The sequence below is a fragment of the Paramormyrops kingsleyae genome, chromosome 2, assembly GCF_048594095.1.
Source record: "Paramormyrops kingsleyae isolate MSU_618 chromosome 2, PKINGS_0.4, whole genome shotgun sequence".
Classification (NCBI taxonomy): domain Eukaryota; kingdom Metazoa; phylum Chordata; class Actinopteri; order Osteoglossiformes; family Mormyridae; genus Paramormyrops; species Paramormyrops kingsleyae.
This window is the reverse complement of record NC_132798.1, coordinates 10743792-11006907: the sequence shown is the minus strand read 5'-3', so window position 1 is coordinate 11006907 and position 263116 is coordinate 10743792. Positions and strand designations below refer to the sequence as shown.

Genomic DNA, 263116 nt, shown 5'->3' with positions numbered 1-263116 from the left:
TGTATTGCACGAAGTAGTTTCGTAATTGAAATTGGTCACTGTTTCTTTGTCAAACATCATTTGTCAATTACCCAGAAATTACTTGGGTATTATTGAAGTTGCTGGTCCTGGCAGTGCACTACGTATCCTGGATTTCGCTTTGCGCGAATCGCGGGATCGCAGGATTACCAACGCACGAATCGGGCGTGACACTCGCACTTTCAGAGTCTCACGCAAGAAATACTACGGCAAATCTATATTATTCCATTAGAAACCTAAATCAGCCACATGAAAAGCGTTGGGGTAGTTGCAAACCCTACAAACTATTTAAAAGGTATTAAAACTATTATATACATGTAAATATGTGTGCAGACTTGTCTCGAATTGAAAATCTCATTCCAACTTGATGAATTTTAACTGATGATGATTAAACATAATTATATTTTCATGAACAATTATGTATATTTCCTCCAATTATATATTTTCCCCTGTACCTGTCCCGCGTTCCTACGGAACAGAATACGGAATCCGGATCAGTTCATTGTTGTGAGCTGTTCCCAGGCAAACCTACGTAAAAATGGGTTAGCTGAAATAAAAAAAAAAAAACTAGTATGCAGGTTGTGGTCTCCTGTACCAGAAGAAAGAAACCCTACATTTCTATGTTCAAAGCCAAATTTAAAGCACTAGGAAAGTTTACATGCTGGAAAACAAGCAAAGTTGACTCTTTCATAGGGTGAGGTTTATATTATGAGGATGCAGCTACAAACATGCATGGAATAAATGACTGCATTCAGGAAGATGCCAAGCAGTTTGAACAAACAGGGCATGAGGTAATGTCTGAGCACAGAATAAATAATAAGCTACGTTTTTTTCTGTGGGTCCTGGCTCAAGCAAGACCGGGGCCCATATTAACCCCAGACACACCAGGTATGTGTGGCACGACTAAATAATGTTTAAAATCGACAGGTATCTGACAGACATCTATGTTTTACCCAAACTGAGAAAAAATGGTTAGGTAACGTGCTCAGTTACTTTGAACCTGCTCCCTCACAGTGAGATTTGTTTGGTAATTTAAGTGGTCACCCAATACATGACAGATATTTTTACAGTTCACTTGTTTATAATTTTGTTTGAACTGTTGAAGTGTTCTCTGAACACTAGTTCCACACAATGGGCCCATTTCTGACCCCAACACCTTGATGTTAAGATGCTTAAGATGACAGAAGTATCCGTCAGAGCAGAATATGCTTGTATATTTTTTGAGTCTAGTCATAAGGAATTAACATGAGATGCTTAGAAAAAGAACAGCTTCTCTCAAAAAGATGCAACAGGCTGCCTAACATTGCGTAATGTTTTGCAAAAAAAACAAAAAACAAATCAGAACCATAGAAGTACAAGTAACTTTTTTCTAGGGTGTAAAATTTTTTATCCTGCTGGGACTGGCAACCGTCTTCTCACAAGTCCAGTTCATAAACTTTTAACAAGAAGTGGGCATGTGGTCTTACAATACACCCCCTCTGCAGAGCTGATTATTGCTGCTTTATACACTGTAGGTCATAATGACCAAGCAAAATGTTACTTTATTTTATGAAGGTGATTTTGTGGCACAGTGACTCAGTATCTAGCATTCCCTAAAACTGTCACGTTGGGGTTAATTTAATATCTCACCTCTTCCCTGTGTATGTGGTGGGAAATATCCCAATACAGGGGCACCAACCCATTGCAGACAGTCACTATAACCCCTGGAAAATAATGAAATGCAGCAATGCCATAATGGATACAGATGAGTGTATACAAATGATCACAGATTACAAGTAAAACTGAAAGTTGCATGTGCAGTTCTCTGGATCATTATAATGACCAGACATTTGTTTTGGTTGAGTGGCCCATCTCCTGGAAGCATGACAAGGAAGGGGTTTGATAAAGATGACATGGAGCTTACGAACGACGTAGCATTAAGAAAACTTTGGGAAACTCACCCTAGATCAATAGATAGAATTGAGCTATGAAATTGCTTGAAACCAGATATCTGAGTACAGGTAGTCCCCCGGCTTATAATGTCCAACTTACGGACAACTCCTACTTATGAATGGACTGCCATAAAGCCTATTATATTAAAAATTTGAGTTAAATGCAAGAGTTTTGTAAAAATGAACACACACACACACACACACACACACACACTACTTCGTGACGCTTGTGAAAACATGGTGCAGCTTCAGCAGTGTGTCGGTTTAAGGTACAGTACTGTGTGTACTTACTTTTATTATTACTGTTTACTGTTAATTATTATTGTACCCTTTTATTATTTATCTGACTAGCCTACAAATATGACTTAAAGACAGACTAAGGAAATGCATTTCACTCGTAACCTGGGGACGGCCTTTACTACTGTTATGAAAATTAAAAGTATTTAATGGATAAATACATATATAGATGAGCATGTAAAATACAGAATAACCCTGGTAGGGCTATAGCTATAACTGCATATTTAAACGACAAGAGGCAGAGCGTGACGGACTGCCAGGGCAATATCGAATTATGGCATGGCACGGCTAGTTGGCATAATAAGAGTGATCACTTGGCTTCCACACAGCATAGGGTCGTTGTCACATCTGTCCCTGTTGGCAGCCAACTGCCTGCCAGTGCATGTCTCTAGGCACTGCTGATGTTGCAGTTTTTAGCAAACACAGCACTCAGCCTGACCAACTGAAACCCTCTGTAGCTTAAACTAAAACTCTGGAGTTTGCTGAATCCGCAAATCATATGGAGCAGCTTAAACAGGCCTTTAGTATGTTAAACCATGTGATGTTCTTCGGATGTAGCAGTTAGCACAGCCAACTTTAACCTAACGGTATGTCTAAGCTAAGGGATTCTGTTCTTTATAGGCCAGAAGATTCAAATTCAAACTGTTTTACTATTTTACCTTGTAGCTTTGATTTTAAGAACGTAACTGGGGTTGGGTTAAATGAATACATTGTGTATCCAAGGCAATTGATCATCAGCCCTGAACTAACAAGTGCTTCGATTGACCTTGATTTACATTTACACTTTATTTATATGAATCCATTTTTATATTTGAATTTTCTCTCACAAAGCCTTTTGTTTGACTCAACACTGCTGTTCAACAACTCTGTCACACCCTTGTGGCACGTATCCACCCCGCAACTTGTTGTATCACGTTAAACAAGGCATGTTGGCTATAATTGCTATAATTTGTTTCTGTTCTATTATTAAAAATAGTTGCAGGTGCAGTGGTCTTAAACCGCTGTCTTTATCTTGTTCTGTGGGGATCTTCATGTGCTGCAGTCATAAGTGTGGAGAACTGGCTGTTGGAGTCCCCAGTTTCTGTTGCCAGTTGTTGTTATGCAAACATGTCTGTACTGAAAGTTTTGTTTTCTTTGTCCACATGATCCTGGGTTCGGGAATGTACTATGGAAAAGGTAGGGAGATGCATTTTTCCATCCATCCATCCATGTATCCATCCATCCATTTTCTGAATCCACTTGTCCTATTCAGGGTCATGGGGGGTCTGGAACCTATCCTGGAGGCTACGGGCGCAAGGCAGCGAACAACCCAGGATGGGGCACCAACCCATCGCAGGCATTTTTACTTTTCAGGGAAAATTCAAACCAGACTCATTACATAATGTGCGTCTCTCCCTGAACTCTCTGACCCATCGTTTTCAGTCTCTGAGGAAGGTTTGTTTTGCTTCTCTAGTAGACAGAATCGCCTACACAAGTGCAGTTATATTTATTTATATGGCGGCTATATAACGAGATGCAGTAATATTATTGTAGATTAAAATCAAGTTTTTTCAAGTGTTATTTAGAACACCGATTTTACATTTACATTTTGTTTGATGGACAGGTTCTCTTACCCTGACGAATTTAGATACGATATAGCATTAATACTTTCTACCAATCTAGATTAATGTTGTTGTAATGCAGCAGTGACGTATGTTATCGAAAAAGTTCTCAAATCCAAGATAAGGCCTTTTATTGTCTCCAGGTTAATTTTCCTGTAGCATAAGTAGGTCAGTCTTTCCATGTCATACATGGAATGTGGGTGTGACTTTGTTTGGGATGCCATATGTTGGCCAGAAGTGGTGTAGAAACAGGGAAACTATTGGATGGTTATTATAGACTGTTTCAAACCTGTGTTTAGTAGCCTGGCGGCCATATTAACAAAGGTGGAGGTGAACAGGAGTTGTCGTTGGTCTTGTCAAAGATAAACAAAGAGGATTTGGAAGCAGTATGGTGTCACTGACAGTGTTCCTTCAAAAAAAAAAAAAAGCCACACAAAGCCTCTCTGGGACATCTGACATTACATGTGATTCTAATTCCTGTAGATGACAGCATCCCTTATCTGAGGTACTTTTCCAAAACATCAAAATAGCAGTTGGATAACAAAGCTGACGTAAATCCCAGCTCCAACCACTAACGAGAAAAAGCCACTGTAAGACATGCCTTCTTGCTGGACAGACTTGTCAACTGCCCTATCAGTGCAGTTACTGGACTGTGACCAAAATATTTCTGTCTGTAAAATGTAAAAAACTATAACATTTTATTTAAATGTTATGTATTATCTGTTAAATTGATCCACTGCTGTAAAATTTCTCCTTTGGTCTGATGGATTCCTGTCTTAATATTATGGTGAAATTTCTGGTTTGAGAAATAAACCTGTTGCCTGCCAAGTGCATCACCGCACCATTTGCCATCACCACAGTGGCAGTGATAGCTGCTCGGTTGCCATCGCCGTGACGATGGTGATATCTGCTCATTCGCCGTCACCGTGGTGGAGGTTATGCTGGCTGTATCATCATGACCATGATTCAGCGCACATGGACACTGGCCCAGATGAATCAAAGGGAAGCAGATTCATCCGGTGGATGTATGAGATTTTGCATCCATGGTTGTTTCACAAGCACGTTTTACAAAATAAGCTTATAACTGATATTTGTATCATTTATGCACAGGTGCGTATTACATTTCAGCAGAGTCAACTACAACCAAAGGATGAATCCTAAGACTTAGACACACCTGGAGTACTTTTTTCAGGATTGTGAAGAAAGCCTGAAAGCAAACTTGTCTGCTTCAGTATTGGGTACTGGATACGTGAACTAGAATATTATATTCTGGAAACAGAGTAAATGGAAACTGAATCACCAGGCATACAGATTGACACAGCGGAAGCAGATGTATGTAATAAGGCTGATTCATATTTCACATATTAAACTGTGAGTACCCTAAACTGTAGTGGCATAGGGCGAGAGTAAATCAGGTGTCTGTCCAGATGCATTACAGAACATTTCTGGTTTGAGGAATAAACCATTACAGACAAAGAATCTGTGTGCTTTGTGTTGGAGATTCATAGCAACGAATTATAAATGTAAATGGATACTGGGTTCATTGCATTATAGGTCTGACGGTTTTCTATATGTACTGTGGGCATCATATGTTCAGTTACTGTAACAGTCTCTGGGCAGCCTTCATGTGGGCAATACGGAGGAGCTCCCTCTCCCCCATTGCCCCAAATATACCGAATCTCATTGGCTCTGGTTTTGGCATTACAACCAATAGGATTACAGATGGCTTTGACCCCCTAGTAATGCGCGTGCTGGTCGCCCGGGCAACGTATTGTTAGACAGATGCATGAAGAGAAATAGTGAAATGCAGAAAAGGACTGCCCCATCCTAGCTGCATTGCTTTTTGTCTTGCTGCCGTTTTATGTTTGTGTCCATTTTGCAAAACAAAAACCTATACAATAATGTCTAAATTTCCTTATAAAAAATATGAACCAGATAATCTAACCTAGTTTATAGATTTATTAGCTTGGAATAGTGAACATCTTGGATGTGTAGGGCCATTACATTTGACACAGTGTGCAGTGGAAACTGTAGTAATATGCTATAGTTTCTCATTGTAATAACAGTTTATAGGCTGCTGGACATTATATTGTGAGGTATGGAATTGTTGGTGACCAATTGTTCTGATGGGTCATTTTTGATTATACTAAAAAATACAAGTCATGTCACATCACATTGTATAATGTATTTTATAATATGGACAGGTTATTATCGCACTATATCATATTTCTTTACGTAAGGTATGGTAATAATGCAGCATATCAAATTAAGTTATACTGCGTGGCTTGAACAATATCAAGCTATGCTATTCTGTATAGCCTTATTGAATGGAGTGGACCACATCAGGTCATACGATATGGAAAGAACTCTGTCAGGTCACATTGTAAAGTATGGAGCAGTGCACGCTGTACATTACTGTATACATGGTATCAGGTTATATTACATAGTGAGATATCGACCATGACAGGCTCTGTTACCCTTGAGGATGAAGATCGAAGTCTCGATCTGGGAGAATGTGGCCGGTCTGTATTCCCCAGAGACAGCAGTGTTTGCCAGTTCAGTATCTCAGTGATTTTGTTATTAGCTTTCGTACGCTTTCACAGATAGTATAGTAGGCATTACATATTTATCCATTTTTGTTAGATTATTCTGGTTTCGCTGTTCTGAAAAGTAATGTTCTGTATAAAGCATGGTTTTGTTTTTGGGAGTGACCCATCTTTGCAGGTATTCAGGAGAGTATGGACACTCACTGCATGTTGTGGAGGTGCTAAAAGTGGATGTACAGTAAGGATTTCGACACCATAGTATATGTTCACCTATTTGATGATTTATTCGTTCCTATTCTACAAAAACAGATTTGCAATACACCATACACTGAAATGCACCATAAATGATCCATCTGTCGATTTCTCAGCCAGCTATCCTGGACACAGTTATGGGTACAATACACTATCTATTAATGCTATGACCTAAGCTGACTGCTTTCTCCTTGGTGGAAATCAAGGAGGAATCACACCTGAGTTCATTTGTAGTTGAGGACCTCAGACAAATGAGACACCCACCTGCTTTTTTGTTTATATTGGGCTGCAAAAAAAGCTTTTGTACCTGATAAAACAAACCTTACTTACAGTGTAAACAGACTGTGATAGATGCATAGCTGCTCAATGAGAAACACAGTTGGTCAGAGGGGAAGACGGCTTCTCTGATATGGTTTCACTCTGGGGAAAACAAGATGTTTGGTCTGGGAAGGTTAACTTTTACAAGTACTGAACTGCTGTTTCCCCGTGGATTTCTTGTTGTAACTATTACCAGCGTCCTACATCAGTAGGCCTACTCATCTTCTGCAGGCTGCTATATTAGCATATTTCCCTAAGCTACGGGGGAGGGAAAAGCTCATTTAATCTCAGCCGTGTGCGAGAGCATGCATTAGCACAGGCCCAGTGAAATCTTTCTCAGCTGTGTTATTGTTATGGCTGCCGTTACCATGACAACATCGGGGCAGGGTAAGTCTCCATCTCAGTCCTGCTCTTGGCGCTACCCAAAGCTATTGATTTGATGACGGAATAAACATTACTTTCCACAATTAAGCCATCAAGCAGTTCTGTCGAGATGTAGGAGTGAAGTGTGTGCAGCTCATGTCCTCCCTTTCGCAACTGTGCATTAAATACATCCAGGTTTGCAGCTGGATCTTTGTCTCGGAGTCTGAATTTGGACTTGGAGCCAAAACGAGTACAGTTGTAGGAGCATCTTGACACACAGCATAAACATTACCTAAAAACAAAAAAAAATGGTAAACTGGTTTCCTCTAAGAGGGAGGACATTGTTTATTTTATGGGGCATTCTTGTCTTACTACTGGTTTTAATTTTCTGCATACTCATAGTTATATACTTATTATATACATAGTTATATACTTATTATATACATACTTATATACTTATTATATACATAGTTATATACTTATTAATGTGCAGCATCAGTCGCTCCTATTAGATGCACAAGCTTCAAAAAAACCTGCCTGTGTCTTGCATTTAGCAACCAGCATCCAGTATGCTGGGTTTAGTGTATGTGTTCCAGTAGTCAGTATTCAGAGCGCAGTGTCTAGTATCCAGTGCCCTGTATCAAGAATGCAGTGCCTTATATGCAGTGCTCAGTATCCTGGGCCTACTGATGAACTCCACAATTTTGTGAGGACACTGGTGCCCTACGGTGACATATTAACCTTTTACAAAGATTTAGCATGACATTTAGCATAGCGAGGTGTAGTATTAACCCAGATGCTCCGAGAAGCAGAGGGCAGTTTGAAATTTTAGGCACAAGCGTAGAGCAATTGCTATGGATACATGTATTTGTGATGCTTGAGACACACATACACACGGGTGTTTAGGCCGCCATGCATAATTCCTGGGTCCATATGATGCACAGCCCCTCCCACCAGGGCCCCCTCCTGGACCCGAGCCTTGGACAACTTCCCCGATTGTCCCCCCAAAACTGTGTGTTACCCAGGCCTAGTAAGTTAGAGAAAGACTAATGTTTGTATGTTTATTTATCAGACATTTTTATCCAAAATGAGGTACAGTTGAGAAGGTAGGGTTAGTTAGTCCCTGGGGTAATTGGGCTTAAGGACCTTGTTCAAAGGCCCAATTACAAAATCAGTCTGGCGACCAGGGGATGTGAACCAGCAATCTTCCGGTCACAAGCACAGAGTTGGGTAAGATAGAACTGCACAATACATGGAGGCCCAGACACTGTGTCTAGAGACACAGAGAATGACAGGCATGTGCTTGAGGGTTTTTTTATTTTGTGTGTGTGTGTGTGTGTGTGTGTGTGTGTGTGTAGAATTTAGGGGAGGGCTTGTTTAAGCTAAGAAAACCATTGTACACAGCAGGTTTAGTAAGAATGAGAGAAGTTTAGTCCATTCAGCAAACAAGCAAGCTGCTCATTATTTTTTTGCATTCCCCTTAAGTCTGTGGTTTGTCCTCCTCAACAGACTCTGCTTTGTAATCAGCAGAAGACTGAGACCTCACACTTTGTATGGCTTTTCCTGCCCATCAGAATTTTGGTCCACGTATACATTAGACTACTGATTTCTGATTGCAAGGTCAACATCAGGCAGAAATATTTACTCATTCCCTAGGAACGATGTTTTATCTGGGTAAAACAGCTTTATTTGTAGAATAAGCACCATATATAGTGATACTGATATTTTCTTTGATCAGCTTAAGTTTTAAATAGCTCACCGTAGTATGAATTAGCACCGTTCTTGTTTTAGTGTCACAGCTTATAAGGCTCTTGCATGCATTGCAAACCTCACTGCAGGTGTTGGCACAGTATTCTATATTTAGCCCAGAACGCTATTGCTATGACAAATAAATGTTGTCCCTAACTTGGATGAAAAGTAGGGAAGAAGTGCATGGGGAAGCACACAGGACACAGAGGGACGGAAAATATATGGAACAGAGTATCTACCGTTAAGTCTAAAAATTACAATACTTTTTGCCCCAATATTTTACCTTATTATATTTCAGAATTTGATATTGTCTGCTCCCTAATATGCATTGCAAGACAAGTTATTACTTGCAAAAGATACATCAAGGTTGCCTGCTCAAGTCACCTCTGCTGTTTTTTTTTTTGCTTTTGTTTTTACTGATTTGCTCCAGTAAAAATGTAATATAATGTCACTGGTTAAAAATGCTTAGCTACGCGAAGAAATGCAAATGAAAAGGAAATTAGTGAACTACTGAATGAAACAACTTGGTAGAAACCAGGTAGTATCTATGAAATGATATCTGGTGGAGGTCTGGTGGAGTTGAGAGGTGCTCCTAAAAGCAATGTTAGTCATGATGCACACCAAAATACTGTCAAAGTGAGAAATTACATCTATTTTTTTTCTGACACCCAATTATTCTTGAAGCAGGCACATACACCAGCTTCCTGTGCAAAAGACTGTCTTGGGGTTAGTGTCTCCCCTGCGGAGCGAATCCAGCACAGTGTCACTGCTCAGGATCAGGCTTTACATGGCACACGACGACAATAACAGTCCCCCAGATCATTACCATTATTATTTTTGCAAGCACTAAACCTGATCCAAAGCTTTTTATTTGGACTGACGGAGTGTCATCCCTGCAAACACAAAGAGTCCCTGTCACATGGTGTCAGTTGTCAATTCCTGGTGTTTGTGGAGGATGGTATGACCTCAGCAGGTGGGGGCACACCAAGCGTGTCTAGGCTTGACAAGTATGTCATGAAGTTGGTGTGGTGGAGAAAGTACTGAGTTTGGACCAGCAACGAAGACAGCTGTTAATGACTATGACCCCTGATGATGATATTCCACACTGTGCGTTGAAAGAATTGCTGAAAGACTGATTTGTATTTCATTTGTTCTCCAACTGTGTGTGTGTTTGATTAATGGTCCTATTCCTTGTGTTTTTCCTGTCAAAACTTGTTAGCTGTGAACTTCTTAGTTGCAAACTGTTTTGTAACTGAAAAGGGTAATTGCCATAGATCGCATTCCTGATTAAAGTACAACTTAAAAGGTTAATGATGTATCCTCCAAACTTCCATAATTTTTTTTATTTTTTACAATGTAGCTATACCGTATTACCATCAGACATGAGCAGCATTTATAATGGGTAAGCAATTAAGCAGCTAAACCTAAATGCATGCAGTGATATCCTAATGTGATTACAGTAATAGGATCTGTCATTTTACTCCAGATATTATGCTGTGGCGAGAGCATGTTACTGGATTAAGAACACTTGTACTATATTTAACTTTTCCTACAAGACACATTTATTTGGATTTCATTTGCTCAGTCCTGCAAAACCATTTTGTTTACTTGTTCCCATTTCAATTTGAATAATCCTCCTTCTAACGTAGATTTACGGAGGAAATGAAACTGCTTCTGGGTATCGCTGTGTGTCTGTATAGTGACCGATTTACTGGCAGTGTGTTAATACTGCAGCAGTGAATTAGTGTAGCTAGCAGATGTGTTGTATCTAAACAAAAAGAAACAGTTTTACGCTATACCCAGGTATCGTGCTTTTCTGCCACAAATGCACACATTTGTATTTGAAGAATTCTTTTTTAAATAGGGCCGTTATCGGGAACTAAAGCTATAACCTTCGGCTTGCCAGTCTTTTATTGAAGCAGCACCCAGCTGATGTAGACATACAGCCCAATGCTGTCTTTGTGGGACAGAATCTTACTAATTCCAACATGTGCCAGCTGCATTTAGTCATCTTCTCCAGCCAAGTTTTATTTTTGGCCTTGAGCATAAAATTTGAATAAGCCTCAAATTCAAAAGGGACTCACAAATTTCAGATACATTTCGGATTAACTCTGAGGTGATAAAACCGAAGCCAGTGTGACTGACAGTGGTTTAATGGAAGTAAATATGAAATAGTTTACTTGCCAGCATAGAATGAACCAAGACCACCCACTTAAATAGGCTGCATCTGTGTACTGCTTTTGCTTTTGTTCCTCACCTTGATCTATGTTTTTGGTAGCGTGGCATGCTGGAAACATTTGACAATGCTTGACAATGGCTAATATTTTAATCACTTGTTTTGATTTAATTTTACCATTTCACAATATGGTCTTTCACTATAAAGGCTCACGTGACCTTCGGTTCACCTCTTTGCATGAAGTTAATTAGTTCAGTTATGCTAATTACTCCCACCGTCTATTTAATTAGCGTCAGCCAATAGGAGGGACTACAGCACTGCCCCCCAGCAAATTAAATTTGCATAAAATGTTTGCCTGCCTGTTTTTATAGCATGGCTGGGAGTCACAGGTGATCACAATAACCTGGAAGTCTTCAGGAATTATGCAGCTGTTAAAAATGGGGAAACCTGCGGTTTGCAAATGCTTGTGTGCTGTGCATGTAGATAACGTATAATAATGTTAATGTAACATAAACCAGCACCTCCCACATAAGCAGGCAGCACCGCTGAGATGTTTTGGGTGGGGGCGGAGCAAAGATGTTCCTTTTTTTGCCCTTTATGGCCTAATTCTCCCCACCTATGCTGCATATCTTTCCATCACTTTACGTCAGTGTACATTTTGGTTCAAAACAGGCAAGGAAACTGGTGAAGGAGATAAACAACTGCTAACCACAAAAAAAAAGCTTACGTCAGTCCCAAAAGGGATAGTGCTGCGATACCCTTAAAAACTGCGTAAACTGCAAGATGGAAAATCTGCTTTTGGTCGAAATACCTGCTATACAACAATATTGATACATGCACACATATATTCAGGTCCTTGCAATGGTCTATCCTGTTATGATGTGGTGCTGCATGGTCTTTTTTTACTCTAAATCCAAAGGTTGGAAGGTACATTTGCTATATGTAAGATGAGACTTTAGAGATAGCAATATCTCTGCCACTTAGGCATATCACTACTTACGGGGTAAAAATATAGATTGCCATTCAGAACACATACTCAGTATGTGATGGAATCAGCTTTGGCACAAAATCGTAAGATGTCTTTCTCTCTACCCATGTTTGTATACCAACTTACTGTAATTTTTACTAATTTTCACTGGTAGTTTTGAGGTGTTAGAGATCAGCTATAGACTGTTGTCCTCCACAGATTCTAATAGGACTCAAACCTTTAGGCCACTGAGGGATGTTTGGTTGCTTATTCTTAAACCATACTAGTATGGCTTGTGTTTCTTTATGCATGTTTTGTAATGATTAAAAATGAAACCCTTTCTATGCCTTGAAGCTTCATTAAATGTAAATACCTTTTATGGAGAAACACGTACTTGCACACAAGCTGCTCATGCACATGAACACGGATATCACGTACACAGACAGGCACAGAAACTCACAAACACCTTACATACTACACTAGAGCAAGCACACAGAAATGCACACATGCGTCATTTAAATGATTTTAGTGATATTTTTTTGGTCTAATTGGACATTGAGTTGAGAAACTGGGTAATACTGATAATTCGAGGCTATAACGGGATGCTCTGTTCTTCATCTGTGAAAAAGACTCATTCCTATGGAAGTGGTGTCATCCAGTGAATGAACAAACTAGTTTGCTTATTTTATGGGTTCAGCCTCAAACAGTGATTGTTCTAGGCTTGCTGAAAGACCAGAACAGCAGTGAAAGAAAGTTGGTGAAAAAACCTCATCATTCAGAAAAGTGATCAGCTATATCAGTATATATACACTCACCTAAAGGATTATTAGGAACACCTGTTCAATTTCTCATTAATGCAATTATCTAATCAACCAATCACATGGCAGTTGCTTCAATGCATTTAGGGGTGTGGTCCTGGTCAAGACAATCTCCTGAACTCCAAACTAAATGTCAGAATGGGAAAGAGGTGATTTAAGCAATTTTGAGCGTGGCATGGTTGTTGGTGCCAGACGGGCCGGTCTGAGTATTTCACAATCTGCTCAGTTACTGGGATTTTCACGCACAACCATTTCTAGGGTTTACAAAGAATGGTGTGCAAAGGGAAAAACATCCAGTATGCGGCAGTCCTGTGGGCGAAAATGCCTTGTTGATGCTAGAGGTCAGAGGAGAATGGGCCGACTGATTCAAGCTGATAGAAGAGCAACTTTGACTGAAATAACCACTCGTTACAACCGAGGTATGCAGCAAAGCATTTGTGAAGCCACAACACGTACAACCTTGAGGCGGATGGGCTACAACAGCAGAAGACCCCACCGGGTACCACTCATCTCCACTACAAATAGGAAAAAGAGGCTACAATTTGCACGAGCTCAACAAAATTGGACAGTTGAAGACTGGAAAAATGTTGCCTGGTCTGATGAGTCTCGATTTCTGTTGAGACATTCAAATGGTAGAGTCAGAATTTGGCGTAAACAGAATGAGATCATGGATCCATCATGCCTTGTTACCACTGTGCAGGCTGGTGGTGGTGGTGTAATGGTGTGGGGGATGTTTTCTTGGCACACTTTAGGCCCCTTAGTGCCAATTGGGCATCGTTTAAATGCCACGGCCTACCTGAGCATTGTTTCTGACCATGTCCATCCCTTTATGACCACCATGTACCCATCCTCTGATGGCTACTTCCAGCAGGATAATGCACCATGTCACAAAGCTCGAATCATTTCAAATTGGTTTCTTGAACATGACAATGAGTTCACTGTACTAAAATGGCCCCACAGTCACCAGATCTCAACCCAATAGAGCATCTTTGGGATGTGGTGGAACGGGAGCTTCGTGCCCTGGATGTGCATCCCACAAATCTCCATCAACTGCAAGATGCTATCCTATCAATATGGGCCAACATTTCTAAAGAATGCTTTCAGCACCTTGTTGAATCAATGCCACGTAGAATTAAGGCAGTTCTGAAGGCGAAAGGGGGTCAAACACCGTATTAGTATGGTGTTCCTAATACTGTAATCCTTTAGGTGAGTGTATATATATATCCCGTTGCTGAATTGGGAAAGAGAAATGTTAATGTCCAAGGTTTGCCATTATTCTAATACAGTTTGAAGAGTTCTACCTAAGCTGAGAATCCTTGTTTCGAATTTTTACGTCTGATACTGTACTAAAGGAGAAGGAAGGGCTCAAATTAGAAGCAGTACAATCCTTCTGCTAAGAAAAAAAGAACAGAAACTAGAAGTAGCAAAACCATTTTGCTAAAAAAAACGAACTTCAGAACTATTTTTATGGCTTTCGGTGTTGCTTGGAAGCAAGGTTCCTGTTCTACTTCTTGCTGCCTTTCCCATGAGGAAATGACAACCAGGAAGTTTAAGTACGCAGCCACTTCCTGTCATGGGAGGACGCTGATAGACAGCTTTCACTTCTCCTGCTGTACAGAAATTTTCGCAGGAAGATGCGTGTTGAAACTGTTGAATCTGTAGATGAGCAGACAAGGTCACGTTTCTGTGTTGTTGTACGAATGGATCTGCATCCTTGAGCAGTCTGTTGTTAAACCCTTCAGCTAAGATGCTTCAGTGAAATCCAAATTCACACAAATGGCTAAAATGATGTAAAGTCTGTGGGGATGAAACACTCAAAATGTTAAGCAACTGAATTATGTGACTTTTTTCCTCTACACAGGAATGTCTTAGGAGCAAGTCAGTTCACATTCCAAAACCACACCTTGTAATTAAATCATGACCTTGACAGCAAATAGATGAGGCAATATGAATATTGTGTTTACACAGCCTAGCCTAGATGGACCTTGCTACCAGAAACTCAAGCCACCCAGTCAACCAAACTACACACAATCCTCATAGCTCTCATCCATTACATACCTTTTCATTCTCCCTCATATTGCATCTTGTCATAATTTTCGGTTTGCATTGCAGATACCTTAATTCAAAAGGAAATGCTGATATTTTTCAGTGTTACCCATTATTGCTGCAAACTTAATTAGTAGCTTATTAACTAGACCATGACGGTTTAGACATCACAAGTTAGCTACTTAATTAAACTTTATCGTGAAACATTTCGCTCACAGGGCCAGTTCTTAATCCAATTGTTTTTACGCTCTTTCCTAATTTTTTTATTCAGACAACCTTTTAAGGATTACATGAACAAGAGTTAAATAGGTTACAGTAATTTTATTTGGTTAACAAATATTGAACTTCATTAGCAAAAACTGACAATTAATTGTCCATGGGCTACAAACTATTTAATAATGTATGCAATTGTTTACAATGACATTTTAATGCCAAAGCAAGTCTTGCTGCTTTCCTGTAAGCACAGAAAAATCAAAAAGTCTCACAGACTAGATACTTTTATGTGTGTATTGCCTGGGACTCACGACCTGAAGGCCCAGGCTTGTCAGATACTGGGCAGAGTCTTCTGGCTTCCAGAGGCCCAGCCTTTGTACTCTTGTGATGTCTGTTTCAGTTTTGGTTTGTTGTGCTTGTATTTCTGTTTTGTAATTCATTCGTTAGATTTTTCTTCTAGTCCTGTCTTCTGGCGTTCCATCCCCCTACTCCACCAATCATATGAACTTATTCTCCCGGGACGTTATTGGGAAATAAACACTGAACTTTTTGAACTTTTGGCTTGCCAGTCTGTCATTAATGCAGCATGTCACCTGCTATAGAAACTCTTCTACTCTTGTTCTCTACTTCTCCAGCACACCTCGTTCCGGAACCTGCTGTCCTGTCAGCAGCCCCACACCTTTATTAGTTATTGGTCTCTTATGCTGTCCTGTCCATCAGACTCAGCGACTGTCCCTCAGTGTCTCTTGCAGCACAGTTGGGATGGTCTGGTGCAGGATGCTTTGCATTGTGTGTGTCCTCTTTGAATCCACTTTTTGACCATTTTTTTTTTTGATTTTATGAATTAAATGTATTCATGAAATAAACGTAGGTCAGATATTGTGTTTAATTCAGTATAACAAATAAAACTTTGTGGGAAGCTGGCTGGAGCAGGCAGGACTGGATGCAAAATAAGGGAACATGGACGGATTGAAATAAAAAATCTCAAGTTTTTTTAAAACACTGAATGGCAGCAGCTAACACATAATTAAGTACCAAGTTATAATGCATGAATTCATGTTATATCAGATAAATGATGTATCTACTGTATTTAAATGTAACTCTTCCACACAGTCTATTATGGTTTGCTGTAAAAGGTTGGTTGTCCTTCAATTCCCTGATGAATTTAATAGGATATAAGAAAGAAAAATGTATGATTGATCAACATTTTTTAATGATTTCACTGCATTAGTGTCTTCTGATTGAATCACTGTGTCTATACTGACCTCTGCTGCTACGTAGCAGCAATGGCTGAGTAAGTAGCTGACTGTTTATTAATATGAAATTATGAGTATATCATGTGCAGGCCAGCAGCGTTTAGTAAGACACAGTCAGGGTGAAGAATACAGTCAAGGCTATCAGACTGCAGTGAATTATGCAGGGATGGTAAAATTCCCAGAGTGTTAGACTGCAGGGTGAAATATACAATCACAGTGTCCAGCTTCAATAAAAATACACTGACCGAGCATCCAGTGGCAGTGAAATACGATGTCAGGGAGTCAGACTGCAATAAACACACACACACACGTAGGGTGTTTCAGGACTGCGGGTGCTATATGACACACGTGAAATCCAGGGGCGTCAGAAGCATTTTGAGTGTGGGGGGACACACTGGCATAAAAGTAATATTTTATGTTAAATGTGGGGTCCAAACAAATAATTAATAATTAAAAAATCAGACTCTTATACCCCCACAATCCACGGTGGGCAGAAGAAGACATTGTAGTCTGAGACGTCGTGAGAGCAGCGGAGGATAAGGAGAGCTGCTGAGACGTCGTGAGAGCAGCGGAGGATAAGGAGAGCTGCTGAGACGTCGTGAGAGCAGCGGAGGATAAGGAGAGCTGCTGAGACGTCGTGAGAGCAGCGGAGGATAAGGAGAGCTGCTGAGACGTCGTGAGAGCAGCGGAGGATAAGGAGAGCTGCTGAGACGTCGTGAGAGCAGCGGAGGATAAGGAGAGCTGCTTGCCGGGGTAGTACAGACTCTTAGACGTGGCCCCGAAAAAGGAGCGCGGCGAACAGCCAATTAGCACCAGACGCAGACTAAACCGGCGATATCGGGGAGGCTAGACGCTGGAAATCAAGGCACACACACGGTGGGTAATTTACAGAATAACTAGAGACACGCGAGGATCGAACAGGGTTCACACAAGACACGGGTAAACATACAAGCCACAAATGGGAAATACAAATATTTACTATAATACATCAAGGGCTATTTACAAGTTACACGTGGGCCATGCTGGGATATTTAGCCCCCCCCCCCCGCAGGCGCTACAATATTAAGAAATGAAGTTAAAGTTTCTTTTGCCCTCACAGCTCCAGGATGCATGGCCATGATGTGCTTGTTTGTTGTCAGGAACCTCAGATGTTTCGCAAGAAGCTCAGCGAAAGAAATTGTGAAAAGCTAATGAATAATTATTTCACTTTCAGCCAGATTGTCTTGTGAGCCTTTCATTACAGGCTTTTCATTTATCTGGTTTTAAGGTTGTATTGATCGACCAGTTAAAACAAAACTGTCTAGGCAAGGCCTTGCCTTATGTAACTGACTCAATCTGGACAAATGTAAAAGGCAGGATTGTGCCAAAACAAGTCTTAATTATGTTAGATTGATATGATAATGAGAAAATATTTGAGGTCGTTTTATCGCTGGTCTGTGTAATAGTGTACTATGCTAGGAGACACACTTCTGCTCAACAGCTGAATAACGTCTGGCTTGTTAACTACATAATCAGGTAGATAATCACATTTTTTTGCGTGAATAAATATATGTGTAGTTTTCCAGTATTATGAATGTTCATATTTTGTATTTGCATGACATCAGAGTTTTTATGAACCTCATCTTTAGGGAGTGGAATGCTTCTGGGTGATGTACTGTATAGATGTTTATAGAACTGATTCCTGAAGGGATGACCACAGAACCATGTGACGTAGGGATAGGACAAAGAAACAGGGGCTTCATTGTGGATGGGAATGAAGATGGGAATAGCAGAAGCTCCATGAAGGAACAGAAACAAAAGACAGCAGAAGGCGAGACACACGAGTGGAAAATAAGTAAATTGACATCAGGGCAGGCTACATCGCTGAGATGTTGAGTGGGGGATTCCGGCTCTGAGTGCATTTACGGCACAGCTCAGTCAATGTGCTTGTTACCTGACTTTGTCCTGGCTGAGGAAATGTGCCTGAATGCTGGAAGTAAATATTTCTGACCGGTTTGACTGACGCTAACATCGCTCACAAAAAACAACCACATATTAAGTCCAATTCAAAGAACCCAATTCACCGAAATTGCGTGTAACAACGGAGGAAGCCAAAATACTCAGGGCACCCTCAAACTCCTCATAAACATACTTCCAGGTCAAGAATTTGACCCACAGTCCTAGAAGTATGAGATAAACACGCTAACACATTAAAGATGCATTTTTATAAAAACATATTTCGGGTAATCCTTCCGCCTGATGGTGATGCTGTTTTTGACATTTTCATGGCCTTAAAGAGGCCTGTTGCAAGGAGACCGTTTCAGTTTTTTCATCATTTAATAAGCAGATAGATATTTCCCAAGTATGTAAATTGTGCATAAAATGACTACATAACAACTATATAAGGCTAAAAATTGCACTGTACTCTTATCAACTAATAAATCTCATATGGGACAGGAATCTGATATTTCATAATACTTTCCTCCGTGACTTTGATTCATCTCTGCAAAATGAGTTATGGTAAAGATGGAAAGGAGACAATGTCCAAAAATGTGGTTCAAGCTGTTGTGGAGTAGCAGTGAATATTTTGGCATTAGAAAAATGTCTGTTATGACTGGCCACAACTAAACAGAGGCAAATAGTAATCCGTATCCAGAAATGGAAGAACGGGAAAGGGGAAATTTTGGCGTATTTCGGAATTTCCGGCACAACTAAAATAAATCATAAGGCTTCCATTCTTTCATTACACAGCAGCTCAACCCCTGTTCAAGCTGTAGTGTATCTGACCACTGCACTTAACCTGAGCTACTTCAGTAAATATACTGCTGGAAAAAATAAAAATAAATCTGGCATTACATGTGCTGTTTTCTCTTTGTAACTGGATGTAGAGTAGCTTTCTATGTTGTGTAATGAATAAATTGATAAATATACCTAAGTGCTTTTGTATACTAATATAGTGCCTGATTGCCTCTCTCAAAACATTTACAATTTGATGGACGAAGTATATGTTTAATTCACAGCTGATTATTGTTTTTAATGTTGCTGGACAAAAAGCTTTTCAACCAAAGCACATTAATCACTCTTAAAATAATATCTGGATTTGATTATTCCAGAGACATTCTTCCATGTGGCCCTCATTTATTCCATAAATACATTTGATCCTTGAGGAAAACCAAGCATGCCGGCGAATGACACCACACATGTGGTCACACAGACATAAAAAACCCTCTGGTTTGCTCTCAAGCCCTTTTTTGCCAAGGGAATTACTTTGAACCCAAACTACAGATGAAACCTCAACTAACCTTATACAGGATAAGAGACTGAGAGAATAATACAGCAATAGCACTGTTACAGCCCTTCTGTTATGTCGCTAACAATTGTTTATAGAGGGTGTAATGTTTGACGTCCTTAGATGTACACTTTGGGATTAGGTGAGCATAGTGCAGATCTGTTTTAGACTATATTTGGAGTAACAATTGCTTTTAGAACAGTAATATAATTGAACTACAGAGAGAACATTAGCAATGGAACATTTGTGGTTATTTTCCGGCAGTACACTCTTCAGAGTCATAACACGAGCACTTGCACTGAACTCACTAAAGAAAATTTAACTACACAACACCACCCAGAATGCGGTTGTTCCCAAGCATGAGAAATTGCAAGTGTGGCATGACAGCAAGCAATGGAGCTGCATGTCTCTCAGCCCATGAGACACAACAACCCTGCATTAGCAAGAACATAATATTTTATGAACAGATTTCATGCATTTTACTGTAGCATTGAGTCTGCCACAAGAATCTGACTCTTTTTCTATAAGCACCCTTAACTAATATACATAAAATACACCCTTTTCAATTTTTTAGATACTCATGCAAACCAAAGAAAGGGATAGCAAAAAAAATAGTGTGTTGCACAAGTTTTAAATGCATGTGGTATAATATAACATCTGTTTCATTAAAAAAAATCTAATTTACAGCAAGGTAAATTTGACAGTAAAGCTGAACCACGTAGCATGCAATACTTTTAGACAGGCAGAAGGTTACTTGTCAGAAGACATTACATGGTGCTATGTGCAGTGGACCAGGGGTGCCAGCCTTGTGTCATGCTAATGTATCCAATCATGAAATGAATCTTTACTGAGAAGATGAAACAATTACAGTTCAACGTTTTATACTTCATAATGTCCACTCAGTGGCATCACTGGCTTGGGGTGGCACGGTAGTGCAGTGTTTAGCACTGTCCCTTCACACCCCTGGGACCTGGGTTCGAGTCTCTGTCATGGCTCCGTGTGTGGTCTCCCTGTGTTGTCATGGGGTTTCTTCTGGGTATTCCAGTTTCCCTCCCGCAGTCCAAAAATATGTTTAGCTGTGTTGGAGTTACTCAAGTGTTTCTGTGTGCATGTGCTCCCTGCAATGGTTTGGTGCCCCATCCTGGGTGCCTGTGCCTGTAGACTCTGGGATGGGCTCCAGACCCCTTGTAACCCTGAATAGGATAAGTGGTTACAAAAGATGGATGGAGTTAGCTTCTAGCCACATTATAATTGCTGATTGTTTACATCCATATCACACCAGGGACACTCTTAATACCAAGAAGACATCCTTCCATGTGATTTGACAGAATGCAGGTCCTTAACCTGCTGGACGTGGTTGAAGTTAACAGGAACCCCTGAGGGTCTTGCTTGTTTATTACCCCCGTAGCGGCACACAGGCCGTCAGTCCTGAGCCAAGCCGTAACCGCAGCCTCGGTGCCAAACAGCCATCGGAGGAGGAGAGCATCTGTGATTGCTACAAGTACCACAACGGGAGCTGCAGTTGTGCTTGAGCGACTTAAATGTTAGCACCTTTTAAATAGAATATCCGGCAGTAGAAATGGGTCACATTGAGAAGCGTAACTTGTTGAATTTTGATTAAAGTTATGTCAACCTTAATTAAAAATGTTAACCTCCTCAGTCGGTGACTCTTAATAGTTTAAACATGCTTAATAAATGTAACAAAGGAGATCACTCTTGGTCCTGTGACATTTCCAATGACCTCCACCCCAATCATATTTTACAATGGCTACAAGGAAGCAAATCTCATGGAAGTTTTCTTTATATTAGCCCCATATTAAATATTAAAATTCTGCAATTATGAGCTGAAGTTTACCGATAACCTACACAAGGTAAGCCTTCACAACTAGCGTTACCTCCAGTGCTGCAATCTAAATCTCCATTGACTTATGTTAGGCAAGTCATAAGGTCATTTTTTGTTCTCATTACGCTTAAATATGAGTGGGAAGGTGTTTCTTGTCCAAACAGACTGTACAGTGCAGCTGCAGACGCTGCTGTATCTGAATAATGACACGAGAGACACGGGGCTAAATCTGCTGAGGAATGCTGAACTGCACGCCCATACCGTCACATTCCTGCACATGGGAGCAGGCGGCTCCCTCTCTGTACCACTGGCTGTGTTCCAGTTCGTTCACCAGCATGTCTCATCACAATCAGGGCTGAGGCTCACATTTCACCATCCGAGGGACCAGCTGATAGTAGGACAGCATCTCTCATTGTGGCTCACAGTAACGCTGGTTACTATTAACCCAGAAACAGCCCTGAAAGTACCAGTGATATAGTCCTGACATAACCCTTACGGGCTTTGAGGAAACCCAGACAGAGACCTAAAATTGTAAATTATATAGCACAGATGCAGTGAGTGAGATAGTCCAGACATAATCCTTTTATAGTCTGTGAGATAACGCAAACACAGTCTGTGAGATAAGCTAAATGGTGCCAGTGACATAGCCGGTAGTGTAGCAAACATTTAAACCACGAGTTAAAGGATACGATTATCTGAATGGGAACACTATGCCTGTGCAAACTGATGAATGAATAGAGTCTTTATACTTGGTGTATCCAGTGTTGAAGAAAGGCAAACAGTGGCCTCGCTTTGTTTACTACTGCAAAAGAACAACACAGTTTAGCCGCCTATGTGTGGTAGCGGCCACACACAGCATCAATTTTTACAGCTTTCCCAGAAAACGCCAGCTCCTTCTGGGAGAGACAGACTTCAATGAAGATTCATCTGCATCTGCCACCAGCCACACTTAAGTTCCACTGTATGCAGTGGAGGGTTTGGCTGTATGAAGATTTTTCTCTCTGGCTGATGATCTGACCGTGTCTGGAAGCATTAATGGAAACATTCTTGAAGGTTTCATGACAGGAACAGGAATCCCCTTGGAATCTGCGGCAGATAGACTTTATTTCAAAGCTTATTTTTTTTTGCCAACAATATACCAAAATGTAACATTCACATATTATTGTTCATTAGACATAAATACCTGTCTTGTTCCACAAAACTGAAAATGTAAGATATAGGGCACATTGTCCTGGTAAAGTTACAAGACTTGTTGTAACTTCCATAATAAACAATACTTCTTGATTATCTAACACTATATAGTTAAATAAATTACATGAACATATTTTACGAAAATAAAAGGTGTTTGAACACAAGGGGGCAGTGGAAAGTTTTCCAGAATTTGGATCGTCTCCAATTCATTTGCAGCAGCTAATTAGCCTCTTCTCCCACAGATCTGTTTCTTTAATGTGACTTCAATGCTTCTGAGTGACTGTGGCCTGGAACCGACTGGATTTTAATACCATTTCATGTAAAATCTTCTAATTACATCTATAGCACATTCATAAGTATTGGTATATATGTGAATATAAAGCTCATACTGCTGTGGGCTGTTAACCACATTCCTCAGGGGGTTAAAGGTTAAAGATGATGTTTCCATGCATTTTAGGCTGATAAGTGTCACACCCCCATGACACCGTATCAGATGCATATAGATGTAATCCGATGCGTGATCTAGGGACAGAGAGCGCTAAGAGTGCAAAGTCAATGACGGGTGAGGTTATTGTGCACTGTATATCCAACAGGTCTTTCTACAAAACAAAGACCAACCATTGGGTAAAATCAGTCTGATTGACAGGACGATGATCCCACCCATCGTTTGGACCCCGGGTCACTGTGTGGACTAACACAGTGCCAGTATTATTATTTGAGTGCTTATTGTCAATGACAAAGAGAGAGCAGACAGGGAGAGGATGGGGGTGGAGTTCACTAGCATACGATCTTGACTGCCTCTTCTGTAACCATGGAGATGAGGCTGGACCGTGATGTAGCCATTTATAACATGGACCAGTGGAGGCGTAGGCGGGACTTCTGTAGATCTGGAACAAGAAGGGAATACTTTATTAGATAGGTATCACTTAGCAGCTTTGGCTATAACAATCCACACTAAAAACAACAAGCTCAGGTAGCACAGAAGATTAAAGGGCTGAAAGTATAGCTAAATAGAAGCATCCAGACTCAAGCACTGCCAAGGTGTCCATACCGTTTACCAATGATAAAAGATACTAAACCATAATTTTGTCAGCAAGATCAATGAATATAAAATATTTTATACAGAATTTTTTTGTCGATTCATACAATTCAAATGTGGTTTTTTTTCGGTGTCCTGTCTGGCACTCTTGCATATGTCCTTTTCCAAATTCATCTCTGCAGGAAACAGATTAAGGAAGATACTATCCAACAACAACAGTACTGCTGCAACAAAATACCAGTCATCCAGGGCTAAGACAGTGACCCAAACAAAACAGTGTGTTTTAGAGGTTGTCTTGTAATAAATACCCTCAAAAGGGACACCCACAAGGGCGATGGAGACAGAAAAGCTGTTGAGCAGGACACGTAATCAGCCAGGAAGGAGGCTGTACTATAATTTAGAGGAGGACGTGGTGCTCGCTGCACGCTAAGCAGACTGGCCCGGGGGGTGAGTGCGAAGGACAACCTGCCAAGCCTCACCTGCCCCCCAGACGGACCCACAGATCGCTGAATTGCCGCCCGCTTGCTTTCCTTGGCTTGCCGCGCAGCTTCTTTCGGGGTGGATGGTGGCCCTTCTCTACCTCCAGGGGGCGCTCCTGCTGCTCGTGGAGGACCAGCTCCGGGATAAGGGGAGCCTCCAGCTCCTCGTTCGTGGAGGGTGGCCCATGGAAGGGGAAAGAGGGCCAGCGGGGGGGCCTGTCTCTGAAAAATTGGGGGAAAATACGTGCTTGCAAAAATATTCGGAATGATGCCTGAATGTTTTCTAACATTTTCCCAACATTTGTATGGATTTAGGCACAAATATCATTATGGACACAGACTTGCAATCTGGTGATTTGGGGGTCATGTATCAGAAAGGGTGGTTTAGTTATACCCTTAAGAATTACACATCTGCTAAACAGCCAAACTCAATTAAAGGCATATTAAAGTGAACTTGTCTGCATGGTGCTGAAGATCAGGACGTGGAATAGAAAACATTCATGTCTCAAGACCGCGGATCTACTTGGAAAAAGATGAATATGACATATGCGTGCCATGTGCCGTCTTCACACTATCTGCTCTGTTATGTAAGATGGGCGCCATTACAGTGGGGAAGCCCCAAATGTTTGATACAGGGAAGTCCCAGTTCTTTCCATCTGGCCCAGTGGGACCACAGTCTTGGGTAATTCGCACACTGCCAGCTGTGCCACTGGTGCATTCATACTCTTCATACTCATTTCAGAACAACTGGAATCTGAAATGATACTGAGTTTAAACGTTTAGCAACCGGCATGTTTACAAAAGAACATTCCATACACTTAACATCTGTATTAATTTAGATTTCAAATAATATTGATGTAGATTCCATCAGAATATTAGCTTTTTTCTTACATAAGCTTCTTCTGTAGTCCAACCACGTAGGCAGAACATTTGCTAGTGTAATAATGATTACAAGCATTTTTTTCGATCTTTAAGCAATTTGAATTTTAAGGGGACTGGAATATAATGACACCTTTCACACTAGAGGGCGCTCTCGGACCAGGAAACTGTTCTGATTCGCACGGCTTGTAGCATGAAGGGAGGCAGGACATCACATAATTTTCCTTTTTGTAGAATCAGCAAGTGGCCCAAGGATTACAAAACTGTAGCTGTGAGCATTAGGCAACTGTGTCAGAGCCAAACAGGGGCTTGGTAGCTGTGTGTTTCATGGGCAAGTATAATGAAGCATAAAATATGTGAGTTGCTGTTGAGGAGAACTTTCTGGTAAGCAAAGTAAATAAGCAGTAATGTCTGATGCGCAGGCAGAGCAGGATGAGCGAGCTTCACGGTGGTCACAAAACCGGCCTCCTCCAGTCAACAACTCAACTTCTGCATTGCATTTTTTTTGGCAAGTTTATTTTTGTTTTTTATCATCTCCAGAATCTCCAGCAAATGGGCCCATTACTTAGAGAGAATTATGAGCCATTTGCTCCAATAAAGGTTCAGTTGCCTTTCTTGCATCCCTGAGCTGAGATCAGAGATAGACGTTGGCAGCGAGGTTCACATAATGAGCTGTAGACGTTTTCCATTTGGGGAAGGCAAGCTTCAGCAGAGCTGAATAAAGGGAGAATTTTCACAACAAACTGAGCAGGGCTCTGCATCTGGTTTTGGTCTGGAGAGTTTGGGGGGGGGGGGCATTTGTGCAAGGAAAGACTCCATGTGAAAGCCAGTCCGAGAAGCAAAAGACAGACATAAACAAACAGGCCTGCCTGTAACTGTATGCCGTCGCCGCGGTGAAAAACGGGACCAGGTACAAGGACTGAAGCTTAACATTAAACAAACACGGCTTTGGTGAGCTTGTTTCACATCACTTCAGCTGCCAGATTGATGTGAGTGCCAGACACAGCTTAAAATGATTCACTGCCGTCTTACTTCAAGGAAGCCCAACGTAATCTTTAAATGACCTTCCAGGTTTACAGGTCACCAGGGCTTGTGGAACGTTTTGGCCGAGGTTAACAGGTTAGGTCATGGCTAGGCACTTTGAACCAAAAGCAGGAAGCACCATAAAATACATGATCAACCTTCGTATTTTATGTGATTTATGTTGCTCTGCAGATGTACTTTTCCAGAATGTAAGTACTTTAGTGTTTTACATTTATTCAGGTATATGGATGGACTTCTACTGAAGCGATTAATTACATTTTTAGGATATGATGCAATTTCCCCTCCCGTGACTTAGACTTTAATTCTTTTCAGACAAAATACCCGTGTATTGACCACCGTGCTATGATTTTGCATACCTCATACAGGAGACGCCCTGCTCATGTAAAGGGCCAGTAGTGCAGGACTTCCTAGATGCTTGCATGGTTATTCAGCAGAGTGAGGTAGACATTACCAGTCAATATGTGGGTGACTCCAACTCAGTGCGGGTGTTAGTACCTGCTGGTAAGCAAGTGTGACTGATTACCTGTAAATCGGCTCCCCCGCAGGTGTGTGTTCCACTTCGTAGCCTTCACCGCGCAGCACATCGATCACTGTATTATTGCCCAGAAAGTGACCTGCAAATTAAATATGAGTCACTTGTTGCCAACACAGGCGTTTAGAAAATTGTTTTTTTTTTTTTTTGAATGCCTTTAAGGTGTTTTATTGAGGCTGAATGCTGAGTGCGCTCTGGTGCTTTGAAGGTCCAAGTGGGATCGTGCCAGTCTTCATAAAAATAGTCAAAAGGAAAGGTTCTGGGGGGAGAAGGTGTGCCGCATGAAGCCAGCACAGGATCTGCAAGGCGTGCATGTTGTTTATAGACGGGATGTGGTTTTTTGGGCAGCATTTAGAAACTTAGTTGTCTGATCTCTGCTGTGAGCTAATATGCTCACAGCATATCACATTAAACCTGTAAGATGTATGAACTTCATGTGACCGTTTTGAGATTTTGCAGAAGAGTAGCAAATTCGCTGTGAATGAACGAAGCTGGCGGATGATTTTCGGAGTGAGACGTTCAAGTTGAAGTTAACATCGGTCAACCTTCCGCAAAAATAAACAGGTCACGTTAATGTGCAAGATGCGTTCAGCTGTGCCGTACAAAGCGACCACACCCCTGGCTTTTATGTGGATCCAGATGTCAGACCTCTGAAGGCCAGAACATCAGCCGGTCTGCTGTCTGATGGCGGCCAGGCTGTGCACCAGAACAAGGACAGTTAGCTCTTAACAGGGCAACAACCAGGAGCAAAAATTCACTTAAAGCCTGAGAAAATGCTGGTGGATTTCAGAGAGAAGCCGGTGACTGCTGGGACAGGGGTGGAATAGCTGTAAACAGAGACCACTCATGACAGAAGATACATCACTGACTAGAATTCATCATAAGTCATATTTTATCTCATTTTTCATACTATCCGTTTGATATATGACTACAATCCTGGAATGAGTGCGGATCTGGATAGAAAACAGATAACGGGTGGAAACCTGTTCAGTCAGTATAAAAACATAAAAATGATCAGTTCATGTTTCGATAGAAGAGCCTTCCCCGAGTGGAAAAATACCCAGCTGTAAATACCCTACAGGTTAATTGGGAAGCCAAGACGTCACACTAGATAAAGGTCGCAGCTGCAGCACTGTTGTAAATGGAATGAAATCACAATGCCAGACAGCACAGGAATGCTGGTCTCTGCAATGCACCGTTGAAGAGTATCAGTGTCCCAATCAAAGCCCACACAGATTACCTTAAGCCTCACAATGCTTTTCTGAGTGTGCATCTGCTTTCCTAGGGCTCACTGATAACCGAGGAAAGCCTCCAACGTTTATGACGCTCCGAATGTAAAGATAAGGCCTTGTTCTGGCAATGAAGTCTTTGTTGAGCATTTCCTGGATTTTCACTGATTGTTTAAGAATGACAGCAGACAGAAGGCCAACTCAGGCTCTCTGAATCTGAGGGTAAATCAGTAAGTAACTTGGGTCAGCCCAAGAGCAGCCAGGTGCAAAGCTGCAAAGATTACGGCGGCTTGTTTCATTAACCGAGGATAATGATCAGTTGCGGCTTTGACTCTGGCACGTTCTCTCTGCTAAAGGCCCTTTCGTTGACATTTTCTCTCTCCTGGGTAATCATGGACCTCAAGTATCTCCAGTTCTATTTCATACATTGCTACATTTTCAGGTCCTGCATTGCTCGTAATCTATCACTGAAACACCAAGACCCGGCGTCACTGTCTTTCATTTCAGCAATATTAGATTCCTTTTAAAGCACATGATATTTATAACTTATTTATCATACTGTAGGATTATTTCCCTTGAGAAGATCAGCTGATTCCATACATAGTAATTGTAAAAGTACACCAGTATTCTATTTAGTATGAAACTGTTTATCACCTTATCAGCTGTGTTTACGCTTCCTGGTGATTACACCTATTATAGAATCCATTATGACTGCCAGTCATTCTAGAAGCAGTATAATTAATGACTTTAAAGACCAAGAATAAATTATAAACAGGAACAGTGGGTGGACCACCATGGATTTGTTTGCCTGCTAGCATTAAAAGGGAGTAACATCATCCAGTAGGGGGCGTAGGCATTAAGGGCAACGCATTTATGAAATGAATTTGCTATTGTACATTTATGCATATGGTTACCATGAACTCCTTCAGCAGAAAAATCCAGCTGCATAAATATTGATGTTGTATAAGCTGCTTTGGAGGAACGTATCTGCTTAACAAATGAATAAGGTAATAAGTTTGTTAATAACATTAGAGAGGGTTTGTCCTGAGCACAAAATCTACCTCTGGCACAGACTCTGTGCTTCATACTCTGCCAACCAAAGCAAGGAGAAACAGCGAAACTTGAAGAGCGACCAACATGTTGCTTGTGCAGGAGAGTTTTATGAGCGTGAGGCATGCAAGCTCACATCAGACCCTTAAAAAAGAGTGTTGCTGAAGGAAAACTGAGGCCTGTGATCTTTTGCACTGCAATAAATTTTATCGCTGTGGGAATTTATTTCGTACAGTGCTTCAAAAATATAAAGCAGAGCGTATGAGGACATTAATATCATGCATAAACAAAAACATATAAATAAAAAAACAAATAAATAAAAGAAGCTGTCTTCATAGGATGGGGGCTGGCTGTAGGATGCAAACAGGAACTGAAACGTGAGCCTGGAGACCAGTTTGCCTCATGCTGTGACTTGTGACTCAGACTCCAGGAATACCTGCTCTACCTGAAGTACCTCTGCGTCTCTAGAGCAGGTCCTGGATCACATAATTAAGCTGGGTTAGCCCCAAAGCCGCCGTCTTGAAGCTCGGGGTTCCACAAGGCACCGTGTCCCCCATCCAGCCCAATCCAGAAATTGCAACATACAATCTGCAATTTAAGACTTTGAGCAGAAAGCTGCACTTCTGTATTTATGTCAGATTTCATTTATGAGGGGATTCCAATGGAAGGACTACATCTGACAACACGGGAATCCACCTACACATTAGGGCGGCGTGGTGGTTAGCAATGCTAGCGAAGCAATTCTCCAAGGATGGGGGTTTTAATCCCTTCCTTACTCAGTATTGTTTGGGTTTCCTCCTGCAGTCCAGAGACCATAGGTGGCTCGAGACCCTATTAAGGGGGCTTCAGCCCCCCTGAAAAATAGTTTTCCTAAAACCATTTAGCAATCTGTCCCGGGTTGTCATATTAATTTAATTCCCCTGGCTTGGCGAACTTTATCGTTGGGATAAAGTTCGCATCACCCCCCCCCCCCCCCCACGGCAAATTTAATCATGGGGAGGGGGGGGTGATGCCCCATATTTCTTCAGGGGACTGAGCCCCCCTGAAGGTCAAATCCTAGAATCACCCCTGCCAGACACATGCAGTCTGACTAACCGGCACCATAATGTGTGCGAGTCCATGCCCTGTGCAGTCTGACTAACCGGCACCATAATGTGTGCGAGTCCATGCCCTGTGCAGTCTGACTAACCGGCACCATAATGTGTGCGAGTCCATGCCCTGTGTAGTCTGACTAACCGGCACCATAATGTGTGTGAGTCCATGCCCTGTGCAGTCTGACTAACCGGCACCATAATGTGTGCGAGTCCATGCCCTGTGCAGTCTGACTAACCGGCACCATAATGTGTGCGAGTCCATGCCCTGTGCAGTCTGACTAACCGGCACCATAATGTGTGCGAGTCCATGCCCTGTGCAGTCTGACTAACCGGCACCATAATGTGTGCGAGTCCATGCCCTGTGCAGTCTGACTAACCGGCACCATAATGTGTGTGAGTCCATGCCCTGTGCAGTCTGACTAACCGGCACCATAATGTGTGTGAGTCCATGCCCTGTGCAGTCTGACTAACCGGCACCATAATGTGTGTGAGTCCATGCCCTGTGCAGTCTGACTAACCGGCACCATAATGTGTGCGAGTCCATGCCCTGTGACGGGCAGGCATCCTTACCATGCTATACTCCAGCATCCCAGCCTTGCACTCTGTGCTACATGTGGCCGCACCTGTGACCTATGACCCTGACCGAGATACGCAGTTAGAAGACAGGCGGGTAGACTTACACATTAACCCTGTTATACTGTCTTTTTTTACTGTCTTTTTTATTATTGCTGCTGTTTCTAAAGAATTTCCCCATTGTGGGATTAATAAAGTCAATCTTATCTTATCTTATCTTATCTTAACCCCACAAACATTAACCCTACTGACTGCACTCTCTCTGACCTCCCTGACTTCAGTCACACTAAACCAACTCTGCAGCTGGACTCTCCTTCATCAATAGCAGCACGAATGAAGCACAGCCTCTTCCTGTGCTCTGCATGTCTCACTGGTAGATATACTCACACAATTAACGCTGTTTGATATTGGGGGCGGGGTCAACTCAGTAATTAAAATACAAAGGTCTGTTTATTGGGGAAGGCGAATGAATCCAAATTAAATACTGAGGAGTACACATCTCCTCTGCCCCCCCCACCCCACCCCCCAGTTGTTACGCCCCTGCACACAATTCCCTGTGCATTAAGTAAACATCAGGGCAGAGGACGAAAGCACTGCAATTGACTTGCATGCACACACACACACACACACACACACACACACACATATGTCGGTGGTCCTTCTTCTGGAGAAACATAACAGTTTCCCTTCACACATTGTTTCACTGGCAGCAGAAATCATTAGTGAGGTTTTTGGATTTATACCTGTCTGTTTTGCATTTTTTTCTCAGTCTGTCTAAAATTACTGTGGTCTGGATTAAAAGTGTACCATATATACTGTTCCAAAAATATGTTGTTTTTTTGTTCAGATTCCTCGATTTGAAAAAGAAGGCATAAGAGAAAAAGGCCAGTACCCCAGGTGAAGAACTGTGTCTCAAAACCAGAGTGTGAGGCCGGGGTACCGGGGTCCTGACAGTCAGCTGATGTCACAGTGTCACATGGGGCAGAGTGACCACAGGCCGCATGCGAGTGACCCAGGCTACAACCGTCAACCTAAAACATAAAACAACTCAAAGCACACTAATAAAACTCTTGTTTAATAAAGTGGTGTTGTTTTTAGCTCCCAAAATTTACGATTTCTGTACTTACTCAGGAAACCTAAATTCACAGGGAGGGTATGAAACCTTTTGAATTTTGGTTTCCATAGAAACTGTTCTGATGACGCTGACATCACCTGTGGCGTCAGTTTGCCGCAAGCTGAGTCCTGAAAAGTCATGCTAACCTCATAAAGAAAAAATAACTTACGTCTACTGATCAAATTTAGAGAGAAACAGATGGCAAAAAATGTTGAATGAATTAAATTAATAAAAGCCTGTGTGTACAAGAAGCTATTCTAGTTCAGATGGATTGAGTGATTAATACTGGAGCGGTAAATTGCGCAGCCAAGCCCAGTAAGGTCTCTCGAAACACGACAACACAGCATTCCGCTCAAATCCAAAACCACAGTCACAAATACATTAGAAGAGGCTCATAATTCAACCATCCTGTGCACCGGTGTGTGTCAATAAATGGTAAATTGGTCTACCATCTGACACGTTATACTTGCACAGCTACACCCACTCACAGAGCATCCCTGACCAGTTGCTCCGCCCTCTCTAAAAGACTGCATGACAAATGGCTCCACCCACTCCCACAGCAGGCATGATCAATGGCTCCACCCACTCCCACAGCAGGCATGATCAATGGCTCCACCCACTCCCACAGCAGGCATGACAAATGGCTCCACCCACTCCCACAGCAGGCATGACAAATGGCTCCACCCACTCCCACAGCAGGCATGACAAATGGCTCCACCCACTCCCACAGCAGGCATGATCAATGGCTCCTCCCACTCCCACAGCAGGCATGATCAATGGCTCCACCCACTCCCACAGCAGGTATGATCAATGGCTCCACCCACTCCCACAGCAGGCATGATCAATGGCTCCACCCACTCCCACAGCAGGCATGATCAATGGCTCCACCCACTCCCACAGCAGGCATGATCAATGGCTCCACCCACTCCCACAGCAGGCATGATCAATGGCTCCAAGAGACACAATCAAGGAAATGATAGCTTGTGGACCACATACTGCTCTGGCTTGGCTATTCCAGTCTGGCATGGGACTGATCTGTGAGGCTCCCCTCTAACAGTTGGGTAAACTGCTGGATTTTCTGCTCACTGCATTTCTGTATGACACATATAGTTTTGTCCAAATAACATTTATTTGCCATCAGTTTTTGACAGATTGAATGAGAACTTAAAAGAATTCAAATCTGCTGTTGCCTGCCGGGAGGCGTGGTGGCGCAGTGGTTAGCGCACTGGTCAGCGCAGTGGTCAGCGCTGGCACCTCACCCCTCTAGGACCAGGGTTCGACTCTCCACCAAGGCTCCATGTGTGTGAACTTTGCATGTTCTCCCTGTGTCGTTGTGGGGTGTCCATTGGGTACTCTGGTTTTCCCCCACGGTCCAGAAACTGAGGTTAAATGATGAGGTTAATTGGAGTTATCAAATTGCCTAAAGGTGTGAGTGAATGGTGTGTGAGTGAATGGTGTGTGAGTGTGCCCTGCAATGGGTTAGTACCCCATTCCGGGTTATTCCCTGCCTTGTGCCTGTAGCCTCTGGGATAGGCTCTGGACCTACCATGACCCTGAGTTGGATAAATGGGTACAGAATATGGATGGATGGATGTTGACTGCCCCATGACAGACTAGCATTGTGCTTAGGGTGTGTTCTGTCTCATGCCCTCTGCTTCCACAGAAGGATTCAGATCACTGTAATCCTCTCTTGTAGGATGGATGGAAATATGGATGGATGATATTTGAAAGGCTTGGGCAGTAAAACCTACCCCAGAGGATGCTGGGAAAAATGACATCACACAAATTGCAATATTACTGAATTCTAAATGTGGCTTGATTAGACAGGTCAAGACTCTTTTTCATCTCATTCAGCTATTGTTTTGGCCCAATGATGTGAACGCACACAAGCATGTAAAAGCCTTTAAAGAGCGCTCTGCAGTCTAATTGTGTAGTTTTCCCTCGGCCATTCCACATTTTCTGTCGTTTACAAATTTGCATTCAGCAACTCTTCTCCCATACATCCATAACCCCCCCATCACTAACCATTTGTGAAGGATGAAAAGGTCTTCAAATCTTTGATCTACAAAGAAAGACCTCTATAACAAAGCATGACAAAGCTGCCCAAGAATTAAAGATGTGATCAAACCCAGCTACGTATCAGCTGCCCTTCCCAACAACACTGGGCAGAAATGGGCACATTTTTCAGGCCTCTGCACTGAGCGTGCACTGTACCTGTCAGTTGAAATCCACACCTGAACCCTGGTGCATTATGGGAAATCCACAGGCTCACTAAAATGCCATGAGATCATCTCCTGGACAGATGGCAGGCCACAATTACTGTGGGCCACGTGTACAGACTGAAACAGAAGTTACTGAATACCCAGGCACATTCATGTAGACTCTGTTCGTTTCTATGTTTTGTTACTTTGCACAGCAGAAATTGTGCTGTTTCAGGTTCTAGAGTGTGCAAGACAGGACAGTGTTTAAGGTGGTATGGACATCAGTGTAAAACAAAGACTGTAGATCAAAGCCACATCAGTAAGACCCACTCACCTGCCCCAAAGGCAAAGAAGAAGCTTTTTCCTGGGTTGTTCTCCAGCAGGGCTTGTACCCTGAGGCCCATGCGCTCATTGCGCTTGTAGATGAGCTCCCTTCGGAAGTAGCTGTCGATCTGCTGGGCTGCCATGTGCTCGTTGGGGGGCAGGGAGGCATTGTTGAAGTTGGGAACCTTGAGGTAGGGTTGGGGGTGGACGGTGATAGTGGGAAGGAGCACGTTCATGTCATCATCTTCTCTAGTACGCATCGATAGGGAGGGGGAACTGGCAGCAGGACATTTAAAGTGGCCGGGTGAAGTATTTCAGGTACTGCTGTGTTTATGATGGTATAGCGTTAAGGAAATATGGAATCTAAGGAGGCGAAGTCTTTAAAGAAACTGTCAAGCCGCTTTTGCGGATGAGCTTTCTTTCCACTCTAAGCTGCCTTCAGTTAAAAGGCTTTAATAATAGCAGGTGCTTGATATCTTGAACAGCTTGGCTCTTTCCGAGATGCATGGATGTAAAACTCAATTCCTTGAGAACTCTGTGCATGCTGGTTTTCATTTTAACTTCTGACGTAATTGACCTAATTGAGCTACTTAAACTGCATGATTTAAGTCAGTATTCAGCTGAATGAAGGTGCAAACGTTTATGGTTTCTGTGTTGTTTGGGCAGCTTGGGCAGGACAAGTGGAGGTTCTCTCACCTGGGATGTGTCGTGGTTGAAGATGACAGCATTGAGATCTCCGCAGTTGTAGTGCTGAATGAGATCGTCGGTGGTATAAGGCACGTGCACGACTGCTCCCTCCCGCAGTTTCTCTTGCTGCAGCAGGGTCTGGTTCAGAGCAAAGATCACCTGTGGGGAGAGGAGATGTTCTACTCTGCCTCCTCCAGTGCATCTGTGACCAAAAATTGCAACGTGAACACCTTATTTTGGTGACTCAAGAACGGCTACAAGTAAAATGTCAAACAGGAAACCAAAACGACGTGCAACACACTGGATTTGTATGTTCAAAGCAACCAAAGTTTGGGAAGCGGGCAGGCTAGCTTATCAAAGAAACCAACAGGGGAAGCAAGTAGGGGAGTTTGTCAAACAAACCAATGTTTGGAAGTGAGTACAGGATTCAGAATGCGGTCAAAGAAACCCCCATCAGACAGATGTTTGCAAACTAAGTAGTCAGCACTCTCTTCTCCACATTGTATGTAACCAGCCCTGTTAGCAGTGTCATGCAATGATATGGTGTTGACTACATTAGGTCTCCTGCATGGGTAAGGTTCATGCTCTGCTGCCAGAGTTTGGTCCTCTGAGGTTATTCTACGAAATACTCCCAGTTGTTATCAATCACAACCAACTTTCATCGAAGAACGCTTTTCAGTCTGACTGAATACCAAGATTGGTTTTACAGTTTTTTAACAATTTAATTCCCTCTGAAAACCTAAGCGAAACACAATCATCAATCAACAGCGATCATCTAATAAAGGAGCAACACTTTTCGGTGGACGGCCCAGTAGCAAGCAGTCGTGGATTCGGCTAAATAGCAGCCGGACGCCCCTATCGAGTCATCACTCTGCGGCTGTATGCCTGTTGTTGATAAACACATTTGCAAAATAATGGAGCGCCGTACGGAAGTAATGCAACCTGCCGCTACCCCTCAGAAACTGGGACAAAGAGTTGCCCACAAAGGATGAAACGTCACCGGCTTTCACATCTTCCTGACAGGGCACACAGAGCCGCGGAGCAGACTGTATGCATGGGAGAGCGATCCTATGACCCTCCCCACTGCCTCATGCCAGGTTTTACTGCCCTACTGGAGAGAGACTCCTCTCCACTCCATTCTTTGGGGCTCATCTGCTCTCAAAACATCACCCCCATGGGGGATCAGCAGCCCCCCGCTTCACATCCAGCCCTACCCCCCTCCATGCTATGGGTCAGCGGGGGCGATCTCCACCCATCCATCAATGAACTTTATTTGGTGGAGCACATTTTCACAGCCAAAGCGGTGCGGGGTTCCCCTTTCATCTCCTCACAGAGCATGCCGCCAATCAAAGCGTGCCCCCCCAATGAAAGTCAGCCCCCTGCTCGCAAGAGCTGCTTTTGTTTGAGGGGCCATCGAGGGCGGGGGTGGTAGCTCGGGGGGAGCGGGCGGGGGGGCAGGTTCCCCCAGCAGCTCCTGGCCTCTCCAATTCACTGTGCTTTGGGTAACGATGCGGAAGATCACATTCAAGGACGACTTCCCAGTTCTAGTGTGTGGACAAAACTAAAACCGTTAGCTATGTAAATCACGGGGCGCCAATTACTATTAAGAGAACAAATAAAATGAAAAATTAAAGGAAATCCAATTTTCCAACTGCCTCAATCCAATCCAAAAACTGAAGACAATACTTGTATGCATTTATACTGTGGATATTTTATTGAGGTAGTTTAGGTTAAACACCTGGCTCAATTTTGCACTCTTGAAACTGGTAACTGTAATCCATAAATACTAAAATGAAACAGAAAACTTTTGTATATTCATGTATACAAGATTCTTAATCACTATACCCACTGCTGACAATACGTTAATTAGGCAGCTTATTAGCCCTATTAAATGCAATAAGCTTCTGTATGAGTGTCTGTCAATCTTTCCCAAAGGGGCTGTGCGATGTGGGGCATGCGGAGCGATGGGGAATATAGCGAAATGTGCTCACTGTTTCATCAGCTGCATTTTCTTAGCATCGGTAAGTCATTTTTCCCTCAATTAGCTCCAGGATGTCTGGAGAGTTCAGTCTGTCCGGCGCTTTGTGACAGAACACTTACAAAACGAAGACTCAGGGATAACATTAGACTGACTGACGCTGCACGAAGCCGCAAAAATGAGTCACCCTCCTAACCCCTCTCCACACACCTCACGCCAACCGGCTTTCTAATGAGCGAGTCACACTGCGCCGGCCAAGAGGTATGGATGTCCAGCACAGCTCCAAGAAGCTGGGTGCTCCACCACCACCAGAATCTCCCCTCTGCTCAAGTTATATGTTATATCTTTAAGAAATATATGCCACATTGCATTACACTGTGATGCTTACTATACAGCAAGTAATTGGAAGCCAAGGTTGCTCCCTCTGTGCATCTATATACAAAATGGGCATCGGCTGTATTTTCCGTGTCATACTTAAGTGCCACTGCAGAGATGCTACCTCAGCTCTCGCTATTCACTTTGTTCTCTGTCCACAGCACCGTCTCCTGTACAAGATTAGCCATTCAGCACTTAATCATTAAAGTGTTTCTTTTGCGGCGCTTGGCCATATTGTGTTTGGACACTGCTGTGAGGCCAGACGAGAGCAGCAATCAGGGCTTTGGCTCTGAGCCACGAAGTTTCACTCCCCCCCCACCCCAGCCGCCGCCTCCGCCGTCTGACTGACCACCGGCTTTGCTGCTTTAGCTCACGTTTCTGATTCCGCAAAGCCCCTCTTGCCTGGAGGTGAGCAACGTGCTGTCATCGCCGCTTACTGGAAGAGGCTCCGAGCCCGACGGCTTGGGCAGGCTGGGGAACTATGCCTTGAGTCTTCAGTAGAAGGAAAAAGCCTAGGCGGGGTGGTGGTGGTGGTGAGGGGGGGGTTGAATCTAACATTCCTAACGCTATCCAGCGGATCTGAATGAGGGGGACTCGCTTTAAACCGCTGAGCTCTTTTATGACTTTCATTGCCTGCATGGCTAAGAATGATGACAAACACTTCCTTTGAAAGCGCAATGCACACCCCTAGCGCTCGCAATTAGCGCCAGCTCAAAACAGGTGTGCTGGCCTCTCAAAAAGAGAAACAATCCAGAGCTGCTCTGTTTTAAAGGACATAAAGAACGACGCTGTCAGCGGCTCCTCTGGAGGGGGTGTGGCCAGTGATATCGATGAGCCCAATCTAACCCTAACAGTAGGCTGGCCTTCTGACCCACTGATTTACTGAGGGCTCAACTTTTACACAAGCAATGGGAGATCAAAGCGTTTCTTTTCCCCTCTTCTTCAAGCACTGGGCAGCACTGGCACCAGCTGCGGCCTTCAAGTGGGCGTGTTTAAAGAGCAGGGCGGGAAAGGCGAGCTCCGCTGGACCCTAACAGACAGGCCGGCTTTTGTGCGTGTGTATGGTCCCTCTGCATCTCTTTGAACTTTGAAAAGAAGAAAAAAAAAAAAATTCAAACACAACCTCCACATTTGAAGTCTGTCCTTTCAATGCGTGCCAAGGAGAGTCTATTGTCCTGGATAATTTGTGAGCCTTCTTTGATGTGCGGCGCCCACATTTGAAAGAAAATAATAACCTTGTTTATACATGCCCTAGCCTTTCCGGAACCAGCCTTAGTTAGAGTTACGCTCGCCCAATGGACTTACACAGGACTTAAGACCATATATTTGGTCTGACAGTTAATGTTTCAATTCTAAATGGGTCAGCCAGGGAAGAATAAGCGATTTGTTTTGCGGGAGCTTAAAGGTTCATGGCAGGTCTTTCATAGCGAAATGCATTTAAAAACACTCTAAAACATCATCAAAGAAGGGTCTTATGATAAATATTGTCATATTTACACCGCTCTACAAAATATTCAACATTAACTGCATCCTGTTTTAAAAACCCCACTAGGGGTGCACTAATGTACAACCACTCGGAATCAAATAACACTAATGAAACACTTACCTCATCTATTAAATCAAAATCAAATTACTAATCAAGAAAATAAATAAATAAATTATATATATATATATATATATATATCTCAATTTATTGGTCCATATATATATATAATATATAACATAATCATATATAATCATAGCACAGATGCTGGCTTACTAAAATGTACCTGATATATTTAATTTAATACATGGCAAAAACCAATGGAATAAGCAGCTGATCTCAAACTGCAGGAACGTAAATTAAATAGGGTGTGAATCTTTTGTTCAGCCCTCATGTATTAGCATCTCAGAATCATCTGGGTACAGGAGGGTATGCTTGTAGATGTACTTCATTAACATCCACACTTCCACCAGCAGGCACTCAAGCCATCGCTGTGTCCAGGCTGCCCCAGTGTCACTGCCAACCAGTGGGAGTTCAGTGTTAGTAGCATTATGAGGTCGGGATGGGGGTGGCAGGAAGGTCGGGGGACACTTCGCTATACGACTGGCGTGTCAGCTGCACCTCCCACAACGCAGGGCTTTCCCCTGGGCTTCAGTGAGTCCCCTACGGAGTGTGGGAAGCTGCCTCATACGCCACCGTGAAGAGTATGTTCATGCCCGTGTAGACGTTGCAGCTTACTGTGTACACTCAGCCAGCAAGACTAACAAAGACAGCACCTGCTCCCTCTAATCACACCCTCCACAAAAGACCTGACCCTCCCCATCCTCTGCCCGGCTCCCCCATGACCAAACGTCTGCATGTTCAGTGCACGCGTTCAGCTAATCTAGCTATTCCAAGCTGTGAGCCAACACAAGAGGATCCACCGCCTTGCTACGCTTTTGCTGTGGTCTGCGGTTCACTGCATTATCCTGAGTGTTTATTACCTGCTGTTTTCGCAGTGAAATGCATGTGACAAACAACCGGTCACCTGAAAATGCATTCAAAGGACAGTTAACCAAAGCAGGGATTCTGCACTGCAATCTGTCCCAGAAGGGCAATCATCTGCTGGCCAGGTGAGAGCCCTGTCGTGCAGAGAATGCCACGGCAGGCTTCCAGGTTACTCTACAGAGCTCACTAATTAGCCTCTTTCATTAAATCCATTACCATTTCAAGCCCATACACTGAATTATGCACATCCTCATTCTAAAAGCAAACTGACAGCATTACAGGAAGGCTGTATGTTCTACTGGCCTGAACACCGTCAGCTCCATGCCAGGAAGATAACTAAATAAAAGCCTGGCGTACCGCTTCTTACCAGCTGAAGGGATTTCTTACTGATCTTAGCTGTCATGACTCCCTCAGTGCTGTCAAAGGTGTTTACAGCAGTCGGCTCTAACGGTTCCATTAGTACAAGATATACTAGATGCCGTTGTGTAATTTCCTTGTATACGGCGCCCTTATACAAATCACATCTTGTCAGTAATATAATTATGACAAATAATCTTCAAATCAGACGTGTCCACTGGCACAGTGGTTCAGAGGGAGGCCGTAAATCTCTCCCCTGGCTGGTTGTGTGCATCTGAGGGCAACCCTTCCTTTTAGTCCCCTAATTACTAAGTAATTACCCAGTAAATATATGGTAAATGATAGTATATTACTGGTTAATTACCACAGGTAATAAGCAGGTCAATACAGAGAAACTACAGCTAAAAAACTAAGAAAAATATCCACTAATACCTGTAAACTCTGGTACCTTTACATTGACTTTTCAGCTTACTTAGTTACAATGTCATGCTATACTTAGTATCTTTATAGAATATACATGGTACAAGTATGTGGCGACTGCATGGAAAAGGGAACAATCTATTACAAAATATATGGTGAGGGCCTGGTAACAAACCAGGCCTCCTTCTACAGTACAGCTTAAGCTTGAGTACATTGAGTACATTGAGTACATTGTAGAAACATCTGCAAGAACATACCCAATATTTAAGAAGATGTACCAGTAGAGGAGAACAGTTCCTGGAGGGGTTGTTGCCAGGTATCTATAACGTAAAATTTAATAAGCCCTTTATAAATGGGTGTATCCGTGGACAATAAGTATGTAAGAAAAAGTAATGAATTGGAAAGTATTGGAATCTTAATTTCCAGATTGTACATAATTAAACTTGGGCTGTTACCAACATAAACCTTGGATTGAATAACTTGGATTGATGAGTAACGAAGGAGGTGTTTCTAAGAACTGGTTGTCTACTTTCCTAGGCGGAATGCAATTATGTCAGAGTTATTGCCAACCTAAACTGGTCACACTACACATTACTTAGTTGAATTAAAGGACATCATTTTTTTGCATTTCTGATATAGTTTCTCTGCATTTGTCTACTTACTACTGTGGTAATTAATCAATAATAAACTATAATTTACATATATTTACCGGGTAATTACTTAGCAATAAGGGGATTGCCAAAGGAGGGGTTACCCACGTGCGTGTGGAGAGAGCATGTGCTCCAGATGTTTGTTGGTTGCCCACCCATGGCCCAGAAACATGCAGTGCGGTGAACTGGTGCGAATGTGTTCCCAGTGATGGGATGACCTCCCATCCAGGAATCTGGTTTGTCCCCCCCCCCCCCCCCTTGTGCTCCTAACCTCCAGGATTGGCTGCAGACCTCCCCCTCCCCATAATCCTGAATAGGACAAGCAGTTACAGAAAATGGATGGATATCATTAATTTAGACTTCATGCTAAAATAATAGTAATGAATTTTACCATGTTGGGGAAGGGTGAGCTGGAGGGGCCCATTTCGGGCCCCATGGAGGGCCCCTAATGCCCCCAGAATGGCCTCTGGTCAGTACTGGCAGTGCCCTGGACTGCAAAGGTTGACGCTGGACTGTCATTATTTCCTTTATTTGCGCTGCTGATGTATATTTATCCTCTGGAGTTACCGCTAGAAATCAAGGCTGTCACTAGAAACGAGCACGAAATAAATGATATTTTAGGAGGCACATTATCCAGATTTCGCATTAAAATCTTTTTTTTCCAAAGTACATATCCACTTTTGATACATATATCGCCTTCAGGATGCATATAATTAACTTAAATATGCAATCAGATAATAAATGGGAGGGAAATTATCTTAATGCCTCGCCAACCACATTCACCCATAAATTTGCGGATGAGGGATGTGGCATTCAGACACATTTCTCTCCTGCTGTCTTCATTTACAAAGTACATAACTCAAATAACTCACAGCTCGCCATGGAAAATAAAGTCGCCATTACCGACAGGCCGGAGTATCACAACAGCAAAAATTATTACAGTTGCTTCTTCCAAGTGCCATTTGTCACTGGCATGATTTATTTTCATAAATAAATGGAATTAAAATTACTTGATTAAGCTATAGACTGTCTAAGGTATTTTACTAAAGGCCATTAAACATAAAACAGATCACACTTTCTGATGTTTCGAATATGGTAAAACAGGAGTAAATGAACCCGGCACAATGAGGTTTGGGCTCCCAGTGCCGTCTTTGCATGACGAAATATACTGTGAAGGTTTGAACCTTTCTCTCTGTCAGGCACCAGCAGGCCCAGAGGCTGCAGTTAATAGGGTCATGCCAGAATCATCTTCCTTGACTTGCTAAATCAGTGGCATCCTACATCCACAGTAGATAATATACAAGAATGCTCTGTATTACACCTTTAATAACATTTCCTCTTGGTTTTCACTAAGTTCCGGAACGGCAAAATGCAGTATCAAGTACGCAAGACTAATTCTTCCTCTGCATCTTGGCACATATTTCTCCAGTGAGACCTGGGATCACCAATCTGAAATGAAGTGGGTTGTGTTTGCGGGAGAAAGCATTTAATATTCCACACCTCGATAGCAAACAGTGCTATTAACACGCTAATTAAAATCCCCTGCGTTTCAGTGGGGGTTAGCCTGGGGAACAGGCTGTTTTGGGAACTTTAACAAATACATATAATTCCAGCTGGTGGTTGTGTATTTTTGTGTATTGAGACTGTTCATTGCCATCTGACTATATTTTGATGCTACACTGTGGGAAATTTTAATAAGTTAGCTTTCTATGTCATTACAATGCTGTCCATGCTCCGAGTTCCAGATTGCAATGGAAAAATAAATAAATCCCACACAGTTCATCCTTATGTGGCCCCTCGCTTGGCACAATAGCAGAAGAACAGCACAGAAAAGCTGGACGGAGACTAGTCATCCAGCCTACTGTTATGCAAAGTAACATACAGTAAAAGTGCTTCCTTCTGTTATTGAGGAATTAACCCTTATTTGATGTGTAACTGTGTCTAATTACCGGCCTTATCAGCTGCAGATGGGCTTTTTGGTTTGAACTGAGCGTTTTTATGCGAGAGGTGTGTGGCCTTTTCCAAATGAGCCCAGCTCTCCGGGACCTGGCGGGAGACGCAGTCATTACAGAGCAGGTGAACAGGACAAGGACATAGTTGAACGCTGATTCCTCATATGTAAGAACAGTCACTGTGCCCATGAACAGGAAGGAAAGAGCCACTCTGTTTTACACTGTCCCTTTGATTTCACACATTGGGAAGGTCTCTCTTCTCTTCAGATCAATTACGGTTGATGAGCTTTAAATGTCCTTCTCAGGTTACAGCCATGAATGAGGAGGTAGGCGTAAGAGGCGGAGGTGCAGCATATGCCTATTTGCCGCATTTGAAAATATTACATTTCAGTTTCATTACATTAAAATCCTGCGACTTGGCTGAATGTTAGTAAAAACGTATCATATGAGGTCACATTTTGTTCGCATTTTACAGGAGAAAAAAACTAGCAAAATTTGCAGTGGGGCTTTTCAGAATATCACTATGAAATACGTTGAAATCTTGATTATTTGAAGTTGTATTGTGCTCAATGCTAAGATAAATAATCATATGCTATTTATTTCAAAGGAAGGACTTATCTTTCTCAGAGAATTATTGCATTTGTCTTGCAGATCGTAGAGAGACAGCTGCCCAGGACAACGCTGATTGTGACACGTTTCAATTATATTTATAGCGAATCATTCTCGCTTTTATTTAACATGAGGCGAACCTGGAGAAAAGCCACCTACAAGGACATAAGCACATGCTTTTATCTCTATGACTACAGTTTCTGTGAGAAGTTACAGGCCCAAGCTGGTCTGCGGCAGGATCTCACTGGACTAGAGTGACTTCAGCTAAAACGAGGTATAAAGATGCTTTGGGTCTAAACGTCATTCTGCTTGACCCGCACTCAGGTCCCCGAGGTCATTTCCAGGGTTTTCATTACCAAGTAGCATCAATGTACCTTTTACTTTTATGTCTATGTTAAATTCAAAATAGCCAGCTGACTGAAACAAAACACACCAGATGACACATGAGCTAACAAATGCTACTCCCTATCCTTATCACATTTTTAACACTCCAGTGAAAATCATCAAAGTTATTGTGTTATTTTCTGTCTGTGAAAGCTTAAAATGCTGTTTAAACAAATAATAAACATAATTCCATACTAGCACAAGTTAAATGACCTGGTTTACAAAATTCTGGTGCCCATTAGTTGAATGACCAACAGCTTATCTTTTAACCATGAGACTGACATAGACCTCCAAAATTCTGGTGCCCATTAGTTGAATGACCAACAGCTTATCTTTTAACCATGAGACTGACATAGACCTCCAAAATTCTGGTGCCCATTAGTTGAATGACCAACAGCTTATCTTTTAACCATGAGACTGACATACAGTAGACCTCCAAAATTCTGGTGCCCATTAGTTGAATGACCAACAGCTTATCTTTTAACCATGAGACTGACATAGACCTCCAAAATTCTGGAGGATTAGAGCCTCTGGAGGATTGCTTACAGTTTGGCTAATATCTGAAATTTTGATATAAACTCAATCTTAATGCTAATGTTATTAGACAGTATTAGTGAGATTCCCCAAGTTTAATGTCGTCTCAGAGAAATGCAGACTCAGACAGCCTTCAGCTGAGTCATTTAAGCAAGTGACTGGCTGGCCCATGGTGTAGACCATCTGCTAGTGTTTTCAAATAAAGGTATTTCACAATATTTTTTGAAAGGCAGCACGTCAAACATGAAATGGCTAAAAAAAAATCTGTCTCATATGGTATGCGTCTCTATAAATAACAGCTTGTGATTAGACATGGCCTCAGATTTTCAAATATTTTTGTCTTAAACGTCTTGTCATCTTCACCTACAGGCAAAAGTGAGTTTGTAATTAACGGGCTGCAAGATGCCAACCAAAAGAGTGGCATGTTTAAGAAATAAACTCAAGAAGGCAATAGCCGCAGTTATTGGGACCGGGCTTATGACCAAAATAAATAAATATCAGGCTGTACAAGAGACTTTTTTTTAACTATACATAAATTCATGTGTCAAGCAAAGCGTTTCAGGATTCAACATAGATTTCACTGACAAATATCTTCTGACACTGTACTGTGACATTATAAGCCAAGGCATTTACCACATAATCAACCCATTCTTACATCAATCTAGGACTACGGTATACACTGACACACGAGAACACACACACACACACACACACACACACACACAACTACACACACACACTGACTTTCACTACTCAATAGATTATTAAACAAACAACTTAATCATCAGATGCAAACCCATTAATGTCCATACTTAAATCCACACTTGCTTCTTAATGCCTATATTCACCCTTAAATGTGCTTGCTTACCTGTACGACCTGCCAGAAAGCATGTCTGTATAGATATTTTACATTATTTTAGTGTGGCATCTACCTACGTGCAACATACCACAGAATGAGCTTCCCCATTGTGTATCTGGCATGTACAATAGAAGATTTCTCACCTTGAGGGCACGAAGCCTTACATACACTGGATCTCATGCGGGAAGATCCCAACAGTGATTATAGTCAGCCTATGATTGGATAGACTGTCAGTCATGAGAGGCAGCCTATGATTGGATAGACTGTCAGTCATGAAAGCCAGCCTATGATTGGATAGACTGTCAGTCATGAAAGGCAGCCTATGATTGGGTAGGCTGTCTGTCATGAGGGTCAGCCTATGATTGGGTAGGCTGTCAGTCATAGGAGTCAGCCTATGAGGGTTTAGTCTGTCAGTCATGAGGGTCAGCCTATCAGTGGGAAGGCTGTCAGTGCTGAGAGTCATCTTATCGGTGGGCAAACCTTCATTTAGGAGATTACGGCTTATCGTGGGACTGGCTGTCAGTCATGATGACTTGCGCTACACACTCACCTGGGATAAACTGAGTCCATTCAGTGGGTGGCACTGCTCCTCCACGGTCTCCACAGCCCCCGTCCTCTTCCTGGTGCGCTCGGCTTCCTGCGCTAAGTAAAGGTCGAGCACAGGGGCGCCCCGGGAGCGGACGTCGGCCTCCGTCAGTCCGTTCACCATCAGCATGACCCACACGGGCCGTTTGCGTTCCCAGTCGCCAGCCATGGCGTTGAACAGGTACTCTGCATACAAGCCCCGCCCACGCTGGGCCGGCGTCATCCAGGAGGGCAGCATGAGCCTGACGTACTCCAGGTGGCGCTTGAGCCGGCCGTAGAGGTCGGCGGGCAGCACGTCACGCAGGTGCCCCCCGCGGGGCAGCATCTGGCAGCGCGCCAGGTCGGCGATGGTGGAGGGGTCCGTCAGGTCCAGCTCGAAGTAAACCACGCTGCTCTCCTCGAAGGCTCGCTTGGAATTGTCCGGGATGAAGTCCCACACCCGGGTGTACGGGACATGGATGGTGCCGAAAAAGAAGGAGGGGGGGTCCCTTTTAATGGTCCACAGGAATGAGTTCAAATCACTTTGCTGTCCCACAGGAAAAAAGGAGATTCATTTATTAATGAATTAAAAATTAATTTATCAGTTTTCCATACAAACATTTACAGCTGTCGACAAACATTAGTTTATATTTGTGCTTCAATGAGGCCTCATGCTGCAACAATAACTGTCTATTTATGTTTTTGTTTATTTTTAATTATAAAGCCGTTTTGCAGTAATGAAATGCCCAAGGGCATAGATTTCAGTATGGATGGTAGGGACACATGCCTACCAATATTGTATGAGCACCGTTTGTGTTTGAGGGGTGGGGGAGGGGGCTCAGCGCTGTTGTCATCCCCAGTGATGTTGAAACCAAACCTCCTCCATTGAAAATGTCCATATTACATGGCAGTGTTTCCCCTAGGTTTACAGCTTTGGGGGGGGGGGACGCAGATTTTTTTGTCTGCTTTTCAGGTGGTTGACGCGACATATTTTCCGACGCGCGCTCACTGTCCGCTGGTAGGAGTGTGCTCACCTGTCTGTGCGCGCACGTCTCTGTGCGCGCGCATCGGGGCGGAACTCCGCCATGCACGATACAGAGAGCGGAGGAGCATCATAAACGCGCGACCGTGTAGAGACAAAAATAACAAGCTATTGTGTTAATAAGATAAATAACATAAGGCTATTTAGTTTGTTTAATAAAAGGACAATGTATAGACCTGTTCCATAGGAGAGGTAACCTTAAATGAGTTATGTTGTGATCTGGCGCTATATAGAAAAATAAAAAAAAAATAAAAAAACCTGACCTTCGCAAGGAGGGGAAACACTGCACGACCTGCAGCCCTGAGACGTACATGTAGCTCAGAGATTACATGCACTATAGTTTCTGAGTGGAACTGCTGAGATACTCTGAGGTAACATTTCACCCGGTCATTAATCTAGATACAAACGAGGCTCTTGACACACGGATAAAAACACATGGATTTTGACCGACTTCTACAGGTTAAGTTGCGTGTGTGGTGGGCTACCGAGTGTCCAGCATTTTAGTTATCCCACAGAATTCAGTTATCCTAACTGTTCAATTTTGCCATCCCCCGTTATCAGCAGCACTGTCATGATTTTATTTGTGTGAGTCTGGCCTTAACAGTCCCCATACAAAAATGAACAGACAGGCAGGCAGGCAGATAGATCTGTATCCTCCCACAACCGGGATTCAGAAGGTAGAGCAAACAAGACAAAACTCCTCTCAGTTGCTTCCTCCTTAGACGAACTTCAGCCCATCTAAAAACACAGTTTTGACTGATGTCTTAAGATGCATCTGCCTAAAAACGTCAACATGTCTAGAAAACTAAGAGGCAGCAGGTGACCTGCAGTCAATCACATGGGCAGCTGGCCAATGCAAAGGCTTCTTTTTAAACTCCAGATAGACCGGTTACGTAGTTTTACAACGAACAATTCTGTGATGTTAACGAGAAAAAGATTGCAGATATTTAATATCTTTACGCAAAAGCGCCTGTCGAGCAACTAAGTATTATAATGCAATTTAATAAAACACCTTTTAGGAACCGAGGAGGCATACAGTCATGCACCGAAGGAAGTGTCTTAGTCGTCTAAGCCGAGGTACACATTATAGTGCGATTAATTAATTCGGTCGCAACTTCCTGCGTTCTCTGATCAATCAACATCTTAGTTTTTAAACGTACGATGTTAATTCGATGGTGTTGTTTGAAAGGCAATTGACGGACGGCTCCAATAAGTGAATTACGGACGAGTTAAATTTACATTAACATGATCAACACAACACAAGATACATTTCCTGTGTAATCCGTACTACCTTCAACGCTTCAGCGCACCACCGAAGCCGGCCTGGAAGATAATAGGTCTCGCACTTTTAGTTGCGCGCAGTTACATTTCCACTAGACATAATACTTTTACAAATAAGGAAGTAGGCTACTTGGGTTTCAACTAGATATAACTGTCTTTGATACTCTAGAAAATATATGTATACGATACCGGCGCTAAGCCATACAAAATTATATTTGTTACTTTGTAAAACGATTTCAAATTTTGAAATGTATTACTCATGATGTAGGTAAGTCTACAGTGTCGCAGATCAGTTTAAGTAGCCCACGTTATTAAATGGTATACATCAATGAACCTCCTGAGCCGGGAAACTGTCAACTACTCTGTTGCCTGGTTTTCAGTCAGATGTTTGTCAATAGTTCGGAATGACTGAAATGCATATCTTATTCCTATTGCCTAGCCAAAGACTTTAGTGATACAGTACCACTACTACTGAGTTTAGAATTCTTGCGTAGGCCTACATGATTCCAACATATCATTTATTACACTAAAACAAGGGCGGATTATGTCTGTTATCTCTCCACTGTAATTAATTTAATGAAAGTGGAGCAGAAACATCATTGCCTTTGGTTACGATTAGTGTCGCTACTTAATTTGTGTAATTGTAACAATGTAAGTCTGAATTTGAGGCTTTGAATTAGTACATCCCAGTGTATTATAATGCACTTGATAGTAGCCTATATTCTGTTCAAGTTTTGATCACAGCATCCCTGCAGCTGCCGAAAGCTAAGTGACCACATGAACATTTTTAAGAAAACAGACGCGGCTGGAGAATTATTAAGACGGTTCTTGTAAAATACTCACTTTTCTGTTAAGTTGACAGTTGGTTCTTTCTCGGGGTGGTCTCTGCTTCGCATTTACCAGCAACATCAGAAAAGCTTGAATGCATGTGCCCCAAGCGACCCGCATCGTAGCTCCGCGACCGTCTTTCCCGAGTTTCCACACAATGATTTGCAGAAATGGGCACTTAACTCAGAGAACGTGTCACTTCGGAAAAGTCTTGAAGTAGATCCGCCATCCTGGTAGGATACCGCTCATTTTGTCGAACTTATGAAATAATCAGTAATTTTCCGATGCCTTAAAAATCCTGTTGATGGAGTACACTATGCCTTTAAAAGGGAACAATGTGTTTCCTTGCCGCAACATGTGATTGTAAATGCGAAAGCACAGCTCTGTGGATCATGGCTAAACATGCTTTTCGAAGCAAGCGTTCGGCAAGACTTGCAGGGCAGCTACATCTAAGTAACTTTAACAATCTCTACTCCCGTTTCCAACTTTGTATTGTCATTGGCCCGGCCTCAGAAAGGGGTCTCCTGAAATCACATTGTGATTCCCAAATCAGCAGAGCGAGAGAAAACACGGTGGGGGGGAGCGCCCGAAACGCATCTGTACGGCGATCCTTTGACAGACTGTTACAAATATAATTTTTAAAGCGAGTAACAATAATTGTCAAATATTGATAAAAGACGGTTTAGATTGTGTTGTCCTCCGGCAAATTACAAAGGCACCTTAATGTAACAAAAAAGTGACAATAAAGCAGCATAGTGCATGTCGCACTTCCAGCATAAAGTGTTTCTTAACTCCGAATTCTTTATTGCCTCTCGTGATGTGATATTAACCTGGTCGTTGATCTCCTCTTCCTGGTCAAAGTTCTTCAAGGAGAGCGAAAAATTCCCGCGTTTGTAACTCATGAAGACTGGCTCCGTTATTTGCCGTCCCTTCTTATGTCGTTTTCATGGCTGGCACACGGGACTTTGAGAAGTTGTGTGAGCATCACTGTCAGGGCTCAGCCGCATGTCACCTACGCCTGAACACGTTGCGGTTGCGCCCATAATCTCATTACAGCATCTCGCCCCCTTGGCCGATCGGGGGAGGAGCTCACACTAGCGATACCGAGGAATGTTCGCTTAACAAAAGAAACGCAGGGCAGTTTGTCAAGGTGATTATTTTGTTGATTTAAACTAATTGCTATTCATTCGCGAAATGATAAGAACCAATGGACTCAGGGGTAAAATACTTGAAATACATGTTCGGCATTTCGATACACTTGTCTCGAAAGCAGGTTGCGTACGGGGGACCGAATCTTTTTGGAGTCTTGGTAAAGAAATTGTGCATCAGCAAACCTACGCGACAAGATTTTTTAGTTGTCACCGCGATGATGCAATTCGTTATATAATTTACGTTTGGATATTTGTCTTAGCAAGAACTTACTGTTTTTACACTTTGTTGATACAAACTGTGTTTAAGTTTTGTTGCCAGTTCCAGGGTGGAAATGGCTAATGACAGTTCTTGTCATGATTAATCCTTGTTCTAAAATTCCAGTGTGTATTCTTTTTTATTCTAAGCAATTTCTGAATAGATTCTACTTGACTGAGCTGTTACAGAATACTTACATTGAAGTCATACTTATCACGTCCATTAACTGTTAAACTCATTTATGATAATAAAGCAATATCACCCTCTTTTCTCTTGGCCAACTTTGGCCTCATCAGTACTTCATTAAACCATCCACTATTATTCAATTGAGTTTGTTTTCCTGGTTATTCTTTTTAACCGTTGAAAGATTAAGAATGTATGCTATTAACAAATAATGTTGTATTAGCAATCCACTCAATTTATTTATTTTACCACAATTTTCTCAATAGTTCAAACACAATCTTGGACAAGAAATATCAACCAAATTTGAGAGAAATGGGATCACTTTCCGGAATGAGTTAATAGCATAGCGTGTTTGATTAATTCGAAGCTCAGAAGGTAGCCCAGAACTGGATCAAGCAACCTTGTCTAGAAAAACACGTCAGCCTGCGAGCTCCCGTCCTTCCCCACCATGATACCTGCTGTGGCAGTTTTCACGTTGGTTACTGTGTCATCTCCCTTTGAAAAGGTATATTGATTACCCTTCATTATCAGGCCTCAATATGCATTCACGTGTGAAAGGACTAAATGACAGTCAACAGTCAAAAGATACAAAGACAATGTGGAAAATCCACAACATCACCATTAAAGGCATATTTAGTTACAAGCTGATTCTGACCACATGTTTAAACCACATGTTTAGTTTATTGTATCTACCAAACAATATATGCATTGTTATGATGGTCTTATGTTGTCAATTTTATATTAAAATATTGTAAGTGGTAGTTCTCACACATGTCAAGTCAAGTCAAGTCAAGTTTATTTATATAGCACATTTACAGCAGTTGTAAAACTGCACCAAAGTGCTGTACAAGGATCATAACAAAACAGCAACAAAAACAGAAACAGCAATCAAACATGTAATCAAATATCAGCATTAGCTGAAACCACAATAAAAAAAATATCCAAAGAAATAAAAGCATTAACCTTACAGTAAAAATTAGGTTTTATTGCATATTACAACAGTAACCAGATCCATGTAATATAGTTGGTCTCATGTAAAGTCATCCTCATATAGAATTTTCAGGAAATGGTGTTTAAATAGATTAAGTGTAAAATGTGTGCCATATAAGACTTTTAGTGCAGCAGTAAAATTTTACTCAATTAACTGGGACCCTACGTAAAATTTGGTCACCACCTACTGGTTGCACTACAGAATGCAACTTTAGGTAAGCGTGACCTGAATCAGAGCACATGGCTTGACAGAGGTGGATAGCACACAAATTTGCGAGGAAGACAATTTCAAGATAACTTTCACCGAAGTATTAAGTATTAGATTTTAGTGATTGCCGTTAAAAACCATGAAATCTCAGCTAGCATGTGGTGGTGTTTAAGATCAAAATCTAGCGCACTCTTTGGGTAATTCGATGCACGACTGTCTTTCAGTTCAAGGAGATAGGAGGGACACCCTCATATAGTCAGTTTAAATGCAGTGATATTAAATGCAGTGATATTAAATGCAGTGATATGATCCCTAGTAGTCAGTTAATCACTCTCTACATACTTATCTGGCAGGGGAGATACCATGATCACAACAGTTGTTCACCCAGGGTGAGGCCTAGCCATTGCACTGCGGCTATGCTGACCCCTGCGAATTCCCCAAATGTGGGAATCTCCACTGCATAATTTCTGGTAGTGGGGGACTGCGTTTGTGCTCTCCCCTGATTTTTTTTGACTGCTGCATGGCTCAGTGAGCTGAGTGTGTAGTTACTATACCCCTATGGGCAGTGGTAGTTAATGGGTTGGGATGTGCACTTGTAATTGAAAGGTTGCAGGTTCGAATCCCTGACCAGCAAGGCACCACTGAGGTATCCTGAGCAAGGCACTGCTCCCTGGTTGCTGAATTAGCTGCCCCCTGCTATGTCACATATGGGTTAAATGCAGAGAACACATTTTGTTACTGTGTGCTGTGGTTTGTCAACAATGACAATTAATCTCTAAATTCTAAACCTTATGGAGACAGCAAAAGTGCATTAGTAAAAATCAAGGTATTGTGATGACTAGGCTCAGCGTATGGTCAAATAATGAAATTATGAGCGATATTGCTGAACCAATAGATTGAAAGGCGGATATGGTTGAACAACTACACCAATGCAGTTATTTGTCTATAATCTCATGATGGATTAACTCTGACATAAATGATCATTTTGTCCCTTACATTTCAATCCTATGTCTCTCACAATTACAAAAAAAAAACAGAACACATGCAAAATATAAATTTATGGAACATTGTACTTGATAGCTTTTTTATTCTATTTTCTACTAATGTACATTGATCAAAGTGTTTTGAAAATTTCAGTATATTTTAAGCACACGATTAAATAGCATTGCTACAGTGTATTTAAAAAAAAAAAAAACCATGGTTGTTTTTAAAATGTTAACATCAAGATTTTCTTGTTGATTTAATTTCCCGTTTGGAAAGTTCAGGCCATGGAACAAAAACAAAGCTGAATAACTGGGTCCTGACAGAGAATTCATCTGAATTGAGCGTGTAGGAAAACAAACCCAGGAGCAGATAACAGGCCACTTTCTGTTCAGGCCTCTCCGCTTGGCTCGCCGGGGAGACGCGGCTCCCATGAGTGTCCAGGTCCCTGATTATTTTGTCTGGTTGCATGTAACAGAGCCTCTGTGTCAGCTTGCCTATGCCTGGGTACATTGCTCTCCTCATTGGCCTGGATTTTATTTAGAAACATGAGTGGTCCTGAAAAAAATCGAGCTAGACTTTGCTGGGGGTGCAGATTTCCTGGTGAAAAAGCACATAGTTAGGCACCATTACCTAGCGTTTAGCCGTGCCAGCTTTCAGTCCCATTTCCTGTGCTAACTATTCATTTGCTTGATTACAATGCTTTACTCTTGAGAACTCACACGCAAAGCTGTTTGATAGCTACTTCTTAATTTGGATGTATGATTATTGTCCTTTCTGAAATTGTCAGTTCTATTTAAAGTAGGTTACACAGCTGATAGTATGATACCGTAATTTACTTATCTGTTGGGATGCCCTCCCCCTTGGTCAGAGAAGTCAGCTGTCGTATGTAATCTTTTTGAGGCCATCAGTCTCTTATGTTGTGTAGATCCAATATCCCTGTAGAGCTGCACACCTAAACAATGGTCACGCCATATTTGCTTTTCATTTCTTCTTCCCACTTTCTGGAAGCCTGCCGCCCAGCTGAACTTATCAAGATTGACTGGCGGTTTTGATTTATTGACGAGGAAACTGGCACATGACTGCTGGCTTTATGCCCCCACCCTTCCTCTCCACACATAGTGTCGGGTGCCTGTGCAGGTCATGCGCTTATTTTGGTTTTTGATTCAGTCTTGGATTTTGTTTAGGGAATTGAATAACATACGCATTGTTCAAAGTATGTATTTTCTTTGGCTTAAATGGATCCTGCTCTAACAAACCAGAAATATTCAACAGAAATAAATCAAAGTTAATGTTTACATTCTGCCAGTGTCCATGTCTCCACATCGAAGCCAGAGGAAATTAAGGGGAACTTACTGATTTCAGGTTCTTTTGGCTATAAGGAAACTGTAGGGGACACTTTAAATGACAGCACTGATATCTATCTGCTACTATTTCTAAACGTATTAGACTTGCAATGCAAAGTAAAAGCACTTTGTCTGTAATAATACATTATATCTACTATAATGTAATAATGAAATAATCTGTACCAGCAGCAGTGTGGCTGTCTTAAGGTTTGAAAATTGTCATGACTCAAGACATTAACTAGTAATGTATGATTCATAGTAATGCAGTGAGGTGTCACTTTACTGCAACAATTCATAGCACATCATTCTGTCATTATTCAAATCAAAAAGTAAAGAGAATCACCGTTAAAAAACAGCAGTGTTACTATCTAAAACCATTAGTTACCATTTAAAACCAATAGTTAGGTACAATATCTTTTTCAGTGAAATTTTGGGATTTGTTGTTTTGGGGAAGAAAGGCAGTATTGTTATTTATGGTAGATCAGCAATTGTCAGTGAAAGGTTCTTTGGTTCCAGGGGGAAAACATTTTTCAAAAACTCAAAGTGGTTTCCATTTTGGTTTTCACATGATTTGAATGTTATCCAGATCCTTTGTCTGATTGGCATATAATTTTGTACACAGCTGCAATGGAAAAAGCTCTTTAAAAGTTTTATAATGTTAGCCAAATCATATGACTGACACAAACCAATCAGATTTTGTGGATGTGGCACAGAACTGTATAGCCAGGCGAAATTGTCTACTTGACACAAATTTTATTGCATATGTTGAAAACAGCATAAAAAGCCATACAAAATTTTTAAAAACTGGACCACGACAATGTGGTTCACTCTAGGTATGTCTATGTCCAAAACAGTTCGATCAATTAAGTTAAATCGATTTCTTTGCAAAGCGTTATCACAATCTATTACTAATTACAAAGGATTTTCTTGCCATACAGTTGATACAAGCCGATATTTACTCCAAATCCACATGTGGCCTGGATTTTATAATAACTGTTGGCAAGTAGTTTTAAACATTGCTTTCATATCTAAACATTGCATTAATAAAACTCTGTTTAAAGGCAATGATATAAAAAACATGATTATTCCCATTGTTACATCCTAGCAAATGCTTTAAATCAATTAGCATCAGGTTCCTTGGTAACAGTCCAGTCACGTCTGGTTTGTTATATGTGTCCTGCGCCAGTGGGAATGATTACTCTCCCTCATGCTAATAAGACTGACTTACAGGATACTTGTGTTTGAAGCGACTTGAGAACTGCAAGGCCTCACATATTTGTACCAATCAAAGAGCCTCAAAGAAATGTCTTCATCGTAAATCTGTAGCCTAATTGACAGGTATGAAATCTATCAAATTTATCACGTGCTTATATAATATTGTCTTTTAAATTGGTGTAATAAGATAGGTAACTACAAAAATAAAGGAGTGATTTGAAGGTTTATGAAAAGCAAACCTTTTCAGACATATGCTGGTTCTGGTGTAAATTAACAAATTACTATCAGTTATAAGGTCAAATGTATAAAAGAGGTCTGAGTGCTTATTATTCTGGCTACCATGGTTAGAAGAATAGAAGCCAGCCACTATGAGAGAGGTGAGATTGCTGCTGTTGCACAAGGAACAGTTGTTTCGGCTGACATGGGTATGGATGTCTGAGGTGAGGAAGCAATCAGTCACGGACAATTGTTGAATGATGAAACTGCGAACTCCCCGACCGTGACGTCCATGCAATGATAGAAGATGTATAGTGAAACAGACAAAAAAAACCTGAATCAGATGACTGCAATTATCACTATATGGCCTGAGCAGGCAATTTCACCAAATACCATCTGCTGAGATCCTCCTAGGGAAAATCAGGTCGTAATGCATAAACCATTTACTATACCTAAAAATACATGTTTGTGAGGAAAGCGGTTTAAAATTGCACATGTTCTGCCCCATTATTGACTTTCAGTGAAAAAAGTCACATGATCAAATGAGTCATCTGTTACCTCGTTCTGAACAAGAGGAGAAATGCATGTGTGACAAAAGATGTGTATGGACTTAAGTGATGTTTCCTACTGTGAAGGTTTCTGGCAGCTCTGTCATGGCATTTGATGCATTAGGCCCAGTAAAGCCTTTAAAGGGCATAAAGTGACATATAAATGCAAACAAACAAATTGGCATCCCGAGAGCTCGCATTCCGTTTAACAAGGCATGTCCATCCCGATGCGAAGGAACGACCGAACTCCCCATCTGCACAACTCACGCGGTCAAGTCAGATGCTGTGGTCATCCAAGTCATCAGACCTCAACCTAGTCAAAGGCTTGCTGGAGATTCTGGAGAGGTGCCTAAAACAGTGTGTTTTCCGCCACGTTTGTAAAACAGCAAACCATGAAATTTTTTGTGGAAGACAGCATTCCTTTTGCCCAATAACACCCACAGAAGCTATATTTTAGAAGCTGTATTTTAGCTATCCAGATGAGTCATAGTGGTCCAAGGCCCTATTAAGACATTTCTTGGCAGTGCTGGTTTTATTGTTTATTCAATACCTGTATAATGATTACTTTTAACAGATATAACACCAGAGTTTAGTGCTCTAGAGAGGGAACAATGTTTACAGACGACACTGCTCTCCGTTTCATGTTCTAAAAATCCTTTTATTCCCTAGGAGCTATGATCAGTGCGATGACAGACGTGTCATTTCCTTCTGTGGGTTTGCGTTCCAAATGATGACAGGATGTTGGGGACCTTGGTGTGTTTTTATTTCTTAGTCCATGTGGTTTCGCTTGGTATGACAACAGGATGTGGTGTTTTACATGGCAGAACGCAAGTTCATGGCTGTATCGGGATGTTCCCCAGAACACCTCACAGACCACATGATCGGAACCATTTGTGCGAGTGGCCGGTTGAGCAATACTGCTGGCCTTCTTGCACATGGGAGGTTCGCCTTTGCTGTGGTTGGTTAGTGAGCTCACCATGCAGTGCCATACCAGTGGCTGCTTCATCTTTAGCTAAGTATTCTTTTTTCTTTCTAAGCTGTATCTAGCAAGTGGCTTAGCTCCACTGTGGTTAGTCAGTGCTTGAATGCCCATATCTGTTTTCAAAAAGAACCAAATGGCTCAAAGGATCCTAAAGAAAAAGTTGTAAAAAATGCTTTAATAATTGCAGTGACGAGGGTTTCCCCTGGCTTTAATAATTGCAGTGACGAGGGTTTCCCCTGGGTACTCTGGTATTCCTCCACAGTGCAAAGACATACATTTATATTGATTGGCCTGCTTTAGTTCCCTCCCGTATCTGGCTGTGTGGTGTCTCAGTGAGACACACATTCGCCTCCCATCGCCGGAGATGGGTGTTTGAAACTTGCCTTTGTTCTGTATGTTTACCTTGCATATTACCTCCATAACACACCCTGTCTTAGGTGGATTTCCTTCTGCAGTCCAGAGATATGCAATTAGGATATTTGGAATTTCTGAAGTGCCCATAGTGTGTGTTTGCTCTGCAGTGGGCTGGCTTTTCATCCAGGATGCATCCCGGTCTCGTGTCCTATGCTACCACCCTGAATATGATGTTCGGAAGCTAATCATTTTGTCTCCAACAGCTGTCTGCTTGGGTTATACTGTAAAAGAGTGCTGTTATTATTAAAGATGTATCATAAATGCAGGATCGTTATTGATGGTATATTTCTCAAAAGAATCTACCTGCATACAAACAGAATGGACCTGCATGATTTCTCATAATCAAGATCCCTTAGTGATGTAATAATGTTTTTATATTACATAACAGTTAGGCTAACATAACAGGTCATTATTCCAATATTCACATTAATAATATCTAACACTTAATTTGATTTTACTGCAGCACTTTTGGAAGGAATCTGCTACCTAGTCGATTCAGGGGAGCCTTGGATGAAACTTTAAATGACATTTACACATGTTAGAAATCTGTGTAACCCTGACTGGCACAAACATTAGGAAGCCGGTTGGATGGATGGACAAGTTTGAAATTAGAGGAAAAATCTTGCTGCTGCAGACATCCTATTTTTGGATTCTGACAGCCCAGTGTGATGCTTTAATTGTGCAATATCAAAGGAGGTTTATCTCACCTCACTGGATGTTTAGTAACTCTGACATAAGCTCCCATTTAAAAACTCACCAATATGATTTAGCAGCCTTGAACACAATGTGAGGTAAAAATGTATAGCATTTTATCCTTTCACAAACACTTTGATTGACATGCAGAATGTGTGCGTTCTGAAGGGAGGTGAACCATATAGAAGCTACTTTACCAGTCAGCTTTACATGTGACCTCTCGTGGCTTTTTGGATTTCTCGGCTCCAAACTGACAGTTTGTTTCCTTTAAAAATAAAAGTTTTTACTGCACACACCAGAACTTAAAAAAACTTTTATTTTCTGCAGTATAAATTCAACTTCTCCAAAAGCATGCTGTTAGCATTTAACACAGTATGCGCTTGTGTGATTATGTAAGTAACCTGCACTAGAACATTTTGGATGAATGGTTTTCTTAACAATAATCACCTAGGGCAGTCTAATTGCATGCTTTTCTGTTTACATAAATCAAGGGCTAAGTAAAATAATGAATCATTAGACATAAAAGATATAAGAAATTTGTGGTATTTTGGTTTAAGCCCTCTGCTGGCTACATTGTCATTTAATATGATTATCCATGTTATCCAAAAAGATTTTATACTGTTGCATATTTTACCAGTTTATACAGTTGAATATTCTACTAATATAGTTAAATACTTTTCTTATCACTGCAAAATGATCCTAACTGCAACTTAATCAACAAAGAATCTGTCTAATAAATAGGTTTCTCATAACATCACTGTTAAGACCCCGTAATACTTAGGCCTAACTGCAGGTGTCAAAAGTCGAAGAACGCGTGTTTCTTGTCAGAAGAAGGAAGGCTTAACATGAAAAAAATCACAAATTACTAGGAAAAGTATGATCTGTATTGAAGATATCATCAGTAGATGAACTGCATAGTAGAAGACAGATCAAACTGAACTGTCAATACGCAATACGACTACTCTCACACAGTGCTTGTATGGCAGCGCTCAGCTTACATTGTGCCAGTCAGCAAGCTCAGCCAGCAGACTGCACTTTGAAGCTTGACAGGAACACAAGATGAAATCAGTCCTTTCAGAGAACTTGAGAAAGATTTTGGCATCTAGATATTCAGGTATGTATAAAGGCAGGTGATTACTGGTCTTGCTATATTTACCAAAATGGTTGATTTCTTATATTTAATAGTGTTTAAAAACAGCATAGTCATTAATGTCATGACATGGGCACATCCTCAAAGAGTTCAACATTTTGATAGAACAATAGTCTCCACCTCTCACCTAACAATGAAGGGTTACTTTACAGCACAGTGTGCATATTGAATACACTGAAACTATTAGGTCATCTATGCACTTTGGTGGCCTAGGGCTTATTTTAGGTTGGCCAGCCAGTGGGTGGCGCTGTGGGCAAGCAATGATGCAGAGCCCCATTTAGTCTCTCGCTCAGTGCTGTAGTCAAATCCTTCTTGCAGAAGGGATTCTCGTCTGCATTTCCTTCATTTTCTAACCCATTTGTCTTTGGATTCAACCCTTTTACCATAAGTGTTTATTCCTCTAAGTTGTGCTTTATCCATCCTAAATAATTGGTTTGATATTTACGGTAATATTGTGTCTCCTTATTGAATCCCCTTATAGATTCCTAAAGTGTTAGGATGAACAATGGAGTTTTGGTATTTCTCAGAATATTTAATGCAACTTTGAACAGGGATCACATTTGGCTATGCATTCCCATTTATATATTGTATTGTTAGAGTTTATACCAAACGAAAGTATAGAGTTGTAATTATAACAGTACAATAATAATCTTGGACTTATTTACAGATTCAATTATAATTGCTTTTTGAAGTGCACTACCATGCAGTTTTATTATTTTGCTTAGCAAAAATATTTAGTCAAATGTATCACTTAGTTTTACATATTTTTACATTCACACAGATGGACATTTACTTTTACCAATTTGTTATGTGCACCAGCACTGACTTGGTCTGAATTATAAATGATGGGTGCGTAACAGCAGGGACAGGGCTAAACGTGTCGCTAGCAGCAATTGTCATGGCGATTTTCATCATTTCTGTCATGTTCATTTGCCAAGCCCCAGTAGATTCAGGCAGTATTGGCAGTATCGTTGTATCCAGTGACATCTCATACCCAGTACTCTGCTCTCAGTTGAGCACTAACCTGCCACAATGATGTTGGCTGTCTGATTCTAAGGCAGGCCGATACAGCCTTTTCCTATGATCATCCTCCCCTTACTGTGATGCGTACCGTTCATGGCAGCCAAGAAACAATTGATTTATTGCAGCTGCCAAAGTTGGAATTGCCCACGAGGCCAAAAGGACAGCTCAGGCTAATTGATTGTTCTTCAGGATGCACCACAAGAGACTAGGACCTATGATGAGGACTGAGTGTGGTGTTCGAGAGCTCAGTGCCTTCACTGCGGAGAGGGAATTCAGGAAATCTAACGTAAGGTAGGGTGGAGGTGCTCAGAAGCTTCATCCTACAAATGGCTACAAAACCTTTACATTGGGGATTAAAAACAACGTGTGACCGCTAAACAATATCTGTCGTTCATTTAAGACTGCTTTGCATTGAGCATCCCCATTTGCAAAGTGAAGCTTTGATAAGTATGAAGTGCAAACCAGAAGTGACATGACTCCTTTAGTCATGTAGAACGCCAAGCTTAGGCTACTGAAGGAACACTTAAAGATATAAAAGTAGCAACAACCTAAATTAAAATCATGTTCCCTTTTCTCTCCTGTCTTCCTCTCTAAGCATTGATGACACCTCTCCGATTTCAAAGCACATAAAGGCTTGTCTTGGATGGTTTGAGTGAACAAGAGGGCATTGAAATAAAAAAAGCGTCTGATAGGTACTGCTGTCCTGACAATAAGATATGCTCTCCAACAACATAACAGCGATGCTTAATCATTGTTGACAAAACAAGCTGAAGGTCTGTCGCTATAATGCCATGTTTAATAAGGAATGTCTGTACCTGTATTAGTAGTCATTCAGTACTACTTAAATATGACACTTAGCTCATGTATTCTACATCACAGAAATACTGATCTCTGTAGATATATAGCTATAAATGGCTAACATTTTTAAATGACCTATTTTGTGTTATGCAAGAAAAGAGTTTGCTAAGAAATACCGATAAGATGAGGAAGGTTAGGTACCCTTTGATTCATGCGATATTGGCTGAAGTTTCTGAGGTTCAGAAAAACAGTTTAAATGCTAAAGCAATTGCGTGTGATGTTAGTTTGTTGTGTGCCTGTGTTATATGTATTCTGGCTGTTTAGACTGTTGATGTGGTTTTGGTATCATTGTGGGAGAAGCCTGGAAGAATTCTGAAAGGGATTTATTAGTGGACTCCCAGTAGGGAGGGGACAGGATTAAGTTTTTTTCATAATTTTTTTTTTTTTGTAAAATGGGAACTGCACCTTGTCGTACTGTGAGTCTAGTTTGAAAGGGCTGGGCTCTGATTTGGTGTGACTGTCACAAGAAAGAACATATGGAACAAATCAATGAAAATAATGACAGTCAGCTAACTCATTATTCCAGGACAGATAACTGCCCCCAACCCCTCTCCACACACACACACACACACACACACACAGGTTTTCTATGGGGAAAACTCTAATCACAACATGATGACCTTACCCCCTACCCAGCCCTAACTTTAACCATAAGTAACCAAGCAAAACATTTTATTTAGTTTGATTTAGTTGTAGTCACAGATCTTTGTGGGGACCAGAAAAATGTCCCCACAATGTCAAAATAACAGGTTTTTATTATATCGTGGGGAACATTTGGTCTCCACAATGTATTATAAGCCTAATCCACACACACACACACACACACACACACAGAGACCTGGACATTTTGAAGTTACATTGTTATGAAAGATATTATAAGAACGAAATTAAACAGAGTCCTTGTCGAACACTGGGAATTCAATAACATCCTTGAAATGGAAGCCATTAAATCTGAAAGTAATTCTATACTTAGAATCATTTTGCCAAAATATGTCCATTTAGTTTCTGCTAACATAGTGTGTATTTCCTTTTACTACTTACATATCTTTTTCCCCCTGGGGAAGCTGAAATCTCCTTCTGTTGAGACAGTCGTGATTTCACTAGAGCTGTAGTGATCACAGGGGAGGCCAAGTGTGAGCCCCACGTGATGCCATCCCTTTTCCAGGTACACTCACATGAATGTCATAGCTCACAGATTTCCTCAAAATTAGATTTTTTTTTTGCCATGTGTAGATCCTTTTGAATGTTAAGCAAATGTCAGGTTATCCCAGTTTTCACTTTCATTTTCCACTGCAATTTATCACCACTGCAAGTTGAATGCCTTTTGAATTTGCGTGCAGTTCATTGGCGTTTCCTAATAACACTATCAGATTAAGTGTATTTTACCAACATTCAAAGGCCAACACCTACACTTGGTTTAATTGTACCATGGATTCAAACATTTGTTACATTGATTAGAAAGACTTCATACATTAACAAAAATGTGCTGATAAGATTGGTTTGTATTTTCTTCCTTCTTTATATAAGTTTTTACCATGAATCTTTGCTTATATTTGGAAGATAATTTAATGAAACTGGGTCATCTATTTTAGCAGTTTACAAATTGGTTTCCAAAGAAGAATTTCTGTTTGCTTGTCATGTACCTGCATTTCATGAGAAGATATTTTGAGATGTTCTACATATTAAATCCGTATCTTCTTCTGCACCTTTGGCCTGATATACTGCTGGTGGACTTAGCACCTGTTATCAGTTGACAGTTTGTTTCTTCTGTTAACTTGCAGATGAAATTCTCTGCATATGGAATGCTTTGCAGGCGACATATATCACTGGGATCACTGGGGCAGTCACTGGTGAGGGTGACACATGGTGGGACTCAAACCTTGGGTTCCCACATGAAAGGCAGCAAACCCAAAAAGAGCAGCAGCTGGCTTAGAGCTCTTGGAGATCTGCAAATGCAAAATTTTAATTAACAATTGTTATTGATATTAGTATTAAATTGAAATGTATTTGGGTGACACAGTGGGTGACACTGTTGCTTCATACTTTGAGAGTTGGGGGCTAAAATCCCACCTTTGGTCCGTGCTTTACACTTACCTGCTGTCTTATGGGCTTCCTCTGGGTGGCATTTAAATGCATTTTGGTGTCTCGATACTGCCTATAGTGTGTGTGTGTGTGTGTGTGTGTGTGGGTTTATCCCCATTTGCATAACCTCAGTTTTATAAAAGTCTGTGAATGCAATCAAAAAAGTAAAAATGCCAAAAGTCTTGTATTTGGGTTGGTTACTCATGGTTAAGGTTAGGGATGGGTAGAGGTTAAGGGTGTCATGATTGGGATTAGGGTTTTTCCCATAGGAATGAATGGACGGTCCCCATTTAGATAGGAAGACCCACTTGAGTGTGTGTGCGTGTGTGTGTGTGTGTGCACTGTTCTGGACTGGCATCCCATCCAAGGTGTACCACGGCATTATTCCTTATTCTTTCTGGAATAGGCTGTTTGATTCTGACCAGGATATACGGTTAGACGATGGATGGATGGATGGATGGATTAATTCATTATTATGTAAAATACTGTGCTTCAGTGTTAGGCAGTCACAGAAAACTGTTTAAATTATCTTCATGATTCAGTAAAACTATGATATTACGTCTGTCAAAGTCTATTAGACCTTATCCATTTCAAAACCTCTGCTAAAGTCACCCCAGTATTTGTAGCAACTATCCAATATACCCATGCATTTTTTGACTTGACTAGCATGCATGGCAATGCCTCAGTGACTTTTTAAAATAAGCTTTATTGATGAATTAAGTGAGCTGGTGGTGATATTTAACAAACACATGAAATGGCCGAGATGCACCTGAGAGGAGGTTTGGGATCCAAAGCGATGTTCCTCTAGCCATTCAACAAGATATCAGTAACTTCTTGTTCTGAGCAAATTCACACTTGCGACGCAGATAAATAGCTTTAAACATTTCCTATGACTGCCTAAGACTTTTGCACAGCACCGTTTGTGTATTTGAAATGCAAACAGCAAATGGTCAGTTGTGGTAAAGATGCGCATTTAAAAATGTATGCAAATATGTGTGTCTGTACAACATTTTTTCTGTATTTTATGTGGCCCCATCGATAATACCTCCAATGATATTTTCATGCAGCTTTTCACATTTATCATTTGTTAAGAGGGAGCCTCCCACGGAATGTAACCCTGCCAGTCGATGGCTATTCCAGTTAACGTCACTCTGCAGCACACTTCAGAGACGCATAACCTTGGGGGGCCTTGGTGGGAGGGGTCAGCAGAAGCGCCAGGTGCCGTCTCAGCTCAGTTGCGAAGATCCAGGTGTCCAGGACAGCCTGCAGCAGCTCGACCGCGGCTCAGCAGCCCTCAGCTGCTCTCGCCCTGCGCCTCCTGCCCAATCTGGGAGGAGATCACAGGAGCAGAATAGAGCACACTTTAATATTTCATAGGATGAAACAGACATAATGAGAGGGGGAACTCATATGCATTTATACTGGGTGGAGAAGTGGGGATGTGGAGCTGTTTCCTGACAGAACAGGCTAGGAAGCTGGGGGCTTTACAGCTCGCATTCGCCAAACAGGCACCACTTAATAACGAAACATATGCGTGCATTACCATGCAACACCCATGAAGCACTGCTCTCATGCAAAACAAACAGTTACAACACTAATTTGTGTGTGTGTGTGTCATTATGTGTGATGAATGGCATCTTTCATCCTGATCTCAGAAAGTCAATGATCCCTGGATTAAGGACAAAGTTCTCATTTCCACAGTGTTTGGAAATATGCAGTCATTCATTCAATATTCATTACACCATTAGTTACAATGTTCAGCGACAAACAATTGTTCATTTGCTACTCAATAAGTCATTTTTCATTGGGTTCGGCAGTAAAAATAAATTATAATTTTTTTGCTTATCACACCATTGTTGTGTTCCACATTGTGTTCAGTAATAATCATTCATTCATTCATTCAACCTTATAGCAGTGTTCATTCTGCCTGACAATAAACATTCATTCATTCACCCATTCATTCCACATTATACCAGTGTTTGCTGTATTCAGCAAGAAACATTCATTCATTCGTCACTCATTATATCACCAGTATTTGCTGTGTTCAGCAAGAAACATTCGTTCATTCCTTACTCAAGTAACATCCATTAATTAGCTACTCATTACATTATTAGTTACGTTTAGATTCACATGCCTTAAGCAGCAACGAACGGCTTAGGCAAAAGCAAATAAGCACCTCAGCAAATCACATTTATATTAAAAGAAACACGAGGCAATGTGACCACTGTCCCTCACGGGTGTGTGAGTCAAGTGACCGTCACACTTCACCTTAATTCCTTCCATTTTTTGTCTTTCCCAGTGAGCCTTTGTATTTGTGTGATTTGCTTTTGTTTACACAGCTACCCCTGACCAAAACCCCTTCACGTCCCCTTTTATGAGTTGCAGCATTCATGCTACGAGGTCTTTGAACATACGGTGTTTGTTTTCCTCCTTCCCTGCTTTTTTGTTCATTTGTTAATTCTTTTTGTTGAGCTCTTTTTTGCTTGCTGCCACCATCCTTTCCCAAAAATAAAACCCCCTAAATATAGACAGCTTCACGTGGGCTATCCCATAGTGCCGATTACATACCTAACTGTTGAATCGTAAGCGTTTTGGCAGTATATGTGACGTATAATGCAGTCTGTCACTATCCTGCGACCGAGTGGGAATTTCTACGGCAGCTGCTGCTGTGGATAAGGAGCAGAGATTATGACCACAAAATCTGCTGGTAAAGATTCAAGGCAGGGCAATGCTGTCCATGCTTTGGCAATGGCTACAAAAACATGGCTGTTTCATTCCACGACTGCATTCAGTATCTAGCATTCTTAGGTAAAGGCATCTGGTAGGCTATTAATTAATATTGCAGTATAAATAGCTGGTATATCAGCCAGTTTAGGGACACTAAGTCCTAATATCTGCCAGCATGTTGATGCCAAACGATAGTTTTCCTGGACTCCACCAGGCTGCCATCTGTTTCTGAGGTCAGAGTCTGAATTGTTTAAGCTTGGCTAATTGCTGCTTCTAGCTTCATTTTTATTGTTTTTTAACCATTATCTCACCACCTTCCAAATTAATGCGTTTGGTGAAAATGTCAAATGCGATTTGCATATATTGCAGAGTGCTGCGATTTTTATGCCCTTGGTGGTGAGTCCTGCAGCCGCCCCAGCCTGCGCATTAAATTGCGAGGACCTGCCTTTAATCTTACACATCTCACACCTGAATGCCAGTGATTACCTTGTAATCCTGTGTTTTTCATAATAGCCCCTGCGTATTGATAAAAAGAGATATAAAGGCACACAGATGAAAGAGAACATTTCATAGCATTACGTGGCAGGGCTGTATGTTGCTGGGAGATTCTTGGAGTGTCTTCATTTGGCTTAAATTAGGGGACCTGTGTGTCTTGTTTAAACAAAATAGTCACGGATGCTTCTGAAATGAGCTCCATGCCTCATCCTCAAGTCCCAGTGCATCTATCCCCTCTCAATTACTGGCACCAAGACATAAATCTGAATATCTCCACCTCACCCCAACTGCACAAGAGCAGTTGTTGGTATTGAGTCTGGCTTCCTACCCTGGCACCCTCTCGATTATTTTGTTCATGCAGTGATGATTTCACTGCCTGTAACATTCAGCTCCATGGATGCTATAGAGTGGATTTCAGATGGCAAAACGAGCTAAAGAGGAGCTGCTATGCTTTATTAATATAGTGCCAATCACAGTCCCTCCAGGGTGCACCGTGAATAATAATTATCATTAGGGATCATCACCTTCATACAGCCACTCTGTGCACAACGTGAAATTTTCTCTCAGCCCTGAGACAAATCCCCTTTTAAATGTCATCAGTTTTCCACGGACCTCATGAGGAGGTTCTTACAGGTGGCACAGGAGAGAACTCAGAGCCCAAAAGCTCTCAATCACAACTTTTAATAGCTCGGCTTCTGTCACAAGCTTTAAATTAATTACTTGCTAATTCTGCCGGAAACAGTAGCAGCAGATTAAGAGTAAAATAAAAAGAGCTTGAGGTTAATGACGGGTCACCTGGGTGGACAGAAAATCAGGAGGGTCCTTATTGCACCTTAAAAATACATACTTCAATTACTTCAGTAAAATGCCCAGCTGAACAAATGAGTAAAGCTTATAAACTATAATCTCAGTCAGTTTTGCATAACTGCATTTGCCAAGGGATTAAAGAAGCATAACTACTTTGGTGTTACCGGGCCAACAGAAGCCACCTGCTAGCTCTGAGTGCAGCTCGGAGACCATGCGACGACCAGCCTCCTGCTCAGGCAGCCCTTCTGTCTACATTTAAGACATTTGATTCTGTGAATTATGCGTTTTCATTTGCTTCCAAATACATCCATCCATCAATCTATCATCCATCCATCCATCCATCCATCCATCTTCTAGCTACGGATTCTGTACAGGGTCTTTGGGGTCCTGCAGTCCTTGCAAGAAGCACAGGGCATAAAGCAGGGGTACATGCTGGACACACACACACACGACACACATACACGGCGCACACACACGGCGCACACACACACACGACACACACATACGGCACACACACACACACGACACACATACACGGCGCACACACACACACGACAAACATACACGGCACACACACACACACGACACACATACACGGCACACACACACGGCGCACAAACACAGAACACACATACAAGGCACACACACACACACGACACACACACATGGCGCACACACACACACACACGACACACATACACGGCACACACACACGACACACACACACGGCGCACACACACGGCGCACACATACACGGCACACACACACGGCGCACAAACACACAACACACATACAAGGCACACACACACACACGACACACACACATGGCGCACACACACACACACACGACACACATACACGGCACACACACACGACACACACACGGCGCACACACACGGCGCACACATACACGGCACACACACACACGACACACACATGACACACACACACGGCACACACACACACAGGACACATGCACACGGCACACACGCACACACATACACACACACGGCACACGCACACGTACACACACACACACACTCACATGGCACACAAACATATACACACACACTCACACACACAATCAAACGCTTTGCAAACACGTTTAATGCCTGTTTTCAATTTGGAGTCTTAATACAATCATCATTATCATTCTTTCTCTGTTCTTTTGGAAAATCCATCCCAGTGTCACCGTAAGAATAATAAGCAGGGATGCTGCCCAGTAAGACCCGTTCATCAGTCACTGGTGGACCTTCTGTGATGCAGTGACTGAACCTTAAATGGATGCATTTAGTATTTTATATTCTAGGCGTCGTACAGAATTTCACCTGGAATGGAACCGTAAAAACCACCCACACCACCGGTAGTTGTCTTCCAATGGCCGTCTGATGACTTGCTGGTTATCGTTCAGTCACCTAAGCAAGCCCGGTCCAATCTGGTTGCTTGAGAAAACACCCACCTGATTATTCCTAATTCTACTACATGAGTGAATCTCGCTGTAATTCCACCTAACTCATGCATCTGAATGAATGTCTGTCTGAATTTATCTACCTTAATTGCTTGAATAAATCTCTATCTCAACCATGCATTTTTAACAAGCCGAATGAACTACTAAAGTCGAAAACACAAGAGTTAAGCTCAGTTGGGTGCTAAGTGAATGAGGACATTGGGTGAATGTTAATCCCTCCCCATTCGATCCATCTTCTGATTTAAAAGGCCCACTGATATACTCATGTAGGCTGAGCGTCATGCTTTTCCGTCCATATTCTTAATTTGTGCCAATGCATCTCTTTGCAATGATTATATGTATAGTTTATATAGTCATTTATAGCCTAAATGTATAATTGCATTCCAAACTTAGTCATCAAAACAAATTACATAATATAAAATACAATTAATTTGATGATAACATAATAAATGAGCACTCACTAGGCTTGCAATTTATGCTTATAATTAGTTATTGCAAGAGAAAGTGAATTCATGCATGAGCTGACTTAAAAGGTATTACTGCATAAAAAGTTTAGTAAATGTACAATTGTAGTTTACAATATTTCACACCTAAATATAATCAGGACAACAAATAACTAAGTCAGTGATACAATACATTCAGATTAAAAATATTATTATGTATAGGCGATGCAGAAAATTGTTTAGATATTTGTATTCTGTTGTTTGTTATATGTCACTGCAAGCACCAAGCCAAGACAAATGCATTGTAAATGTGAACTTATATGGCCAATAAACCTCCATTCATTCATTCATTCATTAAATAGAAAATTATGTGGATCAATGCTGGACAGAATTAAATATACAGAGGATTAATTTTTTATGTGGTGAATGAAAAGCAGTAAGGCTTTTATTGTGATTAGTATTATTAGTGGTATTCAGTAAAGTAATCCAAAGTAATTTGCAGGCATGACAGAACTTGCATTGGGTTCAGTCTCATGCCAAACCTGGGCTATAGGTCACCTTGACAAATAGTATCTTAGTTATGCATTAGTTATTTGTTATACTTTGCAAACAGCATTGTACAAAAGGCCCAGGTGACACTTGACCAGGTTTGTTGAAAGCTGGTCAAAAATTACCATGTTATTCTGTGTCAGCTATTTTAATTTCTAAATTAGCCAAAATTATATTAACTTGCCTTTTTTAGTGCAAGTCAATGATGGCAAAAAAGGATTCAAAGCAGTCTAGATCTTGCTATCTGCGGCTCTTTCGTTCAGCCTGTTCCACTAGTGTCCTTTCACTCTGATTCTATTTTCTTACTCTAATTAATCCATCTACATACTCCAGTATCCCAGCTGCTGCTCTGACCTCGGACAATTTATGATTACATAAAAGGCACATGAGCCACGGTCCCTAACACTGAGGGTAGCGGATACACCTTGTGAATAATACTGACATCATGAGTAATATAGGTCAGTTTAGGGGCCATGTCTTATTTTACTTAATAACAGCAACTATTACAAATAGATAGATACACTGCTCATAAAACATGTGCCCACTCATTGTTTGGTTAGGGGTTAATTACTGATTTATTAAGAACATTAATTGTAAGGTGATATCTGGAATTAAGGCATCATAAACTAGCAAATTTTCTGCACATACATTCTCATGCACTAAATCAATGTGAGATTACTAAAGACTGGAATTAATTGCTTGAAAGAACACAGAATTGATGGTGACATAAGGCCTACAATAAAACGATAAGTAAATGAGATTTGGGAAAACTGACACATAAAGGTGTCCTTAGTATTATCATGATACAATCTCTGGACTTCTACCAATGGGGATTACAGCTTTGCTCCAAAATCAAGGCCTTCTGAGAAGGATTAGCGTGTGAGGTCTTGCTGTCCAGTCCAAATCAAAGGTCATAAGGGTGGATGCTCTTTTAATGCCTGACAATGGAAATGGACAACTTGACAATGTGATTATGAATATTAATTATGAGAGTGCAGGAAATCATTTTGAGTAAGTGCTATGGGTTTTTTAAATATCTGTGATACTTAACATAAACAATGTAAAAAGGTAGAAGACTGTGTACAAATTATGCTTAAAATGGCTGATAGTACACATTTGTCTCTGATCAACTCATGATGATAGATGTTTGTTTTTGATTCTTATGTTTTGATTATTTGCCCAAGGCTAAGTAGTGTTAACTGTAGTTAACAAAGCTCAAAAAGATTGGAATTTGGAAGCATTTGTTTTCCATGTGACACAGACTAGGACACTACTCCATGTCATGCTATGCATTTTATTTTCAGATTCCACATTTGTGGAATTATGGCTACCTTGGGGGCAGAGATAACAGGTACAGTACACATGTCAGTGTAAATCCATGACTGTAGGTCTGCGTCACTTTTATCCTACATCTCCACCAGAGCCAATGTGACTTTAAACCTTTTTATGCTCCACATGTTTCACTTAACATTACAGTTGCACCTTTTGATTCAAGTAATTCCCTTATGTTGGGTGGCCAGTAGGGGTAAACATGAATATGAAATCTGCAATAACTGCTATAGCAACAAAAAAAACTGCTATTTATAGAAGGTCATGTCACATGGATTTCAGAATAATATATATCTGACTCACAAAAGTACCTCTAATGAGCTAAACTCATCCCACAATACAAGAGAGTACTGTTAGTGCAGACATCCAGTTAAAGGTATAAGTAGTTGAGTCCCTGTAGTGGGGATGATTTCCACAGCGTGGGGTGGAGAGAGCATATGGAGAGGGTCATTCTGAGCTTGGGACTGTCTCCACGGTGACGGGGCGGCTCCGAGGAGTCTGTGGCCTGCCGTGGTCAATAGTGCCAGCTGTCTACAGCAACGGGGTGTGGCCACCCAGAGGCACTGTGGGAGCAGGGTGCCATCGATGGGTAATTACCGTTGGCTATGAGACCCAGGTGCTCACAAAAGCAGCAAACCGCTCTTTAGATTAAGCTGGACAAAAGCTGAGCAAGGATGAGGCCACAAGCAGACTGTGGGAGGCCCATTCTTTTCAGGACCCATACCCTCCCCACTCTGTGTCTGCCACATCTGAGTGCCTTTGTCTTGCGCTTAAAATCTGCCAGTCTGTGAAGACTGGCAGGGGACTGCTTCTTGGCCTCTCGTCATCTAAAGATTGGCAGCGGTATAATTCTGCAGATTAGAAAATGCATCTGGCTGCTGGCATAACTAACGCACAGGAAAGAACCATTCTTTGAATTGTCCATTAATTCTTCAGCCCATTTTTGGGTAATTGCTTTTGAGTTAGGTTACCTGGACGCTGACTCAGAGAGAAGAGGGCATCATTTTGTTACAGGGCTCGTTGTATTGTATAAATTGTCAATTACTGGATGTTTTTTCATGAGCAATGATGGACTCTGAGTCCCAAGGAGGTCCACTCAGAGGAGCTAGAGCACTGACCAGTAAAGGCAGTGCCGTTTTGTTTCTCCAAAATAATGAACATGAATCACCTGTCGCACCTGAACACCACTCAAGTGCTGTGATAAGCCAGACTGATTCACCCTTCAACTGTCCATTAGCTGCTGAATAAGAATAGGGTGCCCATTAGCAAAACTCTCAACAATCACTTGCCTAATTATCACTGGACACAAAGGTGGGTAATTCCAGTGGTATATGACTTTAATATGTGCATGTTTTGTCACCGGAATTGTGGCATAACTACAATCAGTTACAATCTTACCATCTATTCATCCATCCATACACTATCGATCCATCCAGTCAGTCATCCATTAAATGGTTGCGCTGATCATGGAGGTTATTCCAGTGAACACAAGGGACAAGACAGGGGAACATCCTCAATGATATATCAATTACCAGCAATTCGTGTTTTAATTATTATATTAGATAAAATTGTATGTAGCATGCAAGGACCGTCCCATGATCCTTATTTTAAAAAGAGTCAGAAAATATATTGGTGGATGTAAATGACTGACCACAAGGTGTCTTTCTTAATCATCAGACTCCCTGCTGGAGAAGTTTGGAAATGAAAAAGGCGTTTGGGTGATCGGATTCATTTTTGAAGAGTTAAATACAAACAATTAGAAAAGCAGTTGTTTATTTTACAGAAAATTATCAAACTTGATATGAATATTGATATGAACATTTGCTAGTTTTCCTCGATTGTACACAACGTTCAGCTTTGAAGCTACAAAAAAGCAGAAAAAATCGCAGTTAGACGGGTAATTTCCTGTGCTCCAACCTGCTTGGCTGCTGTTTGCAGTCACAGTTCACGTTTTGACCGCAGAGGGCAAGCGCGCGCAGTCATTCCCCTCGTGCTCCAGCGCGTAACTAACGGAAAGCCGGCGTAGTAGCGGGCTGCCAGTCCATTCCACTGGAGTCTTAACCACTCTTTATCCTAAACCTCTTTAGATCAATGAATTCACATGCAACTCTCTGCTCACAGTGCTGGTGGACAGCTCCCGTAACAAGTGAACGTCGCGGGTCGCTCGCGAAGTCCGTTTGACGTTATCTTATTGCTGAACGTCGGTAATATTTAAAAAGATGGATATTCGGCGTATTTCCAAAGTTGGCTTGTAAACCACAAAGTGCACAGTTACTTTTATCATTGTCCGCCGAGTTTGAGATTTTTCCTTTTTTTATTATTTGGAGTCGACTTTGGTCTGCTCAGCGCCCATGAATTGAATTTACCTCACTGTACTGAAGAAGGATCTGGCTGATTGTCGGACGGAGACTCTCAGATAACCGTAAATATGGAGAATATAGTTGGATTAATTTGGCTGCGAAGACTTCTGCTGTTCTGCGTGTGGTTTTCCTTTCTCAGCTTTGACGGCAAATCCTACGGTAAGTCCTACGGCTGGATTCTCATTCATTCAAAGTCGCCGTGTTGGCGACGTGCATGACCATTCTGGCGAGAGTGGCTGTGGACACTAAGAATAGGCTATATGCAAGAAGCCATCATTTGAAAGTGGGTAATAAGAAAAACGTGTGTTTCCGTGTCATTGAAGAATTTTGACTGATGAGATGCAGCTCAAACGAGAACCCCCACCCTCACCAATATAGTAGGCTACATCATTTGAGTTTGTTACATTCATTGGTAATGAACAGGATTAAATAATAACATCTGATTATCTTTTTTCCTAATAACATAATAAAACGTGCCTTTTCTTATTTCTCGTAACCTTTACTTCTGCTGGTCGGAAGATTAGATCTTATTGTGGTGTGTATTGAGATGTCCCTTTGACAACCCGGGCCAATAAAAGAAACCGAGTTATATAGTACTGTAGGACGAAGAAACGTCTTGCAGTAGCAGATGCTTGACTGTTTATTTTATTTTTGGGAAGGTGGCGGCGAAGAGGAAGCCAAAGAGCATGATCCTTTTTGTGAGAATAAAATGAGCCCTTGAAATAGCTCGTAAGAGGACATCCTTCGCGCTGCGGCGGAGACGCGCTCAGTCCCGGTCTGTATCAGACATCGGAGCCTTAAGACTAAACTGCCACCGCTCCGCTCGCAGCTGTCTTTAATATTCATAGCCCAAGACTCAAAAGCAACGCATACTTCGCCGTACCGCCGTGCCTTAAACGGTATAGGTATTAAGTCGATGTAGGTACTGGTTAAACAGTTATCGATGGTGTGATTAATAACATTCAAGGGCTTCCGTTTTAGCTGGCCTTTGACATTTGTATTAGTATGCGTGTGGCGCAACGCCTAACAACTGCAACGGAAATGAAAAGATGGGAATTTACCTTTATACGGCTTTGCTACAAATATTGGTAATGGAGTGAGTCGCACTGCCAATGCAGCGCCGGCTTCGGTTTTTATTACGCTTTAATTTTAGCGGTTTGAAGGACGTCCACCGCTCGCACGATTACAGAATCACCGAAAAGTGCTCAGTAGAAGTATGCCACTTTTGATACTCATATACTCATATATAAATACGTGGCAAGTTGTCGCGTCCCTATCCCATAGCCTATCCCGCTGTAAATCACACCAATTAAAAACACCCTGTCACAGGCTCTTGAATTAATATTCTCCTCTGGTACAAGCTTGTGCCCGACAACTGGAACTGGAGCACATCTGGCGGACTCAGAGCTCAACTCGAAAGCCGCCCAGTAATAGCCCTAATCCTGCCGATTCGCGATTATGTTTTACATGAGATACAGAACACAAATGGCAAAAATACAATGCATAATACATGACGACGAATAAATCATGATTACAGTATTTACTCCATGTAAACAGGGTATTAAATAAACCATATGCGTTTATATAAATCGCGTAAATCAAACATACCCTGTTTTATGTTGAAAAACTCAATTGTAATCCATTAAAGATAACCATTGTCCCCTTTACAGATGTTTTATAAGATACATACAAATAGTCGTAGTCATAGTATGAAGAAATTAACCAAGATAAGGATGCAGCTATCATAACTGTAGGGGACACGGATTCACGGAATATTTTACGTATGTTTACTCAACCAAAACGCAAAGGATCGGTTGACGAATTTTTATGTTGAAAAGTAAAGACGAAACTCATAATGATTTCTTTACATAAAAGATTTTTTTTCCTAAAATGGTTAGTTTGACTCGTTTTGTATACGCTTTTTGCGATGTAATCTCATTTACATACCAGCTGTTTATGTAAAGTCCTACAGGCGACGCAAAAGCGTGCGCGATCAAATGCGTGGGTCATAAAGCGAGTTTACTGCCGACGGACATCGATATTATTGGCTTATTGGAAACGCCGCAGTCCTCTTTGCCCTCCTCGCGCTGCACCCAATCAGACCGGATTAAAGTCCCCCTGCTGCACGCGCTGCCGTTGGTGCAGTGTAAATGTGCTCGCGCTGACCCCTTTCCGGTTCACCGCTGGGCGACGTAAGGAGCATTGGAGCCGCTAGCCAGTCCGCTTTAAAATAAAGCGTGGCGGGCAAATAAGCGCGGCTCCCAGTTTATTTCATCAGTGTGTTATCTTCGGTTGTTATACGATGATTTTTGGGCAGTGCACTTGTTGGTTAGATTTTTTTGTTGCTAAAAATAATATTTTTGTCAGTTTGGTAGCAGATGGAACCTTCGCAAAATATAATAAGTGCTACATTCCAAGCAGTTTATTTACATTTGTTTTTACCGTTTCACGCCACCCAAGAGACTGCTCATTTAATACAGTTGCTCTCGGGAGAGCGTCCCTCAGGTTTGCAGTCGCAAGTATAGACGTATCAGTCGGGCTGGGGAGGGGGTGCAGTTAATGCACAGTCATGCTTACCACCAGCTCACCGGTTAAAATTATTTTTTGAAAAGGATCTCTGCACTTATTAAAATTCGAGTCCCCGAAGGCGACTGGCATCCTAACAAAATACCTACGTGGCCAGGCCTCCCTGTTCACTTCTCAATCAGCTCCACAGCAAAACAGCCCTCTTCTCTAACCAGGAAAATACTCTCTTCAGTCCTACTCAGTGCTCTAATAATGTCGCCTAGGCTTTTTAACTGAAGAGGAGCCTCGGCATTACTTGATGTTGTTGATTAATATACTGTTTTTGGATTAATATAACAAAGTGATTTGATTGCTTGAAATATCTTTTCTGAATCCTGTTTTTAAGGAAGTCAAGTGTTGTCAAGGAAGTCCTTGGGTTAGCTTTCTATCTTATGTATAGAAAAGCGGTGCTATAGTATATCATCAGGTTATTGTACACAGAGTTTGTGAAGGGGAACATGATCCAAGTGTATGAGTTTGTGAAGGGGAACATGATCCAAGTGTATGAGTTTGTGAAGGGGAACATTATCCAAGTGTAGGAGTTTGTGAAGAATATTATCTTAGTGTGAGTTTGTGAAGGAAACCATTTTCCAAGTGTATGAGTTTGTGAAGGAGAATATTATCCATGTGCATGAGTTTTTGAAGGAGAATATTATCTACTTGAGTATGAGTTTGTGAATGAGAATATTATCCACGTGTGCATAAGTTTGTGAAGGAGAACATTATGCATCTGTATAAGTCTGTGAAGGAGAACATTATGCATCTGTATAAGTCTGTGAAGGAGAACATTATGCATCTGTATAAGTCTGTGAAGGAGAACATTATGCATCTGTATAAGTCTGTAAAGGAGAACATTATGCATCTATGTGAGCCTGTGAAGGAGAACATTATGCTTGTGTATGAATCTGTGAAGGAGAACATCATCCATGTGTTTGAGTATGTGAGGGTGAGCAGTGTTCCTATGTAAAAGGCTCCAGATGTGATGAACACTACATGCTAGCAGAAGCTCTGTGATCACACACAGCTCGAAGGAGTCATAGATGAAATATACTGCAGTGTATTCATTCACTAGACACTAGCAAAGTAGTAATTATCTTATATAATAATCAGAGAAAGCACAATGTGTTTTGAACATGCTAATGTTCAAGAGAAAATTGAGGGTGGTATTGACAATGTATACTGTGCAATATTTGGTAACATGCAGTAATTGCATGCTCAGTGTTCAATACCAGGGTAAACCAGTTACCGGTAGAAATGCTGAAAAGAAACAAACTACATTACATAGCACTCAGTAACATGATAACATTACACACCATATGGACTATCTTCAGCTGGTAACTTGGTATCTCTGCATGCAGAATTTTGCACATAGTGTGCCATGATTCTCACACCTTACACTATAATAGTTACAATGGTTATTTACTCAGTCCTAATAGTAGGCCGGTGAATTGTGCAGTACAGAGACATTCCAAAGCAAAGGTGGGTATGTCGATAAGCAGATGATGGATGAGCACTTTAAAAAATAGGATGCCGTTATATTATCTAGTCACTGTGACAAAATTTGAGTGCATTCACACTAATGCCTGAACTCCGTTTTGGACGGCAGAGGTATTATTATATCTCTGGCTTTTGTGAGAACTTTATGCTTAGCAAATGAATAATATGATTATGTAACTTTCGAACTGTGTCTTATCATTGTAGTATTGTAATATTAGACAAATGTTTTATTGCACTCTATGTTGTACTCTCATGTTAACTGTCAAATAGGGATTTCCCAAGGATTGGATTGAACTTTACTACAGGCATTGCTTAAATCTTGCATGAAATCACTCCTCTAATTTATTATAGCCCATAAATTTCTAGAAACCTATTACTATTTGGAGTATCCGGCATAGGCAGTAGTGCCTGAATCGTCCCTTCATCGTCCCTTTAATTCCCCTGGAGGAATTAAAGATGGCGCTCTTGTTGGTTGTGAGTGAAGCCAGAATGGCAGGATATAGGTGTTAGCACTCAGCTTTGCATTATATGTTGAACAAAACTAACGTGAAACTAAAAGAAACAGAAATACTGCAAAATAAATGTCACTTCCTGTAGCCTACTCTAGCTCTCGGTGCTTTCACTTCAGCCCAGCTGGGTCTTTTTATAATCATAAAAGTCTCAATGCATTACATTCAGCTGGCCCTATTTATCACTTACAGTCTTTATCTATTAGATACTGAGGTCATAATGTAATGGGAGAGGTAGAACAGGGCTTTGGTTCAATACTTTGTTGTCCTTTTGGCTACCGGCCTTGTCTCATTGACTTGGTCCACAGTTAGTCAAAACAAGAATTCAGACATAGAAAATATCAAAAATATACAAATGGTTATGAACATTGTTATTCTGTAGCCTTTGAGCAATTAAACAAAATCCCCTGAAAACTACTTTAAACACACCGATTGCTCAAGCATAGCAATGTTAAGATGAAGGTTATGTGCCTTCTTGTTACTCTCATGTGCTCCATGAAGCTTTTCATTTTCCTTCCCCCGAGCCTCGAAAATCCACGACGAGATATAAGTGTATCGCTCGTTGTCAGCCATTTGATTTATGAGTACTTAAAGGAAACAAGCTACGTGTAGCAATGCCACTGAGACTGAGAAGTGAGGTTTGAGAGCAAGGCAGAGCAAGGCAGAGTGTGTGCATTCAGGTGCATGCAGACACGCACATACTGCAGTGTGCCACACACACACACGCAGGTTTGTAATTATATCTTTGTGGGGACTCTCCATTCATTTATATGGGGAAAACTTTAATCACAACATGATGACCTTAACCCCTACCCAGCCCTAACCTTAACCATAAGTAACCAAACGAAACAAGACCTTTGGCGTTCTTAGTTTTTTTTATTGCATTCACAGATCATTGTGGTCCCCACAATGTAATATAAACATAATCCACGCTTGCACACACACAGGGGCCATAATGAATTGTTTCCAGCAGCAGCTGATTCTAGGAGCACTGTCCCCGTCTCTGTCGGTGCAGGGAGAGCCGAAATGCTTAAACACTTCATTTTACACGGCGTGTCTAAATGCTGGCACCCGTTGCATATCGACCCGGATTATCTCTGCAATGTGCTCTTGCATTTTCATGAGTTGCCTTCGCTCAGAACTCATCAGCGGAGTTTAAATGCACAGGACTCCTGCCGTGTGCTTTCTTTCCCCTGTGCATCAAAGGTGCAATTTATTCCACCAATGACAGCAAAGCACAGGCGAGAGAGTAAGAGCCAAATTAGTGCTGAAATAATGTTTTTCTTTTGGGGATGGAAAAAAAAATGCATGACAAAATAAAAGAAAAGTCAACAATCTTAAACAAAACAACAAAAATGCAAAACTACATATTCTTATGCATTTCCAAATGCACCTGTGTGTTTTTTTTTTGTAAAAAAACAAACACTATGATTTTAACCGAACAGTAATCTAGGTGGAAATTAATTAATTTTTAAATCCTTTTTTTATTTTCATTTTTTGTGGTCAGTTAGGTCAAATGAGAATATGTTCAAATTAACGGTGATAATCTGGGCAAAATGGTGAAATATCACAATGCAACATTAAAAATTTTAAGCATAGAAAAATGACCATTTTATATTAAATAATAATCAATAATAAAATGCAAGTGGGTATTTTCAGAGACAATATATATTCATGTTCAATGTTGATACAGACACTCCCCACTTAAAGACCTACCTTTTATCGCCTGCCCGGACTTAGGACCAGCTCTCCGATCAGCCGGTGTTGTACACTGCACGAGAACTTTCTATTGTGTTTGTTCTGGTCTCTGACTTGGGTCGGTGAAGTAAGGCTGTACAGTATGTTGTCTGCAGTCATTGACCTTTATTGTGATATCCCAAACCAAATTACACTGAACTCGCGATCTGTTGTCTTTAGTTTGATGCATATAGGGAACCTAAAGTAGCGTGTCAAGCACGGACGTGCGCAAGGGTAAAGTTTTCCTGTGTCTTAGACTTTTCTTAAGTCCTCCAAAGCAAAGGCTTTAAGTTTTTTACTTGTTTCATATCTTAGTTAATATATTCAAATGACTTGTTTTGTATACGCCGTCTTAGTTCGGTAATGCGCAAAAGGATGCTAACAGTAATTCATTGGATTGCAGTGATGCTAATTAGCGATACATATGCTATATATGTTAGCGTGCCATTTGTTTGTAATTTGTAATTTTGAATTGATCATCGACGTTAGAACTTATCGGCCAGTTTGTTGTAACTTTGGTATACTAGATAAAAAATCTCCTAAGTCTTTTCTGTGTTTGATTTATTACAGTCTCACTCATAGGTTTTCACCTGTTATATATGGAGAAAACACGTAGCGGGAGCAGCACACTGTACACTATGCAGTACACTAACGTTTATAAATATACTGAAAATACCAATACAGTATGCTTGAAATATCAGTAAGAGGCGGCTCCTCGCTTATCGACCAATTCGCTTAACGACCTAGTTCCTAGGAACGGGACTCGGTGGTTAAGTAAGGAGATGCTGTATTTGAAAAATGGCAACTAAAGTCTTATGAATCTGCTTATATAAATATCATTTGGTCAGTAGCCTACATTGTGATTTTTTTTACTAGTCTCAGTGTACATTGCATATTTAATAAAGAACATTTGATATGCAGCATATTAAATTTCTTGGCAATCATAGTTTTTTCGTAGTTTATGTTCAAATTTACTGTAAAAGTTGTGTACTTTTCACAATCTTATGACATTCAACACCGTCTGAGATTCTATATGAGAGTCTCATAGTAACCAAACTAAGTTTGGGACAATTAACACCATTTATTTGAATGAGTATTGACTGACAATTCAGTGTAAAGAAATTTCACTGGACATCAATTGTTGCTTTGAGATTTCATTTGGTATCATCCACTTGCCTTTTGACTTTACAACTATTGTTTGAAAAGCCCTTCTTTTGAGCCTCAATGATAAGCAGTACCATGCAGTACTAAGCAGTACTAAGCAGTACTCCACAGAGCGCATATTTTGGAACCTGGCTTTATGGTTCACAATGACGACAGTTTTTGCATTTTAGCAACCTTCTAATAAAAACTGAGTGCTGTTTCAGGCATTCACTGCATCTTACCATATCAAAGGCTGCTTTTTGAGAACAGGTGAATTAAGGTGATATTTCAGGACTGCTTTGGGGTGACAGACTTATTTAAAATCAAAATCTTTAAACAGAAATGTTGGTCATTAAACTCTCCGGAAGTTAATGTCACTTGTTTAAGAAAAAGATTGAACAATAATAACAGGCAGAGCCAAGAAAAACAAGAGGGTTCCTGTAGATTTGCTCCTAGGCACACTTATTAAATAATTAGTGGCGGTTTACTGGAGTGTAATTTCTATTTGGTTTAGTGTAAATAAGAGGATGTTTGTCAAGATCCACTAAAATTATGTGTGCATGGTGCCCTGCAGAGGACTTTTCCTGTGGCGCCCTGCTCTGTGAAATTAAAAAATTACGCTTGTAGTTTTTATTGAAAATCTAACTGCTTAAACACTAAATATCAGCCAAATATGGTTGCTGAGCCTGGAGAGCGGCAAATCCAGCATTTAATGGAGGCATGTGTCTTCTCCCATTGGTTCTTCATGATGTTCCTCATAAGCCAGGCTACATTCTTTGCATCATCGCCCCTGCTGAGAGGTGAAAATTTGGTCCAAGTCTTCAACAGATTGAAAGCAGTTTTTCCAGCTTCGATAATAACAGCTTTCCCATCCGTCACTCTGCAGCACAGGGCTGGATTTGCAGAGCATATGTTCAGCGAGTGTCCCGGCTAGCACTTTCAGAGCTGTTGGGCAGCTTAGTTACGACGGGTGGTCAATAGCCAACATGATGCACCTTCCCTTTCCCCATGACTGAATGGGCAATGCTCTGATTTGGAGGCTGTGGTATTTTCACATCACTCTCTTCCTTTACACTTTTCACGTTCACTAAATCGCTTACTTGCTTTGAAATTTCCTGGGTCTTAATCTTCGAGTCTTCCATTTATGTTCACTAATTGACCAAGAAGCCTCACGGAGACAGGTGATTTCATCTTGCATTGCTGTGCGCAGACAGATGCTTTTTAAAATTATCTTATGGACATGGAATTAATTAGGGTTTGCTGCAGCAATGCGTTTGAAAAATTATGTGATCATGACATTTCCATTTTCTTTCAAATAAATTTTCTTTTGCTCTTTTTCTCCTTTAATACTTTGGATCCATGATGTGTATTAATTAATACTCCAGTGTGTCATCACTGCAAGCTGTTCCTGGTTCATTTACAAACTCCACTATGTATCTGTGAAATGCCATATGTATCTATAAAATTAAAGGATACATTCAAGTGTATTATGGACATTGCACGCAATAAAATATGAGAAACTAGAAAGAAACGTTAAATATTAAACAATGGTTAAAGCTCCTTTTTTTTACTGGTACAGGAGACGTCATTATAATATGCCGTTAGGGCTATTCATCACAGCTTGTGCATTTAAGTTGCTGTTTTAAATTTTAAATTCAAGAAAAATCTCCAGGGCCGCATCTGCTCTGTTGATTTCGTTTCACGGACAATTATTGGACACATAACTGGCCTTCTGCCTTCTGCTAATTGACCAGGCTACACGTACTTATTTGCATTAAAGGGAAAGTTGAAGATTTGGCTTGGCTATACAAAACTAAAGGCACTCCCAAGGCAACAGCCCAACACAGCATAATGTTTTTATTGCGTATGTTTCTCTACGAATCAGTATTTCCTTGGAGCTGACGACACGGCTAATACGAGTGGATTTCAGCCCCGTGAGAGCCCATGTTGGAAAGGGTAAACATCTTTCCGGTCGTTTGGATAGCCTTGCGCTCAGAGATGTGGACATCAATTCATCTCCAGTCCTACAAAGGCGGCGTAGGGCCCAAATGGTCGACAGAATAGCTGCTGTTGTACCCCCAAGCAAGTTATTTACTCCGGGAAATGGGCAGAGCTTAGAACTTTGGACTAAATGGCTTTAAATGATGCCAGTGACTAATGAGACGGGGGGTTGGATTAAGGCACACGTGAGCCTGGACCGGCGTGTCCGAATCGCTGCGAGTCAAGGGGGCGGCTCCTGCGGGCTCGTTTGGGGCTCCCACACCTGCCCCCTCGGCAGCGGGGTGTACAGATGGGGGGCGGAGGGTGGAGTCGACCAAACACAAAGCCAGACACCTGTGCGCAGCTCCAGGAACAAAGAGAGACAGCGGGTGCTGGGGGTGCTATGGGGGGGCTGGGGGTGCTATGGGGGGGCTGGGGGTGTGTGGTGTGGCCTCTCGCCTCTCATCTCCATGAGAATCAGAGGCTCCGCCGCCCATCTGTCCCTCCCCATCAAGCCTAGCACTCTGCTCGCCATGGCGACGAGGGCCAGGCAAGAGCCGGGGCAGGCAACCCCCCCCCCCCAACGCCTGGCGTTCATCTGGCTCTGGCCAGCACGTCCCCGACTGCCCATCTCTTTAATTGCTTTGCCATTTTTAGCCACTTTCAGAAGAAGCCATTTCAAACTATTTACAGTGCCCTCCATAATGTTTGGGACAAAGACACATTTTTCCTTGATTTACCCCTCTGCTCTACAGTTTAAAATTTCAAACCAAACAATTCAGACATGATTAAAGCGCATATTCCAGACTTTAATGTAAAAGTATTTGCATATATTTCAGTTTCTCCATGTAGAAATTGCAACACTTTTTACGCATAATCCCCCTCATTTCAGGGCACCATAATGTTTGGCACATAGCAATGGTAGGCATATTAAAGCAGTCTTGTTTAGTGCTTTGTTTCATATTCCATGCATGCAGCGACTGCCTGAAGTCTGCGATTCATAGAGGTGAATGAGTAAATTTGGTGCTGAGTATCTCCTCCGGTGACGCTCTGTCACGCCTCTCCTGCCTGTTTCAGGGACTTGTCTATTTAGATTTCCTCTTCAGCGTATGGAAGGCATGCTCAATTGGAATTAAATTGGGTGACTGGCCATTCCAGAATTTTCCATTCATTAGCTTTAAAAAACTCCAATGTTGCCTTAACAGTATGTTTGGGATCATTATCTTGTTGTAGGATGAAGCTTCATCCAATGAATTTGGAGGCATGAGATGTTTCCATACACCTCAGAATTCATTGTCTGACCGCTGTCAGCAGTTACATCATCAATGAAGATAACTGTGCCAGTACCTGTGGCAGACATACATGCCCCAGCCATAACCCCCCCCCACCACCAAATGAGCTGCTATGCTTTGGATCTTGGGCAGTTCCTTATCGTCTCACACTTTCCTCTTGCCATCACTCTGATACAGGTTAATCTTGGGCTCGTCTGTCCATAAGACCTTTTTCCAGAATTCTGCAGGCTCTTTTAAGGACTTTTTCCAGACTGTAATCTGGCCATCCTGTTTTTGTGGTTAACTAGTGGTTTGCATCTTGCAGTGTAGCCTCTGTATTTCTGTTCATGAACTCTTCTGCGGATATTAATCTCTGACAAAGACATACCTGCCTCCTGAAGACTGTTTCTGATCTGCTGCACAGGCGTTTGGGGATTTTTCTTTACCATAGGAGGATTCTTCTGTCATCAGCAGTGAAGGTCTTCCTCGTCCTACTGGTCCCTTTGCGATTACAGTGCGTTCTTTTTAATGATATTCCAGACATTTGATTTTGTAATCCTAAGGTTTGACTGATGTCTATAATGGTTTTGTTCTTGTTTTTTCAGCCTCATAATAGCTTCTCTGACTTTCATTGGCACAGCTCTTCCCCTCATGTTTAACAAATGGCAACTACAGACTCTAAATGGTAGAAGCCAGCCTAGGTATCTTATCCCTGCACTAATGAAGCAATGAAACATACCTGAGTAAATCACAAACAGCTGTGAAGCCAAACGTCTCCAACATTATGTTGCCCTGATATGAGGGGGATTATGTATAAAAAGTGTTGTAATTTCTACATGGTGAAACTGAAATCTAAGCAAATAACTTTACATGAAAGTCTGGAATATGCGCTTTAATCATGTCTGAATTGTTTGATTTGAAGTTTTAAACTGTGGGGTAAATCAAGGAAAAATGTGTCCTTATCCCAAACATTATGGAGGGCACTGTGCATACTTCTCAGTAATTACCCCGGTTACACCCCCTCTCAGCCTGATGCTCGTCCCACTGTTTTGTGGCAGCCGTGTCACGTGACTTGCATCTTTGTGGCGGCAGGTCCGTTCCCTTTAACTGCTACACGGGCCGAGCACTGAGGACAATATGGGTGTCGTGGGGGTCGGTGGGGGGGGGAACTGGGAGCGAGCACATCCATATATACAACTCAGTGGGGGAAACAAGTGCTGCTGAATGCTGAAGTGGTCCTCACCAGGCCGCTATTCTGTGCCGTTATCTTTGTCAATGTGAAGGCCTCTTGAAAGGTTATGTGTGCATAATGTGAGGGCACTCCCCCCATCCCCCTCCCCCGAACCCACAGTGTTCTTCACCTCAGTGACATTTGGATGTGGAAACCAGTCATTAAGACTCCAAACCTCACAGTGCTCTGCATTACCGCACCATAATTGGAAATGGCTGGAATCAGCTGATGCATTGAAATGCAGTGAGGCATCGCTTCCCTGGCACGGCTCATTTCCAGGCCGTTAGAGCGGATTTCGGAAGCTCAGACGAGGATCGTATGCCTATAGACTGATTTTAGTTTACGAAAAGGCTTGCGCTGTACTGAGATCTGCATGGTCTTCTGCTTCAGACATCATTATTTGTCAGCATCTGTAAATGAAAAAATATTTGAGCATTGTTATGTGATTCTGCAATGTTAAATACCTGATAGCCCTTAATTACAAGAGATTATTTTAACTGCAATACTGCAGAGGTAGCCGGCTCTCTTCCTAGAGCCATGGGGAATATTTGGCTATTAATTGCTTTATTCAAGTAATTATTGGATAGTAACCTTACTTGTCGTTTTATGCGCCAATTAAGTACTAAAGTACTTAAAAAAATTAGTAGGGTTGATGAAAGACTGAGAGAGTTGCCCATCCCTGTGGTACGACATTTCTTAATGTAAACGTAAGAGAATGTATCTTATGAATGTATCTTCTGATCATGTGATACATAGACCAAGGCTCATGCAGCAGAAACTTGACTGTACCTGTCAGTACGGAGCTGCTTATCATTCAGTTCATCCCTGGCAGAGATATGTCCGTCGGTATGGCTGCCATGGTCACATGACTGCCAGTGAATACGTTTCACACGCTTCACACGCGTCTCCCAGAAACACATGTGCATCATTGCATGGAGAACCTTCATGGTGTGGTGTACAGTGTTCTGGGGCTTGTTCCATATGGTGCTGACAGGCTTTTTGGGGGGAGCGGGTGCTCATTCTGGAAATTAGCATCAATCCTACCCCCCGCCGGTTGGGTAAAGACCTCATGCTGTTCCCTTATGATAACACAATGAAACCTCCCCCTCCCGAATGGGAGATTTTCTCTGACCTCGCCCTTACCAAAGTATCGGCTAAAATTACACGCCGTCTGTTCCTTCTTGTCCTGATCTGGGCAATTTATTTATTTTTTGTTGTTTTTATTATTGCTGCTGTTGTTTGGCAGATGAGTCTAAGAGATCTGACTGTCAGCTCAAGCTCTGCAGGGTTTAAAACGCCGTGGGGTTAAGGCTGCTGTGTGTATGTGCAATATGCTCACCGGAGTCAAAAGAAACTAACGAATGCCGAGCTGGAGAATGGCTGATTGCTCATGTCACCTGCACATGGGGGACTCTGCCGTACATCTTCCTGATATTTGTCATGTTGTAGTTGTGGCAGAAAAAAAATGTGTTAGCTGTCAAGCGACATTTCATCACTGAAATCCTCGTGCTTGAGGAGGCTCACGTAGGTACATCAAAAGCTGCAGTTTGCTGGACTGGCTCCTTCTGAGAAGGTTCAAAGACTTCCTGGGTGCTGCGTGAGCGTGTCTCTCTGAAGGCCTTTTGTTCCATTCTAGCCCCTCTGGAGGATCTGCCGTGCAATCTGAGGGTATCTCAGGGAAAAGGAAGGAATCACGTTCAGGGTGTTTGTGTATTACACCATGTGCACCTGCCTCAGGGGTCTTCGTTGAGGGCCTATTGAGTAACAGTACAGGTGGTATACATGCATAATGACTGAATGAGACAGGTGTTCACTTATAAAAATATCCAATTAAGCAGTCTTATTACTGTAAACCACCACACTGACAATTAATGATTATCTGCAGGTCAACCTTTAATTAGTTAAGAGTATGTCAGCCTGTTCAGTCACCTGGCAGTGGAGGGAGAAGCTGTGGAGATGATGATAAAGGCATCTCCTCTTGAGCGAGGTCAACGTTAAGGACTGTGGTCAGTGGGGATCATTAGGAGGACTGGAGGTGCAACTGAAGATCCAGGTCTGTTTACCAAGAAAGACAGCACTGTTAAGATAAGATTCAGTCTGACGTCCACGGGTAGCAGTCTTCTGTCCAGAAAGTGGTGCCGTCCATTTGAGAGCTCAGGGGAAATGTGCGAGCAGGCCTGACTAAACCGTATATAGCTGTTTAGAAGGAAAAAGGCTGAATCCCAGCTTATCATGTAATTAATCTGCAGTTGGCTGACATACCTTTTCCTCCAGGCTCTAGAAAACCAACTGGGGCGGGGGGGGGGGGGGGGGGGTGAAGAGGTAATTGAATGGTATGTCTAAAATTTGCAGAACTGCTGCTTTTGTGGAAGAGAGGTAAATATATGGACTGATGGCTCAATGTACATTGCTCAGCATGCACATTATACACTGATATCAGCAGTTCAAACTGTATCTATTTCTCCGCTCAGAGGTCCAATGACTAGAGCTCGGTCATTCAACAAAAAGAGTAATTTGTCCTTGTTATTTGAAAGGCAAAAGCCTTGGCGGCTATAGATCAGCTTCTGAGGCTTGTCAAGTTGATAATGCAAATAAATTCGACAGAAAACACAGATGGGGAAGAAGTCGACCATGCTGAAGAGACCACTAATAAAGGGCTGGTGACATCACACCGGGCGGCTGCCGTTGGGCTTTGATTGGCTGACTCCCAAGAGATCGCTGCTTGGCAACCTGGGGACCCGCAGTTTCCAGATCAGCTGTTTAAATGGCCTGCCATGTCACGAGCCAAACAGGCAGCACCACCTGGTCCCGGCAATTCCAAAGGGACAACTCAATTCTGCCGAAGGCAGTCCAGGATCTCGTCTTTGTCCTTTACCATGCAGATGAAGGAAACGTCACATTATTACCTTATTCAGCTGCCTGCTCGACACCTCAGCCCAAAGCAGCATAACCTGTTTTACACTTTGACCACTTATACCAGTGGAAGTTTTAGTTTGCTTACCCCGTGTTCAAAATAACAAACAAACAAACAAAGGACAGCAAAAAGGACATAAGCAAACGAAAGCAAAAATCTGAAAGTCTGCCAGCTATATTCCAATAATGACAAATCCGGCTCCTTCACCACCCACCATCTTCGGGTTTTTGAACACCTAAGCGGCCTTCTGAGGTCTGAGGGGCGGTAGTCCTGCTGCCCGCTCCTGTCAGACATGCAGCTAACGAGTTAGCAGAGCCAGTGCAGTCAGGCAGGACGCCGTTCGAGCCGTTTAATTAGAGCAGGGGCGGGAGCAGTCCTTGGCCGTGTTAATTAAGCGAAACTGCTGCTACTGATGTTACCCACTTGGAAGCACTCTGCCACCGTGGCCCGCATTTAATATCTGTAGCGCGGAATGCGGCTACTGTCGCGGACGTCTCAGCAGGTAGCTGCCGAGCGCGGTGCTAATAGCTGGGGCGGGGTCCTGCCTCGCCTCTGAGGGGGTCTGCGCAGGGGCGTTTCAGGTTCCTTAGCTGCGCAGATGTGAGGATGGGGGAACCGGCTCGTCTCTCTGAAAGCCCGTATTGCGGGTCGATCGCTGCCGGATTCATGCCACTGAAGAGACCCCTGGCCAGAGTGTTTGACGCTAATGCAGGGAAGAGGAACGTGGCGAAAACAAGGCCGTTGGTGGAAGCATGGATGTCACCCGAGATAATGGAATCGAATAATATAAGCCTGGAAATACAAAGGCGCACTGGAAGAGAATTCGATTTCAAGCAAAACCACACAAAAGCAAAAGTTTTGTGATAAATCCCACCGGATACAACTGCTTGCAAAGAAAAACCAAAATTAAATATTAGAAACAGCATAATACCTAAGTGGTAACCTTTCTCTCCAGTTTATTTTCAGTCCATTCTTAATCTTTCCTGCATTTTTGCTGCATTCGCCTGAAATTTCCTTTGACTTGCGATAGATCTTAAGATAACTGTTGCTAGACAACTGCAGCTCCTCATCTCACTGGATAAGACGCCGTTAGATGTAATTTGCTTTTGCTTTTTTTGCTCTGGGTGACCCTTGGTGCCATTTATGTGGAAAAAGAATCAGTCCTGATAGTTCATAATTGCCCCTCATTCAGTGTAATTGCAACCTTGGATTATTCCCTTATTTATGTATTATTTATGGACAGCAGGAGAATATTAGATGAATTTTTCATCAATTTCATCTCCACTTCTACTGTGACTTGTGTCATTTCCTGGTGTTTTTTTATTGGTCAGAATAAAACCAGGAGTATGAATAGGTCTCTCTTACCCAGAAATCTGTAAAAGCAATACGAAAATCCCAACAACCAACCAGTGTTAATTTTGAATACTATGCTCCCTGAAGATCCCTGCTTGCAGACCGGTGAGGGGGACAATGCAACGCTACAAAGCTTTTCAATTTGTTTGGTATCTTGGATCTCTCTCCTGTATATTAATACACATCAGTCAGGCTGTCTCTTCTCTGCGTCTGCATGCAGTTCCAGGGATGAATGTAACAATGCATATGAGTGTTTCATCCTTTCATTCTGCCCTGGAGCCTGCAGGGAGAAGAACAAACCATCTGCATTTACATTCGTCTGGTTAGCTTTGGGTCTGGCTCTCTGGCACCTACAGATCACGCTTTGTGCAAATGCACTAATAAGGAAAGATATCCAAGTGAACAAACAGGAGAAGAGCAAAACAACACAGCTAATGAAATTATAGGCTGTTTTTTTTTTTTTTTACAATGACTCGGGAGTCCAACAGCACAGCATGATTTCACTAAGACTAAAAAAATAAAAATGAAAATAAAAGAGTCACGGATGATCCCACTCATTCTTATGTCCCTGTGTTGCCTGCTAGAGGATAAACAGACCAGGCATTCATGTCTCTGCTTAAATTTACACCCATGGGGACCTTCATAAAGCTTATTTAGAGCTGTGACTAATTTGAAACCAAGTGTTAGTTCTTAGGATATAACTGGGTATCAGAGGTTTTTTAAGTCCTTGTGAAAGTCTGATTAGTTTCCTGCTCAATGAATCAGCTCTTGACCAATGAATCTTGTTTGTAATAGTCTTTATTTTTAAGATTCTTTGTAAAGGTTCAGCTGAAGTTTTATGGTTTCTACCTGTAATTGTTAACCATAAAATCAGATAATGTAAATGCAGTTTCTCTCATTATGCCGTGTAAGCACAACCAAAACTATGTTTAATTTATTCATTTAATTGAATTTACTAAATTAAAAGGATTCCAGATTTCTCTTCTTAAAATAAGGTTTATGGGTACATGAGGTCACAACCTTGTACTTGATACGCAATCGGAAGATGGATGGGTATGATTAAAAGGATCCAGACATGGTCTAGGTCTGTCTGCTGTCAACTGAGCCATCACAGCTTTAATGAATATTCAGCTGTTTAAACAAAACAGAATGACCCGCTAAGCTGATAAATATGAACGTAATGTGACGTAATTAGAGCTGCTGACCAGGGGAGTCCGCAGACTCTTCCTCCTGATGTGAACCAGCCGGCGACTCCCACCTGCGATTGTGTGTTTTAGGGGGACGGTTCATAAAGCCAGCTGACGACGAGGAAAAGCAAACAGCAGCTGGAGGCCAAGGCCAGGGGTGCTTAGTAAAGACCCAAACCTGGGTGAGGCATTCAGTCACACACATTATTTAATATGCAGGCATCTTGCGACTGACGTGAAACTGACATAAGTAAATTGGGAAATACGAAAAAAATGCCTGAGATATCGAAGTGCTAAGGCAAATAGGTGGCGGTGTAAGTAAATGTATACCTTATATTTTCATTTATGTAATATGTGTTTAGTAAGTATTAGTAGTATATTTTGGCTTATGTATATCTGCAATAAGGTATCTTGAATGGTATCTGAAGGTAAATCCCACTGATGATGAACAGATGAAAACTGCCTATATATATTAATATATATATATATTAGGGCTGCCGCGATTAGTCGACTTAGTCGAGTAAGTCGACGCTGAAAATGCTCGACATCAATATGACGCATCGTTCTTTATTATTATTTAAATTAAATTACCTTTATGATTTCTAAAACGCTTCAATCAATTATAACTAATGTTTTCTTTGAATGTCACTATATAATTATGGGAGTAGTTCAAATTATCACAAAACAAAAAGGTGATTTTACAATGTTCGAAGAGCGATGGCATACTACGGCGGTACTAGCGCTATGCATGAGCACCTGAAAAGCAAAGACACAGGCGCTATTCTAGACCGGCAAACCACCGGTTTGTCTATTCATGTTTATTAAATTACAATTAGTACGGAGAGCTTTTTAATATCCTTTGTCTTTGCAGCTGTTAAAAACACTCATTTGAAGCCATAAAGTTGTCTGCCTGCTACATTTGAATCTCCATTGAATAAGCATTTGTGACAATGTTTTGGCTAAAATGTAGGCTTATTCTACATTGTTTGACGGTGCCAGTGTGTGCGTTCATGCGCATTGGACTTCTTGGAACCAGGGTCGTTATAGTAAACTAGTGAAACGAAAACGGACACTACATAAAAGGAAATAGTTCATGAACTGAAATAAAAATGAAAATCATATTTACAAAAAAAAAAAAACCTTTAATCTGCATACCCCCATCTTTTTACCTCGTTTATCCACAGTGTCTCCTCTTTTAAAATATGTTGTGGCTGCTGATCTATCCCATCCTTCATCGCGACTTAAGTGCTTATCGCTTGTGTCGGATGTGGCGTGATCCGATAACCGAACTTATTGAGCATAAGGATATGCCAAATTTATACATAATACTAACTTTTACAATACACATGACATTAATATTTTAGACATACTACTAATCTGGATTATGGAATTGTGTTAAGGTTGTCAAAATAAGATTAACTAACATTATGAGTCAAGTTGATTTTCTGGAGGAAATTAGATTAATTGACCAATCGATGCATTAGTCGATAGATTAATCAATAGAAAAACTGTCGTTAGTGGCTGCCCTAATTAAAAAAATATATAGGCATGTTATGTATAGGCATGTTGTGTACACACACACACACACACACACACACATATATATATGTATATATATATATATATATATATATATATATATATATATATATATATGCACATACACACACACACATATAAATATATACACACACACATATATAGTATAGCAGTACTTTATTCATCTTTGTAGGGATATTGTGCAGTTCTCACATGTCTCATCTAGCTTTCCATGATAGACACAGATGTATACACCGTTCAGAGCAAATTTTGGGGTCATAGTGCAGCGTCAGCCAGCAGCCCTGAAACGGTGGGGGTTAAGTGCCTTACTCAGGGGTCCAGTACAGGCATAGATCCTTAACCCGCTGAGCTGCACACTGGCCCTAATAAGCCAGGAAAAAGGGTCCACAGAGGTAATGCAGACATCTGTAGTTCTTACATAGCCTATAAGAGTAATGAGTGACCTGAACCTATCAGCAATCCATCAATGGACGTTTGCTCTGTATTTATATTTAAAAAAAATATTTTGCTGATATTTTCTTAGTTTGAGTATTGCATTATCATTACCACTCCATCTTCAGTTTGTTTTTCCTGATGAGGATCATAGCTGTTATCATTATATGTTATTATTGTATTAACCTATACATGTATTTTTAACATTGCTTCATTGTTTCATTACAGCATATTTCATTATTAAATTCATTTGAAAGACTATAATCCAGCCCTGTCTCCATGACACAAGAATGTATTCTCTAACACCACACTGACTCCAAGATGTATTCTGACGCAAAGTGGGGTATTCTGTAACCCAGTACTTTCTCCATGACAGATAGATGTATTCTGTAACCCTGCACTGACACCATGACGGAAAGATGTATTCTGTAATCCAGCAGTGACTCTGTGACAGCAAGATGTATTCTGTAACCCAGTACTGACTCTATGACAGAGAAGTGTATTCTGTAATCCAGCAGTGACTCTGTGACAGAGAGATGTATTCTGTAATCCAGCAGTGACTCTGTGACAGTGAGATGTATTCTGTAATCCAGCAGTGACTCTGTGACAGTGAGATGTATTCTGAAACCCAGTACTGAATCCGTGACAGAGAGATGTATTCTGTAACCCAGCAGTGACTCCGTGACAGAGAGGTGTATTCTGAAACCTAGCATTGACTCTGTGACAGAGAGATGTATTCTGTAACCTAGCAGTGACTCTGTGACAGAGAGATGTATTCTGTAACCCAGTACTGACTCTGTCACAGAGAGATGTATTCTGTAACCCAGTACTGACTCTGTCACAGAGAGATGTATTCTGAAACCCAGTACTGACTCTGTCACAGAGAGATGTATTCTGAAACCTAGCATTGACTCTGTGACAGAGAGATGTATTCTGAAGCCGTGACTGAGAGATGTATTCTGTAACCCAGCACTGACTCCATGACAGAGAGATGTATTCTGTAACCTAGCACTGACTCCATGACACAGATATGAGTTTTCCAGCACAGTGAAAGTCAGTAACCACCTCTTCATGAGTACCTGCTTCTGAGCTTGGTACCCCTCCCTCCTCCCACCAATCACTTGATTACTGCAGAGAGCCTGTGCTCTGGATTATTGGGTGAGGTAGTGAATGTGTTTCTAGAGACTCCCACAATCCATTGACCTTTCCCAGAGATTTTCTATCAAACATTAGCACTTTAGAAACTGGTCTTGTTTTTATCGAACTCTACCAAGTGCATCAGAAAGCCCCCGAAAAAAATTAGGAAAATAACCTTGAGACACAAAAGCTTGCACAAAGCTTGGCCACACAAATAATCCAACGTAAATGTCAGGAGGAATTGCGACAACTGGATGAATAACACCCTGACTGAGAAAAAAAAAGAAAAAAAAACAAACTGTATCAGAATTTGATACAACAAAGCATGTATGAAAAGGATTTTGGTCTTCGGAGAACGACACATAAAGCTCAGCCATTATCACTCGACTCAAGCAAGATCAAAAGTGCATTTATGCCCATCTCTGATGAGGACAACACCGCAGTGACACCAACCCAAGCTGGTTATCTGGTTATCATGGGCATTGGTTTGACATCACAGAGAGTGAATGTTTAGTTTTTTTCTTCTTTTTTTTTTGATGTATTAACATAGTGTGAGGGCATCTTTCTTTTAGAAAAGTGTCTGTGAGGCAGGGTGAGTTCAAAAGGCTAATCTAAACTGGGTCACTGAGAAATGCACACAGACCCGGTAGAAACCGAATGCATTTCTGCTGAATGCATTTCGCATATATTTTTCAGAAATGAAATGTTTTCTGTTCCTGATGCGTGAATGTAGGACAGGGCCGCGGATGGTCGATCAGTGATGATCAGGCCGCTGCCGTCGATGTGTCACAGTTGGCCCTGTTCCTCAGTGTTTGTCTCATAATGCTCCATGCATTCGTATTACTTTTGAAGACTATTGGATGCGGAATGAAACCAAAACAAGTAGGTAACCAGCTTTAAAACACTTTCTTGGCGGTGGCTTGCAGGTTATTAAGGGGTACACCCGCTGACACACAGCAATCTGGCACCTATTAATTATTTTTCTTCACAGTGGAGTCATTCCCTTTGTGGCCAATTAGCGAAGGTTTGGAACGGACTACACTTTGGGGCATAATCAACAGACTTGTGACAAGTGATATAAATACTCATGGCCTGCAAGGGAACCTTAAGATGGTGTGTTTGTTATGAAAAAAGTGCAATTGGTATGCAATTAAGAAGGGATTATTTCCTTATGAGGACAAGAGTGGGATAAAGAAGAAGAAACCTTTTAATGTCAGTCAAGGTTCTCCCCAGTGATCCTTAGACTTTTTTCCCCCCAAATATGACAAAACAGTTTCCGTTTTCTAATTTGACTTTAAACCTTGAGCACTAGCATTCTAATGAAGCAACTGTACCAGTAAAGGAAGGAGCCTGCCAGCCTTTTCAAATGTGCGTTTGGTACTCAGAATCACATTCTGCGTGCGGACTGATTTTTTTCTTTTTTTTCCCTGTCGGACCTGAAGAAAGGTTTTAATTTTCTTTTATATAAAATGCATTTTAATCTGCCATTGTGGATGATCGCAAAGGTGTTAGCTGGAGGCTCTGAATAAATGGAATGTTGCTCTTCACGTCTGTGCCGGGCAGGAGGGGCTTTCTGGAGAAATCGACAGTGTTGATGTTGTGGCCTCATTAAAGACGTGTTGGTGCTCTGTGCAAGAGGCCAGCCGGTTTAGGGCGGTCCGAAGTTGCCTCCCCAATCACTACTACCTGCAGGATTTATGAATTATGAATAATGTGTTGCCCTAAAGATCAGCGACTTCAGCCAAGGAAACTAATCAAACTCCTGGCTAGACTTCAGGGGCTGATGTCATTCATCTTGTTGAGTGTTTCTGAATCCTGTTCCTCAGGGACCCCCTGCCTGTGCTGGTTTTTATTCTAGCCGAGCTCTTAATTATGAGGTCCCTTCAAGGAGTTGATTGAATCATGATTGTTCTTTGATGTACTTTAGCATTCATTGAGTCATTTTTTTAATGTTAATTCTGTGGGTTAGTGTGTGTTAAGAGTCCTTGGAGATGCTGCAGATTATCATGGGTACATTAGGTACCTGTTGCTGATTGATTTGATCTGGTTTTACCGTAATGTTTTTTTTCTTTAGTTTGAGCAATGGTTCATATTATATCAAAATCTTTAATGTTTTTTGGGCTCCCAAACTCTCAGTCTCAGGTTTCATTGCATCATTATTAATCAGAAGTGGCCTCTGATCTCGAGATCCTTACACTTCATGGTTTCTGTATCAATTTTAAAAATTGATAGGTTCCATGGTATCTGCAGCCCGTACTGCTCCCCCCCCCCCCCCCCCATATTACACCTTGGGCTTTTAATCACCCTGGTATTACGTGCACTCCATATTTCCAGTGACCGTGAATGGCCATGTGCTTTTTTGGCAGCTTGATAGCATCAAGACCCATGACCAAGAACCTGAGAAAAGACAGAAAGCCTGAGAAGAAACAAGAGAGAAAATTAAACTGTCTTGCTGAGGAAGGCATGTGTCTGAGAGCTTGAAGCTGAAGCCTGATGGTACAATACCAAGGGCATGTAAAGGGCCAAAGTTATCCTAGCGAGATCGCTACACAGCCACTTCACGCTGCGCCTGGGCTGGACACTCACTGAATGACAGCTCCTCAAGATAAAAGGGTTATTCCACCTCATGTTCAACCCTGTCTCTGATATATACATAATCCTCAAAAATATGCAACAGCATACACTCGAGGAAGCATGCAAATTTAACGTTAATGACTGTCATCATTTTCCATTGGTTATACCTTTTTGGTTAAAGGTGCATTCCGTTAAGGGTCTTTCTGGAGTCTTTTCCCCCATCGTGTGTTTTAGCGGGCTAGGGTGCAGTGCCCACGATCGGAAGGTTCCTGGTTCGTATCCCAGAGTTGGTTGGGTGATTTCACTGTGTGGCCCCTGAGAGAGGGCCTTAACCCCCAATTGCTCCAGGGGCAGTCTGACCCCGCTGTCAATTGTACATCACTTTGGCTGGAAATGTCTACTAAATAAATTAATTGTAAATTAATTCAGCATAATATCAGTTTTCATATTAATTGATTGTTTATGTCATTTACTCGCTTGCGTGGGGTGACTGATCATTGCCATCATTAATCAATAAGCAGTGAATTGACTGAACGCAGGTGTGACGCCGCTGTAGGGCCTCGTGTTAGTCACCGTTTGGTCCATTTTAAAATAAGCCACCGGTTTTTCATGCGCATCCTCAGTATCACCTCGAGTTTCCTCGGTAGAGTGACGGTCAGCCCACCTTGTGGGAGGCGATGGCGGCAACATAATCAGCCTTCTGCGAGGCTGAACCTCAGAAAGTACCCTCAGGAGCTCCTTAAGTACCGCACAGTGCTTCTGTGCCATGGTTACTGATTACCCAAGTATGGATGTCTGGGTAATGTACTTCTGCTTGAAGATGGTTGGTTATTCATATCCACACCTTTCTCCCCCCTAGCTGTAATCTGGACATTTAAATGTACAAATTTTGGTTTTGCCCTTTCATCGATTTCAACTGCAAATCTTACCGATTCACGCCATGGGCGCGCAGATTAACGCGAGAATGTCCAGTGGCTTGAGTAGCATGAGGGAATGCCTGGAACCTCCCTTTGTCCTCTGATGCTTGAGAGAGCCAGTGTCGGTCCAGTGGGATGGCGATTATCATTCCGTCCGCATTACTCTCCTTAATGGGATTCATTAGCCAATCATTCTGCGTAATAATGGCTGCGATTTTGCGACATTAAGTGGCTAATCGGGCCAGAGGACATGTTTGCGAGATGCCATCTTCAATCATCCGAGCACGTTGACATAATCCACGTGAAGTCACCACGCTCGCGCTGTGGTCAGGATGGGGCTTGACCTTCTTGTGCTGATTTGCTGCCTGGCCACCTCCATATGAGATCAGTCTGGCCACAGCAGAGTGAGCGTACAGGTTCCTCACGGCTAGCTGTGGGTGCATGCCGGGGTGCTGCCAAGTCACTCCACACAGGGCTGCTGGCCGTGGCCGAGTGAACTGGGACAAACTGGGAGATCTGTCTAAAGCAGAGCACTACCGCATACAGTGACTGTTTGCCAAGCGCGAGCCAGAGGTAAAATTCTTCTGAAGAAAATAAATCCCCAGAAGTCAGACAGTGTGTTTGTTGGGAGCTGGGATCAGTTACATTGCTAGAAGGAGCGCATCAGTGTGAAGAGATCGGAATTTAAATGTTCAGCGATTATCATTAATTGCAGGTGCATTAGTGTCTGGTTTTCACCCATATTCACAGCTTTATCTTGCGTGTTCAACTCCTTTCATTATCCTCCTTCACGTTTTATTTACAGACTGTTGCCTAATTTTCATGCTACTTTATTAGTTCCATGACTCTAATTTGTTTCTTGCCATTAACATATTTATATCACCCCCCCCCCCCCCCCCCCCCCCATTTTCACTCCAATTCTTCCGAACTCTGTATCAGACATACGTGTCTGCAGCTCCCTGCAAGGCTACCCAGATGCTCCAGTAGCTGGATGGTCCCCCCCCTTCCACTCATTCCCAATCTCCCGTGGCAGAGCAGTGCTAATTACGTCTTAGCAATGAGCCCCCCCATCCCAGCCCCCCTCCCCCTCCCCTTCCCGCTGCCCCACCCACGGGCAAGTAGATAACACCCCTCTGACTGGCACTGCTGTCTGCGGACTCAAAACGACGCCGCTTATGGCTCTGACATCCAGGAGCAGTAGGGCTGTGAGCTGGAGGAAGTGCTTGTTTACCGGCTGAGATGCCGAAATTCCTCCAGTTCAAACCATGAAAAACAAGGGAATGCGATTTTCCGGCAGAACTAGTTCCCTTCTGTGAAAAAAAATAAAAAATGTTCCCCCCATTCTCTGGATGCACTAGGAGCTCGCGGCAGGTTGGGAAGGGGTGGGTCCAGGGTGCAGCTGGGTGTGGATGAGAGACGGAGCAGCGAGGGGGGTCTTACCCCACGGCCACAAATGCTGGGAGCTCTGGCGTGTGGCTTTGTGACGTAGGATGAAATATGACCCCGGCCTGTGCATGATGCTCACTGATGGTCCCCATCCATCACCTCTCCCGCCTGTCGGCAAGGAGGTGCAACCAGTCTTTGAACGGTGCTGGGGGGGGGGGGGGTGGTTATCTCTAAACCCTCAGCAGCCTACATAGGGACGCAGGTGGGGACAGAATGATACAGCCTTCAGAGATCCATATTCCATGTCCACAAAACACAATCTGTTAGACAAGATTTTACCCCTGTCAGACAGACCATAGACAAAGAGAATCGCTCCCGTACGCATCAACAAAACCCAAAGCAGGATGGTGGAGATTAATACCCAGAGGGCCTCTGCTATTTATAGGCTTATTGATTAGTCTCCTGTACAGACACCTCAAACTCACGCTCTTATCTGAAAATCTCGCTGTGTGTTTCAGGAATGTTCTGCGGCTGCCTTTTCATTTAAATCTCCGTGTGGAAGCGTGTGCATTTAATAAGACTATGGTGTTCCAGCTGCAGTTGTCCTTTTTGTACCGTGTGCCTGCCTGATATATGGCCACATTCAAAATATTTTACTGAATTACAGTACATTACAGTTCTCGCATGTGCTGTTAGCAGCCTTATATTTTCCATTTTTTCTGACGCCGCCTGTCATTAGTACCTTTAGTAGTAAAATATTTTGGTTGTACAAGTATTTTTTATTAGATATATTTTACTGTAAGTATGTGAGTGGCTGTCAGAAAAGCACAGCCATTTCATGCATTAGATTCTGTAAGAACCAGATTTTCTACTTATTTTGCACAATTTTAACCTGCATCGCAACACAATTATTGCTTGAAATTTTTGGGCCAAAACAGTGTAATCGGCAAAATATGTTGTTCCTCATGTCGACTGGTTTAGGATCACCGCAGAGAATGGCACACTTTTCTGTGTGAAGCTTTCGTACTGTGTCCCAGTGCACCCTATCTTCTAGCATCCCATCGGGCGAACAAACGCTGATATCGAGTGCTACTCCAGCTCGCGGCTGAGGTACGGAAGCGCTTTCCCCCATGATAAATCACGCTTCAAGAACAGGCGTTTTAGGAAACGTGGTGCTAAATGTGGATGTTAGATACACAAATTACCCTCCCTTTTAAAAGAAGACTGATAAATGTTAGCGGCGACTCAGATAGTTCTGTGGGTACCAGGCGTGAATCCCACACACTCCAGTAAATGTTTTAAATGGTTTTGGTGTTTAGAGGTAATGTTATTACAAGGATCTGTCCCTCCCATATGAGGGTTTAATTTCTGATGTGTAAGTATTTCATAATGCTGCCTACAGTATCTCATTGCAGCACTACTCTTAAAATGCTATTAAGCATCTGCAATACTCCAGGTCACCAATTATGTCACACTTCAGTGTGACCAGTCCTCTGTGATAATAATGGAATTACACACCTTTCCATCTTGACCAGGCCCTACTGGGGTAACAATTGAAACAGCAGAACCTGTACACTGAAAGCCCCAGTGCATTTTGCTTGACTGTGAGTCACGGCAGGGTGGGGTTGCTAAGTGCAGCCACATTTAGCTGGCATTCCTAATTGGTACTGTTGGTTCGTATGCCAGGTAGGTCAGGGGTGAGTCTGTTTCATTTACCCATAACTTCTGAGACATGAGTGATGTGTCAGTGTCACTTTAAGGGTTCATCTACATTTGGTGGCTTTTCTGTTATTCATAACTCCCTGTTAAGTTAGCACTGTTCTGGCACGCTCATTAGCTGCGCTGGTAATAAATATTCTCAGGTTGTTTATCTAAACCGTTGTCTTGTCAAGAGTCTTTACATATTGTTAGTAAATTTACTTATGTGCCTAATGAGGGTAATCAGTAACCGGCTAGATTAGAGGATACTAAGTAAGTAGAGACTGCTATGCCATTAGCTCGTCAGTCGTTATTGATGTGAAGACTCGTTAGACCCATTTTATCTTCCCATGATGCCCAGTTTGTTCACTCAAGTCACCAGCCTAAAGTCACATGACCCCAGGTCTAATAGACCTCACCAGAGTACGGTGTACATTCCATGTGGAGAGATGGGTTTTTTTTCTGAGCTGAAAAGAAGAGTTTTGACATTTCTTCCCCCATTTCATTCTTAACGGTTCAGAACTGCATGCTTTGGGCAGAATGCAAGAATAGAAACTAAAAAATGTTGGTTCTGCTGAGATGTAACTGATTCTGTGCGAAACCCATTTCTTTGCCCAAGGTCATTCTCTGTTAACTAAAGCGAGTACTTTGTCATGAATACGATGTTTTCTCTGTGGGCACATTTCTGTTGTTTGTATGTGAGATTGTCCACATCTGGTGTGCACGTGGTTTGCTGCTAGGAAATGACACAGATAGCATCAGAGAGGGAACAGAGTGTCAATGGGTTGGTGCTGGGCTACACTAAAGCCACACGATTCATACAACATCATGCTAATCCATAACATGGTTTTTTGATGTAAATTAATGGAATTTCTGACATTTATAAAAGGCAAACATACTGCTAGATAATGGTTTTTAGGGGATTTTTCTGTCCCCTGATTGCTACAGTGTCATTATAGCACCTGGGATGGTTTATCAGGCACCTGGGAGTTTTGCTTGCACAAAAATGTTCTGAGGGCAGAAGGAAAAATGATTGGTTCAAAGACATAACCAATCAGATTGTAGAGGAGGTGGGTCCAAGTAAGTAGAGGAGGTGAGACCAACCAATCAGATGTCTTGATCCTGCCTTCTCTAGTTGCTTGGAACCACCGCCTCTACAATCTGATTGGCTATTTACCCGAACCAGTCATTTTTCCTTCTGCCTTCAGAACATTTTTGTGTAAGTCCCACGACTATCTCCTTAGACTTGTAAAGATTAATGTTGTAGACAGTTTAATGCTAGAGTAATATAAAGCAAACTTTTATGTGGCTTTTGGTGTTTGATAAATCGGTGGTAATTTGAAATGAATGGCTATTCTATTTTTAAAAAGAACACAATGGCCAAATCCTTACAAGCATTGAGTAAATCATTCGGAATCTAGTTTACCTTAGTGAAAATTCCGGATCTCTGGATGTGTTTTCAATGGATGTGTGTAACAGCTGGGTAATGTTTAGTTCATTCAGGGTGAGGCTTCATTCCCAAATGGAGATGGTTTATCAGGCACCACAGGAAGGCCATCAGCATCAGCAGCACGTCGTCACCAGCTGCTCTGAGGATCGCGGCTCTGCAGCCCTACAGGCTGTCAGTCAGCGGCCTGGTTCTGCTGTTTAATTAAGATCCGTGGCAAGACCCTCACAGGCAGCCTGGCAGACTGACCCCCGGGGGCCTCTGAGCTGCTGTTTCTGCAGTCGTTCCAGGTTTTCAGGGTCACTCTCTCATCCCGCGCTAGGCAACATTATGGGGAGCGACCAAGGCGGGTTCCCCCCCTGGAAGATTCCTGCCATTATCTAACCACACCCACCATGCCTTTCGACCTCCCAGGTTGAGCCTTTTCCTGATTCTCACATAATGCTCCTCATGGCTCTTTGATCTGCTATCTGTACATCAAGCAGCTCCATATACAAGCTTGCAGTGCCTGAGCTTTAATAACAGGATACAATTCATTGTTTTATTTGTTTGTGCCTTGCTGTTATTTAATAAAAATCAAGGGCACATCAGGGACATATTAAACACACAAGAATGAGGGGGGCCTTATTGTTTACAGTTGTCAGCAATCAAAGCATAAGTACCTCGTCAGGCTGGATCAATGAAGTGCAGAGCTCTGCGAGTCACAGGGACAGGGGTCGTGAGCCGCAGAACCGGCCCATCCAAAGTGGAACATCACATGGGTACATGATTTGGAATTAATGCCTCCTCTTGGGAGGCCTGGCGTATTTGATCCTGCTCCTTATGTTTTCCAGTTCAGTACTGGCAATCTGTTCAGCGCCGGCTGGCCCTGTGACATCGGCGGTGTTTTTTTTCTCGCTTCGGACACTCTGAGCCCGGTGTGACACGTTGCATCTGTGCCTAATGACACCCGTTTAGCAGTGACTGAGGCCCCCGATGGGGCGGATTAGAGGTGCCTGAGACTCTGATAGGACGCAGTGGCGATAAATGAAGCACTGTGGGTGTGTTCAGGGGCGGGGCCACAGGAGCACTGGCTCCAGCTGACAGCTGATTGGCCCCATCCTCTGTCACCCACCGACCCGAAACATATAATTGGCTAATGATAAGGTTGGTCCTTCTGTATGAATTATGCCCCCTCTTATTCCTCATACCTTAAAAAAACATACTACAATCACCCCTACAACTCTGTGTGCCCTTGCCTGCTCTATTGGGGGGTGGGGGGGGGGGGATCACACACACCTGCAAGGTCTACCCAGAGCACAGCAGTTAGAACTGTGATAAAGCTACACAAAGCATGTTCCTATAACTAAATCCCTTCGAAGAAGAAAAGATCATACAAAAGACAAAAATAGCAGCGGCAGGCGGGTTCTCTGTGTCTTTTTTTAGCCTGCCGTAATAGTGCTCAGTGCCCCCCGTCAGACTAAATCTGCAGGTGCTTGTGTTTGCATGCCGAAATGAGAAACATCAGCTTGGAGGCCTGAGTAAACAGAGGTTCCAGGGGCTGGGTGTGTATGTCATGGCTTTGCCTGCATTGAGTTCTTAGAAAGTTCCGGTCCATCCCTGGGGACTTGCCATATATTACTTCTTACCAGCTTTTTTATTATTAAAAATGTGACTGGCATTCAAAGGAACCTGTGTTTCCTCACATTCATTACAATACAAAAATTTGTAGAACAGAAATATGACAAACGATGGGAGGCCATTGAATTCATTATGTTTGTTTGGATATTTAACAACAAACTTTTGGCAAAATGTTGAATGATTCCAGAGACTCTGCTTCCACTCACTATGCTTCTTGGAAGCTTTTTACAAACGGTCTTGCGTAAAAAAACGTGTTTCCTTTGTTCTCATTTAATCCGGTCTTTGGCTAAAATCCATTGTCTTCTGAAGTAGTTGTCAGTAGTTATGTTAACACTTACTGATGTTCCTCTGGATTTTTATTTGCTCGGATCATACTCACTTGCTGTTGTGTCGCTGAAGAGAGTATTACTGAGCTGGCCTTTTTGGCAGCCCTTTAAAAATGGAAATATCTATGTGCAATTGTTACTTTTTGTTTCCTCAACAAAGCAGGTAAAAATACAATTTTTTTTTTTCTAATTTGGGGGTCGGGCGGGGGTGGGAATTTCCACAATGTGTGCTTCTCAGGTAACGCAAACACTAGATACTCAGACATGCACTATATGCAAAAGGTATGATAGTTCTCAGGCATGTGCACGCACACACACACACACACACACACACCACGCATACACTGACACGTACACACACCACGCATACACTGACACGCACACACACCACGCATACACTGACACGCACACACACACACACACCATGCATACACTAACAGACACACACACACCACGCATACACTGACACACACACACACACACACACCACGCATACACTGACATGCACACACACCACGCATACACTGACACGCACACACACACACACCATGCATACACTAACAGACACACACACACCACGCATACACTGACACACACACACACACCACGCATACACTGACACACACACACACACACACCACGCATACACTGACACACACACCACGCATACACTGACACACACACATACACACACTATGGCAAGCATGAGCCCAGCCTTCCCTTTCAGTTTGGCTGCCATAGACCCCATTGTTACATGTGAATCATGACCCATGTCAGACCTGCACCCAGGAAGAATATTTTAATGAAAATCTCAGGCGGCGGTGAGGAAAACCAGCAACCACCACGGCAATCCAGCTTCTGATGACCCCGATCCAGATATTGATTCATTCCATGTCGGATCTGCTACTCTGCGTGACCCTGTTTAGTTGCGTAAATCCAAGACGTCTCAACAAACATCCCCAGTGGGACTGAACTCTTTCATCTCGGGCTTTTAAAGGAAGAGTCGGTTTTAATTACCACTGCGCGAAACCGGCGTTTTCCCAAAAACATCAGAAGTGGCTGCCGGCTTGCCGGGGACCGGTTGGTGGCAGGTTGGTCGCGGCTCTCACTCGGGAACAAAGCCGCGACGTTCCACAGGTTTTGGCCGGCACTTTAAAACGGGCCCGTTTCCTTGGCCCGACGCTGCACATCCCCGTCGTGCAGTGCCAGCTGCCAGCAGTGGGGGCTGCGTCCCCCCCCCAGGCAGTGATTAACTTCAGAGCCTGCTGCACGGCTCACAACTAGAGTCACACAGCGGACTGGTAGCCGTATAAATAAAAGGAGCTCACAACAGCTGGCCCTGTGTCCACCGGCGGAATTATCGGCAGTGCAGCCAATGCAGTTGCACTGGGGCCCACAGAAACCTGGGGGGGGGGCACACAGGAGGTCATTGGGCTCTTCGCGGGGAGGATCAGGAGGCTATTGATCTATTCGTTTAAATGACCAAAGCGTGTTACATTACATTCTGAACTCCTGGATATATATACACTCACCTAAAGGATTATTAGGAACACCTGTTCAATTTCTCATTAATGCAATTATCTAATCAACCAATCACATGGCAGTTGCTTCAATGCATTTAGGGGTGTGGTCCTGGTCAAGACAATCGCCTGAGCTCCAAACTGAATGTCAGAATGGGAAAGAAAGGTGATTTAAGCAATTTTGAGCGTGGCATGGTTGTTGGTGCCAGACGGGCCGGTCTGAGTATTTCACAATCTGCTCAGTTACTGGGATTTTCACGCACAACCATTTCTAGGGTTTACAAAGAATGGTGTGCAAAGGGAAAAACATCCAGTATGCGGCAGTCCTGTGGGCGAAAATGCCTTGTTGATGCTAGAGGTCAGAGGAGAATGGGCCGACTGATTCAAGCTGATAGAAGAGCAACTTTGACTGAAATAACCACTTGTTACAACCGAGGTATGCAGCAAAACATTTGTGAAGCCACAACACGCACAACCTTGAGGCAGATGGGCTACAACAGCAGAAGACCCCACCGGGTACCACTCATCTCCACTACAAATAGGAAAAAGAGGCTACAATTTGCACGAGCTCACCAAAATTGGACAGTTGAAGACTGGAAAAATGTTGCCTGGTCTGATGAGTCTCGATTTCTGTTGAGACATTCAAATGGTAGAGTCAGAATTTGGCGTAAACAGAATGAGAACATGGATCCATCATGCCTTGTTACCACTGTGCAGGCGGGTGGTGGTGGTGTAATGTTGTGGGGGATGTTTTCTTGGCACACTTTAGGCCCCTTAGTGCCAATTGGGCATCGTTTAAATGCCACTGCCTACCTGAGCATTGTTTCTGACCATGTCCATCCCTTTATGACCACCATGTACCCATCCTCTGATGGCTACTTCCAGCAGGATAATGCACCATGTCACAAAGCTCGAATCATTTCAAATTGGTTTCTTGAATATGACAATGAGTTCACTGTACTAAAATGGCCCCCACAGTCACCAGATCTCAACCCAATAGAGCATCTTTGGGATGTGGTGGAACGGGAGCTTCGTGCCCTGGATGTGCATCCCACAAATCTCCATCAACTGCAAGATGCTATCCTATCAATATGGGCCAACATTTCTAAAGAATGCTTTCAGCACCTTGTTGAATCAATGCCACGTAGAATTAAGGCAGTTCTGAAGGCGAAAGGGGGTCAAACACCGTATTAGTATGGTGTTCCTAATAATCCTTTAGGTGAGTGTATATAACACCTGGCTTGCCAATCTGTCTTACACAGAGTGTCCAGTTTTTAATTTGTTTAAGACTATAAAAGTTCATATGGTGCATCTTTAGGATATTTCACATAACACTTAACCATTGAGGGTCAGAGACATTGTTTTCGTGCATATACATGTGCCCAGAAATGAGGAGAGGTCCCCCCCCCCCAAAAAAAAAAAAAAAAAATCTTGTACTGGGGCCCATTTTAAGAAGTTTACACCAATGCCTGAGTCCCACGGATCAAGGCAGCGGCGAGCAGCAGGAATGATACGGAAAACCAGGAATACATTTTGCCATTTACCTTTGCATGCAAACATAATACTTAGAAAATCATTCAAGCACTGTAACGATGCTCCTCGAAGGTTTCGCATCCTGCACGTTAATGATCACGCTGGTGGTAGAAAACTGGCCTTCATATTATTAATACAAATCATCAGGTATGAAAGCAGACTGATGACCTAGGAGTGCCGAGTTTTTCTCGCAGGAAATAAATAAATGCAGCAAATATTAGTAGGTTTGGTCTCCCGCTCTGCGTGCTGGAGTCCGACGTGCTCTCCCTGCATTTACTTTCCTCCCACAGTCCAATGACATGCAGTTAGGTGAATTGGTGCCTCAGAATTACTCATGCCGTTTCATTTGTGCGAGCGTGTGCCCTGCGATAGATCGGGATCCCATTCAGAGTTACTCTGGGATAGGCTCCAGGCGCTCGGCGACCTCAGGTATTGATAGCAGATGGATTAGTTACTAAGTTGGCTCTATAGCTGGCTATGATTTTTGGTTATGATTCCTAGCAGAGTGCTCATGTTTGTAGCTAATATTGAGCCTTCTGGGCAACAAGCGGCCAGCTGCTGGCCTCCAGAATGTTGCCCATATGTTAGATGGGTCCATCCCTGGGGACTTTGCCCATGATGGTTCCGGCGTGTCTGGAAAATACCGCTGGCCGCAGGACCCTGAGGACTACACTCATCAAAATACACTGACTGCAGGCTTTCTCCTGGTCTTGGGCTGGCCCACTCTGCCCGCAAGAGGTGATTAAAACCAGAGTAAATGCTATTGATTTCCCTTTTCATTTCTCCACCACACACAGACAGCCAACTATCGCTGGGCCTCAGCGATACAGATGAACAAAGAGTTTTTCCACCACAAAATGTTTGTGTTGTTATTTTTCTGGAAATTTGGGATGATTACCAGCAATGCATTCTGGGAACTGTTTTTATTGGTGAGACGTGATTACTCAGATATTAGTAAGTTATTTATTTTAAGTCATTTCATCCAAACAACTGGTTATCGGCATCATGTTTTAATAGATACGTCCTGTTTTTTCACATGAATTGTATCGCGTGGTAAATAATCGAGTTGTCATGTAGGTTTACATCGCTGTCAGTTGTCACCTCACATCCCTGTTCAACCTGGTCAGTCTCTCTGTTTTAACCAACTGCTTCTCAACTGAAAATAATCATAAACGTATTCCAGACAGCCGCGGAGAGTAGTCCCAGCTCCATATTGACAGTGGTCTCCGCACTCCCAGTGTTGTAGTCTGACTGGATGTTCAATACACATGTTTCATGCATAGTCACATGCTTTAACGGGCGCTAATATGGGCTGCTTTGTATAAAGTACAGACTGTCGTCCTTGCTGTTTCAAAGACATGGGGGGGTGTCCATAGTTGCATAAGAAATCAACTATGATTTGACTAACTGCTGTGCTCTGGGTAGACCTTGCAGGTGTGTGTGATCCCCCCCCCCCCCCAATAGAGCAGGCAAGGGCACACAGAGTTGTAGGGGTGATTGTAGAATGTTTTTTAAGGTATGAGGCATAAGAGATTTGACCCAGGAAAACATGTCATCATCCATGGCATCACTGGTGAGGAAACTTTGGTTTTGGTCGGATACCTCTATGGATATTCAGAACCATATGAAAACTGGGAATACTGGCATGTTCGATCAGAGTCCATTGTGAATGCTGGAATGTCTGCATAAAGGACAACTAGGAATTAGAAGGCTAATCTGAGTCCTGTGCAAATGGTGGGATGTCTGATTAGAGAATGCCAGGAACGCTGAGATGTCTGATCAGAGTCCTCTGTGGATTCCAGAGATGTCTGATCAGAATCCTTTGGGAATGCAATGGCATCTGATTGGAGCATTCTGGGAAAGCTGGGATGTCTGATCAGAGCAAACGTGCCCAGGCTGCCTTTGCAGGGTCTGTGGCTTCGTGAAACTCATCTAAACAGCAAATGTCTCCGGAGTGAGCGAAGACGGGGCGATGAATAAACATCAGCCGAATCCCATTTAGCCACCAGACCCCGGAGTGTCTCTGTGGAAATGCTACCTGCCACACTGGGACCGGGACAGAGCTGTGCTACAGCCGCCCATCAGCATGTAGAGCCACATCTAGCCACTGCAGGCTGCCAGCTTCCCCCATATATCACCCACACGGGCATCAGAGACACACTATGAACTAAAGACTCATGTGTCCTAGAGGCTGGACAGCAGGTGGCGTAGTGGTTTAAGAAGTCGGACCTTTGGGAAGAAAGTACTGCTGAGTGATGCAATAAAACAGATAGGAAGGGTCTTAATATTAACACAATGTGTCCAAAGCATGCGTTGATGCACAAAAAAAAAATAAAAATGACATCACCATGGGTAGGGTATGAGGTCATATCCCTGGGCTACCGAGCAAGGGATTTAAACTTATTCACTCCAGAAAAAATTGTCCAGCTGTATAAACAGATAATACTGGTAGTTGCTTTGGATTAATGTTTGCTGAGCAACAAATTGCAAATGTATTTATTCTGTGTTAGTGTAATTTGGCTAAATTTATTTATTTATTATTTGGAGCCTCTTTGGATTTTCTTATCTGTTGAACAACTAAATAATGTAAGATGTAAAGTTTTAAGTAAATATTTTGGCCATATTTCAGCCTATAATTTTTGCTTAATACTTTGTTGCATTCTCAAGAGGTTTAGTGCTATTTACAGTAATCCTTCTCCCCGCTGCTGAATGAAAACCAAAGTGCACATGAACCAAGCAACAGTGAACTTCTAATAGAGCATGTAGTTCTGTGTCAGATGCTGGTGACTCTCTGTGGTGGAATTTGAACTGTAGTTGTGTATGAGCGGAGGCGTTCGGTATAGGAATGGTGATAATGATGATCGTAACGATGGCGTTTAAGGTCTGGAGGGCGACTTGTTTCTGTGTCCTACAACACCACCGTGCAGATACCCCCCAGGCAGTCGAAAGAAAAGTTCTGGGAAATTGAAAAAGCATACTCAAAGTTCACTTAGGCTTTGCACTGATGAGAAAGTTAGTAGTCTCTTGCTTAAGAGCTCAGCTCTTATTGACATATTGAAAAAGGCATGATGAATGACTATTGACTGTCCTTAAAATCGGGCGGCTTCATAAAGACATATTTTGTAATAAAATCTTGAGAATGTTGCTACGTTCACAAATTAAACCATACCTGCTTTGCATTTTTGGACTTATTGTTATACTTTAATGCCTGTTTATTGTTATATATATTATGTCATTAAAAGACTGGAGGAGTCACCAAAGGGCAGATGGTAACTGTAACAAAGAGCATAACGTTATTCAATGTAAACACACTATAGTGACGTTTTTTTTTTTTTTTTTTTAACTAGTGAGCTATTGGTTAGTAGATCAGAGTTTCTCAGCGCAGTTCTTGGAGATCCCCAGACAGCTTCTGCCCAGCACACCTGATCCAAACTATCAGGAGTACTGAATGCCTTGTACAGGTGTGTTGAGAGCTGGGAGGGAGCAAAAATGTGGACTGTTTGAGGGTCCCCAAGGGCTGGGTTGAGAAACACCAAATTAGAAATCATTTAACCTCCATGCCAATGTGCACCTGCTACCTTTCAGAGAAGAATGTTCACAAGCCTTCCTTGTGGACTGTAGTGTTCATCGGTGTGCATTCTGGGATGATCTGAGATGATCTTCTGCGTTGGCACGATGCAGACATCCTGCTAGATAAGCTGTTCCTCTCAAGATGTCCCATTCACATTCTTTGTAAGATGAGTATGAGGTGAGATATAACTTAAATATTAAAACAAAAAACCTTCGAAGGGATGACTGATTTGGTCCATAAGTGTATAAACGAAGAGAGCATGTGATCGCTAGAGCAGTGATCTAAGAATAGATTTTACAATTACGGTAGAAAATACTTTTTCAAGTGCAGGTTCATAAATGTCTTCGGTAAGCTGACAGGATTTGTAGCTGGGGTCAGAAGCCAGGAATCATGCTGAGCTAAAGCCCAGGACAGTTACAGATGCCCTCCTGACATGTGCGAATCACTGGACAGGATGGGCCAAATGACTTGCTCTCATTTCTACATTATGTTCTTATCTTCCTACATTTTTAAACAGCATGAATTATTTGACTCGCTGCAAGATTCTGCGTCGTGGTTTTTTAAATTTTAAGATCTAATTTCCCCCCATTCATCATATTTACTTGATTTATTCGCAGTCCGTGTGCGGCTGGTTAACGGCCACAGCCTGGACGCACATATGGAGACTCGTCGGACATGACCTGACCAAAGAAACGACGGGCTTTGATTGTAAACAAATGCTTTGTGCATTCGCAGCGGGAAAATGCGCCTGAAAGTCAATGAAGAATACAGCCTTTATGTGCTTCTTAACACCACAAAATAAAACTGAAACTGGTTGTCGTGCATTTTGTGTAGGAAATAATATTTTTCGCATTGCTATTGTCCATTTATGCATCTAGGCACTTATGAAATTAAATCAGGTTAAGTGTTAGCGTTCAAAAGTACAGCAGCTATTTTTCTCCAGCATTTTTCAACGCCAACCGTTGGGTTCCCCCCCAACCATTAAACGACCTGAATTCCTCCAGAGAGAAAACAAGTAGAAGCGTCCAGGCGTGTGATCTGTGCCGACTCTGAGTGCAGGTACATGTGTTCGCAGTGGGCTTCTGTCACGGCTTCCCAGCATGCACCAGAACCGGGGCGAGCCGCTCACCTCTGACCTCTCTCTGTGCTGGAGGAGACAGGGTCGTTAATATTCATGGTGAAACCCCCACTTCATGGAGGCACCGCGAGTGCCGAGGTGTTGCTAAGGGCAACGGCGTTCTGGTAGCCTCTTTGCATCATACTTGACCACCACACTTCTTCACATCCCTGACGCCCACACACACACACACACACACACACACAGAGGTAACATGATCACAAATATGCACACGTGCCCTCATACTGGCTCACTAAAAATGCATGTATACCTACCCGCACAGACATAAACCTGTTTCTATTTTAGACAAAAAGCTGAGGTTTTAGTTTTCATTTCGCACATTTATTTTATTCTCTTTGTTGTTCTGTGAACCGGGCAAAAAAGCTGAGCAGAATATTTGTTACACGCTCCGAGAGTACAGTATAACAAATACTACTGAATCTGTTTAGCTTTTGTTCTCCCTTCATATAGAACACTTTATCGTGCTAGACAGCATCCCTTCAGAGCAGCCAATCAGCTTTGCCCGTGCCCTAAGCTCAGAGCAGCCAGTCCACTCCGACGCTGCACAGGCTCAGAGATCCCAATCAATTCATGCCGGACCGAAGTGCACACCTGTAGAACACAGCGAGATGACAGACAGACGAGTCCTCGTGGTAACTGGAGCGAGATCGGCTAACAAGCCAAAACTGTGTTTCTGTCTGAGTGGAGTGGGTGGGATGATTCTGATTTCGGTTGTGCCGCGTTTCTGCCGATAGACGCGGACTGGGAGGAGCGGGATGTTCAGATGATGCTGACATTCTGTAATTACGGTATTTCTTAGCCGGGCCGCCACTTTCGTCTAAAGTGACACGCATGGGTAAATACACTTTACAGAAACGCTATTTCGCACTTGTTTACACAAAGGAATATACACAGAAAAACAAACCTGGCACTTTGCTTAATGGTGCCGTGATGGGCGGTTGTTCTGAGGCTGCAACCTCCCTTATACCTCATGCTTTCTGGAATGATCTTTCAATCACCATCACTTGAAGGAGGGAAGCTCAGTTTGTACGACTTTAGATAAATGCACCAGGAAAGAAAGTCACCAATACAATGAAAATATAAGGAACGTCCTCTGAGCTTGAAGTCTCAAAGTGTCTATCCTGCGTCTGCAAAACTAGTGAGACTTACCAAGCAGTAGGATTAGCGTGATAAAGGGAACGCCTGAGACGCGAGCGGAGGGAGCGAGCGCCATATCTCCGCCACTCCGCTGCGCCTCTGGGCTCCTTTGTGTTTTCGGTTGTTGTGTGCCACTCAAGTCCAATAGCCGGGAATCGGTTCGGCAAAGCCACAAAAACCGAACTGCCATGAATATGGGGCTCACGTAGCGATGTTTCCTCCTAAGTGTTTGTGCTTTAGCTTTTAACGTTTTCTCTCTGAGAGTGCCTTACCGCGTCGCCTTTTTTTTTATAAGGATGCCTGGCTGATCTCTGTTTCGGAAGTGCGGCGGCTTGCTGTAGACTCTTCTAGAGCTAATGCAGGCTAAGTATTATGAACTGGAGCTAATGCCGGCTGAAAGCAGTGTGCAGGAGCTAATGCCGGCTGAGAGTGGTATGCTAAAGCTAGTGCTGCCTAAGTGCTGTGTGCTCAGCGCTAGTATGTTCTGTAGCACGTCCTGCCTGTTAACAAGACCTGCTAAATCTTCATCCAGGATGTCTACAGACATGCAGCATGTACTTATACAGTGTTTATATTGCTGTTGCATCCACATCAGTTTTCTCTGTAATCGGCAGGGATGCCAACTTTGGTCAACTGGCTGGAGTGAGATTTTCACAGATTTAACAGTTTTATTGCCTTTATTACCTGTAGGGTTTGCAATGGAATAATGGAATGATATAGATTTGCCGTAAGAGTTGAAAGTATGAGTGTCATGCCAGATGCATGAGAGTGAGTAGGAGACCTTGAACCGGTGGTCAGTATCATGGTATTTTAGGGCACAAGCATGAAAAACTTGAATCGCCATGGTACCCTTTCTCTGGGCCCCTGGAGTCAGCTGACATAGTGTGTGGCCATGCTCATCATTTGCCAGTAACTAAGTGTTATACTCTCACTGCCACTAAAGGCACGTATTTCACTCTTCAGCCAACAAACACTCCTCTGGACTTCTTTGCATTGCCATTGTCCCTTTGTACTTGATGAATATCAACTGTAATATTATGGAATGCAACCAGATGGATATTTGTTCCAGGCTTTCTCACTTGCGATTTTGCGCATCCTAATCAAATGTTGCCCTAGGCGACTGCCTATGTTACTCATAGGGCAGGTCGGCCCTGAATGTAACAAATCAGAACCGACTAATCTGTGTTGCTAGAACTGGTGGAAATGCTGGAGAAAAAAATGAAAGTGGAACTGTTAATCTGTAACTTACTGAAGCAGCAAACTCATTGGATTTATAATAAAAAATGTAACAATCTGAAACACAGCTGTCACAGAAAATGAAATTGCATATTTTATGCTAAAAGTGTTAGCTTGGTTGATAGCTAAACAGAAAAGTGTTAATCGTTTGAGGGTGAGCCAATATTGAAATATTTCAGCTTTTCTATTTGTTTTCGGAACAATTTGTCCATTGCCTTTCTGTTTTATGGTCACTTAGTCGTCTTCCCCTGCTGTTATCTAGAGTATACCATTTACAGCTGTTTGCATCACTGGATTATATCTGGTACCTTTAAGACCTGGGGTTTAGGAGCCCGGTCACACTCAACTGATTAAATGGCTGCAGGCTGTGGCTCAGTTGAACCAAGCCTGTGTTTAGGATGTGCATCATTACTGACTGAGTTTTTCTTATCTAGTGCTTCATCAGTTTCCTTGTTTTGCAACCTTTCATAAGCAGGTGGCAGAATATTCCAGATTTAGGCAGCGGTGAAATCCTCGCTAGGTGACCAGTGGACAAAATGGCTGCCGCCATGCCCCTCGGTGAGACCTCGCTGCGTGGGGGGCTGGGGGACAGGCCAGTGGTGCTGAGTCACACCTCCTGGGAGTGCTTCCGCTGGGCTGGAAAGGTCAAGAAGCACTGAGGCCCAAGTCCTTGTGAAGCAGTGATGGAGGCACTATTGATTTCAATCACCTCAACTAGACACACGCATGATTGCTACTGCCAGGCAATGATTCTGAAAATAACTGCTTCTCCAATAGTCATCATTTATTTAGTCACGGACTAGAGGCGCTGCTCTTCTGTATTTGTCTGTAAATTCGGTGGTGACTATATCAATGGCAGTGCCTTTTCACGCTGTCCTCATCTGAAATATGGAAGCTGAATCCGTCTCCATTTCATTCTTTCGGCCATTCCCTCCGGGGGGGGGGGTGTGCATGGTCCATCTCCAGTGCGGGATCCCAGTACTTACTGTATCAAAGGCATCTTTGATATACAAACCACACTTACTGGGTTAGCCTCAGGGCATGCTGTTTCCTCTATTGATTCTTCTGTTCAGCTCCGAGTATTATACCAGTATTGGGAGCACTAAGTCTGAATTAGCTAGTGAATGATAGCGACTATAATTGTTATGCAACACTGGGGAAAAAGGCAAGATTCAATAGTGGGTGATTTAAGGGTGCTTTGAAGTCGTCACCTCGCTGGGCTCTCAAATGCATTTTCATGGAGGAACAGTAAACTCAGAGCCTATGCGTTACTGGGAAAGTCCCTGAATGGATGTTTGATCTTGTCTAAGAGTCCCACTGGTTGTCTCAGATTAATTCCTGTGGTCTCTGATGTCATGTTGTCTAAGAGCATTTCTTGTGGTGTCTGAATCCCTGTTGTAACGCCCCCCCCCCCCCCCCCACTCCTTTGTTGCGATTAAGAGTGCAGGTCTCTTTCGGTACCATGGCGTAATAGTGTAAAGAAGTAGATTGCAGAAAAGCTACCGTTCGTGGATACCGCCACTTAAAGCCAACGCAGGCTGTGCACCTACCTGTGACTAACAAAAATAGAGCCTTTGACTTCAGATGTTGTTAGTACGGCCTGCCTAAGTGATTGGCGCCATCACTGCTGCTCATTTAAAGGTTTTCCCGCCTCCCTCAAATGCAAACACCAGCTCATGCAATACTGGCCTAATAAGCATCTTTATATCGATCTGCATACATTTATGTTCTCTAGGTTAATTAAGTAGCTGCTGCTTCTTTAATGTCTCTCGGGTTTTGTTTACAGGGAAACAGTTTGCGGTTTCAGAGCCGTGGTGTTAAGGTGGTACTGTGACCTGTCATGATAGCATTGTGTTCCTGCAAGCGTTGGTATCCACAGAGGAATCTTAAGTGCATGTGCAAGTTTTCGAAAAACATACCATATGCTGAGTGGCCCCGTGCTTTCGGCCCACGCAGTAAATATTATTTTGCTGTCATGTTTGCTTCAGGTAATTATTGGTAATTATGCATTCATTATGCAGTTTATCAGTGGTGACAAAAATGTACCGATAAATGTGCTCAAAGCTCAGAGTAAGCGCAGTATAAACAGTGCAGTATTGACATTATGCGCATGTTAGGTATGCTGTATATACACCAGATTCTTTCATAAACAGTGACATTACAAATGTGAATATGATTTGCTATCCGCGTCAGCTGAATAATTCATAAAATGTTAATGTCAGACCACAAGCCGGGTTGACCAAGTGTTTATGTAGCACTGGGTTTGACACAACATATTGCAGTACATGCCGAATCAAGTACCCTTGCTTTGTAAAACAAGCTTTAAATATGCAAGCAGCCTTTTTATTGCACATGAATTACACCGCGAGCAACAGGGTTTAGCCTCCATGATATGCTGCACCTTAAAGAACAGGGTTTAGCCTCTTGGATCTGCTAGAATGTGAGTAACATGGTTTTGCATCCTGGATGTGCTACACTGTGAGTAACAGGGTTTAGTCTGCAGGATATGCTACACTGTGAGTAACAGGGTTTACCTGCTAGATGCGGTACTCTGTGAGTAACGGGGTTTAGTCTCCTGGATGTTCTACAATGTGAGTAACATGGTTTAGCCTTCTGGATGTGCTACGTTGTGAGTAACAGGGTTTAGCCTCCTGTACATACACACTTTGAAGAACAGTGTTTTACTTCCTGTAAACTGTATACTGCACTGTGAGTAACAGGGTTTAGCCTCCTGTACATACACACTTTGAAGAACAGTGTTTTACTTCCTGTAAACTGTATACTGCACTGTGAGTAACAGGGTTTAGTCTCCTGTACATACACACTTTGAAGAACAGTGTTTTGCTTCCTGTAAACTGTATACTGCACTGTGAGTAACAGGGTTTTGCTTCCAGCAAACTATACACTGCACTGTGAGTAACAGGGTTTAGCCTTCTGGATGTGCTACGTTGTGAGTAACAGGGTTTAGCCTCCTGTACATACACACTTTGAAGAACAGTGTTTTACTTCCTGTAAACTGTATACTGCACTGTGAGTAACAGGGTTTAGCCTCCTGTACATACACACTTTGAAGAACAGTGTTTTACTTCCTGTAAACTGTATACTGCACTGTGAGTAACAGGGTTTAGCCTCCTGTACATACACACTTTGAAGAACAGTGTTTTACTTCCTGTAAACTGTATACTGCACTGTGAGTAACAGGGTTTAGCCTCCTGTACATACACACTTTGAAGAACAGTGTTTTACTTCCTGTAAACTGTATACTGCACTGTGAGTAACAGGGTTTAGCCTCCTGTACATACACACTTTGAAGAACAGTGTTTTACTTCCTGTAAACTGTATACTGCACTGTGAGTAACAGGGTTTAGCCTCCTGTACATACACAGTGTTTTGCTTCCTGTAAACTGTATACTGCACTGTGAGTAACAGGGTTTAGCCTCCTGTAAACTGTACACTGCACTGTGAGGATGTGCTATTCTACTGTACATTAACAACATTTTACCACCTGTACAAGTTCCATGGTGAACAATGTAGACCATGTTTCCTGTATTGGAACAGTCTTTGGTGCTGGAGACTGGGAGAACCTATGATAGGTGAAGAACTCCGACCAGTAGGCTGATTTTCTTTGGTTTTACACGATTGATCCCTATGAGGTCATCTTCAGTTGTATGTTGCTGGATGTTGTGCATAAATCAGCCCTGAAGCACTGAATTCCATCCTGCAGAGCCGTCTGTTATATAGTTCCTTGACAGGCACACTAGCTAATTTCTTCCCCTTCACAGTGCTTCTTTTCCTAAATGCTGAGAGACCTTGTGTATGTGTTGTTTCTTTACACAAATTAGTTTTTAAATAATTGAACTCCTTTTACCTCAAGATTGAGTTTTGACTGTTGGATTTTGTGAGTGGATTAGATGGTCAAGTGTATGGAAACAAATTTTCAAAGGAGAATTTTAAAAATGAAAAAGAAAAATCACTGAGGTTATTTTTGAAATGGAAAACATGAAATTGTAGCAGGTTTGCATGTATGTGTTTTAGGAAGAGAGGACAAAGGAAGACGTTTGAGAAGGATGTGATGAACGTGCACTCTCCTTCTTTCATCCATTATAAAAAAAAGTGTTTTCAAGTGATCTATTTTTTCAATCAAATAAGTGGACACAGTTAATTGAAGTCAGGCTTACTTAATTATTTTTGTCTGAGTTCATTAGCTCTTCCCGTTTGGTTGTTGTTAATTGAAATTGATCAGGCCTTCAAACAAAATTGTTTTTACACTTAATTAAATCTTAAATGAAAATATTTGAAAATGTTAGCATCAGCCACCTAATTTGTCAGTTCCTGTTTATCAGAAGAGGCTGGAGCCGTAATCATGAGTGACACCATCTTTGATAAATACAACACCATGTTATTGCGAGAGGCAATCACAGACGAAAAACAATCAAGTGCCCTTCATATGTGTTGTGTACCCTTCATACATGTACTTGCCCAAGTGTATAATTAAAATTCTGCACACTATTCATGGATGTAAACAATTTCCCACTGAGAGTATTTCATTAATTGCATGTTTTGGTGACCACAGGCTAAATTGTTTTTTGAAGCACCTGTAGGTAACGTTTGCTCTTTTGATTTCAGTAACCTTCCTCCCCGGGTCTCTAGGCTGATTCCATGACTACAGCACTCACCTCTTACAAACACAACATGGCTGTTTATGATATCCCTGATTTAAACAAACCCTTTCTGGTTACTTTTATCAAATTTTATTGGATATGAGCCAGTTATTTGTAACTATTTATGAACCAGACCTGGGCAAAGAAAAATTATTTGAAATATATTTTTAATATACAAAGTTCTTATAATACTTAATAATCATGTTAGTAGATTGTAATGTAAAACTTTTAAAATCCATATTACATAATTTACAGAATTAAATTATGATTTGCATAGTTTAAGTACTCAAATATATGTTTTTAAAAATATTAATATAAATTAAATTAATAATATTCTGTTTAATATTACATTTATCATATGAATATTAATGCATAAGGTGGGACTAATTATAATATCAGTATATATATATATATATATATATATATATATATATATATATATATATATATATATATATATATATCAAAGCTAATTATCATGTGATGATTAACTGAGGATTTCAAATTATAACAAAAATGTTTAAATTTAACTTTATATCTTCAATATTTGGAACCACTTTAAGAAATACAAATTAGAATAAACTACTGAATAAAGTATTTTCTATACATGTAGAATAAGAGAATAAATTATTTGTATGGAATATGATGACAGCAGATACCTACTGTCATTAAATATTTACATCAAATGCAGTAAAGCTATGAATAGCTCAAACATTATCTTTTTTTTTGTTATACGATAATTATTTCTGGTTACAATGGTTGCAGCCTTTGAGTGTTTACCTAATTGAACAAATGAATTATTATCATTATAGAGATTCTGCGATGACCATCTAAGCAGTAAATTACAGTAGTTTTTTAAACAACCAGGGACAAATCATTTAGGTTTCATCATTATTTATTTTCACATAATATTTATAAATTGCAAGTTAATTTGCCCCAAGTGTGTATGAAGAGGGCTTAATGATGTGGTGTAGTTTTTGCTGGTTTTACAAATGTTTAAATATTTTTAATATGTACTTATCGGCAAATAAACTTAAGAGTCATGCAGTCTTAATAATTCCCCCACCTTACCCCCCCCCCTCGCGTGGTTGGCTGTGGTGGGGGGAGCAATGAACCAGCCAGATGGCCCAGTGGGCTCACTGGGTCTGGCAAGAAACTGGACCCAAGGGAGGAGCTCAGGCTGGTTCCATCTGGTCCAACAGACACCAGCTGGCTAAGACAGGACTCTCAGAATCTTCATCCCTCCTGCAGTGGCCTCCTGCCTGTCACCACCAACCACTGTCTGTAAATACAAAATACTGTCGGTAATCATTAACCAGTACCCGAGACCACTAACCACTGAGTGCAAACACTACCCACTGCCGGCGACCGCAAGACAGCAGGTACAGTCACTGGTCTTAATAGAAATGCTTGTTTATATCTGCTCTTATATGGAATATGTGAACTCTTATCGCAGTGATTTTCACTTCAGTGGAAAGGAAAGAACCATTATCCAGGCTCAGGTCGGCTTTATCCCAGGATTGTCTCTGTACCTTGGGAAAGGGAACCTTGAAACATGCTGCAAAAAAGTACCTTAATCCAGGATTAAATCCTGGCTATAGCTGTATCCTAGATCCATCAGTTTCATTCATTCGACCTTTGGATTATTTGCAGAGCAGGCTTGGAGGTGAATCATCGTACATCTGCTTCCTAAAGGCTACTCAATATTCTTGTTTGCTCCAAAAAAACTCATAGAAGCATCAAGGCACCACGAATAATTTAAGTGGTACTGAGCAGTAGCTGACAGTGTAACCAGAGTCAGAGAACTCAGAGGTACAATGCATGAAGATGCTGACAGTGCATTTAGACAAAGACGAAATATTGAACAGTTAGAGTCGGATTCGATGTTTCACTTCCAAAAGTAAAGTAACTAATTGGCAGTCAAAGGACTCCAAATCCTTCCTGTGGTGACATGTATTTAGTACTAAAAAATGGAGTCACAATGTTGGGTAAGGTTTCTGATTGCCTTTAACAGATCAGAATGCCTTCAGCAAGGGTGAGTGATTCAGTGGGTTAACACTCTGTGTCTGTGATCCAAAGATCACTGGTTCAAGCCCTGGTCTCTGCAGAACCGTCATGTGTCAATGGGCCCTTGAGCGAGGCCCTTAACATCCAGCTCCTGGAGTGTTGCATGTTAGCTGTGACCAGCAAGCTATGGAGAGCAAGCTGGGGTTGCTGAAAAGAATGCACCTGTGTTTGTGTTAATGGCAAATAAAGCCTGTTTGTTTTCAAAGGAAAAAAAAATCACAATTTCAGCATGGCTGTCTTGCAGTAGGAATTATGACAGCATTCATAAACTTGCATGCTTACCATAATGTTGTAGACATAGTACTTGATGGTGTGAGGTTTCATCATGTTTGGTGAAAATTTCAGATTTGTTTACAATACGTATTCAAGATGTTTGTTAGAATATGCAATAATTTACCCGAAAGCCTGGGAATTCTTCAAGAAGTCAATGCAGTTTTTGAAAAAGACCAGGCAAACTTCCGAAAACCCAGGAATCTGTCATGAAGTCCAGGTGATTATTGGGAGAGGGCAGCAGATAACCTGTGGCTGGAGAGACACAGCGTCCCAGGCAATCTGCTCCTGCTCATTGCCGATTCTTAGCTGAGTGATATGTAAACACGCTGTGTTAGAGGTTCTGGAGAGATTCCAGTCTTTTAATTGTGTCTACGGCAACGGGGAGGTGGAGGTGACAGTGAAGTGATTGCAAGCGTATTGCACTGCGGGGGAGGCGGATGTGCGTAGCAGCTGTCCTTCCTGGCTATCATTCAACACTAACACATTTTAGACAGCAAACATTTCATCAGAGTGTCTCTAAGCTTTCCGCCATTGTGAGACCATCTTTTAGTCACCTGGAACAAGACACGGGATGAGGAGTGTATGGAATAAGGTATAAGGAAAAGAGTGAAGAAAACAGAGATTGAGGGAGTGAAGGTGAGAGAGAGAGAGAGAGAGCGACTGAGGCAGCGGGGACTGGCTGAATGAGGGCTATACTCAAGAAATGGAGGAGCTTCAGTATGTCTCACACAGAGGAGCTGTTAGAGCGGGGTGGCGGAGCGGGAAGAAAGGAAGGATGATGACAAACCAGCGACAGGCCTGAACCGACAAAGGGCTCAAACAGCCGACACAGGAAGAAGATTCAGAACAGAGAGGCGGGGGGGAGAGAAGAATCCAGAGAACAGGGAGGATGGGGGGGGCTGCCAGGGCCATAAGGGTCACAAGACGGCCACGACGAGGAGCCCAGGAAGGAAGTGGCATGATTGAAGGGGAAGGAGAAGAAGCGGGGAGGAAGGAGAAGCAGTGGTGAAGGGATCCAGTGGTGATAAACGGAACAGGATTGTTTGTGTCAGTGTAAAGGCGCCTGGCCGCAGACAGAGGTGAGGACAGAGCAGCGGTGCTCCTCCCTTTCCAGCATCAGCCAAGACTCTGTGATTAATCTGAGTTTCCACTCACCACTCTTATTCATTAGTGGGCCTTCTAATGCCTACACATCGGCCAGCGAAAACCATTAGCAAAGCACCCTATTGTCACTTAACCCCCACGTTACTGACAAGCCATCAGTCCGGCAGCACAATTAGACAAAGCATTTGGTTAAACCCCTAGTGCGATGTACCTGCCCAATCGCTATTACCCCATGTCCGACTGCAATTATTTCACAAACCTATTGGGAGAGCTCTCTTCAGGTGAATACAGGTTTAGCATGCACTTCTGCATCCGTCAGTTGAGAGAGGGAGATGCAGGGTGTCTGCATGGAGTATCCTGACATCTCCTCAGATTCATTACCGCAGCAGTGAGAGCCGTCTGACAGGCTGCCGGGGGCCTTGATTTGCTGAGCATCTTGCCAGATCTTCACAGATAAAACCTTCTTTTACCCCTCGGGGGGGGGGGGGAGACGACCAGACGACAGCAAGGCTGAGTTCCTGTTGCAGCTGCAGTTTTGCAATACTCGGAACTATGTGATGGGTGGGAATGTATGCTGGGGGGGTGGGCAGGCTGCTTAGCAGAATTAGCATGGTCCAGCCAAGTTAGCCAATCACAAACAGGCTCAGGATGTTCATGATGAGCTTTTGGAAAATTCTTATTTTATCCTGCTTTTCCCATAATGTAACCGGCTGTAATGGCATGATTACTCTGCCTTATTGCTTATTTTCAGTGCCTGCAGGGTTGACCATTCTGCTCTGACCCTTGTTTATACTGCTGGTGTTTACCTAACAGATCAGTTGGGTCACAGTTCGCTCCCTTCTGTCCCCAGGCTCGGTGGCACCACGGGGTTTCGCGGGCCTGCACTTCGTGTTAGAGCCTGCTGATACCGCCGTGGCCCGGGGAGGGCTGCTGCAGCTGGACTGTCAGGCTCGCTCGGCACAAGGAGCGCCCCTAGTGGCCTGGAGGAAGGACGGCGTGCTGCTGAGCGCGCTGGTGGACGAGCGGAGGCAGCAGCTGGCTAACGGATCGCTGGTGGTCCGTGACGTGGTCCACTCGCGTCACCACCAGCCCGATCAGGGTGGGTACCAGTGCCTGGCGTCGCTGGAGGGCGTTGGGGCCATAGTGAGCCGCTTCGCAAAGGTCACAGTGACAGGTAAGAAGGCCTGCGCCGCGTCGCTACAAATGCTTCACCGAGGCTGATACTCATGTACCTTCAGCGCTACACATGCTCAGCAGACACTCAGATAGCAGTTTCCAGCTTTAGAAATATACTCCTTCATGCAGTGACACAAGAGATTAAATACAAGGCATTAGATAAAAAAAAGAACTTTTATTTCCTTGAAATGTGCTGCGACAGTATGCTTTTCTGTTTATGTATCAGAGAAAAGTGAAATTCCAGATGGGAATGTAGTAAAAAAGCCTACAAAGCTGCACTCCTGTGCGTTGCTGAAGATGTATGCACTGCAACCTGGCAGGTGTACTGGTGCAAGGACACCAACACGGCTCGTGTGAATATCAATAGTGCATGTGTCGAAAGCATGCCTTCTGGGCATGTCCACCGTATTGGGTAAAAAACAAGAAAATGGATTGAAATATGTGTGATCAGTCCTGTGTGACATGCAGGGCAGATTGTGAAGGTGAATCAGCGTGAGCTGGGGATTGGCAGGGAAACCACATTTATCAGGACTGATGGGAATTGTGCAGGGAAGGGTCAAGGTAACAAAAAACGCACATAGAAGGTATTTTTCTGGACGTAACGATAAAGAAACATAAATTTGGGTGTGTCTGTGTGTGAGGCACAAAAAGGACCTTTCAGGACAGCATAGAGTGTCTACTCCACATCACCGGGGGTGTAGGGGAGACAACAAGGAAACAGGCCACTCAAATCAGCCCTCAAAGCCGCTCTCCCTCCCCCCCTGCCCCCCTCCCAGGATGGCAGACAGCCCCGCCCCCACCCTCATTCTCCAGTGTTAATTATCTTCCCTGAAGAGCCAAAATCAGTAACTAGTTTCCAGCCTGTGTGCAGCATTTTTAATTAATTGTTAAAAATTAAGCTAAATTTACTTGCAAATTGTCTTACACGTTTTCATAAGCCATCTCAGATAAGTATGTATCAGTAGCAAAAAATAAAGCTTTAACATTTATAATAATAATAATAATAATAATTATTATTATTATTAGGCATGGGTGGATTAGTTAGTTGTTTTCAGTAACGCCTCAGATCATTTAAATAACAACAAAAAGAGAAACCGCAGCCAGTGATTCATTAGCACATGCAAATACAGCAGCTCGCTCAGTAATTACCCTCTGTTTGCACTCAGCGACAGTTGTGCGAGTATTAAATCCCCGGCACACAGGCAGCGCACGAGAAGCGAAACACACATTACACGCTAATGGCGCCGCCTCGCATTTCGAATGACGAGTCAGAGGGCGTCCGCGCCGGCGGGCCGGCGGCTAGGAGCAGAGCAGCCGGAGGGTCTCCCCACTCAAGGTCATGGGGGCATCCGCGCCGAGCGCACGGCTCACTGCATTCGCAGTCAGAGTTCAATGGCTCGGGCCCTGAGAGTGGCTGACGGCCGGCCGCGTGCCAAGCCTGAGCGCCAAGAGCAGCTGCTGCTGGGCAGGGAGCTCCTCGCCTCGTTTGCCCCCCCCGCCCCCCCCCGCATGGCCAATCCTCGCTCATGTGCATAGGGCATGAGCCGGCGTCTCCCACCCCCACTGCGGGCTCAGATCTGGCGTCGGCGATGTGCAATCCCACGTGTCTCTGAGTTCCTGCGTACCTGTCCCTCCAATCACATCGCCGCTGTGGCGTAGAGCCCGGCGTGGAGCATAGAGCCCGGCGTGGAGCGTAGAGCCCGGCGGGGAGCGTAGAGCCAGTCCCCACTCAAGAAGCGTTTGAGGTGGTTTGTGGGAATACACCGGCGATGACATTTAATGATGGGGGGCTTGGTATTAAACTACTGCAAAGTGCTCCCAGAGGTTTATGTGGAATTCATTATGGCCAGAGTACCACTCGTTACATTAGGACTTTGGCACTGTCCAGTCCTCTGAAACCCATGTGTGGTGGCCTGTGTTGCAGGGCCAACAGAGAGGACATAGCTGGAGTGGATGGGTCAAGGGCAGGGACAGAGCAAACGTGTGGCCTGGGCTGGCTGTGACGGCAGGGCTGGTTATGGAAGGGGGAGGAATACTGAGGATCAGCACCATAGCCAGGGGCCAGGGAGCGGGGAGGGGCCCGTGTGGGGACTGGAGCCAGCAGTAAAAGCCGGGTCAGTACTGACCGCACGACCAGAATTTAGGGAGGGAGAGTGGCGTTAACAGGCCCAGCAGTGGATCCAGGATGGGGTGAACATTTTAAGGTCTGGTTTATGGTCACTGCACATCCCACAGTGCCAGACTGTCCACATTCCTGGATGTTCATAGGCCTTGTACCAAACTGCCAGGCAGCCGTGTACTTTGACACCAGACCTGGGGTAGCGCTTTAAGCGAAAGCTTCTCTTAAGTCTCATTTATGAAATGTGGTATGGATATTTTATTAAAAATAAGTATTTTACTAAAACTAATCATCGGTTATGTACTCGCGGTGCACAAGTACATAGACAGGTATGAGGTGTTTCAATCATATATTTCATTTTAGTTTGCGCCCATCTGAGAGTCTTTATAATCCCTTAGCAAGGAATCATATAAGTGCTGGTATTTCCAGACTTCCTCAGCCATCCTCTCTTTGGATCTGCTCAACATATTTGTTATCCTTCTGATCCGAGAGGGTAGAAAAGGCGTTTATATACAATCTTTGATCCAATCTGCTTTCTGACTTCCTGCTACTTTTCCCCTGGCCAACAAACGATGAAGGTGAGTTGGCCTTGCTTGGGATTTGGAGTGGTTACCCCCCCCAGTGTGGTCTCCGCACCCAACCTCTGTGACGAAAATGACGCTGTGGTGTGTCCACACGATGAACCAGCCCTAAGGCTGAAGTATTTGAGGCTTAGTGTACAGGATTAGGCCTGTTTTGTATTTAGTATTGATCGCCATGTTCAGATCTTGTCTATAGGAACATGGGAAAACATGCATGTCAAGTTAGTGAAGGTTGGTCTGACACAGGCATGATCTACACACTGATGGTCTGACACAGGCATGTTCTACACACTGATGGTCTGACAGGCATGTTCTACACACTGATGGTCTGACAGGCATGATCTACACACTGGTGGTCTGACACAGGCATGATCTACACACTGATGGTCTGACACAGGCATGTTCTACACACTGATGGTCTGACACAGGCATGTTCTACACACTGATGGTCTGACACAGGCATGATCTACACACTGATGGTCTGACACAGGCATGTTCTACACACTGATGGTCTGACAGGCATGATCTACACACTGGTGGTCTGACACAGGCATGATCTACACACTGATGGTCTGACACAGGCATGTTCTTCACACTGGTGGTCTGGCACATGATCTATACACTATTATTTAAGTGTTTATATAAAATACATAGAGTCAAAACTGTGTGTGTAAGGTCAAAGACTTATCTGTTTTTATTTCTGTTCTTTGATGCATGGTTAATGTACAGTTCATATATATTGCCTACAAACATTCCATTTGCAATTCCAGCAGTGCAGCACTCCGTATTTCACCAAAATACAATACAAGAGACCCTTGTGTGGAAGCACATTATTAAAAACGATCATGCTCGGACCTCAAGTGTGTGACAGGTGCACCAAAAGCATGCTGGGTGACATCAGACACGAAACCAGCAGGAAATGCAAAGCTCTGACGCTGCTGTCTTATTGACAAACAGCCGAGCATGAAAGAGGATGGCGCCCCCGGGCACAGGACGGCTCCCGGTGAATCACAGCGCGGTCCTCCTGATTTTCAGTCGCGCCCTTGACACAGATCCTCAGTCATCGCGAGATGTGCAGTGGAGATGCAGTGTGTCGCCCGGCGCTGAGGGGGCCCGCATTTGCAGGATTTCCCTTTTCGTGACACGGCTGTGCTAAGGTGGTGAAGCCGGGGGGGGGAGGGGGGCTACCGCCGCCTTGCCGGAGAGCAGTAAGGGAAAGCACTGCCGTCTGCTGCACTTATAAGCAGTGCCATTTGGTAGCGGCTGCGTGCTGGATGCTCGCACTGTACCTATGCCAGTGAGGGCGCCGAGTCACGGCTGCGGCACCTCATCTTCGTCACACGCACAGTCACACACGTGCAGAAGGTCGCACTCTCTCACGGAGCTAGCGTGTGTAAATGTCCTTCCATATATGTGCATGAAAGTGCGCCGAGTGATTGTCAGTGTGTGTGGCTGTCTGCCACTGCAAAGCTCCCCACTGCCCGCTTCAGTGGTTTGTTGTGTTTCACTGCAATGTGTGAATGTGTCTGCCTGTTCAAAGTTTTCCAAAGCAGCGTGTGTGTCTGATGTTCAGGCACTGGCGTACTCACAGTAAGTGTAGTCACGTGTGCAGGGGGCTGTGAGAAGCTCATTCTATGTCTAAACTGTGGTTAAGTACCTCACAGCAGGTAGCACCTTTAATTAAGCACCGTAAGGAGCATAAGGAAATTATTAAAGTAAGCAAGGACCCGCAGCGCAGTGCTCTCAGATGTGGTCCGAGTGGAAATTAGGTCCCGCTGACAAAGCGGAGGGTCTTAGCGATGCATGGTGGTGTGTGAGTGTGGGTATGACGTGCCTGTATGTAAATGTGTACTCCAGTGAAGAAACTGAAGCAGTCATGTGACAGTACTCTGCAGTAGGAATGGGCAAAACTACTGATTTTCTTCTCGATCCAATTACGACTTGATCTAAATGATCACAGATAATTTAGACCACCGATCATTCCGTTTCCCCTTACCTTTTCTCCCCCCTGCCTGGAAGCAGTTCATGTCCTACTTCCTATAAAGATATTACATTTAAATTACTAGCCAAAAAAATAAAATCAGTGTTTTTGTGTTAGAATCAATGCTCAAAATGAAAACATCCAGATCGAAAGATTCGATATTTCCGTATCTATCTGCACATGCTCCGGAGAGCGCCAGTGTGTTTAAGTGCCACGCAGCGTTCATCGTTAAACCACCTTCTATCTACGATAAAGTTAAATCAGCAGATTGCCGCTCCAGCCCAGCTGCAGCTGTCAGAATAAAATCCGCATTATCAAAATTAAGCGTCAGCCTCACCCTTATTAACATATTAATTACTATTGCACCATCTAGACTGGATTTTTACAATGGTCACAAGCAGCCGTGCGGCATTATGGGAAACGAGGCATGCGCCAGTCACATCTGAAGGATGAAGAAATTTTTTTTTCTTCTAAAAAACCACAAAGTTCCTTCTGCATTGTTTAAGATGTCAGACCTGATGAGGTTTCACAATAATTGCTTGAATGAAATATGGCTCCGTTGTTGGCAGCTTGTCTGACAGTCGCCTCTCTGACAGCATTTTAAGCCACAAAAAGCTGCCGATTTGTTTCCCCAAACAAAAGAATTTCTCCAGCAGGATTTCAATATGTAGAATTAAACACAATGCACATAATGTTCTGTTTGCACACCCCCTTGCTTAATCATAACCGGGTTTGGTAATCACGGCTAACAGAACCGCTGTGGTTTGGCCACCCAGCCTGTGAATTGCCGCAAACGGATTAGCAGGTAACACAGTGCCTTCGATTCACAGAGGCGCCACCAGATAAAATGCCATAGAATTACTGTTTGACAACGTAGCATCCGTACAGCATCCTTCCTCAGCAAGACGGCCCTCTGAATCACCGCACTCGACAGCCCATACCGCACACCAGCCTCCCTTCCTCTTAATGGAGCTTTATGTTTCGACAGGACCTTCAAAAGGGGGAGATTAGCATACTCAGCATAACTCAGTGTGGGTAACCTGGGCGACGTCAACGTTCCTTGTATGTTCCACTTCAGCCTTTTAATGGCACAGCCTGCAGCAGCTGTGGGGCCATTTCTCACGCCTGTCATCACTGGAGGTTTATGGATTCCCCGCCAGGGGCATGACCGCTCGGGTGGGTGATGTAAAAGACGCCCCGTATTTTAGTGTGCCTCCATGTTCTTCATGTTTGGTCAGGGCCCAGAATTCAGTTCAGTTAAATTCCGTTTAATTCATTTTTGTGTAGCGCATTCTCACAACTTGACATTGTCTCAAAGCGCTTTACATTATCCCTGCCCCTATTCCCCTAGAGTAAGCCAGAGGCGACAGTGGCAAGGAAAATCTCCCCAGAAGGAAGAAACCTTGGAGGGGGGGGGGGACCAGACTCAAAGAGGGAGCCCATCCTCCAGAGGCCTGCAGTCCAAAATAAGAAAGTCTCAATTTATAAAGCAGATTCTTCAATAGTCCAGACATAAATGTGGAAGGTCCAGTGGAGGTATGGATGCTGATGTCTAGGCAGGCAGGAGAAGATGCTGCTTCTGTCAGTGGGGTGGAGGGGTGGTGTGGTCCAGCAGCATGTAGTGGAGGATGGCAGATGTGTAGTCAGGTTGGGTGGGCATCAGCAGCTCCAGTACGGAATCCCTTGTTGTTTCTCCATTATCTGGGTAACCATGGTGAAAGAACACCATGAGCCTATTTGTGATTGGCTAACTTGGCGGGACCATGCTAATTCTGCTGAGGGATGCTGGGCCCAGCCTGCTATGTCTGGGGACTGTGTCCCAGTGCCTGTCCTCAGAGGCCCTGCTCCCCCCCTGCTTCCCCACTGCCTCCAGTGTGTTGACCAGGAGATATCATCTCACTCACTGTCTGGCTGTCTCCTGGCCGTCTGACTGATCTCAGGGGAGCCGCAGCTAGAGACAGAGCCAGGCGAGGCTGCAGAGTCCGGGACAGACTGAACCGCAGACCAGCAGAGGCAAGCTGTGCGGTAGATAGAACAGCTGTTTCTGGATCTTTCGTTTTTTGGCGAATTGAACGGCGTTTAACAGTTGTTCACTTTGGAGCGGGCGGACAGCTTGTCCTGCAGCGGGGCTGTAAGACGGGGCCATAATTGGGAGTGTGCTTAATTAACAATGATAGCTAGGTTAAGTGTAGGTTCAGTTTTCCAAATTAGGTCTGGTTAACAAGTGTACGCATTGTTTTTAGTACCTTGTTTATATTTAACTGGATTTTTAAATGCATAAACCACAATTTTAGCCCTAAATTATACAGGGGTAAAACAAAAGATAATCCCTCTGGCGCAAACCCAGATGCTGTCGCTAATCCCCAGCGGCACATGCTGAAGGTCAGCTCTGCAGCGTACGGGCGGCACAAAAAAAAGGGAACAAGCTGGGGGTGTAGCGGGAGAAGCTAATATTAACAAAAGACAGACCACCTGAGCCTTAGGCTGACAAGCTGAGCCACAGACAGACCACCTGAGCCTTAGGCTGACTAGCTGAGCCACAAACAGACCAGCTGAGCCACAGACAGGCAGGCAGACCTGCAGTGTGCGGATGTGAGTAGGGTGGCACCCATGCCGAAATGTAACTTGCAGTTTGAGTAGGAGCTTATTTGCCATTAAAGGGGTTTTGCGCTCACAGTCCGCATTTAGTAAATCTGCTGTAACTTGTGATGTTAAATGCATGCATAGCAATGAACATGCGTTACTCTTTATAGGGTCACAAACTGCATTTGTAAATGAGGCATCGCATCCCTTGGCCTTGTATCTGTCACATAAAGTGGCATGGCTCTTTTATGAGCGCGCACGTCTGGATCAGCAGTTACCGTGGTTGTTAATGATATGTTACCTGAAGTTTGAAGGCTTCATCTCCCAGGGGAGAAGCTGCGGCTGCACCCTGGTGAAAGGCACTTAACCCTAATCACTTCAGTAAATATCCCACATAATAAATGCATAGAATGTGTAAAACTGTAAGCAGTGTAAATCACTTACACTAATGGGTGCCATTTTGCAGTATTTAATAGATTACAGCATTTATCACTGCTGCATTAGGTATGCTGATTGCATCTGTGAGGATATTGAATGTTACCACATTAGTTATGTGGAAGCAGAAGAGGATGTGATAAGCAAATGGCATGTGCACCCATGAGAGCCATATAGGAAGTTTGCAGGGTAAACGCTTTGGCACTGACTGATTCGGGCTGGCTTACCATTTCCCATCACATACCCTGCAAGTCAGGGTCCCTTCAGTTGTCATCCTACTTCATCATTTTATATCACACCACCTTAATGGTCTTAAGCACAAACTTCTTCTCCAAAACGGCTTCACCAGATTGCAGGTTCACAAATTTCTGTAGGAGCTGCTCTCTCATCATTACCTTCCTCGTTGGCCAAACTGCATATGTGAGGTTTTTTTGTGGGTGCTGCTGTGATTTGGAGTCTCCTTGGTCCCATCCCAGAAATATTTTGGAGTTCACAGAGCTGAAATTGCTCCTGCTATTACGGGAATGGGTTATATTTGCGCTTTGATTCCTTTATGAAGTCTTGATACTGTGTTGTGACGTTCGCGTGACTCTGGCGTGTAGTCATATGTTTGCTCTTTCCAGTTGGTGCAGTGAAGAGCTCCACAGATATCTACTCATTTAGAGAGTTAGTGAATCACCTCTTCCAGTGAACCATCTGCTTCAATGAGTCAATACTGTAAGCTGGAGAGTCACATCTTATGGTGAGTCTGTGACTCATCACCCCGAATGGCAAGTCATAGTCTGGTGAGCTGGCGAGTCATCTCAGTGAGTCACTGTTATTTACTGTCATACTCATTGTGAGTCAGGGAGCTGTTTCTGTCATGGTTGCCATTCCTCTCTTTGTTTGTAAGCTGTTTCCCTTACTGAGTCATCAAAATTTATTGTCAAGCCCCATGTCTCTCAAAGCAATTCGTAGCATAGCAGGCATGTCTGCGGTCTTAACCAAGTTTGACATCCTTTCAAGAAAGATGTTTTAAAGCTATAATCTGCAAGGAGAAAAAATCTGCTCCATCATCAATTCAGTAGGGCCAGAAGTTGCCTTCAGCTATTCTGTTTCAGTCCGCTGTATATCTCGGTTGTGATTTGGAAACTCTATGATGTCTAATAACCGCAAAAGCCATCTGAAATAATGGCAGGATGGACTCTGCTTTACCACTTTTAACTGAATGAAAATATCTCACAATAACGTTTGCCTGTTAATATGAAGCCTCAATATAGACACCATCATTTCTCCTTCTATTGTGCCAAATTGTCCAGGAAGTAGTTTTCTTTTTCTAGTTGAATTGGACTATTTGGCTCAGTTGTAATTTTAGTTTTGTTCCTTCCAATCTGAAGCAGTAGGTTCCACTGTCCACTGTCATTCAATTATACAGCCTTGTGCAAATTAAGTGAAACAAGTTGTCACACAGACATGCATGCAGTTGCTTTGGACCTGCTGGTTTGCACAGCCAATAGGGCAGAGAGTATGCTGGGTGAATGGACAGAGGAGGTGCTGTGCCCACAGACTGGTAGGCCTGCTCGGGTGGGGTTAGGGCTGGGTGGATGGACAGAGGAGGCACTGTGCCCACAGACTGGCAGGCCTGCTCGGGTGGGGTTAGAGCTGGGTGGATGGACTGAGGAGGCACTGTGCCCACAGACTGGCAGGCCTGCTCGGGTGAGGTGAGAGCTGGGTGGATGGACAGAGGAGGCGCTGTGCCCACAGACTGGCAGGCCTGCTCGGGTGAGGTGAGAGCTGGGTGGATGGACAGAGGAGGCGCTGTGCCCACAGACTGGCAGGCCTGCTCGGGTGGGGTTAAAGCTGGGTGGTATGACTGAGAGGATGGACAGAGGAGGCACTGTGCCCACAGACTGGCAGGCCTGTTTGGGTGGGGTGAGAGCTGGGTGGATGGACTGAGGAGGCACTGTGCCCACAGACTGGCAGGCCTGCTCGGGTGGGGTTAGGGCTGGGTGGATGGACAGAGGAGGCACTGTGCACACAGACTGGCAGGCCTGCTCAGGTGTGGTTAAAGCTGGGTAGTATGACTGAGAGGATGGTCAGAGGAGGCACTGTGCCAACAGACTGGCAGGCCCGCTCGGGTGGGACTAGAGCTGAGTGGATGGGCAGAGGAGGCACTGTGCCAACAGACTGGCAGGCCTGCTCGGGTGGGACTAGAGCTGAGTGGATGGGCAGAGGAGGCACTGTGCCAACAGACTGGCAGGCCTGCTCGGGTTGGACTAGAGCTGAGTGGATGGGCAGAGGAGGCACTGTGCCAACAGACTGGCAGGCCTGCTCGGGTGGGACTAGAGCTGGGTGGATGGACAGAGGAGGCACTGTGCCCACAGACTGGCAGGCCTGCTCGGGTGGGACTAGAGCTGAGTGGATGGGCAGAGGAGGCACTGTGCCAACAGACTGGCAGGCCTGCTCGGGTGGGACTAGAGCTGGGTGGATGGATAGAGGAGGCACTGTGCCCACAGACTGGCAGGCCTGCTCAGGTGTGGTTAAAGCTGGGTGGTATGACTGAGAGGATGGTCAGAGTAGGCACTGTGTCCACAGACTGGCAGGCCTGCTCAGGTGTGGTTAAAGCTGGGTGGTATGACTGAGAGGATGGTCAGAGTAGGCACTGTGCCCACAGACTGGCAGGCCTGCTCAGGTGTGGTTAAAGCTGGGTAGTATGACTGAGAGGATGGTCAGAGTAGGCACTGTGCCCACAGACTGGCAGGCCTGCTCAGGTGTGGTTAAAGCTGGGTGGTATGACTGAGAGGATGGTCAGAGTAGGCACTGTGCCCACAGACTGGCAGACCTGCTCAGGTGTGGTTAAAGCTGGGTGGTATGACTGAGAGGATGGTCAGAGTAGGCACTGTGCCCACAGACTGGCAGACCTGCTCAGGTGGGACTAGAGCTGGGTGGATGGATAGAGGAGGCACTGTGCCCACAGACTGGCAGGCCTGCTCAGGTGTGGTTAAAGCTGGGTGGTATGACTGAGAGGATGGTCAGAGTAGGCACTGTGCCCACAGACTGGCAGGCCTGCTCAGGTGTGGTTAAAGCTGGGTGGTATGACTGAGAGGATGGTCAGAGTAGGCACTGTGCCCACAGACTGGCAGGCCTGCTCAGGTGTGGTTAAAGCTGGGTAGTATGACTGAGAGGATGGTCAGAGTAGGCACTGTGCCCACAGACTGGCAGGCCTGCTCAGGTGTGGTTAAAGCTGGGTAGTATGACTGAGAGGATGGTCAGAGTAGGCACTGTGCCCACAGACTGACAGGCCTGCTCAGGTGTGGTTAAAGCTGGGTGGTATGACTGAGAGGATGGTCAGAGTAGGCACTGTGCCCACAGACTGGCAGGCCTGCTCAGGTGTGGTTAAAGCTGGGTGGTATGACTGAGAGGATGGTCAGAGTAGGCACTGTGCCCACAGACTGGCAGGCCTGCTCAGGTGTGGTTAAAGCTGGGTGGTATGACTGAGAGGATGGTCAGAGTAGGCACTGTGCCCACAGACTGGCAGACCTGCTCAGGTGTGGTTAAAGCTGGGTGGTACAGTATGACTGAGAGGATGGTCAGAGTAGGCACTGTGCCCACAGACTGGCAGGCCTGCTCGGGTGGGGTTAGGGCTGGGTGGTATGACTGAGAGGATGGTCAGAGTAGGCACTGTGCCCACAGACTGGCAGGCCTGCTCAGGTGTGGTTAAAGCTGGGTGGTATGACTGAGAGGATGGTCAGAGTAGGCACTCTGCCCACAGACTGGCAGGCCTGCTCTGGTGTGGTTAAAGCTGGGTGGTATGACTGTGCTTTAGCCATCCATGTATGTTTCAAATGAATGCTTTGGGGTTTGGGCGCCTCCCCATGTTGTCATGGGGGTTTCCTCTGGGTTCTCTCATTTCTCTCCACAGTCCAAAAACATGCTGAGGTTAATTGGAGTTGCCAAATTCCCGATAGGCATGAATGGTGTGTGTTCCCTGCGATAGATTGGCACCGCATCCTGGGCTATTCCCATGCAATTTTTATCAATCCACCCGGTCCTAAATCCTGACCTAAGGCAATAAATATGAATTAATGTGACTGTGATGTCAGTCTGTCTGCATACAGACGCGACAACTTGTTTCAGTTAATTAGCACATGAGTGCATATATAGAATTATATATATACTCAAGGTCACAGGAGAGGTCATGCAGTTGTCATGAGTCAGGCCCCTGATTTGCTAGCCGTACATTCGGCTGCGCTGCTGCTATCCACTTTGGCTGATTTGCGTCTGGCAAGCGACTGAATAATGGATATGTAAACAAGCATGCCCAGCTCAGCGGAATGAGCATATCCGGGCTTTCAGAACTAAATATCGAATGCAGCATTAATTTCACAGCCAATTCCTTTAAGGTGCCTTCCACATATGCTGTCCCACGCCCACATTTGCCATGCCTGTGAATTCCATCGCCTTTGCTGGCAGCTGAGAGCTGGACCGTCTCTCTGAGACACTGCGCAATGCTTTAGCGTGGTGGGATGCTTATATCTGGCTTCGGTATATTTAACTCCACCTCTCCTGTCTGTCGGGAAAGGCTGTGTCCTTTGTGTCCCGTCCTGCAGTTTCTGCATCCTAATGGACAAAACAAAAATGGGATTCACCCCCAGGAGCAAGCAGGGACAAATGTTGAGCTAAGACATTACAGATTTCCTCCCTGATATCGATAAAGTTCATCTTAATCTTAGATGTAATCTTAATGTTAGTGAGGTAATCATAATCAGCAGGCTGGAACACAGTTGTCAACAATAATAGCTTTGCCCTTTCACTTGGAAAAAAAAAACAAAAGAAAAAAAATATATTGCAGCCACAGCAAGAGTTGCAGGTTGCGGGATGCTCAGGTAACAGAAGAGGACCCTTGGACTTCAGCGGCAAATCCTCTTGCGGGAGGTAGGGAGGCTGCAGTAAAACGCTCAGACTTGACCTCTTTCTCACAAAATGACTTTGAAGTCCCATCAGTCTCTGAAGTGCAGACCTGGATTAGGGCGGCAATCCCGGCGGACCGCTTGTCTCGGAATCCAGGCTCTTTCGCCCCCAGGCGGACTCGCATCTGGAAGCCAAAGCTCTTAGAGGCTCTGTGGTGTCAAGCACAACAGCGGCCTGAGATTAGCGCGACATTCTTGGGATAAGGCGGCTCTCCTTCCAGGCACGCTGCAGGCGGTCAGCCTCACAGTGGTGGAACAGTGGACAGGTCGTGTTCACTTACATGCCTCCTCTGGGCCGGAGATATGCTCACGATACTTAGCAACTGCATCCCAGGATACCACTCAGCCACTGATTTCTACAGAAGCAGTGGAAAGGGCAAAGCCGCTTTTTTATGACTTGTTACTGTTATTATTTATTTGTACGTTTATATTCCATGTGGGAATAGGGAGCGGGAGCTGTGCTGGAGCTCGGTCAGACTCGGCTTTGCTTAACCAGGGCCCACAGACTTCTGCAGCCTGGGCTAACGGCACCAGGATGATTTCGGGTCTCAGAAAATCCATGAAAAATACATGCATTAGGGAAGCTAATGCAGCAACATGAACAGAACAGCCGTTCTCCATAGACCCAGTTTTATCAGGACAAAGTTCCAGTCGCAGCTATAGCACGTGTTCAGAATAATTTTGCAAGAAATTCGTTTTTAAATTAAGATTCTTACTTTGGAGAAAAGTGTTTGGCTTGCCTGGGGCTGATGTGTTCGTGTTCCTCCTATGCACTTGCTCCGGGGACAGGAGTACGCATGTGAGATCTGAACAGTCTGCATCATAGAGGAGGCCAATAATGAGCATTAAGCTTACGCTGTATTCAAAAGCACTATGTAAACTTGGTGTAAGGGCTAGTTTAGTTTTGAATGCTTTAAAGTGCATTGTGAATGTGACATGCAGTAGATGAACACCCACTGCAGCACATCGATGATGCCCCGCGGTCATTGATAAAGACCGTTTCTGCATCTGAAAAGCGACTGTACTTTGGTTATGCTGCCCGTGGCGTGCCCCTCCATTCTCCCTGCATCTGTTGATGCACCAAGGCGGCGCGTGGCGCTGCCAGTGCGCGCCCGTATCATTGTCAGATTAGTTGTCATTGACGTCCACTGTCATATGCATAGTCGTCTCCATGGTAACAGAACTCAGAGCGAATAAGTGAGCGAGAAACTGCCTTATATTCTATGGGAGGGGTGGAGCTCTGTGTCTGATACCCAGGAAGCGAGTAGATGAGCAGTACTGCTTCCAGTGGTATTCAGAGGGAAATTCACATGCAGTGGGTGGGGGGAGGTGACTGTTTGCCCCTCGGGGGTCTTGCAGCTTTCTCACAAAGCAGGGCGATGAGAGCCTCAAAAGCAGTCATTCTAGACCAGTTCAGGACTGGGACTCTGAAATGAACAGGGATTCAATGGGCTCATGAAATTAGGAAAACAGAAAGAAGAAATTATATTTTACATTTTTATCCTGCACGTGGCAGTAATACAAGGTAACACAAAGAAAAGTGCAACATGAAATATGCAAAGAAAGGGTGATTTAGTTTCCCATTCATGTAAAAGCAGGAAAAAAGGAGCTTCGTCTTAAAACATTGATTATTGAAACATTCTCAAGGCCTCTGTCATAAACTTCAACTGCAGATCGGTTTGCAAAACAGCATATATCATTATTACAATTCTGAGTCTCAAAACACAAACTGCAGACTGTAAAAGTAAATTGCATCAAAAACATATTCATGCATTTTTCAGTGATTTTTTTTAGTGGCTCGAAGAACTAGCACAGCTGACTAGTCCCCAGGTCCCTGCTTGCATGATCACACTCCACACTGCAGTCACTGCAAGTGAAACTGCTACATAATCAACATTTTTTGTAAATATTATTTTGTGATCATGAATATTATTCTTATTATTCATCTCTGTCTTGTTTCTTTGTTGCATTTCTCAGTAGCCAGTGATGATTTAGAACTGACTGCTTATGAAATCTGTATGTAATGAGTGTGCACAACAGATCTCTGAATTATTTTTGAGACGTTTTCTTTAATCCTGGATATTCAACCCCTTCACCTCAAAAGACATGATAGTAATGTAGATGAAAGATAGTGACAATAAATGACAAAAGCAAAAAACTCATTAAACAACAAAAAAACATTTATTGATATATATCTGAGTTAATTTAACAACAGCAGTCAACTTTGAAGATCAAATGAAAAATGTAGCACTTAACACATGTGCATGTGCAGTATTATTCAACCCTCTGCTTCAGTACTTTGTGGAGCATCCTTTAGCTTTTATAACTTCCAACAAACGTTTTCGGTAAGTGCTGACAAGCTTCTTACGCCTCTCAATTGGAATCTTTGCCCATTCTTCACATGCAAAAGCCTCTAGCTCAGTGATGTTTGATGGCCTCCGTGCTGCAACTGCCTTCTTTAAATCCCACCAAAGATTTTCAATCGGATTTAAATCTGATGACTGAGAAGGCCAGTCCAGGATGTTCCTGGATCTTTTTCTCAACCAAGCTTTTGTTGATTTGGAGGTGTGCTTGGGATCATTGTCTTGCTGGAAAGTCCAGTTATCACCAAGGTGCAATTTGTCAGAAGTCATCACATTTCTCCTTAAAATGCCCTGGTATTTCTGGGAATCCATGATGCCAGGTACACAATCAAGACTCCCGGTTCCTGCAGCAGAAAAACAACCCCAGATCATCAATGACCCACCTCCATGCTTGACCGTGGGGATGGTATTCTTCTGGTCAAAAGCCTGGCCTTTTACATGCCAGACATACTGCTGGTCCAAACAGTTCCAGGTTGGTTTCATCAGTCCATAGAAGTCTGGAGTCTTATCCAAATTTCTCCTGGCATATTCAAGTCAACTTTTGACATTCCTTGTGGTCAAGAGTGGAGTGCGTGTTGGAGTCCGGCCATGAAGTCCTTGTTTATTCAGTGCACATCTTATAATTGCCACTGAAGCACTTGTACCAGCCTCCATCAGGTCATCCTGTAGGTGTCTTGAGGTCACACGAGGGTTTCTCTTAGTTGTCCTGACTACGTTGCCAAGGGCACGATGAAATTTTGGGCTGTCTCCCACAGCTAGGCAGTTTTGTAACTGTTCCATGAGTTTTATGAGAACTTCCTTATGATGCTCCCAATGGTGTCTCTTGGAATGTTAGATGTTTTGGACATCTTCTTATACCCAAGGCCCTTCAGGTGTGATGAAATAATCTCCTCTCTCAGCTTTTGTGGAATCTCCATTGTCTTTCTCACGATTGCAGTTCACCTTGAATACCTTCATGGGTGGGGTTTATATATGCATCACAGCTGAAGAAAGTGAAGGATCATTATAGAGTTCCCAAAGGCTTAATTATGTTTCAACTCCACTTTGAGCCATAAAAACTTTCAGAGAGCTTTATAAAACAACAATACTGTATGGGGTTGAATAATTGTGACATGGCGATCTTAACAAGATACACTGTTACACACAAATACTACATAATTCATTGTCTGTTGATTTTGTTTCACTCAACTCATAAAGATGTCATCCAAAGCAGAATCTTGCTTTATGACACAACTTTAATTGATAAATCCTTAAAATCTTTGGGGGGATTGAATATTTCTGATTGCAACTGTAGCTGTATTTGCCTCCATGTGATCACCCTGGATCCTGTCTCTACTTTTTTGTTGTTTGTGTTCCTTTATTTTCGCATATGTGAGTAGAATTAGCATTTTGTCAAAGGAGGCACGCACCTCATCATTTCAGTGAACGTATTTAATGCATACATTTTGAACTATAGAACTACATGAGGGTGTTTGCATCTACACCTGCATGGGTTTTACCTCGGCATGGACACAAAAAACAGAGCAAGTAGCTTTGACAGGTACCTTTTCTATGAAAATAATGTGAGGAATGCAAGGGCGTAAGAGAGACAAGGAAACGAGGTGCTTGTAGCATCCATTTTTTGCTTGCTTTTTTTTTGTTATAGAATTACACAGCAGGATAAGTCACCGGAACAGGTCAGGGCAAGTGCTTTGCTCAAGAGTTCTACATCTGGCATTTTCACAAGGCCTGAGATTGTGATCTTCAAAGTCCGGCTCTTTAACCACTGTGCTACCTGCCAGTTAATGGCATAGGAGATAACTGTGATTAGATATAAGACGAAGCAATGGGAAGCGGCGGGAGAAAAAGCTAACTGTGTTATGCAATGTGGGGGATGAGATGAGGGTGTGCTGTAATCGTAGGTAACAGGAAGTGAGGTAATGCGATTTCCTGTCACACAGTGAATTTATGCTCCCGTCTGCAGGGCCTCTGCGGGTGGCGGTCGCCATGGCGTCGGTGACAGCGTATGTGGGCGACACGGCACTGCTACGCTGCGAGATGCTGGGTGAGCCGGCTCCGGCAGTGCGCTGGCAGAAGGACCGGCGGGACGTGCCGCTGGACCCCGGGGGCCGCGTGGTGGCCCTGCCATCCGGCACGCTGCAGCTTCGCGGGATCCGTCCCTCCGACGCAGCTGCCTACCGCTGCCTGGCCCAGACCCCCGGAGATGCCCGGACGGGCACGGACACCACGCTGCGAGTCATTCCAGGTGCGTCTGCCCAGCGCTCCCCAAACTGTTGCCGGTGCTTCGGAGACCTTGGCTGCCGTGGTCAATTCACACCGATGTGTCTCATCTAAATGTGCTTGAAGTGTGAAACAAGGAATACCTCCATATCTTGCTTTCCAGCTGTGTTGATCGATGGCAGAGACAAAACAGCTCTGGCATGGTGCCGTGGTTGTTTGTTTTTTTATGTCTGACTGCTGTCTGATTGGGTACACGGGCGGAACCGGGCCACAGAACTCATCGCACACCACATGTTGACTGGTGATGGTACCAGAATCCTTTTTTTTTACCCGCCACCGAAGTCCGCGCTCGCCATCTTTCCACAGCTGTCATCCCGTCCCACAAGAAAAACGAAGTATCGGTGGAGCAGTTTTTCATTTTGCTGTGGCCCCGCAGTGAGTCAGTTTGATGGAGCCTCCGATGCAATGAGCCGCTGGGCAGGCAGGCGGCCAGTCTGGAGAGGGTCCTCCGGGGCCACGTCCACTGTTCAAGAGCTAGAGGAGAAGAACGCCCACCATTGCAGCAGAAAGCATTATTACGTGGCACTCGGGTGCATCCTAAGAATTTTGCGGGCAAGTTGGTCCAGGTAGAAGGTTAAGGGGAAGCAGTGCCAGTCAAATACAGGGGCCAGTGATGGCCATAACTCTGTCATGTTATTCTTCAAAGTCAGGTCCAGTCTGCACTCTGTGAAAGTGTTAAGCGGGTTTCAGACGGAACGCGGCATGCGCTGCGCTTTCCTCTGAAACCTATTATTGTCTATGGCTTGCGCGGCGCAAGAGCGATTTTGCGCTGCGCGCCACTCGGCGGCCTTGTGCGCGCACCGCGGTCAAAGTTGAAATTTGTTGAACTTTGACCGCTGCGCGCCGTGACGCATTTCCGCGCGATCGATAGAATCAAAGCATCGAAGCGGGCTAGCGTTCGGTCTGCCCCTTCGAAACACACACTCACACAAAGCGGGTATGGAGGAAATGATCCTTTGCAGGTTGGGATGTCTTAAAATATATTTAATCTTTAAACGACATATTTTCTCCACTTTAATAGATGACGAATGTAAAAACACCTGGAAAAATCTCAGGGACAGGTATATTAAGGGGGAAGAAAGTCAGAGAAAAGAAGAGTGGTGCAGGTCTGAGGGTGAGGGGTTAATTATACAAAAATCTGTGCACAGACTAAAATGAATTGGGTTGACGCTTTACCGCTGGCACTAAAGTCAGTAAGGTGTTCCATAAACAGGGGGACCGGGTTCACTCCTGTTGGAGTACGCCGCTCCACCGGGTCCGGATGAGAAGGGATCACACAGGGAGACTCTCAGTTTAATTCTGAATGATGCTTTTTATTCAGTAATACCTTCTATTGTTTAATGCCTGTTATTTGACTTTATGCGAACCGGTTCGGGAACAGACTGCCTACACAACCAAGTGTGTCCGCTCAGCATGTTCCGTGCGGTAAAGCTTTACACCGTCTTACTGTATATACCTGCATTATTCTTAGTTACTTCCTTGTTATGTTGCCGCACACAAGCAAGAGCAGAAAAGCCGAGCTGGTATACAGTATTTCCATCACGCAGTTTCTCATATCTACTGGGTTCTCGGAATCTTTGTTGTTCAGAGGTGCAGAAGTACTTCTCGGAACAAGATTCCATATATGGTGCAAGCAGAACATTCGTGGTTATATGTGTGAGACTGTTCTATGCTTCTTGCAGCCGCTCAATGTTTTGCAGACATACACTCACCTAAAGGATTATTAGGAACACCTGTTCAATTTCTCATTAATGCAATTATCTACTCAACCAATCACATGGCAGTTGCTTCAATGCATTTAGGGGTGTGGTCCTGGTCAAGACAATCTCCTGAACTCCAAACTGAATGTCAGAATGGGAAAGAAAGGTGATTTAAGCAATTTTGAGCGTGGCATGGTTGTTGGTGCCAGACGGGCCGGTCTGAGTATTTCACAATCTGCTCAGTTACTGGGATTTTCACGCACAACCATTTCTAGGGTTTACAAAGAATGGTGTGCAAAGGGAAAAACATCCAGTATGCGGCAGTCCTGTGGGCGAAACTGCCTTGTTGATGCTAGAGGTCAGAGGAGAATGGGCCGACTGATTCAAGCTGATAGAAGAGCAACTTTGACTGAAATAACCACTCGTTACAACCGAGGTATGCAGCAAAGCATTTGTGAAGCCACAACACGCACAACCTTGAGGCGGATGGGCTACAACAGCAGAAGACCCCACCGGGTACCACTCATCTCCACTACAAATAGGAAAAAGAGGCTACAATTTGCACGAGCTCACCAAAATTGGACAGTTGAAGACTGGAAAAATGTTGCCTGGTCTGATGAGTCTCGATTTCTGTTGAGACATTCAAATGGTAGAGTCAGAATTTGGCGTAAACAGAATGAGAACATGGATCCATCATGCCTTGTTACCACTGTGCAGGCTGGTGGTGGTGGTGTAATGGTGTGGGGGATGTTTTCTTGGCACACTTTAGATCGCTTTGGGCATCGTTTAAATGCCACGGCCTACCTGAGCATTGTTTCTGACCATGTCCATCCCTTTATGACCACCATGTACCCATCTTCTGAGTCACCAGATCTCAACCCAATAGAGCATCTTTGGGATGTGGTGGAACGGGAGCTTCGTGCCCTGGATGTGCATCCCACAAATCTCCATCAACTGCAAGATGCTATCCTATCAATATGGGCCAACATTTCTAAAGAATGCTTTCAGCACCTTGTTGAATCAATGCCACGTAGAATTAAGGCAGTTCTGAAGGCTAAAGGGGGTCAAACACCATTTTAGTATGGTGTTCCTAATAATCCTTTAGGTGAGTGTACTGTATTTTCCTGTCGCGCACTCTGTCAGTTCTCCTGCCCCCCACCCCCACACTCCCTTTGAGCTCCAGTGTTGGAGTCAAAGCCCCGTCAGGTCCGTTGATGAGAAGAGATTCACAGCACAGTCGAGGAGTAGTTGCAAGTCACCAGTTTATTCTCTGACAGATTGCAATCTGGGAGCAACCATCTGACATACATTCAGCATGTACAGGAAGAAGCTCGAACCCTAGGTATCGGTTCTGTCTCTTTATAGGCCTTCTGGGGTGTCACCCCCCACTCCTTTCTCGGTACTTTTCCATTTACGTGACCACAACATGTTTTTGACATTTGCTCTAGTTAGCCAGTGAGTACATGTTCCCCCCTTTTTGTTAAGCAAAAGTTAAAATAAGTATTTATTATATGATAGGTTCCTGTTTTCCTGCTGACTGGAACAAGTTCTATGATGATTTCCTATTTTCCTGCTGACGGGGACAAGTTACATGATGGGTTCCTGTTTTTCCCGCTGCTTGGGACGAGGTCACCCGACCTGCTCACGCACTGTCAGTTCCTAACTTTTCCCAATTGCATGGGTGAGATCATCCCATCCTGCCAGCTTAGTATCAGTTCCTATATCTATTGTCTGCATTTTTATTAGATGCTATACTATTGAAAATTAGTTATTGCAATATTATAGAATTAACCCCTCAGGGTCTCATGCACCCACAGCCTATTCTTTCTTGGTGCTAACAGAGCTAGTGCTTTTCTTTTATACATTGTCGTGACTGACCGCGGGACGGGACAACAACAAAACAGGAGAGTTTAGAAAACCACGCCTACTTCTTGCGCTGAGCCCAGCGGCAAGCGCAGCGCGTCAAGCGCACTCGCTGTTTTCTTGGAGGAAGCGCAAACCCCGCGGCGAGCGCAGCGCATGCCGCGTTCGGTCTGAAACCCGCTTTAGTCTGATTCACTTCTTTTATTTTACTTCCTGTTTCTACATCCCAGATAGGAAGATGTTTCCAGTGGAGGTCAGAAATGAATCCTTCCACACCTGCCTTGGCTGATGGCATTGGTGGATGGGGTATGACAGCTTTGTCTCTGGTCTATCCACAGAGCCCGGTGTGGCTCGCGCTGTTGGCTTCTTGCAGCGGCCCACCGAATCCATAGTCCTGGAGGGCAGTGATGCAGTTCTGGAATGTTCTGCCTCTGGCTTCCCTACGCCGACCTTCCTCTGGACTAGGACTGACAGCCCAATTGACACCAGGTCAGTGACTCTTTCTTTACTCAGTGCTCCTTGCAAGCCAAAGGTCAAAACACCTTCCCTTACACACATGTAGCATGAATCTACAGCAGTTGGAAAGCCAGTTACAAATCCCCTGATTTCCCCCTGACATCAAGTACCTGTTTGAGGCTCTGTTCTTGAATCAGTGACCTAACAGCTATTGTTTTTTGTGCCCCTCGGAATTTTATATACTTATACTAAAAAGATTTAGGACTTGTAACCTGTTTTTTCACGGCAGTCCCTTAAGAGCAGCCATCATTCCCGTTGTTGCATGCTGCACTTATTAGAAAAATAAATAAGCCCCGTATTCTAAGTGAGGTGGTCTTTGACCTCACCTGCCTGCACTGGGGGGCTGCCATTGCCCAGTCTGGAGGCTGCCTGACCTGATGAAACAGGGATATGTGAAAACATTGTGTTTTAATGAGATCAGCATAATTTAAGCTTGTGTAAGCGGATAAAAGGCGACGATTCCAAACAGCAGTGGGCGGCGAGAATTACAGGGCAGATGCTGGGCTGACGGCTCGCTCGGCCTGATGTGACTGAGGGAAATGCTCACCGCGAAATGTAATACACCACCCCGCAATCTGGGTGCCCCTTTCTGTCTCTTACTGCTGGTGTGTTGCTCCCTGCTCCAAAAGGCCTTTTTGTAGTTTACCACGTTTCATCTAATACATCTGAGCAACACATTTGGGTGGCCATGTGGTTTTATGAGGCACGGTGACAGTGATAGCAGCTTTTGGTGTGCTTTGGGTATCACGGCTTCACCCGGAGCAAACAGGGGTGAGGAAAACCGTGACAATGGACAGTGCTCCTGTATGTGGGCCATTTCTGAGCTCCCTTTGATTCAACACTGACCCGTGCAGGTTGGAGCGCTACTCTCTGTTGGGAGGGAGCAACCTATTGATCCGGAGTGTCCGCACAGAAGATGCCGGTTCCTACAGCTGCATGGCCCACAACGAGAACCAGAACATCAGCGCATCCTGCGACCTTTCAGTGCTGGGTGAGTTATATGCCGTAGCTTTCGACACCTGTGACCACGCTCTCGGCACGAAGAGAAACGAGTATCAAAACATTTACTTTTCACAAAGAATGACAATATTATTCATGTGCACGTGCAACTCCGGGGTGGCACGTTGGTGCACTGGTGAGCAGTGTTGCCTCACACCTCTAGGACCTGAGTTTGAGTCTTTGCCAGGGTTCCATGTGTGTGGAGTTTGCATGGTCTTCCTGTGTCGTCGTGGGGTTTCCTCCAGGTACTCTGGTGTCCCCCCACAGTCCAAAAACATGCTGGTTACAAAATTGCCCATAGGTGTGCATGTGTGAGTGAATGGTGTGTGAGTGAATGGTGTGTGACTGCACCCTGTGATGGGTTGCTGCCCCATCCTGGGTTGTTCCCTGCTTTGTGCCTGTAGACTCCAGGATGAGCTCCAGACCTGCCGTGACCCTGAGCAGGATAAGCAGTTTCAGGAAATGGATGGATGGATGTGCAGTTCTATGTGGGCAGCTTATGAATCCAGTGTCAGTGTGTAATGTGGGGTGTGAGGCTCTGAGGCCATTGTTAGCATTCCCCATGGGCCATTAGCCTATAAATCCAGTGTCTATGCAGTGAGGCTTTGGGGTCATTATTAGCATTCAGTTTGGGCAGTAAACCTATGAATCCAGTGTGAGAATGCAGTGTGGGCTGTGAGGCCTGGGCCCAGTGTTAGCATTCAGTATAGACAATCAACTTATGAATCCAGTGTCAGAATGCAGTGTAGGCTGTGAGGCCTGGGGCCAAGTGTTAACATGCAGTGTCAGTGCAATTTTGAGCCTATGTAGTGGCCTCTCTTACCCAGCTATCTAGGTCACCTCAGCTGCTCATTCACGTTTGCGTCCCTAATTGAGAACTTCCTCAGATCTGCTGCAGCTCAGACATTAGGTCAGTCTTTCCTTTCCTTCCAACTCCGCCGGCATAATCGGGTGGCTGTGTAACGTCGAGGGCTCCTGCTCGTAATAGAATTAGGACCTGACGGGGGGTTGATGAGGTGGTAAATCAGAAAAAAGCAAAGGTCCTTATTCAATAATCCCCGATTAAGTCATTTAAAAGCAAAGCGATCTTCAAAGCATAGACTACAAGATACTGTGGTATTAGCTGGAAAGCATCTGTCACCATCACAGCTCAATGTGGCCCTTTCCTGTGGGCAAGCAGAAGATGATGTACATTTAACTGCATCTTAACTGCGTTATTTTTCTTCCCTCTCATGGCTGTTTGCAGCCTAGCGGTTCTGCCTCCACTGTGAGGGCTTTCCGGCAGCCCTCCCATGCATCTCAAAGGTCTTTAAAGAAGAACTCTAAGGTCCTCTTAACGTCCCGATGAGGAGAAGCAGATCTCACATGCCTGACAGCATGGCGGCTCGTGCGCTAAAGGCTGATGGTGTGTTGATGGTTAAAGACCAGAATGTGTGATGCTGACAAATGCCAGGACACACGGATCCATTAAACTGTACAGTATGTGAAGTCCTATAGAGGTCTGATAAACACTAGACTTTGTGGATCTGTTAAATAGCTGTCTTGTAATATCGGTGTAGTAACTAAGTGTGAAAAACTCAGGCTCACGGGCAGCAGACATATCCATGGATGCGGGAATTCGGAGGACGTAACAGGGTCTTTTATTCAGCACTTTCACTGAATCGCTAGGAGAACTGAAGAACATACAAGCGCACGTTTTCCTCCCTAAATGACATGAGCGGCCGGTCATCCCCCTCAGTGTAGCTCAGCAGGTTCGGAATCTGTGCTACTGTTTGGAATGTCATGGGTTCAAAGCCTGAGGCTGTAAAGCACTTGTATCATGGTGCACACCTTCTGCAAGGCCCTTAACCCCAGCTGCTTCTAGAACACTGACCAATCCAGCTTCGTGACCCTAAGCTTTTCTCACTTTTATGTCGCTTTGTACAGAAACGCCTGCTAAACAAATGTAAAACCAAGCAGTTGCCCCCAGTGACTCTCTCTCACAAACAGAGCAAACCTACCTCTTACAGCTGATTGCACATGAGTAGAGGGGCTTGTCTCCTGACCTCAGTCCTCCCTTGAAACATCCACTGTCCTGTAACACTATTGCGTCAGCAGCTTGTATCACATGACACTTAAGGTTCTGGCACATGACAGAAGGCCTATATCCCCCCTTTTCCATCCCTTAGTTTTATTGCTTATTCACCATTTTTCTGGGAAGGAGCCTGATTTTTTTTCTCCTCCTTACTCCTTTTGATAGAGATGTCAGGACATCCGATTATCAAAGGTGAACCGTCCCCGGTAGCAAGTGCGCACTGAGCCTGGAATCAGCTCACGGTATTGATGTGTGTTGTCTTTTGCCCCTGTGTTAACTGCGTAAATCTGTCATGGGACACTTTTGGAATATGGGAATTACACCTGTGACAGGACTGTACTCAGTCTTTCTTTGAGGAGAACAAAATCTGTAGTTAGGTGCTTTATTTTGACATGTAGGTAATGAAAAAGCTCTGACCCAGGGCCGGTGTAGCCTGTGAGATCAAGGTTTCTGGCGTCTCCGTCTTTTTCCTGGACCCCTTATACAATGGAGGTATTAAAATTAATGATGACATTTTTTCTTGCTAGACTTTTTTGTCCATTCCTTTATAAGACATCAATCCCATGCATTTTTAGCAATTGCTTATCTAACTGGAATCACAGGGCGCTTTTCCACTGCATCACATGCAGTTCAAGAAAGTAATAATAATAATAATAATAATAATACATTTTATTTGTATTGCACTTTATATTTTAGCAATCTCAAAGTGCTACAGAGTAAAAATAAAGTAATAAAACAGGATAATCTATAAAATACCTTAACAAAATGTCCAAAGTACCAAAAGTATGGTATGTAAAGGTTTTAGTTTTCCATTGGCATAAAAAGCGGTACTGGCACTGAATGACATCACAGCATGAGGTGGGATATTTTGTACTGAATTTGAAACATGGCTATAGTATCTTATAGGGCTGGACGATATGCGATATTAATACCAACATTGCATGTTATACACATGCAATTCATACATCGCTAGTCAGCTGGACTGAGATCAGGCTATTTCATACCTTCATACAGACATTATAGTGCAGGGGTTTTAAGTTTCGCTTAAACAGTTTCACTTTGTCACAGTAAAAAAAACTTTGCAAATTTTGCAATTATAATAATTATTCCTTTTCAATATTGTCTAGTATATCTTTAAAAATTAGTTTAAAGTTTACCTCCACTGCTTTTCATTGAGCACTGCATGATCATTATCATCCTTCCTGTTTAAATCACTCCTAGATGGGTTTGTGAGATATTTATGTTGAACTCCTTTTTTGCTTTCTAAATACACCAATATTTATTACAACACAATAATATCGCGCTGTCCTAATATATTATAGAAAATACTTAATTTCTTGTCATGCCATCCTGATCTTGTTGTATCTGTTCTTTCAGCTAGATTGCAATTTAAGCTTGGGTCTTTCATTTGTTCACGCATCCATTATTATTATTATTTATAGTTCGATTGTACCGTTTCCTCAGAGGCAAGCTATTTGCATAACCAGTCCACAGACTATTTACATATCCATTCGACAAAGAAAGCGATTCAAGTCCCTCCCCAAAGTACAGAAGTACCTAACAAGTACTGCAGTATTTTAGGCACTAGTACTGTTGGTACTGGTACTCAACCAAAAGTCAATAGGACAGGGAAAGTACCAAATTTACCATAACAAAAAGCACCCACAGTGACCTGCAAAGCCTCGAGTCTAAACCAGACGCAACTATAGTGCATCACAAAGCCCCAGTAACATGTCTGATGTTAATTTGGCATCTCCTTCATAGTATTGCTCCATGTCAGTCCAGAAAGTAAAAATCTAGACCAAGATTTTGCTTCAACCAACCAGTTGAGTGACTCTTTATACTTAACTGGTTGGTTGAAAGAAGATCTTAGTCTTGATTTTTACTTTCTAGATCTGAACTATTCATCTCTGCTTCACTGTGAGGGGAGTTGAGTTGGCTTCTCTGGCGATGAAGCTTCAGAAATTGACTGCCGGCTATGGATGTGGAATCTGACGGGAAGGAATTTGGGATGCGGACCCTGCCGTGGAGTGATGCAGAGAGACCGTGCAGCTGTTCACCAGGAAGGGACACAGAAGCAGAGGGTGCTCTGTTCTGTTTAATTTGCTTAGTAGGCACAACGCAAGTTCTGAACATTACGCTGGCCTAGATATTTAAGCTGCTGGAGAAAATTCGGTTTAAGCACCATACCGCCCTCCTGCCTGGCGTCTGAGAAAACCTGGATACAAAAATGCAACCTGCTGCCCCGAGTGAACTGCTCTCCCATTTCGCTCTGATTATTATTAAGAGCAGTCTGAATGATCTTGATTGCCGCATCGCTGAGCTGCACAGGCTGACTGCACAAATTTCCATTTTAATTGAGCTGGAGATGCGCCATGCAGTTGTTTCTGGGGAGAAACAAATAAGATGCATATCAGGCCTGAGGGATGGACAACTCCTCATTTTTCTTTGTCTTCAGTCCTTTGGGTTCCGTAGATGCTGTTGGATTAAGCTGACGCTGCTTCCATGGCTGCATTCAGATTGGCTGGGTTTAAATCCTACCCAGGATATAGACATATATGACTTTCTCATTGGCACATATTGATATTAAACCTTTGGATTAAGGCACGTATGAGGATCAGACTGATAATTAAATCTCCGCGTTACAGGCATACCTGAGATTAATACTGATATTAAATCTTTGCACTACAGACAAAAGGTTCATATTAGTATTAAACCTCGGCAATACATACCACTATGATATTGTTACTGGTGTTAACCTTCTACATTACAGGCAGGTTGATACTGCTATTAAAAGTGTCTATTACAGACACGTATGTGAAGATGGTGTTTAACCTCTGCATATTACAGGTTTCTATAAGGCTGATGTCGGTTTGAAGCTTCTGCACGTTTGGTGCTAATAGTTCCCGGCGTATGATGTTGAAGGCGACGTTAAGCAGCCTCACGTTACAGACACGGGCTTTGGTCTTTCTGCGCCGTCCTGGGATTAGCGCACAGCGTCCCTCGTCGACAGGGCTCGCCTAGTCACAGCACATTACCTTAATCTCGGCGTCCCACTGTTTCACTTTGACTTGGCCTCTTCAGGTCGCCACCAGCGGTCATGGCTGGAGGTACGGGCCCCCGGGGATGCCCTGAAGGGGAAGGGGCGAGCCCACTGCCAGGCGCTTATTAGACCCTCTAAGGCTGCAGGACATGCTATTGCACTGACAAGATAATAACATAAGTGGATGATTGGGGTCATTGCCATGTAGGACTCACTGGGGAAACTAATGAATCACCTCACTGTGATTCTCACAAAATGCTGTTCATCTCCTCACTGCAAGAGAAGATTGGCATAGGTACAGTACATTACTAAGGAGCTTGTTAATAATAGATACAGGGGCTTTGGCAGTTGAATCTATCTTCTACAAATCATAACGATTAAATTTAGCTCATAAGCTTAAAAAACCCTGTAGGGGACAGCCAACAGTTTGTACAGACTGTATATGAATATTCACATGTACAAGCCTACAACATTCATATACTTTGTAAAATGGTTCATGCTAATTTTTGCTTTGTGTTTGCATAAAATCAAGATTTCTTTCTGTCAGAATAAAAGATAGGCAGTGCGCGATTGAGCAAGGGATCGCAATTCAAACTAAGCAAGTCAAAGGATGTTTGGAAGGAGTATGATGCACAAGTTGCTTCTTAGTCTATGAAATGTGAGAGGCTTATAATGAAGGTGGAGAATTATTCCACTGGCTTTCCTGCAAAATCCCTTAGCTGTCTCTTGCACAACTGATTCCCACCCATGTTCTGAAGGCGAGGAGCCGCCCTCTCAGTGGTAACCCTGCCAAGCACATGACTTCTCAGCACTTCTCATGGCGAAACAGGCAGCTGTGCAGACAGCTGGGGTCCTCGCAGTGACATGTGGCATAGTGGAGAGGCCCAAAGGCCCAAAAAGAGCCGCTTCCTGACGTGCCTCATCGCTGCCCCCTGCTGCTCAGGGCAACGTTGGCGTTTGAGTTGGCGTCTGTTGTTTCTCTCCTTCAGCCTTCATAGTCAAGGGCGGTTCTGTTAAGGCCGACCGTCATCTCTGTCATCTTGGTGGTAATATCAAAGTGCAGCGTACCTTGAATCCTGGTAAGAAAATCAATATTGCTATGATGGTAGCTATTTACAGCCGTGCCTAATTAAGCAGAAATGCTAAAGATTGGCAGGCGGGAGGTAAACAGTGCTTTCGGTCCAGTTTGCCATTGTGGTCGCCATCTGTCCCATGCATGCCACCGTGAATTGGGCCACGCTTCTGTATTTGTGGTGTCTTGTCAGCCTTCTGTCTGGTCAGCCGGCGGGGAATGCCGTAGCCGTGGTGAGAATGTCAGCCAGATGCAACGGGAAGGCCGACAGCAACCATCACACCCGAAAGGTGTCGATTGAACTTGCTATTCAACTGCCTGTCCACACAGATTGTGTCTCTGCTCTCAGGTTGCATATTACGGTTTTCTCCCCTTCTGGGGGCTTTGGAGGGAGTATTGGCAATTCTATACACTTCTGTCCCAGTATGAGGTGCCCTTAACTTGGGGGCTTTACTCTGTGTTCGTTTGTTAGTCCAAGCAAACCTTTTAGACATTTCTGCTCATTCTGTGTTCAGAGAAGTGAGTCAGATTAGGTAATTTTTTTAATTAACCTGTATTAATGATTCATTGGCATTTGTCATTTAGAATGTGAGAGAGAATTCGAGAATATAGCAAGCTTTTTGACATCTTTTCACTGTATTGAACAGCACAAACTTAGTACACATGCAATGTTTAATAAAAATCACCAAATATTATGACCTCTGTGTAATTAGCATACCAGTACTCAGCTGCTTTTTAGATAATATTGTGAAATAGAGCATCTATGTCTACCCATGTTATGCCTATTGATGTACTTCTATACCCTTGACATTAGTGAAATGGTCACCTCCCTGCTGGTGTAATGTATGGTATCTTACTGATGACAAAGCGGATGCAGCCCTTGCTTTTACATTTAGGCAAGGGGGCAGAGAGCAGCGGCATGAGGCGATAGAGCGACGTCTGCCGCCGGATGATTTCCCCTGAAATTCCAACCTAATAATGACAAACGGCTGGTGCACGTTAACAGACTTACTTAACTGACTGTTTAAACCAGCAGGACTAAATGCAAAGATGTGACATGAGGATCAAAACGAGGATAGAAGAAGATGTTTGAGGTTAGGCTTCCACATCGGACTTCCCCTTTTACACGCTGGAGGATGTGCAATTTAATTATATCGCTTTTGAAGTGATGCTTTGCTCATACCTTGGGCTTTATTTCCCGTAAAATGTCAGTACATGTTTTATGAAACAGGACTTTAGTGCGATTTGCTGAATACGATATTGCTTTTGCCACACTGATTCCGGATGCCATTGCTCACTGACAGTCTGTCAGTCAAGTGGCACATGTCTATAGGACAGCTGTCCATTAGCAGTGTTTTGGTGGCTTGGCTTCAGCTCTTGTTCCCCTTTGTAAACAGAACCACCAACCCACCGCTGGGCCTGGCTGACAATAATGACCTTCCTGGCAGCAAAGAAGGCTACATGCTAATTGCTCTCGTGCATGGGGATCGGTCCATGTGGGTCTGCAATTTATTCTGTTACCCTCTGTGATTAATCAAATCACGATCACCTTTACCTCGGGAATGCCTAACTCCAATTAAACTAATTGTAATGAGATCAATTTAATCAGGCTCAGGGTGATTTGCTTCATGTTTGGAAACAGAGAATGTACCTAACACTAAAAATAGGGCAGTTTAATAACCCACATTTGTTAATTTCTGTATGTAAATCAATATTTTGTGTGTAATTTAATTTATGGAAAATCCGCATAGTCAAAGAGCAATTACACGCACCAACATGTCACAACAATATGAGAACTGCCGCAAGGAGAACTGGTGTTTTTCGGCAGATAAAAGATCCTTTAGCTAAAAGTTGTAACTTCCGTGTGAGAAAGGTACCCATCTGTGAGCCATATGGAGACATACTGCGAAGGTCTGTTATTCATTTGCCATTTTATTATTTCACAGTGCCGCCATTTATGATTGAAAATCCATGGCAATTCTAGATAATTCTTGCACATTTTGTCCATTTTCTGTAGGAGGAACCAGCTTTTCTGTAGGTCATCTTAAACCAAACAATTATATGCCATGATTGGCTAAGACTGGAAGAACGTAGCTCTATTAATATGGCGTTCATTGTGCCCTGCGATGGATTGGCATCTTGTCCAGGTTGTTCCCTGGTTGCTGTGTTGTTTTTCCCGGGATGGACTCCAGGCTCACTGTGAGCCTGTGCTTGTTATGGCAGATGGATGTTGATATGGCATTTAGTGAATGAGTATTAATTATTCAATGGTTTGCCTTTGTTTTAGCAAAAAACACCTACCTAGTGCATATACTATGCTGTGGAGTTATAAATAACCTGATAATTTCATTAACTTTCAACCAAAGCCAGGAGAGAAGCTAATTTAGATCACTTTTAATTTAGTTAATATCTGGCATCTGCACATATGTGCACATTAAGATACCCGGCAGTATTCTGACACTGCATTGCAGGATGAGGTAAGATAGGCTTACATCTTCAACAACCCCTGCAAGGTTGCAGCAGAGCTCGAGGCGATGCCACACACACTGAAGGATATTCTGAGGCTCCCTTCCAGCCACACCGCATGCCTGTGCTCTCTTGAGGAAGACGGAAAGCCCCACGGACACACAGATACGGAGAATCTGGGGCAGGATGCAGGCCCCCACCCTGGAGGTGACAGCCCACAGTGCTGCCCCCAAAGCCGTTATTCTACAGGTTAAACCAGACTATCTCAGCTTACCCTTCCACCTCCAGACAGTCAACAGCTCCTTTCACTGATTGTAATGTGAAACCAAATAAATCCATCTTGGGTCGGCCTTTCACTTGGAACATGACGAGAGAAATGGCATAAAAAGCTTGTATAAGATGGCACTTTCTCCCAGAGGAGAGGTAAGCAACCCCGATCCTAATCTCTTCTGGGTTTCCTCCAACTATTCTCTTAATCTGATGAATTATTACATTATTTAAAAGCAGCTATTTGTCATTTAGAAAGACAAGAAACCTCTGCACGGTTGCATGCACTTCAGGAAGAGTTTAATGGAAACAGACCGTGTTAAGGTAACCTTGGATAAGGGGGTCATATTGTGTTAGGATAGCTGACTATAGATCCCTACTGTGTACAACAATGTGCATGTTTAATGTATTGCTAGAAACCCAGAACTATGACTTCTGAAAGCAGAGAAGTGTTCACATCGATGGTGTTGGGCGATAGACGCTTGTATATATCTGCCAGTAACTGAATAGCAGCCAGGAGCAGTAATCAGTGCTGATCACATGCTTTTGAGCAGCAAGGAGCCAATTTCTGAAGGTAACATTTCACTGCATCTGAGTCATCAGACAGCATGAGCCGATTCCAGAGCTTCCCCTGCCGCACTCATGCAGCTGGGGGTGCTAAGGAAGCCCGTTTCTAACAGACGTCCCCCAAGCAGGCCTTGCACAGCAGTCTGTCTGGGTCTACACTGGCTGGGGCGCAAGTAAGGTGTGTTCTGCTTAATGCTGCAATTTTTCCCATTGTTATTCATAAATTATTCTCTCATTTTGAAAGTAGATCGATACTTTGTGATTGGCATGAGTGCCACACACTGCCTAATGTATAACGCAGAACTGTGACCTCGCAGTGATCTAACTCGCTAAAGCCGTTTAAAGCTGTCCAACAATGCCTGATATCAGCATGTAGTGCAGCAGCCTGCTCCGCATTGCCTTGCCTTGACAAAGCATGTTAAAAAGTGCACAACTCCGTACACAACCGCACTGAATAAAATATTTATTCTGAGCTGACTTTCATTTCATTAGTATTTCAGATTTCAGTTGAGCTCTTTTTTCTCCATCAGTTTTACTGTGCGGGCAGAGAAGCGTGTCAAAGCCCTGTTTTGTGTTATTCCCTCATTTTTTTTTCTTTTCTCCTGCCCCATCATGTCTCGTTGCAATCCGCAAGGTGGAACTGCAGGTGCTCCAAGGCTTGGGGCAATCCCCGAAGGAGTATCAAGTCAGGTGGGCGTTTAAGGCACAGAAACACCCTTGTGGAATTTGCGGTACGGGGTAAGGCTGTTAGTAGGTTATTTTGATGAGAAATGCATCCCAGGACAAAACACCAAACAGTGACGGTACATTTTTCCAAATGTCGACGCTCCCTTCAAATATTCCTTTCTTTCCCTTGAGGCTTCCTTATGAATTCTGAAAATTTTCCAACCTGATCTTCAGTGACATGCGCAGACTTTTCATGGGACAGGTACTTAAACAGGGGGCCAGTACTTTTTGCTGCCTAGGGTGGAGAGGTCCCGGGGGGGGGGGGGGGGCTGCCTTTGGGAGATTTTGTGTGATCGTCAGTTATCGGGGGGCACTTTCATTTTATCACTCCCAGCCCGCATGTAGCAGGTGATCTTTGTTTGTTTTGCTCTCCTTTGATGTGGGACGCACAGGTAGCCACCCCCCTGTGCGTTTACCCTCCCCCCCCCCCCCCGGCTGATGTGGCTGAACCGAGGCAGGGCGGCTGTCGGCCGTGTTCCCATTAAAATGTCAGCCTGAAGGTCAGCGCCTCCCATGGCTTATGCTAATGGTCACGTCACGCCGAGCCCGTGCTCCGCTACACGTGTCGCGCGGCGTCTGCCGCCTGGGTCTCCTCCCGGGACCTGAACCTCTCGCCTTTTCGTTCCGGCTCCCGTTGCCGCCGCACTACCTGCGAAATTGCACAGCGGGTGAGAAGCGAGGGTCCTTCTTCCTCCCTGCGCCTAGTGTAAACAGGAACTCCATTTATTTAATGTGGTCCTGGTTGCGTTTGAATAAATCATCGTGTCACATTGCATTAATATTCCAGACAACACTGCCGTTATCGGCTCCAGTATTATAAATATGTATGGACCTTATTCTTTTGGGACTCACTCCTGTTTTGGACTGGTTGTGGTCCTCCAGGCTGCTAGTTGCCACCAGTAATTGGCAGTTTAGTGCATAGCCTCTGGTGAGAGTGGTAAGATCACAGTTTAAAGGAAATCATTACAGCTTAATTAGTGTATATGGCCATGACGAGGCAGCACTGCAGCGAGCAGCTCGTCCACGTGGCCGCTTCTGTCATCTGGATGCAAATGCACATGAATGTGGGAGTGGGCTTTGGGTTTGTGGAGCGCTGAGTGGGGCATTTGCATGAGGGGGACGCGGCCAGGACCTGGAGTGGTGTGCCGCTTCTTCGTTGTGCTCTTCAGGCCACGTTTTCCAAGCCCTTGCTGAGCAGTTTAGCGTTTGGCAAGAAAAAGCCCAAGGTATTCACAACCGGCGCTCTCAGTTCTGTGTTGGCCAGGGTCACTGCCGCTAACAAGCGGACAATTACTATCTCTCTATATTGATTACTGGCACTTACACCATACTGCACTGCTACACTGTGACCACGCTTGAGAGATAATGTCCTTTAATGCCGTTTGATCTGTCAGCTCAAGTTAAAGCTAACCTGCACCTTGACAGGTTTGTCTGCAGTGAGTACTCCTATATCTGAGCTACCTATGCTACTCACTAGCAACAGATAGCGTAGTGGTTTAGCGTCAGACCCGGAACGCGGTTCCACCGTTTGCCTCCTCGGAGATCTATATTCTTCCATTAGAAGGTGTCCGAAACGACACAGAAGTATATTTGTTGCTTTAAATTTAAAAATGGGCTCAGTCCAGTTCCGTGTTGCTGTGTTTCTACATGGCTTTTGCATGGGATGTCAGGCATTTGGATGTGTCAGGCATGTTAAGTGTATGAGATGCGGTACTTAGGGCAAGCTAGACATTTGGCTTCAATGCCCATGAGCCGTTTAGCCAATCAGAAGTGCGGTCCAGGGAAGGTGTAACAGCTCGAGACCGCGCAGCTCAATAAAGCAGCCATTTTCATATTGTGCTCCGTTCATCATGCCACTATTATATATTTTAAGTGGTTAATTCACTTATGGTTTTCCTGGCTGGGTCGGTATTGACTGCTTGCAGCTCTGTGCTGGCCAGGCGCAGTGGCTTCCAGAAGGAAAAATCACTCACCAGCATCTCCCCCACCCATATCTAGACTCAGGCTCCAGCCGTATGGCTGAAACAGACAGCGTCCCTGGCGCAGTATCAGCGGCTCCTGGTAACCGTCCAGGAAATTAAAAACCTCGTTAATCTTCCTCTGACGGGGTGAGAAGCTCGAGCTAATGGCCGCTCACTGATTGGGCGAGGAAGCCACAGCCTGTCAGAGAAAGCCAGCCTTTACCTCATCACCAGGATCGAGCCGGCACGCCGGCGTGCAACCCTCAGGGTGAACCGGGAGCCCGCATCTTCGTCTTCTCTCTCTCTGTGACGATCCAGGATCCAGGATCCAAGGGCAGCCGCAGCTTAATGAATCGGAATCCTGAAGGGTGCAGGGCGTGATCCAAGAAATGCGGTCACAGGACAGACACAGGTCAACAATGATTTGGAGCAATATGTGTGCCAAAAATCTCAAACGTAATCCGTAAGCAGCACCTGAGGAGTAGCAGTCATCAATCAGCCATGCAATGAGCTCTCTTAGACTAAATAAGAGATGTACTGTAGGGGTCTCTGGTATTGGGGTGAGTCCTGGCATGGTCTGATTGGGCGTAGTCTGATGGGGCATGATCTGATTGGGCGTGGTCTGATGGGGCATGATCTGATTGGTCGTGGTCTAATGGGGCATGATCTGATTGGGCGTGGTCTGATGGGGCTGATTAGCACTGCTGCCTCACACCTCTGGGACCAGGGTTAAAGTCTCCACCAGGGTTCCATGTGTGTGGAGTTTGCATGTTCTCCCCGTGCAGTTGTGGGGTTTCCTCTGGGTACTCCGGTTTCCCCCCACAGTCCAAATACATGCTGTGGTTAACTGAAGTTACCAAATTGCCTGTAGGAGTACATGTGAATGTGCCCTGCGATGGGTTGGCACCCCATCCTAGGTTGTTCCCTGCCTTGTGCCCTGCGATGGGTTGGCACCCCATCCTAGGTTGTTCCCTGCCTTGTGCCCTGTGATGGGTTGGCACCCCCCCCCCCCCCATCCTAGGTTGTTCCCTGCCTTGCCCCTATAGGCTCCACACACTCCATGACCCTGGATAAGATTAGCAGTTACAGAAAATGGATGGATGGACAAGGATCAAAAGAAATAAATGTGCACCTATCAGGAAGAAAAATCCCAAGATGATTTATTTTGAGTTAATTTCAATAATAATTCTCCAAAATGTTCACAATAGTAATATTTAATATGTGTCTGAATAATCTGTGCGATGTGGTATACAGTGTAAATACATTCCATGGCAAACAAGAGACATACAGAAACAGAGGACTGACTGCCGTCGCTGAAGCTGACAGGAAGTAGAGTAAGGGGGATTGGCTCAGTTAGTTGCCAGCTGTCAATCATCTCCATGTCAATAGATCACCAGCCAGGGGTCAACAAGTTAATGAATAGTTGCTGACTGTGGTTAAGCTGAAGTTCCATAAGGCTTTAAAGAGGGTCAGCTGGGCAGGTTTTGGGAGGGATTTGAGAAATAGGCTGTCTGCCTCTGATAAAGTGTATAGGTTATCAGGGTATTGGTCATTATTCGGTTAGCTGTGTTTTTTTTCCATGCTGTTTTATGTCTGCTTCTTAAAGGGATCCCTTGCTTTTTCTGTATTTCAATTTTGGAAGTAAAGTTTGTCTTTGATTCCTGCCGTCTGGTGCCTCTGCCCTGCAAGACTCACTATTTCCCTACAACGTGTCAAAATATCTTAACAGTACTGGAATCAATACAGTGTAAAACTCCACTGAAGACTACTCTCTTTATAAAGTGTCAGCTGCACGGCCTCCCAAGTGGTGCCTTGGTCAAAGTAAGGAATATCCTACAGTCGGTATCCAGGGTTTATTCCCGCTGTGCTGTATTAGTTGCCTGCAGCGAGAAGGCCTGGAGGACACAAATTGGTGTGGTCTGTCAGGTTGGTTGGATGGCTGGGTTCCTCTCTCTCTCATTGCTTTCTAGAAACTGGCCCTGTAGGTGGACCTGAGCAAATACTGTTCTCCTTCGAGTGTATACCCATGTAAATACTGCTCTCCTGCAAGTGTGTCCCCACATAAATACTGCTCTCCTCCGAGTGTATACCCATGTAAATACTGCTCTCCTGCAAGTGTCTCCCCACGTAAATACTGTTCTCCTCCGAGTGTATACCCATGTAAATACTGCTCTCCTCCAAGTGTGTCCCCACATAAATACTGCTCTCCTCCAAGTGTATACCCATGTAAATACTGCTCTTCTCCAAGTGTATAGCCACATAAATACTGCTCTCCTCCGAGTGTAAACCCACATAAATACTGCTCTCCTCCGAGTGTAAACCCACGTAAAATACTGCTCTCCTCCGAGTGTATACCCACATAAATACTGCTCTCCTCCAAATGTGTCCCCACATAAATACTGCTCTCCTCCGAGTGTAAACCCAGGTAAATACTGCTCTCCTCCAAATGTGTCCCCACATAAATACTGCTCTCCTCCAAGTGTATAGCCACATAAACACTGCTCTCCTCCGAGTGTAAACCCACGTAAAATACTGCTCTCCTCCGAGTGTAAACCCACGTAAATACTGCTCTCCTCCGAGTGTAAACCCACGTAAATACTGCTCTCCTCCAAGTGTAAACCCACGTAAATACTGCTCTCCTCCAAGTGTAAACCCACATAAATACTGCTCTCCTCCAAGTGTATCCCCACATAAATACTGCTCTCCTCCAAGTGTGTCCCCACATAAATACTGCTCTCTTCCGCGTGTAAACCCACATAAATATTGCTCTCCTCCAAGTGTGTCCCCACATAAATACTGCTCTCCTCCAAGTGTAAACCCACGTAAATACTGCTCTCCTCTGAGTGTAAACCCACGTAAATACTGCTCTCCTCCAAGTGTAAACCCACATAAATACTGCTCTCCTCCAAGTGTAAACCCACGTAAATACTGCTCTCCTCCGAATGTAAACCCACATAAATTCCGCTCTCCTCCAAGCGTAAACCCACATAAATACTGCTCTCCTCCAAGTGTGTCCCAACATAAATACTGCTGTCCTCCAACTGTGTCCCCACATAAATACTGCTCTCTTCCACGTGTAAACACACATAAATATTGCTCTCCTCCAAGTGTAAACCCACGTAAATACTGCTCTCCTCCGAGTGTAAACCCACGTAAATACTGCTCTCCTCCGAGTGTAAACCCACATAAATACTGCTCTCCTCCAAGTGTGTCCCCACATAAATACTGCTCTCCTCCGTGTGTATACCCACGTAAATGCTGGTCTCCTCTGAGTGTGGCCCCACGTAAATGCTGGTCTCCTCAGAATGTATACCCACGTAAATACTGCCCTCTTCCGAGTGTGTCCCCACATAAATACTGTTTTCCTCCAAGTGTATACCCACGTAAATATTACTCTCCTCTAACTATATACCCATGTAAATATTGATGTCCTCTGAGTGTTTCCTTCATACCCTTCTCTGCCATCTGTACACGTAAATACTGCCCTCTTCCGAGTGTAAACCCACGTAAATACTGCTCTCATCTGAGTGTGTCCCCGCATAAATCCTGCTATCCTCTGAGTGTACTTTTACATAAATACTGCTTGATGAAAACTGCAGCCTGTTGAGTGACAAAGAGTGTGTGTCGGGCAGCAGGTACCTCTGATGAGGTGTGTGCTTGTCTTCGCCCTTCCTGAGTTGGCATGGGGCGTCATTGACCACTGCAGATTGGGGAAGAATAACGTGTTCAGAGTGCAAATGTGAAAACTGTGAGATGACCAAGACAAAATCAGGAGTCTTTTGATGTGAGAAGAGTTGTTGTTATCATCTCGGTTGATTGCCTGGGGGATGGGATGGGTGCCTGTTGTACTGTTGGCACCCCCTCTGGTGCACGCCATCATGTGGTCCTCTATTTCCCATAACCACCCCTAAATAATGTGGCACGTTGCCTTTTTTGTTAATTAACTTGCTAACCAGCCCCATTATCTCTAACATGCTCCTTAGTATTCGCCTACCGTAGCCTTGACTATGGCCATCACTGGTGAAGCTTGTAATGTTAATCCCATGTTATGAATGTGCACTCTCAAGGCAGAATTTGCGACATTCTTTTTACCACAACCAATTATATATATATATATATATATATATATATATATATATATATATATATGTATATATATATATACATACATACATACACATACACACACACACACACACATTTTGCTGCTTCTCAGGTGTTTCCTTGGTTTATGTGGTTGCATGTGACCGAAAAGGTCCCTGGTTCGAATTCCTCTTAAGTATACACTTAAGATGAACAATGGCAGTGTATATTTGCTAATGCATTTCGTTTTTCTCTTTTTGTCTTGCAAATGTCATCTAGTGCTTTTGGAACATAACATTCCCATCTATAATTAAAAAGATTTTTTTGGTGAAAATCAGTTTGCTCTTACAATAGTTCTCAGACGTTTGCCTTTGTTTCAGTTAGAGGGAATAATTGACCAAGTTGTGCCTATTTACAATTTGAGTGAATTGTTATAATGATTTAATCCAGTTTATTATACAGTCTTACGTCAAGTTGCGCCTGATTGAGTCACATGTGATCTCATTTACGTCTGAGGTCCATAATAAATAATAAGCAGTGATAGCGAGACGCCTGAAAGCGGATGTAGTAGGACGTTAGCAGGTGTATGGCTTAGTGTAACAGGTGCAGGAGAATGGGCAGCGCTGCCAGCCGTATAATGACCATATCGAATTTACAATGCCGTATCCAATTCAATTCAATTCAATTCAATTTTATTTATATAGCGCTTTTAACAACAGTCATTGTCACAAAGCACTTTACATTTAACTGGTCAGAACCCCACCAAGCAAGCCTGAGGCAACAGTGGCAAGGAAAAACTCCCTCAAGCAGAAAGATACCTTGAGAGGAACCTAGACTCGGAAGGGGACCCCATCCTCCTCTGGGCGATATTCAGACAGTAATGTATATGTGATGGTGAGCTACAATATTGAGATATGTCCAAATGCAAGTCGACGCAAGGCAATTACAATGTATCATAATCTGTAATGCAGTCGCTCCTCTACTTACGAACTTTCAACTTACGAACTTTCAGACATACGAATGACAAGGACTGTAAGTCCAAATTGTGTTTGTTTCCTGTTTGCAACATCAATTTTTTTTCTGCACGCCAATATTGCCTAGTATGACTTCTGCCCGCTACTCTTGTTGCGTAGCAGTGTCTATAGAAGTTTGCAGTGTGGAAGAATAATTAAAGGTTAGGTGGGATGGGATGGGTGAATTATGGGATTGTTGTTTTGTTTTAAGCCTTAGGCAAGAAGATGCTATTGCATTGTGGGATTGCTGTTCTGTCCTGGGCCTTAGGTCAGAGGATATTGTTCGTTCTTGTGGACTTGTGAGAGGAAGAGTGCTGGAGGGAACACGCTGTGGAGCACAATGACCTGGCACAAGGTAGCAGAATTGTTATAATAGGAAAGAAGGGGATGCATCTGGTAGCTGACTAAGGGAAACTCGAGGTTCATGAGGGAAGGCTGTCATGATAACGGTGAACAGTTCATGAGCAGCTGGGAGGGGAGATCCCTACTATTACCCTACTATTACCCTGTTTATGATAGTCTGAGCTAATAATACAGAGTATTCTACTTAACGTCATTATAGGATATCAAAGGTACACTTAAATAACCACTGTCAGTACAAACAACATGTAGAAATAGAACAATATGTAATTAATCAATCATATAATTATTATGTATGCACAGGAAATGCAAGATTGGACATCCTATATGGTGAGCAATCACGCTGAAGATGATCTTTTATCAGGGGGCTTCTGAAGGTATATAATGGGGCACTTTTCTTTTGGGGGGTGTACAAGCACCCGGGTTATGTGGAGCAGTGTGTCACGCTAATTTGCATCATCTCACTAATAAAGACAGCAGATTTTACCTTACCAACCCTGAGCTGGCCTTAGCTATTTTTCGTTATTTTTCTCTCTAGCTAAGACATAGGCGGGTCGTTCGGAGATCGTTTTTTTCTTCCACAGCCGTCCTAACCAGCTGAAATACGTTTTGTTGAAAGTCACTGATCTGTTCCAGTGTCTAATCTGCGGTCAGCAGTATCTGATGTATCATGGCCAGCATACACCTGACTTCTCAAACGCTGTTAGTTTTGAAGGGAGCTGGATCTATGTCCTCGATCGATTGACAATTATTCAGTCCCCGTGAAAATCTTCAGGCTATTTTAAACTGTGTGATTAATTAGTCATACAAGATGCTGTGTGTTTAGGGCAAACACTGGGACACATTTCCTGCATAGTAATGACGGTAAGAGGCTGTTTATTAATTGGATCCTTCTTTATGTCGTACTGAAGCTGGACCTTGTGTCTAAGCCACCTCCTATGTGTGGTTCCTCTAAGCTGTAAGGGCCTTTCCTGAAGTTTATTTCAGTGTCCCTGTGGGTTACTGTGGGTCCTACATGATGCAGAAATGAGTTATACAGGTTGAAGGTCATATTCATGTGAGTTACAGGAGTTCATACCTGTATGTGCGGTACAGGTTATGTGAGTCATCCATGTGTCTGTGGTTCATACCGATTTTTGGCATAGGTTTAACTTATGATTTTGAAATGGCCTTTTTCGACTGGACAGTGTCAAAGTGTAGACAACTTTTTGGATTGTGAAAACTACAGTAGTTTTCTTTATATATTTAGTTATTTATTTTTTGTTAAAGCAGATATAAAATATCCCTTGGCAGGTTGAGATGTTCTCCAGAGACGTGGCTGATGTTCAAGAAAAACTGTCGTTATGGTTGTGAGTTTAGCTGACAATCTGTCTAAAAAATATATAAAGAAACATATGCTTCAGGTGCAGAGCATGGTAGCAGGTGACATGGCTGTTAGAGAAGCTGGGGGAAGTAACTATGAGTCCTGATTGAGGCACTGCTATTAAGGCTTTGGGTGAACTGTCCACCTATATAGACGGGCAAAACTGTCACTCTTTACGAAAGCATCACTAAAGTAACAAAGTAATAATGCCTTTCAGCCTTGTTTTTGTTCTTCCCCAAACATCGGACACCTTTCAGTGCTTGATGTGGCACACGGCTGTTATGTCAGACTTTGTTTCACTGTTTCCGTGCGCGTTACGATAGATATTATTACCGCCACTCGGACTCCGGGCCAGCATATTCCCATAAAGCAAAACAAGAAGCGGAAATATAAATAGCCGACCCAGGAGTAAAATGTTAATTCACGGAAGGATTAGTACTGCCACACAGAAGTACAGTGGCCAGCAGAGTGACACCGTCATGCCGCTGCTTGTCCTGCTGTTGTTCTCCAGAGATCTGAAGCGGAACTATATAATTTTGCCAACACAGAAATAAAGCCCCGGAAATCCCTGTCCGACACTGTGAACATGTCACGCTCAACACGCCTCTGTGTGATTCCTCACAGAGAGACAACGCTGCATTCCGCGCCCCTGACTAGCTAGCGTCTACATCGGCCCTGTGACGCTCCTTGGAAGTCATGTCATCCTCCGGGCAGCATTAATATGGTTCCCTCTTTATGTCTGAAAGCAGACAGCGCTGCGTGGAGATGGTCGTCTCTGTCTCACATACGGAGCTCTCGCAGGGGGAGCCTTCCGAGCAGTTCATGAATGAATTGCTTGCCCGATGTCTTACAAACTACTAATCTTAGTGTTGCATGTATTAATTGTATGAAATATTAAGTAATATATTAAATTTTGAAAAATGGATCAAGGCCGAGTTTTTTATTATTATTATTATTTGCACTGGAAGTCGGCCATTCAAATTTCATTGTATCTACAACAATAAAGATATATTCTATTCTATTCTATTCTATTCTTGAAACGGGCCACTTGGAAAGGAGAACACGCCTGGATCAAGGTGTGTTATCCTTATAATAAACTTCAAAAAGATATGTTTCCTTCATTAGATTAATCTTTACCAGACTTTGCTTAGACTGAGCAGAACTGTAATTGCATTATGATACAATGATTCATAAGTTAGATGTCCCAAAATTGCCTATATTTAGGGTGAGATGTGGTTTTTCCATACACTCTCACTGGGCCAGTGGTCTCTTTATGCACTACAATGTGTTAAATATAATTAAGATATTAAATGATGCAGTAAGTTATTCATGGACAGGAGAGCTGTATTAAATACAGATTACTGTTAGCATGGTTCAGTTACTTGCATTCCAACCTCACGCCTCTAGGCCTGACGATTCGTGCCTGTAAAGTTTACAGTCTTTATTTCATGTTGGTTTTCTCCCATAGTCCAAAAAACATGCAGTTTAGATGAATTAGCACCTCTAAACTGTTCTGACTGAGTATGGCTCCTGTGATGGACGGGCATGCTGACTGCGTACACTGCTTCACAGACTCCTCTTGCGTGGATACAGTCCAGCTTTGCATAAGCAGCTAATGAAGAGGGGATGGTTTAATTATATTACTAATTATAATTCTTTTTTAATATGGTGAGGGGAAAAGGTTACTAGCTGTTTAAAACTCACCAAAGATTTTTTTTTATTACTATTACTGAACTATATGTGTCAAGAAGAATATAAAACTGGCAATGGATTTCAAATTCAACTGACAGCATGGATGTAATTACGAGTTAAGACAGCTATGACTGAGAAAGACTATTATTATAATACAGACACTGGGTAGCCATGCAAAGAAATACAGTGTGAAACACACGCGCCACGGATTGAGAGATACAGTGTAACATATTAACATAGAGTTTAATCTGTTGGAACTGGTCTGATAGTATCAACAGTAAATATATATTTTCCCTGGGATTTTTTTATTGAAACTTAAAATACTACACAGTGTTCATGTTTTTTTTTCTATTCTTTGAGATGTCATGCTGGGCCGGCCATTCTGGACTGGGAATGTTTTCTGTAATTCTTGATGACAGCATAACTTTGTTGTTATTTTCTATTGACAGCCTTAAAAGGTACAGCTCAAGGTGACATTAAGGATGAGAGATTTAATCCCTATTTAAAGCCCTTTTTTCTTGCCTGGAATGACATGTGTTGCCATTAGTCTGTTTTGGGTAACACCCATCTCAAAGGAGAAACAACAGACCCTTAAATAGGGCAAACTAAGACACCCAACCCCCACCCCGAGTCTCCCAAATAAGCAAAAGAGACATTTTTTGTCATCACATTTTTAGTGTTTTGCATCTGCAGGAACAAAAAATGAGAGCTGGTTTGTCTGATATCTGCTACACACTGGGATGTCATGCAAACACTACCACCTACAGACATTTCTCTGAAATATTAACATAAATTCTTGTGTCTGGATACTAATCATGAAAGAATGAATTGGCAGTTGCTGTGCAATTATTCATACGCCAAACTCAAATGGTACCTTTAATATACCGCATGACAGAAGGAAATTTAATCATTAGTATTATTAATAAACCGAACAACTTTAGATTGAACATCTAACCTTCCTGTGTAAGTTGGTTAAATAGCTAATTAAGTACATATCTGCAGACAGTTATCTTGCAGGCGTATTCAAAAAGTGTAATTCCAATGAAAAAAATAACTGCATATATGTATTGTCAATGGGCGGCATGGTGGTGCAGTGGTTAACACTGTTGCATTGCACCTCTGGGACCTGGGTTCGAGTCTCCGCCTGGGTCACATGTGTGTGGAGTTTGCATGTTCTCCCTGTGTCGTCGTGGGGTTTCCTCTGGGTACTCTGGTTTCCCCCCACAGTCCAAAGACATGCTGAGGCTGATTGGCATTGCTAAATTGCCCTTAGGTGTGCATGTGTGAGTGAATGGTGTGTGAGTGTGCCCTGTGATGGGCTGGCCCCTCATCCAGGGTTGTTCCCTGCCTCGTGCCCATTGCTTCCGGGATAGGCTCCGGACCCCCCGCGAACCAGTAGGATAAGCGGGTTGGACAATGGATGGGTTGATGGATGTATTGTCAATCACTTGTCTACACCTTCAGTTAAAAAAATATCAGTGCAAAAACATGACGATATAGAAAAAATGGAATGCTAATTTAAATTCGTTGTTACTAAAATACATTTGTTAAAATATGTACAGTACGACTTTACAGCAGCGGTCAGTGACTTGCTCAGGACCTTCACTCTATGCACCATGTCACTGCGGAAGGACTTCTCTGGAATACTGGAGGGTTTCCAGTCTCGCTAGAGCAACATTATGATGATTTTATTTATACATAAACACAGTCTACATCAAACTTCAACTAATTAAAACTTAATGACATTGCATAATTTAGCATGGTTTGTTTTGCGTGTTATAAAGCAATCAGCAGAAGCGTGCTTGAGGAAACCTACAGAGAGTTAGAGTATTTCTTTAATGTCTCTGTATTCAGACACGTAGCATGACATCAGTCGGCGATATTAAACTGTATGAACTATATTTTCCAATGGAAAACCTTAAAGAAGTATTCTTATATTGTATAAATTTTGAAGTGATTCAAAGTAGTGAAGACTTTAGTTTAATATCCAAAATGACGACATAAACATATAAAAATTTCATCCCTGTCATATAATTCCATAACTTAAAATAAAATCATAAAGGTTAATGAACTAGATTAAACGGTTGTTTATAGTTGTGGTAGTAGGGTTACTTTATGAAATGCTTTTAGTTATCAGTACCTATTGTGTGTAAAAACACTGATTTGCTCCATTTGCTAGAAGAAATACTGGGAATACTCACAAAGGTGAAGTTATTCTTTTTGTATTTATATTTGTGAGTTCTATCCCTTTTAAATTAATATGGCATCAGTTAAATAAAATAGTAGAAATGAGCTGGGAGCTTGAGCAAGCAGCCGGTTTCTGTGGGGAACAGAGGACTTGTTTATGGATGGAAATCAAGATTCTTTTCAGTGAACTACATATTTTGAGATAGTTAACCAGCAAGATTCATTTAGATTTGTTCATTGTTTCATTCAGTTCCCTCTTGAATACTTTTCCATTGGGAGGAGGGTCCCTTTTAGGGTTAATTTTTAGTTTTTTGTTACTTAAATTAAAACACACACACACACACACACCCTGTTCCAGCTTGTGTGCAGTTCTTTCCCTGTTGGATGGCTTTCCTCTGGTAGTCCAAATACACACATCAGGCTAATTGGTTCCCCTAAATTGCCCACAGAGTATGACTGAGTGTGTGCATTTATGTGCCCTGCAATGGACTGGCATCCCATCTAGGGTGTACCCCAGTCTTACGCCCTGTGATGCCTGGGATAGGCTCCAGGCCCCTGGCAACCCTGACCAGGATAAGTGGTTGGAAGATGGATGGATAGTTAGTACATAATTATACCAGTGGGTGGCAAAAGAGAGGGTGTCTTTGTTGTGAATTGCATAGTCTAGTTGACTGATCAACTAGAATGATGAATCAGTCATTGAACAAAATAAATGAACTGAACGATGAATCACTGAACGAAATGAACGAACAGAATGATGAGTCACTGAATGAACTGAACAAACTAAACAATGAATCTTTGAAGAAGGAAATTACCAAGCTGAACACACTGGTGCAAGGTGTGAGAAAGTTATATTCACTTAAAATATTTACTCACAAAGAACAAATTGTCCAGTGAACTTTGTACTGGGGGGGGGGATACAAGTGTGGGGAAAAAAAACAAATAACTGTGTGGGGAGTTTGAGGGGGGGGCAGACCTATTTCAAAATTGCAAAAATTGCAACCTTTAGAAATATTGAAAATATTGTGTACCCATTATATGCCTGTACGCATTATATGATTCAAACAAATTTAAATAATTAAAAATAAAATTTGTGGTAAGTATGTGTGTGTTTTGGGGGGGGGCGCTGTTAAAAAAGAAAACGGAATATCACAGGCCTAAACTGTGGCTTATCTGCTGTACATGCACCCCTCCCTTCCTGTGGAAGATCGCTACTGACCGAATCACAGGCTAAACATGTCAGAAGAACAGAAGTATGCAACAGAAGTAGCATAGCCTAAACAGGACTAAGCATGCATACCTGGAGAGGAGTCTGACCGGTCACCCTGCCCTTCTGTCCGCAGTGCCGCCACGCTTCCTGACTGCCCCCGCCAATCTGTACGCCTACGAGACGATGGACATCGAAATGCAGTGCGATGTGATGGGGAGCCCGGCGCCCACCGTCCGCTGGGCCAAGAACGGGGAGATGGTGGTGCCCAGCGACTACTTCAAGATCGTTGTGAGTGCTGCTTTTATTCACCCAGGCCAGTGGGGGCAGTGTTGTGCTGGCTTTCAAGATCAAAGTCCCGGGCGCCATCTGTACTCTTGTACTCTTGATAAAAGTCCTTAACAAAAAAAATGTTTAGGCTAGAATCTATATTGTTATAGTTGCGTCATACAAATAATTAAGCATTTGACAAATGCATAACTTACGATGGGTTGGCGCCCCACCCTGGGTTATTCCCTGCCTTGTGTCTGTAGCCTCCGGGATAGGCTCCTGACCCCCTGCGATCCTGAATAGGACAAGTGGGTATAAAAGATGGATGGATGGATGGATGGATGGATGGATAAATATGTAAGAGGGGGAACCTCCTGATTAGCCAGTTAATGGTTTGAAAATCGATCCTGGTTTTTGCTGGTTTGCGACTGTGAAGCCCTAATGGCTGAGACAAAAGGCTTGGCAGTTTGGCAGCGGAGAGTAGCGGTAGCATCGACGTGCAATCGCGGCTGTCCCTCTGGCGTGACAGGGGCCTGGACTCGCGGCTGTCCCTCTGGCATGACGGGCCTGGACTCGCGGCTGTCCCTCTGGCGTGACAGGGGCCTGGACTCGCGGGCTGTCTGTGGGAGGCTGCTCACAGCCTCTCTGGCATGTTGCCGGATAATTAGGAGGGTACAGTACGGGCGTGAATCTGGAGATTGATGAAATCAGAGAGGCGCACTCCAGTGTGACCGACCTAGTCGGGCATGACAGCCAGATTAAGAGCGGGATATTACCAGGAATTAGGAACAAATACAAAATAGTGGCAAAAATCCTGCCAGAAAAATACATGATTATGCAGGGATGATGGATGAGCTGGTCTTTTTTTAATCGCTGGGGTCTTTGGGACCCTGAACATGAAGTGTGTTCCTCCAGTGTAAGTAAGAGAGGGAGTACCGGCTGAGGACATTATATTGTAAATTCCCCTTGTCTGGACCTTCAATACTTATACTTAATGGCACAGTATATATAAGGCAGAGGCACAGTCAGAGAGCTGTAGGACCGCCTGAGGAGTGCATAAGGTAGCCTGTCATGCACCCTATTTATGCTAAACACTGTTCACACATACGCATAGATGCATATAAGCACTATATTCTTATATAGCACTTTATTCATGCAAAATGTCAGTGATGAGGCAACGGAGTATGTTTGCCAAATAACCTAACCCACCAGAATCAAATTTACATGTAGCACTTGACTGGACTTTCCCAAGAATCCTGTCAGTGTATATTAACGCACCATTATTTCCGATGGATACTGTCAATGTTGATTTTTGTGTTTAATATTACTTTATAAATTAAATTTAAATTCTTGTATATTACTAAATGTGAAATAAAACGCACCAGGCCCTGAGGTGTTTCTGTGTAAATGGATAGGAACAGATAAAAATGCAGAAGGAAGCTTAAGTGTGATGATGTCGCTCGTTTAGTTTAGCATGATTGGCTGCACACTCTCCTTTACCTTCCTGTATAATACACCCTATACTGTATAATTTTTCTAATGAATTGTTTTGCCAGAGATATATAAATGAATATCACTTTGCTTAAGGCTGCATTAAAAAAAATGTGCTTCAAAAAATACATTTGGAAGTGGTACGAATATATATTTGTATTCAACACACGAGCCGAGCTAAATCCAATTCGCTGTACCCACTAGTGCAGCAGAGTTGACATCTTCCATGACTATAATATTCCCAGGAGGCGGTGAGCTGTATCCCCCATAATGCATTTCAGATCCACACAGCACCAGACCAGGATGGCAGGTATGTCAGCTCAGGGTCACCCAGCTCAGGACTCTCGCAAACCCTACCTGTGTTCGTCGCCGGGCGCCAGACCAAGCCTAAAAGCAACAGCTTCATTCTCTCTGGAGTTGGGACTCCCGAAGACCGCAATCCTAACTATTCTCAGTGGATCTGTGGAAGACAGACCCAGACAAAGTTAGGACCCTGTTGGGACTGTAGTTGATGAGTCGAATCAAAAAAATAATAAATGTCACGAGTCGGACCCCTTAGCTGCAGATGTCACAGGCATCGCAGACCTTTGTGTGCGGAGCGCCAGCCATCGTTTGCCAGATGCATGGCAGTCATGGTGAGAGCTGCTGCAAATTAATCCCTGGAGCTCATTCGCAGCTGGTGATATAAATATTACTTTGTTTTGTAAACACGTGTAAGTTCACGATGGTGATTATGAGCTGCCAACAGCCAAAGTGTTCGCAGTCCTCTACGTGCGCCTGTTTATATTGCGGGAATCTTCGATGGCGGCACTCTGTAAGCGGTGATAGTCGTGGACCCACACGGCATCTGTGTCTGAGCGCCTGATCGGCAGTGCGGATTTCCAGAAAGCAGCGTTTCGTTTACTGTGAGGTTGTTTGCCAGTGTGAAAATCTGTGTGATGAACGTGGATAAAACCAGCATTTGTGAAATATAACAATGATATTAAGCCTTGGTCCAGCTAGTCTCTGAGGCAGCTTGCTGCTATCTTGCTGGGAGAGCTCCACAGAGAACATCCCTTCTAGAAGCTTCTATGTAGCGTAGTTTTGTAAGCAGTTTAATTTACATAACAGTGCAGTAGGACAGTTTAACCCAGTTTTCTTCTGGGATGGATTGATCTGTGTTACACCCTTCATGCTGCCTTCTGAAGTTAATGCACTTAAACTCTTTGGACTCAGGGTGGGGGCCACTTGCAGATCCTGGGTCTGGTGAAGTCGGACGAGGGATTTTACCAATGCATGGCGGAGAATGCAGCGGGAAACATCCAGGCCGCTGCTCAGCTTATCCTTCTGGAGCCAGGTAAGACTCTTTAAGAAGACACTTTGTATCTATGTCTAGCTCACCCAGTCTCACAGAAGCCCAGGAAGACCTCCTCCTGATTGAATGTCTTCTGTCTTTTAACTGCCTTCACTTCCACTGAGATCACGTTAGTGACAGGCCTCCAAAGATACCCTGTTAGCGATATGACCATTCTCCTGTGATCAGGCCCAGCAGGGTTTTGCACCCAGTACTTTAATATTTAACAGAAGAGGTTTCATCTGTGGTACTCGTAGGGCCTTCTGGATGTCTTGTTTACCTTCATGACTTACTAAAAGCCTCCTGTATCATTTGCTCAGAAGTGGTTTCACAGAGCTTCCTGTATGACTCACTAGACCTCCTGGTCATGGCTGCTGGGGATGTTTAGTTTGGGCAGGCGGGGGGGGGGGAGTGGTTGGTCTTCACTACTATGGGAAGTCGGCATTCACAAATATGGAGGCTGGGATTCCTCTTGTGTGTTGTCTGGATCTTCCCTTCTGTTCTGTGGGCTGGATGATGTTCAGTGCGCAAGGCTGTAAAAGGCAGACAGAGCCAGTGGTGAGGAGAACGTGCCTTTGATGTGGAACCAGCGGCTGTGGAAGCTCACACTCCAGTCCCCTTCATTCTATGGAGGGTGGTTCCGTTACTATAGCTGCTATAAACTGTTCTAACTCTGCCCTTGAGTGCCGGGGCAGAGATTTCTCTCTGAGTCTCTCAACCAGCCACACAAGCTGAAGGACCTTCCCCTGGGATGCTAGTTAGGAGAAAGAGCCAGATCCAATCTGGGTGCAGACCTCCATCCCCCCCAACGCCTGGCAGCATGTGATTGCCGCTGTCCAGGCTCAGCTTTGTGTCCAAACAACTCTTTCAGTGATAGAGCTCCCAGTCGGAGGTGACCTTCTAAGTGCACGTCAGCTCTGTCTGGGCTGCAGATGTGCCACGGCTCTGGTGGGAGGCTGTGGCTTCAGCCACAACATGAAGTTCTCATTCGGAACCCCAGCGCCGTGCATGCTAAGGAAATTAACCTTCATTCGACTCTTCAGCCTCTGGTGGATCAGGGGTAAAAAGATGCATTCCAAGTATACGTACGGTTTTGACAGAGCTCGGTGTCGCAATGTTAAATCTGCTTAACCAGTTTATGACCGTGATGTGCGGTGGCCCTTCCAAGCTCATGTGTAATTCACGATGCACGGATTTCAGTCATGTGTCTCCCATGGCTTTCAGTTACAGACAACCAAGCCTGGCTTGGGCTGTAGTCCACAATTTACCCCCATTAGCAGCCAGGCCAGATGGCACAGCAACAACAGGGCCGTTCAGCCAAGTAGCACAGTGTCCAGGAGTGAGCCAGTGAGCAGAAAAATACTCAAAAGAAAGGGGGTGGTACTGATCATGACAACAGGAAGCACAGTGACACTGTCAGCCATTAAAACAATACTGAATAACATTCAGGTGTTTTTAAACTTGTTTCACAATATGAACCTTCACTTTAACTAGGGGGACCATGATAATCCATGTCAGGGAGGACACTTTGAGCTCCGTCAGGTTTTACAAACTACTTTAAAACCGAAAGGCAACTGTGCTCGGCTAAATAATTGTGTTCTTCTTGCGCTTTGACCTGTTTGTTTCCTTGATTGAAAGATTCATCCAGCTGGTTCACATTAACGTTAGTGACACCTGTTTGATTATCGGAGACTGACGTATTTTATTATGGACGTATTTTATTATGTGTGTGGCATGTATCAAGAACCAGAACATGCCACTTGCACTGCCACTGCAGAGGTTTAGTTATATGTGCGTGATATTGTATTTACAGGGGATGGACAATGAAAGTGATACACTGGCCAATATAGTGTTTGAGGTTTCGTGGTAATGTATGTGCGGAGTAGTGCTCAATCTTCACTAATTGCACATTCCATCAGTAAGAGCCATAAGAGCATGAAGGTTGAATTAGCAGAGCAATAGCACAGCTGTATGTACTGTATAATATCACCATCCGCACAACAAAATGGGAGACATATCAGAGTTCAAAAGCAACGGTATCCAGGGTAATGTTGGCATATCACCACAATGGACGGACCACATCCTACAGGAGTGACTGTGGATGCCAGAGGGAACTATCTCAAAGGGGTATTCAGGCACCCACCCCTGATTTTATCCAAAAGAAAATAGATCCACAGCTGCCCAACTTACTGCAAAATTAAATGTGCACCTTGACTTTCCTGTTCCCACCAAAACTGTGCGTTGGGAGCTCCGAAGGGTCAATAGTCATGGTCGCTCTGTTATATCTAAACTTTTGGTAATCCATGCCAATGCCAAACGTCGATTTCCATTGGGCCAGCAGTGCAAATCTTGGGCTGTGGACAATGTGAAACGTTTATTGTTTTCTGATGAGTCCGCCTTCACTGCCTTTCCCACAACCGAGAGAGTTATGGTCTGGAGAAGCCCCAAAGAGGCTTTACCAACCAGACTGCCGGGTACCCAGAGTACAGCATGGGGGGGGATCAGTGATGGTTTGGGCTGCAATATCATGGCTCTGCACCATACTAATAAACTATTGTGGTCTAAATTTAAATTATGGTCTTATTGTGGTTTTATTGTCCAAACCCAGCATGTTGTACAATACATACAGTAATGTGCAAAGGTCTTGCGCAGGGAAAGAAAATATTTAACAAATCGATGTAACATGCAAATTAACAGTGACACAATAAAAAAAAAGAGAGAGAATTTCTTCTGTTCTCCAAAAAGTTAACGATATCTTTTTGGATAGCCAGACAAACACTGCTTTTGGTTCCCAAACCTCTCATACGGGGACACCATTATGTATTTGTTCAATTTCACCTCCAGCTGAATTCATTAATTATTTTTTTTAGTTAAACAACTCAGTGAGGTATTGATTAGCCAAATAAGATGAGTTAGTGGTCGAGTCAAAAAAATGTATGGGTGTATTGCATGGATTCTGCAAATACTGGGGTGACTTTAAAAGAGGTTTTTGGCATGGTACTGCATAATCAAAAATAAATATATAGATTGATCAAAGCTAAAAGTGATTAAATATAAAATAAGACTTGTTTGCATTTCATTACTCAGTTGCTGTATTTTTGAACGTTTCCCGCAAAACATTTGGAATTTCACTAAGCATTCCAGAAATTAGCTTTCTGAGGTGTCGGAAAATGTATGTGTCTCCCACAAAACAAATTCATCGAGCACAAGAGCTCAGACTGCAAAACGGCACCATCTGTAAAACAGAAGAACTCGTTACAGGAACAAGCTGGTGCACTCTGAGATGTTTTTGCTTCTCAGTTTTTATGCACAGCCAAATATGACATTTTTACTGTGGCACTAAACAATACAAAAAAAACCCAAACTTAAATTAAAACAAACATTTAGAAAAATATTTAGAGAACATATTTGCATTTTTTTTTACTGTTTTTGTTAATTAACCCTCACCATAAATGTTTTTTTTTTAATTGGTTTTAGAAATGTGCATTGTATAAATTTATTCCTCATTACACTACACTACAAGGTCTTCTTGAATAGTGGAAACTTTGTAACCATTAGGTTTTAAATTCAATCTCATCATACTGCAGAATATTTCCAGAATCATAGAATTAGTAAATCATTGAAATTTAGTAGAGTAACGTTCATTGTCACAGGCAATTCCCACTGAATTCTTTACAGTTGATTTAAACAAGCAAAAAATATACTGGAAACATAACACGTGGAAAAAAAAATGAAAAGTATTCCCCCATTCCATTTTAAGTCAAGTGAACTGTTGCTAGGATAGAGCATTGGGCAGAGTTTAGGATGAGGTCTGGCGTTCTCTTTAGATATTGCCAGGAAGAGCATGCTAAATACCACTGGTGGTCTATGAGCTCAAATCCAGATGGTTCTAAGTAGAGAAGACAGAGAGCAAGAACGGCTAAGTATTTTAATTGAAATATTTGTTTGGGTACAGGTTGAGTAGATTCAGCTGAGTACCATACAAAATTCAATTAGGATAAGAAATTGATTAGGTACTTTGTTAAGCGGTATAACAAGAGTTCTCCTCAATACTTTTCCTGTTTCCAACCCTTCCAGTTTCTGGCCTAACTGTGGATGAAAACTGTAATTGGCCAGAGCTCAAAGCAGCTGTCCAATCAGGCACAATCAGAGTCAAAGTGGGCCAACCAGGGCTCTCCAGCCAACCTGCCTCCTCTGGCTTCTACATCTCAGTGAAGCACATTTTTGGAAATCTGGATGCTTTCCTCTGTTGATTGGCTGTTTTTTGGCATGGGCAGTGTAGAGAAGCCACCTGGCTGAGCTCAGATTTAATCAACACAAAAGGCAGATGGTTGTCATTCAGCATTGCTCAGATTCATCTGGGCGAATCGGCAGATGACAACAAAGTAAGGTCCCTTGACTAGTGTGGACTAGCATCTCCTCAGCGCTCTGCTTTTTATGTCCTGCGTTCACTCTTGATGGATCTGTGGGCTCCCTTGGGCCTTGGGTTACTCTGAACAATGGTCAATAGTAACAGAGTCCTCTCAAAAGCGCCTTCAACTTTGACAGCCACCTCACTGTTTTGTTTGTTAAATCTGTAGCCGATAAATGTTGCTGCGTCTTGGCTGGGCTCCATGCAGATAAGCAATGTTTACTAAGAGTTCCTTGATCGGAATTCTCAAGATTGTTAAAGTTCAGGTTTTCCATACCGCTTAATGTGATTTTTAAAATAAAATGTGACACTTTCAGAAGTGGCTTGCCTCCGCAATGAGCGTAATAAAGGCACTTAAATGATGATCACATTATCAGTGGCTTGCTATATTCCTTCCTTCGAGTCTAAAGGCAAAACATTTGTATGACTGTGTGTTTCTGTTTATCTTAATTACATGTTAGAATGATGGATGGCAGTATTCATTCTCCATGCTGTTCTCACCTGCAGGCATCTTGATTGATATTCTAGGTTCCGGTCAAATTGGCTTGTTTTCTTGGGTTTGATGATCATGCGAGTTCTCAGTTTGCCCCCAGCATGCATTTACTATGCATGTCTTGGAGAAACAAGAGCTGCATGATGCACATGTAGGTTGGAGGGTTTGTAACCTGGTTATAACCTGGGTTTATAACCTGGTTATGGTTTGTAACCTGGTTATAAATGGAGAATCGGAAAACTATTGGCCTGATCCTTTCAGTTTCCTTATATCTGTTCTGTGCATCAGATATTTTGCAGTTGCTACCCCAAGTTGTACATCTGCTAAAGGGGGTATCTTAATGATTGCACTCAGTTATACTGTTAATTTTATTATAATGTTTCATTGACTAGAAATTACGTAATTATAGCTCAGGAGATTGTAAATCAATCATGGTGGAATGTAACAGCAAACTTTGAAGGTAGCCACATTTGTATAGAGCCAGACCGTTCAAAACTATGATGCTGACATGTTTCAGTCTTAGAATATTGATCAGCCTGCGTCCGAGACTTATATTGACGGTTCTTGGTATTCAGCAAAAAGCACACATTCATGTTTTCAGATGGAAGAGGCCACGCACTAAATGCTGCCCAGATTTCCCACAAGCAGCTATCACTGAAATGCAAATGAGATGCAAATGAGATGTAAATGAGATGACTGGCTTGCCTGCTCTGTGGCTCCATGAGGCTTCTGGTCCTTGTCTGATGGGTTCCACTAGCTGACTAGCATTGAATAGTGGCTGAAGCTGAATACAGCCTGTATCTGCGGCAGCCTTGGATGAGGTTTCAGCTGAAGGTGGTTCACACTTGCGCCATTCTACTATGACTCACCATTAAAATATTTCCAGACTAAGCTGCTATTGATAAATAGATTCCCATATTCTGCTGTGATGGCAGCTCCCTTGCAAGGATATGTGAGCCTGAAGGGGCCAGAACTACTATAAACCCTGCTCCCCAAAGTAGAGACCTTGTGTGTTTTGTTGATGTGTAAATGCACTGCTGAGAGCCTGGCTGTCGTATTAAATGCGTTGACAGCTTCGCTGTGAGCAGATACTTGTAGCTGGAAAGTAAGTTGAGGCTGTTGGAGAGTCGGCATGGATTCTATGTTGAGTTTACGTGTACTGTGTTGGGAAATATAAATAGAGTGTGTTGTGTTAGAGATTAGTATTTCAGCAGAAATGTTAAGGGAGGTCGCCTCCTCTCCATTAGCAATATTTGTTTCAAAATGGTCATGGGCATTGCACGCAGAATGATGGGTATGCTAGTTTTTAGTTCCTTCATTGTAAAACCTGACCACCGACTGTCCGAAGTGAATCTCTTCGGCCTTCCTGCCAGCATCTTTATGCAGTGACGTTGGGAAAAGGCTCTATAAATGGTTGTACCTGTGCACTGTGTAGCTCGTTTGGAATAAAAGCATGTGTTTAAAGGTTGTTGGGTCCCACAGCTGCAAGATGGGGGAGGAACAGCTCTCCATGGGTCCCAGGAGGCATATTTGTATTCTGCAGCCAGCATCTGACCTTACCCTCCTTACTGCATTCCCGTGATGCTATACTCCCCCCTAACGCAGAGTTGGCGCAAGGCTGAACTGGGGATGGGGCCTGTTGCCATGGCAACTCCCCAACCCCGCATGTCCTATTGATTTCTCCCGTCGGCAGGCACAGAGGCAGTCCCCGCACAGGGTATCAGGGGCCGGTTTGTGGGGGTGGAGGTGCAAGGGAAGGGATTGGAGGTTCCTTTTCCTGCTGTGCTTAACACGACCCCATGTGATTTTTTTTTCCCCATAATGACCCTGCTAAGGAATCCAGAACATTGCCCACATCACTCCTGCCTGAAGGCATAGAGAAGCCAGCCATCCCGGTAGGAGCTGGCTATTAATTAACATCATTTGTGCAAATGACTTAACAGATGCACAGGCTGAGGGAATCTCCCAGGTATGTGTAAGGCTGAACTTGAGCAAACACATGTCATGTCTCAATTAGCAGGAAGCTGGAGATGCATTGAGTCTGCTGGGGTTCCTGCAGATCGTGCTTCGGCACTGGCTCTGGAGACTTGCTGAGGGCACCACAGAAGCCCGGGATCGATGCAGGGGCCAATTAGGGAGCTTGTTGTGGTGTTGTTCACCCCAAACCCTCATTCATAAAATCACCTCCCCCACAGAAATACAAGCCTGTCCCAGCATGTGTGGCAACACAATGACGATTCCCCGGTCGATGGACTGTGCCTTTTTGGACCCTGAAAGATATTTGGCCTCATTTGCACCATAGTGAAAGACAGGCCACACTATGTCTGACCCAAAGCGAGATAAATCCTGCGTCATGACTGACTGTATGTGAAGCACAGGCTAACCGCCTCTGATTCTTAGTGAGGTGCAGGACCAGCTTGATCTTGCATAAGGTGGAGGTCACCTCACGTCTGAACCTTCGCGAGAGACAGGCTAGATCGTCTTTGTGTTTTTGTGAAATACATCCTTATGTTGACCTCAGATGTGATCCATGCTACGCATCGTTTGAGCCTTAGTGAAGTAACTGCCCAAGTTTGCCCTGAATGAGAAATGGATTGGACCTTTGGAAATGTGTGTTTGCGATATGAAAGCCTAGGGCAGGAGAAAACAAAACTATTAGGGCTGGCTAAGAAAAGCATGGGGGGGGGGGTTAGTACTGAGTACAATCAGAGTATCAGAGCAGTTTCATTTACCAGCTTTGGCTGTCAGAGTTTGGTAGTGCTGGAAGATAACTGGCTCCATTCCGCTGGGTAAAAAGGCGAAAGGTCAGCGGCTGTATGTTGACCAGCCCCTGCGCCTTTCTTCTGGGGGAGTGTCAGGGCTGCTGGCTGCCTTGCGGGAGGAGCTGCAGCCGGGGGAGGGTAGGAGTTCTGCCGCCCAGCTGTCAAGTGTCCCCTGGTGCGTGAAGGCGGCCACGGCTGCTGTCAGCCCAGCCTAAGAGACGGAGACGGTAACGACGGCGGCGGCGTTTAGAAATCCCGGGCAAAGCTGATGGATAACCGGCAAGAGGAAATGCATTTTAGTAATTTCTGAAGATTAATGTGTGTATATGAAATGGATCCATTTTTATCATTTAAATGTGACGGTGGGGAATAAATCTTCTCTGTATTATTAACTGTGTATATATTATTACTTTGGTTTTAATTTTATACACAGTCTTGTTCTTTATTCCATGCAAATTAACCTTTTTTGTTATGATTTTTGTATTATTATAAGATTTTTTAAAACTGCATTTACAATAAAGGGGGAAATCCAGTGAAATGCTATTCTGCACTGCACTGTAAATAAATGCAGGCACAGCAGTTAAGTGCCCTGGAGGTACAGTTAGTAAACTGCTGGTGGAAGCACCAGGGAGTATTGCTAGGACTACATTTCCCAGAGGGCCACAGTGGGAGCTCACCCATTGGCCTGCCATATTTCAGGTGACAGGAACATCTGCACAGTGTGAGAATGTACATATAACGACTTGCGTGTGTATGTATGCATAGCAGGTCTCAAATGTTTTCAGTGTGTACGATTCCCCCCGAACTCTCTAAAAGATAAGATTACATGGACCTCATTTCATATTAGCCTTGTCGTAAGCAGAAAGTGGCATGTTTTCTGTAATAGGAATGTCCAATGCATTTGATGTTATCTTTTCAATTAGACTTCACTGATAGCTGCTGATCTTCCTTTAAAAGTGTAGGCACAAAAATAAGAACATTCCATAGTAAAGGTAAACAGAAGGCTCCATAAGTCACAAAGATTTGATCACTGGAAAAATAACAGTAGTTCAGTACTTCAGATTTGCGCTCTGCCTCTTACTCGCCATGGATCATTCCTTCTGCAGAGTCCTGGTCTCTGCGATGTTCTCCTCCCAGTCAGGAATATGCAGACTCGGATTTGAATGCTGGATTTGTGCATGTGGGGTTTCAATGTCCTCCCCATGTTCTGCAGTTTTCTCCAGATTCTCCAGCTTCCCCCTTTAGTCCAAAGGCTTGTGCTGAATCGGCATCAGTATTGCCCAGAGTGTGTGCTCTGTGATGAGCTGGCTCCCCGCTCAAGGTGTCCAGGTGTTCCAAGGCCTACGCTCCAGGTTCCCTGCAGTGCTGCGGCGGGAAAGCAGTTATGAAAGATGGATCTGGTGACCAAGCTTTTTTTTATCCTTTCCATTATTTAGGTCCATGACAGGCTGTAAAGTTTTTTTATTTTTTTTACACAGCTATTAACTAAATACATTCGACCCTTCTGCCTTGCGACTTTCCCCATTGCAGTTTTGATATATCTTTGAGTTGGCATAAGAAACTAAATGGGAATTTTTTTGGAGTTTCTTGGAGTTTTGCGAAAAAACACAAAGGCCAACAGACGACATGTAAAAAGTTTAGTGACTCATAAATGCATAAAATATGTTTTTTCCTGCTGGTTTGGAGGACATCGAGCACGTTTACGGCAGCCTCTCACGCGATGACTCGCAGTGATCTTGGTATCTCGCATTCCTCCTATCTCTTTGTGCTGTTTTAGTGCCCTAAACTGTACTAAAATCTGAAACCCCACATTTCACTCACGAAGGGGATAAAAAAAAAATGTACATGGCTGTTTCCAGATACCAGCAAGCCTGCACCCCTGACCCCCACAATGTGGAAGGGTCAACTATTCATGTATTTTATTGGAGCTCTTTCTTTAAGGTGACTTAAAAGGCACCGTCAGCTTTGTATGGTATGTATGTGGTTCATATGGTGTGTATGTGGTTCCTATGGGATGTGTTTGGTTCCTGTGGGATGTGTTTGGTTCCTATGGGATGTGTGTGGTTCCTATGGTATGTATTTGGTTCATATGGTGTGTGTGTGGTTCTTATGAGATGAGTGTTGTTCCTCTGGTATGTATATGGTTCCTATGGGATGTGTTTGGTTCCTATGGGATGTGTGTGGTTCCTATGGTATGTATGTGGTTCATATGGTGTGTATATGGTTCCTATGGGATGCGTATGGTTCCTGTAATATGTTTATCCTGAGACCCAAGGAAAAAAGTGTAAGAAATAAGACATCTTTTTTCAAATTTATTTTTATTTTTAATTTCACAGCATGTCCTCTTTAGTGTACAACAGGAATAAATATGTTTCCTTACATCAGTGAAAAGAAAAACAAAATGTCCACTGCAATGGACATAAATGAATGGGTGGGGTCTCAGGAGGTTATGGTTCCTATGGGATGCATGTGGTTCTTGTCAGATTTATTAGTGCACTAGAAATGAGAAAAGCAGCTGAATCTCACCATTTCCATGCTGATGAAGGTTCCTACATTTTCATTGGATAATAGAGCCTTTTTCTAATGTTGTTTCCTCACCATATCTCCTAGCTGTTGCTGTATGTAGCGAATATTGACTCACATTCAACCTTTGAATGATGTTGAGTGGCTCCTTCTAAAGCACAGGTGTCAGACTCCAGTCCTTGGGGGCCAGAGCTCTGCACATTTTTGGGTTTCCCCTCTTTAACACACCTGATTCAACTTCTTGTGCTAATTACCACACAGCTCATGAGCTGAATCATTTATGGTGGAACAGGGAAAGAACTAAAGCTACACAGGGCTCCGGCCCCCCAGGACTGGAGTTTGACACCCCTGTTCTAAAGTGTTGAGAAATGCAAGTTCCTTCACAGGGGAGGAACGAATCTGCACTGAAAATGACGTGCAAATGTCATTTTCAAACTCTGTGTCAACAAATGCATAATTTTATAATAAAGTCATCAAGATCCTTGTGAAAAGTGTTGCGCTCTCCAAACATTGTGGAATTTGAACGTACTTGTCTAATTATGGATAATAACATTTACCGTTTGATTTTGAAAAAGAAAATTGAAAAGTTGTTGCTAGTTATAAAAGATTTCCTGTCCATTTCAACAGCGGGCTGCCATATCGCACGAAATCATAAAACTCATAAAACCAACCGCCATAAAAATCATAAAAAATTTAAATAAAAATCAAATGGCATTGCCACTGTCATGCATACACATGTCAGACAAATTGAATTATAATAGAGGGAAAATGCTTGACTGGTTTTTCTATGAATATTTGTATTCTTATTTGACTATTTTTCAACAGCTGTCCATCCATGATATACACATTTAAAACTACTTTACAACGTCCTTCATATGTGATCACTAGTCCAGGAGACAGATTTTGAAAATGTTGCATATTATTAACGACAAAAAGCACGTTAATAAATGTTTGTTGTGGAACAAAAATACGGATGCAAAGTCGTGAATGAAAAATAGCCCATTGAGTTTCATTGGCATTTCACGCGATGGGGCGCATAAATCTCATACTTACATTTCAGTTACAATATGTTTGCATACATCAGTGTTTCATAACTGCTTTTCCAATTTGGGGTTTGGTGAGTCAGGTTGCCGTCCCCTGAAGCATAAAGCAGGATATACCCTGGATAGGATGTCAGTCCCTCATGGAGGACATGCAATAGACAATTTAGAAACATCAATCTACTCATCTTCAGAGTTTCCTGAGCAAATCTCACATGCACATGACAGACTCCGGAGATACAAGGCTAACCGATGAGCCGAGCTGCAATCCAATATTAACTTTGCTGTAGTGATTTAGTCGTCATTATTTAAAATAATAATTAATTGCAATGAAGCAATAATTATTGAAATGTTATTTTAATTACATACAAATGAAGCCCTTTAATTAAGATTAAAATGAGGCGTGAGGATTTATTCTGTTTGTCCTGGTTTTTGCTAATTTATCAGGGGCAGGACCCTGGAGGTATGCCGCGGCAGGCCTGCCCTCAGTGCCAGCCCCACGCTTGTGCAAAGATTACAAATCTGTCAGGTGCCCAGACTTGCTGTACACGACTCTTGTGGCACCACTTTCACTTGCAGGCTTTGTATTTTGCACCTAGCTTTGAGGATACTGTTCTAATAACGCAGCTAGGTTTAGATGGGTATGCAGAACAGATGGATTTGTCTCATAAATGCACAGGCATTGGTTTCACATTTTCCGCTATGATGCACTGAGCGTGACGTGTCCATATCTAGCAAGGGAGGCTGTTTGATTTGTATTTAATGATCCAAGATGGTTGGGGTTCAGAGTTTGTGCAGCATTTTTTATGAAAAACAGCTGTTTAAATGGCACGAAGTCTGGGTTTGTATATATATAAAAAAAACTATTTTGTGGTCTACTTTACATAGTTCAATTTTTGGAACAAAGATGAATAACTGAACACCAGCCTTCTAAGTGTTTCTGCCAAACAGTTGTGTTAAATGTATTTTACGAAGACATGCATTTAGGCTAAATGTCTTCTCTAAATTGGCCAATGTGAATATTGGAATGTGTTTTTAAAATGGCTATTATTCTATTCCCCTTTCCAAAATTCACGATGGAGACTTTCCAAAGTGATGTAGACGTTAGTTTCAAAGTGGGTATGTGGAACATATGCGTGAAGGTGAATCTAATATAACAGCTTTCATGTCTAAAGCTCCATTCTGAAGTTCAATAATATTACTCCATTTTCTTTTTTGTTCATTTCAGCCTTGCACGTTGTTGATGAAAATTAAAAGAATTGAAGGGGGGATGTGAGTCAGGCAGAATTTCCTGGCATCTCGGCCATCTCCCAAGCCAGGTTCTTTATTTATTTGCATTATCAAAATTATTATTCTTAAACTGAACCACTTGGTTGGTGATTTTCTGTATAGGCCATTCATCTTCCATTGAACACATAATTAACTGAATGATGAAACAATGTTTTTGACACAAATTTCTCTATCGCGTTCATTCGCTAATGACCCATCTAAAGGAACATAAGCTGTTCATTAGCGGAAAAGCGGCTACTTCAGTTTTTCATTTCTGTTTTTGAAGAGTAAGCAGGCACCGACTGAGTAAAGTGAGTTAACTGATTGTTCTTGTTTGTTTGGTAAAAATGATTTCGAGCTATCACTTTTTACAGCTCTTTTCAGTTACTGATACCGGAGTTGGAACAAAAGCCAATGTATACAGTGGCATGCCAGAAGCAGGATTAGGATATCTCGGTATAGCGAGGTTCTGCTGAACAGCACCCTGCAGTGCACAGCTCCTGACTCGAGTGTTTCTGCTGCACACTGCACGGCAAGCATGCATTCTTGTTTGAGAACAACCCACACCATAAAGGGAATATGATTTCTGATATGACCGGATTATCGTTGTAATGCCCTTGATATTTGTTATGCCTCGTTTTGACGACCTTGCTTTTGTATGCAGCTTCCAGCGTGATCGTAGCTCTTTATGCACCAGGAACATTGCTGTAACATGCTTGAAATCAAGAGCTGAATTTTCCACATACCATCCCTGATATTAAGCATCTACAAAACACTTGCAAAGCGCTAAGGGATAAGGCTGAGCCTGTCAGTCTAAGTGCACTATCAAGTGCACTATTAAGTGCACTGTCAAGCGCATTATCAAGGGCACTATCAAGGGCACTATCACGGGCATTATCAAGGGCACTATCAATTGCACTATCAATTGCACTATCAAGGGCACTATCAATGACACTATCAATTGCACTATCAAGGGCACTATCAATGACACTATCAAGGGCACTATCAAGTGCACTATCAAGGGCACTATCAAAGGCAGTTCCCGCCTTTTTACTGAGGACTGTAACTTTTCCTGGCATGGGGGTAGATCCTGTGTGATGTTTCATACACGTACTGGCCAATGGTCAGGTAAAGAGCTTGGATCTTCAAGCCTCCCCCTCTGCCCCCATTTTCCTATTAAGGGCAATGGGGTCCTGGTTCAGTCGATATACATATTGAGAGAGTTGACATTTTCATGTCATTGATTTTTGGTTGAATGATCTAAACATGCATGCCTCTGTCTCAGAACTGAGAATCTGTATAAATCACTTCATAACTCAAAGCATAAGAATTGTATTTGACACATTACATTTCTGATTATTTGCACAGCTGCTATCGAATATTTTAGCAGCTCAAGTTGTTTGAGGAAATATTTGCGTTTGGTGGCTGAAACAGTGCATGAATTTGTAAGTAGACTGTCAGGGATGTTTGTCCGTGCAAGTGGACATTTCAATTTGAACAGGACTCATGCAAAAGCAGTTCTGTGAAGGACTTAAGACGCGTACAAAATCCGAATCAAAGCGGGAATTAAAAACACCACAGCCCTTTACTTGACCCACTTGTTCAAACAGCATTTGCTAGCATTTATGGTTCAGCAAGTGGGTTCATATCAGACACATTGAGTCGAGTAACCAATCAGTCTGATGTAATTCATTATAGTAGATTTTCTCAAACAAGTTCTTACAAAATACTTTATAGCAGATTTTCCATTGGGATTGAGAAACAAAAAACAAAATTTGCTAATAACAGAAAACAATATACATACGAATCTCAAACCGTAAATTAAGTTATGGAAAACAAATAAGGGTTTTCCTGATTAAGGCTGACAGCACCTGGGGACCAGCCATCAGGTGATTGAGTGGTTCTGCTGCTGGAAGCTGGATTCTTGGATGCCCTTGTCAATGGATCAGTTAGAAACATGCATCCTTTTACTGTTGTAAGCTGGAATTGCTGGTCAACAGTGAGCCTGGGATCTGAGTGGCATGACCAGAATTCGCAAGGGGAAGCGGAGAGAAGATTTTACCGATATATGTGAAATAGTTTAGACTAGTTTTACTGCAGCCTCACACCTCCGAGGCTGAGAGTTCGAACCCGCCACCCTGGCCTGTGCATGTGCAGTTTGCACGGCCTCCCCATGTGTGATCAGGCTTTCTTTGTATAACACAGATTCCTCCACTTGTCCAAAAACATGCAGTTAGGGGAACTGATATCTTTATATTGTCCGTTTTGTGTGATTTCACCCTGAGCGTTCCCCTGCCAGTCCCTGAAGAGGTGAGAGTAAACGCTGGACAGTTCCAGTGAAATGCACTGATGGAGCACAGTAGTAACTTCTCACATCTTGGGATGAAGAGGGTGCCTTGCACCTCCAGTGTTGGTGGTTCGAATCCTAGCTTTGTGCTCTGTGCCGGCTAGTCTCTCTAGGGTGTCCCCAATCCTAAAATAGTCCCCAGGTTGACTGTGACACTATACTGGGTAAGTGGTTTGGAAATTGTACGTATGCATCAGTAGAAGCTGAGCCAGCCATGTACAGTAGAGACCAACCGTGGTGGACAAATCTATGGCAGCACATGGGGCTAAAGCATTTATGCATTATTCATATGTGGTCTCATATGTGGATCCATACCAGAACTAATACAAGCAGCAGTGAGTGCAGACTCACTGGGGATTTGGATATTTACATTGCTGTCACGGACAGCTTGTCATGAATTTTATAGTCCATAATGTCATTAATGTACATCTCAGTGGAAACAATAGAGGTCTTGCTGCTCCTTTAAGTGTGGCCACACCGAACAGCTGCTGAGTGTTTTTGCGTTTTCGTTTTTGCTCTCATTGCATTTCATTCTGTTTGCTTGGCTTTTGGTTATTGCCAATCCCATTGCCATGTCGTGGTCACATGGCACTGGAGGTCACCCAGTGTTGGCACACTGGTAACCAGTCTCTCTTAACCAGGCACGCAGCCTGACACGCACACACCCTGGTCCATCTTGTGAATCAAACATATGCTAACTCAGAGCATGTGTTGTACCAAAGCTGTGTTATATCAATGCTGCTGCCTCCTTGACTACTGTGCTTGCTTGCATAAATGTCTGTTGTGTTGCCAAATAATCCATTAGTGGCGGCCATTGTGTGTAATGCTTGCTTATATTTAATAATAGCTGAACGGCCCATTTACAGATTACAGCATTTAACCTTACAATAAAAACCACGTAGTTCTTTCTTTCCAACTGTCCTGAATGTCCTGCTTTCCAATGCACAGTTAACCTCGTTCACTGTAATACTGAAAGATTATTTCTGTGCTGTTTCTCTTATTTAAAATACTGATGAATTGTCATAGTTTGAATAGACTCTTTCATGATCCTTTTATCACTCTTCTTTTCTCTCAATCTTTTCATTGTCTCTTCATTTCATTCTACTCATGTGGCCCATGTTCTTTTACATTTCTCTCCCTTCCCCCAACTAACGAATAAAACAGAGGCCACGCCCACATCAGTCTCCTTGGCCCCGCCTCCCGTGACCCCCACCTCTTTGACTGACTCCTCTCCTCCCCTGCCAGTTGTCCCGAGCTCCAGCGCCCTCCCCTCCGCTCCCTGTGACCTGGCCCCTGTCCTAGTGTCTAGCCGCTCCATTCGGCTCAGCTGGCGCCCCCCAGTGGAGACTCATGGGAATATCCAGACTTACACCATCTACTACTCAGAGGAGGGTGTTAACAGGTTTGTAGGCCACAGTGCCCCAACTCCAGGTATTTGTATAACTCAATGTGTGCTACAGTCTGAGATATATTGGCAAAGTGACTAGGGAAACCTGTCCCTTTTATAGCTTTCATGCAGTAATAATTTACATATGACCACTTCACCTATGGATCGGCTTAAACACTGATCTATCACTTAAATGGTGAAATATTATAGGAGGTCTATCTTAAACCTTACATTATAATGTTCGGAAACTGATGTGATGGTTATAGACCTGCTCTCATTACAGTGCAGGAAAATTGTTTTTGACCTTAAGCACTTCACTAAAAAAAATTTTGAAAAATGTCTGTGGTCTGCTGAACACACAGTTAAGGCACCTAAGTGGATTAGGTTGACAGTAAGTGCCAGCTGGCCATTAAGAGTGACGTCCGTTTGTGTTGCAGGGAGCGATCGGTAAACACCTCACAGGCCTGGCTGCAGGTCACCTTGGATGGCCTGAAGCCGGAGCAGACATACGTTTTCAGGGTGGTTGCTTACAACGCTCAGGGCCCGGGGGCCAGCTCCCCACCTGTCACTGTCACCACGAAACCATACGGTAAGCCCGACCGAGGCCCCCGCAACAGCCACTCGCTCCAGCTTGTGCGTTTACTGACAGAAGCGCACCCCCGGGCAGACAGGTTAAGGATTCACAAAGATAAAAAATAAAAAAGAGGTTCTCAGTGGTTTTAAAGCCTCCTCTCTACAGGGCCTGTTGTTTGGATAAAGTGAGAAGGACAAGTTTATTCTGTACTATAGACACGACGCGGACGGAAAGGTTCTTAGCACCACCAATGACAAAACAAACACCGTCTAATGCAACATGATCCATAATGCTGCAAGTGTTCTAGTGCATTTCAGAAACACCCTCACAGTCAGTTTTCAGCCAGTCATTGCTGGGTAAGGAAACACACTGAGCACATCGGCCTTTTAAAGTCACTCGACTGTTTAAAGGCAGGATGTCATCTCTTCGCTTACAGCCAAGTGGCCTATCAGCTCCTCTGCCCACATGCAAATAAGCCTTTACCTTAGAACCTATGACTAGTTACGGTAATTTTTTTTGTGGCACGGATGAGATGAGAGTCTTGTCGGAATCAGCTGTCGGCGCCCTGAAGCAAGCCTGAGTGCCTCCAGCAAACCTGGATTTCTTGGGGATTTGGCAGGTTGCTTTATCTTCTGGGCTTTCTGTCTGCTAACATCTGTCCGCTAACATTTAGCTTCAGTGTGTTATGCCTGCACAATAATTATGAAGCCCAATGTCTGGGAGTAAGACATAAAAACTATGAATGATAGGCAAAGAAATGCATTTGTATATATTGCATATATATTGCATATATCGAAGAAAATTTTTTTGTGGTTTGTGTCATTTTGCTTTAAGTACAGAACATTAATTCTCTTTGCTATAACAGTGCCAAGAAAGACATTTCTGTTACTCTTGATGCCTGATGTAAAATTTTATAATGGCGGACAGGATATGGATAAAGGAATATGGTTTTATATCTGGCTTTTATATGTTATACTTCCATCCAGAAAGGTAATTAAAGTGAATTAAATATGGATCCCACAGGTTTTCAGAAATGCAGCTACACAGCAGTGTCATTAGAGAAACGTATGGTCCCCGTCTGTCTGATTTACATTTCCTTATTCTTAAGTGGGACGTGCAAGATATAAAGTGCTAATATAGCCACTCTTTATGTGTTTAATCTATACCTCACTGATTATGTCCGAGTGAAAGCCGCTAAGTTGACAAGGTGACTTCCATACTGTGCCTACTTTTTCTAAGTATGCTTCCCTTTCATTCAACATCCATAATATGCTAAGTGCTGTAAGTGATTACATGCCTTATATGCCTGCACACAGCATCTGTAGTACTAAGAATATGTCAACTTCCTACTGTATCAGTATACTGATACAGTATTTCTTTCTTTTCATACTGGATGTATGTACAGTCTAGTTTCAAACAGGACCTTAGATCTGTCCAGGATCTTCTGATAATGTGACACCAGTAATTCTGACCTACAGCACAGGTTCCAGGGCCTGTGGAGAATCCCTGGGCTGAGGCCGTGTCCGCCACCTCCGCCCAGGCCTCTTGGGAAGCCCCAACGTTCACTGAGAGCCCAGTGCTTGGCTACAAGGTTTTCTGGACCGAGACTGGCACAGGCAAGGAGCAGGTCAGTCGAGACCGTGGTTGTTTCACTGCTGTGTGCTTGTCCTTTCATCCAAAGCAACATACACAGATTACAGCAAGCGCAGACTAATGTTTTTCTTTGAGAATTTGGGGCACTGCAAATAAATCGCAAATAAGACATGATAGGAAGACCACATGATGCCCTGTTTACTTATTGGCAAAATTATATGGTTTTGTTCAAGATTTAACTTTAGTCATTTTAGCCACTGCTGTACAGTTTAGATAATAACTAGGAAAAGATTCCATTTTAAACGAGTGAATATACTGTTACAAAGGGTGCCTTAAAAAAATCGTACACTTCAGGATTATCCCAAACACCCTGCTTCTTTACAGAAATGTCATGTAATTGCGTTATCTCTGCAGCATTCACAGACCAGCTCAATTTAGCTGCTTGCATTAGCCCTTGAATAGATACAGGATGTTGAAAGCATTACATGATAAAGTAATCAATATTGTAATCTGAAGAGGAGTTACCAATAGATTTTGCAACATGATCGGTCAATGTTCAGGGCACAGAGAAAAGCTGGGGCTAGTGAGACCTCTGGGATGTTCGGTTCGATAAATCAGAATGTTTTTCATGTCAGAGCTGAAAACACGGGCTTTTATTAGGGCACCTGGGTGTTGCTCATGCAAAAACAGGCTTTGTACACATACCTCCATTACCGAACTGCACCTCTAACGCTGTACTAAGACAGCCGGTGCTGGCTTAGGTAATAAATGTGAGCAAAAGGAACAGGATTTGCTCTTACGTCGAGTCCAACTGCTGCACCCTTGAGCAAAGCACTTAAAAAGCTGTTGCAGTCTCACATCAACATACCGTGTCTGAATTCCTTCTTTACGGCCTTTTTTTCATCCATTTACAAGCAGAACATAAGTACCACAGGTTCTGTTGAGAACCTGTTGGGTTTCTTTTGTGATAACTCGAAGTGCAGTTATATAACCCTTAACATACAAACAAAGGCTCAAGAAGAATGCAAAACAAAATAAATAAATAGGCCATCCCAGAATGGTATTGAGGAGAATTTCAAAGGCTGATTCTATTAACAATAGATAGTTAGTGGTAAGAATACAAGCGGCATCATTGTGTGACTGCATGAGACCATACTGTCGCGCCTTGCCTCTGCCCCCCCGTTTTCTCCCCAGTTTGGCCTTATGGAGCTGCGTCTGTTCATCATTCTTCGTACTTCTCATTCCTGCCCTTGTGTGATTCACTCCAGCTGCCTCTCTTTTTCTCCTTTGTTATTCCTGGTTTAAAGGTGTTTCCCAGTCCTGTCACTTATGTTATAGTCACAATGTTATGACGTCTCTCGTTCTGCTTTCCTGAATCTTTCCCCAGTTTCGTCCTCCTGTTTGAACCCCTCGCGGTTCCGTTTGGTTTCTGACTCAGTTCCATTCTGTTTGGCTTTGACTTTAAATAAAACCCCTCTTGATGCTGCCTCTATGTCTGCTTGTATGTGCTTTGTCCTGCCTGGCGTAACACATATAGTATGGTAGGACTGCTGATAAGTAGCGAACATGGAGTACGTATAAACAATTAAGTAAAATTTGACGTCAGAAGGTCTCCCAGGAGTTGACAACATTAACTTTTTTAACATTAAGGTTGCCAGATAGGTTACAACTTATCTTACAGGTTGTTATTGTGCTAAGATGTTCCGGAGTACATTCTCAGCTAGGTTTTTCTTTAAAAAGTTAAGACAAAAATAATTTCAAAGATATTTTGCACTTGTCTTTGATGGTATTCTGTATTCTTGCCAAGTTATAACATGGAATATTCAGAGAAAATTAACATTAATAACATATGTTTTTGCTATCAGAAGGGATGACCTATGACCTGGGCAGAAAAGAAAAACTCAAACAGTGTGTTAAAGACTTATTTTTAGCTACAGTAAATGCTGTGCAGTAGAGCGATAAAATAATCAAAACAATTGTGTTAGGATCCTATAATGATCTGTGCTTTTTTCAGAAGAAGTAAACTGAAATTGAATTAAATAATTCAAATTTAAGTAATGATGAAACATATTAATAAATAATCTCCCATATGTAAAATTGTCTAAAATTCTATCACCACTACTATTACCACTATAACAATTACAACTACTAGACATGGTTAAGTTTTTAGTCTTATTGTTTAGTTATGAATAACTGAATTTCTGGTTATATAGTTTGTAGATTTCATAGTAAAATTCTGATTAACGTGTAGTTATGAATAATTATATAATATATAGTTATATTTTTACAAATGTAAAAAAAAAAAGCAAGGATTTGAACATTTTTTTTCTCTTGACTGGCTTATAGATAAAATATGCTACATAAATAAAGCTATGAAAGTTGTTTTGCTTTATGTTGCTATCTGTAAAAAATGAAATAATAGAAGCGTTTGGTTTCAGAGCGCGGAGGTGGCCGGCCGTAACTACCGGATCGACGGCCTGAGAAAGTTTACGGAGTACGTGATCCGCATCCTGGCCTACAACCTTCACGGCCTGGGAGAGTCAGCCGGGGATCTGATGGTGACCACGATGTCTGATGGTGAGTCGCCACGGCTTCCCCATTCCCCAGCACAGCTTAATGGGACACTGTTGAACTGGCGAGTGATGAACAATACCTTCTCAGCATATTGTTTTTCAATTAAAGCTGGTGAGAACATGAGTATTCTGGTTAAAAAATCTGGAATGCTTCTGTTACACAAGTTTCCCGTGAATGATTGTGTAATTAGTCACTCTTTCAGCTCAACACACCTGGAATAGCCATATATCCATGCAATAGTTATAAGGAATAAACGAATGAAGCTGGAATGAGGATGGTGTACGGCATAATTATAGTTACGGGGGCACAGACTGATATCAGAGTGTGATGAGAGTTTCATCTAATATCCAAGTTGTGTCGAGCAGAGAAGGATGAATTCGACCCTCGACCATCATTTGATGTCAGAGATCTTAATGTAGTGGAATATATTGCTTTTAGGAGTTCACCCAGTTATCAGTGGTGCCAGGTTACTGCAGAAGCACTACTCAGTATGTTCTGAGGTCAACTTGGTTCACAGACAGACAGTCTACTCTCCATTCCACTGCCTGTCAGTGCTGTGGCTTTCTGTTTTAGGATCTTAGATGGCTTCTGCTACTTCTGCAATAAATATGAATAAGAACTATGCAATAAGACCTATGAATAGTTTTCCTTGTTTTTTCTTGGTTTAAAACTATGGACATCTTCCTTTGAGTCTCACTGGTTCAGAACTTTGAAGAGCTTTGAAGAGCTACCATTAGCCTGTGTCAGAAGAAACAAGGCAAGACAGCTTGCCATATATCTTTCTGGTTCCGGATTCTGGTTGGCTTCCATTGTGTCTCAAAAGTTTAGCACCACAGACAGGTTGACTCGGGACATGTTGAATCTTAGAAAGTAGGTACCTCCCCAAGGACTGGAGATATTTCATACCTTTGATGGCACCTGTAAGAACTCCTTAAGGTGCAGAGTAGCACTCTGGCTCCTGTTTGTCACATTTAATTCTTTGCAGAGCATGAGTTCTGCATTTGTTACGTGCATTGCCTTTCACACTTCCCCACCCCTGCTTGATTTTCACACCTCATTGTCATTAAAGTCATTAAGTGCAATTTTCCAATAGTATAAAATGGGTTTTTATTTATTTATTTCTTTTGTAAATCTACTGCTGCTTCCTCATTGTCCATTTATATTATAATCACGGTTTCATTCCATTCTAAAAATGTCAGCTAAACTCACCTAAAACGAGGAATAAGACAGCATATGTATGGTGAGGGGTTAATCATATCATAATTTACTTACTAATTCTAATAATATGTCTAACATAATGTAGACAGCAGATTTGGGAACCGATACTAGCCCGGTAGGACGGGGTGATCTCACCCCACCCAGTTTGGAGAAATTGGGAACTGACGGTACGCCAGCAGGTCAGGACCACCTGGCACGAGACACGAGGAAAACAGGAACCCACCATAGAACGGATACTTATTTTTGCTTATGCTTAACAAAAAAAGGAAACACGTACTTACTGATTAATTAGGAACATGTACTCACTGGCTAACTAGGGTGAATGTCAAGATGTGTTGTAGTCATGCGAAGGGAAAATTACTGAGACGGGGGGTGACACCCCAGAAGGCCTATAAAGGGACAGACCCGAGACTTATGGATTGAGCTTCTTTCTGCACATGCTGAATGTATGTCAGATGGTCGCTCCCGGATTATAATCTGAATAGATAATAAACTGGTGACTTGCAACTACTCCTCGACTGTGCTGTGAATCTCTTCTCATCAACGGACCCGGCGGAGTTCGACTCCAACAATGGCTTCAGGTTTTCTTCACATTCTCTGTATATGCCTGAAGCTGGTCCATTTATGTTTGCATGTCAGTTCAGACCCCTAAAAAAGATCCAGTAAGCAGGATTCAAAAAGCTGACATCATCTGTAATTCTGTCTCTGCCGTTCTGTCTCACGCGGCAGGTATCTCAGGGTGTATCTGTAAATTCCATAGCCATCTGCTGAAGTTCACGTATGACATTTTACCCCACTGCCCTTTATAAAGTACGTAAAATGCAGCGGCCGTGTGCTGCAGCAAAGTTAATTACCTCAGCGGTGTCGTCACTGGTTTGTCTCTGATGATGATTTCAAACAGGTAACAGATCAGTTCTTTGACTGTGCTGTCATGTAAAACTTTTATCTGGCTAAATTTGCTCCTAAGTGATGTATATGTTTTCATTGTGGTGCAACAAACTGTTTAATAATACCCAGTGATTAATTCCTGACCCTAGCAGATTCCCATTTTCCCATTCGCTACCAAGACTGTGTACAATTGAAACAGAGCCAGCACCAAAGCAAATTACTTTCAGAGCACCTGGATTATTTTTTGGAGAACTCATACCTTGATGTCTCACACTCATTCCCCAGAGGGTCTTGTTCACCCTGGTTTTTATTTCATTCCATTCCCCTGGTTTAATTTCTCCACTTACTTGTTAATATTCTACAATACGTACATCGTCTGAAGTCTTTCTGCTATATAATGTGGCATTTCTTTTATGCAGGACATAAAAAGCTTCAGTAATTTATGCAGTAGAAATCTTTAAAATAACTGCTAACCTCATAATTACCTAGTAATCGTTTCCCTGTACGTCCATGGCTGTCCTGTCCTCACTGCCCAGCTAAATGCCTGTACAGTATAGCCCCCAAATTGTAATACATTTTAATTACAATATACAATCCACTTATACTAAACACACTACATATATAAAATATTATACAAAATCTCCACGTGGGTATAACACTGTGTCCTATTTATTTAAAATAATAATAATTTGCTGAGTTTGGAGAGACAACAGCCACTTCTAACATTCTTTAATTTGGATATTTTGTACCAGGTGTGTTTGTAAAAGGAATCACTTTAAATAGAACGTGTTCTTTTAAGCAACATGGTATTTTTCCTTTATTTTCCAAACTTGGCTTGCTAACAAATTTGTAGGACATTCTTTCTCATTTACAGCTTGAATTATGTCTGTGGGCTTTCAGTTGGCCTTCCTGGTGGCTGTTTCATGATATTTTAGCTACTAGTATTTTCAATGTCAGTTTGATTCAGGAAGAGCTCTGGTTCATTTTGAGATGCAGAAATTTCAGTTCAGTAATTGCTTAATAGAATTACTTAGTAATTTCTCTGTGGCTTCCTTGTGAGAATAGGGGGCTGTGGACAAACGCTCTCGAAGAAATGCTCATTGGGTTGCAGGTTAATGCTCATTGAGTTAACGGAGGCCTGAGTGTGACTGCGCTTACAAAGTCCCTTATTTATACTCCTGCTCACACTGTTTTTTACCCTCATCTCCACTTCCAGCCAAGTTCACCCACTGCTTTCTACTGGCACCCGGGTCCTAATAAGGGCAGGAGTACTTGGAGCTGCAATTGTGTTTATAAGGCATCTAATGTATTTAGAACATTTTGATATTTAAATAGGCAGACAGACTTGGTCACGGTTACATTTAAAGGTTGAACACATGCCTTAGAAATAAATGAACAGAAGAATGTTAAACACATTCCAACGGAAAATTAAAATCCTAATATTACACAATGTCTTTTCTTTTTAAATTAAAGCTAATTCAAATGACTGGCTCAAAGCCTTCTCCTCTAAGTCACTGTTTACCAAAAAGTACTGTTATGTTTTATTTTTCTTTAACACTTGTTTTTCTCTGTCTCTAATCTCTTCTTTCTAGTTTTCATTCTATTTTAATTGTGAGGCTCGATCGCTGTTAGGTTGCCGTTGAATGTTTTTTTCTTCTTAGTAATGTAATTAAATGCATGTTCTCATCGACTTTTATATTTGACTCCATTCAAAAGCTATGAAATGTAAGACCCCCATTAAGGCTCATAGTTAGATTTTTGTTAAATATGTAATTAACATAATGTTAAATATATCAGATTTGCTTTAATTTTTTTGCAGTGCTGCTTATGCACTATTGTTGAATTTACTTTCACTGCTCCATTCAGTAATTTAGAGATTTGCCTATTTTACTGTATCATTTTTTTGGACAACAGACAACAGTGATCCCCTAGTTCTTCAAAAATTAATTTGCTGCTGCTCTGCACACCTATACTTTGTATTTAAATGTAAATCTTTATCGTGCATAGTTCTGGCAAGCTCACAGCCTGAAAATCCAGGGATCGGAAAATCAGCAATTGGAGGACTAGACTAATTTTAACCGACGGCCAATAAAGATCAGCGTTTGTATTGGATTGTCCACAGTGAGCTGACTTTGTCCTGTGTCTCTGCTCTCCAGTGCCCCCTATGGGTTCTGTGCTACTTGGGGAAGAGGCTATCTCCCTGGGTTGTCCTCCAACATTAGTCTCAGCGTTGGCTATAGATGAGCAGACCTTGGAACGCCAATCTGCCTCAACTTCTATAAGAAGAGGCCATATTGTATCGGAGCATAGCTTGGGGGTGCTCTTCCAGCGCCCTGCCTCATTAAGGCTCTCGTGCTCAGTAACGAAACTGTATAAGAGTGACTTTTCCCTCAGTGGCCCGCTCCGAGGTAATAAAGGGCACGGCTCCACGTGCGGCTGGCTCTCTCTCTCTCTCTCACTCGCTCTCTCTCATGACCGGATGAACCTGCTCCTCTGAGACTCACTAATTTATGCTTTTATTTATATCGCATCCGAAGCACTAACAATTAGTGAAAAGTACAGGAGCACAGCATTTAGGGTACACGTGTGGCACTCGTCACGGTATTTAGGAAAGCAGTGTCCTTTCAGCTAGACATGCGCATGTGGCCAACATTCCTTGTTTCCAGGGAATAGTTCTGTCTGAAATTCATGCACTGGTCAAGACCAAAAGGCTGTTTATCCAGCTGGTCAGTGCAAGTTACCATACTACAAGACTAGAAAAGTAGTGCAGCTTAATAGAACTTTAGTGAACAATAAATCTGAAAATTTCTTTGTGCTTTAAATGTAGTGGATGTTATTCATGATTTATGATATAGATTTCTGTGATTGCACAATTGATTTTGTCATACCAGGGGTAGAACTAGGCGGTCTCAATGCATAGACACCCCAGTTTTCATCCCATGCCAGTATAATAGAGTGGAAATATGGATTATTTAGAAATTATTTATTATTGATTATTTATTTAGAAATTCAAATTTCTAAGTGGAACCGTAGAAGAGACCCATTGTGGCACGGCCACCCCCATAAGTGGAACTGCTTGCGGGAGTTTTATGTACACAAAAACGTTCTGAGGGCAGATGGAAAAATGATTGGCTCACCAATCAGATTGTAGAGGAGGCGGGGCCAAGCAACTAGGTAGGTGGGAACAAGACATCTGATTGGTTTGACCCATCTCCTCTACAATCCGATTGGTTATCTTGTTGAACCAATCATTTTTCCTTCTGCCCTCAGAACATTTCTCTGTAAGTAAAACTTCCATGAGCTGATGGCCACCCCAATCAAAGTTTTCTGCAGGTATATATTATTATAATAAAGCTTATTGAATTAAACCATAAAAGGTGGAGGGGGGATATGGCAGATATTAAAGATGTACAGTAAATAGTCACAATATACCTCATACTAACAGACAGAGGAGCATCAGTGAGGCATGTTCATATTGCTGTATGAGAGCAGAGGCATGAAAGGCGACAGCGTGTTACCATACAGCTTTCACTCAGCAAGCAGCAGGGAAGGGGCTGGCTACTGCGCAGAGACTAAGAAGTGTCAGCTATTACAGCGTTCATTCTGATTCAGGGCCGGTCAATGCGAAGAGCAGCAAACAGGGGGTTTCAGTCGACGAAGTAGGTGCAGCTTAATGGGTATAAACGTTAGCGTTTAAAGTTAACACTTTACTTAAAGCCATGTTTTTAGTAAATTATAAACACCTTCATAATGCATTATAAACATGGTACAAATATTTATAAAAAGGCTTTACACATTATAGCCATGTTTATTATGCATTATGACTGCCTTACCTCATCTATAATACACTACAGACACCTTCATAATGCAGTACAAAGCATCTTTAATGCTTATACTGACCATCATGATGCATTATAAAAGTAACTATGGTGCATTATAGATGAGCAATTCATAAGACATTCATAATGCATAATGAACATGGATATAATGTGTTATTGATAAATATGTATAGCCATGTTTATAATGCTTTATGAATGCATTATTGTTTGTTAAGAATGTGTTTACAAATTACTAAAAACTTTATCAGAGTTGATATGAAAGTCCCAAGTAACAATCTCTCGTGGATGGGGTATGCAAAATGGAAACTTAACAAATGTAGAAATGGTGAATAAGCCATTTTAACTGTGTTGCAATTATACAAAATTGCAATTATCGTTGTTTGCATTCCATGTGTGACTGTTATTCTTACATTCAGCCTGGCTGGTGCTGTAATTTTGCACCTTTTGAGGTCTTTATGTGGGATGTTTTGTTTATGGAGTGTGTGATGTCCCCAACACTCATCATTACCTAGATGATGAAAGCACATTCAAGTAATGGGCTTTGAAGTCATCCATGTGGATTAAGACAGGAAGGACGTGATGAAAGGAGATTCGCCAGGACTCTCTAGGTTAAACGCACTGATAAGCCAATTTGTGATTACGTGGCGTGTTTTGTTAGTGTAATTTTTCCCGATATAAGAATTTTAAAGTCCACACATGTGTTGCGGATTAAAAAAATAAATAAAAAACGATGACAGGAAAATAGCTCAGCGGTGCTAACGGCCGACCGCAGCTTAGGTGGAAATGTCTCCGGAGCCTGACAGCTTGGGGGTGAGCCGGGAACGGGAAGCCTTCTCGGCAGTGGCGCGTGGGCTGCGTGTGCGGCGTGCGTGCGCAAAAATCTGCCGGTTCAATGAAACAGATCCATTTAACGGTATAATTAGGGCTCCGGCAGAATTGAATTTGCACCGTCGTTCCAGGTCTCCATCTGCATTCTATTCGCAAAGAACATTTTCTAAAGTTTCGACACTCCCCCCCCTGAACATGACCAATCCTTGCTGGGCTTTTTCTCCTACTTCTCCCCCTTCCTTCTCCACGTGTGATTCAGTGAGCTGTAGGCGCGCCACTCAGGATTGGCGCCCCCGGTGGCCACTTCCTCTCCACGCGCGAGCCACACTGCTGAAGGAGCTTTGCTTAGAATTCACTTGGTGTTTACTGACAGCTGTGGGATTATGTGCTAAATAACCTTGATAGCACTGCACTCTGTTACTAATGCATTCCAAAGGTTATTACCTGCCTCAAGGTAATGTTTTTGTTATACTTTTTTGTGTATATTTCATGCATTCTATGCCCTAAAATGCATAAGAGAAGCTATGGATAAATGCAAAATAAATGCAATATGTAGTCATGATTGTGGTAGCAGGTTCCCCCCATTACACACTGTAGCAGCTCAGGCAGGACCAACCAGTTCTCGATTCTTCAGAACCCCGAAAACCAAGCCAGCACCAGAGACCTGATTGTGCTTCTGAAACCCAGAAATGTATGCGGATCCATGTCCCAGAATCGGCAACAAGCGCATATCCCTGCATGGAGACGCATGGTGTGAAGGTCAGATCTGGCCCCTGAGGCGTTAATCGGATGCTCCGAGGCGTCCGTCCGCCTCGCTGGTCAGGAAGCCCATGCAGATAAATCCTGCTGCTCACGTCGCACCATCTTTCTGCAAGTAATGAGGCGGCGGTGCCTTTATTGGAAACAGGAAATGATTTGTTAGACTATAATGGAAATTCCGTTGCTTAAAAACAAAACCCGTTTCATGATCAGTCAGAGCAGTCTAATGACTTCCAGAATGCACATATATTACTCCATTTATGTGTAACAAAAGACTTCAGCCCGTCTCTGTCAGGGCGTTATAATGCCGGAGGCTCAATATGCCATCAACCAGAGCAATTCTGGTCCTGCTCTGTTCTCCAGAAGCTTCTTTTACAGTGTAATTACCTGCTGTTTGATTGGCGATCATCAGAAATGACACCATGGGTGCTTTCCATTGTCTTCCTTCTCCTGCAGTGGGACAGTGTTATTGCTGGTTAATGATGCCTGTCAGTGCACACTGTGCACGTGCTCTGGTCCTAGTAGGTGTGTGTGTGTGTGTGTGTGTGTGTGTGTGTGGGGTTGGGGGGAGTATATGCTTATGTGTGACGTGCAGTCTCATCCTCCGATGTAGAAAAGCGTGTCTTTTACAGCCGTCTGGTCAAACACTCGTTGATGACCAGCGGTTCCCGTCTGACACAACTCACACATATTTGACTGTGACTGCATCTATCACACTTTTGATCATTTTCACCACGGGTGGAGTGGCCAGTGGGGGTGACAGCGGTGTGCAGGACACATACAGAAAAGTGTAAATAGATACACAAAGAGAAAAAGAAAAAAACGGCTTTGAGCCATGGACGATTATAACTGGGCTGGATGGGTTTGGATACATCTACTGGCAGATGAGAAAGGAACCACACTTATGTACTGTGAGACAACGAGGATCAGGAGACCCCCTCCCCCACAGACATGTTTCTGTGTGTGTCCTAGCTGTATGTGTGCATGTATGTGTGTGTATGGCTCTCTATCTAATCCTTATCTTCTTCCTTCCCTACAGTGCCAAGCTCTGCTCCACAAAATGTCTCCTTAGAGGTCGTGAACTCCAGAGTAAGTAGCAAAAGGCTTTTTGTGTGAAAGCTGATTTATATGGTATGAAGTGCTTTCAGCTTTATAAACACCCCCACCGGGTTGCATTTATTTTTAGAGGTCTTTTTTTTATGTTCTGCTGATTCCTAGATGTTCAAGCGGTTGCGGTTGCGGTTGCGGTTTGTTGTTCTTCCCTCGGCCGGAGTGGGGTCCCGCATGTGGCACGGTGTGGTCTTATGTGGTGATTGGCAGTTCAGGTAAAGGGGAGCCATTAGGCCAGAAAGTGTCCAGGAAAAACTGGATTTCGATTCAGATCGAGGAAAGAATTTTAATGGCTTCCTTAGCAGAGGACTTGGAGCTCCAGCTCAGCAGAATCTACTTGCTGAGAGGTAGTCCTGGTTTGGGGCTGTCATGTTTCCAGTCTGATCACTGGCTGGGCCGGAGCTGTTCCAGTTACTCTTCATTCCAAAGCTCTGCCTTTTAGACTGATCCAGCAAGCCAGTGTTTCTGTCGGCAGCAAGCTGGGCTGTCTGTTCTGGCATCTGCGCTGGGCTGGAATGGGGGCTGCTGCGAGGGACGTATTTTGCATGGAGCTGGCAGATTAACTGCATCTCACCAGTCACAAACTGACGTGTTACAGCACAAGGAGCCTCGGGGCGCATCGAGCATGGCTGTGTCACATGCACGCGCGATGACGTTCAACATTACAGGCCGTCCCCAGGTTACCAACGAGATCCGTACCCTAAGTTTGACTTTAAGTCGAATTTGTAGGTAAGTCGGAAAAATAATATTATCATACATAAGAATAATAATGATAAAGTATTAATAAAAGTAACTACATATGGTAATGTGGTGCACCTTAAGCCGATATAACTCAGAAGCCATGCAATGCAATTTTTTAACAAAATAGGTTTTTTGTCAGTCCGTTCATAAGCCCAAGTTGTCTGTAAGTCGTGTGTACTTAACCTGGGGACTGCCTGTATTGCAAAATAAAATAAAATAAAATAAATAAATAACAACAATAATAATGACATATTTTGCGTAGTTGTCCAAGTCTTAATCAGTCAGCTTTTTGCAATTGTCGTTGAACAGTCATTCTTTGTTTGCATTTATTAAGATATTACTTGGATTAAATTCAACGTGAAAACATCCCATGGCTGTTATTGAGGATGTGCTTCATGAGATTTGTAAGGGAAAGTAAAACCCTTGTGTACGGTACTTGTTATATGATGCGATTCCCCCCCAGTAGCAGCAACACCAGTAGAGCTTACTAAGTGACAATGACAGGGGCTCCCACAGCTGAGCCAGGAAGGAGCTGCCCGCTGCCCGCTGCCCGCTGCCCACTGCCTGCGTGATGAGCTGCTTCTGGAGGTTGGGGTGGCATGCTACACGGTCCCTACAAATTGTAAAAAAAAAAAAAAAAAAAGAGAGTGAAAAGAAAACTGCAAGACATTCTCAACAAGAATAGGGACAGAAAACAGCAACAAACCACAACAACAGGGCAAGATGAGCAGCACCGGTGTCACCCCGGGGACAAATCGCCCACCACAACAACATAAACACTGATCGACCAACAAGGTCAGCCGAGGAGCTTCCTCAGGAACAGCAGCGCTGTAGGGGCAGCAGTGTGATGTCTCTTGAATCTTAAAATAGAAAGCTGGAATGCTAATCCTTTCCACAAGTGCCGACTTCCGCGACAATTAGGGTGCACACTTAAGTCATCAGTGCTTCAGACAAATATCTTCAGGGACAATCAGTAATTAATAGTCACCTCTCATAAGTTTACACTATTTCTTTTATAAAATTCTCTTCACATGCCTCACAAAATTACTTTTAGGTACAAATTCCCACCTCACAAGATTTGATTTGCTACCTAATTGAGTATCTGATTCACTCTTCAGCTACACATTAAGTGAACACCATATTGGGTTTTATAACGAAAATATAAAATGACTCTGGTAGTTACATTTTTAAGTTGAGGCCATTTTTATGGTTTTGGTATTTAAATGTCGATGCAAAGACTTATGGGTAATGTAGGTGCTGAGTGGTTTCATCGTGCAAGAATGGGGCTGAGGCTCCGTCATCGCTCAATTATCAACTGTAATTTGGAATTGAGATAGACCTGGCACTGAGTGTCTGGTGGCAAGATTGTACAGATTGAGCGTCCATGCTCCATTTGCAGTTCAGTCACTGTCCTGCTAAGTGCTTGGAAAATGAAAATAGGAAGTTACCCTGTATATGGCGTGTCTTCATACGGCAGCACCTGCTGTGCCTGTTGAAGGGGATCACAGCCCAGTGCAAGTCAGATTTCCAGCGTGAAACTGGAGCGTGCACCAAGGCAATATCCCAGAATGAGATTAGGTCCAAACATTGCACAGTCTCTTAGAGAGTGTTATTTATTTATTTTCACTTTCATTTAACTCAGACCGCGCAGCGCCTGGCGATCTTTCTAACATGCCTAATCAGAGTGAAATAAAAGATAATTGAATGCTAACAGCATAGCCGTCTAGGCAGGGGTGGGATGACAGTGGGGAGGGGGGTGAGGGGGGGTGACAGCACAGGGCTGTTTACTACAGGCACTGCCGCGTCACTCAGAAATGGAGTCGGACCTCTGGGAGAAACATGAGCACCAGGAACATGCAGCAAACACTTCGTTACTTCACTGAAAACCAGCGGGCTTTCTCTGATTAAATTGACTTTCCACATCGGCTCCTTGGGTGTTCAGATCACTGTTCACTTTCACAGCAGCGGCACGTAAAAAGGCAGGGGATCTATTAGACTATTTATATTAGACGAAACGTATCCGGCTGATCACAAGGTTACTTAAATAAATTAAGAAAGATAGCAGTAAATAATAATACATAATGTTATTGCGATGGCAAGAAAAAAACGGACATCTCATTTTTCAGTGTCTCACTGGTGTCGACGTTTTAAGTAATGGCCTCATTTGATTTCTTTCCACAACATTTTTAAAAGGGTTTTTGTTTTTAATTACATTGCTATCTACATATTCAAACTGTTTTCGAAACGTCCCTCAGACAAATTGTTTGTCAACATGTCGGAGGTGATTATGGACATTCAGTAATTCGTGATTATTTTGCCTTTTGATTCTGGCTAAGCTCAGCTTGTTACACCTCCAGCCATGTGCACAGATCCAGCTAAATGCTAATCCACTCCTCCAAAAAAATGCCAGGATTAATTAATCTGATCCAGGGGTCTGTTCCACGCCCTCACATTGCTGCCTCCTGCAGGTGGAATGGTGCTATGTTATCTGTAGTGAGTAAAGACAGCAGTCAACTTTGCTGGAGTGTTTCAGCAGAGTGGAGGGAGTGGCGCTTATAAAGAAACTAGAATGAAGAAAGATTGTGTTGAAAACAGCAAAACGTTTCAAAGAGTTTCCCACATTATGTATTAATAAGGGTGGCTAATCATGTGCAACACAAACCACGTCTTTATATAGATTTTAAACAGCATATCTCAGGTAGGCAGAACATGTTGGCGTGAGTGAGCATCTCAACAATGCTGAGAGGAGCGGATAAATCAGGGCTGACACAGGATGTGGGCGGGAGTGCAGTGTGAATTTTAATTGGCTGATTTGCATGCTAACAGGCTACTCTCCGCAGATGGGATGGCAGCCCTTGCCAGGCGGCTGCCGGTCATTAAACATATGCGAAAGGTGCGGTTATCGAGCTGGACTCCTGACCTAAAGGTCACAGGTAAAATCCCGGACAGGGAATCGGTCTTGTACCCCTGGACGTGAACTTAGCCTATCCTTCGTGAGTAGCTATCCTGCTGTATCAACAAGTAAAGGCATTGTAAAAGATTGAGTGTGCATAGAAAAATCTGAATAAGTCATCAAGCAGTAAGGTGCTCAAAGAGAATTTGCACACTGATAAACCACTGTGGTATTTAACTATTCCCGAAGTTTTTGCTGGAGATGAGGAGAGGAACATGGGTACTCATCTCCAGGTGTGCCCAGCTCCTTCAGGCTGCTCATTTGTAAAGCCGGAGATGTTACTGGGGCCACTCGGGTTAAGCGTGGTGCTCAGGGGTACAGTGGAAATGGTCTTCCTTTGAAATGCAGCCATTTAGGTCACAAGTCCAGCTCTGCTCTATTGCTTTGCTTGTAGCCCTGAGTGATGTGAATTAGTGCACTATAAAAGCAGGATATTCAGCCTCAAAGTGGCTGAGCCGATTAATCAGTCCCCCCCGCGTGGATAACTATATTCCTGTGTAAGATGTGCAGCCCGGATCACATTACCACTTGGGACTGTGGTTGCTAGCTTGTAGCGATGGACTAAAAATATCACGAAGAACTAAATTTGACAGGATTTTTGACCACTGCACTTAAATGGTGGCCTTGGTCCTTGGGAGCAGGGATACCATACATCCAGGGTTCTCTGTCCTCTTTTTGGACCTTAATCCGCCTAGAGTTTTTCAAAAATTGGCGGTTTATTCATACAGTATGACTCAATTGTGTCACAGTGCAGTACCAAGTGAAGCAAAAGGCACCAATTTTCAACATATGGCTGCCACTCATTAACGTTAACTTCCGGCAGCCATTGTTACGCTGACACTTTATTTTTGTTTTCGTGTGAACAGTGAATTGAATCCTTTGCTTGAAGTTTAACTAACTTTAGCTTAGCATTTTGTAACTTTTGTCGAAAAAGACTTATACATGTGTATTGTGTCAGTTGTGTGTAGATTGTAAAACAAAAGTTAACTGTTGGGTTACCATAAGTCCGGGTTTTCTCGGATGAGAATTTTCGTTTTACAGGATGGTTAGGGAAAACACATTAAGTGCTACATGATTGGCCATTGAACTCATTAATATTCTGACCCCTGGACACGCCCTCTTTTTCATCTCACCAAATATGGTAACCCTACTTGGGAGCCTCTAAGTCAGACTGAGGGATGCATACATGGGCATTGATCCGACTCGAGCGCCACAGTAAAGTGCTGCCTCTACTTGCCTGAGGAAATGACAGTAGTGGAATAAGCGATGTGGAAAATGGAGATTTAAACAGAGCATCGGATGCTACCGGAACACCTGGGCACTACATAGGGGTCACTGAGTACAGCTCACTGACCCAGCCTCTGGTGAAATCGCCAGGAAGTAACTAGACTATTCTGCTGACACATGCGATCGTGCAGCGGAGCAGCTGGCCATGGTGAGGTGCAGGAGCTTTGCGGCGACACCGCTCCTGCTCACGGGGAGGAGGACCAGAGGGCAGAGGGGCCACAGCTACAGGGTCATCCATCTGTGTGATGATGTCACACCTCTGCTTGCAGGTCACAGGAGCAGGATTTATTGAACATTAAATGAAGTTGGCCTTGGTTTCAGTGTGATTGATGCTTTTTGTCAAGGCTATAAAGGCAGACAGACTTCTGTTGCTTTTCAGGCTTGTACACAAATCAACTTAAAACACCAGGAAATAAAACTGAATGCTCAGGACGGGGCACCCTGCCGGCTTGCGGGTGGAGATACTCTTTTTCTAGTCCAGCTCCTCCTGCGTTGATAGTGACTCTCCTTGTTCAGGAAGTTACATGTGGTTTGTGAGTGATGCTATATCAAGTAACTTCTCCTTCATATCGAGTTACCGTACCTGCTTCCTTTATCAGTGTTTTTCTGGTTCCAATTTCGTTTCATATGGTATTGTTTATGTTTAATAGTCTGTGTTTAGACCCATAAGCAGCAAACGGCAAATGAAATTTCAAATGAATTTTGCCCGTGAAGACACAGATAAGCCGTCACCCATGACAACATGACTACCAGATGTCAATGGCACACTTCTCGGAGCAGGAAATCAGTGTCGCACCACCGGTGAAATTATTTATGCAAATGAGCGTATATGGTCAGGCACAAGACTGGGGGTGGGGGCGGGGGTGGGTGGTGGGTTGTGATGGATCTGTTGCATTAGCCATTATTCTGAGCAATGAGCAGAACTGCAAAATAACTCTGGAGCAGTTCACAGCCACACACTTGTAATTTGCTAAATATAATTGCGAATTATAAGTCACTCTGCACAACAAGAATCATCAAACGTATCCCGTCAGAATGCACCACAGTATCCATTTCTCATTACCATACTGCTTGCTGTTAATACTTCTCTAGGCACACCTAGGGTCTGTGCCTGGCAGTGGGATTTCCGTGCCTGCTTCAGCAGCTATTGTTGTAATTAATCATTATTTAGCTGGATGAAATGTAGGGGAAATGGTTGCTTTTGAATGTATTGACCTTTGTGTTACTGCCAAAATATGCCCAATAAATCACATTAATGTCCAGGAATTGTGATTTTACAGATCTACTTCAGCCACTCAGTGTTCTAAGACAGTGAGAGAGAGCAGATAAAAGGCATATGGAGATCAGGGTCAATGCTCAGCAGGCAGTCAAATGCTGCAATGCTTAGCAAACCACTGTATTCAGAATGACCAAATTCTTGCAATAATTCTTTTTCTAATATACCCTCCTAGGGTGACGCTGTAACTTTACACCTGGAGGGATATGACTTTGAGTGTGCCTCCTCATATGCGTTTGCATATGCAAATTTCAACTGTGAACTCTTGTTTGGTCAAAAAAAACATGCAGTTAGGTGAACTGGTGTCACTAAATTGCTCATACCCTGTGACTGGGCTCCCTGTGATCTTAGCTCTGGAAAATGAATGAAAGGGAATTTCTGCTGCTTTTTCAGTTCCTCTCTGTGTCCTTGTCGCTTGCTTAGATTTTTTATTTTTTTTTTGCTAAGATAAATTGGATTTATCTTTCCAGAAATGAAACCTGGAGAGGTTTATGTCAATGGAGCATAAACAGAAATATTCTTCAGTTATTTTAATAACTAAAATCTTTAAGCTAGGAATGGATCTGTTGTTTTTGGGTCAATTCCGGTAATTAAATTCCAGTTCTGTTCCATTTTTCTCAGTCTGATCAGTGATATATGTGATGAGCGGAGATCAGGGAGGAGACGGACCCCGAAATGTGGGAGATGACAGGTTTATTTACACAACCGGGAACAAATAAAGCCAGAGGAGATATCCAAAAGAGAAGTCGGGTCACAAGCAAAGGTTCCGTAGCCGGGGAAGTCAGTCCTACACGTGGGGACAGGACGAGGCGACGATGGGTAGGGACGAACGAGGAAGCCAGGTCGAGGGTGCAGGACAGGGCAGGCGAGGCAGGCAGGGCAGAACACTGTAGGCAGGGCTGGTGGGGAAGACACAAGACAGATAAACGCTCAGCAATGTTCCAGACCATGGCAACAATACTTCGCAATACTAGAGAGGTTACTTCCACCTTAAGTAGCAGAGCGATTACTAAGACATTGGTTGCTGCCGTCCCGTCCCACCCGTGTGGGCGTGACAATATCCATCTATCCATCCATCCATTTTCTGTACCCGCTTGTCCTATGCAGGGCGCAGAGGTCCAGAACCTGTAGTTATATCCCAAAATAATTATTTCTTGTCAAAATAAATAAATTTAATTTCAGTATTTCTTTCATCCACATTTGGGTAACCCTCTTAAAGACAATTCACAGGCAACAGTCTTCCTACAATAATTCATTTAATTCAATTTCTCCCTAAAGCAAATCAGCTCCTTTAATTTAATTCCCTCACATTGGCTCGGTGAAAATCTGCCGTTACACATTCTTAATTAAGAATCATTGATTCTATTGAATGTCAGGCTAACAGCTTAGCCAGTCAAATTCTCAAAATTTCCCCCTAAGAACCTGCCATATTTGCACAGGACATCTTTAGTAAATTGCCCTAAAAAAGAGGTCAACCTAGAAATTTAAGTATAAATGATCCTAAAGTCTATGTCAAGTATTAATCATCATGGGGAGGTAACTTGCAATTAAAATGTCTTCACATATTCATACAAATGACATTTGCTTCGTAAAATGGTTTTTGATGGCAGGCTCCCGTTTTTCAGTTGTATTAATTATACGTGTCTTCTGTGGATGGCCGCCTTTAGCAACAGAGCGAAAATGCTTCACCACAGTTTGACTGAATCAAACTGCTTTGTTAATGGCTTCGGATAAGCGGTCACCTCAGTCCCTTATCCATTCATCCATCTTCCAGCTGCTTATGCTGCTCGGGGTCGCAGAGAACCTGGAGCGCGTCCCGGGAATCCCAGGGCACGGGCTGGGGTACGCCCTAGATGGCCATTCTGTTATGACTCGGGAAAATAACTTACGGGGGAATCCATCCATCTTCCAAGCACTTATACGATACAGGGTCAGGGAGAGCCAATCCCAGGAAGCACAGGAGCACTGCGGATGGGATTCCAGTCCATCACAGGGCTCACACATGCACACACTCTCACACCTAACCGCACGTCTTTGGAGTCAATTCAGAATTATACCAAGCAAATAAAAGGTTCATTAAAAATTACACACTGAGTGGATCTGTTGTACAAAATGGTTATTTTAAATTAAGGCTCTGTCATCCATCCATTCATCCATCCATCAATCTACGAACTGCTTATCCTGGATAAGATTGCGGGGGGGGGGGGGGGGACTCTTCCCAGGCAGCATCAGGCACAAGACTAGGGGACACCTTGCGTGGATAACGGTCCGTCGCAGGGTCCGTCGCAGGGCACGCTCACAGTTGTACACTATGGCCAATTTGGAGACACCAGTTAACCTAACTGCATGTCTTTTGATGGTAGGAGGAAGCAAACACAGCACAGGGGGGATGTACAAATGTCCACACACAGAAAACCAGCAGAAGTTAAGCCCCAGTTCCTGGAGGCCATAGTACCACCTGCCGTGACACTGTACTACCTAAGATGTGCTATTACTGAGTCAATTTACCAAAAATTGTCAAAATCCTAATTGTATTCCACTTTGATATTTTGCAATTTTCATTCACTTTGGTGAAGTGTCCCATTAATGTTCAGTTTAAAGCAGATCTGACACAGCTCAGATAGGAAAAAAAGCAATTTAAAAAGATTTAAAGAAAATTTGTCACGTTCAGTCCCACAAGGTACAAGCCATGAGTTTCGCTCAATATTTTCCCATGTTTTAAAATTGATTATTAGGTATAGACAAAGGAAAAACTAAGGACAATAGTTTTTTAATCCCAAAAAAAAAGCCATTTGCAAAATATGTTGTTCAAGTCGGAACACTTTCTCTAAAGCAGTGTTTCCAAATCTGGCCCTTGAGGACTCACAGACAGTCCACATTTTTGCTCCCTCCCAGCTCCCAGGAGGGAGCAAAAATGTGAACTCTGGCAGGGAGCTGGGAGGGAACAAAAACATGGGCCGACTGTGGGTCCCCGTGGGCCGGGTTGGGAAACATGGGTAGCCATAGACTGAGAATATCATTGTGGATTAGTGTTTAGTACTGCGGTCTTACACAGCCATGGTTGGCAGGTTTTAATATTACTCCTGGCTTTGGAATGCTTTCCTTGGTTTGTATGGGTTTCCTCCAGCAATGTAAAGACATGCCGTAGAGTCCAGTTCCCAGCCCTTCCCAGGACAGGCTCCAGGTTTGCTGTGACTCTGTACTAGATAAGTGATTACGATAGATGGAAGGATCACATTGAAGTGGAAATTACTGTAAATTACTGTGGGGGGTGGCACAGTGGTACAGTGGTTAGTACTGTTGCCTTACCTCCCTGGGACTAGGGTTTGAGTCTATGTCGTGGCTCCCTGTGTCTGCCGTTTGCATGTTCTCCCTGTGTTGTGGTGGGCTTTTCTCTGGTTTTCCCCCACAGTTCAAAAATATGTTGATGTGAATTGGAGTTACCAAATTGTATGTGTGCCTGGGTTGTTCCCTTGTGCCCATAGCTTGTGGGATAGGTTCTGCACCCCCTATGAACATTAATAAGACAAGAGAGTACAGGAAATGGATGGATTACTGTAGTGTGCCGATATGGTGCAGTTTGAATGATGTAATGACGTGATGTAAACTTTCAACAAATATCTGATTCAGCGTCAATTAAAATAATAGTCCCAGTCAGTCACCATAGGGACCCGATAGTTTTATTTAGTGTGTGTTTATTGTTGACTAGAGTGTGATTATTTTTTTTTAATGCTTGTCCACTTTTTAGCGTTTTACTTGCTTTTATGATGATCTTGTGTGATTATTTTGTAATTCTTTGTAAAAACTCTGTACTTGTTCAGGTTGGAATACACACTATGTACTTGTGCAGGTTGGAATACACATTCTTTTATTTCTGTGTTTCAGAGCATCAAAATGAACTGGTTGCCACCTCAGGCAGACTCCCAGAACGGCTTCATCACTGGCTACAGCATCCGCCACAGGAAGATAGGTCGCCGTGGTGACCAAGAGACCATCGAGCCCAATAATCTCTGGTACCTGTTTATAGGTATGCCAGCCGTACATAAGCCCCAACATTCTCCTTTTTTTTGGTTTGTGTTTTTGTTGTCTAAGGAGTGACCTTATCTCTTTCCATGAACAGAGCTTGTAAACATTTGCAAATCGTATCTCCGGAATCGAAACACTGAATCAACAGGTGTCATTAGCCCACTCTAATTTATGCTGTGCAAGAGAACAATTTATTTTCAGATGTCGTCAATTAAATTCTTGTCTGCACTGCTTCAGATTGATGGCCGTATGAATGCAGTACAGATCGGTCTAAGCACTCAGTTTACTAGATCTCACTCTCTCCAAATAGCACAGCCCATAGGAGTTCAGTTTCCGACATCACAGGCCTTGGTGCCAGAAGGACCATCATTTATTCTGTGATTGATCCACAGGACTAGATAGGTCCAGCCAGTACAGCTTCCAGGTGTCGGCCATGACAGTCAATGGGTCAGGACCGCCCAGTGAGTGGCACACGGCTGAAACACCGGAAAACGACCTGGATGGTAATAAAACAACATGTGACAGTCACCCATCTCTCTGTGTGGCCTGGCAACCACCTCTTCCTCTGTCTGTCTGTCTCGCCTACAGCTATGCATGGAAGGAGTTCTGTAATTGTAATAGATATACGTCATCTTTTCTATGTAATGGCAATGATCTTATTTCTTGAGTAATATCTAATGGAGGTGTTTTAATACTTTATTTTTTATGATGTTCCACTCCAGTACATGGTCTATAATTTCATGTCTGCCAGGAAAAGTTAAGTTTCTAAATAACACATTTTGCTTTGCCTCAGAGTCCCAGGTTCCAGACCAGCCCAGCTCGTTGCATGTGCGTCCCCTAGCAACCAGCATCATCATGAGCTGGACTCCGCCCCTTAGCCACAGCATCGTGGTTCGGGGTTACATCATTGGCTACGGAGTAGGCAGCCCATACGCTGAGACTGTGCGGGTGGACAGCAAGCAGCGCTATTACTCCATCGACAACCTGGGTAAGCTAACGACCAATAGGCATCCTGCTCCACGAATGGCATGGCTGAGCTAACAGAAGACGGGCATAATGCACCATTCTCTCCCTGGGAATGATTGCATTTAGTATCGTATTTGCGGTTAAGACTCTGCTTGCTGTAGTCTTCCTGGGTTAATTATGTAATCATTTTTAGAAAGACTGCTGGGTATAAGGTCTGTTTGGTGTGTTTCTGCTATTCATACATAAGGAATACAACAGAAAAACACTGTAATGTTAAACAAGAATAAATACAACACTGAGTTTTTTGGAAGAAGAAACCCAGACTCCATAAAAGAATAAAATTGGTCAGCTCAAGCCATTAAATAGAATCTCATACTGAAGGGCATTATTTCATGAGTCTGCCCAGTAACCTTCACACACTTTCAAACCCTCCTCTCTATAATTTTCCAGACTCTAATAAGGTGATGATACACAGGGCAACTTTTTGAGCAATGTTGCCGGGCAACTGCCAACCAGGTGAGACAAAGGGCAGCTCACCTGGATCGGGATGATCGCGCAAAGTTGCCCACTGCCAGTCAAAGTCTCTTAAATGGAAACTTGTTGGCCAATATCAAAGGGGAAGTTTCATAGGTTCATAGCAGCTTTAAAATTTAACCTGAGTTACTTTTTAGAACAACCTCACGTTATACGGAATTAAAACATGATGAACAGACTTAAATTGGAATATTAATGCATTAAATCAGTCATAGAATTAAAATGTAAATTAAAACATGCTAGTGTGTTTTTTCCATTTGCATTTAATTTCTTCCATCTTCTTTTCAAGATTTTAAATTATTCCGTACAAAGGCATGTGGAAAATGAATATCCAATCATAGAACTGACAATGCCCTGCGTCCTGTATAATACAATAATTGCACCTGATGAGATCAGAAGGCCTTGAACGTCTGTCAGGAAGGACACGGATATGTCGCCAATCCACCGTGGGACACACACGTTGACACAATGGACAACTAATAAATGTTAAATCACTTAACTGCATATCTTTGGGCTGCGGGAACCTGGATTGAAACTGCCAGGGCAGTTGTTTGTGAGTAAAATCAATCAAAGCCAGCCTGGCATGCAGGGAACAAAACTCAGTGTTTAGTAACAAAGTGTAATACAAAACAGGATAATTTATGGACGCTGAGACTAAAACTAATGGAAACACGACGTTAAAGTCCCTCGTCCAGGAGTAGGTATGCGTTTCTGTATTACAGAGATTTTTTCCCCGCTCTTCAGTCTGTCTGGACCTTTGTATCAATCTGCATGATCACTTCAATCAAAAGCCAGCTATGAGTTATTAATGGGGCTGCACCTGTTTCCTGCTGTCAGTCCCAACCCTGCTATCTCCCCCATCCCCCCGCGCTCTCCGGTACTGGGTTCATAGTAGTGTACCACAGATGCTGTCTCTCCTCATGACCTGACAATCAAATTTTTTTTTCTTTATTTCTGTTCTCGAGCATTGATTTTGCAAGTGAACTTGATGTACTCGTCTGAGATTGTACTGTAAAAGAGCAGAGTGTGCGTGGTGAATCGCAGCTTGGTTGGAGCTGCGAGAAGTGTCTCTTTTTCATGCTGAGTGTGTTTCCCGATGCAGAGCCCAGCTCCCACTATGTCATCTCACTCAAGTCCTTCAACAACGCAGGGGAAGGCGTCCCCCTCTACGAGAGCGCCGTCACACGGGCTGCCACAGGTATGTGAGGAGCAGCCAATAGGATTACAGCCTGATCACGCTACGGACATGCTGTGAACACATGGCGGTTGCTCACTAATCATGCGGTGATCACGCTGTGATCACATGGCAGCCATGAGGTGATCACGCTGTGATCGCGTGACAGTCACTAACTGCTCGCACTGCGGTCACACTGTGATTGCGTCCGGGTTGCCCGCCAGTCACACTCACCCACGATAACAAACCGATCACACCGTGGTCTCACATCTGTCATAATGTGATTGCACTGTGGTTATGCTTGGGTCACTCACCAGTGAGCACTGCAATACCCACAATGCAGTCACATGGGAACCACGCTTCGATCATGCTCCAGTGCACAGTTGCAGTGCAATTATAATATAGTCGTGCTTCAGTCACCAGTTGCACTGCTGTCACACAGAACATTGCTAGAATCTGGTAGTTTACCCCTCAACACCTTAATCAGGCGAGGGTTTCTTGTGTCGGACGGTATAACAGGCCTGTTGAGATAATGACCAGGATTCTGAGAGCTCGTTAGTGTTTACAGCAGCAAGACAACCTGGGGGTTAAAGAATTGAATGTCAAAATGGACAAGGTAGGAAGACCTGAATGTAGACATTGGCAGGCGTGTTCCTTAATTGGAATTGCAGTCTGGACTGTAAACTGAAAGCCGAAAACCATTGTCTTTGCAAAAGAAAAAAAAAGAAGAATCATCCTCCCGTGTCCTTTTGCTGGTTTGGTTCATCATTTCAGGCGAAAAGCAAGAAGATAAGATAAGATAAGATAAGGCTTCTAAATGAATTGCTAAGAGCAATAAACAATGAAATGATGATGAATAGGAACAGGAATAAAAATGCTCATATACAGTTATCTGGACTGCTATAGTAGATTACATTATAGCACGATTTATGGTTTTCAGTATTAAAATAAAAATAAAAAGTAATTTAAATAGCTAGCCAACTAGTTACATGGCTAGACATGCATGTAAGCTATGATGCATGACCGAGAAAGTGTCAACATGTGTGCAATGTCATTAGATGCAGCCACAGAAATACCTGCTTAACATTTGATGTAGGTCATTGCAATCTGCTGCAAACATTGCTCAAGCAGGCAGCCGAAATGGGCGTGTACCTCCTGACAGTTAATTTACATGTTCTTAATGAAAAAATTGTGCACTTGCAGCCTTCCTTCAGACATTAGTAATAGGACGGAGAGGCACTTAATGAATTTTTTATTCTCATGTATTCTGGGTCCGCAGCCCTCATTCTATTATCGCGTTACTCTGCTCCACGATTCTGACACTCAGAACATGGACTGCAGAAGGGGTCTGTGTCGTATCTGACAGTGAGGAGGTGTGGTCTGCGTGACAAAGCCGCTAACATGAGCAGAGCTGAAGGCAACAGCAAGCATGTGAAAAATCTCCATGAAGAGCTTTGGCTGGTGTATGGTTAAACCCAGAGTATCTGTTACATTCTATAAGATATCAAGTGGCCTCAAAACATATTTGTAGTCAAGTCATTCTACTGTCAAATCAGATTTGTGAAAATAAATTGAACACTAATGTAGGCTGGCTTTGTAGCGCAAACACTTTGAGTTTGATTTTCCAGTTTAGGCACAGCTTTTGGAGATAATATAGCTACTCTGGATAACATGTGACTGAGGATAGTGGACATAGTGGACTTTGTATCAATACAACAGAGGTTACTTCAAGTTACACGGGCATATATCCTCTATTCTGTACATTTTACATGATCAGCCCCAACTCGCAGCAGCTCTGCACAGAGCATTGGCATCATCTTTTCTCCTCTGCCTTCAGAAAACAAGTAGTGGAGGGTGTTACCCAAGGCATGGTGTCATGGTGAGGTTCTTGAAGGATATGGAGACACTGAGGACTTCTTACTTTATCCATGGACAAACAGATGTTCAGGTTCAGTGACTGTATCCTTAGACACACAGACAGTCAGATCTGCTGACTGTGTCCTTAGATACACAGACACTCAGATCTGCTGACTGTGTCCTGAGACACACAGACACTCAGATCTGCTGACTGTGTCCTTAGACACACAGACACTCAGATCTGCTGACTGTGTCCTTAGATACACAGACACTCAGATCTGCTGACTGTGTCCTTAGATACACAGACACTCCGATCTGCTGACTGTGTCCTTAGATACACAGACACTCAGATCTGCTGACTGTGTCCTTAGATACACAGACACTCAGATCTACTGACTGTGTCCTTAGATACACAGACACTCAGATCTGCTGACTGTGTCCTTAGACACAAAGCCACTCATACTGTAGCTGCCGACTGTATCCATGGGTATGCAGGTACAGATGCTGTGAGTCAGAGTAGCGCAACCGTTTGTCAGAATTACACAGCTTTCTCTGAATCCATAAGCCGTACAATCCAACGGCCTGCATTTCTGTGTGTGTACTTTCATTTGATGCTGTTCGGAGGAGCAAAGCTGTGTTTACTAAAACTGCCATAATGCAGAACTAAGTGTATATCTTTATCAGAAGAGAACATTCAGTGGAATTATGCTGTGTTTGTCCAGTAGATAAAATGTCAAATGCATTAGAACTGTTTTCTCTGTTTGTTGGGGGGTAATACGCACTGAACATTAGTTGTGTGCTCAGTTTATAAAAGACTAATAGTAACTTATAACCATAGCAGTGTTTTCTGTGTGTAGTAGAGTAACAGTAGTTTATAGCATTACCTTTGTTTTCTGTTTAACAGTTCAGTGTTAGTGAGTAGCGCAGCTTCTTAGCATTAGCCTTGTTTTATTTATAGTACAATAACGCAGATTTTGAGCATCAGTAGTAGAGCTGGTGTATTTAGCTCTGTTTTGTTCTGTGTGAAGTAGCTTTAGCACTGTCTGCTGTGTGTATGGTAGAGTAACAGGTTTCTCCTTCTTTTCTGTCACCTCCTGTCCTTCATTTCTGTCCTCTCCTTCCCTGAACCTCACTGACATCTCCCATTCTGTGCTTCTCCATGCTTTCCTGCATGCTCGGCTTCTGTCTGGCTCACACTAACCTGTGTGTCTTATTGCGTGCCTGTGCATCTGTCTGTGTCTATGCATGTTTGCTGACGGACGTGTGTGCTCGTTCGTGAACGTGTGTAATCGTGTGCCCGTGCGTACGCGTGGGTCTGTGCACGTTTCTGTGTTTATACATGTCTGCATACGCAAATGTGTCTATGTGTGTGTATGTGCATGTTCACAAATGCTTGTGCATACACGTATACGTGTGTGCATGTGTGTGCGTGTGTGCGTACGTGTGCATGTGCGCGCACACATGTCTGTCTCAGATCCCTCTGACCCGTCGGACGAGGACCTGTTCCACCTGTTTGACCCCTTCCCCACTCCCGTCCCAGAATCCTCCACTCCCATGATCCCCCCGGTAGGTGTGCAGGCTGTGCCACTGACCTCAGACTCAGTGCGCGTCAGCTGGGCCGACAACTCTGTGTCCAAGCACCAGAAGTCCAGCGAGCAGTGCTTCTACACAGTGAAGTGGATGGCCAGCCATTCCACCAGCGGAAAATACAAGGTGCGCATGGGCCAGCCGGGCCTGTTTCTTAAATGACCACGTTCCAGCAGCTTCTATGCATCGCTGACAATGGTAAAGGATAGGTGTGGGTTAGGCCACCGTGGATGGGTAGGGTGTGCAAACTCGAGTGCCAGATAATAGCTTCGATAAATAGAAATTATCAAGCCGGTTAGTATTCCAGATAGCATTGCATACACATTCTGCAGGTGTCAATATGAAACCAATTTTCTGGACTAAAACACACAGTTACACGCTATGGGCATTTCTGAGATGTCAGTTTGCCTAACCACATGTTTCTGGTCTCTGCACATACAGATGGGGTACCATTCATATCCCCACCCCTGGGGATTCCAGGCAATGTTCCCCACTGAGCCGCCATGCTGCTCACTTATTCAACCTACTTATTACAAACTTTCCGCATGGCAAATCCTAAGTTAATGAAGACTTCTTTAATGCCCTTCATGCTAATCCCACCATGCTCATTCTTCATGTTGGCCTTAGCCACTCCATCATGCTTACGCTAATTTAAACCCCATGCTATCCCGAGCTGATTCCTTATGCTAACATGAGGCCGCCCCTCACGTCAACCTTACCGCTCTCTTGTCCAGACCACAGATACGACTGCCCTTAGTCACACTATCTCGGGACTGAAGCCCAACACGATGTACGAGTTTGCTGTCATGGTAACGAAAGGTCGAAAGTCTAGCACATGGAGTATGACTGCACACGCCACCACCTATGAAACAGGTATGTGATCCATGCTTCCGCCCAACGGTTCTGCTTTTTGGCTTTTCCTTGTCTCCAGCTGCTGTATTTATGTGCATAAGCTGTCTGAGGCAGGGTGGCCCCGTAGAATATGGGGAGTTTTCGTGTGTTCCGTCAGGTGGCTTAGACAGCTCAGCTGAGTGGGATAGACAGCAGACCTCTTGCTCCACAATGATGTACTGTCAGCTGGGTGCTTACAGAACTGTGGGCGGAACTGCACGAATGGGCAGTCTACCTCACTCGATGAACCCTGCAGCTTATAGAGTGACAGTGTCTGACACCACATAGACTGGAGGAGGTGTGTGTAGGTCTTCACCACTCCAGAGCTGATGCGGGCATTATGTGTTGTTGTGGAGACCTACGAGCAACGAGATAATTGGCCGTTCTATATTGGGAGGACGATGGCGGAAAAACTTAGAAAAAGGCGGTAAAACTTTTTTAAACGTTAGCACCTTTGGTAGTATTATGTCAGTCAAAGAGGCACAGAATTATACTGTAGCTGCTCTGTTGTGACTGTGATTTGCTGTTGGTTGTCACTCTGCCACGCCCCCTCAGCACCCAGCTCCGCCCCCAAGGACCTGACAGTCATCAGTCGTGAGGGAAAGCCTCGGGGTGTGCTAATCAGCTGGCAGCCTCCCACGGAGGCCAATGGCAAGATCACAGGTGAGATCCTGATTCACGCCTCCACAGACGTCACATGGGCAGGAACAGGAGGCGTTGTGGCCTCCCACAATATAACTAAATAAGGTAGCTGATTCCTGACTTCTACAAGGGTCGCCGTTGGACTCTTGGGAAGGTTTCAGTCAGACTATGACATTCTCAGATTCTTTTCCCATTTTTGTACACTGTCAGAATGTCAGAACATACATTTGGTGTACTGACCATTCCTCTGTTTCCTCACCATGCCCAGTTTCCTGCACCTATGGTCTGAGGTTGCATAAAAACTACGTTCTTTTTTTAAAGCAAAAAATCTGAATGATTTTAAAGATGAAAGATTTTTTCTTTCTTAAAGATTTTAAAGTACACTAAAATGATCTCTTTCCTAAGTGTGTTTTTTTAGTAAAAAATATAAAAGGCAGTGGAATGTAACTAGAGTGTGTGACCATAAGATCTACACGTATGTCCCTCTGGTGTCCGCCTCGCTCAGTAACCCTTAGGACCAGTCAGCTTGGAGTTTACAGTGAAATCTGCATCTTCCCGAGGCAAGAGGTGGCAGCAGAGTGAGCACAGGGGAGACGGCTGACTTGCAGGTGCCTGTATAGCATGATAAATATTGTCAGACTTTATTAGTGGTCTTAAGTAGACTTTAAATGTAACTGATAAGTAATTGGGTTTAATCTAAATTAGCCAGCTAAATAGCATCACGTTTAGTTTATGTGTTTTGCTAATGCAGCCAAGTGTTAAAACTGGTATTATAATAGCTATGTAATTATTATTTAATTGGTAATTACATAAACGGCACCCACATCACTAATCCAATTTTATGTTAGTCACCTGGAGTACTATATTTATTTTCCTTTATTTTCTATATTATGCTGATTGCCACAGTGTATTAGTTGCACGCATGGCGTTGTATGTTTTAGTATTCAGCTCAGGAAGCTCTCCCTTGCATATAAGGATGGCTGAGTTTAATCATGTTTCTTAACAAACTGTATTAATAGCCGGTGATGGTGGTGACTAAGGGCATTGCCTGAGGATCTCACCACTGTTTTTTAGCTAAGGAAATGGAACAAAGCAGGAAAAGCACTGAAGCAATTTCCCAAGTGTTCGCACTCCAAAATATCAGGGTGCTTTTGTGATGAATGTTATTCTAGTTTCTTTACAAAACAAATATATGCTTAGAATAAGTCAGACGTTTGTGCTGATTCAGAATTTTAAATGACAATAAAACAAAATTTATGCTTTATTTACTTCTGTTTTTATATGCCAAAGATTCTAGGCATCTGAATATAAATCATACAAAATGTGAAATACATACTAAAGTTACTCTAGTCACTAGTCACTCTGCCCTTACTTGATTACGGTTAGATATTTACTCCTGTCAATCATCAATGAAGACTTCTTGTTTACTATTTCTGTCAAAGACTATACATGTTTGTCAGTTTATGCTCTTTGAAGACTGCATATTTACTCTGTCGGTTTATGCTCTTTGAGGACTTCTTGTTTACTCTATCTGTTTATGCTCCTTGAAGACTACATGTTTACTCTATCAGTTTATGCTCCTTGAAGACCACATGTTTATCTATTTATGCTCTTTGCAGACTACATGCTTACTCTATCTGTTTATGCTCATTGAAGACTACATGTTTACTCTATCAGTTTATGCTCCTTGAAGACCACATGTTTATCTATTTATGCTCTTTGCAGACTACATGTTTACTCTATCAGTTTATGCTCATTGAAGACTACATGTTTATCTGTTTATGTTCCTTGAAGACTACATGTTTACTCTGTCGGTTTATGCTCTTTGAAAACTACATGTTTATCCATTTATGCTCTTTGAAGACTACATGTTTACTCTTTCTGTTTATTCTCCTTGAAGACTACATGTTTACTCTCTCTATTTATGCTGTTTGTGCTTCCCACCTGGTCATCAGCATTCACCAAGGGTCTTGCAGTAAACGTACACAAACTGCAGTCTTCTGAGCGCTGCCGTGTCTTATCATGAATATTATTTTTAGTAAATTGTCTTATTGGCGGTTTCACAGCTGCAGCCAAGCTGCCCACCTCACTAGAGTAAAATGTTATTGACAGTCAGACGGAGTTTCATCTCTCATTATGCATAATGAAATGCTTCCTTGCTATTAGATTGCTACAGTGCTGATGCCTATTCCCCCCCCCGCCTTGCTGGTATTGCATTTTAAATATAAGCGTAAGGGACTGTGTGAGAATGTCAATGAATTTAGGGGGTGGTCCATTACTGCACCAATCAGAGCCGGCCCCTGGGGGGGGTGGTGATCTAATGATATATAACTTGAGGTTTCACAAAGACAAAATCATAGTTCATCAATGCCTGTAATTTCCCAACTCTACCCCGTCCCCCGGGCCTAACTTGATGTGTCGCCTCGCCCCGTTCAACCAGGCATCAGAATTAATGCTGAGCTTTGTGCAGCTTGTTCAGCACCCCCTGCAGACAGCCCATGTCTCAGGCGCTGCGAGTGCTGAGCGTCAGGCGCTTCTATACATACTTTGACATGTAGCACACATCTGACAGCCAGAAGACAAGGTGTGTTATATCTGACAACCAGGAGGCGGGGTTTGCATCAAAACTGACAGCAGAAATGTGGGCTCTATGTCACATCGGGCAGCTGGGAGGCGGAGTCTGTGCCTAAGTCAGTAAGGAGGCGGGGGCATGTCAGACTGAGAGTCAGGCGCCTGTGTATTATACAGAAAGAACCACTATAATCACAAATATAAGTATTTTTGAAGGAGAGGAAAATGAGAAATAATTGTGATTCTTTGGAAGTGACTATGCAGTAATATTATGGTCACAGAGAATGGGGTGATTGCTGTAGTAAGGAACATTGCATGCTTAGTGGAAAAAAAACCCTTCTAATCTTCCTCAAGTAAAGGGCATTTTGTATGAATTGCTTCAGCAAATATGCAGCATGAATTGAACAGTCTGAAGTAGCGCTTTTGGATAAATAGTGTAATGCGTGCTAAACCCTTTGACATGATGGGAGCGTGTGCATGTTCTCCGGCCCAGGGTACATCCTGTTCTACACGCTGGACAGAAACGCGCCCATCGACGCCTGGCTGATGGAGCCCATCGGCTCGGACCGCCTCACCCACCAGGTGTCCGAGCTGAGCCCGGACACAGTGTATTACTTCCGGATCCAGGCCAAGAACAGCCGTGGCGTGGGCCCCCTGTCCGATCCGGTCCTCTTCCGGACCCCCCGAGGTTTGGATTACTTTTTGACCAAAGCCCCGGCCCCCCGTAACTGCAATCACAAACTATAAAATGCCAAAAGCCTCATATTTCGTTTGGTTACTTATGGTTAAGGTTAGGGCTGGGTAGGGGGGCAGGGGTCTCCAACTCCGGTCCTGGAGAGCTACTATCCAGTAGGTTTTCTGTCCCACTTGGCTTCTGGTGAGCCACACCTGGCCCTGGCATTTACCTGAGAACAGGTGTGGCTCATCAGAAGCTGGGTTTGATAGAAAACCTACTGGATGGTAGCTCTCCAGGACCGGAGTTGGAGACCCCTGGGTTAAGGTCATCAGCTGCATATATTTGTGATCTATAGCTAACCTTTGAGGTTACATATAGAAGTAGTGCTGCAGGTAATATTGATATCCAGAAAATATTGCATGGGCCACTGAGAAATAACTTGAATGCAAATATAAATGTTTTCATTTTTAATATAAGTGCTTCCTTCTTTCTCTCTTATAGTAGAGCATCCAGACAAAATGGCCAATGACCAAGGTAGGTCTCAGCCTGTCCCTTAAACTGCACAGAGGAGGCGCCTAGGCCTGCTGTCAGGTCTTCGCTCCTTCTCTGCTTCGTTACGCCTCCCCAGCCGCTCCCTCCTTCCCATCTCTCCTCGCTGCTGTCTGCCTCTTGTCTCGCCGCTCCCCTGCCGCCTCTATCTGCTCTCTAGCCACTCTTCACATTTTCTCCACAACATACCCCCGAGCGCTCCTCCAGCCTCCAGCACGTTCCTTAGGTAAATGGCAGTATTGGGCCGGGTTTAGATGGCTGATTGTGAGGAATTGGTACGGAAAGCAAGAACGTGTGCGCTGAATGCTAAGGCGCTGGGGGTGGCAGGGGGGGGAGGCACAGCCGCCGCTCTGAAAGCGCTAAAGCGCAGCTCACGCTCATCATCGATTTGCAGTCATTGTCGCGTCGCTTCATGTCATTCTTAGACTAATGAGATTCCGCTGGCCTTTTGTGTTAATTAAGGCCTGAGCCGAGGCAGAAGGCTGGACCTATGTCAGGTTTTAACTGACATGTTATGCAAACGACTCTGAACGAAACCAGCCGTCCTGAGCAGACCAGAGTGCGATAACGAGCCTCACTGCGTTGCATGCGGTTTCCTGCATGATTCTAACCAAAGGGTTTGTTTGTAGTCTATTAACAGTTGTAGACTGTTTATCTTCAGTTATTTTTTCCTGCCTTGTAACATTTTCCTTAAAATAGGGGATACGTGCATTTCAAAAGTCAGAGTATCTTTATTGTCATCAGCTCTATACCGTTCCAATTCTATACCATACCAATGCTTTCCATACCAATTCCTCACAATCAGCCATCTAAACCCGGTCATAGAGTGAGATAAAATATTGTTTGTCATTAGTCAAAAAAAGCAATAAAAACGATAATTTATGTAAAACATATATGACATGTTAGGAATTCTCTGATTCCTCAATTTCTTCATTTGTGTTACTGCAGAGCATGTATTGTAGAGTGTAGGTTTCCTTAAAAATGTCTATTTATGGTCTGTTTTCTGTCACATGCATGTTTGATTGACATCTGCTCAGTTTGCTTCGATATCCTGCTGACGGGAAAAAACAAAAGGTTCAGATAAAATGACATCATCTAAAGAGAATTAAATTCATACACCATTTCAATGTCAAATGTTATCTCTGTCAATCTGAATAAGTACGCTTTTCTAAGGTCAACATTCTGGCAAGTGCCTGCAGTGGTGGTTGGCAAACCGCATCCCATCGCATCGCATTGTCACAACACATTAAATCATTCTCATTAATTCATTTAGCTACGGCTCTTATGAATATTGTCATACAGGGACACCATGACCAGAATACAATGGGTACAAAAAACATGGGAGGTAAAGCAATAGTACAGAATCAGCAGTGGTATAGAGGTGCGGCCTCACCTAGCACTGAGCGGATCTGTTTAAGGAATGCATGGCCAGTCTGCTCACATGCAGATTTTCTGTGCCAGCCGGCACATACAGTAGTGGCGCCCAGCAGCACGACAAAGATACACACATGTCCACACAGTGACATACACACACAGACAACATTAAATGGAGTACACAATGGAAACAACATGACATCTTTTAATGACTGAATGACACTTTCACTTTTATGTTTCCTATTAATAAGATATATTTAATAGGGGAAGATAAGGATATATTGTTCTAGGAAAATATGGATAATTCTTATTAGGAGAAACGTGATTATTGTCTAACTTTCTGTATAGGCAGCTAGTATGACATGGGCCACTGGCTTCACCTGCCTGTGATTACGTTCCTGTTGCACTAAAATCACTGTGGCATTTGGACTGGGCTAAATTCTGTGTATTGCCCCAAGATTTAAATGACTAAAAACATATGCTTGTGTTTTCATGAATGAATGTCAGTCTTACTAAAGCGCAGTTTGTTGTTCTTAAACGGTGGACACATCACATGTCATCTGACTCCAAACGGTCTGACTTTCCTCCGCAGGTCGCCACGGTGACAGCAGCTACTGGCCATCTGACACCCATCTGATTGACAGCAGCAGTCTGAATGGTAAGGATGATGGAAGGCTAACTGGGGACCCAGTCTGGCTTAGGATATTGTTGACAAGGACAAAAACATGAGCCTGGATTAGGGGGTGGGCTATCATCAGGAGATACAGTGGGAATTGGATGATTGAAAAGGTACTTAGGGACCCAGTCCGGTTAAGGTTCATGCATTATTTATTGCATTAATTATTGCATTATTCCTGCATTGATATTATATGAAAGTTGATGAAAAATAACTGCACTGGGCTGAAGGACGTGACCAGTATTCATAATAATAGTTGGTTCTTGTGGTTTCTTCATGTCAAGTGTGAGTCTCATTTTAATAGATCGATGACAGTTGGGGCCACAATACTGTCACAAGTATATTTTCTAAGCATGCTAACTGGTTATGCGGCTTGGTGTTGTCTAACTTGCCTTGTTAGGCCTGAGAGCCAGTGGGAGGTAGCTCATGTTACCATAGCAATTGATCACCAACCTTGTGCCAACAGAAGCCCCAGATGGGTCTGATAGGGCTAATTACATTGCTAGGGATGAACCAGGCCAGCTGGGTGGGTTTGAGGGGGACTGAGGATGCCGGGCGCTTGAGTCACGGCCCCATATAGTACATAGGTCTTATATTATGAGGCTTTGTGATTTCAGTTAACTTTCCATTATAGAACCATAGAAGGGCATACAAAGCCATATGAATAACGTCCATGCGTCCATTGCCATCTATAGTGCGACACGCAGTTAATGTTTTGGCCCAGCTTCATAACGGGGAACTCCGGCACCAGAGTCTGCCATAATCTCGACACCATTCAGGGTCACCCCCTGCGATTGGCTAAGTGCTGTGTCACTGTACAGTGTAGACAAGCTAGAGAGGCTGTTTTGCACAAATTTGTTTTTAGAATTTGCTCTTGTGGCATCAGTTTTCAGTAAATTCTATAAATGGGAAATACAAAGTTATTAAATAAACATGTGCAATGAATTACCCCTGTTTCAGGAGAGAATTCTCAACGGGGATCTTGAATTGTCAACCCAAAGTAAAAATCGTTTTGTGTTTGCGGTTTACAGCTCTTAATAAGCCTGTGTCTCCATTGGTGGCTGGGCTACTTAATTTGTTAGAGATCCAGTTTCTGAAGCTGAAGTCCAAAGAACAGGGCTGTTTGGCTACTTTTAATTTAGTTCATTCTTAATCCAACAGGTGTTTCAGCGTTTTTTTCACGTTACGGCTCTTAATTGTTGTTTTTATCTAAAACTACTCAAATGCTACAGCTGTGTAATAGTAACTGTCCAGCTAGTAGTCTTTGTATTTCAATTCAATGATTTTTATTCAGTGTCTTTTCTTTTACTTTATGTCATCACCTTACAGGCAGTGTGCTGGTCCTAGTTTAGCCTAGTTTGCCTGTGTTCATCTTCATTTGGCCTAGTTTTGTTTGGCTTAAGTAATAGAAACACATTTGCATAAGGTTTTTTTTCCACATTCAGTCACAATTTTGTGTTTGTGTTAATTTAATAGGCTTTGTCCCAGTTTTGTTTGTTTTGTTCATATTGTATGTTGTTTTTTCCCCATCGCCAAGCCAAACCTATTACACATTTTGAGCCAGTAGAGCAGATAGAGAAAGAACTTCAGATCATTTCCTCTTATACTAGTAAGTCACAATGACGCTCACAATGATACTAATGTCAGAATAATACTACTATACTCACTGCCTGTGTTAATCTCAACCTCCAAACAAAACTGTAATCAGAGCTAGACATGGTATCACCTCTCAGTCCATTATTTCCATTTAAATTCTGATTTTTTTTTCCCCCAAGTAAAACCCCAGGAATGTTATATCAGATTTTTCCTGGGCATCGTTTATTACTTTTTTTTTGTAGGGTGATAATACAGCAACTTAATTAACCTAAGATCTGAAAGCCTGATCGCTGTCCACATGCCAGAGTGTGTAGATTAATCTTCTCGCCCTCCAATCATTCATCAGACGTAATAGGGTTGTGGGCCGTGTTGGTGTTGAATGACTGGATGGATGGCATGTCAGCGAGTGGAGCTGAACTGGCTGCTGAAAGCCCCACATACATGCACATCTACATGCATACATACAAATGTGCATAAACACACGTGCTGAGCGAGCATACATTGATGCAGCACAAATGAGCAAGACTCATAAAAAATTGCTAAAGGATCAATAAGAAACCAAGAATACAAATATGAGGACATCCTGAATCCATCCAGGTAACCTCGAGTTGTCTTAATGGTCATTAGGTCAATCAGGCCCAGCTGGGTTTCATTGTCTGTGGCACCTGGAGGCACGCCGAGGGTGATTAATCACCATGGTAACGTACAACACATGCAGATATTGTGCTTGTCTTGACTATAGTTACAATACAGCCTCAGTATAACATAGAAATGCGGAGGTAGATCAGCAGTATGACGAGCTTCCGGTCTATGCTATGTTTATTCACTATGCAGGTACAATCAGGTGTGTGGGTTTGGCCGTAATCAGTACTGAAATGCAAGGGAAGTGCACATGGATGCTATTCGTGTTCACCTTATTTCTAGTGCATGAAGAACATTTGTTATATCTGGAAATTCAGATGCTTGTTTTTTCTTCATTATAGGCAAATATATGGAAAATGATTGCGTATCTATTTTTAACTTACCTTCTAGTCAGGGATCATTCATCAAGGAGCTGAACACTAAACAATGATGACACACAGCTAGAGTTCATTAAACTCCTTATTTATCAATAAACCTGCAGATTGATTGTAACTGTGTAGAATCTGAATGTGGGTTGTAGAGTCCTGTAGTACTGTTTTCTAAATGCAAAAGAAAGAGTTGAGCTGGTTATTCATGCCCATCTTATTGTCAGATGGAGAGTGATGGAATGTCACCCTTTAGATCTTCCTTCTGTTGATGATTGGTTGCCATGGTAGCACTCATCAGGACACAAGGAATGTTTGAAATGCCAATTTTAAGTGCAGAAAATGCACGTCTCCGACAACTGACGGTGTTTTTCATTTGACTGAAATAAGTCCATCATTTTTGGCCAGTAGTGGGAGTGATGTCCATTTTAATGCCAGTTCCTCTCAGGTTATACTGATCCTTGGCTGATATATTAATTAAAGTTGGAGTTGCCAACCTTTTGATAACCGTGGGCTGGTTTATGTCGTACAAAAATTTCACGGACTGGTAAAATGGGCAACAGGGATGCACAATGTGTATGGAAATATAGGACAAATGTTGTATTTTCATGGATTACTGCAGGAAACAGCATTTTATTTTTCACCGTGAAGCAATCCCATACATGACAGATAGCAACTCCACGATCAGGGGACTGAGATCCCCTTACCAGGGCTCTTCAAAACTGGACATCGATTCCAAATCCAGGCCTTGTTTTCAGTTCTCCCAAGTAGTTAGTTTAATAATCTCTGATTCTGATTGGCCACAGGTAAACGAAGACAGGAAAACTGGCAGTGCGCCGACCTAAAGGAGCATGATTTGAACAGCCCTGCCCTGAACTGAGTTATTATTCTGTTGGGAAACTTTCTCGTCTTTCTCCAGACTCCCCCATTGGACACATGCATCCGCCCCAGAAAAATGGCAGCTTGCTGGTGGTGGTGGTGGTGTCGGTGGGTGCAGTGGCCGTGGTTGTCGTCATCATTGTGGCTTTCATTTGCACTCGACGCTCTTCTGCCCAGCAAAGAAAGTAAGTCATCCTCACAAGTAATGTTTTGCTCCACATTGAAAACAAACAGGAACTTAACCAAGTTGATTAGAGTACCTGTCATTTTGGCTATTGTGGTTTTTATTGCTGGGGAGGCATTGGGATGCAGTGGTTAGCACTGTTGCCTCACTCCTCTGGGACCTGGGTTCGAGTCCCCACCATGACTCCTTATGGGTGGAGTTGGCATGTTCTCCCCATGTCATCGTGGGCTTTTCTCCAGGTACTTCAGTTTCCCTCCACACTCCAAAAACATACTGAGGCTAATTGGAGTTGCAGAATTGCTTGTGTGAATGTGCCTAGTGTCGGGTTGGCACCCCATCCTGGGTTATTCCCTGCCTCGTACCCGTAGCCTCTGGGATAGGTTACAGACCCACCACAACCCAGAATTGGACAAGCAGTTTTTATTACTGCCATAGTGTTTACTTGCCTTCCTATTATGATACACCCTGTTTTTCAAGATTATTTCTTTGGATTCATCATTTTCTTTACGTTTTTGTACCCAGTTGCTTGCTGGATGTACGTCCTCTATGCACAGGTCATATCCTGCCGTATAGCCCACAGTTTCTGTACTCTCAGCTACTCCCCAATATTCATGCCATCCTGGCACATTCCCCTCATGGACACAGAGCCACGCCTCTGTGGATTATCTTCGGGCAAATGGTCACATGTGACAGAAGGAGAAGAAATCGCCTACTCAATGTGTTCTGTTCATGCTGTGAATTATCTATTGGATGTGCAGAACAAAGTATTGTCAACAATGGCCTAACTCCAAATGAGCAAAAATCCGACAGTTATAGACAAGATTTATTTTTATCTTTCAGTTGTCAGGCTGGATATTTTTGCCCAGTTGCTCCAGTGTCATGTTCTTAGTATTATTTTCTTTGAAAGGGTTTTTTTTTTTTAATATATATATATATATATTTATTGATATAACTAATTGAAATTCTTCTTTGGCTGAGTACTTTTTCGGTTTATTAATTCAGAGCTAAGCTGAAATAAAATTCTAAAATGAACCAGTTGGTACAAACACTACAGTGTCGCCCAGCAACAAGTTATGGTGGGATTACAACCTACTCCTACCCCAGAATAATTTCTGTAGGGATGTGTAGGTGGTCAGAGACTTAAACTTGGGTATAGGCAGGCTCCAAGCATACAGTTGTAATAACTGAATAATAACTGCAATTGAAATGAAGAAATGTGTACCCATTCCGGCTGTGCATTCTAGCCAAGAGCAGGACTCTGGAAGTACCTTTCCTCTCTGCAGGAAGCGGGCATCCCACGGTGTGGGGAAGAGGAAAGGCAGCCAGAGGGACTTACGCCCCCCTGACCTCTGGATCCATCACGAGGAGATGGAGCTAAAGAGCATGGAGAAGCCCTCAGGTCCCGCCCCCTCAGCCTGTGATTCGCCGATGCAAAGTCGCCAGGAAATCCCACCTGTCAGCCACAGCCTATCAGAGAGCCAGATGGGAAGCAAGAGTAGCCACTCAGGTGGGTCCCCATCAACAACGACCGTTAATGAACAATTTTATATTGTGTACAAACATATACTTTTATATTTTCACACTCGGAATAATGTTGTTGGTCCACTGAGCATTGGCCTGGTAGCGAAAGCTGTCCTCTTCATGCAGGAGCAGATGGAGATGAAGCTTCGAGCAGCATGGCCACTTTAGAGCGCCCCCTGGCAACCCGGAGGGCTACCCGCACCAAGCTGATGATGCCCATGGAGTCCCAGCCCAGCAACCCCAGTGCGTACCAGCCCAGATTTTACTTACGTTTTACACAAGGGATTTTGACAGCCTTCTGGGGATTTGAACTGGCCACCTTCTGTTTGCAATTTCATTACACAAGCGGTGGTCTCTTTCTGTTGCGTACATGCTTACTGCATCAGGTACAGTTTAATTTCCCTGGGACTTTTTTTTCGTAGTGTATGAGTCCACTTACTTGCTGATGGAACTTGTATAACAAGATATAATTAGTTAATAGTATCTTCTGCTGCTGGGAATGGAAAAACACTTAAGTGAAAATGTGCCTTTAAATGAATTACATTTCCAGTTCCATCGTCTGTCCTGATATTGAAAAGGTACCACAGAAGTGGAAGTATTTCTAATTGTAAGAGCAATCCATATATAGTCCTAATTTTAACCAAGAAAAATAAGGTGCTCTTACAGCCCCGTGACCTTGAGCAGTTGAAGCAGTTAGAAGATGGATGGATGTTTTTACACTGAAAAGTACCCCTTGCTTTGCATATAGGACAAAGTCACGGCTTTGGACAGAGTACTGTGAAGGTGACAACAGTGACATATTTCTGAAAGGAACCATGTTTTATTGCTGCGTGACAGCACAGTGTTAATGTAGCAAAATGAAATGGACAAAGATGGTCTATTATTTATTATCGATCCTTTTAGGGACCTATTCACTCCTTTCACTTAGATGCTGATATGCAGCATTACTGCTGTAATATGATATTTATGGTCAGAGTGTATATATATAACTGGTGCAAATTATGAAACAGACCTAACAAGACCGTATAAAATTTCCTGTAGAAACCAGGAATAAAGGTCATGGTTTATGAGTATAAATGTTTATTTGCACTTTATATTTATGACTATGAAAAATAGACTGAGTATTTAATCGCTGTGCTGCTGAAGAGCTGAATATGGCTGAAAATCCACGTTGGTTTGTGGTACTAAATCATATGAGTAACGATCGGATAATTTCCTCATATCTGTTTGGTGTGGTAACATATTATGTGGAAGGAATCGAGGCAACAAAATGTCAAAATGAATCATTTCTTTGTATGACGTGGTGCTAAAATGAAGCTCCATACTCCGCACATGAACTGATCTTACTCCCCACTCAAAGAAAATGGAGGAAATTTTCTGACAACCTCCTTGTAGTTTAAGGAAGGAATTACCTCCCTTCCAAATGGACCTTTACTGCAATTCCTGGTAATTCTCTCAATACCCACCCTGATTTCCCCGCAGTAATGTCTACATTATGTCATCTCAGTACGGTGAAGGTGCTGTGATATATTTGGAGAAAAAAACACTTAGAAAATTCGTTATTGTTACTTTTAAAGAGAACTGGAAGTAAGTCTGCATGCTCCTGAACAGCAACAACACGTTTCAGATTAAGGTCAGCCCATTTTATCTGGTACAGGGTCACTGTGACCTGTCAGATGGGGTAGGAGAACATGCTAGATGGCAGTCCACAGCTGGGCACATACTCATAGAGACACCAATTTTCCTGACCACATGACATTGGACTGTGGGAGAATTAAGTTGAGGACGCAAAGGCAGGAGGTGGGATTCACACACCCAGACCTGCAAGTGTGAGGTCATTGTGCCATTTGACTTCTGATGTTTACCAGTTCAGTTTTTTTCTGACATTAGTCATTGCCTGTTGATTGTTGCATAAACAAATAGGGGAGATGAAGTAACGAAACCCAGGGGGTGTTCAATACCAATCCAGAATCAGAAGACTCAACAATCTGCAGGAAAATATTGTAATATTTTATCAGTAACACAAAGCAAAGTAATAACTCTGTACTGTACAGTAAGTGTCAAAGATTCACATTCTTTGGTAAATGAAACTGAAAGACCTAACATGTTAATTTCTATAAATATGGCAGTTAAATATGGCAAAGTCTGAAATATCAAGCAGTAAGTTAAACAATTTTCTCTTTTCATGTTGTACCTCTAGGGAAAATGACCTTAATCTAAGGTCTAGAGCTTATTTGAGAGACAATTAAGGGGGCAAAAGGGGGATTTATGTGAGCATTTACTTAAGTATTTCAGTTGTAAAACATCCTGTTTGCTTCATTATGCATAATATACTGCGTATTTTGAACTGAAACACATTCTCTACTGCTAATTGCACTGTGTAGTGCCATTAATAACTCTTTTTGAAAATCAATTTAATTCAGAAATTAAGGTCATTATATAAAGTAATTATATTACTTTTTAAAATGCAGTCGATTCAATAACCCACTGGCAATTATTACATTATATCATTAGTATAGGTACAGATATGTACTGTAGTTACCAATTAAAAATATTTTCCTCTCCACTAAAAAAAGAATTTGAATATAAAAATGGCGCTTTAGGTACAACTTGTTTACAAGTAAGTTATTTTTAAAATTCATTTTATGTAAAAATATGTTGTCATTCATCTCATATTCAGGTTAACCGAAAGGGAAATTTGAGATGCAGGTTTTATTTGTTCAGTTTTTTAATACTACCACATTTGGATATTCCAATATACTTTAAAAAAATACTTTCTACTACTCTGCTGGAGAAGTGAACAGGCTAAAATGGACTCCCACCTTGCATGCTAATCACCGGTCCTGTCTATGTTTTTCATATGCCTGACAGAACTGATGTCTGGCCGTTTGATAGCTTCATTGTCAGGTTTATTCTCAGCATTTTTTTTTTGTTGACTCCAAATGTATAAATGTCCACATCATAAACCGCAAAAATCCCGTCTCACGTTCATGGTTCTCTAGAACCAGCTCACGGTATCCCACCTCCAAATGTCTTCCTGTTCGAGATACCTGGATGAAGGTCTCAGGTGCTTCACCCCGGCAGACACATAAATACCCTCCAGCAGATACCTCGCCAAGGAGAAAGCAGGAGCCATTATGCATCATTATATTTATATCAAAGGTTGGGAGGGTGGAGGTCTGTCACATGAGCAGGAAAGGAGCTCGGGACAGAAGGGTCGAGCAAAGCAAGGCTTTTAGTTAAGAAAAAAAAACAACAAACAAACGCCAGATGGCCTCTTTAAGTGAAGGGAACTAAAAAAAAAAAAATGAAAAAGCAGTGAAAACCGGAAAACAACACATACAAGCAAAATGAAATAACAGGAAACATAACAAAAGGCCTCTTACAGGTGAGACTCTCCAGACATGTTATGAGTCCACTTTATTCTGATAAGGGGGGGCTGGCCATCATTAATCAGAGGTATATTAGCAATTGTGCCGACAGTGGGAGGCAGGCCTGGAAAACCACAGTCCTTCTGGTGGGTTCTGCCTTCATCCAGCACGTAATCTGCTTGCATGCTAAGGGGGCGGACTTCAAGGAAGTGTAGAGTACTACTTCAAGGAAGTGTAGAGTACTACTTCCTGCTGGCTGCAAATAGCCAGATGTGCTACACGATGCTCATTAAATGTAAAAGGCTGAAACCATGTCATAGGAGTTATTTTTCTCCCGTTTTTTTCGTTATTGCACATTTATGTGACAGAATCTGTAACCAGTGTGGCCCAACTCTACAGCTTGAAAAAAAGTAAAACCTGTTAACCAAGTTAAAACAGTTAGGGGCTCATCTTGAGGCCTGGGGGTGTCACTAGAGCTGCAGTATTTTGCTAAATGTTAAGGCATTCGAACTGTGTTCAGCGTCTACTTCGTATTGATTTGTCCTCACCCTTAATTTGCAGCCATTTTCCTGTCTTCGCAATAATTCTGCAGCTGAACACAAAGTGATTCAACTCTCCAGTATGCAGTGATTTTACAGCCAATGTTATAGTGAATCTTCTGTCCAGCATGCAATAATTTTATTGTGCAGTTTAGTTATACCAATGTCCAGCATAGTAATTTTACAGCCTAGAATACAGTGATTCTCTTGTCCAGTATGTTGTTATTTTGTTGTCCAGTGTATAGTGACTGCATTGTCCAACTTAATAATTTTGCAGCTAAGAATATAGTGATTCTCCTGTCCAGTATGCAGTGATTTTACTATCCAGTGTACAGTTATTCTGATATCCAGCATAGTAATTTTACAGCCCAGGATACAGTGATTCTCCTGTCCAGCAGACAGTGATTCTACTATTTACTGGTCTACTGGCATGTGTACTATCCAGCCTATAGTAACTCTGCTGTCCACATATTAATGTTACATAAATACATATTTTCTGTCATTTGACATTCTCACAGTGAACACCAAAACTAAGCTTCCTTTAAAAATAGCATCCCTTTTCACCAGAAGCACTACTTTGTCTGCTCTCAGACAAGGAAATTACATTCTGCTGGAGGCCTAAAAATGACTAAAGTATGGCGTCAGCTTGATAGTTTTTTTTTTTCTTTCCAGAGCAGATGTTAGTTTCGGGGTGGGGGGGGGATTTGTTATCCATTTAATATAAACACAGCCACTTTTAATATCCAAGCTGTCGGAATGTTTGCAGCAAAGAACAAAAAACCCTAAATGCTACAATGTAGTGACAACTTAATAAAACTTTAAGCAGCATTTTATGTACTGATATACAAGAAATGTGTGCGTGTGCGTGTGTGTGTGGTCCAGGTATACCTTACCTTGTGGGGATCAAATGTCCCCACAATGTGATGAATACCTGTGGTTTTTTTTTACCTTATGCGGACCAGTTTCCTGGTCCCCATAAGGGAAAACTCTATTTTATAAAAATCTGTGACTGCAATGAAAAGACAAAAAATGCAAAAACTACTTGTGGTAAAGGTTAGAGCTGGGTAGGGGTTAAGGTCATCAGTTGCATATATTTGTGATCTATAGCTAATCTTTGAGGTTACTTTTATATGTAGTGTTGCAGGTAACATTGATATCCAGAAAGTTTTTGTATGAGCCACTGAGAAATGTGTGTGATTATATTTATATTTCATTGTGGGGACCTGTTATTTTGATATTTCTGTGTGTGTGTGTGTGTGTGTGTTTGGCAGATATGTAGATTTTTGTATATTTACAGGGGCATGTGACTGTGTTTTGAGACAGTTTTGCACAGCATTCTAGTAGTGACTTTAATTTCATCCTAATTTCATCAAGATTGTTTTTATTATTTATTATTTTTAAACATCAAAGCCAAATACAAAATGGATCACAGGAAGATGAGAGGCAACAGAAACAGCTGAGAATGCCGTCTGAAGAGTTAAACTGAAACTCATAATGACCCTTTTGGAGAGTCATAGTCAGAAAATGAGGAGAGATAAGTTGTTAAAATATCCCTGAATTCCTATAATAAATCTTTAACGGGAGTTGAAAAGAAAACGGTGCTGTAATATTTATAGCCTGCTTCGGAGCATAACGCATTTGCCCGCTGTAGAATTAGCTCCAAGGTTTTAAAAGTTACAACTGTCAAAGGATTTGAGAAGCACATTGTTGGACTTGTTGAATACAGGTGCAAATATGAAATATGAACGCAAGTGGCCATGCAGGTGCAGTGGGCTGTTCACACACAGAGGGCCATCCCCAGAAACCCACGGCACTACGTTAACCATTTCTTAATGGCTCTTACTGAACACTGCACCCAGCTCAGTCTGTGTGGAATTTACACTTACATTAATTTATTTAGCCGATGCTTTTGTCCAAAGAAAGATACAAAGGGAAAGGTATTACATCACAACATGTTGAGGAACCTGCATAGTGAGCTTCTATTTAGAGACCGGTAACATGTCAGACAGCAGCAGAGGAAGAGCGATAGTGTACCGTGCCGATGTGTTAGGCGGGCAAAGAAGACGTCTAAGGCTAATTATCTGGTTAGTAAGTGTATATATGTTCAGAAAAAAAGCACAATTTAACATTAAAATGTATGCAAATTACCAGTAATGTGATAAAAAAATTTAATTTCTTCTGTTCTCCAAAAAAGTTCCTGATATTTTGTTGGATGCACAGCTTCAGTTCCCAAACCTCTCTTCAGGGGCACCCCAGCCATGGCATCTGCTACATTTCATATGCAGCTCAATTGTTCGTTAACTTAATTCATTAAATAACTCAATGAGTTATTGTTAAGCCAAACAGTGCATGCTAATGGTCAAATCATAAAAAATACATTAGTGTACTGGATGGTTGCTGCAGACACTGGGGTGACTTTAGGAGAGGTCTTGGAATGGATAAGGTCTAGCACACTTTGATAGACATTATATTATAATTTTACACCAACATGAAGATCATTTAAACATAACATTCTTTGACTGCCTAAGACCTTTGCACAGTCCTTACACTGTAAAACATGATGAGATCCTAACAGAAGAGCCTTTTAAATCAAAACACTATGATCCTGCTGGGAAATAGCCCTATAAGAGCATGTAGAGGAGCCAGAAGAGCAAAGCCAAGGGCTGCTTGATGACACAGTACAGCACTGTCTCAGGCACTCAAAGAAAATTATGTTTAAATGTTCTTCATGTTAGTGTAAAACTGTTGCTTTGTCTATTCAAAGTATGTTGTTTTTCAAAACCTCCTCTAAATTCACTCCAGTATTTGCAGGAACCGCCCAATACACGCGTATATATTGACTCTGCCACTTGTTTGGCTAAGTAATGCCCCATCAAATAATTTCACTAATTAAGTTAATTAATGGTAGTTAAATTTTATAAATACATGGAATGGCTGGGGTGCCACTGAGCAAAGGTTTCGGAACCAAAGTGATGTTCCTCTAGCCAGGCAGAAAGATATCATGATATAGGCCGTAAGATTTTTTTTTAATTGTGTTATGGTTAATTTGTGTATGTTCTAATGTTAAATAATGCAAATACACACTACACACTTACTACCCAGTTAAATAGTCTTAAATATTTTCTTCGACTGCATAATACTTTTGAGGTGTTTCCAGGAATGATGTGTCTTGAGTAGTGTTGGGCATTTCAGGTTCAGAAACTACAAATCCAGACCAGGATTTTGTCTCTACCAACCAGCTGAGTACTCTGTGACTGTGGCTCTTTATGCTCAACTGGTTGGTAGAAGCTAAATCTTGGTCTGGATTTGTGGTTTCTGTACCGGAAATGCCCAACACAGGTCTTGAGGTGTTGCGTGATGGTTGAGAGCGAGGGACTGGACAGATGTGGATAGGTAGCTTATTCTGCCTTGAATAGGTGCAACATTATTGCATTTCGGCTGATTTAATACCAGCTGTGCTGCTGCATTTTGAGTCATCCACAGTGGAATCATGGCATATGCTATAGATGGTAATCTAGTCGTGATATGACACATGCTTGGGCAAGGAGCTGAGCTGCATATTCTGATAGATAAGGACAGATATTGTTGATGTATCACTAAAGATGCAGTGTGGTCAGTACTGGAGTATGCACGTTCTCCCTGTCTTCTGCAGTTTGAAGACATGGAAGGTTAGGCAAATAGGCAAATCGACGTCTTTAAATTCACTACAGTGTGTGATTGTGCACGTGTGTGAGAGTGTTGAGTGCCATGACCTCGCATCACTTCCAGGACATACCCTGCCTTGTGCCTTGGATGGATTGATGGATGGATGCATGGATGGATGGATTGAAGGAGCAGCTTATAAGCCCACTGTTAATAGGCATGGTGTTGTAGGATATACAGAAAATGTATGAGCTCTGTCTATCGATCCATCTTCTAATCACATCAGGATGTCCATCTTTAGGCTTCTGAAGTCCTGCGCTCTACCAGCTTGAGCAATCAAAAGGGCAGATGTATGAATTTAAGAACCTATTTTCTTCCCAGCATGGTCCAAGATGCATAAAGTTATGTAGCAGTGTAGGGGATACTAAGATTGATAAATTAAAGTTGAATCCTTTTTTAAAATTAATGCTGCAAGTAGGGAGGGCAAAGAGAGATTTTACTTTTAACTTTTTTTATTACACTAAAGTTATGATTGCCAAGACCCTGAAATGGACAAGTGGTTACAGGAATTGGATGGATGGATGGATACATTTATGACATGCTTCATTGTGTCCATATTATTTTATGTACCAGCTTAATTTTTGTAGATGGACAAAAATGATTAAGTCAATGTATATTCAATGGCCGTTTTATGAGGTACAAGAGTTCAGAGGAGCCATTCTGCATATCAGAGTACAGTGCTGTTATTTTTCCACTTGTGGTCTTCCTGTTAGCGATAAAAAGTCTGCCCATTCTCCTCTGACCACTGTCATTAACAAGGCGTTTTTCTGTGACGAATACCATTGACAGGATGTATTTTTTTCATGATATCAAACTGTAGTGTATGGCTGGCTCTGAGATTCTGGAACACCATGTCAGGCATCAACAGCCATACTCCATTCAAAATTGCTTAGATCGCACATCTTAGCCATTATAATGCTTAGGTAGACAGACTCTCTCTGTGCAGTCTACATGCTACATGTCTTGAATTACAGCCACATGATTCACTGTATGAAGGAGCAGACTGTTTGCGTTAACAAACACATGTATCATATAAACTTGCCTTTGAGTGAAAATCCAGCTGATTAGAAGGAAATAGCTTTCCAAAATCATATTGGCAGGTAAATGAGAACATTATGCATAAGATATGGGTAAATTAATGAATGATAAATTGGAGAAAAGTTAATTGGATCGTGGCAGTATATTTGTTGTTTATTTCTGCCAAGTGTTTCTTCACTGTTTTTATTCAGCAAAATCTCAAGCAACATTTGGTGGTGGTTTCATATTGACTGGCCAAATGGCTCTGAGGAGGGAGATTTTTTTGATTGACCCCCGTGTAGCTTCCAGTAATTTGGCTGAAGTTCTATTATATCCAATATGGCAGATCTAACATGTTTGCAATATGAAAAGATGTACAAGGACCACATGGTGAAACAGAAACCGTTTTGGAGCTCTACAGACAACTGCATTTTATTTGAATTTCTGAAAAACAACAACATTTCTGATTTGATTTGATATAGTTCCTCTGTTACCCATGTGGAAATCAGGATGTATCCCCTGAAATCCTTGACGTGCATGGTTAATTATGAAAAGTTGGCAGTAAATTTTTTTTTCCCAATACATTGCTCTCTTCACCAGGCTCTCTTGTCTCCTCCCTAACATGGCTTTATCAAGCCACGACTGTTATTCGTTCGTCTTACCTCTCTTAATCCTTGAGTTAATCACTCACAGTTGCCACTTGTTAGCTCCCTTATTAGTCTCATATATACATGCTTCCCAGTGCTCTGTTTCCCAGTCTAGTCTAGTCATTGATGTTGAACCTTCCTGTTGTCTGTGCCTTTCCTAATTTCTGGTCCTCCTGTTTTGATCCCTTTGTTTTGATCAGTTTGTTCCCACACTCTGTTGCACCGCCTGCCCTCGAGTCCTTTGTCCCTCAACTCGTGACACTGAGGGCTTTTTCCTGAAATATTTTACTTCAGATGGAGGTTGGCTGCTCTTTGAATATAGTAACCTTGCAGTGTGATTATTTCGTTGAGCAGCATCACCTGAGAGAAGCTGCAAGCTTGAAAACAATACAGTTTTAGATCATTTACAAAGTCCCAAGTTAAATGGATTTTATTTTCAGGTTTTCGTTTTAGTCTTAAGTGGATTTATTTGTATATCACTGAAAATAACAATACCATAATAATTTCTTATTTAACAATTCTATTTAATTATTTACAACTATTCTATAACAAAGAAATATTAGACTAGCAGTGCCCCGGTGGTCACATGGATTATGGGTTTGATTCCTGCCTGGAGACTATTTAAGTGTGTAGGCTTTGCATGCTCTTCCAGTATTTGCATGGAGCAGTTGGGGTTAATAGCCTTGCTCAAGTGTCCAACTGTGACATGATTAGTCTGCCAGTGACGGGCTTCAAACCCACACCCTTTGGACAGGTACACATATCCCTAACCTTTAAAGGCGGCATAAATAATATTTCCGCAGTTACCCAGGAAGTAGCAGAGTGAAATGCAAATTTTTAGAAAATTCTTATGTGATTTCTTTAAGACGGTGGGCAGGCTGCAGTCAGGTGTCGAAGCCCCATAATCAAATGAGATTAAAGGCTTTCTGATTTAATCCCTTTGCCCTCAAAGGGAAGCTTTGGGTTGGAGACCACTTCTGGCTGCAGCCAGCTCTAAGACTTGAATTTGTCTGAAATTCTGCAAAAATATTCTCCCCTTTCTTCTTGCCCCACCCCACACCACACCACCCCTCTTTATCCAGAGTACATTCTTCCCCTGACCTCTGATATCGCGTGGATCTGTTTGCACGGCTGTTAATAGTAAATCCTACAGTGATATTAGAATAAGCACGAGGCATCCATTAAGAGAGAAGTGTTTATTAATGATCCCGCAATATTAATAAATCTATTTGATGTACTAGTATTGGCTTGTATGGAGAATATCACATTATATGCTCTAAAAAGCCACGTAAAGATTAAATTGACAGTCTCTGCTCATATATTCACCATTACAGGCTTAAGCCTCAAATGCTCAAATGAATAGCATTATGAGGCAGGAGGTCATGTTTGATCTGACACCAATTTCCCCTTTAATGTGTGTGAATATGTGATTATGTTATCTGTTTGTTCATGCCTTTTTAAGCCTTTTTTACACATTTGTAAAGTTTTGCATTAATACTATATGGATTGTGTGTGTGTTTTTTTTAACTGGTCCCCATATCAGAAAACTCTATTTTATAAAAAAAAATCTGTGACTGCAATTAAAAAACTGAAAATGCAAAAAGTCTTGTATTTGGTTTGGTTACTTGTGGTTATGGTTAGGGCTGGGTAGGGGTTAAGGCTGTCATAGTTAGCGTTAGCATTTTTCCCATTGAAATGAATGAGCGGTCCCCATAAGGATATGTTTACCCTACATGTGCGTGTATGTGTGTGTGTGTGTGTGTGTGTGCGTGTGTATCTGTTAAGCAGTCTGTGATTAATCCCCTGTCCTTGTTGTCACCCCCGCAGCTGTTGTCAGCGCCATCCCAGTGCCAGCTCTGGAGAGTGCCCAGTACCCCGGGGTCTTGCCATCACCTTCCTGTGGCTACCCTCACCCACCGCTGTCCCTGCGACCAATGCCCTTCCCCTCTCTCACCGTGGAGCGAGGCTACACGCCAGGTACCCCTCCCCCCCCCGTCAATGGATCAGACACTGAAAAATGCCTGGAACACTGAGTACAGAAGGTTTGAGGACTGCAGAAGGAATTCATAAGTTCTATTTCTGTATAGAATTTGGCCAAAATTGTGGTGTAAGTGGAAATAATAGTAAGACATGCTCAGGTTCTTCAGAAAATGACCTGGTTGGTTTGAATGAACTGTTTGTTCTCGTAATGCAGCTTACTTGTATTACCTTCCCTCTGGTGCTGTCCACCATTGTAGTCAACATAATTTGTCTGAATATTTTACCTGTACAAGACAGAAAGTGCCTGTGGAGGCCTAAGGAAAGGTCAATCTCAGAGGGAGCTGTCTAGCATCGGCAAGTAATCGGAAATCACCTATACAGCATTTTAGTGAAGTGCCATTCTTCCTCTTTGAGTAGAACTTTACTGTAAATCAAGTATTAGCAGACACTTAAATCCAAATGTCACGTTTGTTTATGCATTTATATACAGCAAGTGTATATTTGTTTAGAAAAAAATACAGTCTAACAGTAGAACTCAACAAGCACTAACATGAAGTTCTTCTGTTATCCAAAAGGAGAAATCCTGTCAATGCATCAATGTATGCTAATGGTCAAGTAAAAAAAGTGCATTGGTGTACTGGATGCTTGGTGCATTTTAGGAGAGGTTTTAAAATGGCTAAGCTGACACGCTTTGCCAGATATATAGCAATTTAACACCAACAGCAATATCATTTAAGCATAATTTCCTTTGGCTGCCTAAGTGTTTTGCACAGTAGGTGGGTATTTAGTAAAGCTGTTTTGGGTAAGTATGTCGAACAATGTTATAACGGCAGTCCCACTTGGGACGTAACCCTGTGGGCAGCGTTCCAGTCATGGAGCCCATTCTTTAACCAGCACGCCACCTGCTGGCCCTACATCACAAGAGCAGCACTTGCTAGCAGAGGAGCAATAGGCAGTTTTGGGTGGGTACACAGGCTCTCTGCGGACCCACACGCCGCCGGCCCGCGTCACTGTTAGCATCCCGGTCACGTCGGGCTCCGCGTCCTGATGGCCGCGGCGTCTCACTCAGCACCCGATTAGCCATGAGTCGAGCGTGGCTGCGGCTCGGCGGGGAACACCTCCAAGGAGCTCGTCTGCATCGATTCAGTGTCATAAACGGACCAGCTAATTAGGCCTTGTTTATTAAATATAACCCAAATTGCATGTCAGCCATTTTGTCTATCGTCCTCTGTCTGTATTAATCTCCTTACCTGCTCTGATAAGTGCTCATAAATAGCCCTGATCCCAGTCTACAGCTGGCCTCTCATTAACAGACGCCCTAACTCACGGATTCTGGGAGTCAGGCCTTGTTGGCTCTTATTTCCCCTGAGGAGGTTTCATATACCTAACATTTTCCCAGATGATTGTCTGTTATTATCTTTTGTGCAAAATACAAATACATTCTTTTTTTAATAACTTGTAAAACCAGACTTAGGTGTCTAAGGTGGTGTATGAGAATAAAGCTTGAACGAGTGTGGTATGTCTGAGTCTTAGGTTATAAGCTGAGAGTGCAATGGGAGTCAGAGTATGTAAGGAGTCTGTGCCCTAACAGCCTCAGCCTATCAACGCCAGTGTCCATTTCGCTTCCCCTTCCAGCGATGGCAGCCGAGGGCCCTGCCCCCCCCACCCCGCACGTCCAGCTCACCCAGCAGCCGACGGTCATCACCAACTCGCCCCCCGAGCGGGGGGCCGGAGAGGAGAACGCCAGCCGCAGCATTCCCACTGCCTGCGTGCGACCCACCCACCCGCTGCGCAGTTTCGCTGGCACGCCCCTCATGCCCCCTGCCAGTGAGTACAAACCCATATGCATCAATCATTATGTCAACCAATCAGATGCTGACAGAAGGCTAAACACTGTTGCCTCTTGGCTGTAGGGTTGGGGGTTTAAATCCCACCTCTGCTCTCTGTATCTTTATGTGGGGTTTGCAGGTCATCTCTGTGTTTCATGGGTCTCCTCCGCATACGCTGCTTTCTTCCAGCACCTCTAAATGGTCTATGATATGTTGTTTCCTTGCAATGAACCAGCAGCCCTGTCCAGGGCTCGGAATTGCTAACTGTCAGCAATTATTATTTCAGGTACCAGTTTAAGTAGGAGTAACTGCTGTAGAATTAACTCTGCCAACAATGATTGCGTCCAAATATCTCCAGATAAACACAGCAGTAGGATGTCTAAGCAGAAGTACTTCTGCTAAGACACCCTACTGCTGTTTTCAGAAAGATTTATGAGCTCTGGTGAAATTAAAAGTATCTTAAGTAGACCTCTCCTGGGCTTACCTCAAGCAAAAGCAGCAGCTTTTTAAATGAACAATTCTATATAGCTGTAGACGGCTGGAATATTAAGGGCAGTAGACTGTAAACACAAAAGATTTCTCATTTTGAGCTGACAATCCTAGGTTCCACTCAACATGTATCCACCAACCCAAAGAGAGATAAATGATTGGATTTGTGTGTACCTGAGATTATTTCAAATTTTCTATATTTACCCAAAACCATATTAACCCCCCCCCCCCCCCCCGATAAATACAATGTATGAATAGTTCTCTATAAGTTTCTCTACGGCTGCATGACAACACTACTATAAGCAATCATAGAAGGTACCCTCCAGGCATAGAGCGGGACCGATGGCTTTATGGTTCATTGTGGCTCAGTGCAGCAACAGTGATAAGTGAAAAACACCAAGAAGCATTTAGGCACAGCGGTGGAAATGCAGCTTATAATACAGTTTTAAAGGACGGGTCCCCTGCACTACATGCATGTTACAGTTTTAATGTAATAGCCGTGTGCTATACCTACCTGTCTCTGGTGGCACTTTAAATCCACGTACAATATGCGTGTGTCACAGGTTTACGAAACATGTAAAATACCATGGTCAGAAATGAGATCCATACACACACTCACAGTGCTTGGTCAAAACACATACATCCACAATGCCAGGACATGGAGACCAGCACTTGTGGCCAAAATACAACTGGTGCAGAGCCAGTTACTTTTGGTTCAGAGCGAGATCACACAGACCTCACACAACATCACAATTAAACCGTCCATCCATCTATCCATCTATCCATTCATCCATCCAACTTCCAACCATTTATTCTGGTCAGGGTCAAGGAGGAAGGGGGGTGGTGTACATTACAGACTGTAGCAGCCAGATAGGTGAAATGAGATCCCTGTACAATACATGACTATAATAGCTTTACAGTGATATTAGTGTACAATACCTTCTTATCAGATATTTGAAGAGTCATTTGAAATATGTGTATAGCAAGTTTAAAGTGGCTTCAATGTCTAGTTCTTGATTAATTTCATGATTACAGTATGATCCTTGTATAACACGTCTGCCATGGATTCCATGTAAAATCCCTGCACAATGTGTGTCGGTGGTTGAAAGTTCGTAATCCTGGTATTAATCTTACGTCCTGCTGATGCCAATCACACGGCCATTGAAAAAGAGACAAGGCCCAAGCTCGTTGAGCTGGAAGTGTGTGCTTATCCGGGATGCTCTTCTTTATTGATCTTCTCAGTGAAGCACAGCTGCAGAAATTTATCTGACAGTCCAGTACATCAGAAAGCCGGGCTGGACCGGCTCAAGCAGCCGCTAAAAATAGGCCGCACATTAATCATCGCGCTGAATAGTTTGGTGGCCTGACAGAAGGTCTGTACAGTGGCTGTTAAACTGGTTCAACCCCATCGGACATGTTCACGTTTTTCTGTGGAATTAAAGTCAAATTCACTAGGATTTCCTCTGATTGATCAGCACAAAGTACAGTGCAATATCAAAGTGGGGAAAAAATCTAAAAAAAAAATAGAAATGACAAAGCAGAGATGAATTCATTGTTCACTTGTATCACAAGAGACGTAAAGCTTGATCAAAGCACCTTTGGCAGTTGAACCAGCGTTACATGTAGGGACACTGGGATCTTCATGCATCCTGTGATGCCGATTTGCTGGAGCTCTGCTGCGTTTGATAAAGGGCGGTGACTTTCTCGACTGGCCACAGATTCCGCCGGACTCCAGGCTAATCCAACACACTGGCTTCTCATTTCATCTTTTAATCCATTCCTATGTGACTTTTGCGGTATTCTTTTGGCCAATGGAAGAGGGACCTTCTCCAAAGCCATTCCGTTGCAGACCTGAGGCATTTGTACCTCATACTATTTGTTTTGCTTTCAAACTCGACCAATTTTTCAGCCCCGGAAGCGCAGAAGCATCCTTTTCACATTGTACTGCTTCCCCTGAGATACAAGGTAGGAGCAGTGTTATGAGAATAACGTACAGCATTAGCCTTGCAGTAAACACTTAGCATTGAGGCCAAAGGATCCATTTTGGTCAAAAGATAAAACGTTGTCTCACTTGGCCTCCAAGTCTCCCTCGAACCTTCTGGATTCTCTGTTTTTTTAGTAACTGCCTTTCCCATCCGTCCCATAAAACCTGGATTCATGAACTAACCTGGTTATTGTTGCACCATGGACAGTGCCTCATCCACGAGCGTCTCAGTGACCTCTCGCACAAGTGCCGTCCTTGTACTGCTCCTCCTATACAGTTTAAGACGACGACGATTTCTACGCCGATCCGTGGCTGTGTCGTGTCCTTTCCCCCGTTATGGTTTTTTTTAAACTCACTGTCTGATTGTGAGACTCTTCCCAGACACTAATCATTCAAACTGAAACCATGTGATGTGCCTGAAGTGGCCACAGGTGAAACCCCATTTAAATAATTATGTGTCTGAAGACAGCCGTACCACATTATTTATGGTGAGCCACAGCTAAGGGGTAAAATAATCAGTACTTGCAGTTAATAATTTCTAGTTTTTATTGGCAATTAGTTTAAGAAAAAAAAACATTTTAAAAATGTTAGATATTATAAAGAAAAGACAATGAATTCCATTTTGATTTCGTGTCGCTGGATAATAAAACGGGAAGAAATTCGAAGGGTATGAGTGGATTTTATGGCCGTGAGCCAACGCCTGGGCCAGCCTGGGGGAGGTGCAGTCATGACCCTCCCATTGTGTCGTGGGGGGGGGAGGTTCCTGTTCATCACACTCCTGCCTCATCACACCAGCTCATGCTGCCCCACCCCCACCCCACTCAGTGGCTTTATTGAACTCACCTCCTTGTGGCCGAGGAACCGTTTTTAATCTCTCCCCAATCAATAAGCCAATGGGATAACAGATCTAAAAACCAGTTTATTGTGTTGAGAAATGGTTTGATGTTTCCCCTCCTAACAACCGTTAGACCCATTTGTCCCGTGGGGGTGCTCACCTTTCCCCCCTTTCTTTGCTGGGCAAGTCTGCTTTCATTTTTGTACATTGATTTATTTTCGGCCCAATTACATCGACTTGATAGCGGAAATCTTTTTTTTTCTTCTGCATATTCGGGCAAGTTATTTGGGATGTTGAGAGGCGTTTCTCTGCGGAGCAAAAGAGTTAAACTCCTGGAGCAGAGTTCTCCAGACACGCCACTGGGCAAGTGTGACGGTGACACCCAGGCACCATTTTGAACAGGTGGGCAGAGTCACCGTTCATTTTCACCTGTTTATTATATCGCCTTGCTGCAGTAAGGATTTCTCGTGGCTCAGGAGTCAGAAGATTTATTAAAAAACAAAAAAAAAAAGAAAAGAAAAAAAACTTGGGATCTTGCTCTCTGACAGCAGTATCCATAAATATATGGCAGTGTCCCAGGCTTATGGGACATTAACTGGTTAAATGTTCCTGAAAGGTAGACTTCCAGCCCTGTACTGGGTTAATTAAATGGCCTGACACTGCAAGAATATCAAGTAATATGAAGTAAAGCTTGATTTCAGGAACATTTTCCGTTTCTTTATCCATGTATGGCTCAGCACCAATCCTCTCAGGCAGTCAGAAGGACAGGCTTATCAGCCTGGTCTAGCATGCCGCTTGTTGACTCGCTCGCTCGCTCGCTCACTCACGCTCGTGCACTCGCTCGCGCCCCTCGCCGTCACCGTGACTCAGTAAATGAACAACACGCCTAGAAGCCCCCACTGCCTGTCCTCGGCCAGGAAATACCACCCCCCCCCCCGGTCGATGATGCCATCATTCGAGCCGGCTTGGCAGACCCGCTCTTTCCTGACAGGATCAGCCTCATCCCAACAAAAGGTGTGATCCCTGCGGGGGAACTCGGTGCCAAAGACGGAGATATGGAACAATAAGCCGTGGCGATTCATTTGTGGACAGCGGAAGAGAAACCTGCGCACTGAACGATTAAATTTGGCTGGTACTGAAATAGCGGCAAACAGGAAATAAACATTATGTTGAATGGTGAAACACACTACAAAGGTGTAACAGGTACATTTTCATAATTTATCCCTTGGCCAATGCTCGGTGTCTACAGAGCGCCGAAGCAGAAAGTGATAATACTCAGTCTGTCGCCTCGTCACAAAACACTTCATTTTATCTACAATTGATTCATGCTTTGAGCGGATGCGTCTCCCTCTGATAAGACTTTTCCCCAAGAAGAAACTAAATAGCGAGCTTCGAGGCACCGTGCCGACGCTTTCTCCACATCTATATTTGTATACAGTACGTGTGTTTATGACACTCACATAATTACTCTGGCGTAGGAATGAGGAAACAGGAGTTGGTATGGCATTATTAGTGTAAGTAAACAGATCGTTTGGCCAACACTGTGTGAAAAAGTATGTCATTTTATTATTTTTTTAATCTAACCATTAAATTTGCAGTCTTTCACGTGTGATTTGTACCAGATTTAGCCATAAAACACAGTATTTTCACTACAAAATAGTGATTAAGGCTTGCATTCATGGGAAGCTTCTGGAGGTCTCGTACAGTGGATCCTGTAAGGTACGGCCTACCAAATTAAAACAAAAAAAAACATTTATTTTCCTCAACATTTTGCTAAGTTTAACAAAAATATTTATTAAATTAAATGCTCTTTGGTTATTGTATTACTGTGGATGATAACTGGCCATAGTCCATTGTTTACCGCTGCTGTTTAATATTGATCAGCTTAGGGGATTACTCACATAATCTGCTTTGTATAAATTTTGCTAGTTTCAACAGGCATTTAGATTAAGTCGAATCCCATCTACTGCATATTTCATATACTTTCACATGCTGCAGGTTCCAGTCTAGAAGCACATAGTTGTTCAAAATCTACTTCAAACTGTAGAAATTTGATTCAATAATCATTGCAAGTTAAATAGCCTTGAAAATAGTTTACATATCCCATTCTACAGAAAGTTTTAAATGGGGAAGTTATTTTTTTTAACAGGTGCAGGTAGCACAGGCTATAAATATGCATGCGTGTGTCTCCATGCATGCAAAGAAGACCCATGTTTAAAGATAGAACAGTACTGTTAATCTGAGAGCATTATTTAAATCGGCGTGCTTTCATTTCGTTTTATGGTTTTAAAATCAAAAGAGAAAGAACCTTCATGTAAAATAATTTGTATTAATCCGTAATCATTTAGCAGAATAAAGATGGTAAATTACACTGATTAATCCCAATTCTGCGGCAGAAGAAAGCTCTCTTTTCCCATTCACTCTCATAGGTAGTGTAAGAGCGATCCTGACTGTGAGCAAAATAACCAGCCTTTAGTCCACAAAGGGCTTCTACCTGCTACACGCAGAAACATGATCAGAGGCTTATTTGAAAACTGGTAGACCAATTACTGCCCTTCTGTGAATGGAAAAGGCAGCATAGATGCTATTTTACGCATCTGTTATTCCAGACCACATACTGTGCCTCATTATACTCTACATAACCTGAGAAACACAGATTAGGATGATTCTTTCCACAGGGGTGAAGCGGAACAGTTCCGTTTAAATATTTTGTGCTTTTTTTAGCATTTACGGTTTATTGTTTTTTGATGGATTTTAATTGTCTGTAAGTGTGCACATGAGTGCCCTGCGATGGATCCAGGGTGTGCCCCCAGCTTTGTGATAGCCTCTTGCACCCCCCCCCCCCCCCCCCCCCCCCCACGACTCTGATGTGACCTGGATGAGTCTGCAGGAGGAAACTGGATTATCCAGAAGAAAGTGACACAGGGAGAACATGCAAACTCTATAGACAGTGTGGGGGCAATAATGATAATGAAAATGAATCAGAGATTAACTGGTGTTTAGTTCTGCCTTGCTGTAGGGAAAAGGTACACTTTCACACTTAAATGTTGGATTGTGTATCTTGGAATTAAGGAGAAAATAAAAATGTGAACAAGGAATGGTAGTTAAGGAGCTAGGCCTGTTCCTCTGTAAGGTTAATTGATACATGCAGTAATGCTTGCAGTTGCCAGTCTAGATACTATATCATGACTGCATTTTCATGAGCTTGCAGTTGCCAATCTACGTACTATATATCATAACTGCATTCAGATGGACTTGCAGTTGCCAATCTGTGTACTACATCATGACTGTGTTTACATGTCCTTTCAGTTCCCAGTCTGTGTACTACATCATGACTGTGTTTGCATGTGTTTGCAGGTGCCAGTCTGCCCAAAGCACAGGTGAAGACGGCATCTCTGGGGCAGGCTGGAAAAGCAAGGTCCCCCCTTCTGCCTGTGTCTGTGCCCACCGCTCCGGAGGTGGTCGAGGAGGGGCAGAAACCACCAGAGGACCCGGCCAGTGTAAGTGGACCTAGTCTCCATGGCAACCGCCCAGGCCACATACCAGAGCAAGACCCGGCAGCAGGGGGTGCTGGTTTAGCCTGTGTACCGTGGAAGAGCAAATGTTAGTATTAAGCAGGGTAATGAGGCACAATGGGAGCCCCGGTTGTCTTCTGGGACACCTAATTAATCTTCTGAATCAGAGCAGAGCGTGCTTAGTGCCAGGGTGCGTTCCTCAGGATCTCTCAACGCTGTCGTCACTTCTGACTCCCTGCGAGGTACCAACGGCAAGGAGGTGCCACTGAGCAGGAGGAGGGACGTTCATATGCAGGGTGTGAGTCTCAGAGGAGCGGGAAGCTGGGTTTTCTCATGGAAGTTTCTGGTACTGAGTCTGCTTTGTATGATAAGCACTTGGGTTTAATTACGGCAGGTCCACAGGATTTAATACTGAGAAGTGCAGTCCAAAACTGTCACTTCAAAACATCGCATCTCATCAAGTTTGTAAATGAGACAAAATGCAATTCATAAGCATTTAATATCCAAAAGGGGACCTCCCTTGATAGCCTCCTAATTATAGCGCTTGCTGGGGTGTGATGAGTCGCTTTGGCGGGTTATAAAGCCGGAGCTACGAAACGTATGACATTGATGAAGTCCGCCGCACATTAGCGCATCAATACCGGTGATGTGTGGCACAGCGCGCCGCGAGTGTTTGGAGAGATGCATTAGGCAGCGCTCAGGCACCGAGATAATGGGAAAAACTGGGAGGCAGTGTGGAGATGCAAAGGTCAGGTTGCTCCTATCCATCTCTCATATCTCTATAATTGATCTGGCCTTTTCCCATCAGGCAGGAACTCAGGGAGTCTCCCCGAGTAAATAAGCTACCTCCATCAACGGGCTCAGAGTCATCTTTATGTCAGGTGTGGGTCCCCCTGCCCCCCCCCCAGTGCATGTGTGGCCGACCCTCTCTCTGCACCTGTGTCCTTTTGGATGCTGGTGTGCCCTTTGATGGCGGGTGTGTCTCTAGGTCATCCTCCCTCCCATACCTGATGTCAGTACTCCAAGCCCTATGCCCGCCATCTGTCTGATCGTGCCCCCTCCCCATTAAATGTGGTGGTCTGATTAGCAGAACCTTATTTCTGTACAGTAATATCGTGGGACTGTTTATCTGTATACTGTAGCGTGTCTGACAGAAATACTTCCTAACTGTAAGAAATATTTATATCTGTCAGGCGTCGTATAAGGGTACGTCAAACAATGAACGATTGCTGAATATTAGCTGTCCGTATGGCCATTATGTGTGACATGCTGTAATGGGATTAAGTGCTGATTTTAACCCTGGAAAGGTCACCCAACTGACTGAGTGCAGTGGGTAAGTCACGTGGCCAGTCCGTCATCTGGTCAAGTGGTCACCCGCTCAGTTAATCACTCTGTCAGTTAGTCATGGTCCATTTGATCATCGATCGCCGCTGCTGTAGGCAGTCGGGATGCTGGTAGCTATGGCGGAAAACCGACAAATAAAGTCTCTTGCCCTTTCCCTCTCAAAACAACTGATTGGTGACTGCTGATGCAGATCGCTGGGAAGAGAAATGCAGAATTGATTTTTTTTTTTTTTTTTTTAGAAGAATGTGGATGTAAATTTCGGTTGATCTCTGTGTGTCGATTCCATTTTAAATTCACATTTCTACTAGGTTTGATTTTTTTTTCCTTTTTCGTTTTTAATAAAATTCTAGCTTTTCTGTTCGTCTCTGTGCTGAGTTGTGTAAATGCCTACGTTCGAAATGGTCCCGGACTTTGATGCTCATCACTGTGCATTGCTTCCTCCAGGTGTACGAGCAAGACGACTTGAGCGAGCAAATGGCAAGCCTGGAAGGACTGATGAAGCAGCTGAACGCCATCACCGGCTCTGCTTTCTAACCTGGGCCGGCCGGGCAGGGCTCTGGGTCAGGGCCACCCATGACCCTCGTCACCCCTGTGACTCTGTGACCCTTGAGTATATGGGGGACATTGGCCCTGTGTCACTATCCCAGGAACAGTTCTGAAGGTGCCTGGACCCAACCCAAGCAACCGTGTCAACTGGACTTCCTTCCACCTCAACACTATTTATTTGCGTCATCCCGTGGAGCACAGGGCTGTCAGGCACCTCAGGCTGCTGTCCACACTGCTGCTCTCAATGCTTCTTGGAGCCCCCCGACTGGAGCGCTGACTTATCACCTCCCATAGAAGGTCAACCCATCATTCCTGGTCACATCTGCTAAACAGTTCTGAAACAAACCCTCTTCTCCCCCAGCCTAAAAAAAACATGGCTGTAACCCCCGAGGGGCCACGGGCTGGTTCTGTCTGTCTGGGTCTGATCTGGCTTTCATTCCCTTCAAGCAGTGACATCGTCTCGGCCCGAACGGGTCTCATTCAGCAGAGCCTGAGGGAAGGACCAGATGTAGGACAACCATTGCTGGATTTTGCTTGGAGAAAAAAAGCGTTTTGATTTGCAGTGTCCAGGCAGTAACAGAGATGTTTGCAGACCTTTTCAGGGGGGCAGGCTGAAGCATAGCTCAGTGTGGGCCTTTGGTCTGATGTGTGTCATTCCCTGCGAGGATCCCTCATGTAAGGTGACACCCTGTCTGCTGCGTCTGGCTGATGGTGAACCTGCAGCAGCACAGCTGAAATGAACAGTGGCCAAAATAGACCATTATTTTCTTTTATTGTTGTGACATACATGATGACCTCCTCACATTAGAGTAACAGTATTTCCAATAGGTTCTCGCTGCAGGTGCACAAGATATATATATATAAGCAATTATTTTGTTTTCTTGTGGAAAAAAAAACATGAAAAAACGGTGACCCTCAACCTTTACATTCAAGCAACATTACAGTATTGTCTCCTGTACTGCATGGAGATGCCAGAAGGTTCTCTGTTAGATCTATCCCGGTCCACTGGGCTTTAATCCATGTAGGAAGACACATCCAATCTTTGTAGATGACTTGTTCCCTCATTGGCATTCCATCACCATTATTGTGCGAAACAATTATAGGAAAATTACATAGGGGGCTTTTTCAGCGTATTACCCTACACTGTTAACGGTTATCTGGTACTCTGAAGTGTGCCGTGTTCGGCAGCGGTGCATTTTTGCGGTGGCATGGAGATGATAAATGTTTACGCCAAAGTTGTGCCATAACAATTGCTTCTGTTATCATGGACCCTGCGTTTTGTACAGAGCTGAGCAGTGCCTGGATGTATGACGGGTACCTGCAGTACTGGGCCTTTTCATAATTTAATTGATGTGTGTCGCATTTTAATACATAAATTCTTCCCTTGGAGTGGCGATACAGTGTTAGCAGGCATTTTCCCCCCAATGTACATTTTAATTAAAACGTACGTTTGTTTCACATTTCCATAAATTCATTATTCAATGCCCTTATTTTAAGATCAAATTTTGTTTGCTAATCAGATCATAGCTGCTAATCAAATAATCCAATTTGACTTCTACCCTTTTACAAGAAATCGGTGTTTACGGAAGGCGTTTCATCTAGCGTGTCTTTCTGTGAGGGTCTAACAGCTTAATCCTTCATGGAATTAGAACCTTCCAGAAACTCACAGGTTTCCTTAAACACTGTGCCATGTGTCCTTGTGGTTCCACTAGGATGGCCCGAGTCCACTGAAAGGGCCGTGAAGTCAGGAGAAAACTTACAATACAATAACATTCGGCAATGCTTTACATTAACTTCACCTTCATAATGCCTTTATAATGCATTTGTAGAACATTCAGAGCACCTTCATAATGCATTCATAGAACATTCATAAGTAGCATGTAAATAAACTTCAACATCCTACCATAACAGCTTTAATTTGCATTAATAACAAATATTATACACGATTATAATGTTTGTTATTAATGAATATAACAGCTGGCACATCTGTTCATTGGAAGTATTATGAATGCAGACCTTGAGGACTTGTTAAGGTATCCTTACGTGCTGCTTATGAATGTTATGCAAATGCATTTTGAAAGTCCAATGTCTGTCCTATGAGTGCATAGTAAATGCATCATGAAGGTCCAGTTAATATAAAACATTACCTTGTCCATTTGGGCTTCACACCCGTGTAGAGCTGATACTCAAGTCTCTGCTATATCTCTACTTGTTATGACTGTCCATCACTGTTGGACACAGGCAAATATAGATCAGATTACTCTCATGCTCTGCCCCCTTCCTGTTGTACTGTCACGTTACTAAAACCCACATCAACTTCGGTTCTAGAAACGATCAGATTAACGATCAGCTGGGAAGCAAGAGAAATCAACTTAGAGGAAAAATAGAGGTTGTTCAGAATTATTTTAGAATGACTTTCAAATGACTTTATGGGATTTTAGTATTGTGGTGCAATTAAGGTAGTAATATTCTGCACATAATTGCTCACTATTTTGTTATGTATACTTGGCTAGCTAGCCATCATGGTAGGCTATGGAGTACCATCTAAACGGTGACATCATCACCCAAAATGATGGGTATTCATAATCATGGCCGTTGATGGGAGGTAGGAATTGCAATGCCCAGGAACACGTAGTGTTTTCTGAAGTCTAAACTATACCCAAAGCCCTTCAGGACTGCTGGAATGCTAACAATGATGTCTGTCCTGTGTGTCCATAACAACATGTGCCGGAAGTATGCAGATGATTGGTTAAGTAAACAGGAGATACACATTTGCCTGGCCATCACTGTTATGAAAAAGAAACACAGAGTAGCAAACACTGCCTTTTTCTTTTAAGGTTGTAGGCCTGGAAACGATGCATCAGGTTGGAAGCACACAGCCCCACTTAAGTCATTCATGTTGCTTTCACGCTTTTAGTCTTGCAAAATATTCTTGCTGTATATTTCATTTCAGCCCAGGAAAGGTGAGCTTCACCCATTTCGTAATATCCGCCAGACCAAAGTGAGTGGCTTGTATGACTTCTACAAAGTCGTGTTTTCCTGTCTATACCAACACTGCATACAGATGCACTTCGTATTAATGTGACGGATTGCTGGTGTGCACGAGACGGCGCATCTCACTGCCAGCAGGGGGAGTCAGACAAGAAGATCAGCTTCTTAAGGGATGCTGATCATCAATGGAGCATCACCACTAGTGCTTATTATTAACTTATAAGTGCAATGCTGTATCCCTGTGCTTATTGTATACTGTATTTTGCATACTGTATCAAAAGTTAAACAACCTCAAAACTATATATTTCAAACAAACGTACATAACAAACACGTGCCATTTATCAAAGAACATTCAAATGAAGATAAAACTGTGGATAAAGTCAGTTTGAGCCCATATTCCAACTCTCGCTGCTGAGCATGTGCACATGGTGAGAGCCAACCAGAGCCCAGCAGAGGAGTACCTAGTGACATCACAGAGCATCACTCCGATTGGTGGGCAGGACTCACCAGCAGCCAATAAGATCAGATTATTGACAAAACCTCTGGATACCCTCTTCATAATCCCAACAAAAGCCTGTCTGGGCTTTGATGCGACAGAACAACATTTCAGAAACCAGCAGTGTGGGGAAAGAGCTAAGGAAACATTTTGAACATATGAAATTATTCTTAAATTGTCAAGTTCTAGCATTGTTGAGAAAATTAGATTAGTCCTTACAATATTTAAGTGTACATTTTGTGTTCTTCTGAGGAGGAGTGAAAAAGAGAAATACTGTAAAAAGGTTAAAAAAAGGAAAAAAAAAAAGCACTGGCTGTTTCTACACAATCTTGTATACAACTGCTGGTTTTGTAATGCCCTGTAGAACAGCCCAGCCCTGTTCCTTTTTATGTGAGTTTGATTTCCATGGTGCATCTTTTTGATAAATAAAGTTTTTGATACAAAATGGTGCTGTGTGGTAATATATATGCTGCACATGGTTCTTCATGGGGAATCTCAGTCATCTCTCAAGGGTATAGCATCCTGTTGGCTGGGTCATCACCGCTGATGAATGCAGATTAATTCAGACATTTCCATATCAACCTCTCTCCTGTGAGAGAAGTAATTTAAATTTATGTTAAATGTCATCAACAGGCCACTGTATGCTGGACCACAAAAACAACACTTAAATATTTATTTACTAGTTAATGTCTGATTTAATTAAATAATGTACTTCTTCTGAATTAGGTCTCGTTTTGAGGTGGAGTAAGTGAAGATTGTTAAAAACAATTACTTTGTAACTTATGTCCTGGGACCATGGTAAAATGCAGAAGAACTGATTTTGACAGAAAAAAAATCCAACACTGCCAGTAATAAATTAGTTCTATTAATGCCAAGTTGCTTAATAGTGCAGGTATATAAGGAATAAATGCATCTTTTTGAGAACAACAGCTGCCCTGTGCTTTGAGTCTAATAAGAGTTGAGATAATCTGATCTTCAACACACAGGAATGGCCAACTGGCAATCGAAATCCACTAATGTAAGTGCCATGAGAACAGCTAATAATGTCATGTGTTCTGCTACGACATTAGTGACCAACTAATGGATTGGGCAATAGTACCAAATACGAACCTGGTTCTATAGCTATGGAGATAAAAAAAAATCTATTCTATTCTATTCTATTGTTTCAGCATGCATTTTAGTTATGGATGATTAGGGATTATTGCCTTAGAGTTATCCTTACTCCTGTAATCTTAATACTATGGGACTTTTTATGCACAGTCAGTACAGGCCAACCAATGATGTCATACTGACTTTGAACCTACAACCTTCTGCCATTTTTTTTAACCAAAGTCAATAAAATCATACTGTGCCTAGTTTGATTTGGCTTGAAGCATTAAATTAAGGGCTGTGCTCTTTGCTGTACTCCTAACTATACCTTTCAGCATCTAATGGGTGTCCAAGGCATTTTTCTCAACCAGCTTGAGAGTTTTAACTAATGATTGAAGAGCAGCCAATTCCTAAAGCCGGGTCTGGCAGTTTTATTGACTGGAGGCTTTCGGTGTAATAGCCTTCACGGCTTCCTGTCTCCTCGTCTCCATTACAGTCACCCTCGATATTATGCAGTGGTCTGCCTTCCTCGTTCTTGCTGAGCGCCGTCTAATGGAAGGCGCTGGAAATGGTGGCGATGAAGGGCTTCATGCACACCGCTCTGCCGAAGACGCCTGATTAATTCGAACGGGATCTCGACACACCAGCTGATGACTTGGGTAAGATGAGCTCCGGCATACCAAGGGCTGACAGACCCTAACTTTAACTCTTCGCCTGCACTGGTAGTGAGATATTTGACTCGACTCGCGAGGCTTTCCGTCTGCAGTGATAACTAACCACACTTTCACTGCAGCTTGACATTTGTGACATATGAGCAGCTGGAAGGCTTTTATCTATAAAGACTAAAGAAATATTAGCTGGCTTATGCACCTTCGGAAGCACCGAATCACAAGGAAAATGCATTCGAGTGTCCAGATAACATTAGTTCAGAAACCAGTATGAAACTCCCAGCACCAGCAGTGTCCTCATTAATTACGAAATGCATTAGTGCATGCAGCACTGACAGGTTCCCTGCCTGAATGTAACGTATCGACGTTTTACCATACAAGGTGCAAAGCCGATAGTCATCTGGTGAAAAACAGGGGTCTTATTGGATATTAGGAGACAGGTTGTAACCCGCATGCAAAGCACGTTTGACTGTCATAATCATCATATGAGCTCAAAACGCAAGCGGCTTAAACCCGAAAAGGCAGAACTCAAAATCTCCTTCCATTATATTTGCATATTTTTGTGGGATTTCCATTTTTCAAACCTACAGTATCATAGGAAACACAGGACAGGAGGCATGGGGTGTCAATCCAACACGGAACACAAACTACCACACGCTTACGCACCTATAACACATTTTTTTTAAATAACTTCAAAATAATTATATTGTGATGAGTCATTCACTATGTAAATACCCCACCACCATGAATGAATATACATGTGTACAGAGGATTTAAACATTTATACTTTGTGTTAGCCTATATGAATGCAAACGTCATTCAGCACACAGTGGATTTTGAGTCATTTCTAAAAACCTAATCTTACCTCTTTTTCTAATTATGTTTATTGTGATTAAATAATGACTGAACCTATTTATCCTGATTTTAATTCCTCTAAATGTGCAATGCTCAGATTGCATACCATTAGATTTAATATCACTCATATTATTAGCATCAGGAATTTACATCCCAGTGAATACTAAAGGAAAGAAGCGTATCTGTTTTCCCACTGCTGGGCCTTATCCAGTCAAAGGCACCAGTGTGATTAATCAGATTTGGCGTGATTCCCAGAATGACGGTTTACAGCCTACAGAAGCTATAAGGCAATTTCATCCGATTTGTTACAGCGGTGAGTGTCTGACTACTCCACCCAAGTGTGAAGAATTAAAGATACATTTTCAAATAGAAATGAGATACGCCTTTCGCTAATTAAAGCGACGGTTTTAATTCACAATGGCAAATCTAATTTCCGACCACCCACAATCCCTCTGATGAATGCAGAAGGCCATCACCGGATGTCAGCAGACTGTGGAAGTGTGCCTACGGGCTGAATTTGTTATGACTATCACATACTGCAACCCACGAGGTCACATGTGAGGAAGCATTAACCATGGTTACACTGTAATCAGTATTATGCTTAATTACTATTATTATTCTACTATGGAGCATCATAGTACGCGGTGGGCTGAATTGTCTGAGGTTACCATCTGGCCGTATTCGAGGTTGTTTGTTCTTTGGTTCATATTGATTTAATCTGGTTTTACTAGTTTCCTCCCACAATCCAACAACCTGCATTTTCAGCTGAATTGTTGCTTTCAACTGGCTCTTAGTGAAAGTATGTGTGCCGTGACCCTTGATGGATCAACAAGTTCTTCCCTGCTATTCATCCACGGTTTGTATATCATGACCCTAACTGGATATGTAATTAGCAATAAAAAAAAAAAACGGTAATTTTCTGGTGGTTCAGGGGTCAGCACTGTTGCCTCCCACCTCTTGGATCAGGGTTCGAGTCTCTGCTACGGCTCCATGTGTGTGGAGTTTGCATGTTATCTCTGTTTCATCATGAGCTTTCCTCCATGTTCTCTGGTTCCCCCCCACGGTCCAAAAACATGCTGAGGTGAGCCAGAGCTGCCAAATTGTTTGTGTCACCCTGTGACGGGTTTGTGCCCCATTCTGGGTTGTTTCCTGCCTTGTGTCTATAGGCTCCAGTCCCCCATGACTCTGCTTAGGACAGATGGGTACAGAGGATGGATTCTGATTATTTGCATTATTTAATGCAGTGTTTCCCAATCCATTCCTCACGGGACCCCGGACAATCTACGTTTTTTGCTTCCTCTCAACTCGCAGCCAATCAGGAACACCGAATACCTGCTACAGGTCCGCCGGGAGCTGAGAGGAAGCAAAAACGTGAACTGTCCGGCGTTCCCCGAGGAGTGGGTTGGGAAACACTTACACTCTAATGCACTTACAGTTTACAACAGAGTTAATGGCAGGTGGTTCTGCAGGCAGGAACAAAACAAAAAACAATATTCCAGAGTCAAAAGAACTTACCAACACAAAAGGACGGAATAAATAAATAAATTTAAAGAAAACTTAAAACACAGCAAGCAAAACAGAGGCCTGCTCAATCTCCATGGTAACACAGGCAATGACCCCCAAATGTAGGCCTGTACTGTTGCTCTACCTCCCGTTAGCTGCAATTAAGCCAAACCTGCAAACCAAGCCGCCTTCGGCTGACCAGGGCTCCCCTCTGCACGGGAGCAATTCATGTTAAGTACCTCGCTCAAGGGTAGTATAAATGGCCCCCTTCAGTGATTTAATGCAGCAGCCTCTGGATTCATGTATAACCACCTCACAGCCCCCTGCTCAGCTCTGAATCACCAGCTTCATTGTGTGCGAACCCCACGCAGAAGGTATCTCCCACGTCTTTGTTTCTTTCCTCACAGAAGAGTAGGCACGAGCTGTGTACTGTATATGAATCAGCAGCAAAACTTTACGATTTATTAAATGCCAATGCTTTCACTGACTGGAAAAAAAAAACCATGAGAGAACTTGTGTTTTTCAGCAGACACTTTTACCCAAAGCCACATACAGGGTCAGACAGTCTTAGGAGCAATTGGGAGTTGAAGGCCTCGCTCAAGGGCCCAACAGCGGAATCACTCAGCTCACTCCAGAATTTCGATTGGTGACCTTCCAATCACAGACGCAGCATCCTAACCCACAGAGCTATTCGCCGTCTCCGGAGAAGGAAAGAAACGGCAAATGTTTTGCTATATCTCTAGCGGTCTCTCATTATGGGATTATGTAAGGTTTTTATGTGCACTGAGACAAAAATTAAAAGGCCTATTTGGTATGATAATAGCTTAGTAGGGGCAGGTTAAGGTTGTTAAACTATAAGAATCTTTTCTCCTTTTTCACCCAAATTGGTAATTAATCCCAGTGCATTCCTAACGATCACGCGCGTCATCTGGAGCGTCCGCTGCCCCCTAGCCCCTGCCGCACGTGTTGCGGGCTGCCATCACGTAGCTCTTCATGCAGTTAACTGGACTCCACCTGTGGCTTAAGACGATTTTCCAGTGGTGGGTGAAACTGCAGGACTGTGGGTGGAGGGACGAGAGCCCCCAAAAAGTGAATAAGTGCGTGTTCGTTCCCCAGGCCTCTTCCACACAGATGGCTGCAGAATGTAGGACAACTGAGCCACCAATCAGGATCCATCCCCCTGCCCCCCAAGGCTTTTAATAATAAACCACACACAGAACATGTGTTGATATGCAAAAGTGGCAACTCTGATAAATCCCAACTCAGAAAGGTGTCAAAATTAGATCGGCATTTCTTGACTGGAGTGAGCAGAGGTGTTTAGCTCTGCCACAGCAATTCGCAATGTGATGCAAATCATACTGACATGTCTTTGTTTACTTCAGGATTTTTTATTAATGTTTTTTTTTAACAAAACACTTATAGAAGTTGATATCCCTTGTAGGTGTAGCACTGCATTTCATTGAGGCTAGCAGGGCATCTTAAGAATTTTTGCTATTTTGCTGGCTAACCACTGAAAAGCAGGCTGCTGTTTTTGTGAGCTAATATAGCTCTCTATGCCATTCATGCCCCCGTTAGGATTAAAGGCGTCCTGGAGGATGCCTCCCACCCTCTCGCAGTCTCTCTGCCCCCCTTCCATCTGGCAGAAGGTACCAAAGCGACTGAGCTGGTCCTGCCAGGCTCTCTGACAGCTACTTCCACATGGCCGTCCAGATTTAGTGCTCTTGGCTGCCCACCTTCCCACAGATCTGAACGTCACACTAACTCTGCCGACCACCAGCACAGTCACTTTGTCACCATTTGCACGGTTAATGCTCT

The 263116-nt window shown here is 43.0% G+C and overlaps 2 protein-coding genes and 1 non-coding gene across 5 annotated transcripts; 2 read left to right on the top strand and 1 right to left on the bottom strand.

Annotated features, from left to right (window-relative positions):
- Positions 1-22738: 22738 nt before the first annotated feature.
- trabd2a (TraB domain containing 2A) lies at positions 22739-50450 on the bottom strand. The gene is made up of 7 exons (XM_023803316.2): positions 49417-50450; positions 46237-46797; positions 35108-35257; positions 34422-34596; positions 26818-26908; positions 24372-24593; positions 22739-23740 (listed from the first exon to the last, which is right to left on the bottom strand). The coding sequence occupies exons 1-7, from the start codon at positions 49519-49521 to the stop codon at positions 23545-23547; spliced, it is 1500 nt and encodes a 499-aa protein (XP_023659084.1). The 5' UTR covers positions 49522-50450; the 3' UTR covers positions 22739-23544.
- Positions 50451-52527: 2077 nt separating this feature from the next.
- On the top strand, positions 52528-52691 carry LOC111839436 (U1 spliceosomal RNA). Its single transcript, XR_002837096.2, has one exon. It is a non-coding gene; the product is annotated as a U1 spliceosomal RNA (small nuclear RNA).
- Positions 52692-73619: 20928 nt separating this feature from the next.
- dcc (DCC netrin 1 receptor) lies at positions 73620-255169 on the top strand. Of its 3 annotated transcripts, none has more exons than XM_023803312.2 (29): positions 73620-74034; positions 123450-123773; positions 140750-141031; positions 144968-145118; positions 146000-146136; positions 170362-170516; positions 173202-173322; positions 189410-189566; positions 189989-190140; positions 191604-191752; positions 194157-194295; positions 202864-202913; positions 213077-213218; positions 213610-213720; positions 214011-214205; positions 215820-215915; positions 219289-219461; positions 220070-220208; positions 220782-220889; positions 223933-224127; positions 224617-224649; positions 226631-226696; positions 230237-230381; positions 231664-231887; positions 232028-232144; positions 243005-243154; positions 244793-244984; positions 251652-251794; positions 253598-255169. In XM_023803312.2, exons 1-29 carry the CDS (start codon positions 73944-73946, stop codon positions 253685-253687), a joined length of 4227 nt encoding a protein of 1408 aa, XP_023659080.2. In that variant the 5' UTR covers positions 73620-73943; the 3' UTR covers positions 253688-255169. The 3 variants fall into 3 exon arrangements, with proteins under 3 accessions (XP_023659080.2, XP_023659078.2, XP_023659077.2); XM_023803310.2 differs by having other exon boundaries at positions 219223-219461; positions 232034-232144; XM_023803309.2 differs by having other exon boundaries at positions 219223-219461.
- Positions 255170-263116: the final 7947 nt, after the last annotated feature.

Excerpts from the sequence above, each read along its gene's own strand:
- trabd2a (XM_023803316.2), bottom strand. The coding sequence starts at position 49,521 with ATGCGGGTCGCTTGGGGCACATGCATTCAAGCTTTTCTGATGTTGCTG. Across the intron at positions 34,597-35,107 it reads TCAACCACGACACATCCCAG|GTTCCCAACTTCAACAATGC; the intron begins GTGAGAGAACCT and ends CCCTACCTCAAG. Across the intron at positions 24,594-26,817 it reads GCGGGGGAGCCGATTTACAG|AGACAGGCCCCCCCGCTGGC; the intron begins GTAATCAGTCAC and ends CCAATTTTTCAG.
- dcc (XM_023803309.2), top strand. The coding sequence starts at position 73,944 with ATGGAGAATATAGTTGGATTAATTTGGCTGCGAAGACTTCTGCTGTTC. Across the intron at positions 145,119-145,999 it reads GACAGCCCAATTGACACCAG|GTTGGAGCGCTACTCTCTGT; the intron begins GTCAGTGACTCT and ends TGACCCGTGCAG. Across the intron at positions 251,795-253,597 it reads CACCAGAGGACCCGGCCAGT|GTGTACGAGCAAGACGACTT; the intron begins GTAAGTGGACCT and ends TGCTTCCTCCAG.